Source organism: Apodemus sylvaticus, chromosome 1, assembly GCF_947179515.1.
Source record: "Apodemus sylvaticus chromosome 1, mApoSyl1.1, whole genome shotgun sequence".
Lineage (NCBI taxonomy): Eukaryota > Metazoa > Chordata > Mammalia > Rodentia > Muridae > Apodemus > Apodemus sylvaticus.
Genome location: NC_067472.1, coordinates 154,204,162 through 154,492,519, shown reverse-complemented (window position 1 = coordinate 154,492,519; position 288,358 = coordinate 154,204,162). Strand labels below are relative to the sequence as shown.

At 39.9% G+C, this 288,358-nt stretch overlaps 1 non-coding gene across 1 annotated transcript; it reads left to right on the top strand.

Moving 5' to 3' along the window:
* Nucleotides 1-130,486: 130,486 nt before the first annotated feature.
* Trnae-uuc (transfer RNA glutamic acid (anticodon UUC)) lies at nt 130,487-130,558 on the top strand. The gene has a single exon. It is a non-coding gene; the product is annotated as a tRNA-Glu (tRNA).
* Nucleotides 130,559-288,358: the final 157,800 nt, after the last annotated feature.

Sequence of the window (288,358 nt, the reverse complement as noted above, 5' to 3'; positions counted from 1 at the left end):
TCAGAGTAATGCTTGCCTCATTTAGCTACTTCATTCTTCCAAGCCCCACTGTCTCTAGAGCAGTGACAATGTTGTGTAACTGAAATTATATAGCCCTTGGCCAATATTTGTCCACTCTTTCCCACCACAGAAGAGAAATTATTTGTTTTATGTAATACATTAAAATATGTTTCAGCTTGCAGCCAAAGGTAACTAGCACAGAAACTTCTTCTCAGAGGATGTATGTTCTGATCCAAGAGATGGAAATCAAAGGGTTACAGTGCCCAACACGGGTTTCAGCAACATTGGTTCTAAAGATATTATACCCAGCACCATGGAACCATGGGGTTTTCCTTAACCGAAACTTCATTCCTGTAACCATATTAGGGCTTATATAAAATTGTTCTTTATATAAATTCAAATATTTGAGAGCTTCCTTCATCCTTTCCTTTATTAGCCATGCACCACCCCTAAATTCCTCTGAGCATTCCTTTGAACTCCATAGATACTCAGAGCATGCCTCTGTGAAACTACCATTCTGCAGTAGTTGCTACTTCCCTTTGTAACTTGACCTCTTGGAAGGCAGAGGTTAATTGTTCTGTATTTTGGCTGGTCCAGGGAGTGCACTATTAGGAGGTGTGGCCTTGTAGGAGTAGGTGTGGCCTTGGAGTAGATTTGTCACTGTGGACATGGGTTTTAAGACACTTGTACAGGCTGCCTGGAATCCAAACTTCTCCTAGCTGTCTTCAGAACAAAAGGTAGAACTCTCGGCAACTCCAGCCCCATGTCTGCCTGGAAACTACCTTGCTTGCACCTTAATGTTAAAATGGACTGAACCTCTGAATCTCTAAGCCAGCCCCAATTAGTTGTTGTCCTTTATAAGAGTGACCTTGGTCATGGTGACTGTTCGGAGCAATATAACCCTAACTAATACACACTTTGAAGATGCCCTGGTGATCAGAGTGTATTCTGAGACAATTTTAGACTGTGTTGAACAACAGATCTATTTTTCCCAGGCTACTATGACTCTTGTATCTAGTCTCAGGTCCAGCTACCTTCCTATTTTCCTATTAACACAGGATAACATTGGATATTCTTAGAATACTAAGGAGGAACAACAAATAGAATTCTTGTGGAAGAACCTCTGAACCAATTTCACATTTGGTAAAAATCAAGTACTCTTTGATCAGAAATATTGGGCAGTTTCCCACTACCCAGCACCATAACACTTCAGCCTTCTGCTTCAGCATGAGATTGGCTGGTCTCTAAGTTTTGAGATAAATGGAATGTGTGAGCCCCAAGGCTATACTTGCATGCTCTGTTCTTAAACCCAACAGCAACTAGAGCTGCATATTAGACATTAAAATAGATTAAATAAAGCTAATATCCAATAGTGCCCAGGAATGGATCCACTGAATCAAACTACTCCAGAACCTCACATTTGGCATAACATTTTCTTTTGGATAATTTTAATATGTCAAGATTAGATTTAGTTGGTTTTTCCAAGGAGACATTATAGGTCTCTTAGAACAGTTCATCTTTTCCTTGTTTTTTGTTTTTCTGGGGGTTTTTTGATGCAAAAGTAAGATGTTTATACTAGTTCATCTTTTTATATCACAGGAATAAACAATGTTAGAAATAAATCTGAACCCAAGCGTTCTGATCATGGCTTAGTGTGAAAAGGAAAATTAATTTTTCCTTCTTAGTAGTAAGGAAATTCTAATTCTATCACACAAGGAATTGTCTCCTAGGAGACTGTGTACATTGTCACCATGGAAACCAACTCAGTGGTCCTCTCTGCTTCAAACAAGCAGCTTGGATCTTTTGTGAAAGCTTGTTTGTAGGCCAAATGTTAGAAACATGTGGACATGCTCTACACATTGTATGAGATTTGCCAAATCTTCCTTTGGCATCTTAGGCAAATTTAATACACTGTGCCTTTCAAACTCCTTTTGTATTAAAAATATATGAGAACAGCCAGAAACAAGGAGAGTGAGCCCTTGCAAGAGCATAAGTCATATCTGCCAAGACTTGGGAAGATGCCTACAAGAAGCAGTCAGAAGACCTCTGTTCATGTACTTCCTCTTTTCTGAGTTCCAAAGGCCAGAGAGGACCCTGGTAATGCAAACATATTAGTCTTGTGTGACAGGGAGTACGAGAATTTTTGTTTTCATTTAGATTCTCTAAAATTCACTTTAGACACAAAACACAATTGACATCAGAACAATTCAAATCACAGTGATTACCTCAGGCATTTACTGAATTTTCCCCTTTGCAGAGCAAAACAGCATGCCATCATGTTAGCCCACAAGCCAAGGTTGACTGAGAATGGGGCCAAACTCCAGGCTTGCCCTCCTCTGGCCAACTTGTCTTAGGGATCCAGTGATTCTGGATTATTTTAGGGATCCTGGCAGGATGGAAAGGTCAAGAGACTATGAAGGTTCATTTCTTTCTGTGTGACTAGTGCAGCCCTGAAATGTCACTCTTGGTTCGCATGCCACATGCAGGAGCTGGCATAGAAATGAAGGAAAGGGAGGAAGGCCTAGAGAGAACGTCAGAGTGTTGGTCATTCAGTAAAGCACACAGAGAAGATTCAGTTAGATCAAAAGGAGACACTCAAGCTTCATGCATGAGGTCAGGAAGCTCCTTTTTTTGTTAACTTTATTCATCAGATGATCATATGAAGCTGTTGGTACTGGCTTTTCATGGAGTTTCTGATATGGATAATTTAATATTTTCCCTCTTCTCTTGGACACATAAGAACACTTTTCAAGATGAGAAATGTTACTTTCTGTGAGAAGTAACATTGTAGTACTTTCAGGTTGGCATGCATTTGCCTTCACCATCCAAAATGTACCTATCATTGCTCCAGGCTTGACTTCCTGTGCCACACAGGTGCAGCTGTACCCACATATAAAAACAAGTACATTTCAAACACACATCTATGCATTCACACACAAATATGATTAACTAATTAAAAATACATATATATTCAAGAATCCAGGGAATGATCTCACCATACTAAGACATATTTAGGGAATATAAGGAACATGAGTGAAGTGCTACCCAATGTATTTGTTTGCCTTTTGGAGGCTCACAGCACATCATCCAGGAGCCTTCAGTAGGGGTCCATTTCTAGATCATGCAACATGGCTTTTCTCATAGAAGGTTTGACCATGAATCAACAATAAAATAATGGCTATTCTCTAGGACAACCATTAGAAAAAAATCACTATATATTCTTCCAGAGTAAGGTTGGATTTTGAGGGGTATGGGATGGTAGAATAAAGAATAGTACATAAGAGAGAAGGTCAGATAATAGGAAGAAATGAGGTGACTGAAAGGATACTTGCATAGAATAAACAGGTACACATGTTCGAAGTACATTACTCTGATGTCTTTCATACCCCTGAACTGGGAAGGGTGGGGCAAGAATTATTGTACACAGAATCCAAAGGGCAGGCTTGGAAGCATGCACCTTTGGTGAGGTTTTAACAGGAGAAAGAGTGCCTTGAAATCTCTCTCCTCCACATCTGTAGGAAATGTGGAGCAACATTTTCTGTACCAAAGAAGTTCTACATGACCATCTCTCACCTACAATTATTTAGCATTTGCTAAAATAAAGTAGGTAAATCATAGATCTTAGCCTAAGGGATGCTTCTTCAGAGCATCATGAGGGAAAATAAATGGTTACAATGAAAATAACATGGAGAATCAAAAACAAAACACTTGGAGAAATCTCTTCTAGCAGTCAGAGTAGCAAACAGTATGGCCTAATTGAAACTTATTTCTCAGATAATTGAGTGAAATGGTCACATCCTTGACAGAAAGGATCATGCAAGGTTGCTGCTTTCATTGTTTCATCTCTTTTGCTCTCCTTTATAAGCACAAGTAGTGCCCTGTCCCTGGTGCATCTCTTATGCCACTGTTGCCATGGTAACAAATGTGTTTTAATGACAGAGGCACAGAAAGATTAAAATGAAGTATTAAAAGTAAGGGAGATAAAATAGCATTGGGCTGATTTAATTTTATGTGAAGTGCTATTGATTTTATTAACAAAGGTTAATGCCATATCGAGTTCATGTTTTATGTTCTGTTGAGATGCACAAACTGCAGATCATATCTTCCCATAAGATGTTATTTGGCTTTTTCCCCCCCTTGAGGCTCCAACTTACCAAAGTAAAAACTGTTTTTATTTAATTTTCTTGAAGGAAGAAACTACAAATTTGGAATATTTCTTCCCTTCAAATTTTCTAGAAATAGCCAAAAATACAACCAAACCTATATCTATCACTGATGTGCGTCAATTGATGACATAGATGACTGTCTCGAAGTGTAGAGTTTGGGGGCAATTTTAAATGAAGCACAAAAGTGGGAAAATAGGTTTCAGCTTACTCAACAGCATGAAGGTAGAAAAGGAGCTCAAAATAAGCTCTTGGTGGGGGACATAAAACAAATAAAACAGGAGGAGAGGAGGATGTGAGAGAAGACACTGATGGAGAGGAAAAGTCTCTCACCAGTGTTGGTAGACTACTCACATGGCGCCCACTAAGGACCTGCTGCAGGTCAGCAGGAAAAATGACTGCCCCACTAAGCAAATGGAGGTAAAGGCAGTCTACAGGTGCCTCTGCACTTGGCAGAAGACACAATGCATGAGAGGGTACACTGCACACTACACATTTGTTAATCAAAATAACTTTTCATATGTTTATACATGATGAAATAGTCACTTTTTTCTTGTAGTCAGCACATTCCCAATTCCTTCTTCCAGCTATTTAGAAACACACTGGTGTTAGAACTATATCATTGCTATGTATAGTTCCCCAATTATATAATAAAGCAACAGCACATTTCTCTAATTATATCTTAGTATCCATTCACCAGCTGGCCTCATCTGTCTCCCCCTTACCCCTTTGAACTTCTTTGAAGTCAAACTTTATCTTTCATATGTAGAGGAGATCAAAGTGTTTGTCTGTCTATATCTGACTTATTTTATTCAACTTAATGTCCTCCAGGGCTATCCATATTGGGACAAATGATAAGATTCTGCTTTCATGGCAGAGTAGTTTTGCTTGTGAGGTCAAACTCTTATGAATTCCTCTGTGAACTGAAATTAAGATTGACAAAGAGCATGTGTGGGCGGGACCTAGCCCCCAAGCACCTGTACATATGTAGCAGATGTGCAGCTTGATCTTTATGTGGCCTCTCCCAATTACTGAAGTGAGGTCAGTCCCTGATTCTGTTGCCTGCCTCTGTATCCTGTTCCCCTAACTTGGACGCCCTGACTGGCCTCAGTGGGAGAGGATATGCCTAGTTCTGCAGTATCTTGAGGTGCCAGGATGAGTTGTACCCAGAGGGAACATCCCCATTCTCAGAGGAGAAGGGGAAGGTCGTTGAGAAGAAGCTATATGAGGTGTGACTAGGAGGAAAGAGTGGCTTCAATCAGGATTTAAAGTGACTGACTGAATGAATGAATGAATGAATGAACAAATGAATAAACAAACAAATAAAAAATAAAGGAAAAGAATTGTAAAGTTGAGAAATATATCTTGGCTATAGTGCATAGTGAGGTATCACCTCACCCCAACTGGAGTGTCTAGCTTGAGACATGAAAAATAATGAATGATGATCAAGATACAGAGAGACGAGAACACTCGTACTTTGTTGATGGGTATATAAACTATTGTAGTCATTGTACATTAGTACAGAAGTTCCTCAAAACAGTAAAACTAATCCTGTCATTTGATCTGGTAGGCCTACCCCCTCTATATCCTGGACATGTGTCCACAGAAATAAAAATGTAGAAAGAGACACCTCATTCCAATTCTCAATTCATCACTATTCCATAGCCAAGATATGGAATCAAACTGTAATGCACACATTGTTCTTAGTTCTGAATACTGATGGCTGCTGCAAAGACAGTTTGGTTTGTTTCTTCTACTTCATAGCTAATAAGATCGATGACAGAATTCTCAGTTTTGAAACTAGGGAAGAAAACTTTGCCTGAGTTTCTACCCCTGCCATGTTACTATATTTCTAATTAAATAATGCTAATAACTCTTATTTAGATTTAAAGTACACCAACAATGATACAAAACCTTCACACTGCCTAGTCCTGTCTTTTATTTGAAATAAAGACACCAAATGAATAGTACATCATAGGTCCTAGTGTGTCCTCTCTCTCTCTCTCTCTCTCTCTCTCTCTCTCTCTCTCTCTCTCTCTCTCTCTTGCTTCCTTCCCTCCTTTCTTCCTTTCTTTTGATTCTTTGTGAATTTCTCATCATGCACCCCAACCCCACTCATCTCTCTGTCCTTTCATATTTGCACTCTGCCCTCTGAACCTTCTCTCCCACCCCTATCACCAAAAAGAAAGAATAAAAAAAAGTAAAGAAAGAAAATAAAGGAAAGAAACATCTTACTGTGGAATCTGTCATGTGTCACAGTGACTCACACAGTATACAGTTTTGTCTGTGCATCTTTACTTGCAAATGTTCATTTCCATGAGTCATTAGTTCTAGGTCTCTGGTTTCTGAAGCTATACTGTCAGTACTGGACCCTCATTGGAAGTCTTCTAGGATATCCTCTTACTGCCCTTTGTCATGTAGCCTTGGATCTTCTGGGCCCCTCTTTACATGCTCCAGCAGTTCATAAATGGGGTAGATGTTGGATCTGTTCTAGATCTGGACCTGGGTGGCAGCTGAGTTGGTCAGCCCATCAGCTCCTTGTACCCACACCATTGGATAGTTTACCCAATGCCACAGCCAGCAAAGAGCAGGGTCATCTCTCTTACTCTCGTGCCCTCTAGGCTAGCCAACTGGTGCCCATGCCACCAGGTCGGGCTCTACTGTGCTTGACCCAGTGAGGTTCAAGTCCCAATCTCCTGAATCCTACAGCCAGTGGAATGTCCATTGGGTGATATCTGTCTTACCCATGCCACCAAATTGCAGACTAGCTCACTCTCTCTGATGCCCTCAGGGCCAGCTCATCCATACCTCTGCCACTTAGGTCAGCCCTATGCACTACCCAGTCATGGCATTTGGCCTGCTCTCCCAAGTGCCATAGCAGTGAGCAATGAGACCTGTTATACAAAGCCCTTGAACATCATCATGATCCCAGGAAGCATGGATGTTTTTGGTAATATGAGCCAATGACTTAAACACAGAACCCTGCTGCTACCTGGCTACAGACCCAGACCCACATGGACCAGGCTTCACCTTGGCCTTAGGTGTCAGGACAGGCTACTCAACCAGGCTATTTCTCTCCACCCTTGGGACTCTAGTTCCACCTCTCTTCATAGTCCTCAAGCATTTCTACTTCTCTTTCTCTTTCATCTTTCAACCATATACTTGCACAGTGCAATGGCTCCTGTTTGTGGGCCACAAGGCAGTAGGCAGGCCTTTGGGTGTCTTCTTGTCTGCATACACCATGTAGGGGCGGGCAGACCTCAGGTCCTGGTTTTCAAGTGTAAAATTCAAAGCCTTGAGATCTACCTAGATCCTACTAATCAAAAGCAACAAGATCTCCATGACACAGGACAACAACAGGAGAGGAAGAGGAAAGAGTCCCAATCAGAATCTGTAGTGGGAAAAAAATTATAAAATGTACCATCCAGCCAGGCCTCTGCAACCACTCCTTCCAAGTACCCGGTAAAGTATGACTCTTAAACTTAAATAGTTAACCAAACATATTTATGTATATAAACTCCCAATTACATAATGCCAATTTACAATGATAAAGGTCTTATCCCAATTTTCTAACCTCTCCAAAACACCACAAATACATCTGAAGCCATCTGGATATCTCTGCTCTGCTGCTACAGACTTCTTCTCCCATTCCTGCAGTCCACCAAGCCTCTCTCCCTCCTTAGCTCCTACTCCTCTCTCCCCTCCAGTCACTGGCCTCTCACTGCCTCAATGTGAATGGATAGGAAATATTGTGCAACAAGAATCCAGCATTGATCAGACTGAATTATAAATAAAGGCCTCAAACCAGACGAATGACACATTGCAAAGAACATTTGCAAGCAAAGAAGTGTGGTCAAAACGGTATAATGTGGGACACACTGACACGCTGCAATTTCCAAAATGAGGTGGGTTTTTTGTTTTATTTTGTTTTGTTTTGTTTTGTTTCAATTGGAAGAGAAGTTTTGAGGGCAGAGAGTGGGAAAGAAGGGATAGGGCAGATGAGATGGATTTGTGGAGGCATGATATGAAATTAAAAAAGAAGCAATAATAAACAAGGACCTGTGATGTATCTTTTATTTTCTCTCTTCATTTCAAATTAAGGGCAGGATTTGGCAGCGTTTGTTAGCATGCTTTCCATGCTAAACAAAATAAGGATTAGGAGATGTGGTGCTGTTGGAGCAAGTGTATCACTGGGGGTGGACTTTGAGGACTCAAAGGCATCATTTCATTCTCTCTCTCTCTCTCTCTCTCTCTCTCTCTCTCTCTCTCTCTCTCTCTCTCTCTCTCTCTCTCTCCCCTTACTTATCAATCAAGATATAAGCTCTCAGATATTTCTGTTACCATGGTTTTGTTCAACAACCATAGATTCCAACAATCTAAAACCATAAGCCCCAAATAAACTCTTCTATAACTTTCCTTGGTCATGATGTCATATCTATCACAGCTATTAAAAAAATTAACTAAGACAGATTCATTCTAAGGTTATCCATCATAGTCAAACTAATTTCATCCCAGGAATGCAAGTGTCTTAGGGTTTCTATTGCTGTGTTAAAATATCATACTCAAAAACAACTTGTGGAAGAAAAGTTTATTATCACTAACAACTCTCAAGTTATACTCCATCACTCCAGAAATTAGAGTAAAACTCAAGGCAGGAGTTGAAGGGGAGGCCATGGAATAATATTGCTTTTTAGTTTGTTAACTATGGCTAGCTTAGCTTAATTCAATAAATTGTCCATTGTATCAACTCAGGCTTGCTTATCACAGTGGGATGAGTGCTTTAACATCAATCAAGAAAATGTTCTACAGACTACCTAGAGGGAAATATTATGGATGTATTTTTTTCAATTGAGAGATCCTCTTTGAAAATAACACTTCCTTGTGTCAAATTGATATAACTAAGAAAGCAGGATTATTCAACATATATGAATTAATAAAAGCAATTCATCACATAAATTTATTCAAGGACAGAAATCATGTGATAATCCCAATGGAGGTAAATCCAACATCAACTTCATGATAAAAGCTACAAAGAGACTAAGAAAAATTACATATCACAACATAATAAAGGCTTGAGATAACAAACCCATAGCCAACATCAATCTGAATGGAGAAAAACTGCAAGAATTTCCACTAAAATGAAGAACAAGGCAAGAGTGTGGAGTCTTCATTGCTATTCAATATAGAGCAGGAAATATTATCAAGCACAATAAGGGAGAACCAAGTAAAATGAGCAAGAAAGGAAAAGGGCAAACAATCACTGATTGCAGATAAGATTCTTTACATAAGAGATCTTAAAGATTGCACCAGAAACCTCTGAGAGCTGAAAAACACTTTCAACAAAGTGGGGTATACAAAAGTACTCGCAAAAATGTGTCAGCACCCTTTGTATGTATCATTAGAAAATATACTGAGAAAAATCAGAAAATTAAGTCCATTCAGTACTTCCTCATACATTATAAAATGTGGCTGTGATAATTACACAGCATCACTTCCACTCTTCCTTCTAGGAGAGAGTAGTCACAATACAGATATGAATTTAAGGAATGAGCTCTCTGGCTCAATAAGGAAATTTGAAATCACACTGTAGGAAGAGTCGAGGGTAAACAGGATTTCTTTACAATCCACATTCTTGCTGGGAACTTTATTTTGTCTGTGTTTTGTTTTGTATTTACTCCCTAACTCTAAATGAATCTCAAGTTAGTGCTGCCCTCCTTGAACCCTCTCTGTTAACACAGTTGACATTCTACTCTGATGCCTCTCAACATTTTAGATGTGCAGAACCAAAATGATCATATGGTATCACGTAAAGGTACCATGACTGCACCCCGAGTCTACAGTGAGAATTTTGATTTCTTTAAAAACACAGAGATGCTATGTGAATTCAGTTTTGTTTTAATCCCATCTGTGGAATACGGGGCTGCTTTAGATTATCCACATCAGCTATGATTTGTCTTCTTGTGCTCTGGCACAAGTGTAATTTTGCCTGGTGAAGATAGTTCATATTTGAAATTATGAACTCTTAAGTGGGTATGAAAATGCCAGAGTCTGGAGAGGTGGCAAGTACTGCTGTCGCCTCAGCTGCTGCTCTCCGGGTGTTTCTGGTTGCTGACTACTGTTTGCTGGATTGCTGGCTAGAGATATCCTAAGAAAGAAGCTCCAACTTGCCCCCAAGGAATTTGATGCTATTAATCAACAGGAAGTACTCTAACAATATCTATGTCCCCTTTCCCCTATAACCTTCTTTCTCTTCTACCTAAGAGTTAGAATGGTGGAGAAGGGTGATAGGAAATACGATCTAATAAAGTAGCCAACAGTCCATTTATGCAAGTCAGCACACAGTATCCTCAGTTATGCAAATTCAAAAACAGGGACTTGAATTACGCTCTGATTGCTTGCTGATATTACAGGGTTCCCATGCCTGGACTTGCTTTCCCCCTTAGGCCCAGATCTTACTGGCCTGTGAATCTTATGTCCCATTCATCCACTGGTTCACTCCACTCCAAGGCACTAGTCTGGTTTATGTGTCCACTTTCCACTCCACTTGCCCTTGTCTTCTGTTCTCCATATCACCCACCTCTTCGCTGATGTTTTTGAGACATAAATAATCCCCCAAAATATTTGCCCTGCTGTGAAGCTAAGATATTTCTCCTAGGTATTTCTTTCATATCCTCTCCCAAGTCCAGTAGTTCTGAATAAGACTGTGCCCTAATACCACATGATTGGCCTGCATGGCTATCTTCACTACAACAACAAAGACACAATCAATGGCCAAGTCATGCTTAGATCAGGACCTGGATATCATACTTGCTATCCTCCACCTACTCACAACAGCTGCCTTGCCTCCAAGTTGAACTCCTTGGCTGAGAAGAACCAAACCTGTGCTAATCCTGCTGACTGAGTAATGGCTAGAGTTTCCATGTGGACTACTTCTGACAGTGATTCTTCCCCTGAGATTTTCAAGTTGCTGCAAACTCAAGGTTTCCAGCCCTGCTCTAGAGCTCTTCTCAGTGTAGTTTGTTTCCTTCCCTGAGGCAGCTCTTTGCACTACTCCATAGTTTCTCTCATGTCATCTTCCCAGGAAGTCAAGAGTAGGCAGGTCTAAAAAATTGTAGATTTCATTGGATTAAATATCAAAATGAGCCACAATGAAGACATGTTATCATTCTCTTAAAATATTGTAAGAAGGAAGAAATTCCTCTGGTAAGCATCCAAGGAGAAAAGATGAATCAGTAAACACAAGCATTCCATACAGCTTTTTAAAAGCTAGAATGATTTATGCAGGCTGTGAGAAAGAAGACTTTCCTTAAAAACTATGCAGACAAGTCTCTGGACTCACTACTGAAACTGAGCTGACCATTTTAGAAATAAAGCGACCCTCATGGCACAGCATAGTGCTGTGGTCTGTTCTTGTGGCTGCACAAGATGGGTCATGTACAAGGAACATGAGATTATTCTACTCATGGCTCTAGAGTCTGGGCCCAGGATCCAAGGCCTATGACTAGTCAAGAGGTAGCACAGGGCATCTTTTGTTGACAGTGGCATATCACTAAGATGGAGCCAGCATGACTTTTTAAAGCAGCTTTTCTTGATATTTCTCATTAATCCATTAATATACTGTATTGTATAATTCTATGTGACCTTGACACAAGTAAAAGACATCTCAGAGGAGAGAAAATCAACTAAGAAAATTCTTCTATAGGATTGTTCTGTAAGTAAGCCTGCAGGGCGTTTTTTCAATTAGTAGCTGATGGGGAAGGGCTCACCTCCTTGTGGCTGGTGCCATCCCTGAGCTTGTGGTTCTGAGTTCTATAGAAATTAAGCAGAGCAAGGCATGAGGAGCAAGTCAGTAAGCAGCATGCCTCTATAGCATCTGCATCAGTTCCTACCTCTAGGTTTCGGCCCTCTTTGAGTCCCTGTCCTAACTTCCTTCCATGATGAAGTATGAGCTAAATAAACCCTTTCCACCCCAAGTTGCTTTAGTCATGGTGCTTCATCACAGTAATAGTAACCCTAAGACAAGTTGGTACCAGAATGGTAGGGTTTTGCTATGACAAACCTGACCTTGCTCCTTCTGGGAGGATTGTAGAAGAAATTTCTTCCCTCCCCAACTTACTTCCTGGTCATGGTATTTCATCACAGCAATGGAAACTCTAAGTGAGACAACCACTCATGAGCCTTCATGATCTAATCACATCTTAAATCTTAATATTTCAAAATGGGGATTGGATGTCAATATGCACTTAGGTTGAGCCATGCAAACCATCATAAATACCTAAAAAAAAAAAATCACCATGCTATACTGAACAATCCCTGCAGAAGAAATCTTCACAAGCAGTAGAAATAAGCAGGCCCTGCTATGTTTATTTAGATTAATCAAAATTTAAACCTATATTTGTTAAAGGAAAGATTATCAACCAGCAACTTTTCCTAAAACTTCACTGTAGTCCTGTCAGAGTTATCATTCTTACTTTACAGCCTGCATCTCACAGCAGGATATCAAAATATGATTGTCTTTATTTTCTAGATTCAATAAAGCTAGGTGACTAGTTCAAAAGAACAGTCAGTAAGCCGAAGAGCCTAAATTCCAAACCAGGTCTCCTGTTTTGTAGCAGTCTGCTGAACTGTATTGGTAGACCTGTAATTAGCACAGGGAGCAAAAGAAGGAAATTCCTTGGGGGAGTTACTCTACTGAGTGGGTGAGAATGATTTGTTATTAACATATCAGTGATCGCTAAGTAAACTGGTACTTGTCCCTGTGGGGGCCCTTAAAACTAAGTTCTGCAAGGTCTAGCTCCAGATACAGCTTTCATGTAAGAGCAACTAAGGTTACTTCTGTACCTCACCTTCTGAGTCATCCCTGGACCCACTGTGAAGATGAGAACTAATTAGATTTGACTACTTGTATTTCATCCAACCCAAAGCAAATGAAGCATTAATCATCACCCTTTTTTTTTATACTATCAATTTGATTAATTTGCAGTTGTTTTCACACTGAGTAGAAAACTTCCTGGCAGGTCTTCAACTGAGGGGGTGGAAGCTACTCCAGACCAGTTCTGTAAGGCCTTTGAAAACAGTCTTAATAAAAAGTCTCTACTCCTTGATAACCGCTAAGATCAAGACGAAGTAGAGTTTCTCCATAAGTATCTGCCACCACTACTACTGGAAATTCTATACAGGTTACATCCAATAAATGGTTTGAATTTGTGGCAGTGAACCCAATGTTTGTGGGCTTGGGCTGTTGGGATAGCTCACCAAATAGCTCACTTACATTCAAGGCTAAGGATCTGAGTTCAATCCCTAGGACCCACATAGTAGAAGAGAATTGATGCCCTCCAGTTTTCTTTCCTCTTCTCTTCTGACCTCCACATGTATATCTAGGGGTAAATGAATAATAAATTAAAAAATAAAATTTAAAATTTGTGCTCCTCAGAGCTCATACACAGAAACCCTAATTCATCCAATATGTTGATTGGTAATTAGTTTATATGAATGGATTATTTGTCTATGAGTATGAAGTCCTTATAAGAGAAAGAAGATAATGTGTTCCTCATTCTATTCTTCACCATACCTCAGAAGACACTGACCAACACTGCACCTACTACTTCCTTACTCTGAATTTCTTTCTAGACACCTAAACTCTGAAACATGAGTATCTGAGAACATGTTGCAGTCTATGATGTAATGATGTAGAAGTCCAAGCTGTCCAGACCAGGAACAAAGACTGAGAAAAGTGGAGGAAAGAAGAGGGGAGGAGGAGAAAAGGAAAATGAGAGACAAAAGAACAAATTATCTATAAATCAGTCCTTTTTGGGAAGGTTTTATTGGTGTTCCAAGAGCCCTGTCCTTTAGAACAATTGCATATTGTTTGGGATCATCATAAAGAATCCTTTCTTTCCAGAACATCATCAGGACAGTCCCAGCCTTCTCAGATTGTGCCAAGGGGCAGCTCTCCCCAGCAAAATCAGGCTGGCATCCACAGAAAATATGCAGAAAACAAGCTCATTCTGACCACTGTTGTCTCTGGGAAGGCCAGCCCTGCCTCTGTGAATGATTAGCAAGCTTCATACTGGCACTAAAGCTGTGTAATCTGTATAACAATAACATAAAGAAAATAAAATATCCTGGGGATGATGCCAATGATCAGGGTGCTATAATTAAAAGCAAATCTAACACTGCAGCCAAAGTAGGTCAGTCATCTTGGTGTAGTCTTTGATGAGGATGGAAAACAAAAATCAAAAATGTGAACAAGTGCCTATGAGCAGGTGAGCAAGAAACTATTGGGAATTTGCATATTTGTGACTCAGTAGCCTGTTGTCTGTTACCCGGGGGTTGTGTGTGTGTGTGTGGGGGGGGGGACTCACCAATGAGCCACAGCTTTGACCATATTCCATAAATGTAAAAGTTTGTAAGATGAGGAACATTCTGTTCCAGTTCTTATTCAATACAGTCTGATTAAAAAACAAACACATGAATCAAGTAAGACAAGCTCACCTATTCTCTTGTTTGTAGCCAGAATATATTATCGAAGAGAGGGGAGGATGGGTCCTCTCTGTCTCCATCTAATCTGTAGAAGTCTTAGCTCCTTGGGAACCTGATTTACATGTGTCTTACTCCTTTTCCAATAGCAAGTGCAAGATAGGTACTCAGTGAGACCTATAACACACACACACACACACACACCCCTAGACACAGACATGACACATACACACACACACACACACACCTACACACAGACATGACACATACACACACACACACACCTACACACAGACATGACACATACACACACACACACACCTACACACAGACATGACACATACACACATACACACACACACCCCTACACACAGACATGACACACACACACACACACACACATCTTTCACAAGTCAATTGTGGAAACTAGAAAAGATAAAGCTGTCACTGGACCCAGGATATGGTCTCTTATTTTAGAACCTGTGGTAACTTGAAAGAGAAACGTCCACAATAGACTTGAATATTTGAACACTTGGTCCTCAGTTGTGTCACTGTTTTGAGAGGTTATAGGACTTTTAGGAGGTGAAGTCTTGATGGATGAAGCTTTTCATTGTGGTAGTTGGGGGGGCGGGTGGTTTATGGTCTAAGCCTTCTAGTTTTCCCTCTCTTCTTTCTTCATGTAGATAGAAATGCGATGATACTTTATAACAGCAACAGAAAAGTAACTATTATAGAGCCTATTTCCATGACTCCTCTTGAAGCTTTTAAGTGGATAGTTCTGCCTAATAGTTAGCTGTGGAGCTGACCAAACAGACAACTAGGATTATAATCCCAGACTACGTCCTTTCTGCCTAATGGAATTTGGATAAGGTCCTTTAATGTATAAAATAATTCGATGAGACTGTGTATGTAATGCCATAAAATACATGTAAAGTTTCTGATGTCTTCTAGACAGCCAATAATAATGTTACATTTCTATACTTCTAGTTATTTTCTAGTTGAACCAAGTCATTTGAGCACTGATCAGGAACAGGAAAAACCTAATCTACCTAAGATAAGAAGTAAACAATAAACTGGCTTCCTTACTGGAACAATTATTAAGAAATACAGGGGAGAAGAAAGCAAGAATGGAGCTGTGAAGATGAATGGGAATACAGGAGGCTCAGCTGCACCTTCAGGTCTCCAGACTCAGCATCACTGCTTCCCCTTCAGCTCTAGCCGGCCTGTTTACGAAATGGTTTCATTGGCATGGCAATTCCTCCAGTAGTATTTTGCTGTATTTTGCTGAGTGACAAATGCTCCTGCCTGTGTCTGGGATTATAAACCTAGCTATCTGCTGAAGCCTTTCTACTTGAAAATTTCATCCTCTTTTCAACATTTATTAGGAAAACCTCTGCTTCTCTGCCTGAGGGTGGGGAGATGGAAAATGGGGTGAAGAACAGAGGTGGCTCAAGTTTCCTAAACTCAATTAGTAAGGAGAGAAGAGAAAGCAAACAGCCAAATGCATTTTAATATATCCTCATAAGAGATGATTTTATAAAGATAATTAGATGGGGGTGGTCCATGCTCATTACAACTTCATCCTGAAGATTCTGGTTACTGCTCCAAATAATGACATATACTAAATCTGGAAGCCAGGAGAGGGATTGAATGTCCTGGCCAGGCCAAGGGTGCTGTGGGCTGGTGGAGTGGAGTGAAAGCAGATAAATTGGAGAGGAAGACCCAACTCATGGTAGTTGCATGACTAAGTTTCTTTTAATTTAATCAGTATGAATATGTATATCTAAGGCTGGGGAATGCATATGAATACATGTGCCTATAGAGACCAGAAGAGGGTATCAGATCTCTTGGAGCCTCCAGGCATTAGGGACCAAAATCAAGTCCAGGCTCTATTACCACTAAGCCATCAATCATTGACCTTAGTTTTTCTCTTCAACTGAATATGATGACTATAAGACAGACTTCACTTTCAGGAGTGGTAGCCCTGAGCATACAACTTTATGAAGGGTGTTCATACTAGGGAACTATGTCCCCAAGGGATCTATAAGGAAGAGGAAACAGAGCAGGAAAGGTAAATGTGCTACATTGGCTGACATTAGAATGCCCGAGATAATCCACTTATAAAAAGAAAAGTGTTGTTTTGGCTTATTAGTTTGCAGGGGGTGGTGAACCATTGTTTCCAGTGCTCAGGAGCACAACACACTTGCTGGAACACAAAGTCAAGCAATACATGAAGTTCAGCAATACGTGATTTTTGTGACTATAAAGGGAAAAAGTAAAAGAAGAAACCAGGGTCCTCAAGTCCCATATCATTCTCAATGATATGAAGATCTTATACCAAACCCTACCTCTGATCTATCACCTCCCAACAAAGCCACCTTAGGGGACAAACATTAACACATTAGTTTTGGAGGATATTCACTATCCTCACTATAGTGGCAAAGGAACAAATCAAATTTATACAAATCCCAGAACTTGTCTTCATGTAAAACAATATCAGTGACTCCAACCTGCTCCAGCGAACTCCTGGCCACATATTAAGATGGGAGGGGAACAAGGCCTGTGATCATGTTTGTGAAAAATGGATCAGGAGAGAGCAAAGAGTGTGAATGGAAATTGGTTAGGGGCATCTCTGGGACTAGCTAAAGCATAGAACTGGAGAGGATATGGGAAGTCTATCAGGGGAATATAACTGAGATTCCTACAATAAGGGATATAGAAACCGAAGTGGCCACCTCTGATAGCTAGGCAAGACTTCCAGAGGAAGAAAGGAAGCATTAAACTGCCCACAAAACATTCAACCCAAAGTTTTCTTGCCAACAAGATATGCAGGGATAAAAATATATTAGAGACTGAGGGAAGAACCACCCAATATCTGCCTCAACTTGAGATCCATGCATGCGACACAGCCTAACTCTGACACTATCAATGATACTCTGGTATCTAGCATAACTGTCTTGTGAGAGACATCATCCAGCAGCAGATGGAAGCAGATGCAGAAACTCAGCCCAACATCAGGCAGAGCCTGGGGAGTCTTGTGGAAGAGTAGGAATAGAATTGAGTAATCTGAGGGATCAAGAACACCACAAGACCTATAGTCAACTAACTTTTTTCCATGAGGGCTTACAAAGACTGGGCCACCAATAATTGAGCATGTAGGGCTGGACCTAGGCCCCCTACACACTTGTAGCATATTTACAGCTTGGTTTTTATGTAGGACCCCTGACAAGTGGAATGGGGACAGTCTTGATCTCTGTTCTCTGCCATGATATTCCCTTCCCTCTACCTGTACTGCATGGATGGGCCTCACTAGGAGAGGACCTAGTCCTCCTGGGACTAGATGTCCCAGGGTGGGGTATTACCCAAGGGAGGCATCTCCTTCTCTGAGGAGAAGGGAAGGGGGAAATGGGGGAGAGAGTTGTAAGGGTGGGACTGGGAAGAGAGGAGGGAGGGTGCATGTAATTGGGATGTAAAGTGAATAAAATATAAATTCATTAAATTAAAAAGTTTTAAAACATCAGATCTTAGATATTCTTATGGCCAGATATTGGAACCTTGACCCCTAGTTGAGGTAAATAGCTTTCGTCCCATATGTTCCCATCTATAATGCCATGTCTCCATGGGACTAGAACTGTGGTGTAAAGTGGAACTCTGTAACTGTGAACCAGCAAAGCACTTTCCTCCTCTGACTATTTCGGTTACTTATCACAGTGACAGAAAGTTAGTACATGAAGGATGCCAAGGAGATGAGTTCTCCAATACCTCACCTCTCTAATCAAGACATCACAAGTCTTCTAGAAGCTCTCTAGCCTTTTCTTCAGCAGTAGCTGGGAGTGGGGCATAGTGAAACAAGGATTGGCAGGCTTAGCAAGGACACCTACAGAAAAAATGTGGCAATGAACAAACACATTTTAAAGCTGCATGATTTGCATCTGATATTTGAATTCACAGACTTCTGATCGCGTGGGACTGATGTAGCCCTGGAGTGTGGTAAGTCCTCTGGGCTATTACTGTGTAGATTCCATGCAATGCAAGTGTCTAACTCAGCTTTCTATCACTGGGCAATAGATACAAAACAATATGTTTACACTGAAAGGAAGAATGTTTATTTCAGCTCACAATCTCAGAGACTTCAGTGAATAGTCATGTGATTTCACTGTCATAGACAGAACATCATGGCTAATGCACAATGTTGTTCATCTCCCGTTGGCCAGGAAGTAAAGAGAGACCAGTATGTCAATATCACCTTCAAAGGTACACCTGCAACGATATAATGTCTTCCTACTATCTCCTTGGAAGTACCATAGCCTCTCAAGGAAAGCTGTGTTCGATACTTTTCTATTTCTGTGATGAAATACTATGACCAAAATAAAGTTATTGAAGGAAGGATTTTTTTTAGCTATGGTTCCAGAGAATCTACAAAGGAAAGGGAGACATAGTGGAGAGCTAGCTGATCACATTTCATCTGCACACAGAAAATAAAAGAAGCAAGAAGTGGGTACTATGAGGATTTAAACCCTCAAAGCCCACTTCTACTTCTTTAAGGTCTCACAACCTACCCAAAGCGAACTACCAACAAAGCATTCAAATACCTAAGCCTATGGGGAAGGGAGGGGTGTTTCACATGCATACTTCCATAGGATGGAGACTAGGCATTCAATACCTGGACTTTTCAAGGATGTCTAAGATCTGAACCATAACACCAAGCATCTAGGATCCATGCTGTGCTAGAGATCTTTCTAGTTTATAGTAGGTAGGAGTTGTGATCTTATACAACAATACACAGAGCAATATGAATTGAACTGAACCTGAATTTTTCTTAAAGCATCCTATTTTTTATGGACAATTCTGGTCTTTGAAAAACTTTGTCTGTTTCTGTTGTACAATAAATGGCCAAGTTCTCTTTTGGGCTTGAAATTCTGAATTCCATATGTGCTAGTTGGTATATATCAGCTAGATACAAATCTTGTGTTATCTGGGAAGATGAGCATCAAGAAAATTCCTCTCTCAGAATTCTTATAAGCAAGTATGAAGGCCATTTTCATAATGAGTGATTGGTGTGGGAAGATCCAGCTCATGGGAGAGATTACCATCCCTGGATGAGTGGTTGTATACGCAAGTAAGCCAGGAGGCATCTGGAGAGCAAGTCAGTAAGCAGCAACCCCTTGATGGCCTCTAGTTCAGTTCCTATCTCCAAGTTCCTGTTTTGATTTTCTGCCTTGGCTTCCCTCAGTAAAGTATGAAGCAAGGTACGTAAGTCAAACTAACCCATTGTCCCCTAAGTCAGTGTTGGTCAGTACTTTTGTCACAGCAGTAGAAAACAAGCTAATACTTATGCTAGTATCTTTTCATTTCTTTGTTTCTGGGATGTTCCAAGCAGCATCTTAGCATTTCTAAGATGACTAGAACAAAGATAGTGTCTACCTTGGCCACTGAAGTTCAAGTGAAGAATTTTATTTATTTGTTTTGCAAGTATATGCATGAATGTGTGAAGATACAAAGCACATGCTACCATGTGTATATGGTAGTCAAGGGGAATTTGAGACAATCAGTCCTTCATTTCTACCATAAAGTTATTGGGATTGAATTCCAGTCATGGGACTTATCTTTAAAGACATCTCACTGAACACTCCTCCTCCAGTGTTTTGTAGTTGAAGTGATGTCCCCTATTTGCTAATAACCCTCTGACCACTGTCCTTAAGTTAAACTTGTCCTGAATGACACCAAAGTGGATAAAAAAAGGAAATGATAGTTACTTTTATTAAACTGAGCAGTGTTTTGTTATAAACTTCTCAAGCATCCTGTCCTTAACTTTCCATTGGGGAGTTTTTGCCCTTAGACATGGAACTATAGCAGGAGAGTATGCAGTAGAGAAAGAAGCATAAGGTTTAATGTATGAAAAAGCTCTGTTGTCTTGGGAAGACTGTAAATGCTTTGACCATAGGTACAATAGAGCATGTTCAGGAAAAGTTGATGGTCTCTAAGGGTGGGGTAAAGTGATGCTATGTAAATAACCTACAAAGAGTGTGGATGCTGTGGTGTGGAATTTTTAAGCATCAGAACTGTCAGTCCCTACTCACTAATCCATTTCCAACTTCAGAGTACCTTTCTCTTTCTCACTAAAACGCTTTCTGTTTCTACTGTCTAAATGCTCCTGACCCAGTTCTTGTTCCCAGACACACACACAAAAAAACTGGAAATCCCAAGGTCTGCCCTCCAGACTTTGATCTGCATCACTTCTAGGACCAACCATTTCCTTAAGGAATTCCATTTAGATATAACTTTTTCTGGTGCTAAGTTGAACTTCCAAATCTAAGATATAAGACTTTATATTAAAGCTAAATAGACAAGCAGCTCTGTATTCCAAGTATTTTTTGCCATAAGATGGCAAGTCTAATCAACAGACATCAAAGGGTCTCCTCACCCAGATGAAAGGGAAAATATCAAACACTGGTTGTTTTTCATTTTTCATCTCAAAATCTAGAATTATAAAAATAGCAGAGAGACCCTGCATATCATTCACTCCATTTGCCCCAGTGATTACGTTTTATGTAACAGTAGAACTAAATGCTCCTGCTGGGCAGGGATGGGGACTCAGCTCCAACTGGAAAACACCTGCTCTTGCTGCAATTTTTCTTGGTACTTAACAGGAGTTCTTATTTAAAACGTGGTGTTCTGAAGATCTGTCTTGCCAGAGTTTCCTTTCCTGTATTTAGGCTTAAGGTCATGTTTGTGCTCAGTGGTTTTTGCAAAAGAAGTCTAGGTGTGTGGAAAATTATTGAAGGGTCTGGAGGAATCTGAGATTTCTTGGTTCCTGAGGTTGCCAGCAGCTCTGCTTTTCTTAACTTTCAGGGTCTCGTATTTGTTATACATATGTCTAATGGTGCTGAGAGGTGGATCATCTGCTCTTAAATAAACAAGGAAAAGTATGACTGTTTCATTTTGACTCAGAAGTGGCTATCTCCCAGACTGGTTCTCTCTTTGCTTAGATGTTTAATTTCTCTAAGAAGACAATTTGCTTTTAGGAGAAGTAAAGAACCAACTTTGAAAAAGTATAAACTATCCAGCATCACTTTTTTTAAATAAGGAATGGGACTCAAACCAACAGTTTTATACAAGCCAGGCAAGTTCTCTACCACTAAGTCATATCTGTAGCACCCAAAGCACATTAAAAATGGCAGGGCATTAACTATTGTAACAGATATTATCATATGGCCCATATGGGATGAATGGTGAAATATCCACACCGTACGACCCAGGATGCTATGCCTTCCTCCAGTTCCATGACATCCACACTGACTCTGATTATCATAAGCACCAAGGCCATCTTCTCAATGACTATTCCTTTCTACTATAAACACCGAGTTGAACCACTCTCATTTATGTCACAATCATGACAGTACAATGAGAGCACAGTATTACTACATGCCTTGAGTCTCACTGAACCTGCCCAAGTGTCCAACTTCTCCTTTTTTTTCTGCTTCCATCTATCATGACATGACAGATACTCACAAGACTTAAGACAAGGGCAAGTTTCCCATTGTAGGGTCTATAATAGTCAAAGTATGTGTGAATTAATAGTTATTTCTATATATTCCCTTGAAATATATCGTTTTCATCTATCTGAAAAGAAATTAAAAAATAACAATTCTCTAATATACTTTTGACCTGATGAGGATTAAGAAAATTAAAATTATGTGAGGAATTATTGTTTGGAACTAGCAATAGGGTCCTTGTACTTATGACTTTCTGGCAGCAAAAGGGAAGCATATCTTTATGATATGCCAGCTTCCTCCTTGGATAGGCAGATGTTACATACTTCCAAGTAAGAGGCAGTATGAATGCCCATCAACTCTGCAGCTTTCTTGCTAGAAAGGTTTATTCTGACTCTAAAATCATCTAGATACAACCGGAATGCACAGAAAATAGCAGTCAAAGATGAACATAAACATCTCAACAAAGAAGAAATTCTATAACATCAGAACACTAGAAACCATAGGAGGTAATTCTACCAATCTTCAAAGAATAGAGATCATGGGTAGAAAGGACATTACAAAGCAGGTGAGAAAACACTTTGATGTTTTAGAGTAAAATCCAGTATATTGTACAAATTAGCTGATTCAAGAATTATCATCAATTTTCCTAGATATATGATGATGCTTTTACTATATTCCATTTTTCAGAAGTGTGCTTGGCATATTATGATTAAAAACCTGTATCTTACATTCACAACAACATAGCAAAATATGAGTAATGTTTCAAACCACTTAGAACGGGGCTTCTGCAAATTTTGGCCACTGGGTGGTTTAGAAAAATTGCCTGCTTTTAACCATGAGCTACAATACATTTCACTGTTTGTAATGACTAAACAAAAATGGAATATATAATACTTTCCAATATATAAAAATTATGTGAAATTTAAATTTCAATGGTCATAAAGTTTTATTAGAACATAGTCACATGTACCATTTATGTTTTCCATTGGCTGGTTTTGTACTATCACAGCAGAGCTAAGACAGAGCACACCTAACTCACAAATCCTGGAACATTTCATTCAGCCTCATACAGAAAGTTTGCCAACACCTGACTTGGAAGATATATTGGTGTCTATTGTATAGTTCTTTCTACTTTCTTCTACACTGTTCAGAACATAAAATTTGGTGTCACAATTGCCCCATGAGCTCATCAGGACAACAATCTGCTTTCCCATAGGTGCATGCTTGGTGACATGCATGACAGAGATAGTTGGGTTCTGAGAAGTTCTTCCTTGGTATATTCGGCGCTGTGTAAATATTAGAATGAACTTATGCAAGAGGCAACAAGCAAGTATATCATCTTTTCTAGTTCCTTTTTTTGTAGTTTTGGTGAAACATTCTGGCCAAAAGGAACTTAGGGGAGGAAAGATTTTATTTGGCTTCCACTTCTAGGTCACAAAATCAGGGAAGGAAATGACAGCAGAACCTGGAGTCAAGAACCATGAAAGAACACTAATTGCTGATGTTTCTCCCTCCCTCCCCCCCCTCTCTCTCTCTCTTGTTCATACTTGGCCTTCTTATACACAACCATCTGCCCAGTAATGAATGGTGTGTTGCTCACAGTGTGCTTGGCTGTCTTGCCACAGTTAACAATCAAGATAATCCCCCACAGATATGTCCACGGGCCAATCTGATTTAATCAAAGCCTCAATCAAAGCATTCCTGTCAGTTGATAAAAAGCTGTGTCAAATTGACAGTTAAAGCTAACTAGGTCAACATGGAATATTGTTTTATAATCAATAATGTTTTGTAAAACTGATACTCTAAAATAGCAAACCCTAATCAAATCCAGACTCCTTCTACCCCAATACCAACTTTCTCAATTTCTGTATTTGCACTTTCAGGTTAAATGTTTATGATTTCCACATATGCATCATGTGGCATTTGTCTTTCTGTGTCTGGCTTATTTTCAGTCTTGCTTGCTACAGTGTCCTCCAGTAATATCCAATGTGCTGCAGACAAAAGGTCTTTTCTTTATGGCTGAGCAAATCACAGCAGAGGCTCTTCACATTGTTCATTCACCTAATGGGCACCCAGGCTGGATACATGTCTTCAGGACTGTAAACAGTACAGTTGCTCTACACCTGTCCTGGCACATCAGCCTCACAGACACAAACTCATTATTACTGCAAAGGGCATGTCATCAGCTATTCATATTTTGTCCAATTCCTATTGATATCTATAATTCCTTTCTATAGCATTTAATTCCCTTGTTAAATTTGATTCAAACTCCCAATTCTAAGATAAACAGTTGCAATACATGACTCAATGATTATTATTTATTTTTAAATCAACATTTCTAGACAGAGAAATATAATAAAAGTTACAGGGCAACGAGAGAAAATGTATGTAAAAGTTATCATAATAATCAAAGAAAAACATTTTCATAATAACAACATTGCCTGGGGGTGTTGAACAAGATTGAAACAAACATTTTAGATGAAATATTTAAAATAAATAAGAGTAAAATCAAATATTTAAGATGAATATTTTTATTATGTACCTGCCTTTATATCTATATGTGTACTACAAGCATGCATGTGCTGTGAGGCAAAAAGAGGCATCAGAACCCATAGAACCGAAGTTAAAAATGATTGTGAACTCCCTAATATGGGTGCTGGGAACTGAGCCTAGGTTCTCTGGAAAAGCAGCAAGTTCTTTTTTTTTTCTTTTTCTTTTTTTTTTTTTTTTTTTGGTTTTGTCGAGACAGGGTTTCTCTATATAGCCCTGGCTGTCCTAGAACTCATTCTGTAGACCAGGCTGGCCTTGAACTCAGAAATCTGCCTGCCTCTGCCTCCCAGAGTGCTGGAATTACAGGCATGGCCACCACCTGGCCAGCAGCAAGTTCTTAAACATGAAATGTATCAGCAGTCCCAAAACAGACAGTATATTACAATATTTATAATAAAAGTTTATTGGATAGATCCTGAAACATGCTAGAGGTGACAGAAAGGGCAAAGCACAGAGCCTATACATTTTTCCTATGTACATACTCACAAAAAAGTATAACTTATAAACTAGACCATTAAAAGATTAATAACTATAGGTAACATTGAAATAGATTATAATAATAGATCATCAAGCATCTGTGACTTGTAACTCCACCTCCAGAGGATCCGGTGACTTCTTTTGGCCTCCATGGGTACTTGCACACACATGCTCATAAACAAAAGAAAAATTTTAAAAATAATAAAGTATTTATTTTTGAATTGTCTGTTTGATATATTATTTGACCTTTTTTGAGCACAGAGAACGGAACTGTGGAAAGCTGGTCTACAGATAAAGAGGATTCCCTGTGGAAGAAATGACAACAGTGGGGTATGGGGACCTAAGTGATCCATGTGCCTTTATGCTTTTATTTTATACAAAAACTATGAATACTGTGAATGAGTTGTACAGTTATACACAGATTTATATTAATGGAGGAAAAATTTACAGTCTCAGAAAAATGCCCCTGGAAGAATTAGGTGTCTGTGTATAAAGAATAACAAGACATACCCAATGCTCACTTCATTTTTATATGCAAAAACTGTGAGCTCTAAGGTAAACCTGAACTGGGGGAAAAAGTAATAGAAAAATCAGCTTAGTTAGGTTATGCAAGATTTCCTACATACAACATCAAAGCAAATTTCATTAAAAATACATTGACATGCTAGCATCAAAATATTTAAATGTTTTCTTCACAAAAGACACCATAAGTAGAATAAAACAAAATTAAACAAAGCCTTCAGGATTGTTTGGTGGGTAAGACCCTTACTGTTGAGGCTGACAACCTGGATTCAATCCCATGGAGAGAAGACAGACAAACTGTGTCTCTGACCTCCACCTTCACTACCCCTACAAATAAATGTAAAAGTTTCAGAAAAATGCATATAATTTGGAAAACAAGGTATTATATCCAGAATATAGAAATTATTGTCCAGACTCAGCGAGAAAACAAAGAACTGAGCAGTGACTAGGCAAAAGAGTCAACAGCTGCCATGCACCACAGTCAGAGTGGTACCCAGTGAGCACACTGGGGAGATGCTCAGGACCATCTCTCATCAGGGAGATATAGACTGAACCATAGTCAACACGACGGCTGAACAGGGGTGAGCCTGTGAGACGTCACTAAGAAAAGCACAGCTTACTACTAGGACTGATGGCAAGAGATGCAGCAGAGCGAGCAGAACTGTCTACCAGCTGCTAAGACTGAAGACGGCCTGAGCTTCAGGAGACAATGCTTCTTACCCAGGCAAGTGTGCAGTCACCATGCTTCAAAACGACTCTCAGTAAGCAACAGGGAAACAAAATTATAATTTCAAGAAACAAAAATATTGTTTAAAACATTTCATGGGTTTATTCATAATTGTTAAAAGCTGGGAACAACCCAAATGCCCGCATAGATGGCAAAAGCAGCTAGGAGATTGTCATGAATGTTTCTTTACAGTGAATGGAAAGGTTGTTGTCACGTGCATCAACAGGCAGGCATCTCAAATGCAGCATGGTAAGTGAAAAACAACATCTAAAAAAATGTTCCAAACATAAAACTATAGAAACTAAAGCAGCCTGCGAATAACTGGCAGTAGAGCTAGAGAGTGTGCTGAGCATCATAGAGCATGATGGGAAAATCCCAGGCTGGAGTGGCAAGCAATGAGGCTGCACCAGGGCTGTTGTGGTGGTCAAGCCACTGTGTGTACCTTTTAAACACCCCCCTCCCCAAGCTGGTACTTTACAAAGAACAAACTTTTTTATGCAAAACTAAAGACTCCATTGGCAATTGTTAAATAAAAACATAAGCATTTTTTACATATCTGATTGGAAAAGAAAATTTGCAAGCTCTATGTCAACAAAACTTTTGACAGCTGTGGGCAGATATTCATGAAATGCGTTTGCAGAATAATTTTGCAAAAGTTGCTAAAAATGTAATGAGCATACTCTTAGATAAACAATGATTCTATTTCTGAGAATTAGCTCAGAGGTGTACTTGCATGCCCTGAAGTCCAGGCACAGAGTGTGTAATGGACATGTGCAGATATATAAATATTTACATCCGTTAGAACAGAAAAGTGTCCATGAGTTTTGGCATTCTGTTCAGCATGTTCTAGGTTAAGATGCATTCTGAGGAATCTGTGGTCCAGTGACTTGCATGGTACCATCTGGATTTGGCTCCACATCAAATGTAATGTGAAACCTAAAATAGTATCTGTTTAATAAGTATAATTTCATTACCTAAAGCTATGTTCACTCTGTCATGGTGTCAGCATAACACAGTTTCCTCCCCTGTGTCCTAAAGCTGGCATTCTCCACAATGGCTATTATGGTGTCATACTTTATTATCCGCCCCTGTTTCAGCTGTTTATAAGTTTTAGGAAGGAAAACTTGCTGTGTATTCTCTTCTGTGCACTTAATTAGATAGTGAGCCTTCTGAAATGTGCTCAGGCAAGATGGTAGACACTGGTCAGGCTCTGGGGTCCAGGGTGGCTTCCTCATCACCCATATTCAGGGCCTTATGGATTGGCACCTGGACTGTTAGAAGATATTTAAAATGCTCTCTGAAATTGCAGACTCCAAAAGTCCTTTTGATTGCTTTTCCATACATCCCAGAAGGACTTTCTAAAACATATAAGTACAGTCTGCACTTGTCTACTGCTTTGTTGTTCCTGGCTGATGAGATCTCACTTCCTTAGGACACCTTATCTTGCTCCCTTCAGTCCCATTGGTCATCATCACATGCTCCCAAGTTCGCATCCACTTCATGTAAACACCTGGTTATAGCATGTCTTATAGCAATTCTCGATTACTGCAATAAGATCTGAAAATGGGTCATTTTAAAAAAAAAAGACAGATTTATTTATTTCTTCTTAGCTCATGATGGTGGAGGTTTAAGAGCAAGGTGCAGGCTCAGGTATTACAAAGACACTGTAGAGAATGCTGTGATAGGAAATGTGTGAGAGGGAAGATTCTATAGAAATAGCCAAGGATCTTTCTAACTTTAAGACTCAGCCTCGCTTTTATTCCCAAAAAGCTAAATGAGATCAAATGAAAATTATTTAATTTGTTCCAAGAACAGAGTCTTCTCTAACCTATTCATTTTCTACAGGGATTCCCATCTCAGAGAGGTCTCATCACCTCTGAATGCAGTCACACCAAGATGCCTGGGACAGAGCCCATAAAAAACACAGTAGCAAAGGATATGTCCTCTCTTGTTCTTACTGCATCCTTTAGTTACTTTCACATACATTTCAGTTTCTATTACTCTGGGATTCCTCTCTAACGGGGTAAATCAAATGATCTTCTGAGACATGAATTTAATGTTCTTTCTGTCATCTAACTTATATCAGCCAAGGTTTGCTGAGGTCACAAAATGATGCCCCTGAGCTTCTAACTGTTTTGTAGGCTCTGGAGAAGATATCCTGCCTCAGGCTTCTTTTCACCTTCTGCTCATAGCAAGCACTTAGAACAGAGATGTCATTCAAAATTGCTAGTGCAGCTAATCCACCCTTTGGATCTCCACAAACAGTGGAGAGAACATTTCTTTATGTCAATATTCTGTTACCAAGCAGTCCTTATGATATTTGGTTACACCAGTCATCATAGGGATCTACTAATTAGCTAAATGTTTTTATGAACACACTTAGAGGGAGAAATAAATATAAAAATGTTGGCCTTTACATCAAAAGTACTATTTTGTTTCTGGTCAATATTGAACACAATACCATTTGTAGTAGCTGTGACAAGATTCCTCCCAGGCTTTCCTCACTCCAGGTATACTCCTAGAAGCTTCTTCAAACATAAATACATGAAAGGAATCTACATGGAGCTTCACCATATAATGACAAAGACATTTAGACATCTTAGCCTCAATTAGACTTTTATGCCACCAAGTAAAATCTCCGACTCCAGGAGAAGGCTACGTCTTGTTGAGATGCTGGCCAAAGGAGCCTCAAAAATGCCCCAAATATCAAAAGCTACCACCAAGACTATTATTTGTTCTCCCCAACCTTATGGTAAGGCCTAATTACTGAAAACACAATTTACTTATGCCTTGGATCTAGTGCCCAACTAGAAGATTCACGTCTACTCGGTAGCACTCATGGTGATAGAAAGTGCACTATATGCTATTGAAAGGAAAACTGATCATCAATATCACTTAGCTACAAATCCTGTAACATACAACAGCAACCTGCTTTCAAAATATACCACTTCACAAATGTTATGGGAGTAACCAACCACTTCTTTATGTTGTATTTAAAGCTTATTCTATGAGATGGAACCCATACTAGACATTGAAAAATGGCTGAGAGTCTGAGACTAGATTAATCATGGGCCAAGGGAAACCAATCCCCTACTATTATTCCTTTAAAGAAACATAGCAATAAAATAACTCTTAATGGTATACCACTACACACATAGATCAGTGCCTAGTTCAACCTTCTAAAACCATGTAGGGTTTAGTGTCAATGTGCCATAAATGAATATTACCAGAATATGGAGCTTCAGATAAAAAAAAAGAACTGCTTTTGATTGATAAGAGCAGACCCACCTGGATTGTGGGTAACCAAGATAAAAACAATATGACAAAAGAAAAGATCTTACAACAGACATCCTGTTCCTCTGTCATTTCCAATCTTTCCCCCTCCCTTCCACAATATTCCCCAAGCCTAACATACAAAAGACGTTTTGTAGATTCATCAAGTGGGCCTGGCATTGCATACTAACTCGTCCTCTGCATTTTAATTAGTTGTGAAGTTCTGTGATTTTTCTCCATCTGTTGCAAAGCAAAGTATTCAATACTAAGAGGTCAGTCCAGAAATCATGTAACAACATACTGACTGAGCAGATGAAGTTATATTTGTGTATTTAGAAATATACATTATATAACAATAAAGAAAAAGAGACCATTTGTGAGAAAGTTTGGAGGTACATGAGAGGAAATGGAAGGAGAAAATGGAAAATGAAGAAACATATTTGAATTTCAAATAATAAAAATTATTTTCGAAGAGCATATCAGAAGGAAGATTATGTCAGCCTTTCGCTCATTTGGTCTTCTTTCTGAAGAGTTGATTCACCCTTTGCCCACTGTCTCCAGTTTCCCCACTGCTGCCAAACTAGAGTATGGTGGTTTGAATGAGGATGGATGGGCTCACATCCTGTTCCTCTAGAGAATCCCTAACTAATACATTACTCTCAGTAACTGTATACAGAATCAAACTATGAAAGGCCTGAGATGAAACACCAATATTAGGTATGTGCATTAGGTCATCTAGCTACTGAACTATGTAAGACACACAGCAATGGCTGTCACCACTTATTTATTGAATGGAAATGTGTGGAGCAGAGGATAAAGATAAGTCAGTGTCTAAGTACGTAGGGATTAAAATATCCTTTTTAAATCAAATGAAGGTAATATCCATGAATATAATAAGCAGAGGACTGAGACAGTTAACAAGGTCAAGATTCTTTTCATGACGTGGAGCATCCAGAGCGTAGAGGACATCACTCCTTGTAGCAGAACTGGACATGGAGGTAAACACTTCTCAAGCACTTTCCCTTAGCCCAAGGAGTGCATTGAGTTTCAGAAAACACAAGGACCTGCTCACAGAATTCTTCAAACCATAGCAAGAGTGACTCTCTAATCCAGCCCTGATGGCTGCACATCCAGCCGGTATTAGTACCCTTAACCTGGATGGTCAGATGGCTTCAGGTGTGTGTGGAGGCAGACAATAAGTGAGGAGTCTGGGTACCAGAGTGCGCACTAGCTTAATGAGCTACCTTTAACCCAGAACCCAGACACTTTCTAGAGTGGTCTACATCTCCTTCTCCTGCTAGGCACAAGATGTACATGATAAGAAGTCCTATTCTACTCACCTCACCCTTCTTGGGCAAGGCCAGCCATAGGGACCTTTGCAGTCAGGTGGCTCCTGGGATCATCTTTTCCTCCTGTACTGGCTCCACAACCATTCTTCTCTTTGACACAGTCTACTGGAACTCTGGAACTCATTTCCCCAAAGGTATAAAGCAATTTCTTATCTAGAGGAAAAAAAGTCCTTTATTCACTGTCCTTATGTGTCCGCAGGCAGGGCCTTTGCCAGGGCTCAATCTGTGGAGCCTCTCTGTATAATAGAAGCCCACCAGTTCTCTGCTTGGCAGTTCCTGTCTCTGTGTAGCTGAGACTTCATAGGTTTAATCACACCTAAAAGAAGAATGTTTGACAGGGCTGATGTGTCAAGAAGGATGATAGCTAAATGGTGGTGGTGGTGACTCACTGAGTATTGCCAATATAAACATTTTATTTATTAGAAAGTGTTTGTGAGTCCTCCTGAAATAAAGAGGTTCCATTATTAAGACTTCTTTTTATAACATTTGATTCTCCTATATTATATTTCTCTTTAAAGGTTTGACTTTCAAACTGTGCACTTTGGTCGATGATCTCTGAAACATGGCCCAGTTAGCCTGAAGCTGAGTAACCTCCTCAGAGGTGTCAATCCTTATGTGTTGTGGCTCATTTTCATTTAGTCAAAGCCAATTGTTGGTAGCAATTGTCCAATTTTATTATATCTGCAATGCTTGCTCACAGCAGCTTCTACACTGACATGGTCCCTTCTCATTTACATGTGGCTCTTCCATGCACAGTTGTTTTGTTTAGACGTTGGGAATATTCTGCTGAGGAAACAGTAAAATGTAATTTAACACTAGGAACAAGACAAAAGAGATTCTAGATGTCTGGGGAGCCTGAACAATTGCACAGTCAATAAAGAGACTGAGTCCCATTTTTTTCCTCCTTCAGGCTCTGATCCTTGGGTCATCATTGACACAGTAGTCATCGGTACCACACTTACTACTACTATCCTGCTACAAATGTGTGCATTCTGCATTTTTCGGGACAGAGGCTGCCAGGAATCCAGAGAAGAAACATGGCCGATGGTTAGGGGCATCTTGAAAGTTTCTGGGAGCTTACATTCAAACTCACACCCCAGGGAACCAGCTCAAAAAAACACAAAGTTTTTCTGAGCACATGAGCCCTAATACATTTACACATGCAGAATAGAAGAAAGAAAATTTGAAAATACAGTTTATATAAAGTCAATATGTCCATAACCACAAATTCACCACAGTGCTGTACTGTCCATGGGAAACTGCAAAAGACAAAAGATGAATTATATGTATATACACATATAATTTCACAACGTGTGTGTATAACTTTCTCTTCTCCAGTTTTGAGACAGTCCCAATGGTGCTACAGAAATGGTTTGGCAGATAAGAGCACTTACTACTCATGCATAAGACACAGATTTGATTCCCATACCCATATGGTGGCTTTCACAACTCCAGTTTCAGAAGATCAAATAAGTTCTTCTGGCCTCTTGCATGGCACCAGGCACACATGTGCTACACAGGTATACATATATGCAAAACACTCATACCCAAAAAATGATAAATAAAAAACATTTTTAAATGTCCCTTGATATCTATTCTGCTCTACCCCTGGCTGCATTTGTTCCATGATTTACCACCTTCTCTGTATTACATACCACACACAGAGGTTCTACATTTTTGTGTGCATCTGCCCAACAAACACAGTGTAAACTAAATGAGACTCTTCCCCACATTGCATTTCTCTGAGTTCTGTGCTCATGCCTGTATTCTTATCATCACTGTGATGTATTACCAAACTAGCTCAGAAGTTAAGTTCTCATCTCTAATTCTTTTGTTGAAAAGATACAACCAAATCTATGATGTGGTCTTTAAAACATACATGCCTCATCCTGCCTTTGTTTCTTATCCTTGGACAACTGGATAGTGGAGATTAAGTGTACCAAAGGAGGTTTAATGCCTGACAAACCAGCAGAGGTTACCATGAGTGAGGTGATGATCACAACTCACATCCACTGTGAGCTGCCAGCCTCTATAATAAAAAGGGGCCTGGGCATGGTGCAGTCAAGATACACTGAGCCCTATGCAAGATCATCTCTCTCTCTCTCTCTTTTTTTTTTTTTGCATTTTTTATTTGATGTATTTTTTATTTACATTTCAAAATGATTTACCCTTTTCTGCCCCCCCTCCCTGAAAGTCACATAAGCCCCCTTCCCTCCCCCTGTTCTCCCATCCACCCTTTCCCACTTCCCTGTTCTGATTTTGCCCTATGCTGCTACACTGAGTCTTTCCAGAACAAGGGAACACTCCTCCATTCTTCTTGTACCTCATTTGATGTGTGGATTATGTTTTGGGTAATCCAGTTTTCTAGGCTAATATCCACTTTTTAGTGAGTGCATACCATGATTGATCGTTTGAGACTGGGTTACCTCACTTAGTATGATGTTCTCCAGCTCCATCCATTTGCCTAAGAATTTCAGGAATTCATTGTTTCTAATGGCTGAATAGTACTCCATTGTGTAGATATACCACATTTTTTGCATCCACTCTTCTGTTGAGGGATACCTGGGTTCTTTCCAGCTTCTGGCTATTATAAATAGGGCTGCTATAAACATAGTGGAGCACATATCCTTATTACATGGTGGGGAATCCTCTGGGTATATGCCCAGGAGTGGTATAGCCAGATCTTCCGGAAGTGACATGCCCAGAGGAACCGCCAGACTGATTTCCAGAGTGGTTGTACCAATTTGCAACCCCACCAGCAGTGGAGGAGTGTTCCTCTTTCTCCACATCCTCGCCAACACCTGCTGTCTCCTGAATTTTTAAGCAAGATCATCTCTTTATCGTTACTTGCAGGAAACAATAGTGGGCCCTGAGAAGGATTTACCATATTTGCTACCTAGGATGAATGATGCTAGAGAGACGTGTTGTGCTCATATCTAGTCAAGGCAGCACACCTTACTGCTATGATTCACCTCCCAAAAGTTTGTGAGTAGAAGCTTGGATGATGCCATGTTTCAGGGTGGTGGTGGAACATGGAATACATAGGTCATGATAAGTGGATATTAATTAGCCCAGAAGACCTGAATACCCAAGGCACAAATCGCATAACAAATGACTCCCATGAAGAAGTATGTAGAGGGTCCTGATCCTGGAAAGGATTGATCTAGCATTGGAGGGGAATATAAGGACAGAGAAAAAAAGGAGGGAGGTGATTGGAGAATGGATGGAGAGAAGAAGGTTTATGGGACATATGGGGAGGGGGGGATCCGGGAAAGGGGAAATCATTTGGAATGTAAACAAAGAATATAGAAAATAAAAATAAAAAAAAGTAACATTTAAAAAAAAGTTAAAAAGGCTTAATCTGAAAGTAGGTTAGATTTTCTGGGACTAGGTTACTTACAATAGATTTAGTCCCATCTGTGTATACTAACACTTTCTGGTATATGATGTAATCTGATGAATTATGATATAGAGTAAGGCCCTGCCCAAATACAGTAAGTTGAGCTGGGACTTCACAGCATCTAAAGTTGTGATATAATCCATTTAGCTTTATAAAATTTCCATCCTCTTTAATTTAATTGTAGCAACAGAAAATGACTAAAAACATTAATAAGATAAAGTTGGTAAGTGATAGCTTCTGGTTATATGTTGAAAACTCTGTAATTGTTGGGAACTGGATATGGAATATGAGTTTTAGGCATGGACAAAACAAAGTGAAGAGAACCAAAACCAAACAGAAGACTTGGATACTGTAGCTGGGAAGAAATTCAGAAGAACTCAGTTTGGACTCTCTGAGCAGACTGAAGGACATCATCTGTCTCTTAATTCATCTGCAAAACTAGAACAATGAGAGGAAAGCACAAATGATCCAGGAAGCACATGACAGGACTGGCATGGATCTCAAAAGCAGCCAAAAGAAACATCTAGGATTGGTGAAGTCAAGGACAGCCCATGCAGAATGTTAAACAAGATCTGAACTCACACAAAGTCAGGCTGCAAAATCTAGGACTATTTTGTCCTCACAGATGGTTCACATTCATACAAGACAATCATTGACCGGAGAGGATAAGTCTTGCTCCTGAGGACAGGCTGTCCATCCATGATAGACCATACACACCTGGCCTGAGCTGCCAGGCAGCCATCATCTTTTAAGCTAACTCTGAGGCTTTCTGAAAGGGTAGTAGATGTGTCTCTGCCTTCTTGTCCATCAAAACCAGCTCCCTGAGATGTCTAACCCTGAGTGAGGAAGAGTCAGCCAACACTGAGCCACTGGCCATCATCTCACAAATGCTTTCACAAACTGGGACAGTTCTGATGCCACCATGTGACTTTATCTCATGGGGCCACTGTCATATGTACAGTGTATGTCTGTATCACTGGAAGCCGCAGGCAAAGACCAAGCCTACTTTGTTCTTCTATTGTGTTTACTGGATGCTGTCAGAAATTTGGAGTTTTAACCATTAGGCCATTTATAGGCGGAGCAGCTGGAGCATGTAGAAATTAACCCAGAAAAGAGAAGCCTTGGATATGATGAGAGCAGCTTCCAACCTGTGCAAGGATGTCATGGGAAGAATGGTGAACTTGGCCTGAAGGGTGTCATAAAACTAACCACTCGTTTCCTGAGATTTGTATTAAAAGTAAATCTACAGCAAATAAATCAGGAGTGGCTTACAGCCTATGGCTATGGATCTCAAAGGGCAAGTCAGAAGGAGCTAGAATTAGAAATTAGCCTGAATACATCTTAAGACCGCAACTCAAAAACAAATCAATAAAATAAAGGGGAAGGCAGACCACTGGAAATTCAACCTCAGAATTGAAAGGGTATTCCACAGAAATGCCGAACAAAGGAAAGTGGTCTCTTTTCATCTGATGTGGGAGACTCCACAGAATGACATTGTACTAGAAAAATACAGCGCAGGAAATGAGAATCTGAGTTGTCAGGAAGATATATCAGCTTTAGATTTAACGGCACCTTATAATACCATTTTTAAATGAATGAAGATAAGATTAGCAACATTACAAGAAAAAATTCCAAACCTACAATAATGGGAAGACTAGTATGTCAGACTGCAAAAGATAACAAACAACAACAAAAACTAGTTAACTCACAGGAAAAAAAAAAAAAAGGACTGGGCTGACAGGGGTGCAGCTTTGCTTCAGTCACTAGAGTACATAGCATCCACACACTCAGAACGTCTAACAAAACTGACCACCCTTCTCATTTCATGAAAAGAGCTCACAGGGAATAATTCTTATAATATTCAAAAACTGAGCTAAAAACGCATTACATGGGCAATGAGAAATTAACATGTAGGCTCAAACATGACTTCATGACTAACTGTTTGGATTCAAGACATGCTAATGGAATCTACAAGATGATCTTGAGCAACTGTAATAGTAGATCTGCACATGAAAGTCTTAAAAAAAAAGAGTTTATGCAGCAAAGAAAGGCTGAAAATTAATGAGTCTACTGTAAGACATTCAAGAATAGCAAATTTTGGACCACCTTAATAAAATGACAAAAAATGGAAATAATAAAAAGAAACGTGGGAATAAATGAATTAGAAAACAAACACACAATAGAGAAGCAGGGGGGGGGGGGAAGTCTTGAAAAGACTATGAACAATAAAATAATCTCCCTAAGTGAAATGGACAGAGAAAAGACTGGGTGAGAAGGAGCCATCACAGGGGTAGCACAAAGCTCAGGGGAAATTACAGGCTGTTAATGCCAAGACATTTGAAATTTTAGATGAAATGGACAAACACGAGAGAAGCATCACTAATAATAGAACCTTGGGAATCCTGTAATTATTAGAGAAATGGAAACTATAATTATAAATCTGCCCACAAAGCAAACTCCAGGCCAGCTGGATTGCCAATTAATTTTACCACAGAGTAAAGAGCAAGCCCCACCAACCTTGCCTAAATCTCCCATGGCCTTTATAGACAACCTGCACGTGTAAAGCAAGTATAACTCTCCAAAATATAACAAGGAAGCAGAATTTAGAAAGGAAATTATAGGTTCAAATCTCTCATGAATTTAGCCCAGGAATGATAAGCAAAATAATAGCTAGTGAAATCTGTCCCATGTGCAAGATGATTCCACTCCACTGGGTTTGCTTATTCCAGGGTGCATTCAACCATTCCCATTTACTGTACTATCTGAATAAAAGAATGTGCGTGGGATTATTTCAATACAGAAAGTGACTTCAAATATAACTCAGCGCTAGAGTGCTCACCTCTCATGTGCTAAGCCCTAAATTCAAAAATCTATCACAGAAAATAAATGCACGATAAAATTTAATATCCTGCAATATTTAAGTTTCTTCTTCAACTTTGAATTACACTTCCTCAATCAGATAAAGTGATCAAATAAATACCATTCTTCTGGACACTGAGAATGGGACAAGGATTAGCCTTCTCCCCTCCCCCAAGGCTATTCAAGGGTGTGTGGGAAATTGTCGCAACCCATGAAATCAAGAAATGGTAAAAAAAAAAAAAAATTTAAAATGGGCAGAAGAGATGATTTTTGACAATATTGAAGGAAATCCAAACAAATGTACAGAGTGGAGACTGGATTAGAAAACACAGGAGAAGACAGCATGTCTGATAAACAATGTTAAGGAAAGAATCCAAATAAAAAAGATATTCCACACAAACACAACCAAAAGATGATGTACTTCTTTTTAATTATTGAAAGGAAGGTTTTGTGGCTAAATACTATATTATTATTAAGATCTGACCTGTGACCTCATCCAACCCAAACACTTTAGAGATACCGACCTGCAAATGACCTCCATTTGGTACTGTATATTTCAACTTTTGGTGGAGGATTACTTAACATTTTTGTGTAACACTGGGAGCTGACTGACATCAGATGTGCATATAGAAGATCTTCCTGAGCTAGCTAGCTCTCTCTCCAATTGGGTATGAAAACGATGAACAGAACTGGTTGTCCTTGCTGTTTGATCTTAGAAAAGGCTGAACAAAGTCATGTACAGGGTTCCCACAAGCACAGCCAGTGGCTGAAGTTGATATAACTAATAGCAACAAGACCTATGTCCTTGGGGATTTCCCACTCATCCATGTTTGAAAGTATGTCTTCTACATACTTGGAACATTCGATTCGTGCTGTAACTTCTCTGGTGGACTTCCACATGACAAATTCATGTCAGTCACTTGCCACCCAAAGAATGTAGTGTGTGAGGGGTGGATAAGCATTGAAATCACAGCAGCGTTTTATGATGAATTCAATCCATAAAATCTTCATCTTGAGGCTGTATCAATGACCAGTGGATATGCACAGAGGTGAATATAAATGCACAGAAGTGAACATGAACAGAACGGAACAGAACATGAAAATGACTGGAAATGTCAGCATGCAAAATAACACAGATCAAGCAAATCCCTTTCTGTAAATTCAAAACTAGGAAAAGCATAGCTTTATGGTTAGAATTGGGACCACAGTCATCTATGACAAGAGGTAAAAGACAAATGACTCCGAGAAGGAACAAGGAAGGGCTATGTCTTGTTCCTCACCTTGAAAGCTTAATTGTACCATATTACATTAAATGGAAATGGTCCTCAGTACTTTTGGCTTTGTTAAGTATACCTCCTCAGTTGTGTTGAGTACAGTCTCTTCTAGTAGGATCTGATGATTTTTTGGATTTCCTCAGTTTCCGTTGTTATATCTCCCTTTTCATTTCTAAGTTATTAATTTGGATACTTTCTCTGTGCCCTTTGGTCAGTCTGGCTAAGGGTTTATCTATTTTGTTGATTTTCTCAAAGAACCAGCTCCTGGTTTTGTTGACTTTTTGTATGGTTCTCTTTGTTTCTACTTGATTGATTTCGGCCTTGAGTTTGATGATTTCCTGCCTTCTACTCCTCCTGGGTGAAATAGCTTCTTTTTGTTCCAGGGCTTTCAGGTGTGTCATTAAGCTGGTAATGTATGCTCTCTCCATTTTCTTTTTGGAGGCACTCAGGGCTACGAGTTTTCCTCTTAGCACTGCTTTCATTGTGTCCCATAGATTTGGGAATGTTGTGTTTTCATTTTCATTGTGTTCTAGAAAGTCTTTAATTTCTTTCTTTATTTCTTCCTTGACCAAGGTATCATTGAGTAGAGTATTGTTCAGTTTCCATGTGTATGTGGGTTTTCTGTTGTTTCTATTGCTATTGAAGACCACTTTTACTCCATAGTGATCAGATAGGAGGCATGGGATTAGTTCGATCTTCTTATATTTGTTGAGGTCTGTCTTGTGACCAATTATATGGTCGATTTTAGAGAAGGTACCATGAGGTGCTGAGAAAAAGATATATTCTTTTGTTTTAGGATAGAATGTTCTATATATATATATATATATATGTTAAATCTAATTGGTCCAAGGCTTCAATTAGTTTCACTGTGTCCCTGTTTAGTTTCTGTTTTCCTGATCGGTCCATTGAGGAAAGTGCAGTGTTGAAGTCACCCACAATTATTGTGTTAGGTGCAATGTGTGCTTTGAGTTTTAATAAAGTTTCTTTTACGAAAGAGGGTGCCCTTGCATTTGGAGCATAGATGTTCAGGATTGAGAGTTCTTCTTGTTGTATTTTTCCTTTGACCAGCAAGAAGTGTCCCTCAGAGTCTCTTTTGATGACTTTGGGTTGAAAGTCAATTTTATCTGATATTAAAATGGCTACTCCAGCTTGTTTCCTGAGACCACTTGCTTGTAAAATTGTCTTCCAGCCTTTTACTCTAAGGTAGTGTTTGTCTTTGACCCTGAGGTGTATTTCTTGTAAGCAGCAAAATGTAGGGTCCTGTTTACATATCCAGTCAGATCAACACAACTGGAGAATCTGGAGGAAATGGACAATTTCCTTGACAGATACCAAATACCAAAATTAAATCAGGACCAACTAGACCATCTAAACAGTCCCATAATGCCTAAAGAAATAGAAGGAGTCATAGAAAGTCTTCCAACCAAAAAAAGCACAGGACCAGATGGTTTCAGTGCAGAATTCTATCAGACCTTCAAAGAAGAGTTTACACCAATACTCCTCAAACTATTCCACAAAATAGAAACAGAAGAAACACTACCCAATTCCTTCTACGAAGCCACAATTACGCTGATACCAAAACCACACAAAGATCCAACAAAGAAAGAGAACTTCAGACCAATTTCCCTTATGAACATCGATGCAAAAATACTCAATAAAATTCTTGCCAACCGAATCCAAGAACACATCAAAACGATCATCCACCATGATCAAGTAGGCTTTATCCCGGGAATGCAGGGTTGGTTCACTATACGGAAATCCATCAATACAATCCACTACATAAACAAACTCAAAGAACAAAACCACATGGTCATTTCATTGGATGCTGAAAAAGCATTTGACAAAATTCAGCATCCTTTCATGCTTAAAGTCTTGGAGAGAACAGGAATTCAAGGCCCATACCTAAACATAGTAAAAGCAATATACAGCAAACCGGTAGCCAGCATCAAACTAAATGGAGAGAAACTTGAAGCAATCCCACTGAAATCAGGGACCAGACAAGGCTGCCCCATTTCTCCTTATCTTTTCAATATTTTACTTGAGGTACTAGCTCGAGCAATTCGACAACATAAGGAGGTCAAAGGGATACAAATTGGAAAGGAAGAAGTCAAACTATCATTATTTGCAGACGACATGATAGTCTATCTAAGTGACCCAAAAAACTCCACTAGAGAGCTCCTACAGCTGATAAACAACTTCAGCAAAGTGGCAGGTTATAAAATCAACTCAAGCAAATCAGTGGCCTTCCTATACTCAAAGGATAAGCAGGCTGAGAAAGAAATTAGGGAAATGACCCCCTTCACAATAGCCACAAACAGTATAAAGTATCTTGGGGTGACTCTTACCAAACATGTGAAAGATCTTTATGACAAGAACTTCAAGACTCTGAAGAAGGAAATGGAAGAAGACCTCAAAAAATGGGAAAACCTCCCATGCTCATGGATCGGTAGAATCAATATAGTTAAAATGGCCATTTTGCCAAAAGCAATATACAGATTCAATGCAATACCCATCAAAATCCCAACTCAATTCTTCACAGAGTTAGAAAGAGCAATTATCAAATTCATCTGGAACAACAAAAAACCCAGGATAGCTAAAACTATTCTCAGCAACAAAAGAAAATCTGGGGGAATCAGTATCCCTGACCTCAAGCAATACTACAGAGCAATAGTGTTAAAAACTGCATGGTATTGGTACAGTGACAGGCAGGAGGATCAATGGAACAGGATTGAAGATCCAGAAATGAACCCACACACCTATGGCCACTTGATCCTCGACAAAGGGGCTGAAAACATCCAATGGAAAAAAGATAGCCTTTTCAACAAATGGTGCTGGTTCAACTGGAGGTCAGCATGCAGAAGAATGGGAATTGATCCATCCTTGTCTCCTTGTACTAAGCTCAAATCCAAATGGATCAAGGACCTCCACATAAAGCCAGACACTCTGAAGCTAATAGAAAAGAAACTGGGGAAGACCCTTGAGGACATTGGTACAGGGAGAAAGTTTCTGAACAGAACACCAATAGCGTATGCTCTAAGAGCAAGAATTGACAAATGGGACCTCATAAAATTACAAAGTTTCTGTAAGGCAAAGGACACCATCAAGAGGACAAATCGGCAACCAACAAATTGGGAAAAGATCTTCACCAATCCTACATCAGATAGAGGGCTAATAGCCAATATATATAAAGAACTCAAGAAGTTAGACTCCAGAAAACCGAACAACCCTATTTAAAAATGGGGTACAGAGTTCAACAAGGAATTCTCACATGAAGAAATTCAGATGGCAGGGGAGCATCTTAAAAAATGCTCGAGCAGTGGAACCAAGGCGTCACAGGGACCAGTTAGGCCCTGCGCCCACGACCACTGACCTTCGCTGACCAGCCGGACAGCAAGCAGCTGCAGTTGTGCCGCGCCTTTCCTGCACGGAGGCCACTTCAGAACTCGGCCTCCCACCAGTCAGGAGAGGAGCATCCATCTTGGCTCCGTACTCCAGGAATCGGACAGACTGAGATCCAGATCAGTCTGGGCGGCAGCATTACATCTCCAAGTCCTGCAAGTGGCTAGCTGGGCTTCCGGGCGGCCAGCTGGGAGAAGTCAGGGTGCTCCAGTGAATCCAGCGGGCCCCAGCGGGAGCCTTCGGGTGCCTGCTTTGGGATCTGAACAGCCTGGGCAGCAGCACACTGTCTACAAGCAGTGCAGGAGGTAAGCTGTGCACCAGAGGCCAACTGGGAAGGGGCAGCTTGCACTGGTGAGTCCAGCACTGACAAGATAAACTAACACCAGTGAGATCTAGATGGCAAAAGGCAAACGCAGGAACGTCACTAACAGAAATCAAGGCAATATGGCAACATCTGAACCCAATTCTCCTCTACCAACATGTCCTGGATACCCCATCACACCAGTAAAACAAGATTTGGATTTAAAATCACTGGTCATGATGCTGGTACAGGAACACATGAAGGTCATACATAAAGAAATTCAGGAGACAATGGATCAAAAGTTAGAACCCCTTGCAAGGGAAACACAAAAATCATTGAAAGAAATCCAGGAGAATACAAAAGCCAACAAGGAGGAAATGCAAAAAACACTTAAAGAAATACAGGAGAACTTTGCTCAACAGGCTGAGGTCATGAAAGACGAAACACAAAAATCTCTTAAAGAAATACAGGAGAACTTTGGTCAACAGGCTGAGTTCATGAAAGAGAAAACACAAAAATCTCTTAAAGAATTACAGGAAAACACAAACATGCAAGTGAAGCAGCTAAGCAAAACCATCCAGGATCTAAAATCAGAAGTAGAAACAACTAAGAAAACTCAAAGGGAGACAACTTTGGAGATAGAAAGCCTTGGGAAGAAATCAGGGGACAGAGATACAAATATCAACAACAGAATACAAGAGATAGAAGAAAGAATCTCAGATGCTGAAGATTCCATAGAAACCATGGACTCAACAGTTAAAGAAAATGCAAAATGCAAAAAGCTTATAACCCAAAATATCCAGGAAATCCAGGACACAATGAGAAGACCAAACCTAAGGATTATAGGCATAGAAGAGAGTGAAGATTTACAACTTAAAGGGCCAGCAAATATCTTCAATAAAATTATGGAAGAAAACTTCCCTAACCTAAAGAGAGAGATGCCCATGAATATACAAGAAGCCTACAGAACTCCAAACAGACTGGACCAGAACAGAAATACTTCCCGTCACATAATAATCAAAACACCAAATGTTCTAAACAAAGAAAGAATACTAAAGGCAGTAAGAGAAAAAGGCCAAGTAACATATAAAGGAAGACCTATCAGAATCACAGCAGACTTTTCACCTGAGACTATGAAGGCTAGAAGGTCCTGGGCAGATCTCATGCAGACTCTAAGAGAACACAAATGCCAACCAAAACTACTATATCCAGCAAAACTCTCAATCACCATAGATGGAGAAACTAAGATATTTCATGACAAAACCAAGTTTACCCAATATCTATCCACAAACCCAGCCCTAAAAAGGATAATAGGAGGACAACACCAATACAAGGAGGGAAACTTCACCCTGGAAAAAGTAAGATAGTAACCTTTCATCAAACCCAAAAGAAGTTAAGCATTCAAATTTAAAAAATAACGTCAAAAATGATAGGAAGTAACAATCACTATTCCTTAATATCTCTTAACATCAATGGACTTAATGCCCCAATAAAAAGACACAGACTAACTGAATGGATACGTAAACAGGACCCTACATTTTGCTGCTTACAGGAAACACACCTCAGGGTCAAAGACAAACACTACCTTAGAGTAAAAGGCTGGAAGACAATTTTACAAGCAAATGGTCTCAGGAAACAAGCTGGAGTAGCCATTTTAATATCAGATAAAATTGACTTTCAACCCAAAGTCATCAAAAGAGACCCTGAGGGACACTTCTTGCTGGTCAAAGGAAAAATACAAAAAGAAGAACTGTCAATCCTGAACATCTATGCCCCAAATGCAAGGGCACCCTCTTTTGTAAAAGAAACTTTATTAAAACTAAAAGCACACATTGCACCTAACACAATAATTGTGGGTGACTTCAACACTGCACTTTCCTCAATGGACCGATCAGGAAAACAGAAACTAAACAGGGACACAATGAAACTAATTGAAGCTTTGGACCAATTAGATTTAACAGATATATATAGAACATTCTATCCTAAATCAAAAGAATATACCTTTTTCTCAGCACCTCATGGTACCTTCTCCAAAATCGACCATATAATTGGTCACAAGACAGACCTCAACAAATATAAGAAGATCGAACTAATCCCATGCCTCCTATCTGATCACTATGGAGTAAAAGTGGTCTTCAATAGCAACAGAAACAACAGAAAGCCCACATACACGTGGAAACTGAACAATACTCTACTCAATGATACCTTGGTCAAGGAAGAAATAAAGAAAGAAATTAAAGACTTTTTAGAACACAATGAAAATGAAAACACAACATACCCAAATCTATGGGACACAATGAAAGCAGTGCTAAGAGGAAAACTCATAGCCCTGAGTGCCTCCAAAAAGAAAATGGAGAGAGCATACATTACCAGCTTAATGACACACCTGAAAGCCCTGGAACAAAAAGAAGCTATTTCGCCCAGGAGGAGTAGAAGGCAGGAAATCATCAAACTCAGGGCCGAAATCAATCAAGTAGAAACAAAGAGAACCATACAAAAAATCAACAATACGAGGAGCTGGTTCTTTGAGAAAATCAACAAGATAGATAAACCCTTAGCCAGAATGACCAAAGGGCACAGAGAAAGTATCCAAATTAACAAACTTAGAAATGAAAAGGGAGATATAACAACGGAAACTGAGGAAATCCAAAAAATCATCAGATCCTACTACAAGAGCCTGTACTCAACACAACTGGAGAATCTGGAGGAAATGGACAATTTCCTTGACAGATACCAAATACCAAAATTAAATCAGGACCAACTAGACCATCTAAACAGTCCCATAATGCCTAAAGAAATAGAAGGAGTCATAGAAAGTCTTCCAACCAAAAAAAGTACAGGACCAGATGGCTTCAGTGCAGAATTCTACCAGACCTTCAAAGAAGAGTTAACACCAATACTCTTCAAACTATTCCACAAAATAGAAACAGAAGGAACACTACCCAATTCCTTCTACGAAGCCACAATTACGCTGATACCAAAGCCACACAAAGATCCAACAAAGAAAGAGAACTTCAGACCAATTTCCCTTATGAACATCGATGCAAAAATACTCAATAAAATTCTTGCCAACCGAATCCAAGAACACATCAAAACGATCATCCACCATGATCAAGTAGGCTTTATCCCGGGAATGCAGGGTTGGTTCACTATACGGAAATCCATCAATACAATCCACTACATAAACAAACTCAAAGAACAAAACCACATGGTCATTTCATTGGATGCTGAAAAAGCATTTGACAAAATTCAGCATCCCTTCATGCTTAAAGTCTTGGAGAGAACAGGAATTCAAGGCCCATACCTAAACATAGTAAAAGCAATATACAGCAAACCGGTAGCCAGCATCAAACTAAATGGAGAGAAACTTGAAGCAATCCCACTGAAATCAGGGACCAGACAAGGCTGCCCCCTTTCTCCTTATCTTTTCAATATTGTACTTGAGGTACTAGCTCGGGCAATTCGACAACATAAGGAGGTCAAAGGGATACAAATTGGAAAGGAAGAAGTCAAACTATCATTATTTGCAGATGACATGATCGTCTACCTAAGTGACCCAAAGAACTCCACTAGAGAGCTCCTACAGCTGATAAACAACTTCAGCAAAGTGGCAGGTTATAAAGTCAACTCAAGCAAATCAGTGGCCTTCCTATACTCAAAGGATAAGCAGGCTGAGAAAGAAATTAGGGAAATGACCCCCTTCACAATAGCCACAAACAGTATAAAGTATCTTGGGGTGACTCTTACCAAACATGTGAAAGATCTGTATGACAAGAACTTCAAGACTCTGAAGAAGGAAATGGAAGAAGACCTCAAAAAATGGGAAAACCTCCCATGCTCATGGATCGGCAGAATCAATATAGTTAAAATGGCCATTTTGCCTAAAGCACTATACAGATTCAATGCAATACCCATCAAAATCCCAACTCAATTCTTCACAGAGCTAGAAAGAGCAATTATCAAATTCATCTGGAACAACAAAAAACCCAGGATAGCTAAAACTATTCTCAGCAACAAAAGGAAATCTGGGGGAATCAGTATCCCTGACCTCAAGCAATACTACAGAGCAATAGTGTTAAAAACTGCATGGTATTGGTACAGTGACAGACAGGAGGATCAATGGAACAGGATTGAAGATCCAGAAATGAACCCACACACCTATGGCCACTTGATCCTCGACAAAGAGGCTGAAAACATCCAATGGAAAAAAGATAGCCTTTTCAACAAATGGTGCTGGTTCAACTGGAGGTCAGCATGCAGAAGAATGCGAATTGATCCATCCTTGTCTCCTTGTACTAAGCTCAAATCCAAATGGATCAAGGACCTCCACATAAAGCCAGACACTCTGAAGCTAATAGAAAAAAAACTGGGGAAGACCCTTGAGGACATCGGTACAGGGAGAAAGTTTCTGAACAGAACACCAATAGCGTATGCTCTAAGAGCAAGAATTGACAAATGGGACCTCATAAAATTACAAAGTTTCTGTAAGGCAAAGGACACCATCAAGAGGACAAATCGGCAACCAACAAATTGGGAAAAGATCTTCACCAATCCTACATCAGATAGAGGGCTAATATCCAATATATATAAAGAACTCAAGAAGTTAGACTCCAGAAAACCAAACAACCCTATTAAAAAATGGGGTACAGAGTTAAACAAAGAATTCTCACCTGAAGAACTTCGGATGGCGGAGAAGCATCTTAAAAAATGCTCAACTTCATTAGTCATTAGGGAAATGCAAATCAAAACAACCCTAAGATTTCATCTTACACCAGTCAGAATGGCTAAGATTAAAAATTCAGGAGACAGCAGGTGTTGGAGAGGGTGTGGAGAAAGAGGAACACTCCTCCACTGCTGGTGGGGTTGCAAATTGGTACAACCACTCTGGAAATCAGTCTGGCGGTTCCTCCGAAAACTGGGCACCTTACTTCCAGAAGATCCTGCTATACCACTCCTGGGCATATACCCAGAAGACTCCCCACCATGTAATAAGGATACATGTTCTACTATGTTCATAGCAGCCCTATTTGTAATTGCCAGATGCTGGAAAGAACCCAGGTATCCCTCAACAGAAGAGTGGATGCAAAAAATGTGGTATATCTACACAATGGAGTACTATTCAGCCATTAGAAACAATGAATTCATGAAATTCTTAGGCAAATGGATGGAGCTAGAGAATATCATACTAAGTGAGGTAACCCAGACTCTTTTGAATCATGGTATGCACTCACTAATAAGTGGATATTAACCTAGAAAACTGGAATACCCAAAACATAATCCACACATCAAATGAGGTACAAGAAGAAAGGAGGAGTGGCCCCTGGTTCTGGAAAGACTCAGTGAAACAGTATTCAGCAAAACCAGAACGGGGAAGTGGGAAGGGGTGGGTGGGAGGACAGGGGAAGAGAAGGGGGTTTGCGGGACTTTCGGGGAGTGGGGGGGCTAGAAAAGGGGAAATCATTTGAAATGTAAATAAATTATATCGAATAATAAAAAAAAAAGTTCTATAAGATTTATCAAAAAAAAAAAATGCTCAACTTCATTAATCATTAGGGAAATGCAAATCAAAACAACCCTAAGATTTCATCTTACACCAGTCAGAATGGCTAAGATTAAAAATTCAGGAGACAGCAGGTGTTGGAGAGGGTGTGGAGAAAGAGGAACACTTCTCCACTGCTGGTGGGGTTGCAAATTGGTACAACCACTCTGGAAAGCAGTCTGGCGGTTCCTGCGAAAACTGGGCACCTCACTTCCAGAAGATCCTGCTATACCACTCCTGGGCATATACCCAGAGGATTCCCCACCATGTAATAAGGATACATGCTCTACTATGTTCATAGCAGCCCTATTTATAATTGCCAGATGCTGGAAAGAACCCAGGTATCCCTCAACAGAAGAGTGGATGCAAAAAAATGTGGTATATCTACACAATGGAGTACTATTCAGCCATTAGAAACAATGAATTCATGAAATTCTTAGGCAAATGGATGGAGCTAGAGAACATCATACTAAGTGAGGTAACCCAGACTCAAAAGGTGAATCATGGTATGCACTCACTAATAAGTGGTTATTAACCTAGAAAACTGGAATACCCAAAACATAATCCACACATCAAATGAGGTACAAGAAGAAAGGAGGAGTGGCCCCCGGTTCTGGAAAGACTCAGTGAAACAGTATTCGGCAAAACCAGAATGGGAAAGTGGGAAGGGGTGGGTGGGAGGACAGGGGAAGAGAAGGGGGCTTACGGGACTTTCGGGGAGTGGGGGGCTAGAAAAGGGGAAATCATTTGAAATATAAATAAATTATATCGAATAAAAAAAAAAGTATACCTCCTCATTTTACCACCCAGAAAGTCATAGTTAGAGGGAGAACTAGTCTGAGACATAGCATCTTCTATATACTCAGTTTTGTTAGGTACTTTCTCAATTCTTACTCTGCTCCCTTCAGTGTATTGACCCTAATTTTAAAATAAAGCTATATTTTAAAGGTTAAGTTTGAGATAGAACAGCATTAAAAAATGAAGCTATAGCTAAATGTGATTCCCCACACCCCAGTGTGTACTGCTACATCTCTATAGTGAACTGAACTGTATTCCAATTCCATTTCCTTGTACTTTGCTGTTTCTGAATATTGTTCTGTTTTGCTTTCTGCTACTGTTAGAAACACCACAACACAAACAAACAAACAAACACAAAATAATCCAAAATAAACAAAACCACAACTTAGTAAGAAAGACATTTATTTCTTCCTACACTTCACAGTCACTATGGAAGGAAGCCAAAGCATAAGCAGGTACACAAGGCAGGAGTTTGAAACACAAACCAACCTTTGAACACTATTTACTGTCTTGTTTACAGGCTTGAGTTCAATTAGAATTTTCATACAGCCTAAGCCCACTTTCCAGTGGGATAGAGCCTTTCTACATCAATTAACAATTAGTTAAATGCTCCCAAAGACTTGCCTACAAATTAATCCAATAAAATCAATTCAGAAATTACTGTTCCCTCTATCCATGTATGTCTAGGTTTGTGGAAGGTTGACAACCAAAGATAACTAAGACAAAAATCTTTAAATGACTGAGTATATGTCCCAAGTATTGCAAACCATGCTGGTGTTTACACAAATGCAAAAATCAATGTAAAGTAATTTGAAAAGCATGCCTAGTTTTAAGATCTGATTACTTGGAGATATTCAGAAAGCTAATGTTCAAACCCTTGCTCCCTATCATGTAATGGTGAATTCACAGGATTATTGAGATTATTGAGATTATCATTTTTGTGTCAGGATTTAGCCGAGGGAATTCAGAAATTCCCTCAGGCTCCTTATATGTTTATGTCTTCATATCAAGAAGAGAAACTGGCAGTTGGGAACATGGCTCAGTCTGGCTCCACAAACATGAGGACCTAACTTTGGATCCCTAGTACCTCTGTTATCAAAATAATCAGACATATTCCTGTGTCTGTCTCCCTACACAGTGGAAGCTAACATAATCAGATAGTTGGGCCTCCCTGGTTGATCAGTGAGGTCAAGGCTCAGTGAGAGACTATCTCAAAAAATAAGGCAAAGAGTTATCAAAACTATTTGATGTCAGCCTCTGACCTGAACACATACACACACGTGTATACATATACACACAGACTGTATATACACAGGAGGGGGAAGAGAAACCATTCAACTCTCCTACCTCATTCCTATGTGAAGGATGTGAGCACAGTAAGGCATTATTAAAGACTCAGAGCTGTGTGTGGATAAAGATAGCCAGATGAGAGATGAAACATGGCACTATGTGAGGTCCCACACGCTCCCCATTTTTTACAGTAGCTGCCATCATGCAGTAGAAATCTGTAGCAGCTTGAAAGATAAATGATTCTGGGAAAGGAAAGGACAGGAAATGGTCTTTCTCTAGCCCATCCTCTAAATGAGAAAATGTATGTCTGTGTCTTCATCTAAAAGCAAGTAAATCAAGGTTGAATATGTCATGGGATTTTTCACAGAGAACGCTATAATCATTTACAACTGTCTGGTTCTCTCTGAGTTCAAATTGTTAAATGGAACTGAAGTGCAGAACACAGCAGCTGAAAATGGATGAAGCTCCCACTTGAATCTAGAATGTTCTGTAATGTGCCAAGCATGCTGGAGGCATTGGACCACAGCATTCTTGACCACAAGGAACTTGTGATTGACTTCAGTTCAATAAGAAGGAAACTGGCATTTGCAAACAAATCAACTGATTTAAGAGTAGGCAACAGGTGGATGATTTACAGGATTTTAACCCAACTCCTCCAGATTCCTATTTGAGACTTAGATTCATCTACTATTTTGAAATAGCATTTGTTACATGCAGATGTAGATCTACAGCCACACTTCTCAGCCTTTCGGCTAAGATCTAATTTACATTTAGAGAGGACAAACTACTTCTGCAAGCTCATTCGTGAAAATTCATTCATGTTAATTATTTCAAGAACCTTTGCTCGCTTGTATGCATGCAAAGGTCTGTATGAGATTATCACAAACTGCAAATCTGCAGACAAGAAGAGCTGAGGACCATTCTCTGGAGCACCCGCAACCCTCTCAACTGCTCAGAACTTCTGGTGCTTTACTTGTCTGAGAAGGATGTGTTTCTTTCTTCATTGAGATTTGTGGTACAGCTGTGACTGAAATTCTTAGCCTGGGTGACATTTATGGTGAGATAATGTGTGGCAAGACATTTGGGGTGTAGCACCATTATTTGCTAGCTAGAGCAGCAGAAATACTTAGTGAATACTCAGCTTCTTAGAATAATTTTGTGTTATACATATGATGAACCCCAGCCTTGATGAGCCTCTGGGATGTCCTGCAGAGACTGAACTCAGAAGATTCACATTCTCCATAGGTCCAGGCCGAGTTTTCCCTTGAAAATTTTTCTGAAAGTTCAGATCTTACCTAGCTTCTAAAAAGGTCTCTAAAAATAGCTCTGCATACTTATTATAGACTGTCTTTTCAAGAAAATGTTAAAAACTCCTTCTAGGAGAATCTCCAAAAAAAAATCATCTAACATTCATTAGTATTCTTATTCATCTTTTAAAAACTTTAATGTAACTATGAGATAATACAGTAAAGAAAGATACTTAGGGAGAAATAAATCACAATATTCTCTAATAAATTGGGTTTCTCACTAGCATTATTGTGGGTTTTTTTTTTTTCAGAATACTTCTCTGCATTGTTTCAATATGATCAACTAATATAAGATGTTTAATTCTCTATTTACACTAGGGAGTACAGCTTCCTTTGGGACATGTTAATTCTAAGTTAACATTGGTGTTTGTGAAATGCCATGCTTGTTTAGATTTTGCAACATGTATGGGTATTTGAATTGGGATAATGGACAGTGAAGATCCCCCCAGGTATGGGCTATACCCTGCTAAGAGCATCATGAAACACTGCATATTGTCAGTTTCAGTTAGATTAAGTGTATCTAGCAAACCAAAGGATCTAACCCCAACAGGCATGCTGTTGCCAGACTATATAGTCCAACTAACTATCCTAAGTACCACTTCAGAGTTCAGCCTTAAACCCAACGTACAAAGACTGACTGATGCTTCATAGTGCTGATAGGATCTCAAGAGATCTGGGAAACCGCTGCCCTATAGTAAGAGATTTCCTATCCAATGGCACTGAGACAGTGAGAAGCCTGTGACTGGAGAAGAAAGAGGAGGCAGAACTAAGGACTGGGAAATCAGAGAGCAGATGCACAAGCATGGGAGAACGACGCGTATCAAGATGAAATCAGACTTTAGATTACCCAAAGGTTAGAAATTGGGATAAGGCATTTATCATTGTAAATTGACATCATGTAATTGTGAGTTTAATATGCATAAATACAATTGGTTAACTATTTATAATTAAGAGTCATGCTTTACCAAGTATTTGGAAGGAGTGGGTGAAGGGCAGGAACATGGGGATGCAGGACTCCGCCGGAGATGTGGTCAGGCTGGCAGGACTGCTGTAGGAACTAGCTGAGAGAAATTAGCTTGTATATGCTGATTTTGGGAAAAGGTTTTGTCTTTGTGTTGTTAAAAAGAGTGATGAGGCTCTGGACCTCTATGAGAGCTATTTAAATTAGAAATGATAGAGGAGGACAAGACTCCGAAATATCAAACAGAAAAATCTTTGTGATACTAAAATGTTGTTTTGAGATTTATATATTACAGAACATACAGCCTTGATGAGTTTCCACATCAGACATCTGAACTGACCTACTTGATCTCCTGATGTCCTAGATTTCAGCTGGATCCACTCAAGGCATGAACATAAGAGACTTTCAATCCTATTTTTCCTACCCTTCCCCATCCCCTTCATAATTTCTCAATGCCCATATTCAGCTTGAAGAAGCTATGAGAGTCCTCGACCCAGTTCCCTGGGGTTTGGGGCTGGAGAGGGTTATTATTTAGGTTGTCTTCTTAGAGAATTTAGAAATGTCAGATTTGAAACAGGGAGGAAATAGAATTGATAATATAGACATAATTTCACTTGGTAAAAATCTTTATAATTGTTATTAAGTTCAAGCCATGAGTTCTTATTTGGTACAGAATTTATTTTAATACAAAATCAAGGTTTTCACTGGTATAAATTTTTCTATTGATACTAAAAATTTGATAGTATAGGGCATAGACCCAGTCCTTCTTTGCTGTTATTATCAACAGATCTGAGATATTTAGCCTGTGAGTTTAGGGCCAAATAGCAAATTCATGGCTCTGAGTTTATTGTTAGGGTGTTTTCAAGATTTTAATCAGAAACAGCTGAAAGTAGTTAATGGGACAACAGTCCAGATTACTTTACATAGATAGTTGGTTTTCAAAAATTTCAGAAATCCACAGAATGTGGTGTTTAGTATTATTTATTCACTCTTGTTGAGACTAGTCTGCTCCTGATGGCTTCACTATCTTGGATTCAAAGAAGAAATTGAGCATCAGTGGGGTTGTTTCAGTTGTGGTGAGACAGTCACTAGCAAAAATTGCCTCTCTACATCTACAGACGAAATACTGTCCAGAAAAAGGACACTTTTACATGTTAGGACAGCTTGATTTCTGCTGAGACAGAAGGGACTAGTCTTTAATAATTCCTGTTTCTGAGTCTGTCAGATGACCCTGGCCAGGAGGCTGAAGACCAATGCTCAAACATTTAAGGAGAAGGAGCATCCAGGTTTTCAGTGGTGCCTATCATTTAGCTAAGTGTTGGAAGCTGTATTAGGCTTCCTATATATTTTCAGTTATTATTGGTTACTCTTGGATTTTTGATAGGGTTAAAGACTGTTAGTCTCATATCCAGACTAAGCTGTTTAACACTGAGAAAGCTGATATAGATTTAAATGAGTGGTTTTCAGAGTGGTCAGGTATAAAATTATTATAGTCTTTTAAGATAGAATAGAGGACAGAGGTTGTCCTGATTGTCAGAAATGATGGGCTAGGTGTTTATTCTCTCTTGTACTTTATAACTTACAAAATGGTAATTGTTGTGCTCAATTTATATTTGGAGAGAAAGTTTTTTTTTAATTAGATAGAAAGGGTGAAATGTTGCAAGATATTTCCTATATCTTTGCAATACCATTGAGGCAGTGAGAGGCCTGTGTTTGGAGAGGAAAGAGGAGGCAGAGCTAAGGGTTGGGAGGTCAGAGAGCAGATGCACAAGCGTGGGAGAAAGACTCGTATCAAGATGAAATCAGATGTTAGATTACCCAAATGTTAGAAATTGGGATAAGACTTTTATCATTGTAAATTGACATCATGTAATTGTGAGTTTAATATACATAAATACAATTAGTTAACTATGTAAGATTAAGAGTCATGCTTTACCAGGTATTTGGAAGGAATGGGCAAAGGGGGGAGCACCAGACCCCACCGGAGATATGGTCAGGCTGGCAGAATTGCTGTAGGAACTTCTGGGAAAGATTAGCTCAGAGACAACAGCAAGAAGCAAGCTGAGCAGGACCCTGCCAGGACTAGGTGCTCAGGCCTTGCAGAGCAGAAGAGTTGCTGGGAAGTTTTTGTTTGTTTGTTTGTTTGTTTGTTTGTTTTTAATAATTCCTGCTACACTGCCCCCTTAGTAGTGAGAGTCAATGATATTTTTGTGGATACCTAGAAGTTCCCATAGTCATTCATTGCTTAATATTTTTAAGAGAATGCTTACAATTTTATGTTGCCTTAACAGCAATTTTTAATGTAAGTTGGACTTTTCTCATAAAAGGACCTTGTCCCAGGTCTTCAGTGTGGTCCACAGTTTCTAATAAAACATTTCTAGTAACCACCGCCTTTGGTTCAGTTGTTCTAAACTCTATAATTGGCCCTGCTGACTTCCACACCATGGTCTGTGGAGATATATAGCAGTGAACCCCTCTTAGCTCATCATGTACCTCCCAATTTTGTACTCTTTGCTTTCAGAGTATTCGTGAAAAATCTTTTAGATGATCTCTTGGGCCTGATTAAGGGTACCTTCAAGCTACTATCTCACTTTCTCCCTGCATCCTTCCTGACTTCTGTGAATATGGGCCCTGGGTATGCTGTGTAATCTCCAGGACCTAAAATTAGTCAAAAAAATTCTTGATTTTAATTTATGTCTCTCCTCTCACTTCAAGAATTGCTATCTATCTTAAAGATCCCCAAGTGAAACAGTTGAGTAGGCATTTAACATCATTCTATAATCCAAATTGTCTCATGGTTTAGAGTACACAGGAACATTTTAGCCACATTCTACCAAATACCACCCTAGACGTTTCTGTGATCATGGTCAGTCCTCCCTGCAGGCCAACTTGCTCCTCTCTTTCCTGCCCTTGCCAGGGCCCACTCTAATCCTGAGAGGCTTTCTGTTTCAAAGACTCTGATAAAAGATTTCGTCATCTCCCCATTCTTATGCTTCCTGTTTTCTCAGAAGGGCAACTTTTAATGGGTAATATTTTTGTTTTTCCTTGAGAATTTAACATATGCACTCCATGTACTTGTGGCATTTTTTTTGAAGCATACAGTGGTAATATTTCAGATGAGTCAAGGGTAGGAAAATAACATGGGAAATCAGAGAGGATGCACAGATTGACAGAAGCCTTTAAACCTTCATCCTCAAATCCCTGTCTGACCCCCTTCTTAAATGCCTTAGTTTTCTTCTCCTAACATCCTCATTCCCCTTTCTTCTTTTCCTCTACAAGTTCCTTTTTTGCCAGTTTCTAAAAGTAAGCCAGAGAAACTCATGTGGATGATAATTCCATTCACATAAGTAGGAATCTGATAGCTTTCAGAGTCAACTTTAGAACTCATAGCTCTCCATCTTAAAACTTCCAACAGAAGGAACATTTCTATCAGCAATGAAGATGTGTGTCTTAATAGCATGTTTTATTGAGAGAGAATCCATATGCTGTAATTGAGAATGACCCCCAATGGCAAGGATGCAAGCGTGTTTTCATCTCTAAGGTTATTAAAGGCATTTCTGATCATGAAATACTGTAGGCCGCCAGCGGCCACATACAAACCGGGTTACCTGGAAGATAATTCTGAGGTTAACGGGAAGGGGGCGAAAGAGAAATGAGTCAAGAGGACAGTTGCCCATAGAGACCAACTTTACTATCATTAAGCCAATATTTATAATCTTAGGAAAAACCACCCTGCCCCCCAAATGGCCGAGAGTTCATAGATCTTCTTCTCAGCTGGTTGTCTGCTTTAGTCACACAGTTTTCAGTTGGTCTCAGGGTGGAGCTGTGCTGAGGTGAAATCAGCTGTATTGTTATCTTGAATAGGCCTGAGATAACGTCTGGGGAAGGGTGGAGGCTGTAGGCCAGGAATGCTGCAGCTTGAATAGGCCTGAGATAATGCCTGAGGAAGGGTGGGGGGTTGCCAGCCAGGAAGGTCACAGCTAAATGCTGTGGGGGGAAGGGACAAAATACTGCTCAGGAGGCTGAGCAGCTATTGAATATCTAGAAAGAAGGATGGAAGAAAGCATCAAAAAGCGATCTTGATATCTTACCCCTTTGACTGGAGTATTTGTCTAATTTCAAACTGCTATGGGAGCTTCATTATGTCAGCTATTCTGAAGCATTTTCCTAGGACTAAGTAAGTCCTTTGGTTAGTTTCATATGAGAGCTACTTAAGGCTACTATCGAAATTCTCCAATAAGCCAGGTGTGGTGGTACATACCAATAAGTCCAGCATGTAGATGGTTGTGGCAAAAAGATCATGAGTTCAAAACCACTGTGATTTGGCTGATACGAAGGAAGTCCTAGAGACCTCAGACAGTCAAGGTGATGCCCATACTCAGACCCTTAGCATCAAAATTCACTCAAAAATTTCAGACTAACTTTCTGATCTTTGGTAATTGTCAATAACTAAAGAGAAATATATGTCTCTCAAGAACACTCTCTTATCAGTAAAGTAACATTCCATGGTCCACTCACAAATACAGAAGCCAAAGGGGAGAAAAGGCATGCTGCTTTAAGCTGTACACAGGGAACAAAGCCTTCTGAAATGGACCCAGAAGTCAAGAAAGGTTGATTTTTTTTTTCCAGCATCCATTCAGGTGGTTATCCAAGTCAGGAGCATGTGCACATGAAAGACTATGGGTACCTGCTGCACATTTGACTGTGAAAGTACTTCAGGGATGATAATAGTTACTAACAGCCTGTGACATTCTGTTACATGGGAGAGTGAACATAGTTCACAGCAAGGTACAGTACTTGAGAACACATAGAAGTGAGGACACTGAATGCCCTTACCACAAAGAAAAGAAACGGTGTACCAGGCAGATTCACTAATTGACCTGATTTGATCAGCACACAATTTATTCATATTAAACCATGTGTATATAATTTTATGTTCTGATAAAAAATAAAATAAAGGACCAGTGAGATAGCTCTGTGGGTAAAGTTGTTTGCTTCCATGCCTGATGATATGAGTTCAGTCTCCAGGAGTCACATGGTAGAAATAGAGATCCAACTGCAGCAGGTTGTCCTCTGACTTTCACTCAAGAGCTATGGCATACATGTATGAGCATACACACACACACACACACACACAAGGAATATAGTAAAATGTCTCTGGAAGTACATGTAAGACAGGGATGAGAGGCTATGTTGAACTGATGACTTATTGCCAGCAGTTCAGTTCCGTTAGAACATAGAGTGAGGCACAGCAAAATAAATAAATAAATAAACAAACAAATGAGTAAATTTTAACACACACCCACAAGACAAGAAGAGAGAAGAGAACTTGGGAATGATTTTGGCTGTGCCATATGAAGAGAGGAGAGACAGATCCACCCACATTAACCAACTTTCCCATAATAGTGTGGAGAACAATAGTAGAGCACAAAGCTAGAGGTTGGAATTAAATATAGAAATGAGGCACTGTGTTGGATAGGATGGAGCATGTGTGAAAACCATGGAAAGAGGTGGTGTAGCTCTTTGGTGAGAGAAACTGGAAGGACTTTACAGTGAAAGACTTTCAGTAAGAGAGAGAGAGAGAGAAAGAGAGAGAAAGAGAGAGAGAGGGAGTTCTGAGAGTTAGGAAGTTAGTAGGAAAAGAGAAGAAAACAAAAACAAACAAATAAGAACAAAACAAAACAAAAACAAAATCCCTGAAAGAACATAGATTTGCAGGAAAGAGCCAATAATGATCATGAATAAAATAATGCCACTGTGACCAGAATAGAATATATATAGTTGCCTGTATCTGCCCTGGGATAAGATTCCAGGTGAATTCAAACCTTGTGTCCCATAAATCTAATCTAAATTTCCGTGTGTTTAACCTTCAGTTCTTACTGCAAAGAAAATGCTTAATGTTTAATTGTTCATAATATTTAATGATCCATATGTATCAGTTAAATCAGAAAACAGACACAGAAACTTTGAGTTAAAGGGTGTGGACTCATTTGTATTTAGTCTATTCCTCTATCAGTTTTATTACTGACTTTCTCACAAGCCTTTAATCATGACAAAGAGCAGATAGTTTAATGGGACAAATTTTGTTTAATAATTAATTAATCCTTCTAACTAAAATAAATGGAAAATAATAACAACCACTTCAGAGATCAAAAGTTCACTTGAAACTATTTTGACCCAAGGGTGTAGATGTGTTCAATTCTATTAGGATAAAAAAATGAATTATGTATTAGGAACACGGTCAAGTCAATCCCATCGGAAAGGAAGATTATAGAGAATACTCCTTTGTCAATTATGTGGAAATAACGTATTTCTAGTTTAACAACTTCTTATTCTCAAACAACAAAATTAATATAGTTGGAAAAAGTCTTAACTAAGTTTTAAAAGCAGTTTTCATCAAAATGATAGTACCATACCTCAATATGCATTCAAATAGCACATTGAGAAAAACTGTAATCCTTTTGAGTTTCTTGTTAGAAAGTTTCTAAAATATTCATGCTGGTGGTTGCTATGTTTACTGCTGCCATGTCCAATTGGTAAAAGATTGCTGCTAGAATAAATGTAGCTGTTCTGCAGCGTTGGTCAAACAGGGTACCTGGAAGAAGAGCTGGGGATAGAAGGGAAGGATGGATGAGAAAGGAATGAAGTCAAGACAAACGTTTTGATCAAAGCCCAATGTTTAATGGGTAACTCTGAAATTAAAGGGGAGAATCCAGTCCTCCAATGTGCCAGAATCTTGTCAGGAAAACAGGCTCAACTGCTCAGTGGAGAAAGCTGTGGATCTGGAAGAACAATAGGCCTCACCTAGGTCTAAAGGCTCCACCCTAGGTGGGTCACTGTGGCAAAACCAGGTCTGAATTAGCCCATTCAAGGCTGTGGGAAGGCCACAAACAGAGAAAGTATGAATTTTTAATGAATGATAAGTGTTAACATGATGGCTGGGAAGAAAGTGACAGTTTTTTAAAGTCTAATGGGATCATGCTGAGGTCATGTGCTCCTAACCGCTGTTAGCAATGAGTATTTTCAGATCTATAGTTAAAAATCATGATAAATTTGACTTCTTTTATTGAGTGTCAAATTATTGCCAAATGGAAGTTAACGATTGTGGTGATTTAAATAAGAAATGTCCCCAAAAGCTTCTGCATTTGGACACCTGGTCCTCAAGTTAGTGATGCTCTTTGTGGAAGTTTAAGAGACGTGGCCTTGGCTGAGAAAATAAACACCACTGGATGGAATTTCAAAGGTTAATGTCTCACACTTTTCTCACTGTGTGTTACATTTTCATGAGCTCTCAGCTTCCTTCTCCTGCTGATATACCTGATGCTTTCTGCCATTTCTCCATGCCATCCCAACATAATGGACTCTTATTTCTCTGGAACCATAAGCCCAAATAATATTCCTTCTTTAAGTTACCTTGCTCATATTATTTTACAGGATATTTGATCATACTACAAACGCCAAGATTGTGTTATTTGCCAAAAAAAAAAAAAAAAAAAAAAAAAACCATCTTGTTGTGGTGTGGCTCAGCCCTAGCACACATCTCTAATCTAAGAGCTAAAGTCTATCCTAGGTCAAGAGGCAGAGCAAGCAACAAAGCAGACAGGGAATGAACATAATCAGAAAGGAAGAAGATTGAGTTCAAGGGTATTTACGAAAGGATGGAGAAGGATAAAGAGTGTTTTCCTTCTGGGATGTCTATGGAGCAGGAAGGTCAGCTAGGTGCTTTTTTTGACTCTCTGAGCTAGCAGGTTTTCACCCTAGCATCTGTCTCCTGAGTCTTCATTTGGTAAATGGAATGGCTAGGATATTTTATTTTTTAAAACAATGATTTTATTTTATTATAACCATAGAAAAGTAACTAATACAGAATTTGGTATTAAGGAGTGGGCTGTTGCTATGAGGAACTTGACCATATGATTCCTGAAGAAATGTGGAAGGCTTTGGACTAGAAAATCCATTGAATGCTGTAATCGGAGCTTAAAGGACTATTCTAGTAAGAGCTTAAAGGAAGACCATTGCACTGAGAGTAATGGAAGCTATGGAGGATCATCTCAAGAGGTTTCAGAGGTGATCAATAATAGTAGCATTTGGGCTAGAGACCAGAACTGTGATCCTTTGTCCATGCATTTGGCTATTCTTCCCATGTCCTGTTAACTTGTCTGAGGCTACATTTGAAAGCAATAGACAAATTTCTTTAGCAGAGGAAACATTAAGACTATGTAATATTGAGTCTGTGGCATCATTATTATGAATAGTACTTATGCAGGTCTACATGAAAAAAGAAAGTAAAGCAAGATAATACAAAATAATATTAAATTTCTCTTCAGTTTGAAGAAAAAAAGAGAACAACAAAACTTAATTTCACAACTGTACATGTTCTGAAAATTAGTGCCATTAAAGAAAAGACTACCATGCCCTGGAGCAAAGGAAAGTTACCCTTTGGGAAAGATGCCACAAGGAATGGTTCCAACTCGTGAAAGAGAACAAAAGGCCTTTTCTGATCCTGGAAATAAACTTAATAGAAGCTCTGCTGCTAATGTAATTCAAGAGATGAGGATCCATCCCAAGCTAGAAGCAGAACCTGGCAGGGCTGTCTGCTTGATGTTGGCTTTTAGATGCTTAAAAGATACAATAGTGAAAGGATCATGGATTCTTCATCTATGGTTTCAGAGAGCCACTGAGGCAAAGCTACGTATGGCAGGGTAGTCCCTTCATGCAGGTCCTGCAAGAGCTCGAGATTGTGCAAGACCATAGTATGAAGCTGAGAAAGTCAAGCTTGGACTTCAGTGGAGACTGCACAATACCGAAGATGGCAGAGAAATGAGACATTGTCCCAAGTAAAGCTACATACAAAGAGTAGAACTGGGGCAAGAAAGATGAAATTTCAGAGAGCAAATCTTGAGAGACAGAGTCATCTAAGCTCCACATTTAAAGTCCAAGACATCAAGAATAGAAATACATTCCTGATAACTTAGGGTTTGTCTAATGGAGTTTTGGTCTTGATTTGATCCAGTATCTCCTCATGGTACCTTGATTTCTCATACTTGGAAAGGTATTCTTTGTCATTACATGTTGAAAATTTGTAACTTGTTTTGTTGTTGTTGTTACAGGAAATTACAGTTAAGAAACTGCCAGAGTCTCAGGAAAAATAAACTTTGAACTTTTAAACATTTTTAAAATGTTGAAACTATGAAAGACTGGTGACTTGAAGTTGGACTACATAAGTTTTGCATTATGAAATGGCTGTGAGGTCTATGGAGGCCAGGGAGTGGAATGTGTGATTTCAATGAGAAATTTCTCCCATAGGCTCCAGTATTTGAATGCATGATTCTGGAGGTGGATTCTACTTTTCAGGGGAGGTTTAATTGGGGTCTTGTTGAAGGAAATATGTCACTGGGGTGAGGATTTGAAAGTGTAAGGCCTCACATTACTTTTATTTTCCCCTCTCCATTCATACTTGTGGAAGAAGTGAACTTTCAGCTTAATGCTTCTGTTGCCATGACTACTGCTTGTTACTATCCCTCTGCCCTAGCATGATGGACTCTTAACCCGTATAGAACTGTGTTCCCAAACAAACATGCCCTTCAATAATTTTCCTTGATAATAATATTTTTATCATAGCACTAAAAATGTACTAATACAACGATTATGAGAAAATATTTTATCCACTAATTTGAAAGATAACTTTTAGTGAAGAACTTGAAGCAAGATAGGTCTCTTCAAGACCTATCCCTCCTGTTCCCCTTTGGCAATGAGCCCTTTGGCATATATTCCAGAATACCAGTCCTGGCTTTATGTTCTTGCCTCCTCCATCCCACATTTTGGATGCAGTATATATGCCCCCCAAATATAATAGTATGCACATGAGATTCAGGTGGGTCTTCTTACCAAAGTCCCAGGAGAAATCTCTCCATGTTGACAGCCCTTCCTTTCCCTACTCTGATTTGGGGGGGAAAGTGCTAATTCATGCTCTTATTTATAATTTTACAAAGTGTGCATGTATCCATATACATTCCAGTCCTGCTGGTCTTAGAAACCCCTAAAAGGCTTGCAGGAATCAAAGTGCTATACAGTGTTTTGTTTCCCTCACTGAGCACTGAAGGTCTCTTAGCTGACAATGGTGTCTTTAGATTTGAAGGCACACGGTGTCCACAGAGCATTGCACAACTGCCAGTTCCTTGCCTGCATACCAACACTGGTATTTTCAGGCTGACAGTTTTTGCAAGTAGGTTTGTGTACAATGGAATGTCCCCACTTTCATTTGGCTTTTTCTTATTATTATAAAGATCAGAGCTCCCTTCCCTTAGTTACTTGGTCAGTTGGATTTCTTTGTTTGAAGAGCATCTCTTCAATCTTCTGCTCATATTTGCCCAACAGTCTCTTGTTGGTACATGTACATTACTTAGATGCTTTGAAATTGGCTCTTTGCTTTCATATCTTGTCTTTGTATACTATTAATAGTGTTTATTTTTCTATTTTGTCATTTATTTATTTATACTCCAGATTTTATCCCCCTCCCAGTCTACCCTCCAACTGTTACATATTCTATACTTTCTCCCCACCCCACTGTCTCCAAAATGATGTCCTCACTAGCCACCACCCATCCTACTAGACCTCTAAACTCCCTGGGGCCTCTAGACTCTTGAGGGTTAGGTGCATGTTCTCTGACTGAACATAGACCTGGCAATCCTCTGCTGTAGATATGTTGGGGGCTTCATTTTTTTTACATTTTTAAAAATATTTTTATTTTCTATATTCTTTGTTTACATTCTAAATGATTTCCCCTTTCCCAGATCCCCCCTCCTCATGTCCCATAAACCTTCTCTCCATCCATTTTCCAATCTCTCCCCTCCTTTTTCTCTGTCCTTATATTCCCCTCCAATGCTAGATCAATCCTTTCCAGGATCAGGACCCTTTCCATACCAGCTCGTATATGCTTCCTCCTTAGTGGTCCAATGTTTGAGAGATCTTGAGGATCCGTGGTTGAGACTGCTGGTCCTCCTACAGGGTCACCTTCTCCTCAGTTTCTTCCAGCTTTTCCCTAAGTCAACTACAGGTTTCAGAAGCTTCTGTGCATTGGTTGGTTGCAAATATCTACATCTGACTCTTTCAACTGCTTGTAGAGTCTTTCAGAGGGCAGTCATGATGGGTCCCTTTTTGTGAGCACTCTATAGCCTCAGTAATAGTAACAAGCCTTGGAGCCTCCTCTTGAGCTAGATCCCACTTTGGGCCAGTCGCTTCGCCTTCTTTTCCTCAGGCTCCTCTCCATTTCCATTCCTGTGGTTCTTTCACACAGGAACAACTATGAGCCAGAATTCTGACTGTAGGATGAAAATCTCTTCCCTCACTTGATTCCCTGTCTTCCTGCTGGAGGTAGGCTCTAAAAGTTCCCTCTCCCTACTGTCAGGCATTTCATCTAAGTCTTGAGAGTCTCTCACTCCCAAGGTCTCTGGTACATTCTGGAGGGTCCCCCCACACACACTTCCTACCTCCTGTGGTTACCTGTTTCCATTCTTTCTGCTGACACTCAGAGCTTCAGTCCTTTTCCCTCACCCAATACCAGATCAGGTTCCCCTCTTCTCCCTCCCCCCCATCCAATTTCCCTCCCAAGTTCCTCCCTCCCTCCCCAATTGTGATTGTTTCTTCTCCCTCCAAAGTGGGATTGAGGCTTCCTCACTTGGGCCCTTCAGTTTGTTTACCTCTTGGAGTAATGTATACTGTATCTCGGGTATTCTGTACTTTTGAGGGGGGCCAATATCCATTTATTAGTGAGTACATACAATGCATATCCTTTTGGGTCTGAGTTACCTCACTCAGGAAGATATTTTCTAGTTCCATCCATTTGCCTGCAAAATTCAGGATGCCTTCGTTTTTAATAGCTGAGTAGTATTCCACTGTGTAAATAAACATTTTCTTTCTTTTTCTTTTTTTTAAATATAATTTTCATTACATTTCAAATGGTAAAACCTTTTCCTGTTTCCCCCCACCTGAAAATCTTCAACCCTTCCTCCCACCTCCTGCCTCCAAGTGTACGCCCCAATTGTATGCCAACCCACTACCACCTCCCACCTCCCCTCAATTTCTCTTTGTTGGGGCATCTATTGAGCCTTCACCTGACCAAGGACTACTCCTCCCACTAATGCCTGATGAGACATTCCCCTGCCACATTTTTGGCTGGAACCATATGTACCCCTTGGTTGATGGTTTAGTCCCTGGGAGTCCTGAGGCATCTGGGTAGCCTACATCATTGTTATTGGCATGGGGCTGTAGACCCCTTCTGCTCCTCTGGACCACCCTCCAGATCCTCTATTAGGTACCCCATGTCCAGGCTACTGGTTGGCCGCGAACATCTGCCTCTGTATGTGTAAGGCTCTGACAGGGCCCCTGTAGAGACAACAATGACATGCTCCTTTTGGTATGCACTTCTTGTTGTCCATAATAGTGTCAGGGGCTTGGTGACTATTTATAGTATGAATCCCCTGGTAGGGCAGTCTCTGGGTGGCCTTTACTTCAGTCTCTGCTCCACACTTTGTCACCTTTATTGCTCCTTAAGTATTTTGTTCCCTTTCTCAGAGGAACCAAAGCACCCTCTCTTCAGTCCTCCTTCTTGAGCTTCCTGTGTTCTGTGAATTGAAACTTGTTTATTTCGAGCTTTTGGGCTATCATTCACTTAGCAGTGAGTGCATACCATGTGTGTTTTTTTGTGATTGGGTTACCTCACTCAGGACACTTTCTAGTTCTATCCATTTGCCTAAGAATTTCATGAATTCATTGTTTATAATACTGAAGAGTACTCCATTGTGTATATATACCACAGTTTTGGTATCCATTCCTCTGTTGAAGGACATCTGGGTTCTTTCCAGCTTCTGACTATTATAAATAAGGTAGCTATGAATATAGTGGAGCATGTGTCCTTATTACATGTAGGAGCACCTTCTGGGTATATGCACAGGAGAGGTATAGCTGGGTGCTCAGGTTGTACTATGTCTAATTTTCTGGGGAATTGCCAAACTGATTTCCAGAGTGGTTTTACCAGTTTGCAATCCCACCAACAATGGAGAAGTGTTCCTCTTTCCCCATATCTTCTCTAGCACCTGCTATCCCCTGAGTTTTTTATCTTAGACATTCTGATCAATGTGAGATGGAATCTCAGAGTTGTTTTGATTTGCATTTCCCTGATAACTAAGAATGCTGAACATTTCTTTAGATGCTTTAGAGCCATTTGAGTTTCCTCAGTTGAAAATTCCCTGTTTAGCTCTTTTTTAATAGGGTTATTTGACTCTCTGGGGACTAATTTCTTGAGTTTTTTGTATACATTGGATATTAGTCTTCTATTGGATATAGGGTTAGTAAAGATCTTTTCCCAAATTGTTGGTTGCTATTTTGTCATATTGACTGTGTCCTTTGCCTTACAGAAGCTTTGCAGTTTTATGAAGTCCCATTTGTTGATTCTTGTTCTTAGAGCATAAGGCATTGGTATTGTATTTAGGAACTTTTCTCCTGTGCCCATGTGTTCAAGATTCATCCACACTTTCTCCTCTATAAGCTTCAATGTGTCTAGTTTGATGTGTAGGTCCTTGATCCACTTGGTCTTGAGCTTTGTACAAGGAGTTAAGAATGTGACTATTTGCATTTTTCTACATGCTGACCTCCAATTGATCCAGCATCATTTGTTAAAAATGCTGTTTTTTGAGGAACCGCCAGACTGATTTCCAGAGTGGTTGTACCAATTTGCAACCCAAGCAGCAAACAAGGAGTGTTCCTCTTTCTCCACATCCTCTCCAATACCTGCTGTCTCCTGAATTTTTAATCTTAGCCATTCTGACTGGTGTAAGGTGTAATCTCAGGGTTGTTTTGATTTGCATTTCCCTATTGACTAATGAAGTTGAGCAGTTTTTTTAATTTATTGATATATTTATTTACATTTCAAATGATTTCCCCTTTTCTGGACCCCCACTCCCCAAAAGGCCCATCAGTCCCCTTCCCTCCCCGTGTTTTCCCACCCAACCCTTCCCACTTCCCTGTTCTGGTTTTGCTGAATACTGCTTCACTGAGTCTTTCCAGAACAAGCGGCCACTCCTCCGTTCTTCTTGTACCTCATTTGATGTGTGGATTATGTTTTGGGTATTCCAGTTTTCTAGGTTAATATCCACTTATTAGTGAGTGCATACCATGATTCATCTTTTGAGTCTGGGCTACCTCACTTAGTATGATGTTCTCCAGCTCCATCCATTTGCCTAAGAATTTCATGAATTCGTTGTTTCTAATGGCCGAATAGTACTCCATTGTGTAGATATACCAGATTTTTTGCATCCATTCTTCTGTTGAGGGATACCTGGGTTCTTTCCAACTTCTGGCAATTATAAATAGGGCCGCTATGAACATACTGGAACATGTAGCCTTATTACATGCTGGGGAATCTTTTGGGTATATGCCCAGGAGTGGTATAGCAGGATCTTCTGGAAGTGAGGTGCCCGGTTTTCGGAGAAACCACCAAACTGATTTCCAGAGTGGTTGTACCAATTTGCAACCCCACCAGCAGTGGAGGAGTGTTCCTCTTTCTCCACAACCTCTCCAACATCTGCTGTCTCCTGAATTTTTAATCTTAGCCATTCTGACTGGTGTAAGGTGAAATCTCAGGGTTGTTTTGATTTGCATTTCCCTAATGACTAATGAAGATGAGCATTTTTTAAGATGTTTCTCCATCATCCGAAGTTCTTCAGGTAAGAATTCTTTGTTTAACTCTGTACCCCATTTTTTAATAGGGTTGTTTGGTTTTCTGGAATCTAACTTCTTGAGTTCTTTATATATATTGGATATTAGCCCTCTATCTGATGTAGGATTGGTGAAGATATTTTCCCAATTTGTTGGTTGCAGATTTGTCCTTTTGATGGTGTCCTTTGCCTTACAGAAACTTTGTAATTTTATGAGGTCCCATTTGTCAATTCTTGATCTTAGAGCATATGCGATTGGTGTTCTGTTCAGAAACTTTCTCCCTGTACCAATGTCCTCAAGGGTCTTCCCCAGTTTCTTTTCTATTAGCTTCAGAGTGTCTGGCTTTATGTGGAGGTCCTTGATCCATTTGGATTTGAGCTTAGTACAAGGAGACAAGGATGGATCAATTCGCATTCTTCTGCATGCTGACCTCCAGTTGAACCAGCACCATTTGTTGAAAAGGCTATCTTTTTTCCATTGGATGTTTTCAGCCCCTTTGTCGAGGATCAAGTGGCCATAGGTGTATGGGTTCATTTCTGGATCTTCAATCCTGTTCCATTGATCTGCCTGCCTGTCACTGTACCCATACCATGCAGTTTTTAACACTATTGCTCTGTAGTATTGCTTGAAGTCAGGGATACTGATTCCCCCAGAATTTCTTTTGTTGCTGAGAATAGTTTTACCTATCCTGGGTTTTTTTGTTATTCCAGATGAATTTGAGAATTGCTCTTTCTAACTCTGTGAAGAATTGAGTTGGGATTTTGATGGGTATTGCATTGAATCTGTATATTGCTTTTGGCAAAATGGCCATTTTAACTATATTGATCCTGCCGATCCATGAGCATGGGAGGTTTTCCCATTTTTTGAGGTCTTCTTCCATTTCCTTCTTCAGGGTCTTGAAGTTCTTGTCATACAGATCTTTCACATGTTTGGTAAGAGTCACCCCAAGGTACTTTATACTGTTTGTGACTATTGTGAAGGGGTCATTTCCCTAATTTCTTTCTCAGCCTGCTTATCCTTTGAGTATAGGAAGGCCACTGATTTGCTTGAGTTGATTTTATAACCTGCTACTTTGCTGAAGTTGTTTATCCGCTGTAGGAGTTCTCTAGTGGAGTTTTTTGGGTCACTTAGGTAGACTATCATGTCATCTGCAAATAATGATAGTTTGACTTCTTCCTTTCCAATTTGTATCCCTTTGACTTCCTTATGTTATCAAATTGCCCGAGCTAGTACCTCGAGTACAATATTGAAAAGATAAGGAGAAAGGGGGCAGCCCTGTCTAGTCCCTGATTTTAGTGCTTCTCCACCATCCGAAGTTCTTCAGGTGAAAATTCTTTAACTCTGTACCCCATTTTTTAAAAGGGTTATTTGGTTTTCTTCTTCAAGTCTAACTTCTTGAGTTCTTTATATATATTATATATTAGCCCTCTATCTGATGTAGGGTTGGTGAAGATCTTTTCCCAATTTGTTGGTTGCAGATTTGTCCTTTTGATGGTGTCCTTTGCCTTACAGAAACTTTGTAATTTTATGAGGTCCCATTTGTCAATTCTTGATCTTAGAGCATACGCTATTGGTGATCTGTTCAGAATCTTTCCCCCAGTCCTCAAGGATGTTCCCCAGTTTCTTTTCTATTAGCTTATGAGTGTCTGGCTTTATATGGAGGTCCTTGATCCATTTGGATTTGAGCTTAGTACAAGGAGACAAGGATGGATCAATTCGCATTCTTCTGCATGCTGACCTCCAATTGAACCAGCACCATTTGTTGAAAAGGCTATCTTTTTTCCATTGGATGTTTTCAGCCCGTTTGTCGAGGATCAAGTGGCCATAAGTGTGTGGGTTCATTTCTGGATCTTCAACCATGTTCCATTGATCCACCTGCCTGTCACTGTACCAATGCCATGCAGTTTTTAACACTATTGCTCTGTAGTATTGCTTGAGGTCAGGGGTACTGTTTCCCCCAGAATTTCTCTTGTTGTTGAGAATAGTTTTAGCTATCCTGGGTTTTTTGTTATTCCAGATGAATTTGAGAATTGCTTTCTAACTCTGAGAAGAATTGAGTTGGGATTTTGATGGGTATTGCATTGAATCTGTATATTGCTTTTGGTAAAATGGCCATTTTAACTATATTAATCCTGCCGATCCATGAGCATGGGAGGTTTTTCCATTTTTTGAGGTCTTCTTTCATTTCCTTCTTCAGAGTCTTGAAGTTCTTGACATACAAATCTTTCACATGTTTGGTAAGAGTCACCCCAAGGTACTGTTTGTGGCTATTGTGAAGGGTGTCAGTTCCCTAATTTCTTTCTTAGCCTGCTTATCCTGTGAGTATAGGAAGGCTACTGATTTGCTTGAGTTGATTTTATAACCTGCCACTTTGCTGAAATTGTTTATCAGCTGTAGGAGTTCTCTAGTGGAGTTTTTTGGGTCACTTACGTAGACTATCATGTCATCTACAAATAATGATAGTTGGACTTCTTCCTTTCCAATTTGTATCCCTTTGACCTCCTTATGTTGTCTAATTGTCCGAGCTAGTACCTCAGGTACAATATTGAAAAGATAAGGAGAAAGGGGGCAGCCCTGTCTAGTCCCTGATTTTAGTGGGATTCCTTCAAGTTTCTCTCCATTTAGTTTGATGATGGCTACCGGTTTGCTGTATATTGCTTTTACCATGTTTAGGTATGGGCCTTGAATTCCTGTTCTCTCCAAGACTTTAAGCATGAAAGTATGCTGAATTTTGTCAAATGCTTTTTTAGCATCCAATGAAATGACCATGTGATTTTTTTCTTTGAGTTTGTTTATGTAGTGGATACTTCTGGAAGATCCTGCTATACCATTCCTGGGCATATACCCAGAGGATTCCCCAGCATGTAATAAGGATATGTGCTCCACTATGTTCATAGCAGCCCTTTTTATAATATCCAGAAGCTGGAAAGAACCCAGGTATCCCTCAACAGAAGAATGGATGCAAAAAATGTGGCATACATTCACAATGGAGTACTATTCAGCCATTAGAAACAATGAATTCATGAAATTCTTAGGCAAATGGATGGAGCTGGATAACATCATACTAAGTGAGGTAACCCAGTCTCAAAAGATCAATCATGGTATTTACTCACTAATAAGTGGATATTAGCCTGGAAAACTGGAATACCCAAAACATAATCCACGCATCAAATGAGGTACAAGAAGAATGGAGGAGTGGCCCCTTGTTCTGGAAAGACTCAGTGAAGCAGTATAGGGCAAAACCAGAACAGGGAAGTGGGAAGGGGTGGGTGGGAGAACAGGGGGAGGGAAGGGGGCTTATGAGACTTTCGGGGAGTGGGGGGCTAGAAAAGGGGAAATCATTTGAAATATAAATAAAAATATATTGAATTAAAAAAAAACCAATTCTGTCTTTTTTCCACTGGAAGTTTTTAGCTCCTTTGTCAAATGTCAAGTGGCCGTACATGTGTGGGTTCTTTTCTGCATCTTCAATTCTATTCCATTGATCTTCCTGCCTATCTCCATACCAAAGCCTAACAGTTTTTATTACTATAGCTCTGTAGTAAAGCTTGAAATCAGGTATGGTGATTCCCCCAGGAGATCCTTTGTTGTGGAGAGTACTTTTTGCTATACTGGGTTTTTTATTATTCCAGATGCATTTGAGAATTGCTCTTTCTAGATCTATGAAGAATTGATTTGGGATTTTGATGGGGATTGCATTGAATCTATAGATTGCTTTCAACAAGATGGCCATTTTTACTATATTAATCCTGCCAATCCATGATCATGGGAGATTTTTCCATCTTCTGAGATCTTCTATTTCTTTCTTCAGAGGCTCGAAGTCCTTGTCAGATCTTTCACTTGCTTATTAGTCACACCAAGGTATGAAATATTATTTGGGACTATTGTGAAGGGTGTCATTTCCCTAATTTCTTTCTCAGCTTGTATATTCTTTGAGTAGAGGAAGGCTACTGATTTGTTTGAGTTAATTTTATATCCAGCCACTTCTGATTGGCATAAGGTGGAAACTCAAGTCAGTTTGAATTTTTTTCTCTGATCATTAAAGACTTTGAACATTTCCTTAGGTGCTTCCTAGCCATTTGACATTCCTGTTTTGAATTCTTGGTTTAGTTCCATACTCATTTTTTGATTGGGTTATTTGGTTTTTTTGGTAGTTATCTTGTTGAGTTCTTTATATACTTTAGATATTAGCACTCTATTGGATATGGGGTTAGTGAAGTTTTTTTTTCCAAATCTGTGGGTTGGTCAATGGAATAAAATTGAAGACCAAAAAAATAAAACCACACACTTACAGACACTTGATCTTTGATAAAGAAACCAAAAATATACAATGGAAAAAAGAAAGCATCTTTAATAAATGGTGCTGGTCTAACTAAATATCTATATGTAGAAAAACGAAAATAGTCCCATATTTGTCACCTTGCACAAGGCTCAAGTCCAAGTGGATGAATTACCTCAACATAGAATCAGATACACTGAATCTAATAGAAGAGAAAGTGGGAAAGAGCCTTGAACTCTCACATAGGGGAAAACCCTAAACAGAACTCCAATGGCTCAAGCTCTAAGATCAAAATTTGATAAATGGGACCTCATGAAACTGGAAAGCTTCTCTAAGGCTAAAGACATAGTCAATAAGACAAATCAGCAACCTATTTTTCTGACTATTAATGACCAAAAACACTGCTACCAGTTTTAGTTTAATGAATTCTTATGTCTAAAACAATAAAATTAATATCAGGTGAGCAAAAAAATTCACAAATTTTAGACTTACTTTCAAATTATTTACATTTCAATAATTGCTCTTCAAAATGTACTTGGTTATAGTGCAATGTATGCTTGGACTGGACCTAGGTCCCCACATATGTAGCATATGTGCAGCTTGGTCTTCATGTGAGTTCTCTAACAATTGAAGTAGAGGGGGCTGTCTCTGACTTGGTTACTGCTTTTGAATCCCTTTCCCCTAGCTGGGATGCCTTGTTTGGTCTCAGAAGGAGAACATGCACTTAATCCTACTGCAATTTGATATGGCTGGGTGAGTTGGTATCCATGGGTGACTGCCCCTTCTCTGAGAAGAAAAGAAGGTGGGAAGGAAGGAGGGAGTATGAGGGTGCTGCTAGGAGAAGAAGACGGAGAAGGGGCTACAATTGGGATGTAAAGTGACAGACAGACAGACAGACAGACAGACAGGTAGGTAGGTAGGTAGGTAGGTAGGTAGGTAGGTAGGTAGATAGATGTTTTTTTTAAGAAAGAATGTTTCAGCTGGCCATAATGGTACATGGCTTTAATCCCAGCACATGGGAGGCACAGCAGATCTCTGTGAGTGCAAGTCCAGCCTGGTCTATATAATGAGTTCTAGGACAGTCAAAATGAGACCTTGTCTCAGGTTTAAGAAGTTTCTACACAATTCAGGGAGAGTTGGTCCTACATTGATTTTAAAAGATTTGTGGATTTATTCTTCTCACTTAGAAGAACAATTTTTCTGGAATTGGCATTTCATATAATATGATATATTATTCCAAATAGATAATAAATTCCCTGTCACCATTGACTTGTTTGTGCCATCTTTGTCCTACATTCCTACACAGGAGCCAAAAGTGCAGGGGTCACTTTTCAGAATCGCTTCCTGTGTACACAGCCTATGTTTCTATCTCTACCAGTCATAATTACTCCATGCTTTTAAGCATAGTGGCAACATGGAAAATTAATCTTCTCTTTATGTACCTATTCTTGGTCTTCTGTGTCTTGACATTAAGTTTTGACATAATTGATCAAGTATTATGCAGCCACTGCTAAGATTTGCCTTGAAATCTCCTTATGGTGCCTAACAATGAACATGATGATGTCTCCATGTAGGAAGGTCTCCTCTAAAGTACCAAAACGGTTAATGCTGGGATGGAGAAATAGAGCAGTTGTTAAGAGGACTGAGTTTCCTTGTAGAGAACCTGGGTTTTATTCTCCAAATCCACAGTTCATAACTGTCTGTATATCAAGTTCTAGAGAATCTGACACTCCCTCTGGCATCTGTTACCATAGGGCACACACATGGTACACACACACACACACATATATATATGTGTGTGTGTGTGTGTGTGTGTGTGTGTGTGTGTGTTTAGGTAGATAGATAGATAGATAGATAGATAGATAGATAGATAGATAGATAGATAGATAGATAGATAAAACACTCAAACACCTTTTTAAGTAACTATTTTTATTATTTTTAGAAATCTTTTTTTCCTTTTTTTATTGATATATTTTTTATTTACATTTCAAATGATTTCCCCTTTTCTGGGTCCCCACTCCCGGTAAGTGCCATAAGCCCTCTTCTCTCCCCCTATTCCTCCATCTACCCCTTCCCACTTCCCTGTTCTGGAATTCCCCTTATACTCTTGTACTGAGTCTTTCCAGAACCAAGGGCCACTCCTCCATTCTTTGCGGACATCATTTAATTTGTGGATTATGTCTTGGGTATTCAAAGTTTCTAGACTAATATCCACTTATCAGTGAGTGCATACCATGATTGATCTTTTGAGACTGGGTTACCTCACTTAGTATGATGTTCTCCAGCTTCATCCATTTGTCTAAGAATTTCATGAATTCATTGTTTCTAATGGCTGAATAGCACTCCATTGTGTAAATATACCACATTTTTTGTATTCATTCCTCCGTTGAAGGACACCTAGGTTCTTTCCAGCTTCTGGCTACTACAAATAGGGCTGCTATGAACATAGTGGAGCATGTGTCCTTATTGCATGTTGAAGAATCCTCTGGATATATGCCCAGGAGTGGTATAACAGAGTCCACAGGAAGTGTCATGCCCAGTTTTCTGAGGAACCGCCAGACTGATTTCCAAAGTGGTTGCACCATCTTGCAATCCCACCAGCAGTGGAGGAGTGTTCCTCTTTCTCCACATCCTTGCCAACACCTGCTGTCTCCTGAGTTTTTGACCTTAGCCATTCTGACTGGTGTGAGGTGAAATCTCAGGGTTGTTTTGATTTGCATTTCCCTAATGATTAATGATGTTGAACATTTCTTAAGGTGTTTCTCAGCTCTCTGAAGTTCTTCATGTGAAAATTCTTTGTTTAGCTCCATACCCCACTTTTTAATGGGGTTATTTGGATCTCTGGGTTCTACTTTCTTGGGTTCATTGTATATATTAGATATTAGCCCTCTGTCGGATTTAGGGTTGGTGAAGATTCTTTCCCAGTCTGTTGGTTGACATTTTGTCCTTTTGAAAGTGTCCTTTGCCTTACAGAAACTTTGTAGTTTTATGAGGTCCCATCTGTCAATTCTTGATCTTAGAGCATAAGCTATTGGTGTTCTATTCAGGAACTTTTCCCCTGTGCCCATGTCCTCCAGGGTCTTCCCCAGTTTCCTGTTGATTAGTTTCAGTGTGTCAGGTTTTATGTAGAGGTCCTTGATCCATTTGGAGTTGAGCTTAGTACAAGGAGATAAGAAAGGATCGATTCGCATTCTTCTGCATGCTGACCTCCAATTGAACCAGCACCATTTGTTTGTTTAAAAGACTATCTTTTTTTCACTGGATGCTTTCAGATACTTTTTCGAAGATCAAGTGACCCTAGGTGTGTTGGTTCATTTCTGGGTCTTCAATCCTATTCCATGGATCCGCTTGCCTGATATTGTACCAATACCATGCAGTTTTTATCACTATTGCTCTATAGTAAAGTTGAAAGTCTGGGATACGGAATCCCCCTGAAGTTCTTTTACTGTTGAGAATAGTTTTAGCTATCCTGGGTTTTTTGTTATTCCAGATGAATTTGAGAATTGCTCTTTCTAGCTCTATGAAGAACTGGGTTGTGATTTTTTATGGGGATAGCATTGAATCTGTAGATTGCCTTTGGCAAGATGGCCATGTTAACTATATTAATCCTTCCAATCCACGAGTATGGAAGATTTTTCCATTTTGTAAGATCTTCTTCGATTTCCTTCTTCAGAGATCTGAAGTTCTTGTCATATAGGTCTTTCACTTGTTTGGTTAGAGTCACCCCAAAATACTTTATGTTGTTTATAGCTATTGTGAAGGGAGTCATTTCCCTAATTTCTTTCTCGGTCTGCTTATCCTTTGAATATATAAAGGCTTCTGATTTGCTTGTGTTGATTTTGTAGCCAGCCACTTTGCTGAAGTTGTTTATCAGCTGTAGGAGTTCTCTAGTAGAGTTTTTAGGGTCACTTAAGTATACAATCATATCATCTGCAAATAGTGATAGTTTGACTTCTTCCTTTCCCATTTGTATCCCTTTGACTTCCTTATGTTGTCTCATTGCGCTAGCTAGGACTTCAAGAACTATATTGAAAAGATATGGAGAGAGGGGGCAGCCTTGTGTAGTCCCTGATTTTAGTGGGATTGCTTCAAGTTTCTCTCCATTTTGTTTGATGTTGGCTACTGGTTTGCTGTATATTGCTTTTAATATGTTTAGATATGGGCCTTGAATTCCTGTTCTTTCAAAGACTTTTAGCATGAAAGGATGGTGAATATTGTCAAATGCTTTTTCAGCATCTAATGAAATGATCATGTGGTTTTTTTCTTTGAGTTTGTTTATGTAGTGGATAGCATTTATAGATTTCCTTATATTGAACCATCCCTGCATCACTGGGATGAAGCCTACTTGATCATGTTGGATGATCGTTTTTATGTGTTCTTGGATTCGGTGGGCAAGAATTTTATTTAGTATTTTTGCATCGATATTCATAAGGGAAATTGGCCTGAAATTCTCTTTCTTAGTTAGATCTTTGTGTGGTTTTGCTATCAGTGTAATAGTGGCTTCGAAGAAGGAGTTGGGTAGTGTTCCTTCTGTTTCTATTTGAAAAAGTTTGAAGAGTATTGGTGTTAAGTCGTCTTTGAAGTTCTGATAGAATTCTGCACTGAAACCATCTGGTCCTGTGCTTTTTTGGGTCAGAAGGCTATCTATGACCACTTCTATTTCTTTAGGGGTTATGGGTCTGTTTAGATGGTCTATTTGATTCTGGTTTAATTTTGGTATTTGGTATCTGTCTAAGAAAATGTCCATTTCCTCCAGATTCTCCAGTTGTGTTGAGTACAGGTTTTTGTAGTAGGATCTGATGACTTTTTGAATTTCCTCGGTTTCTGTTGTAATATCTCCCTTTTCATTTCTAATTTTGTTAATTTGGATACTTTCTCTGTGCCCTTTGGTTAGTCTGGCTAAGGGTTTATCTATCTTGTTGAATATTTCAAAGAACCAGCTTTTGGTTTTGTTGATTCGTTGTATGGTTCTCTTGGTTTCTACTTGATTGATTTCAGCCCTGAGTTTGATGATTTCCTGTCTTCTTCTCCTCCTGGGTGAATTAGCTTCTTCTTGTTCCAGGTCTTTTAGTTGTTCTGATAATCTTCCAGTGTACGCTCTCTCGAATTTCTTTTTGGAGGCACTCAAAGCTATGAGTTTTCCTCTTAGCACTGCTTTCATTGTGTCCCATAGATTTGTGTATGTTGTGCCTTCATTTTCATTAAATTCTAAGAAATCTTTGATTTCTTTCTTTATTTCTTTCTTGACCAAAGTATCATTGAGTAGAGTATTATTCAGTTTCCATGTGTATGTGGGTTTTCTGTTGTTTTTGTTGCTATTGAAGACCACTTTTACTCCATAGTGATCTGATACGAGGCATGGGATTATTTCAATCTTCTTATATTTGTTGAGGTCTTTCTTGTGACCAACTATATGACCTATTTTGGAGAAGGTACCATGAGGTGCTGAGAAAAAGGTATATTCTTTTGCTTTGGGATAAAAAGTTCTATATATATCTGTTAACTCCAATTGGTTCAAAGCTTCAATTAGTTTCATTGTCTCCCTGTTTAGTTTCTGTTTTCCTGATTGGTCCATTGGTGAAAGTGGAGTGTTGAAGTCACCCACAATTATTGTGTTAGGTGCAATGTGTACTTTGAGCTTTAGTAAAGTTTCTTTTATGAATGAGGGCGCGCTTGTATTTGGGGCATAGATGTTTAGGATTGAGAGTTCTTCTTGTTGGATTTTTCCTTTGACCAGCAAGAAGTGACCTTCCATGTCTCTTTTGATGACATTAGGTTGAAAGTCAATTTTATCTGAAATTAGAATGGCAACTCCAGCTTGTTTCCTGGAACCATTTGCTTGTAGAATTGACTTCCAGCCTTTTACTCTAAGGTAGTTTTTGTCTTTGACACTGAAGTGTGTTTCCTGTAAGCAGCAAAATGTAGGGTCCTGTTTACATAGCCAGTCTGTTAGTCTATGTCTTTTTATTGGGGAATTGAGTCCATTGATGTTAAGAGATATCAAGGATTAGTGGTTATTGCTTCCTATCATTTTTTATTTTAATTTTATACTTTTGTGGTTATCTTCTTTGGGTTTCATGAAAGAAGCTTAATATCCTGCTTTTTCCAGGGTGTAGTTTCCTTCGTTGTTATGGTGTTTTCCCCCTATTATCCTTTGTAGGGCTGGGTTTGCAGAAAGATATTGTGTAAATTTGGTTTTGTCATGGAATATCTTGGTTTCCCCATCTATAGTCATTGAGAGTTTCGCTGGGTATAGTAGTCTCAGCTGGCATTTGTGTTCTCTTAGAGTCTGCATGAGCTCTGCCCAGGATCTTTTAGCTTTCATGGTCTCTGGTGAGAAATCTGTTGTAATTCTGATAGGTCTTCCTTTATATGTTACTTGCCCTTATTCTCTTACTGCCCTAAGTATTCTTTCTTTGTTTAGTACATTTGGGGTTTTGATTATTATGCAACAGGAGGTATTTCTGTTCTGGTCCAGTCTGTTTGGAGTTCTGTAGGCTTCCTGTATATTCATGGGCATCTCTCTTTAGGTTAGGGAAGTTTTCTTCCATAAATTTGTTGAAGATATTTGCTGGCCCTTTAAGATTTAAATCTTCACTCTCATCAATGCCTATAATCCTCAGATTTGGCTTTCTCATTGTGTCCTGGATGTTTTGGGTTACAAGCTTTTTGCATTTTGCATTTTCTTTAACTGTTGAGTCCATGGTTTCTATGGTATCTTCGGCATCTGAGATTCTTTCTTCTATCTCTTGTATTCTGTTGCTGATATTTGCATCTATGGTCCCTGATTTCTTCCCAAGGTTTTCTATCTCCAAAGTTGTCTCCCGTTGTGCTTTCTTAGTTATTTCTACTTCTGTTTTTAGATCCTGGAAGGTTTTGCTCAGTTCTGTCATTTGCTTGTTTGTGTTTTCCTCTAATTCTTTAAGAGAGTTTTCATGACTTCTGCCTGTTGATCAAAGTTCTCCTGTATTTCTTTAAGTGATTTTTGTATTTTCTCCTTATTGGCTTTTGTGTTCTCCTGAGTTTCTTTCAATGATTTTTGTGTTTCCCTTGTAAGGGCTTCTAATTTTTGATCCATTTTCTCCGGAATTTCTTTAAGTATGTCCTTCATGTGTTCCTGTACCAGCATCATGGCCAGTGATTTTAAATCCAAATCTTGTTTGTCTGGTGTGTTGGTGTATCCAGGACTTGCTATTGTTGGAGAATTGGGTTCAGATGCTGCCATCTTGCCTTGGTTTCTGTTAGTAATGTTCCTACGTTTGCCTTTAGCCATCTAGTTCTCCCAGGTGTTAGATGGTCTTATTGTCACTGGCTGGTGCTTCAACCTACTGTGGATCTTTAAGGTTATCTCTGCAACACTGGATGACTGGGTTTCCTCTGGCACAGTTTACTGATATGCTGCCTTCCTCTTTTGTGCCTTTGGAGCCCTTCTCAGTCTTGCCTCAAGCAATGTTATACTTAGGTTGTCAAGGTCAACCAGGTATTCTCTGTCTGCTCTATTATGGAGTGAAGATGTTGTGGTGGGGATCACTCCCTCTGTTGATTCTCACATAGGACACAGGTCCAGCGATGGACTGGCTTGCAGATGAACCGCCTATGTGCTCAGTTCCTGAGTGCAGGCAGACCCCTGGTGGTTTGCACCACCAGAGATCTAAAACTCAGGGTGATACAGTTCCTAGTGACACTTTTCTGTCCCGCCAGGCAGCAAATATGGCCGTGGGGCTTCTCTCCTTCCACATCTCCCTGGGCAGGACATGGGCCCTGAGCCCAGTGGGCTGGCAGACAAACCCGCCTATGTGAGAAATATTCTATATCATTTTTAAGATACACTATTATATTCTTAACATTTTAATGTTAAACAGTAAAATTTGTCATCAACTTATGGTTTTCTAATAGATGAGGGCCCAATAGATATTTATATTGAACCTCTATATAGAAGCCTGTTACACTTTTATTAATTCTAGTTCATTCACATAGATTGCTCTCTATCCACTTTGTGTTATTCAGAATGACTGTGGCCAGAAACTAAGGGATCAAAGTACAGAGCATGTTCTGGCAGAGCTGGCCATCCCCTGGTGGCTCTGTTCATTCTGCATTGCCAGTAGCCCAATATGAGTAGAAAATATATCTCAAGGCATAAAGCCAAGAAGAGGGTTGACATTCACACACTACTGTGAGGGAAAGGAACTTCTGATGAGTTTAGATTTCTTGATATTCTGAGCCTTTTCAGGACTACCCAAAAATAGGATCTTCTTGCTCTCTAAAATGTCTGTTTCTCTTTTTCTTTCTTTTTTTAATCTTTTCTTGATGAATTTCAGAAAACTACTTCAAATGTCTCTTCTACAGCAAAAATAATTCTATACCTCATAGTTAGTAACACTATTATCCAAATGCACTCAATAGCTTATTATTATTGCCTAACAGCAGACATCATAGATCATTTTGTATGTATCTACAACACTCATTTCTAGAAGATTAGCTGGTAAGGATCCCCATGTGGACTTTCTATTACACACTATAGGTTGAGGGGTGTGTGTGTGTGTGTGTGTGTGTGTGTGTGTGTGTGTGTGTGTGTTTGTGTCTGTGTGTCTGTGTCTGTGTTAGAACTCCATATTTCCCACTAGAGTATGTGAACCCCATGACTTTCAGAGGCTTTCAGGCAGATTGACTGCCATCTCTTCCTGACCCGCTTTGTGAGAGAGAAGAAAGGAAGGGAGAAACTCACTGCCAAATTACCTTCCTAGAAGTTATGCCATATAACCTTCCACACAGCATCCGTACCATACCTGTGATATGAGATCACCACAGACAATTTGAAATGATGGCTGTGGCAACTTACATAGAGGTTAGGGATTTGAAAGCAAAACTGTAAGTTCTGTGGTTGAGATCACTTGAACAGCCTGAACCAAATGATGCTTCAAGGTGGTTAAATTGACACAGAGTAAGTTCCTTCTCCTTGGGATGCCTCCAGTATAAAGCATCCACACAATGCTTGTTGGAGTTTGTGGTTTGCAAATACACTTACTCTACTTTAGAGTCAAGTAAAGAAGTTTCTATCTGAATTTGATAAGAATGTGATCTTGATCCTACAGATGATGTTTTGCATAATCATCTACCAAATGAATTAATAAAATTATTTTGCTGAGCCGATCCTAATGAAAGCAATCCATTAACTTCAAAACCTCATGTTTTATCCATACAGAAATAAGTCATTATGCAGCTTAAATATGATTGCATGTTTCTGTTCAGCTCATTTTGCAGATAAATAAAGCTATATTTAGAGTGCTTTGTGGCCTGTGACAAAGCAATGACACACAGCTTCCTAATGCTCCATGGCAATCTTCATGCAGATGGGAAACAGGCATGTCACTTTCCTCATTTCTGAACAGTGTACATGAGAAAGCTGTGATCATGCATCTTGCCATATCCCAGAAATGTCATAATAGAGCCTTCCTAAATATTCCTATGAGGTGAGCAACCTACTGTGGCAATTTCATGAATATGTATCATTAAATTTTGGTCTTGATCAGCACCCTCATTTTATCTCCTCATCCACCCCTTACTGGTCCTTCTTCTTTCCCCAATTCATTGCCTCTTTCTGATACCTAATATATATTTTTTACTACTCTTTTATCCTCCCCTTTCTTTCTGTTTACACCCCTTCCTCCTCTCTCTCAAAAAACCCTCTTTTCCTGTTCTACACACACACACACACACACTCACTCACTCACACACACACACAAACACACACTCACACACACTCACACACACATGCTCTAAATGATGAGAGAAAGCATGTGATATGGAACTGAGTCTGGTTTGTTTGGGTATTTGATTGTTTTTCCCCCCTATTGAAGTATTGACCTGCAGTGCAATTTGTATTCACTTGGCTGGCTAATATTCTTGCTAGGTAATGACTTCTAATTGTGCTGAGAGTTGAGGAAGCACCCACAGCACTGGGATTTGTACATGGATGTATCTTTCTGCTTTTAAACCTACTAAGAATTAACTAACATTCTGGGGGCAGAGAGTTGCAGCTGCTTGTACCATAAAGCTTCAGAACACAAGGACTCCACAGCAGTGAACTCCAGGACAGATAAGTAGCTCCTGATCTTGATCTACCCACTGGCGTAGGGTATCAAACTTGAACTGTTTCTAGTTAAGCAAGTGTGTTCCTAGCTATCAAGGGTGGGGCACTTTTTCTCTGTGCCTTTCACTCACTGCCTGAGCCAAGTCTCCCATCATTTTACCAAGACATCTTCCCTTAGGATGTTTAGCCTTAAGTTGGCTTTTCTTCCCTCCCATTCATTTCATCTTTTTACCAGGACCTTTCTCTGAAAAAGAGAGAGAACAAAAATTTGGAGTATTAGAAATGGTATAGCGTTGAATCTGTATATTGCTTTTGGCAAAATGGACATTTTAACTATATTAATCCTGCTGATCCATGAGCATGGGAGGTTTTTCCATTTTTTGAGGTCTTCTTGTATTTCCTTCTTTAGCTAAAACTCTTCTCAACAACAAAAGAAATTCTGGGGCAATCGGTATCCCTGACCTCAAGCAATACTGTAGAGCAATAGTGTTAAAAACTGCATGGTATTGGTACAGTGATAGGCAGGCGGATCAATGGAACAGGGTTGAAGATCCAGAAATGAACCCACACACCTATGGCCACTTGATCCTCAACAAAGGGGCTGAAAACATCCAATGGAAAAAAGATAGCCTTTTCAATAAATGGTGCTGGTTCAACTGGAGGTCAGCATGCAGAAGAATGGGAATTGATCCATCCTTGTCTCCTTGTACTAAGCTCAACTCCAAATGGATCAAGGACCTACACATAAAGCCAGACACTCTGAAGCTAATAGAAAAGAAACTGGGGAAGACCCTTGAGGACAGGGGGAAAGTTCATGAATAGAACACCAATAGCATATGCTCTAAGATCAAGAATTGACAAATGGGACCTCATAAAATTACAAAGTTTCTGTAAGGCAAAGGACACCATCAAAAGGACAAATCTGCAACCAACAAATTGGGAAAAGATTTCCACCAACCCTACATCAGAGAGAGGGTTAATATCCAATATATACAAAGAACCCAAGAAGTTAGACCCCAGAAAACCAAATAACCCTATTAAAAAATGGGATACAGAGTTAAAGAATTCTCACCTGAAGAACTTCGGATGATGGATGATGATCTTAAAAAATGCTCAACTTCACTAGTCATCAGGGAAATGCAAATCAAAACAACCCTGAGATTTCACCTTACACCAGTCAGAATGGCTAAGATTAAAAACTCAGGAGACAGCAGGTGTTGGTGAGGATGTGGAGAAAGAGGATCACTCCTCCACTGCTGGTGGGGTTGCAAATTGGTATAACCACTCTGGAAATCAGTTTGGCGGTTCCTCAGAAAACTGGGAATGTCACTTCCGAAAGATCCTACTATACCACTCCTGGGCATATACCCAGAGTATTCCCCAGCATGTAATAAGGATATATGCTCCACTATGTTCATAGCAGCCCTATTTATTATAGCCAGAAGCTGGAAAGAACCCAGGTATCCCTCAACAGAAGAATGGATGCAAAAAATGTGGTATATATACACAATGGAGTACTATTCAGCCATTAGAAATAATGAATTCATGAAATTCTTAGGCAAATGGATGGAGCTGGAGAACATCAAACTAAGTAAGGTAACCCAGTCTTAAAAGATCAGTCATGGTATGCACTCACTAATAAGTGGATATTAGCCTGGAAAACTGGAATACCCAAAACACAATCCACACATCAAATGAGGTACAAGAAGAATGCAGGAGTGGCCCCTGGTTCTGGAAAGACTTGGTGTAGCAGTATAAGGCAAAACCAGAACAGGGAAGTGGGAGAACAGGGGGAGGGAAGGGAGCTTATGTGACTTTTGGGGAGTGGGGGACCAGAAAAGGGGAAATCATTTGAAATGTAAATAAATAATATATCGCATAAAAAATAATTTCAAAAAAAAAGAAATGGTATAGCTTCTATCACAAGTTATCAACAATGTTGTGTCATAAAAGCAACAGTAATGTCAGCAAAACTAAAGGACACAATTGTGTGCTGAGGTAAGAAGAGGGTAATTTGTGAAGAATTTGGGAAAGGCAAAAATATGACTCAAATATATTGTATGAAAAATTTTAAAAATAAATATTTTCTTAAAGATTTATTTTATCTTCTATTTATATTTTATCTATATCTATGTCTCTGATCATGTGTATATTTGATGCCTACAGAATTCAGAAGGTAGCAGCATATCCTCTGGAATTGGAGTTACAAATAGTTTTGAGCCACCATGTGGGTGCCGGGAATTGAACCCTGGGTCCTCTAGAAGAGGAACCAGTGCTCTTAATCACTGGAGTATCTCTCCAGCACCTAAAATTAAATATTTTTTAAAAGATTTTTCTTTGGCAACCATCTCTCTAATCCACGAACTGTAGCTGACCATTCCTTACTGAATAGTAATATTTGAAAACTCTACTGTGAGTCTCATTGTTTCTTCTATATTAAAGCTATTTGCCTTATGTTCTCTTCTTTGTAATTGATAATAGATTTATGTAAATAATCTTATAAATCAATCTTCTTCTAGATTAGTACTTGCTTAATCTGTGAGGAAATGGGGTGATACAGGGTTTCATACAGCTCAAGCTAGTCTTGAACTCTTCATGACCACTGATAAATTGAATTTTTGATCCCCCTTCCTACCTACCTAATGCTAAGATTATTAGTATGTGTCATCACATCCACATTTAACCAATGTATGGGATCCAATCCAGGACTTTGGCATACTAGGCAAGTATTCCACAAATTTAGCTATATATCTTCAACCCTGGAACAATATTTTTAATGAACTCAGAGTAGATTGTAATTATTGTCCTTTCACATAACACCATGCTTCATTCCATTTTTGCCATTGGGAAATTATTAAATGTATGTGAGTATTTCTCTGTTAATATATTATTCATAATCTTGTTTGTATTGTCTGCCTTCTTTCACTCAAAAATTGTTTTTTAAATTGTGACTCACATGTTGTTCTATACACTGTCAATGCTTATGACACATATTCATATATATATATATTTGTTCCTTTTAGAATCCCACCAGTCTTTTTCTGGTTCTTTTTTTTCTTTTTTTAATTTTTTACTTTTATTTCAATTTGATATCTATAAGCACTTAAAGACTATTATCCAGGCACAGTGGTAGCCTGGATACAGCATTCCACAGTGGTAGTGGAAACATACATATGTTTCCAATACTTGGGATGTTGAGACAGCAACATTACAAGTTCAAGACCAGGTAAGGCTACATAAGAGTAAGTTCAGAGCCACCCTGGACTATGTAGCAAGACTTTGTCTCAAAATTAATTAATTAATTAATTAATTTAAAACAAATTGCAGACAAAATACTTTTTCCCATTTCTTTATTGTTTACTTTATTTATTTGCATTTCAAATGTTATCCTCCTTCCCAGTTTCTCCTCCACCATTACCCCATCTCCTCCTTCCTTTCCGCTGCCTCTATGAAAGTGCTCCCCCACCCACCCACTCCTACCTCAGTGCCCTAGCATTCTCCTGCCTTGGATCATTGAGCCTCCACAGGACCAAGGGGCTCCCCTCACACTGATCCCTGATAAGGAAATCGCTCTGTTACATATCCAGCTGGAGCCATGGGTTCCCTCACGTGTACTCTTTGGTTGTGGATTAGTCCCTGGGAGCTTTGGAGGGTGGTTGGTTTTTATAAAATTCACATGGCTTTCTATTCTTTGACACTCTTGAAGTAAGGCTAACTGGACAGCTCTTGCTTTACTGCCTCTCATTTTGGGTTAATCACTATGACTTGAATTTTATGATGGTGGCTATAATTTCTTTCTTTTTTTTGTTTTTTTGTTTTGTTTTGTTTTTTGGTAAGAGTTTATTTCATCTTATATCTTACAGTACATTCTGAATGGTGGTCAGGAAAGGAAATCAAACACGAACTTGGAGGCAGGCACTAAAAAAGAAGTCAGGGAGGATTAGAATTACTATCTTGTATAGACTGATTTCTTATTCCAGCTGCTCAGGGATGGCACTTGCAATAGTAGGTCATCAGTGACGAAAATTCTCAATGATCTTTTGCCTACTAGACAATCTGATGGAGACATTTTCTCAACTGAAGTTTCATTTTTCAGTTTGATTCCTGTTAGACTACATTTGATTTTTTTTAAAAAGGAACAAAAGGAACAAAGAAAAGAAAGAAAGAAAGAAAGAAAGAAAGAAAGAAAGAAAGAAAGAAAGAAAGAAAGAAAGAAAGAAAGAAAGAAAGAAAGAAGAAAGGAAGGAAGGATTTTTCTCAAAGAACCAGCTCCTGGTTTTCTTGATTCTTTATATAGTTCTTTTTGTTTCTACTTGGCTGATTTGAGCCCTGAGTTTGATTATTTCCTGTCATTTACTCCTCTTTGGTGTATTTGCTTCTTTTTGTTCTAGAAGTTTAAGGTGTGCTGTTAAACTGCTAGTGTATACTCTCTCCAATTTTGGGGGAGAGGCACTTAGAGCTATGGGTTTTCCTCTTAGCACTGCTTTAATTGTGTACCACAAATTTGAGTATGTTGTGCCTTCATTTTGATTAAATTCTAAAAAGTCTTTAATTTCTTTCTTGTTCCTTGAACAAGTTATCATTGAGTAGAGTGTTGTTCAGCTTCCATGTATATGTGGGCTTTTGTTTGTTTTTGTTGTAATTGAAGACCAGCCACAGTCCATGGCAATCTTATTGGATGTATGGGATTATTTTAATCTACTTGTATTGGTTGAAGATGGTTTTGTGACCAATTATATGGTTAATTTTGAAGAAGGTACCAGGAAGTGCTGAGAAAAAAGCTATGTTTTTGTTTTAGTATGAAATGTTCTACAGATATCTGTTAAAAAAAAAAATTGGTCCATCATTTCTGTTAGTTTTAATGTGTCTCTGTTTAGTTTCTGTTTCCATGATCTGTCCATTGATGAGAGTGGGGTGTGAAAGTCTCCAACTACACAGGGCATAAGACCAGTGGAGCAGCTGGTACTGAAGTCTTCCTGCCGCCACTTGGGCCAGGGAGCCAGGCAACTCCACAGTCTTCTGCACACAGTCTGTCAGGAGAAAGGGATCTCCCAGCAGTGCTTTCACTTCTGAGCATGTATGTGAGATTTCCACCTTCACTCTGGAGGGGAACTGCTAGGAGCACACAGGGCATACAATCAGTGGAGCAGTTGAGATGGAAGTCCTCTCGCCACCATTTGTACTGGAAAGCCAGGGAGCTCCAGAGTCTTCTGTGCATGGTGCCTCAGGAGAGAGCTCTCCCTGCAGAGCTTTCACTTCTGAGCGACAGAGTGAGATCTCTGCCTCCTCTCAGGAGGGGAACAGCTGAGAGCACACAGGGTGGACAATCAGTGGAGCAGTTGGGACAGAGGTCTTCAGGCTTCCATTACACCAGGGATCCAGGCTGCTTCACAGTCTTCGGTGCACAGACCCTGACAGAAGATAGTTGGTCTCCCAGGAGTAAGGAGACAGGCTTACAGGCCCACAGGAGGAACAAGCTCCAGCCAGAGACAGCAAAACCAACTAGCACCAGAGATAACCAGATGGCGAAAGGCAAGCACAGGAACCTTACCAACAGAAACCAAGGCCATTTGGCAATATCAGAACCCAGTAAGTCTCGAATACCCCAACATACCAGAAAAGCAAGAGTTTTAAAATCATATCTCATGATGCTGATAGAGGGCTTCAAGAAAGACTTAAATAACTCCCTTAAAGAAATACAGGAGAACATAGGTCAACAGGTAAAAGCCCTTAAAGAGGAAACACAAAAATTGCTTAAAGAAATACAGGAGATTATGGGTCAATAGGCAGAAGTCCTTAAATAGGAAACACAAAAATCCCTTAAAGAATTACAGGAAAACACAAACAATCAAGTGAAGTAACTGAACAAAACCATCCAGGATCTAAAAGTGGAAGTAAAAACAATAAAGAAATCACAAAGTGAGACATTACTGGAGATAGAAAACCTTGCAAAGAATTCAAGAGTCATAGATGCAAGCAAGCATCAACAACCGAATAAAAGAAATGGAGAGTAAGAATCTCAGGTGCTGAAGATACTATAGAAAACATTGATGCAACAGTCAAAGAAAATGCAAAATGCATAAAGCTTGTAACCCAAAGCATCCAGGAACGTTAGGACACAATGGGAAGACGAAACATTAAGGATTATAGATATAGAAGAGAGCAAAGATTTCCAACTTAAAGGGCCAGTAAATATCTTCAACAAAATTATAGAAGAAAACTTCCCTAACCTAAAGAGAGATGGCCATGAATATATGAGAATCCTACAGATCTCCAAACAGACTGGACCAGACCAGAAAATCCTCCCAGCACATAATAATCAAAACACCAAATGCACTAACAAAGAAAGAATTAAAAGCAGTAAGGGAAAAAGGTCAAGTAACTTATAAAGGCAGACCAATCAGAATTACACCAGACTTCTCACCAGAGACAATGAAAGCTAGAAGATCCTGGGCAGATCTTATACAGACCCTAAGAAAATGCAAATGCCAGCCCAGGCTACTATACCCAGTGAAACTCTCAATCACCATAGATGGAGAAACCAAGATAATCCATGATAAAACCAAATTTACACAATATCTGTCCACAAATCCAGCCGTACAAAGAATAATAGATGGAAAACACCAACTCAAGGAGGGAAACTACACCCTAGAAAAAGCAAGAAAGTAATCTTCTTCCAACAAACCCAAAAGAAGATACCCACACAAATATAAAAATAACATCAAAAATAACATGAAGAAACAATCACTATTCCTTAATATCTCTTAACATCAATGGACTCAACTCCCCAATAAAAAGATATAGACTAACAAAAATATTTTTTCATGTAAATCTTCAATTTTATCAGAAAATGTTTGTAATTCCTCTTTGAATTAATTTAGTAATGTTTTTATGTCTACCATTTACCTACATTATTTTTCATGATAATATTCTATTTTAATGTTTTCTATATATCTCTTCAATTTTATCAGAAATATTTCCCATGTAAATATTCAATTCTATCATAAAATGTTTCTATTTCATTTTTAATTAATTTAGCATGTTTTTTATGTCTGCCACTTACTCCTTAATTTTCCATGAACACTGTCAATTTTAACGTGTTTTTCTATATAGCTCTTTTATTTTATCAGAAATATTTTCCATGTAAATCTTCAATTTTATCATAAGAATGTTTTTACTTCCTTTTTCAATTAAAAAAGAAAGAAAGTCTCCCACTATTATTGTGTGAGATACAATGTGTGCTTTGAGCTTTAGTACAGTTTCCTTTATGAATATGGGTGCCCTTGCATTTGGAGCACAGATGTTCAGAATTGAGAATTCTTCTTGGTAGATTTTTCCTTTAATGATTATGAAATATCCTTCCTTATATTTTTTATTAATTTTTGGTTGAAAGTCAATTTTATTCGATATTAGAATGGCTACTCCAGCTTGTTTCATGGGACCATTTGCTTGGAAAATTGTTTTCCATCCCTTTACTCTGTCTTTGACACTGAGGTGCATTTCCTGCATGCAGCAAAATGCTTGATCCTGATTATTCTGTCTGTTAGTCTATGCCTTTTTATTGGGGAATTGAGTCTATTGATGTTAAGAGATACTAGGGAATAGTAATTGTTGCTTCCTGTTACTTTTGTTGTTAGAGGTGGAATTATGTTTGTGTGGCAATCTTCTTTTAGGTTTGTTGAAAGATTACTTTCTTGCTTTTTCTATGGTATAGTTTCCCTCCTTGTGTTGGAGTTTTCTCTATTATCCTTTGTAGGGCTGGATTTGTGAAAATTTACTATATAAATTTCATTTTGTCACTGAACATCTTGGTTTCTCCATCTATAGTAATTGAGAGTTTTGAGGAGTATAGTAGTCTGGGCTGGCATTTGTGTTCTCTTAGGGTTTGTATTACATCTGCCCAGGATCTTCTAGCTTTCATAGTCTCTGGTGAGATGTCTGGTATAAGTCTCATAGGTCTGCCTTTATATGTTACTTGACTTTTTCCCTTTTTGCTTTTAATATACTTTCTTTGTTTTGTACATTTGGTGTTTTGAATATTATGTGACAGGAAGAATTTCTTTTCTGGTCCAATCTGTTTGGAGTTCTGTGGGTTTCTTGTATGTTTATGGGCATCTCTTTTTTTAGGTTAGGGAAGTTTTCTTCTACAATTTGGTTGGAGATATTTACTGGTCCTTTAAGTTGGGAATCTTCACTCTCTTCTATACCTATTATCATTAGGTTTGATCTTCTCATTTTATTCTTGATTTCCTGGATGTTTTGAGTTAGCAGCTTTTTATATTTTGCATTTTTGACTATAGTTTCAATGTGTTCTATGTTATCTTCTGCACCTGAGATTCTTACTTCTATCTCTTGTATTCTGTTGTTGATGCTTGCATCTATGATGCCTGATCTCTTTCCTAGGTTTTCTATCTTCAGGGTTGTCTCCCTTTGTGATTTCTTTATTGATTCTATTTCCATTTTTAGATCTTGGATGGTTTTGTTCAATTCCTTCACCTGTTTGGTTGTGTTTTCCTGTAATTCTTTACAGAATTTTTTTTTGTTTCCTCTTTGAGGGCTTCTACCTATTTACCTGTGTTCTCCTGTGTTTCTTTAAGGGAGTTATTTATGTCCTTCTTCAAGTCCTCTATCATCCTTATAAGATGTGATTTTAAATGAGAGTCTTACTTTTCTTGTTTGTTGGGATATCCAGGGCTTGCTGTGGTAGGAGAACTGGGTTCTGATAAAGCCAAGTAGCCTTGGTTTTTGTTGCTTATGTTTTTGCCCTTGCCTCTCGCCATCTGGATATCTCTGGTGTTATCTGGTTTTGTTGTCTCTGACTGTGGTTTTCTATCCTGTAAGCCTGTGTGTCAGTACTCCTGGGAGACAAGTCCTTTCCTGGATGAATTTGGATATGGAGCACTGTGGCACAGAATCAGCTCCAGGGTACAGATGAAAACTGGAAGGATCCTGTCTCAGACTATTCCTAGGTTTCTGTGTCCTGAGGTCTCTAGGCAGGTTTCTTGGAGCAGAAGCAGTGGTCTTACCTGTGCTTACAGGTGTACCAGCAACTCCTTCCTGGTGGTATGGAACCCTGTGGCCCAGTATCCTATAATTCATTATCATCAGAGCTTTATGGGAACATTTTCCTTTCTTTGAGGCTTACGTTTAATTATGTTATATTCCCAAGGAAAATGTGACATGGAACCATGGTGCACACCAATTTCTCTGCTCAGAAACTGCTGTGCTACTTTCAAGAATACACATTTTTAAGCCCAAATTGGTGTCATCACAGATAGCATATCATGAATGTATGATTCAAACATCTAACAACTATATTCACTGTGGGTGTAAGCTATCCAGTTTGACTTGATGTGTGACTCTTAGTTACAAATACACCATTCTCTGTGGTCCCAAAAGGCACATCATCCCCTTATCTGGGATCAGCTTTGGACTGTATACTTTAGCAGTGACCTTCCCCAAGACAGAGGAGATTCTGAAACTGCTCACACAGCTTTTCATTTTCTTTTTTGTTTTAGCCCTCTGTGAAATTCCCTTTCAGTCTTGTTCTTTGTTTCTATTCTCTAAGAGGAAAAAAATAAATTTAAGGAATATGTCTTTATCTGGATTCACTGCACTAAGCAGAGTTTCCAGTTTACACATTCTTTTTTAATATTTATTAGTCCGGATTTGCTTTGGAAGCAGTCTAAAGATGTGCATCTAATATATTGCTTTTAGAGTTAACAAGTCTTAATTTAAATCCATTATCTGACAAGTGTTCATTGCTTGTTCTTAACCTTACCAAGCCCCATGTACTTTATTTATTAATCAAAATAGTTGCAATCTTCATCAGTCAGTTAAGTTACAGGAAAAAAAACTTTCATTTTCACTATCAATTTTAGTAAGGAATTCTACACAAAGAATTGAGTGCTACCACAACTGTTGGCTAGAGACTGGTGCATGACTTCACTTCAGGGATCAATGCCCAGAATGGGGCAACTGGCTCTCCAGGGAGCAGTTTCCTTTAGCACCAATGTTGCTAACTATAATGCAAGATCAGGATTGCTGAGCTGGACATTTATACAGTTTTGTAACACCTATTGATCTATGGGCAAACAATCCAAGCCCTGGATGAATAACCTGTCCCTGATGGGCATGATCAATCAACTCATTATCTTTGTGTTTGTGCTTGCTAGTTGATTAGCCTGAAAGGCATTACCTGTATCTCCCTACCTCCCACATTTTTTCTAGGACTTCTACATGGAAGAGTAATGGTATCTCTCAATCACTCCATAGTGTAATCTGGGAAAGTCTGGTACTTGCTCTTCGGTCTCCACAGAACAAGCTTTGGGGAGAGTTGGTTGAAGGTGTTCACAGACATGGTAGGATGGATAAAAGATAATGGATGGTAGACCAAATGCACACAATTGAGCTGGCATGAGACAAGTGCTCAGTTTGACTCTAAGGGCCCTGAGAATCTCACAGTTGCTTCCTAATGAAGCAGGATTTGTGTTGCATCTGTATAGCTCATGATCGATCACATAAAACTTATTTATACTAACAGGTATTGATTCACAAAAATACAATTGTTTCCTTAAAGAAATAAATGAGGTAATGTTTGTAGATGAAACCCAGTTTTCTCTTTCAAGAGGCAGCATTACGTAGTCAATCAGGCAAGATTGACATAACAGCATTGTACTGACTGGTTTTGTGTCAACTTGACACAGGCTGGAGTTATCACAAAGAAAGGAGCTTTAGTTGAGGAAATGTCTCCATGAGATCCAGCTGTAAGGCATTTTCTCAATTAGTGATCAAAGCGGGAGGGCCCATTTTGCTGGGCCCAGTCCCTGGGCTGGTAGTCTTGGGTTCTATAAGAGAGCAAGCTGAAAAAGGCAGAGGAAGCAAGCCAGTAAGAAACATCCCTCCATGGCCTCTGCATCAGTTCCTGCTTCCTGACCTTCTTGAGTTCCAGTCCTGACTTCCTTTGGTGATGAAGAACAACATGGAAGTGTAAGCTGAATAAATCCTTTCCTGCCCAACTTGCTTCTTGGTCATGATGTTTTTGTGCATGAATAGAAACCCTGACTCAGACAAGCATCCACAGCTCTAACATATGGACAACATCTGTGCTCCAATCTGGTGGCCTACCACAGCACTGCTGAGAATGGCAAGTTATCATAGGCATGATTACATACAGAGCCCGCAATATGTACTGCAATCAGCCATGGGCATCTGGAGCCATTCCTCCCCTCTTGGAGGATGCTACTAATAGTGATCCTTGTTGTATATATGAGATGCTGCATAAAGAAGAAAACTCTCAAGTGGAAGGTCTCTGATACAACAGAAATGAACTAAGCTTTTATTCAAAATATTGAAAAATAGAACTTCCCCCAATTGATCTTCTGCTACACGATGAAGGATGTTAACAAATTTTAAGTAGGGCAGTCAGACCATAATTCAACATAGTGTTTTAAGTTAGGAGAATTTCGAATGGATACAAGGGGCAAGATAGGAAGATCTTTCTCTACACTGTGACTCAGCATGGCACAGCCTGTCTCCTCTGTGGTCCACATCAGTGGCTCCTTTGAAACTGTCACAGTATGTCCCCTCATCTGGCATATCTACATTTATCTCAGATAATTCCCACAGTGGTCCACAGGCCTAGTTGGTCCCCTCATAGTTTAATGTACTACAAAGAAAGCCCCAACCTTTAAACTGAACAGTATAAAAGCTGATTCTAAAAATTCATCTCTCCCATGAACTCAGGCCAGAGTCAAGTGTACAAATGCATGAAACAAATAAAGCCAGATTTATAAGGGTTTTATAATTAACCACTACAGATTTATAACTTCACCATCCAAGGCAAGCGAGAGGTGCCTCCAGTGGCTGGCATATTTTATAACTAACAATGTGAGACAGCTTTCAAGGTGACTTTTTTCCAGTAAGTCTGAATCAGGTTCACCATCACAGACTTTCTCTCTGCCAGCTACATGTCTTCTTTGTCCCTAAATCATAATAGATACCAGACCAAGCTTTCTTCTAAAACATTTGACTCCGAACATATCCCACCTTTTCTGTGCTTTCTTCCCATGAGTCCACAGATAACATTTTTAGACTAGCTTACAATTTCAAAAGTGACTGTTACACCGAAGTCTCCTAAGTCAAAGGCCCACTTGATAGCACCCACTGAATAGGGCGTATGCTAAACCCAGCCTTCCCTGCCAGGAAACTGAATTTAAACAAGTTCTTCCCCTAAATTCCTTCTTTATTTTGTCTCAGCAATAAGAAAAGTAATTAACAGAGATAAACAGATCAACTAACACTAGATACTCAAACAGCAAGCCCTGTTACCAAAGATGGACAGAAACTAAACACCGTAGAACTAGCGTATGATTCAGCAACTTCAACCTGTGCATGTTTCCCTGTGAAGTAAAAGCAGGCACTGGAATAGGGCTTCATAGGCCATGGTTTTAGCAGACTAATCTTCAAGACATCCAAAGGTGGAAACAACCTCAGTGTATATTGATGGAGAACTAACTTTTTAAAAGTACCCATACACAGAATATCACTGAACCTTTAAACACTGGGAGATTCTGACTTATGCTGTAACACAAACATAATATCAGCCAACTTGATAGTCAATGCAGACATTGTTCCTTTCTCTAGCATTTTAGTTAAAGCCCTAGCACTAAGGGGTATAAGTTAGAGATGCTGATTACCAAATGCAAAATATTCCCCTCTAAAAAGCTAAGACTTTCATATCCTACTCTCAAGAAATCTGGACTGGGCATGCTGTTTAGTGGCAAAGTACTTCCCTACCATGCACAATAATGACTTTAATCCATAGCATCACAAATAATAATCTGCCAAAAAGAAGTTCATACTCCCACGATCTCCTAACTTCTCCCATTGCTTTCTACTAAATAGACAAGACAGAAATGTATGCAAAGAGGTTACCTGGAGGCAAAACAAGTTCACTCAGTATACAACTCTCTGCCATTTTGTCCATGTTTGGTTTCTTCATTGGAATCACTAACAAAACAGCTGCAGTAGTATCCCTGCCAGTTACTGGTCACGGGATAAAGTAATGTTCAATGTATTAACACTGTGTCAAAAATAAGGAAGGTAGGTGTGAAAAGAACCAGGATGTCAAAAGTTTGGGAATGGATTATGTGGGAATTGAACTGATGTAGAAACAGCTGCATTGGTGAGTCCAGCCTTCTTCAAGTGGACTTAGTGGGAGTGGGAGGAGCAAGATGAGAAACTGATGGGAAAGTCAGAAACCTTCAACCTCTGGAACTTTTTAATTGCAAGCCCAGGTTCTGAATAAGGAGCTTGCTGACCTACCGACTGTCAGATATTTTTAGGTGTGAATTTATTTTTAACAATTTTGTTTTAGCCATTTCAAGGGGGAAGAAGTCATCTTGCATCTTCTTGTGATTTCGGGGATGTGCTTTGGAGAAAATAGCTCCAATGTTTTTCACACCTATAATTTTATTGCTTGGAAAGGACTCCAGGCTTTGGCAGGCACAGTGGTGAGATCTGCCTGTGCCAAGCCTGTGACCTCCCAGGTCCTCACGCTGCACAGCCAGCTCTGCTCAAGGAGAGAACCACTGTATACATGTGTCTTATGTAGAGAGAGTTGAATTTTGACCCTATACTTGGCTGATGTGCTTCGAGGACAGCTGATATTCCTCAGCACACAGTGGGTTTTTCCACTTCCTTTTTCCACTTCCTTTTTCCACTTCCTTTCTGCAGCAGCATACTCTCCATGTCTAAATGCAGTGTGGGATTCATTTGTAGTGCACAAAGCTGTGCTGTGGTCCCAGTGAATTGAAAGGCAAAAGTAGCGGCCTGGAACACTGAGCAAAATACAATCTTTTAAAAGTGTCTTAGCCTTTTCCTTTCTGAAATGTCATTTCTTCCCATCCAGCACTCTTCCCACCCCCCCTCGATATCTTACTGCTCCCTAATGATCGATTAGTTTGTGTTTCCACACTCACTCATGTATTCTCCATCTTTCATCCATCCTCAGATGGGAGCAGGCTGATAGTCTCTTTTTTATTAATGGCAGTGCAATTTATTAACTTTGAAGGATATTCCTTGTATTTTATTTATAATTTTAAGCTAATAATAGCCACAGAACACCTATCAGTGTCCATCATGAGGAACAAGGAATTGTGGATGAGGCATGGTGCCAGGCTTCTGCTGCTGATGTCCTTACTTTCTGTGTTTCCATTCTGAGGCACTTGTTTCCTATGAACGGGGGTAGCCCTGTATCTCTGTGTCAGGGCAACTACATACTGCCCGCCATTGCTGTTGAACCAAATGAAGAAGGTGTGTGAACAATTCTGAACCTTCGAGAACTCAGCAAATTTCCATGTTCTGTCCGTCCTTCAGTAAACATTTCCCCTCATAATCACTTTGATCACCTTCACATTACATCCTAAAATTATCCCACTTAACAACCACAGCAAATCTTCCCTTCAAGGTAAGACATGGAGATTAGATAGGATATAGCATAGAATTGTATCATGGTTGGTCTGGAACTCATGACCCTCCTGCCTTAGCCTTCCAAGGACTAGAAATATGTGTCTACTGCTATGTTCCTTTAATGGATGTGGCCATCACCACTGACCACAGCCTCTCTTGTCTTAGCCTCCATTGCCAAACTGTCCTCTAGACTGGACTGCACTGAGAACTTGGCGTTAGGATCTGACTATTCCCTGCACCTTCCCACTTTTGCAAATTTCTTTCTACAATTCTGTTTCAATGATGTTCTTGCCCTTGTCTTCGTATCGCCCACTTTTGGTTTTTCTGCACACAGGCCCCATTCACTTTCATTTCTGCATGCTGAAGCTTTAAGATCTGAACTTTGCTGAATAAGAGGAACTAACCTCCCAGTGGCTAGAGTTCTAAACAAATTAGCAAAACCTTTGCATGTGAGTGTCTTTTGGTGATACAGAACATCCAGTCCATAGTCCACAGTCTACACCCAAATCTTTTACCCCCTGAAAGGCCAGGCCTAGACTAGTGGCTGTGGCTCCCTTCAGATACAGAGGTTGCCTCTGGTCTTAAACCTGATCACCTGACACTGTTTACCATCCTCCAGGAAAGGAGTCACAATCAGGGCCAGACACACTTTTCTTCTGTCCCTCGGAGCCACACTGGTACTCTGAGAACTCCACAATGGGGTACATTCTTTTCTAGCAGTAGCAAGCCATTCTGTCAAAGGTAGTCACTTGTGGTTGGCTGTCTTTACCATAAAGTCATATTTCAAAATGTCATCCCTTGCCATGAAACCTTTCTCATAACTCAGATGATGATGTCTGAGATATTTCTAAAGAAAGCCACACAACAGCTCTTATCATTTTTTTTTATACATTCATGGTGATTGACCATTAATCCTGGCTACAGACTACAGTTTAAGGCTACTCCTATGTTTATCCCAGTCGCTTGTGAAGATACCCTTTCACTTCCCATCTTTCCTATGCACCTAAGTCTCCTGCCTTGCTACCATATCTACTACCTGATGAAAACAACAGAAACCATCAGAGCTGAAATTACTCACTTCACTGAATAGTCTGCCCATGCCTGCACTGCCATTTCCATCTCCCTCCATGCATAGAAAAGCTGCTCTGTATCCCGGACAGAGCCTGGCCTTCCACTACAGGTTCACTGTCTGTTCTTCATCAACAATCACAGCAGAAGTGGTTCTTTTCATTTCCTGCATCCCTGTAACTGTGCTTTCTATACAGTACAGCATATTTAAGCCATGTTCCTCTGGTCATCACACTGAAGCAACATCTCTCAGTCTCTGGTCATGCTGAGTATCTGAGGTGAATCTCCAACATGCTTTCAATGTGTCTGAAAATATTCAGGTTTGTACTCATAAAAGACAAGGACTTCTGGGAACCTGACCAAAATGAAGATCCAGTTCCATGAATCCAAGGAGGACCCACATCCAAGAGACCTCCTGTAGCAGAATTTCCCCCTAATTAATTGATTGGCTAATAAAGACAACAAGAAGCCAATTGTTGGGTGAAAAATAGGAGGCAGGACTTCTGGGTCTGAGAGAGGAAGAGGAGACACAGGAGAAAGGACCAGCCCTTTTGTACCAGAGCAGGAGCAAGATGAAGCAAGATGTAGATTGAGAACTGTTAAACCTGATGGCGGCACTTGCCACCAGAAGATTTCCAATAATAGAATAGTTGATGAGTTTAGGATAATACATTCTGCACCTAGCAGTTGGGTCATTTGTTGATTTTATTGTGTTTTATTTTTTTATTTTATTTATTTACTATACACACACACACACACACACTGTAGATGTCTTCTGACACACCAGAAGAGGGCATCAGATCCCATCCCAGAGGGTAATGAACCCCCATGTCGTTGCTAGAAATTGAACTCAGGACCTCTGGAAGAGTCAGTGCTCTTAACCACTGAGCCATCTCAGCCCCCATCTGTTGATTTTAAACTAAGATTGTCTGCTGTTTTCCATTAGCAGTGACTCAGTTGGGCTGGAGAGAAAGAACATAGCCAGGGCAGAATTCAGCCAGGATTTGGAATGAGAAGATTGGCCAAGGACCAAGCTCCAAGGGAGAGATAGCTGCAGTAGAACACAGGCTGGCCAGAGACTGAAAGAGCTGTGGAGAGGCAGAACCAGTGTCTGTGGGAGAGGCGTTGCCTAGGAGAAACTCAAGGTATTAGTCTCTGGCTATGCACCGGACTAGGAACAGACAGAGACCTCTGGTGTCAACACTTAGTCCAATTAGCCTGAATTTGTTTTTTTTTTTTTAAAAACAACACGCTGCAACCTCCAGCTGATAGCTTTACCTCAATATGAGTTATCTTGCCCAAATGCTAAAATGCCTGTACTCCCTAAGCCCTCCTGTCATAAAATCTCAGTCCTGCTTCACCTAAATGGAGAAATTGCTTAGCTTCTACACTGAGCCTGGGTTCCTGATTCACAGATCTGTTCTGCACCACAATAAAACTGTCATCACTTTTATTTTAATTTAATGTATGATTTCTTGCTTTGCACAATTAGACTCCAATATATTTAATATGTTGGCTGAATCACTAGCATCTGTGAATTCCAAGATCCTGTGAATGGTACATTATGTGAGCAGGTCTTTGTAGAAGTATTTCTTGTTGGGATGAGATGTTCTCCTGTACTGTCTGTGTGAGCCCAAAGCAAACATGAGGGTCCTTATAAAAGACAGCAGCAAGATCAGAGTGTTATAACAGGTCTTGGCAGTAGAATGAGGGGTTGATCGAATCTGAGCCAAAGGCAGGGACTACAAGCCTCACCAATAGGCTGGGAAGGAAGAAGTGTGTTTCCCCTCAGATATGCGAAACTAAGTAAGGTTTTTGAGGATTTTATCAGTAAGTATAGGTTTGTAGCAATCTATTAACATAATTGAAAAGTAATAACTTCATAAAATATTTTTAATCTGACTTTCCCTGGTTCTTTTTATTTTGTTTCTGAAATTTACAAGAAGTCTGATCATCTATCCCAACAAAACTGTTCTAGATGGAGCTAACTGCATGCTGATGGTTGTATTTAACTTGTTCTTCAATTAAAGGAAATCCTATATTTCATTTTTTAGATCTAAAGTCCTTGGAATAGAAATCAATTTGGGAGAGGAAATACTTCACAGATGGGGTTGTGAAATTCCTGTGGCATCAACTCAGGGTATATACATCTGTCTGTTTTCATGATTAAACATTAATTGTTTCATCCAATGTCACTTTGATGGATCCCTGATGATGGCCCCATCAATGTACAGTGAACGTGTTGATGAATGACATCAACAACAAATATTTGGTTTGTCTTTCATTAAGGATGGTAAAGAGATTGTGCTTTTTTACCACATTATTGCTTCTGAAGTTATTGGCTAAATTTAATCCATATAAAGAACACTTTCCAACCTAATATTTGCTAAACCTGAGGCACAGTTTGAACAGGAAAGGTAAATATTTGATTTTTTTACATCAATTTTCATAAAAATGAGTTCATCTTCTGTGGTTATCCTTCTGCTTGTTCTCACTTGCCTTTCTTGGCCATCAGCCCTGCCTGTGGGTTCTCATGGGTGCGATTATTTGTCTGGTATATCTTTTGAGAGCACAGCTCATTTCTGAGCCTGAGGGTTCTGGTCCATTTGGATGCTTTTATTTCCTCATGAAAGGTAACATAGAGACTTACAAGTTCACACAAGGCTCACCCTGACCTCCTCCCCGCCTCAAGCTGACATGGAGTGGTGGCTCATGGCCTGAGCAAGACTTTATCTCTCAGCTCATATGGATCCCAAGGACATCCTTCCAAGCTCAGCATCATGGGATAGTACATTGATAGCTAGAAGCATTACAAATTTGAGTGTCTTTCCCCTGGGGACTAACCACTTGCCACCACCACCGCCAACCCTCCCCAAGCCCAATGTCAGTGAGAATTCTGAGGCACTCTCATGTTTTGTTTGTTTGTTTGTTTGTTTGTTTGTTTGTTTTGAGAGGGGTAACTCCTGAGAATTTCTTATTTAAAATCAACTTTGCTTTTATTTTTAAAGATAAAACTAGCTTAAACTACATTTGTATTTGTATAGAAAATGCAGTTGGTTTGGCAAATGGCAGAAAACAAAACAAAACAAAACACCTGTGATTAACAGAGCATGGGGTAGGTAGCAAGTGACTGATGGGTGAGTGATTTGAGTGCAGCTGAGGCTCTACTTCTGCTACATCTACAGGTTCCCATGGTGCCCAGACTCATGTCTCCTGTATTCAGTGACCTGCATTCAGACATTTTAAAGGCCTTGGGGGTAGAGTCTGTGTGAAAAACTCTTGTTTACCCCCCAGTATGGAAAGAAATACTTATAGAGCAATAGCACCAGAGAATGTACAGGGGCCACAGAGCCCAGGGTGCAACTCATAAACTGGAGAAATTGTGTTAAGGCATCTTCTTGGATAGGCTTGGATACAACATTTTTATTATGCTAAAATAATTCTGACATGTAAAGGATTTGGTCAGCCTTAGCTCACTCCTTGCAATAAATAGCCCACAGATAAAAATAAAACTATTTTTCAAAGGAAATTTTAAGAAAAAAAAAGGAAATGTTTTAATATAACTTTCTGCCAAAGCAAAGTTTATGATTTCAGATCCAGAAGTTACACAGAGGAGAGAAAGTTTACAGATAGCATGAAAACATCAAAATTTTCCATGAACATGATGGACAAGAAATCAAATTTTAAAATATCAGTTATATTATGTGGAGTTTAAATTTTGATAAAATGATTCTAAATTCAGTTTGTGACCATTGAAAGGGACATGACACAGGGCCCGAGGCAGTGTGCTACAGAATGCAATAGGAAGTTGCCACAGGCTCCTCAGCACAGAAACAGATTAACATTTCAGTAACAGGTAGAACCTAGAAATGTGCTGACAGAGGCCACACTGAACATAGAGAGCTGCCTATAAAGAATCATTTCAATTCATGGATCAAAGTAGGGCCATTCAGTACATGATGCTCAGACATTTTGTTAATTCTAAGGAGAAAAATAAAGTTATATTTCACTGCTACAAGAAACACTAAAATGCATTCCCAGTGGGTCTCAGGGTAATGTCTGAATGATTAATTCTTGGTAGATTTTTAGGACTGTTATTGAGAAAAGTCAGTTGGACATCAGGAATCAGTAAAAATATGTCTCTACAAAGTCCCTGCTACAAACCCAAAAATGGCAGAGACAGAGGCAGTACAAACTCCGACACCCAGAAACTCACAAATACTAGAAAAGGTGTCCTAGAGATTATTAAAGGTTTGTACCAGGTTGAAGGACTATGTGACTCAGAATAACTGCTTCTTTGACAAAATGCAACTTAAAGACACATGAGCTCCTCTGGCTTCAGTCTCTGCCTCAGAGCTGACCCTGTGCCACAGTAATCCATACACAAATCCCACTGGGAGAGAGCAGGTCTCCCAGGAGTGCTGACACACCTGAGAGCACAGGTGTGACCACCACTTCTGCTCAAATTCCTGGCCCAAGAAGAATCTACCCAGAGCCCTCAGGACACAGGAACCTAAGAGCAGTCTGGGACAGAAGCCTTCAGGTTTCTGTCCACAACCCAGAGCTGACACTGTGCCACAGCTCTCAATATACCAATTCCTCCTGGAAATAACTGGTCTCCCAGGAGTGCTGACACAAAGGCTTACAGGAGGGACAAACCACAGTCAAAGACTGAAGGACCAGCTAACAACATGGATAACCAGATGGCAAGAGGCAAGAGCAAGAACATAAACAACAGAAACCAAGGCTTACTTGGTATCATTAGAATCTAGTTCTCCTACCACAGCAATCCCTGGATACCCCAACAAACCAGAAAAGCAGGACTCTCATTTAAAATTACATCTCATAAGGATGATAGATGACTTTAAGAAGGACATAAATAACTCCCTTAAAGAAATATAAGAGAACACAGGTAAATAGGTAGAAGTCCTTAAAAAGGAAACACAAAAATCCCATAAAGAATTATAGGAAAACCAAAGCAAACAGGTGAAGGAATTGAGCAAAACCATCCAGGACCTAAAAATGGAAAAAGAAACAATAAAGAAATCAGAAAGGGAGACAACCCTGGAGATAGAAAACCTAGGAAAGCAATCAGGAATCATGAATGCAAGCATAACCAACAGAATACAAGAGATAGAAGAGAGAATCTCAGGTGCATAAGATAACATAGAAAACATGACACAATAGTCAAAGAAAATGCAAAAGGCAAAAAGCTCCTAACCCAAAACATCCAGGAAATCCAGGACCCAATGAGAAGACCAAGCCTATATGTATGGATAATATGTATGGAAGAGAGTGAAGATTTCCAACTTAATTAAAGATCTCCAACAAAATTATAGAAGAAAATTTCCCTAACCTAAAGAATGGGGTGTACATAAACACACAAGAAGTCTATAGAACTCCAAAAAGATTAGACCAGAAAAAAAAATTTCTCCTGTCACATAATAGTCGAAACAACAAATGCACAAGACAAAGACAGAATATTAAAAGTAGTAAGGGGGAAAAGTCAAGTAACATATAAAGACAGGCCTATCAGAATTACACCAGACTTCACAACAGACTCTATGAAATCTAGAAGATCCTGGACAGATGTCATACAGAGCCTAAGAGAACACATTTGCCAGCCAAGGTTACTATACCCAACAAAACTCAATTACCATAGATGGAGAAACCAAGATATTCTTTGACAAAACTGAATTTACACAATATCTCTTCATAAATTGAACCCTACAAAGGATAATAGAAGTAAAACTCCAACACAAGGAGGGAAACTATACCCTAGAAAAAGCAAGAAAGTAATCTTTCAACAAGGTGAAAAGAAAGTAGCCACACAAACAGAACTTCACATCTAACAACAAAAACAACAGGAAGCAAAATCATTATTCCTTTATATCTCTTAACATCAATAGACTCTATTCCCCAATAAAAAGACATAGACTGGATACATAAACAGGACCCATCATTTTTCTGCACACAGGAAATGCACCTCAATATCAAAATAAATAAATAAATAAACATATTTCCAAGCAAATGGTCCCAGGAAACAAGATGGATAGCCATTCTAATATCATATAAAATGAACTTTCAACCAAAAGTCTTCAAAAAAGATAATCAAGAACACTTCACACTCATCAAAGGAAAGAAAATTTACAAAGAAGAACTCTCAATTCTGAAAATCTCTGCTCCAAATACAAGGGTACCCACATCAATAAAAGAAACTTTATTAAAGTGCAAAGCCCACATTGCACCTCACACAATAATAGTGGGAGACTTCAACATCCCACTCTCATCAGTGGACAGATTATGCAAACAGAAACTAAACAGAGACACAGTGAAACTAACATAAGTTAAGGACCAAATGGATTTAACCGTTATCTATAAAATGTTTCATCGTAAAGCAAAAGAACATTCTCAGCACCTCATGCTACCTTCTCCAAAATTGACCATATAATCGGTCACAAATCAGGCCTCAATATATATAAGCAGATTGACATAATCCCAGTCTCCTAACAGATGACTATGGATTAAGGCTGGTCTTCAACAACAACAAAAAACAACAGAAAACTCACATACACATGGAAGCTGAACAGCAAACACTCTACTGAATGAAAACTTGGTCATGGAAGAAATGAAGAAAGAAATTAAAGACTTTTTAGAATTTAATGAAAATGAAGGTACAACATACCCAAATTTATGGGACAGAATGAAAGCAGTGCTAAGAGGAAAACTCGAAGCTCTGAGTGGCTCCAACAGGAATCTGGAGAAAGCATATACTAGCAGGTTAACAGCATACCTGAAAACTCTAGAACAAAAAGAAGCAAATACACCCAAGAGGAGTAGAAGGCAGAAAATAATCAAACTCAGGGCTGAAATCAACCAAGAAGAAACAAAAAGAACTATGCAAAGAAAACAAAGACAGGAGCTAGTTCTTTGAGAAAAGCAACAAGACAAATAAACCCTTAGCCAAACTAACCAGAAGGCACAGAAACAGTACCCAAATTAACAAAATCAGAAATGAAAAGGGAGATATAACAACAGAAACTAAGAAAATTCAAAAATCATTAGATCCTACTACAAAAGCCTTTATTTAACAAAACTGGAAAATATAGGTGAAATTGACAATTATCTAGGCAGATACGAAATATCAAAGACAAATCAGGAACCGATAAACCATCTAAATAGTCCCATAACCCCTAAAAATTAGAAGCACTCATTAAAAGTCTCCCAACCAAAAAAAAGTCCAGGGTTTATTGCAGAATTCTTTCAAACCTTCACAAAAGACTGAAAACCAATACTATTTAAACTATTCCACAAAACAGAAACAGAGGCAACACTACCCAATTCATTCTATGAAGCCACAAATATGCTGATATGAAAACCACATAAGGACCCAACAAAGATAAAGATCTGTATGACAGGAACTTCAAGTCTCTGAAGAAAGAAATTAAAAAGCACTTCAGAAGATGGAAAGCTCTCCCATGCTCATGGATTGGCAGGATTAACATAGTAAAAATGGCCATCTCGCCAAAAGCAAGCTACAGATTCAATGCAATCCCCATCAAAATTCTTACTCAATTGTTCATAGAGTTAGAAAGGGCAATTCTCAAATTCATCTGGAATAAGAAACAACCCATGATAGCTAAAACTCTTCTTAACAGTAAAAGAACTTCCCAGTATCCCAGACCTACAGATCAACAGTGTTAAAAAACTGCATGGCATTGGTACAGTGACAGGTAGATCAATGGAATAGAATTGAAGACCCAGAAATGAACACACATTCCTATGGTCACTTGATCTTTGACAAAGGAGCTACAACTATACAGTGGAAAAAAAGATAGCCTTTTCAACAATTGGGGCTGGTGCAACTGGCAGCTAGTATGCAAAAGAATGCAAATTGACCCATTCTTATCTCCTCATATAAAGCTCAAGTCCAAGTACATCAAAGACCTCCACATAAAACCAGATACACTGAATCTAGTAGATGAGAAAGTAGGGCAAAGCCTCAAACACATGGGCACAGGGAGCGAAGTTCCTGAACAGAACACCAATGGCTTATGCTCTATGATCAAGAATCGACAAATGGGACCTCATAAAATTGCAAAGCTTCTATAAGGCAAAGGACACTGTCAAGAGGAGAAAACAACAACCAACACACTAGGAAAAGATCTTTAACAATCCTACATCTGATAGAGGGCTAATATCGAACATATACAAAGAGCTCAAGAAGGTAGACTCCAGAGAACCAAATAACCCTATTAAAAACAGAGATAAACTGAGAATTCTCAACTGAGGAGTCTCAAATGGCTGAGAAGCACCTAAAGAAATGTTCAACATGATTAGTCATCAGGGAAATGCAAATTAAAACATCCCTTAGATTCCACATCACCCCAGTCAGTATGACTAACATCAAAAACAATTGGGTTCCAGGACATACAGGGCTACACAGAGAAACCCTGTGTTTCCTCTGTGTAGCCCTGGACACAATAAAAAATAAAATTTTTAAAAATTTTAATTAATTTAAATAAAATTATATTTTATTTAAATAAATATAAAATAAAAATAATAAAATTTAATTTTTTAGTAAAAAATTAAAAATTAAAAATTAAAAATTAAAATAAAAAATAAAAATTAAATTTAAAGAAAAGGGAAAAAAGGTAACAGCAGATACTGGCAAGGATGTGGAGAAAGAGGAATATTCCTCCATTGCTGGTGGGATTGCAAGCTGGTACAACCATTCTAAAAATCAGTCTGTCAGTTCCTCAGAAAATTGGACATAGTATTTACCCGAGGACCCATTTATACCACTCCTAGACATATACCCAAAAGATTCTCCAACATATAACAAGGATACTTGCTCCACCATGTTGATATCAGCCTTATTTCTAACAGCCTGAAGCTGGAAAGAACCCAGATGTCCCTCAACAGAGGAATGGATACAGTAAATGTGGTACATTTACACAATGAAGTCCTACTCAGCTATTAAAAACAGTGAATGCATAAAATTCTCAGCCAAATGGATGGTCCTAGAAAATATCATCCTGAGTGAGGTAACCCAGTCACAAAAGAACACACATAGCATACACTCACTGATAAGTGAATATTTGCTCAGAAGCTCCAAATACCTAAGATACAATTCACAGACCACATGAAGCTCAAGAAAGAAGACCAAAGTGTGGGTGCTTTGGTCGTTCTTAGAAAGGGGAATAAAATACTCACAGGGTCAAATATGGAGAAAAAGGGCAGAGCAGAGACTGAAGGAAAGGCCATCCAGAGATTGTCCTACCTTGGGATCCCTCCCAGATACAGTCACCAAACCCTGACACTGTTATGTATGCTAAGAAAGGTTTGCTGACAGAAGCCTGATATAGCTGTCTCCTGGGTGGCCCTGCCAGAGCCTTACAAATACAGAGTCAGATGTTTGAAGCCAACCATTGCACTGAATGTGGGGTCCCCAATAAAGGAGTTAGAGAAAGGACTGAAGGAGATGAAGGGGTTTGCAGCCCCACAAGAAGAACAACAGTATCAACCAACCAGACCTCCCAGAGCTCCCAGGGACTAAGCCACCAAACAAGAAGTACATGTCTCCAGCTGCTTATGTAGCAGAGGATGACCTTGTCAGGCATCAGTGGGAGGAGAGGTCCTTTGTCCTGTGAAGGTTCCATTGATGCTCCAGTGTAGGGGAATCAGAGGGGCAGGGAGGCAGGAGTGGGTAGGTGGGTGGTAAACACCCTCACAGAAGAATGAGATAGGGGGTTTCTGGGAGGGTAGGAAACTGGGAAAGGGGTTAATACTTGAAATGTAAATAAATTAAAAAATAAATAAATAAAAATGAAAAGGAAGAAAATGTATAAACACTGCTTGCAACATTAGGTAAGAACTGTGTCTTTAGAAAAGTACACAAAACACTTAAGCCTGCTGCAAAACTAAACAACGGAATAGGAATAGCACTACTGGTGAAGCACGGAGCTGAAGGGTCTTGCCTGGGCTGTGAGGTCACCTGACTCTCACATCCTGATCCTTACAAAGCTGACCCGTGAAGCAGGGAGAAGAAAGGAGGTGGACGGGAGAAGGCCAGGCCCTGCCTCTCTTTGCCAGCACTTATATGAAAATTCATTTGGGATTTTCAGGTCCTAAACTGTGAGTTCTGTAGAAGTTTTTTTCTACTTCATCAATAGTATCTCCTTGTGTACACATATTCTGGCCAGAAGAGTCTAAACAGTCATCACCCAGTGGATCCACAAAGACATTTACAGTTCTAAATTTTGTTTAAAACTCTATATATGAAGAGAGGAAACATTAAAATGTATACATGAACATGAAAAAGAGATATGTTTATCTGTGACTTCTTACTATCATTAATCCCTAAAACTTTGTGTTTGTGTGTGTGTGTGTGTGTGTGTGTGTGTGTGTTTGGTGGTGCAGGCAAGCAGCTTCAAACCCAGGCCTCTCACATATGAGGGAGGCATTTTTTTTTAACCACTGAGTCACACTAGCAGCACTGTAGGATTTTTTTTAAACATAAAATGAGAGTTTGATTCCCTTTATAACAATTCAAAGTCAAACAAAACTATTGGATGAATCTCTGTCTAAGGTTTTACTTGGGGAATGATAGCTTAGAGAAGTGTAATCCAAGTGACACATACATCACATTGGGCTGCAGGTCCACATGCAGGCTGGTGCTGCAGTGGCAGTGCATGGTGCATGGGTGTGTGTGCGTGTGTGTGTGTGTGTGTGTGTGTGTGTGTGTGTGTGCGTGCGTGTGTGTGCTGTGAGTGCCTTGATTAGTCCTGTTATCAGGCACAGGTTTAAGGCTGCCTTCCTCAGTTTCCCTATGTCCATTCTGAATCTGAATGCTTCTACAATAGTTTTGTGATCTGCGCACATTTAAAAAGAAAATAAAAAATCTCCTGCTGAAAAGAATCAAAATAGCAGGAAGGTGCTCAAATGTTTACGTGAATCAGTGAATAGTACAATGGACTCAAAGTGAAAGTGACCCTGCCCTTTGTCTCTCCTGGGCACATATCACACCCCAGGAGAGAAACAAAGACCAGCTGGACACCCAGGACTCACCTGAATGGACAGTGAGGCTTCAGGCTGTCACACCAAGGGACAGGAGGGGACAGTGGCTGAGCACAGCAGTCACTAAACAAATCCATATGTATGGGAGCCCTACTTATATTCCTTGTGATTTCCTCATTCTCTGTTCAGGATGATCAATTACAGCCACGTCAGAAAATCAAACACACAGGATGTGAAGTCAGGGAGTCACAGGAAGACAATGCCATCTGCGTGCCTCCCTCTCAGGGATCTCCAAAAAGCACCCGGCATTTTTACCAGGATCCTCTGGGGTACACATGGAAAAAAAACCATAAGCAAGCTTTCCCACAATCTGCAGGGGCTTTTGAAGCCACCCATTACATACCACATGATTACAGGCAGAAGTTCTCCATTCTCAAGCTGCAAAAAGCCACACTTGCATGTGGGAAAATAAGCTTAAGCTTCAAACACAGCTGAAAATTTCAAAATAAATTGCAATATCCTGAAGCACAAGGTAGTGTCAGAAAGTTCTAGGTTGTATCATCCAAACCATGTTTCTTTCCATGAAACAACATTAGGAAATAATAAAAAATATATATATTTTTTAGTGAAGAAAACAAATAAAACTAGAAACTATAAATCAATTGTAATTGAATAGTAAGTGTGGGCATGGTAGTGCCAATCACAGAAAAGGAAAGTGCTACAAAGGCCCTTTTAAAGTGTCCTTAAGTTCATGAATTAAGTTCAAAAGTAGATGGAAAATAAATTTTCACATAAGAATCCAGAAGTAACAATGAAACAATAAACCTGAAAGAGTTAAAAGAAAAAATAATTCAATAAAATAACCATACACATAAAATTTCCAGGTAGCACTGCCATAAAAATATTCCAGAAATCATCAAAAAAAATCTAACTTTAGGGAAAGAAAGTTAAAAAAGGAAGTTATACAAAAGCAGTGTAAGAAGAAAAAGACACAGGGTTGCTGACACAGCAAGGGCCCAACAGGCCATCAAAGATTCATGTACTGTCAGGTCAGCTACAATGTGGGGATGGCCTGGCAGCTCTGAGGTGTGTTGGAGATGCCTTGTGGTCCTATTTCACTCCTTCAAGAAGATTTCTTAGCACGTGATTGTTAATACTCATTGAGTGTGTCTTTGGTGATAACCCACACTGAAAAGTACACCTCTTCCATGAGGAATGCTGTGGCAGATTAGAGGCCTTAGGGGATGACAGGTGCTCATACCCAGGAGAGAAATCAGCAAGGATCAAACTCTTTCTCCACATTTGCATCCAATTAAAAATTATATGTTTGTCATAATTATAACATGATGATTCAGAAATGATGAGGGTGGAGGATGTAGCTAAATGGTAGAACGTTTAGTTGGTATGTGTGAGGCAGTAGGTTTCATTCCCAAGATCAAGAAGGAAGGAAGGAATAGACAGAAGGAGCAGAGAAAGAAGGAAAAAGGAGGAGGAAAGATGAGACTAAATGGAAAAGGAAAGAAAAAATGTGTATACACATTACAAAATGACTGAAGCAGCTTTATTGTCATATGTTTATTCACATTCATTATTTTTATGATGAAAACTTAAAGTTTGTTCTTGAAATGATTTTCAAACATGCAGTACTGTGCTGTTCACTGCCCCCCATGATGTTACTAATTGCTCTGATCAAGTTGATCATAGGCATTCCAGCTGCTTGGTACTTTATATTTCTCCTATATCATTCCATTTTTGTCTTTGTCATTTTTGTGAGAAATCACTATGTTTCATTAACTATAAAATCTGTTATATATGACTTCCAATTCCAGGTTCTCTGAAGACAGACCCAAGAGGATTCCACATTCAAGTCTGGTATCTGGGCTATAAGAGTGAGTTCAAGGCCTGGCTGGGCCACTTAGGGGGACCCTGTCTCATGCCAAAGAGCTGGGGATTAAGTGCAGTATGAGAGAGAACCTTTGAGGCTCTGGGTACAGCCTCCCAGTGCTAAGATAGGCTCTTCACTTCTAAGGCTGCACTCCCACTGTGAATTTCACTAATGATTTCCCCAGCAATTCATGTTGTATACTTTTTAGTGCAAACATTATAATTAGCTTGTCTGGTTCCCCCAAACATATTCCTTTGATGTTGTATTGTGATCATGTTACATATGCTGATCACTGTAATAGCAACCAGGAGCTCTGGAATACAAATTTTACACAAGAAGATGGCTGCACTCCATTCCCTCGCTTCTTTCCTATTGTTACTACTATTTGGATGTGTCTCCATTTTTTGGCCCTATCACCTAAGTTTATTTCCCAATGATCACTTGGTACTGCTGAAAGAATGAATCTTTCATTACAACAGCATTTACGATGACAGCTTGTACCTCTGATGTCAGTCATTTCTGTTTTGCCTTTTATTAAGTAGCTGATTTCATCCTTTATGTGTAATCATTTATCTACTCATTTTCTATCTATTTCAATCACTATGTTACCTATGTATAATGCCTTATTTAACACCTCCTTTACCTTGCAGAGACCTTTTGCACTAGGCAGTAGCTGTGAACCATTTCTCCAAATCAGTGGTAATATTTCACACCCTTGTCTTATCTGGGTTTTAAAAGAAGATATTCTTTTGTTTTCTCATTAAATGTGACACTGTCTTTTAATTCTTTGATGTTTTTCTCACTCTCTGATCTCATTCCCCATCCCTCTCTGTCATAGAGAGAGATGTTTAAGGGTCTCTCCCTCTCCCTCTCCCTCTCCTCCCTCTCCCTCTCCCTCTCCCTCTCCCTCTCCCTCTCCCTCTCCCTCTCCCTCTCCTCCCTCTCCCTCTCCTCCCTCTCCCTCTCCCTCTCCCTCTCCCTCTCCCTCTCCCTCTCCCTCTCCCTCTCCCTCTCCCTCTCCCTCTCCCTTTCCTCCCTCTCCCTCTCCCTCTCCTCCCTCTCCCTCTCCCTCTCCCTCTCCCTCTCCCTCTCCCTCTCCCTCTCCCTCTCCCTCTCCCTCTCCTCCCTCTGTCTCTCCCTCTGTCCCTCTCTTTAGTTGTTTTGAGACAGGGTCTCTCTGTCTAGCCCTGGCTATCTTGGAACTTACTCTGTAGACCATGCGGGACTCCAAATCAGAGCTCCACCTGCCTCGAAAGTGCTGAAGTTCAAGGCGAGATTTTTAAATCTTAAGGGAGTATCTCTTATGTATACTAAGGCTTAGATTTTTAAAAATGTGAAAATTTCAAAAGGTATCTTTTCAATATCTACAAGATATTGAAATTTTATATATACATACATTATGTTAATAAAGTTGAATTAAATTTAAAATTTATATAATGGAGGTTCCCAGTATTTAGCAATATTTTCAGTCTTTCAATAAACCAAAAAATAAAAAAAAAACCTGTCAATTCTTTTAATATTATCTAATGAAATATTCTATTAATTAGGATCTGGGAGAAATTAGGAGAGGGTGATAATTATGACCTTCATAGATATCTCATTAAGGGATGAAAATCCAACTTCTTGGAGTAATTTAGACTAAAGCAAGTCCAACTCTTAATCCTCTACTTCCCTCTGAAGTGTGTGAACCATAGCCAGTCTTTTATCTGTCTGTTATGTGTGTCTGATCTCTGTGTCCTTAATGAAGGGTTTTGTTCTATATTTATTGAACATGATAGAAAACATAGTATGAGAAAGAAATTTTTTTACAGAGATCTTTAACTCACAACTAAAAGCAGATGTTATCAACTTAGCCACATGTTACATTCCACATTTATGGATATCTTAATCAATGGGCAATCTCTCCACTGCCAAAGCACATACATTTTAAAATATGTTTGATAAAATAGAATTTTGTATTAATATTTACATCAATTTTAAGACCTTGATTTCGTATTGCTTTTTACTCCTCTGCTCTACACATTTTGTTTAAGTGATTTTTCTGTGCACTTGAGCAATTAGATATACCTGGAGTCTTTAGTTTTTGAAGTGTACAAAAACTGGCAATCCTTTTCAGGTCACTTTCTGTTTATGATATTTGGATTAGTTTTAAATTGACTTTAGCAAAACCTGGAGGGTGTTAAAATCTTCCTTTCAAACAGCTATCTTCATGGCTTCACTACACTCAAAGATTGACTTTGCATGCCAAGAAGACAGATAGATGGTAGGAATGACCATGTGTAGGGCAGGAGCAGCCTCAACCCATCCAAGAAATGCAGAACTTACAGCCTAGCTCTAGAACTTTTCAGCATGTAGGATCAGGGCTTCCCAGCCCTTTGGAAAATAATGGAGTTGACATCTTTGAGGAAAGCCTTCCTTCATGCTATCCTACCACTTCCTCCAGGAAGAAACCCTGGACCAGATAGGTCAGTTTCATCACAAATACCTGACTGGACTAAAGACTTCCTGTTCCTTGCAGAAGGCCCTAGTTCTCCTGTTGGGAAAGCTCGCAGGGAAAAAAAGGGGGGAGGGGGGGAATGGGAAGAAGGTCAGGGGAAGGAAGTTGGCTGGCCAGAGCACTACAGAGCCAGGGATTCTGACATGACCCCTGGCCTTCAACTACTAGACCCCAGTAGTCTACCTTTCTGTGCCCAACACTGACAAAGTTTTCAAATTCAAACAGGTTTCCTTGCTCCCACCAAAAGACTGGTTAACGTGGGGCCACCAACAATATCAAGGACACTGTCAGGAAGGCACAACCAAGAGTCTTCCTACTATCAGAAAGGACTATTGTAGAGATATGATGATCAAAATTGAATTTTTATATCATGCATGTATATTAGATGTTAAAAAAAAAAAAGGCTGAATACAGACCTAAGCAGGATGAGTGACACAGGACAAATGACTCTGGAACAAATCTGCTCCAAATGGAGAAAGGAAAGCAGAGCAAAGTAGGATTGATGGATCTTCAGGGGTCAGAAGATGACAAAATTCACTATGCAATGTTTCTCTATACAACTATAGACAACTGAAACCTTTAAAATAAAAAATTGGGAAAAATAGGGGGAAAAGCCATGTCATCTATATTTTTAAGCACTATGTAGTCCTTCCGTCTTGTCACAATGAGTCTAGTATGTTCCCACTGAACACCCCTACCTTCCTCTCTGCTATTACATTTAGCTCATTTCTTACCCTTTGCTTTAAAACTCTGAAAATGGGGCTGAAGACATGGCTCAGAAGTTAAGAACAGGTCCTATTCTTCCAGTACCAGGTTTTGGTTCCTAGCACCAGGATGGTGCCTTACAACCCTCTCTAACTCCAGTTCCAAGAGATATGACAGCACTCGTATGACTTCCTTTGGCACTAGGCATGCACACTTATACATATAAAATAAAAATAAACATATCATTTTAAAAAAGATAAATGACAAATTTTATAAAAACAATTTTAATTCCTGGCCAATGCACTAAATATACATACATACATACCAAAATTTAAACATGCCTAGCCTTTATTTTTCTATCTGTTTACATTTCATGCGGACTGAGTAAAGCAGAGGTGTAGAATATTTCACCTGGAATTCCATCCCATATACAGTTACAAAACCCAGACACTAATGTGGATGCCAACAAGTGCTTGCTAACAGGAGCCTGATAGCTGTCTTCTGAGAGGCTCTGTGAGTACCTGACAAGTACAGAGGTGGGTGCTCTCAGCCAACCATTGGACTGAGCACAAGGTCCCCAATGGAGGAGCTAGAGAAAGGATGGTTATGTGACTCAGTGGCAGAAACTTGCCTAGCATTAATGAGACTTTGGGCTTAACCACCTAGCACAACATTAGAAAAAGGAAATGCAGACTCTTGGAACAGAATTTTGGCCATATTTCCTTTTCACAATATCTTAGCCTTTTAATATTGAATATGAGATGATGGTGTCTAAAATATGTTGTCAGCATAATCTGAAAATTTCGGGTTAAATGTGAAATCTTACATGGGTACAAAAGGAAAGATCCCTGATTCTTCAAACTCAGTAGTTTTCTTAGTGTGCTTGAAGTGAGAAAAACATATTTACTAAATACTGGCCTAACTTCAGACTAAAACAGAGGTCACCTGACCCTCAGGCATGTTCAGTACTTACAGGAACTTTCACTAATTAGCCTTGCTTGACTTCTGAAATCTTAGGCTCTGATCTACTTGTCTTGAACCTTACTATTCTTCTTAAATTATCTGTGGGCTTCTGTACCCATTCTTCACCAAGGTGCTGACTTCTGACCTCATGGTTTCCAGAACATCACTGTGATTTCCCTTAGATGCTCATAGGTGTACATGCTGTCCTTACCTCCGGAGTCACTGAGGGTAATCATAAATGTGGGTGGATCCAGAGTTTTATTTCTTAAATGCAGGTGGATCCCAAACATGTAATTCCTGAACGTAGGTGGATCCAGAGGTCTACTTCCTCTATTGTGGATGAACAGTCAGCAGGCCTGTAAAAGTAAACTTTCCTCAGATGGAAGGGTGAAGCATTCACCGACTATGTGAAGTATTATGTACACTACATATGAATATATATTACTATTTCCTTACAAAGTGATCCTTAAGCAGAAAGATCTAGTCAGTCATATTCTACCACCTAAACCTAAATATTGAGATCCCCCTCATACTCCTTTCACAAAAGGCTACCCCATCTCTTCTGTTTAACAATCTTCCCTAAACAGCAAAATCATTGAATAGTAACAAATTGAATCTGTAATCATTTTATGCAAACGATACCAGAATTGTGGGAGGTCCCTCCCCAGTTGCCAGAAAATACCAGAGAAATCAGGGCTCAAATCTTGGGATTCTTAGTCTCATTAATTAAAGAATTAAAGAATGGACAAACAGAATCTCTTTTTTTTTATATATTATTTTATTTAATTTTTTATTTTTTTTATTTTCTATATTCTTTGTTTACATTCCAAATGATTTCACCTTTCCCAGTTCCCCTCTCCCCATAAATCCCATAAGCCCTTTTCCCCTCTGGCCATTCCCCAATCACCCCCCCTCCCATTTGTCTGTCCTGATAATCCCCTACCCAGGCCCTCTCCTTCCTCCTTCTTGGGAATGATTTGTTATGTTAATTGTGTCTTGGGTATTTAGAGCTTCTGGACTAATATCCACATATCAGTGACTGCATTCCATGTGTGTTCTTTTGTGATTGGGTTACCTCACTTAGGATGATATTTTCCAGTTCCAACTGCTGGACAAACAGAATCTCAAGGACAACTTTATTTGAATTTAAAAGAAAAACCCTCAGGGCAGACAAGCTGTAAATCTTTGCAGCTTCACAAAGGAAGAGATGGTGGAGGGAAGGAACAAATCTATGTCATGTGAGTTCCTGGCGTGGAGGTCTACTACCTGGTAGGAAGCAGTCCCATGGTGGGCACTTCAATGAGGATGGCTTTAGAGAAAGAATAAGGAAGGCCAAATTATGAGAAAAGATGTACATGGCTGCTAGCCAGCATTTGAAAGAAAAATACAGAAACAGAAAAGAAAAAGAATGAAAAAGTTGTCACACTCAAAAGAGTGGACAGACTTAGTTGTAACTCCTGGCTGGGATTAGAGAGAAATTCTGAGACATACAGTAGCTCATTAAAGAAATAACTATTTCATTTATTTCCTCAGCATGGCTTAATATGAACCACCCTTCCTGGGGTATAGTTCCTTGGCAAGATCATTGATTTAGTCCACAGGAAATGTGAAGTATTCACTGAGGCTCCTGGTCTTGATCAGCTGTTTTCTCTTAATGGGTCATTACAAATAATCTAACGCAGTGCCTAAAACCAAGAAAGCATGTCACATTTGCCATTTCATTTTTCCTTACTAAGCCATGTGAATAATCTCAGGTTCACAAATAAGAGTTTATAGGTCCAAGAGATTACCTTAAGCCAGCCCAGTCACAAATGGTCTGTATGATGGCTAATGTTGTATTTTAAGTTTAAATTACTATGTTTAAGTGATCTAGAAAACAAAAAATGCCTCCAACCTATAAGCCCCACTTGCCCCAAAACAAACAACTTCTTAGAATGCTGGGAGCTGTTGTTCATACAAGATAACAAGCCATGTATTTCTACTTCTTTAAATAATCTTGATTGTGCCAACTGCACAGGATGTGATTGATGAGAGTAGGCAGGAGGGATGCAGGCTAGAAGTACCTGGAGATGTATACTTACCCATGACTGGACAGAGATGGAAAATACACAGCTTAGTGGGCCTTACTACCTTTGTAAGCCCTTGTCTAACGTAATTCAGCACCACACTCTGGGAATCTCATGTATGGACCTTGCCAGTATCAATAGTCCTGGCAGAATTTAATAATGATTGCTTCCAATTTGGCTGAAAAATTGTGGTAGTGTTCTTGTGCTTGCCCAGTGGGAATAACAGCTGCTTTTATGATCTGGCTTTAAAGGACCTGAAAGCTCAGGCACCTCCCCTCTCCTGGCCTTACTTAGTGATTAGGGACATTTTCAAGACAGCTGGAGAAGCAGTTGTGGCTGTGACTCAGACCACAGCAAGTCATCTTGGAGTCCACAAATGAGCACTTTACAAAGACTATTCTAGGAAACTAATTTTTAAGCACAATAGGAAATGTTCAAGCTTACTAGAAAATTAAATACTTCTAAAGTAACACTAGATACCTCTCAGACAGTCAGTACAAAAAAGATAAGTACACTGGCCTCCCTTTGTGTGGGGGATGACCAACAGGAGTGCTCTAGGTCCTGTCAATAGCATGCTAGCAACTTTGTGAAAAAGCAGTGGGGATGTGCATAATAGAGAACTGTTTAAAGGCTATTAAAATATTATACAGCATGTTTGATTCTAATATTTCATGTAAAATGACCAGAGATTTATGAACTATGTGGTTTATTTTAACATGATTTATAATAAGAGAAAGATAAAAATAAATTTAACATAAAAATATATAAAGGTGACAGTCTTCATGACCAGGTCACACCACAAGTGAGCTGATCTCCCAAGAATGCTGACACACTTAAAAGCAGAGGTGAGACCACCACTTCTGCTCAAATTCCTGGTCCAAGAGGGACCTGCCCAGAGCCATCAGGACACAAGAACCCAGGAACAGCTGGGGATGGGATCCTTCCAGTTTCCATCTGTGCTCCAGAGCTGACCCTGTGCCACTGCTTTCCAAACCCTGGTCTTGCCTGGAAAAGAACTGGTCTCACAGGAGTGCTGACACAGCTGTGAACACAGGTAGGATCACCACTTCTGCTCTGAGGACCTCTCCTGGAGCCCTCAGGACACAGGAAACTAGGAGCACGCTAGGAAAGGATTCTTCCTGTTTTCATCTGTGTCCCACAGCTCACCCTGTGCCACAGCTCTCCACACCTAAATTCCTCCCAGAGAGAACTAGTCTCACAGAAGCGCTGACACACAGGCTTACAGGAGGGGCAAGCCACAGTAAGAGACAGCTAGCACCACAGATAACATGGTGAAAGGCAAGGGCAAGAACAAAAACAACAGAAACCAAGGCTACTTGGCATCATCAGAACCCAGTTCTCCCACCATAGAGAGCCATGGATACCTCAACATGCCAGAAAAGCAAGGTTCTCATTTAAAATCACATCTCATAAGGATTGTAGAGGACTTTAAGAAGGACATAAAGAACTCCCTTTAAAATATACAAGAGAACACATGCAAACAAGTAGAAGACCTTAAAGAGGAAGAACAAAAATCTCTTAAAGAATTATAGGAAAACCCAACTAAACAGGTGAAGGAATTGAACAAAACCATCCAGAACCTGAAAATTGAAAAAGAAACAATAAAGAAATCACAAAGGGAGACAACCCTTGATATAGAAAACCTAGGAAAGAGATTAGGAGTCATAGATTCAAGCATCACCAAAAGAATACAAGAGATAGAAGAAAGACTTTCAGGTGCAAAAAAATAACATAGAAAACATTAACACAACAGTCAAAGAAAACACAGACTGCAGAAAACTCCTACCCCAAAACATCCAGGAAATCCAGGACACAATCAGAGGACCAAGTCTAAGGATAATAGGTAAGGAAGAGTGAGAAGATTTCCAAATTAGAGGGCCAGTAAATATCATCAACAAAATTATAGAAGAAAACTTCCCTAACTTAAAGAAAGACATGCCCATACATACAAGAAGCCTATAGATCTCCAAATAAAATGGATCAGAAAAGAAATTCCTCTTGTCATATAATAGTCAAAACACCAAATGCACAAAACAAAGAATATTAAAAACAATAAGGGAAATAAGTCAAGTAACATATAAAGGCAGACCTATCAGAATTCCACCTGACTTCTCACCAGAGACTATGAAAGCTAGACAATCCTGGACAGATGTCATACAGACCCTAAGAGAACACAAATGCCAGACCAGGGTACTATACCCAGCAAAACTCTGAATTACCATAGATGAAGAAACCAAGATATTCCATGACAAAATGAAATTTACACAGTGTCTTTCCACAAATATAGTCCTACAAAGGATAATAGACAGAAAACAAGGAGGTGAAAAGCAAGAAATTTATCTTCTTTCAGCAAACCCAAAAGAAGACAGCCACGCAAACATAATTCCACCTCTGACAACAAAAATAACAGGAAACAGCAATCACTATTCTTTAATATCACTTAACAACAAAGGGCTCAGTTCCCCCAATAAAAGGACATACTAAGAGACTGTATACATAAACAAGATCCAGCATTTTGCTGCATAAAGGAAACGCACCTCAGTTTCCTGGAAGGCTGGAAAACAGTTATTCAAGCAAATGGTCCAAGAAACAAGCTGGAGCACCCATTCTAACATTGAAATGGGATAACATTTGAAATGTAAATAAATAAAATATCCAATTAAAAAATATCTAATAAAAAAAGTAGAGATTGTGCTACTGGTTTAAAATAAATAACAAAACCAATCTTATGTGTGTGTCTGTGTGTGTGTGTGTGTGTGTGTGTGTGTATGTGTATACATATACATATATGGAGGTAAAAAAGACAGAAATATTGTAGCAAATTCTATCAAATTGCATTGGCTAATCCTGGATGGAGTGTGGGTTGATACATTAGTCATCTTGCTGTTACTGTTACAAATATATGAGATTCATAAGTTTAATATGAAAAAGGCTTATTTTGTTTAGTAACAACATGGGCTCTGTCCATTGTTGGCTGTTATGGTTGAGCATGTGCTGGTAGAAAGAGATCACCTCATTGGGGTTGGGAAGTGAGGGAGATCCATAAATGCTCCACAATTCTCATTGATGGAGGCCTTGGTGACCTTACACTTCCTATTAGTTAGGTGATCTTTAATGTGTCCATGGCCTTCCTATAGCATCAAACCAAGAAAACAAATTTTTACACAGGAGTCTCTGGGGGCATTCAAGACCCAAACTATAGTAATTGACAGATATTTTCATGGTCACATATGACATTTGATCTTCAAGTATAGTCTTCCCTGCCTGGCCTGCTTAAGGCTATAAAAGGGCAAAAAATACATGACATTATGTGTGCTCTGCAAGGCGATGTTGTGCCCTTTCTGAGAAGGCCAGTGAAAACTGATGGAACAACAGGGCAGAGCAGAAGAGAAGAAAGGACAACCAAGCACATGAGAAGGGGCTCAGCATCATTTGTCTTTTGGTAAATGCTAATTAAAACAACAACAAATAGCACTTCTCATTGATTAGAGCTAATGTCCATGATACTGACTAAATCAATTGTTGCTAAGGATACTGAATAAGAACTCACACCCTTTGCTTGTGGGATGCAAAATAGAGCAGCCATTTAAGACTGTCAAGCAGTTTGTATGAGGCTGCATGCTCTAATGTTGATTTAGGGCTTGCTTGCTTTATCTATATAATTCCAGAGGACTGTTGTGTATGGTGAATGGTGAGGAATGTGTGAGACTGATATGTAGTAGTTTAGATAAGAGAACCTTAATTTGAGTGAATTTAAAAAATTCCATTGGATATTCAAGTCTCTGGGGTGAAAAGTGGACCATGACAAAAGAATGTCACGTCTACATGTCACATCACTGCAGAGAGCTAGAACAACCACCCTGAATCATTGTAGGAATGCATGGAAGAGGTAGGAATGAATGAAAGAGGTAAGGCCCATGGCAAAAACATCTGGGAGAGGCACAGTATTCTGCATGGTAATATTATAAATGTTGTATCTGTAATATTATATTCCAGTGGATTAGATGCTAGCTAAGTATGAAATTACTGCATTCATGAACATTGTTATAAAGAAGTTGTTAAGGAGGAAGCAGTGCCAACATTTTTCTTTTCAAATTTACTTATTTTATGTGCATGAATATTTTGCCTAGATGCATGGCTGTGCAACGTATATGTGGTTTGCTGCCCTTGGAGGCCAGAAAAGGGCACAACATCCTTGGGAACTGTAGTTACAGACAATTGTTAGCTGCCCTGTGGGTATGAGGATTTGAAGCAAGGCACTCTAGAAGAACAGTGGATGAAAGGACAATGTAAGAAATGGGGTGAGACTAAAATAAGCCACAGATGACAGATTCCATTTGGAGATGTCAGTGTTAAGCCACACTTAGCTCCATATAGGTTGATAGCACAGAATAGTGATAGCTTTGTGGGTAAATAGCTAGTGTTGTGAACACTTGAGCTTCCTTTCTTTTTCAGGAAAAGGAGCCTAGAGGCAGAGAGCATATATAGCACCCAGATCTTGGTTTTGGGTTCTATTCTGCATTATATGGGACTAGAGTTCCTTGGAGAATGGTTGCCTTGGAGACTAATATAGGAAGTATATAAGATAAGGCTAGTGCATCATACTGTGGTAAAATCAAGGAAGTAAACAAATACATGTAATAAATAGTACACAATGACATTTTTTTTTGTTAAGAAAAATAATCCTCACTGAAGCCACTAAGTCAGTTATAATACCATTGACCACTAGGCAGCATTGGCTCCCAAACGCTACCCTCCTCAGGAAGGTGCCAGTCGAGAGCCTAAGCTGTGTACCTGTGTACCTGACCCACCTCATCAGCTTTAAACTAGAATTAGCACAGCCCTCTTCTTGGGTTCAATTAATATGCTAGACAGGCTTGGAGAATTCCATTTATTATAAAGGATGCTACAGAAGGTACATAGGAAGAGATAATAGAAAAGGGGTGAACTCTTTACTTTGGGTTTTTTATTGGTGGTGTGTGGGGGGGGGGAGTGATACTCTTTTGTTCTTTTTTCTTTTTTTTCCATAGTGAGGAGGATGAATGTGCATGCCGCACATTCTACCACTGAGCTGCATGCTCGTATCTCCTGGATTCTCCTGGAGACTTGACTATGTATGCATGATTGATGGAATTGCCAGCTTTGGGTGACAATTTAACCCTCAGCCTCTCTCCTCTGAGATTAGTGTTGTAATGTCTTGATTTCAAAATATCAAACCTTGAGAAAGAGTCAGGAAGAAAAGGAGGCAAAACCAAAGGAAGATAAATTGGGGCGAGATAAGCCACTGTGTGCAACTAAATGAAAATTCATATATGAAACTTTTAACTTTGAGTAAGTCACAAAAATAGTATAAGCTCACATGACAAATCTAATGTAGGAAGTTTAATTTAAATGTTTTTCTTTGTTCTTTAACACTCCATATACTGTATTAGCATTTTATAAGTAGGATTAGTTGTTAAGGAGTGAAGTGTGTCCAGAATTTTCTTTCTTTCTTTTTAATTTTACTTTATTTTATGTGCATGGGTGTTTTGACTGTATGTCTGTCTGTGCACCTTATGTGTTGCTTGGTGCCCTTGGAGTCCAGAGTGAGTATGGCATCCTTGGGAAGTACAGTTATAGATAGTTGTTAGCTGCTGTGTGGGTGCTAGGATTTAAACCTAAGCCCTCTAGAAGAGCAGCCAGTGTTTTAACCTCTGAGCTATCTCTCCAGACTCAAAGTTTTTCTTTTAAGAGTGAATAGTTTCTTATTATCTCTTGGTAGTAGTATCTATGATCATAATGCCGGTGGACTTTTGTGACCTCCCTCTGCCCACTGCTCTCAAGAATAGAAGGGAGGAATTGTGACTTCCCCCTGCCCACTGCTCTCAAGAATAGCAGCCAGCAACCTGACCGCCCACTTCCTGAAGAACGAGAAGAACCGGTTTCCAGCCTTCAGGGGAGGGGCTTTGTCTGCCTTTGTTGGTTGGGAAAGAAAGGATTAAAGATGGAGACTGAACCAGAATCCATGTGTTTTTGTGTCTCTCCATGTGTTTTCTCTTGCCCCCTTTCCAATACCCATCTCTCCTTCCAGGAAACCTGCTGTTAGGATGTATGAGCTGGACTCTATAGACTTTGTACATGGGAGAAGACAACTTGAAAATTTTTATTCTTCTTTTCTTAAGACACGTTATTATACAACTTAATTGTATTAATGCTCTTAGAGTGTGCTCAGAAGAAATGAATGGCTTTTGGCAAGTTACTGTATCAAGTTTCTCATAAGGGAGAAGAAAGGTGAGAAGCAGCCTTCAGAAAGGCATCAAGAGTCAGGTGAAGGTGTGTCTGAGTATGGGAGCACTTACTTCCTGTCCACCCTTGGATAGATCCCCAGCACCATAATTTAAAAAAAAAAAAAAAATGTGTATCTTTCTTCTGAAAGAAAGAGGAAAGTAGTTTATATGGCTCCAGCAGAGAGGTTCTGAAAGCTTGTTTTGACAGAATGGGGGATCTGAGAGCATCAGGACATAAGATCAAAACACCTACAAGACTAAGATGAGAGGAAAGAAGCCTCCCTCGTGGAATTCAACCAGCTCTCTTTTAAACAAATCCGGCAGATACTTTATAAAGTCTTATTTTTTCAAATCAGTGTCTAGAGTATCTGTACAATGTACATCCAAAGCAGTGACTCATTGGTCAATATATTATTTACAATTGTATCTGGAATTGAAAGCTTACTGTTGTCAGCAAACACATGGGGAGTCTAAAGAAATATTTCTTTTTTACCAATGTTTCCTACTGGGTTGTCTTCCACAGTTTCCATCAGCTTAGCTGTTTCAAAAGGACATTTTTAGGAGCCTTTTTTCCCTATCAGTCAAGGCTTTCTTCTTGTTCTGACATGCTTCTCAGATGACTATTTTGTGTATGCAAACAGTTTCTTGAGGTAGGCACTGTGGTTTGAGGCATCTTAGTGAAACTATGACAGAATGATGTGCCAAGAGTGAGAGTCAGAGTTGAGACAAAACATGAACCAGAATCTGAGTATAGAGTAGGTACAATTGTACCAAGAATGCTGTGTGTCTGCCGTTGTGGTTCCTGTGTGATCCTGATCTTAGGTAGTTGGTAAAGTCAAGCTTTTCTAATTAGAGGCTTTCTAACAAAGTTCAAACAGAACAAACTTCAGGCATATAAAAACAGGACTGAGAAAGCAGTCCTTCTAAGGATTTGAGACATGCCTAGGCCAACCTAGTTCTCAGGACCCAATTGGGTAAAAACCTTACTCTCTCAGTACTTGTAAGTGTATAGATGAAGCATCTCCATCGTGGGTCCAAGATACACAGGCCAAGAAAAGGGTATTAGACTACCACATGTTTCATGCTAGAATACAGGGCTGAGACAAAAGAATATATCTAAGTATGAGTCAGTAAAAAGCATTGGCCAGTGAAATGTCTTCGGGGGTAAAGGTGTTTGTTGACAAGGCACATGACCTGCGGTTGATCCTCTGGACTCTTATGATGGAAGGATAGTTCCAAGGTTGTCTTCTGACTTCCTCATAGAGAAGATGTTACTAGCATGCTTCCCAGGCTCCTTCCCAACAATAAATCAATATACAAAAAACCAAATAAGCAAATAGATAAGTATAATTTTAAAAATTTGTGTGTCCTAACACACAGGAAAACAAAATAAACCAAATACTAAATGTGTCCTATTAAATGTTGGAGACCAATGTAGCAGGCATGTGCCTGCTTAGCTTAGGTAAGAGCAGTGGAGCACTGAGTCTGCCTCAGCTGTCCTATGTCACTGTGATTTAATGAAGGACCAGTAGTTCACACTTGCTTTAACAAAGGTTAGTTACTAGGTACAGTGAAGGGAGTATACACAATGTAAAAATGAGGTGTGTTAGCTAGAAGGGCTAGAAATGAACACGATCCGGCTTCTGATTGGATAAGTTAAGGAAAAACCTAAAGAAGCAGAAGGCTGCTCTCTTCTGATGCCACTGGAGAGTGGAGGTCGTTCTACCACTGAGGGTTTCAACTAATCTAGTTCATAGGAAAATCAAACAAACTAGAGACCCACATGGTATAAACTGAAAAAGGACTTGGAACTGCTAATCATAGCCAAGGAAGGACTCATGGTATTTTGTGAATGACAAAAGGCCTTGTTTTGGTCTGTGCTTACACAGATATAGGTCATATCTCATGCATCCATTTAATGTTTCTCTTCATATATACAAACCACTTGAGATTAGATAAGCTATCAGGAAGCTCCTCACTGGAGAAGACTGATTCTCCTTTAAGAATGGAAGCTTTTAAGTAAAAGGTCATGCTAGAAGACTCCCTAGAGGGTCAGACTAGAAAGGAAAAAGGCTGAGGACACAGACCACATTTAGAATGCCAGAAGTTAATATCCAGCATGTGATTAAAACCACTAAAGGTGCTGAACATGGACTAATAAAAAACATTAGGCAGAAGGTCTGAAACAAGCCAGGCCGCTTTCCCAACGGCTTGGCTCGGGAATACCCTAAGGAGGGTATATGAAAAACAAGGGCTACAGAACTGACCATGCTGCTGCAACAAGAGCTTTCAGCTATTGCTCTATAACTCCAGGTTGAATCCCACAAGTGACCTTAAGTTCCTGGGAACCTCATTTCTTCTAACCCTTTCCAAATCCCAAGGGCATCTTCTAATCATTCTGTGATTTTTTTTTAAAGGGTACAAACAGTATGGTACTGTCATAAAAAAAAAAAAAAAGCAGATTGTTTAATAAAATTGAACCAAGGGCTCTGACATAAGATCCCACATCTACAGTCACCTGATTTTAGATAAAGATGCCAAAAACACACATTGGAGAAAAGATGGGATCTTTTTAAAAATGGTACCAGTGAAACTGAATATATACAAATAGAAAAATTAATCATGATCTTTCTCTCTAATGCTGTACATGAATAAATTACAAATGGATTAGAGATCTCAGTGTTATACATGAAGCCCTAACAGTTCTAGGAGAAAGAGTAGAGAGTACAAGTTAAAACACAGCTTCAGGACTCTAGTTGCCTGGGGGTGGGGGGGGAGCATCAATCAAGTAGGATCTCATGAAAGTAAGTGTTATGTACTGCAAAATATATGGGCATATTTGGACTCAGTAGGGTTTGTTTGTTTTTTTTTTTTTTAAGAAGGAGGAAGAGGAGGAGAAGAAGAAAGATGTTGGAGGATAAGAGGATAAGATGGGGATGGATGGACCTGGGAGGAATGTCTTAGTCAGGGTTTCTATTCCTGCACAAACATCATGACCAAGAAGCAAGTTGGGGAGGAAAGGGTTTATTGAGCTTACACTTCCACATTGCAGTTCATTACTAAAGGAAGTCAGGACAGGAACTCAAGCAGGTCAGGAAGCAGGAGCTGATGCAGAGGTCATGGAGGGGTGTTACTTACTGGCTTGCTTGCCCTGGCTTGCTCAGTCTGCTCTCTTATAGAACCCAAGAGCACCAGCCCAAAGGTGGAACCACCCACAAGGAACCCTCACCACTTGATCACTAATGGAGAAAATGCCCCACAGCTGGATCTCACGGAGGCACTTCCCCAACTGAAGCTCCTTTCTCTGTGATAACTCCAGCCTGTGTCAAGTTGACACCCAAAACTAGCCAGTACAATTGACCCCTTGTCAACTTGACACACAAACACATCATTATTAAGCCTCAACCCTTACTTTCTTATTCATCTCCAAGATCTAAATTACTTTAAAATTCCCACAGTCTTTACATATTAAAAGTTCAATCACCTTAAAATGTCCAATGTCTGGAATCCAACTCACGATCTTCAAGGGCTTGGGTCACTTCTTCAGTCTTCTGGGTCACAGCTTGTCTTCTAGGCTCCAGCTGCCTGTACTCCACTGCTACTGCTGTTCTTGGTGGTCAACGCATGGTACTGTCATCTCCAAAACACTGTTGACTTCTACTGTAATTAGGCTTCACCAATAGCCTCTCATAGACTCTCTTCATAGTGACAAGCCTCTGCTCCTATGCATGACCCCTTCAAGTCCTGGGCCATCAATTGCAACTGAGGCTGCACCTTCACCAATGGCCTTCCATGGCCTCTCACTGTGCCAAGAGCCTCAGTTGCTCTTCATGACCCCTTCATGCCTTCAAAACCAGTACCATCTGGGTGACTCTTACACAGTACCAAGTCCAGCCACAGCACAAAAATACAACTGTGGCTCTCTCTGGAACACACTCTGTGCTCTCAGAAAACACTTCCAAGAAGATTTCATCTCAGTGATGCTGGTCTCTTCTTAATCACGGCTAATTTCTTAGCTCCAGCTAACCAGCATCAATAGTTCCAGTAACACAAAGGTTTGCTTTAGTGGTTCTGGTGTCTTGTTACTCACAGCGGATTCTTCAGCCCCAGCTAACCAAAACCACAGAATCTTCACAATCAAAAAGCATGGCCACTGTAAGAGTCTTTAATCTTCCCTCTGAAATTTCACAAACCAGGCCTCCATCTTCTGCACTGTTCTCAACATTATCTTCCAAGCTCCTACAGAACATTCCACAGAGCTCTTAACACTGAATGGATCATCTAGCCCAAAGTTTCAAAGTCCTTCCACAGTCCTCCCCAAAACATGGTCAGGTTGTCACAGGAATACCCCACTACGCTGGTACCAATTTGTCTTAGTCAGAGTTTCTATTCCTGCACAAACATCATGACCAAGAAACAAGTTGGGAAGGAAAGGGTTTATTGAGCTTACACTTCCACATTGCAGTTTATCACTAAAGGAAGTCAGGACTGGAACTCAAGCAGGTCAGGAAGCAGGAGCTGATGCAGAGGCCATGGAGGGATGTTTCTTACTGGCTTGCTTCCCCTGGCTTGCTCTCTTATAGAACCCAAGAGCACCAGCCTAAAGGTGGAACCACCCACAAGGGACCCTCATCACTTGATCACTAATTAAGAAAATGCCCCACAACTGGATCTCATGGAGGCACTTCCCCAACTGAAGCTCCTTTCTCTGTGATAACTCCAGCCTGTGTCAAGTTGACACACAAAACTAGCCAGTACAAGGAGTTACAAAGAGGTATAGAGGATAAATATGATCAAAATATATAGTATGTCCAGAGAATTAATAATGATATATATTCTCACTTCCTAGCAGCATGAGGGGTAGGGGATCGTCATCATACCTATGCCTACACCTTGCTTCAAAAGTAAGAGAGCCAAATGCCCAAGACCTGAAACATCTGGACCTGTAGGAATAAAATTAGCTCCTCCTCTTTTTGATTTATTTCAGGCATTTATTACAGTAACAGAATGCTGGCACATGACACACTCATCTTACATCACTGGAAAGAAATTCCATCCATCAAAAATTCTCATACTGTGCTGGATTCTTGCATGGACAAGGTAGGAAATCAAATATGGCTTTTGCCTTGAGGAGGCCTGTGCTGTATTTTAGGGTTTTAATATTTTTACAGTGGAGATGATTAAAAGTATAGGCCTAGAAAGTCAATATATAACTAACAATGGAAAGATCAGGTCACCGGATTCCAGTGAAAGTCAAAGAGAAAGCAAGAAACACAAACAGACAGAACATAGGACCTGCCCTGCTGCTCTACCAAGTGTTAACTGTGTACACATAAATCAGTTTAGCTTTCTGGGGCAAGTACCTTCACAGAGGACTGGGCCCCACTGGTGAACAACAACACAACACAGGTGACATCCTCATTCCAAAAGTAGCTGGAAAAGTGATCAGTCACATCATCCAAAAATAGAGGGGTTGTATCTCTGCCTGTCCAGTAGCTAAGAGACAAACAACAGATGACTTAGGTAGAGCCTTCAGGGACACTGTGCTCACTAACCACTGCATGCCTTCACTTCAGGCATAATACTACGAGCTCACCTTCAGCATGGCTCAATGCTCTCCAAGCAACTGTACTTTGTTATAGAGGGAATTTCAGATAAATAGTTGGCTTTCAAACTTAACACTTCTATTAGTGGTACTAGACTCCAAAACGCAGGGAATACTAATACACACATCATACTAGTGATCATCTCACTACCATAATGAAGTATGGTGTTTTGCAGACAATTCATAAAGAAGGGGTAATCTGGAGGGCAGAAGTCATGGCCCTGACTTCGATTCCACAGATGTCATGGCAAATGACAGTGATTGCAGTGTTTCATGAGTGAGCAAAAGATTCCATCTTTAACACCAGGTTTAAAGAAGCTTTTATCACAGCCTGCTTTGGGGAGGGGCGCTATTTTCTGAAGGCACTCATAAGAACATAAGGGCGTCTCCCTAGGCCCCACTTTGCAAAGACCCAATCTCTCAGTGGCCTAGGACCAGGGTGGCAATCACAGTGGACCTTTGGAAGCCTCTGACTCCTGGAGCCACTGCACTTCCCATATCATTACCCCTATTCACTTCAAGATTATTCCACTGGTAAAAAGCAGTGCAGCACGTGTATCCTACCTGGCCAGTAGAGAGAGCTTCATGGCCTTTTTACTCAGAATGTCCATCCTCATGGAAAAGTCCATTCTTCTATGGAAACACTGGTTCTGCATTTTTTATTATTTTCATACTATTTCAATAAATCTTTGTCATGGGCTCAACACAAGAAAGTCTCCTGTAGGAATTTTACTGGTTCCATGAATGGGAAGATTTGGCAAAAACAAAACAAACGAACAAACAAAATGTTGTGGATGGCTTTAAGGTTTCCTTTAAAATCACCTGCCATTTTTCCAGATCTAAACATTTCTTAGGTCTAAATTCTATTATTAAAGTGTTCACTTAGGTGGCTGAAGCAAGTAGATTATGAGCTCAAGGCCAGACTAAGCTGTACAGTGAACTCTACACCACTACCCCCACACCCAAAACCCATACCCAGTAACCAAGCATCCAATAAAGGAGGGAAACTAGGAATACAGGACATCACTGCCTTGTTCTTACATTTTTCAAGCCTTCTTTCTTGCTCTTTAGTCTCCTCACCCAAAAGTCCATCCTCTAGTAGAATATTCTGTTACTTTTGACTTTCCTTATTAGAGGAAGCTATTGCATCATCAAGTATTATTAACAGATAGGTCCAAATTTTCAATTATTTCACGCACCAAAACTTGCTTTCCAACTGTAAGTGCCTACTGAGTACCGCGAGTGGTGCTGTGATTCCAGGAGTTCCCAGTCTCTGTGCTTTGTGCTCCTGGGTCCTCCTGGGCCTCTGTCTAAGATGGTGGACCATCAGAGAAAGAAAGAACCACACTACCTTCCTGAGCAGCAGGTCTGGAGTCTACACCCACCCATCTTGTAGCCTTTCAGGACCTAGCAGACAGGAAAGCTGGGAAAGAGAAGCTCTGCGTGGTAGCTGGCTTTCCACTGCGACTACAACAGCACGGCAGGAAAAAGCATCTCATTCTAGCCCATCTGTGAGGAGAGTAAGTAAATGGCCCTATTCTGTCTTTGAAAAACATAAGCAAGCCAAACACCAGTCCCAAGTACCTGTTCATTATTTGAACCAGGAGTCATCCAACTTCCCAACAATCCTTCCTAAATGTGACTGCCTTGGGTCTCCATAGGGAATACTGAATTGAAATGCCTGGGTTAAGTGCACACCTTTTCTGGGAGCTGTATATCTCCATCCACTGTGGCTTTCCTTAACAGGGGTATTTTAGCCTGTTTTAAATTGTGGTATGGGCCTATAATTTGTGGTCGAATGTGTCTAGTATTCCCAGGTTCAGAAATCAACCCAGAATTCTAGAACCAATTAATTTTGTCAATCAATTAAAATGTAACTGTTTGGTACCTGCCATATCCAGTCTGAACTGTCTTTTTTAGCCTTCCTTATATCTCTGATTCCAGCCCTCCCCACTCCCCGTGAATGTTCTTTGTATGCTTAGTGTATAATGAATGTTTTGCAGTGCTTTGGCTACTTGCTGACCTTATTTAGAAAGGCATCTTCCCGCCAGTGCTTGCGAGTGTTATAAATTCTTTCACCGTGCAGACTTCTGAGATTCTTTTGTCAGAGATTAAATACCCTCCTCCCTTCGATAACATAAGGCGATCTACGTCAGATCTTAAAATAGAACTTCAAAGGCCCTTTGTGCAAAACAGCCCTTATTTGGGGATTTCATTCATTCCCTTTTGGTTCAGCGTTTGATTAAATCTCAACGAAAAAAAAATCAACCAGTGAAAATGGCGATCTAAACTGTATTTCGAAAAGCCACTCTAATAGTCTCAGCAATAACCCCAGGCTCTTACCCTTGAGGACAAGGCTACTACTGTCCTACCCTTTCTCTGCACCAGTGTGCTGATCCATTCAAACAAACTATTGCTTCTCCTACCGCACTGCAGAGACTAGGTTTAGAAACAGAGACCAGTCTGAGGGGTGGGTGTGAGCTGTCTGCGGTGCCAGAGGCCAGAGCTACAGAGAGCAGCAGAGAGAATGTCTCCAGCACTGCAGGGACTGAGGACACAGTACTGCCGCGCAGGCGCGGAGACAGCCTGCCGAAACACAGGGCGGGGCACTATAGGCGGAAGCAGCTTTGAATGATTCAACAGACTGAAACTTGAAGCTGTGCTCGTCAGTTCCCACATGGTCTAGCGGTTAGGATTCCTGGTTTTCACCCAGGCGGCCCGGGTTCGACTCCCGGTGTGGGAACAACAGACAGTTTTTTAAAAAAATAAATAACGTTCGATACTCGGTATTTCACAGTATAGCATACAAACAGTGGTCAAGCTATTATATTCTGCCAGATTCCCTGGTCCTTATTCTCCTATAGCCAGTTGTAGAGGTGAACAAAGAAGCTATCTTACCTGGCCTGCCCAGTTGCAGCCCTGTGGGTGGGAAAGGAGCTCTCTGAAGGGGAGTCACTAAGGCTGAGATTCTAAGAGAGCAGCCTCACACAAGAAACAACTTTACTGAGGACTGCAGAGCAATACAAAAGGCCACATCCGTTTATTTATCTGCTCACTCTTCGCCTAATAACTTACAGGAAACTGAGGCATGGGAGCGGTCTCTGGGTAGAATTACAGTTTTAAGTAGGCTTAAGGTTCTGAACAAAGACACATTTTCAGATGTGGGAGTCCTTGAAATCTTCAGTGCTGGAAATGAATCCTGTGTGTGCAATCCCTGTGCCATTCATAAAGCTTAGGTAAGCCTTGTCACCAACCCCATCGTGCTCCAGTTGCTTACTATGGTGGAGTGGTTTTCAATTTCCCTAATGCTGGGTGACCCTTTAATACAGTTTTTCACATTGTGGCAACCACCAACCATAAAATTATTTCATTGCTACCTTATAACTAGTAATATTACTACTGTTGGGAATTGCAATGCACAGTATCTGATATGCAGGATATTTGATATGCGATCCCAGTGAAAGTGTTGTTCGACCCCCAGATGGGTCCCAGCCTACAAGTTGAGAACCACTGCATAATAAAACTCAGTTAAGAAAACAGGAGTCTGGACCAAGGAGACTAGAGACCATTCATAAGCCAACAACAGGAGTGGCAGTCAGAGGTAAGAGTGTCTTTGGAGAAGTTACACTATCACACAAAGGTAATACTTTCCTTCCTTAACTGGATACTAATTCTACATTTTTAGCTTGCTTAGGACTCCACATAAAATATAGCTAGAAAAATCATTTGAGTAATTTGCAAATTATTGCTTCAGGAATTGTACATCATTGACATGACATTTTTTTAAAAAATCTTTTTATTAATTCTTGAAGAATTTCATACAATGTATTTTCATCATATCAACCCCAACTCCTCCTCCTCACTCCTCCCAGACCCATGCTACCTCCTCACCCCCTTCCAACATCAACAAATTCCTAAGGCTTAGTTCTTAAACAAGATTGTCCTTAGTAAATACCTGTCAGAGTGCCTCTCCTTCTCATTTCTCTTCAGAAGTCCTTGTTCGTTTCAACTATTGTTATCTAAAGGTTTCGCCCCAGGCTGTCTGCTGGGGCAGACACAGATAGACGGTGAGTAAGACTGCTCCTGTAGTTTCAGATAATCCCCAAACTCAAACCTGAGCACTACAGTTGTATAGAAGTATAATGTGGGTAAGGCTGGGGTATGGATACATACTGTTCAAAGGTTTGGCTTTTTGTCATCATTTTCTTTCTTGCTCTTGTCTTCTTTCATATCATGGGATATGTTTTACCTTTCTTGAATGCACTGAATCAAACTACATTTCCCAGATTTCCTTCCCTATAGACTGTTGATTCATCTATTGCAAGACTGGAGGATGCTATGTTGAAAGAAGATACTTCAGTTAATGCCTCTGCAGCAGTAACTGTCCCCTGATGGCTGTACGCAAGTACAGTCACCAGTGGCACTGTTGAATCTGATAGGTACTGATGGCAGCTATCAACAACCAGTAGCAACCCAGACTTCAACAGACCTGGTAGTTTTAGCAGATCCTGTATGGGGTTGACAGAGTGCAGCCCCTATAGCAATGGTAATACACAGCAGGGCCCCTGCAGAAGAAGAAGTTTTCTCAGCAGAATGACAGTCTTTCTAGTTCTTTCAGTCCTGAGTGGTGGGATCTGCAGTTATTACTATCTGAGTGACCTAATGGTTTTTTTCTTCTGGCTCCTTTAGAGAATCTGTAACTCCATTACTTGGGCTGTTTGAAACATCTGTTTTCTTGACTCTGGCCAGCTGATACAAATACTGTTACTATAATCCCCATCTTCCATCATGCTCTTAGCCTTGCTGACTTTGACTTAGGAGATCGGGGAACATAATTAACCATACAACAGGGTGAGTTTGGAGGAGATATTTCATGTACAATTGAATGACATGCCAGCAAGGCTGTAAAGCAGACATCAGTCAAATTTTCTCAAGTTTTATTGGCCTTTCGGAAATGGTGAGTTTCATGGTTCTCAGCTTCAGCTAAGCCAGCTCCAATATTCTCAGTGAGTGTCTTCTGATCCATTCTTTCTTAGACAGCACCCCACATTCCACTTGTATGTTATGGACAGGCTATGACTCCACTTTTTAATTCTGTGGACTGAAGAATGAAATCGTAGACTTGATGTTCAGCTCTTTCTCTCTCTCTCTCTCTCTCTCTCTCTCTCTCTCTCTCTCTCTCTCTCTCTCTCTCTCTCTCTTTCTCATTTTTTGCAACTGTAAGGAATTGCCTACAGGCCATGATACACAAAATCTCAGTTTTACATTGAAGATCTCGAACCTTGAATAATTCATCTTTCTAGAGGCCTCCAGTGCTGTCAGAAGGAGGCCATCCACCATCACAGCAATTTCTTTCAGTAATCTTGAGGGTCCCAATATCTTACCTGTTATGTCCATTAATCTCAAGAAATACTTAGTTAAAATTTAAATAAATATTTTGCTACTATGCCTATGACCTCACACTACCTCAATTTTGACAAGTCATGAGGTCACTACTGTCATTATACTCAAGAAAAGATAGCAAAGCAAAAATCTCTTTGGGCGTCCCTGGGCAGTGTTGCTTATGAATAATGTACCAACTGATATCTAACCAGAAGAGGACAATGTACTTGAAAGAGTTTAGTAATTCCATTTATTTGTATCTAACCCAATGCCCTGTATATTCTGGAAGAGTGCTTTCCTTCTGAGCTGAGGGCCCTTTACATAGAAGGCATAGGTGGCATTATCAGAAGTTAGAAGCATCTGCTGATGCCATTGTTAGGTTCTGTACTCAATACTGGGACCTCTGAACCCTCTTAAGCTGCTAATGTTAATGGCAGTCACTCAACCTTTTATAGAGGCTACCTGGGACACATAACACTCCTTTGTTTTTAATATTTTTTTAAATATCTACTTATTTTATGAATATGGATGTGTGCATAACTGAGCACCATGTGTTAGTGCAGGCCCCAAGTAAAAGAAAAGAGGACAACAGTTACAGTTGCAGATAGTTGTGAGCTGCCCAACTTGGGTGCTGGGAAGTGTGTCAGGGTCCTCTAGAAGGACTTGTAGCAAGAGCCCTTAATCTTTGAGCCATCTCTGCAACCCTCTATGCTACTTTTTTAAACACACTGACTGCTTTAGTCCCTGTGGGACTACCCAAGTTCATGGAAAGGTTTTGTTTGTTTGTTTGTTTGTTTGTTTGTTTTGGTTCGGTTGGTTAGTTTGAGGTTCTGTTTTTTACTTCTGGTTGAAATGCCAGAGACTGGAACCTGAGAAATCACATGCTTTGAAAAGAAAAACAAAACAAAAAATGTTGCCCCTTCCTATTACTTTCTGATCTATCAGAATCTCAGACTGACAGAATCTAATCAGAAGCCGGCAGGCCAGATGAACCTATGATGGTCGACAGGTTTCTGCACTCTCAAACAGTCCAATACCAGACCTATTTCTTGTGCTGTTTGCTAATCTTCAGTCCTCTCTGAAACTGGAGTTATTGGTTTGAGTTTATGTAACAAAGCACTCCCAAAACACTGTCACATAAAAACAACCCTGCAGCTCTGCGGAGTCCAGAAGGACCCAGCCAAGCACTTGTTCTTTCACATGACACTTCTCCAGTCACTCTCTGCACAGCAATCACTGAACATCTGGGTGAACGCCAGAACCTCACCACATGCTATCTCACTTTTCACAAACCACTGTCTTCCCACATGTGGTAGATGGTTTCCAGAAAGAAGGAACCAGGAATGAACTGTCCTGTTAACAGCTGAATTCAGGCAGATACTATGCTATAGACTTTTTATCCCAACTATGTTGGAGCCTGGGACCGCAAACTATTAAGTGGAAAGCCAGCCTGTATTATGGATTAAGACCTCATGACATTAAAAAGAAAAGAAAAGAAAAGTTAGACCTTGGCTAACACCCTGCGTGCTGGATTCTACTACTCAACACGATATCAGGCTAGCCCAGTTTTCAGAACATGGAGAAATAGACTTCATTTCTCAATGGAGGAACTGTAGCTGGTTTTAAATAGAGGCAGTCCCCAGTCTTGGTGGTGGTGGTGGTGGGGGTCAACTTTGGAGTTATTTACTCTGTTATACCAAACTGATATGCATTTAGTAACACACTTCTAAATTTGAATTTTGCCCTTTCCTGTGCTTAGTGATATGTGCAGAATCTTCTCTGAGGTCAGGAAATAGAAGGGAGCTGCAATGCTGGGTCAGCTGTTCTGTGTAAGGATGAACAACTATATTTTCCACTATGCAATGTAGCTAAGCTTTGAGACACAGTAGGTCAATTTTTTTCAATGCACTATTGACTTGACCCTTTCTTTGTATACAAAGTTTGCTGGGGCATGGCTATATCATCAGTCAGGAACTTGTATGTGCAGTGAAATCTGGCTAGGAAACAGCCATTCTCCTGCTTCTAAGACCATTGGAATGCTACTTTTGAGAATTTGGAAGCAGACCTTTAGATGCAGGTATAACTATGTGATGTGTATGACCCACAGTCCAGACAGGTCTGCACCGAGGTACTAATACTGTCAGAAGTAGCAGGATGGAGTAAAATAAGGAAGACTTGGGAAGCCACAGAACATCTGCTAGTCCCACCTAGGCCCAGCAGAGCATAACATGTGGTTTCTTCTTCAAGAACTGCCAGGTACATCCAAAGACTCTTACCAGAAACCACTTAAATTCCTTAGATACCCATCAGTTCAAAATAAAAGATTTAAACATGACTTCTATCTTGTCAGTTAATCTAAAAGTGAATGTTTCCTTTTCTATACAAAATTGGGTTTTATTCATGTCCAGTCAGAAATCATTTGCTTGGCAAACAGATAGATAAAGATGGGGAAATGTTTATTCTAGGAAACAACCACTGAACCTACCCACTTTCTCTTTTTGCTTTGGCCACTAGCCAGTTGGGAGCTAGAATACATCCAAGCACAATAGCCGCATTCATCCAGTCTCTCAATGCTGTCACCTGCCCCCTCTCTGGGCCCAGTCTCCCTTTCCACTCTATATGTACCTTGTACAAATACAAGCAATAAATAAATGGCTTATTTGCACCCTCATTAAAGGAAATTTCATTTTTGCTGATAAGACACGAGATGCAAGCTTCCATTTCAGAAAGGAGGGTCATGAAAAGCAAGTTAGTCAATGAGATTTTTATGAAACCATAAGCAGAAAAGATATGCTTTATTCACCAGCATCCAGGCCAGGAGGCAGCCTGGCTCACCCAGCACCCAAAATCACACAGGAGGACATAGACATACAGGCTGATGGACACACATGATTTGGAAGCAGGCACACGGTCCTAGAAATAGACACAGGCTGGTGAAGGCAAAGTCACAGGTGCCTGACCTCAATATTTTATATATACAGAGTCATACAAAAGAGACATATGCCAAAAAGGTAGTCATAAATTAGATTACACTATTGTTTACTTTGGGGTTCCCTGAACATTCACTGTCAGTCATTTTGCATTTATACATAGGCCCCTGTATTAGTCAGGGTTCTCTAGAGTCATAGAATTTATGGAATGTCTCTATATATTAAGGGAACTTATTGTAATGACTTATAGTCTGCAGTCCAGCTAACCCAACAATGGGCAGCTGTGAATGGCCAATCCAAGAATCTGGTAGTTACTCAGTCTCATGAGGCTAGCTATTGCAGCTAGTCTTGTGTATAAGCCGGAATCCTGAAGAAATAGGTTCCAATAGATATGCTGGCAAGTGCAAGCAGACAAGAGTGAGCCTTCCTTCTTCCATTGTCCGTGTATAGGCCTTTAGCAGAATGTGTGGTCCAGATTAAAGGTGTATGCCACCATACCTGGATTTGGAACTTGCTCTGTCCCAGGTTGGCCTGGAACTCATAGATCTGCTTGCCTCAGTTTCCTGGGATTAAAGACATTTGCTACCTTGCCTGGACGTAAGTTTTTACATGGCCACTATGCCTCAAGATCTAGATAAAAAACATGTTATCATCCCATGTCAAAATCTGGGTCATAAACTGTATCTTCCAGCCTCAAGGTCAGGATCACAGGTGTGCTCTCCACTTCTGGATTGTACTTCATTTCAGATATAGTCAACTTAACAACCAGAAATAGCCACCATGCCCCATGACCCTAATATCAACCATGTTCTAGCTGACCCTTACTAGATATCTCTGTATCAGCATCCTGTTGTATAAACTTAAACTGATCCTTAGGGCCTTCTGCTGCCAATAAGCAAAAGACTCATAAATAACAAAAAGTAATTGACCTTTTATTAAAGTCATCTGTATTAGGAAGAATGAGGACCTCCTGTGCTCCTTGAGAAAGCAGCAAGGATAAAATTATCTTATGACATGCAATCCCTAATGAGATAGAAATGGGGGCCCCACTGTCCTCACCCTCACATAAACTGCAACAACCTCAGTAGCCAGCTCAGCTTCATCTTCGTTACTTGAGGATCAGAGTTTACCTTTCAGACTGACACTTCTGTCATTCTGCTGAGTATAGTAGCAAAAACAGTTCTTTCATAGTAGCATGCTGACAATTTTGATGAACTCTTTTAAAACAGGGATAATATCATGCCCACAGTGAGATGTAAACAAGTACCAAATAAAATAAAATAAAATAAAATAAAATAAAATAAAAAACTCCCCAAAGGAGTTTCTAAACACCAATATACATTCATGGCACCATTCCCTCTTGGGTTCTGAGGTATATATTCATTGCAGAAAACCATGTCTCATTATGTCCTTTCTAACACAAATAGAGTGCACTTTGGACACCTTCACAACCTATTTATTATCCCATCCTGATGGCCCTTTTTTTCCTTAAATTACCCCCTTTTACTTTCATGTTATATATTTTTTTAAAGTCCAGATTTCACATGAAGAAAATATGTCATATGTGTTGGTCTGAGTCTCTCTATTTCTTCTAACGTAATACGATAATCTCCAGTTCCATCCATTTTCTACAAAAGACACAATTCCTTTGTTTCTCCCTGATAAACAGAACTCCCATGTGTGCATGCATGCCACATTTTTCTTTTGCCTGTATGGATATCTAGGCTGTCTCTGCATTGTGGCTACCATGGATGTGCAAGCATCTGTATGGTTTGCTGACTCAGAATTTTTCATATATCTAATAGTGCACAGCCTACTGCCATGGTATCTCTACATCCATGTTGTTATTATTTATATTTTCCAATATCCATGATGATTCTGACAGGAAATGCACCAGTTTACACTACAGCAGCAGTGTTACCTCAGTCCTTTGTTTCATGAGCCCTAAAGTCCTCGTGCTCTTCCAGACATGATCATGTCAATAGAGGAAGTATAGCAGTAAGCATGACCAGATAACGGAGCAAAATTATCCACCAACAATCCAGTAATGACTGTGCTTTTTAGCATTCAACAGTCCAACATGCCAGTAGTGACTGTGTTTCTAGTATTTAGCACTGCCAGATTTTGCAAACTGCCTCCCCTAACAACGTCATTCTTAAATTTCTAGGCAGTTTTTGGAAGGGGTAAATGCTAAAGATGAAAACAAAGTTAAAATACCAATAATGTGTGTTTATTTACCAATTCACCCACTTCGTAGGGTGAAGACATTCCCTGAGGGAATTACCATTGTCTTTTACTAGCAATTAACATATAGCCAATCAGGGCTTGAATTGATCTTCTAAGGAGCACCCAGAAGTCTTGCCCCTCCCTTCATCACTACCATAACTTTGGAACTGAAGCCATAACACCCACATAAATAACTCCCAGCCTCTATAGGCAGTGGCCATACTGGACAGACAGAACACTGGGGTAAGGATTTTGTGCCACAGGATGCCAACCTCCTGGAGAGTGGGTAACATTCCCCTATTGACTGGGTTGAGAGACAAGTATCTTTCCAGGAGTCATTAAGTCCCCTAGTGAGTAATCTGTGCTGAAGCAACTGCATTTTTCCAGAATTTGCAGTTGGTGTCAGAAGTAAGGGTCATAAATCAAATCTATCAGTCCTGCTACTTGAGAGATTTTCAGGAAATGTCTAAACACTGAGGCTTTCAAGGCCTCCTTGTGGAAGCACATTCCTGCACACTGCCATGCAGAGACACCAAGAAGATAACATACCCTAAGACTCTGGAACTGGAGGAAACGGGCTCTGCATTTGGCACAGCTCTGCTTCTTCCCTAGGTGAATTTTACTCTATACCCTTTCTTTGCAATACAGTTTGATACACCATTACTCCTAGTGCCCTCTAGTGAAAAGCTTATACACAGAGGGACAGAAATTTTCCAGAATTTGCAGTTGGTGTCAGAAGGACAATATTTAGTGGACTGTCCCTCTAGCATTGTAATTCACAAAGCTTCATTGTCTAGAGGTTTTTCTGAGACTTACATAGTCGACTTATGACTCTTAATTCTGAGAACAACTGCAAATTCTGGAAAAATGCAGGCACTCTCAGCTTGGACTGAGGCTCTCAGTACACACCTTAGCTTCTAAATATGATATCCACTAAATGGAATCAGAATTCCTCAGAGAAAGAAGATAAGCCAAGCACAGTGGTAAGAAAAGTACAAGATTAGTTCACATATCCTTTTGTGCTATAAACTAAGAACAAGCTCAAAAGAGGACAAGGATATGTCAAAAAGAGGCCATCATAGACAGCTTGTACATTAAAAAGAAAATAGAAAAATGGCTCAATGAAGTATTTGCTACTACAGATCCCTAGCATGCATGTAAAAGGCAGGGCATAGTTGTGCAGTCCTGTAATTCCAGCAGAGAAAGGAGGGTCTCTGGAGCTCTCTGACCAGCCAATCTGGTGAGATAAGTGAGGTCCAGGATCAGTGAGAGACCCTGCCTCAAAAAATATGGTGGAGCATGTTAGAGGAAGACATTCAATGTCAGGCTCTGTCATCCACACTGCTGTGCACACACATGTACATTCATATACCCAAGAAACAGCAGTGGATTGGTTCCTTTCAAAAAACAGGGCAATGAGACTAAATAGACATAAATTAAAGGTTTGATAGGCAAGGGGCATTAGCAGTTTCAAAAGTCTCAGGAACTTATCCTTTTGCTTTTGCCTAGAGGTAACTGATGCATTTATAGAAGCTAGGAGATGAAATCTAATTCTTTGGTTTACAACAAAAGTATTTATTGCCTCATACATAGGCTATTTGTCTTCTAAACCCAGTGGAGACTGTGTGAAAATGGCTTGATGGAGTCTACATTCACTGTGGGTTTCTGCTACAACTGAGGCACCCTGAGCTTAGAAAGTCCCAGATGTTTGTAACGCAATTCCCGAAAATTTTACAGCCTTTGTTCCCAAATGAGATGCTATTTTTATAATACTGAAGAGCAAAGCTTGCTGCTGCTCCAGAGGGAGATATTATCTCTGTCTCAACAAAGCTATCTGCTAAAACAACATCCTCAAAAACATAAGCCAGAGAGAAGGCTGCCAGTACCTCCCAGATGCACAGAAATGAAATGCTTGCTATAGAGGAAGTTTAGCCAGCAACGTAGCTACTCTGGCTGAAATCCACACATACCTTTAATCCCAAGAGTCAAAAGCAAATAGATCTCTGAGTACAAAGCCTACAGAGCAAGTTGCAGGTAAAGAAAATCTTAGGTCCAGGCATGAGGGTACACATCTTCAATCCCAGCACTCAGTAGTCAGTTCTGTTCAGTCAGTTGAGTTGAGTGCAGTGGAATAGAGTCAGTGAGTAGAGAGTCAGTGCAGTGACTGCAGGGCAGTAGAATTGAGTTTATTTGTGAATTTGGGTAGTTCAGTGCAGATCAGCAACGGGGCCAGAAAATTAGAAAAGAAATTACTAGAGTTTGTTTGAGCCCAAGCAGAGCAATTCAGTGAGAAGCTGAGAGGAGCCAAATTGAATCAATCAGCTTGGAGACGTGTTTGAGCCAGAACCGCTGAGTTGAACCAGCCAATGAGTTCAGAAAGAACTAGAAATAGTAAGCTTATTTAGCAGCAAGCTTCCGAGATGACAATTACATTAGCCAAATGAAAAATACTTTTATAGCTTGCAACCAAAACCTGTCCAAGAGCTGTGGACTCATCATAGACAGTACTTACTAAGGCACTGAGGAAGGAGACTAAAACAGACAGAACTCTGTGATGAGTATTGCAAAAAGCCTTCTACCTAGCATCCTACAGACAGAAGCATACAGAAAAAACCCAGTGTAATGTCTTCACCATTTGCACTTGGTGCTGCTGCCTGGTCTTCAGTGTATCAGTGAAGTTATCTTACCTTCAGGCTAAATAAATAACAGTATCAGGAATCTCCTGAGCCAATCAAGGTAACCAGACCAAGAATGAATGAAGACAGGATTTTGGGAGAGACCTAGATGAACAGGATAAGCCTCAATGATGTCAGTATTCTTGCCTTGTCCTCGGTTGCCACAGTCAGAGAAAGAGTCTGCCTATCCTTTTCCATGTGTATCAAAATGAACTGCCTTTAGGCATCATGTATCATAATATATACAAATACCTAGCCGGGTAGTGGTGGCACATGCCTTTAATCCAAGCACTTGGGAGGCAGAGGCACTTGGGAGGTTCGAGGCCAACCTGGTCTACAGAGTGAGTTCCATGACAGCCACAGAGAAACCCTGTCTCAAAAAACAAAACAAAACAAACAAAAAGAACAAACAAAACAAATACCTGTGTTGTCATCTACTCAGACCTCTGATGCTGAATGTTAGGAACTCATGATATTAAAGAACTCCTCCACTAAGGGAGGAGAGAGAGAGGATTGATTTTTATATATGTATGCATATATGCTTTTTTTCATCTTTCACTGCAGATGTTAGAACACTAACTAACGAGTGAGCACTAGCAGTATACACAATGTATCAGAGAGGGTAAGCCATGATCATTCTGATGTCACTCAGCCATTGTATTTTTAGCTGTGCTTTGCTCCCTGCTGCCTTAAGACTGCTGTTTGGGAGCTACGAAGGCACACACTCTGTCTGCAGCCTTGCTAGTCATCTTCAGCCCTCCTCCCTCAGGGCGGAGTCTGAGAGTCCAGCTGTTTTCTGCTTTCTCTTACTTAGTTATTCCAGTGTTGCAAAAACAAGTCCATAAGACAAACTTTTCATTTGTCACATTAATCTATCATTCAGTAATACTCTTCTGCGCAGAGCCATGTTAAATAAAAGCGAACACTGCAAGAAAAGCATTGCTTCAAGTGTCATTTGTCACAACAACCTGATGTTCTTTTCTTTCTGTCACTTGTAGAACTCTTGTTTCCTTGGCAACCCATAATAGTTTTTATATATAGCATCACTTATATTCAGATGGCTTATTCTCTCTCTCTCTCTCTCTCTCTCTCTCTCTCTCTCTCTCTCTCTCTCTCTTCCCTCTCCTCTCCTCTCTCTTCTATTTCCTTCCTTTCTCTTTCTTTCATTCTTTCTTCCTTCCTTCCTCTCTTTCATTAATTAATTAAGACAAGCTGCCTATTCTTCCCTTTAACAAAGCTCATACTGTGGTGGAATAATAAGGCATAAAGATTGGTACATTCTCAAGAAATAGATACATGTTAAGAGAAAAATTATTATCTTTCATCTGTATATTAGGATGCTCTATTTAAAAAATAAAAATTTGAGGAAGTGAATTTAAATGTAATCACCCAGGTACTACCTCATCAGATATTTCTTGTCTTTGGATGTAATTAATAACCCATGAATCAGCAGATATGAAAAGCAACTGAGGGTTCAACGTACTTTCTGCTACACTTGACAGCCAGCATAGAGTTTCTAGTCGGCCATCTTACCATTCAAGTGTTGTAGGGCTTCCTGGTCCTGCTCAGGTATCTTTTGGGGTTTTCAGTGTTCACACCTACTTCCCTAGAATAAACTCCAACAAGCAGTCAGAACAGAGCCTGTCTGGGGAAAAGAAAAAAAGAAAAAAATTCTTCTAGTGGTAATAGGTAATATCCTAGAAGATTCTAAACTCAGTGCCCAACAGAGGGAGTCAAAGTCAGCACCATAGGCAGGGGTCCACCAGTTATCCATACTCAGCACCACTATATCTACTGGCAATTCTCAGTTATCCTGTATTGTGATTTAACTATGGTGTGCTTGTAGCCTCCAATGTTCATGTGTTGGAAGCTTGGTCCTCCAAGTGGCAATAGGGGAGATAGAGGAATTATCAGGAGTTGGAACCTAATAGTCATGTGTTAGGAAGTGTTAGAGTTAGAGCCTTACACTTAACAGTCATGATGACTATTACTAGTTGTCAACCTGACTACATCTGGAATGAACTACAATCCAGAAATGGAGAGTACACAGTGATTCAGATCTTGAGGTTGGAAGATATAGGCTTCTGATCCAGATCTTGGCATGGAGATCTGGAGGCATATTGGTCATGAAAAACTTAGGCCACACAAAGGTTTTAATCCCAGAAGACTGAGGTAAGCAGATCCCTGAGTTCAAGATCAGCCTGAGACAAAGCAAGTTCTAGATCCAGATGTGGTAGTACAGATCATTAATCTGGGCCACACCTTCTGCTGCAGACCTACATAAAGACATTGCAAGAAGGAAAATTCACTCTTCTTTGCCTGCTTGCATTTACTTGCCAGCACATCTGACGGAACTTACTTCAACAGACCTGCTTATACACCTCCTGGGGCTGAGCAACTAGATTCTTGGACTTCCCATTCACATCTGCCCATTGTTGAGGGTTCAAGGTACTTTCCACTACACTTGACCATCAGCATGGAGTTTGGACTACTGGCTATAAATCATCACAATAAATTGCTTGAATGTAGAGAGACATTACATACGTTCTATAACTGTAGAGAACCCTAAGATAACAGCTATAACAAGCTGGGCTTGGCTACCCATTTTCTACAGGCCAATTACAGAAACAAGAAATAGTGAAAAACACTAAGGGGGAAAATGTGACCTCTTACACATTTTCCACATCACAAAGAGGAACAAAGAGGTTCAAGGACTCTTCCTCCAACCTCTTCTTCAGGGCCCTGGCTTGAGGTTTAGGTTTAAATAGAAGACAAAATGTTCGCATAGCTGAGCAGTCTCATTAAGGTGTGAACTTACCTATCATTCATCCATCATAGTCAAGGCTCCAACCTCACCTATAAGATGGTCTGATAAGTTATCAGAACTGTCAAAAGTCTCTTTCCCGAAGGCAAGTCTCATCTTTGGCTGGCATCAGCATTTTGTTCTTTTGTTTGTTTGTTTGTTTTTGTTTTTTCCCAGAATGGGATCCTTAGGGAAATTCCAATTTCTTGGGGATTCTTGCACCATAGGCAGGGGTCCACCTGTTATTCATACTCAGCACCCCTATATCTATGCCAGTAAGTAGTCTGATAGTCAAAATGAGCCTCATAAAAGTCTCAATATCTTCATTCCTTCCAAGATGATCACTACTGGAGTCTAGCACTCTAAAAATCCTAGCATGGTTCTCAAGAGATAGTGGCTAGTTTTCTTCCCTCAGAGTCATTATAAAATAGGAAACCTGACTCTGAGTCAACCTCTGCTTCAGTGTCTAGCTGTAACCTTACCGTCTAACACTGGGATAGCATTAGGGCATCTACAGAACCAAACTGGAGCTCACACCCTACCCTTAAACCTTCAGAACTGTGAATGCAATAAATCTCTTTTGAATAAAATAGGCAGCCTCAGGTACCTTTATAATAACAATATGGCTTTTTCTTTTTCTTTTCTTTTCTTCTTTTTTTGTTTGTTTTTGTTTGTTTTGGTTTGGTTTTTGTTTTGGTTTGGGGTTTGGGTTTTTTGGTTTGGTTTTTTTTTTATTCGATATAATTTATTTACATTTCAAGTGATTTCCCCTTTTCTAGCCCCCCCCCACTCCCCGAAAGTCCTGTAAGCCCCCTTCTCTTCCCCTGTCCTCCCTCCCACCCCTTCCCAGTTCCCCGTTCTGGTTTTGCCGAATGCTGTTTCACTGAGTCTTTCCAGAACCAGGGACCACTCCTCCTTTCTTCTTGTATCTCATTTGATGTGTGGATTATGTTTTGGGTATTCCAGATTTCTAGGTTAATAACCACTTATTAGTGAGTGCATACCATGATTCACCTTTTGAGTCTGGGTTACCTCACTTAGTATGATGTTCTCTAGCTCCATCCATTTGCCTAAGAATTTCATGAATTCATTGTTTCTAATGGCTGAATAGTACTCCATTGTGTAGATATACCACATTTTTTGCATCCACTCTTCTGTTGAGGGATACCTGGGTTCTTTCCAGCATCTGGCAATTATAAATAGGGCTGCTATGAACATAGTAGAGCATGTATCCTTATTACATGGTGGGGAATCCTCTGGGTATATGCCCAGGAGTGGTATAGCAGGATCTTCTGGAAGTGAGGTGCCCAGTTTTCGGAGGAACCGCCAAACTGATTTCCAGAGTGGTTGTACCAATTTGCAACCCCACCAGCAGTGGAGGAGTGTTCCTCTTTCTCCACACCCTCTCCAACACCTGCTGTCTCCTGAATTTTTAATCTTAGCCATTCTGACTGGTGTAAGATGAAATCTTAGGGTTGTTTTGATTTGCATTTCCCTAATGACTAATGAAGTTGAGCATTTTTTAAGATGCTTCTCTGCCATCCGAAGTTCTTCAGGTGAGAATTCTTTGTTTAACTCTGTACCCCATTTTTTAATAGGGTTGTTCGGTTTTCTGGAGTCTAACTTCTTGAGTTCTTTATATATATTGGATATTAGCCCTCTATCTGATGTAGGATTGGTGAAGATCTTTTCCCAATTTGTTGGTTGCCGATCTGTCCTCTTGATGGTGTCCTTTGCCTTACAGAAACTCTGTAACCTTATGAGGTCCCATTTGTCAATTCTTGCTCTTAGAGCATACGCTATTGGTGTTCTGTTCAGAAACTTTCTCCCTGTACCGATGTCCTCAAGGGTCTTCCCCAGTTTCTTTTCTATTAGCTTCAGAGTGTCTGGCTTTATGTGGAGGTCCTTGATCCATTTGGATTTGAGCTTAGTACAAGGAGACAAGGATGGATCAATTCTCATTCTTCTGCATGCTGACCTCCAGTTGAACCAGCACCATTTGTTGAAAAGGCTATTTTTTTTCCATTGGATGTTTTCAGCCTCTTTGTCGAGGATCAAGTGGCCATAGGTGTGTGGGTTCATTTCTGGATCTTCAATCCTGTTCCATTGATCCTCCTGCCTGTCACTGTACCAATACCATGCAGTTTTTAACACTATTGCTCCGTAGTATTGCTTGAGGTCAGGGATACTGATTCCCCCAGATTTTCTTTTGTTGCTCAGAATAGTTTTAGCTATCCTGGGTTTTTTGTTGTTCCAGATGAATTTGATAATTGCTCTTTCTAACTCTGTGAAGAATTGAGTTGGGATTTTGATGGGTATTGCATTGAATCTGTATATTGCTTTTGGCAAAATGGCCATTTTAACTATATTGATTCTACCGATCCATGAGCATGGGAGGTTTTCCCATTTTTTGAGGTCTTCTTCCATTTCCTTCTTCAGAGTCTTGAAGTTCTTGTCATACAGATCTTTCACATGTTTGGTAAGAGTCACCCCAAGATACTTTATACTGTTTGTGGCTATTGTGAAGGGGGTCATTTCCCTAATTTCTTTCTCAGCCTGCTTATCCTTTGAGTATAGGAAGGCCACTGATTTGCTTGAGTTGATTTTATAACCTGCCACTTTGCTGAAGTTGTTTATCAGCTGTAGGAGTTCTCTAGTGGAGTTTTTTGGGTCACTTAGGTAGACTATCATGTCATCTGCAAATAATGATAGTTTGACTTCTTCCTTTCCAATTTGTATCCCTTTGACCTCCTTATGTTGTCGAATTGCCTGAGCTAGTACCTCAAGTACAATATTGAAAAGATAAGGAGAAAGGGGGCAGCCTTGTCTAGTCCCTGATTTTAGTGGGATTGCTTCAAGTTTCTCTCCATTTAGTTTTTTGAGATAAGGTTTCTCAGTGTGGTGTTGACTATCCGAGAACTTACTCCCTAGACCAGGCTGGCTAAAAATTCAGCGATCCACCTCCCTCTGCCTTCCTAGTGATGGTATTAAAAGTATGTGTCACTACCCAGTATGCAATAAGGATTCTTGAGCATTTCCACTTGCAAACCTTTCATCTTAGAAATTTCTCTACAGCCCTGAATATGCAAGTATACAAAATAGGTATTAATTTTTTTTTACTGCTAGTGACTTATAAAAATACTTTAAAATAATATTTTGTCTAAATATAAGTTTATCATTTGCTAAACATGGGAGTAAGTTTGCATACAAATGAGATGAATTTATTTATTTTTACATAACGAATTAAGTTTTGGCTGAATATTTGCTATTGCAAATATAGAACATTTTCAATGTTTTTATAGCTATCCTACTTTTTGTTTTTATAATCAATGTTAAGAATGTCATCTGACATTAATATGGAGTGTGAAATATCAGAAACATGTTTAAGGCCATTTCAGAAATCTTGTCATAATTGTAAGCCAAAATTCATTTAATGATCTTTTAAAAAATAAAAATCAAATCTCCAAGCAACAGCTTTTTAAAATAAAATATTCTAACACAGTGTCACCCAAAATCATAATCTGGAATTTGTAAGCTGAGGAATCATGGACAGGAGGTATTGAAAGCTTTGGTCTTCCATAATTAAGCAATCGTGTTTAATCTCGATTCGAGCGAATGAGCAGAGTGTGCACTGACACTGAAGGGAAGCTTACAGTGTGCACTGACATCTAAGGGAAGCTTGCAGTGTGCACTGACATTGAAGGGAAGCTTGCAGTGTGCACTGACATCTAAGGGAAGCTTGCAGTGTGCACTGACATTGAAGGGAAGCTGGCAGTGTGCACTGACATTGAAGGGAAGCTTGCAGTGTGCACTGACATCTAAGGGAAGCTGGCAGTGTGCACTGACATTGAAGGGAAGCTTGCAGTGTGCACTGACATCTAAGGGAAGCTTGCAGTGTGCACTGACATTGAAGGGAAGCTGGCAGTGTGCACTGACATTGAAGGGAAGCTTGCAGTGTGCACTGACATTGAAGGGAAGCTGGCAGTGTGCACTGACATTGAAGGGAAGCTGGCAGTGTGCACTGACATTGAAGGGAAGCTTGCAGTGTGCACTGACATTGAAGGGAAGCTTGCGGTGCACAGAGAGCCAAGGCTGCAGCGGGCTCCTGTGATGTTACCCGTGAGTCTTGCCATAAACACCTTAGATTCACCTTGAATTTGACTATGATTGTTTTTTTATTGATTGTGTTTGAAACGTTTTACTGCTGTCACATCTTCACACTTCATACTCCCTTCCAGGGTCCTTCACTTTACAAGTCTATCACTCTTATTATTTCCAAGACCATCTAAGTTATTCTCATTTTCTTCACTTTTAGTTGCAAGACCCCACATTAACCTCAGTCTTTATTTTGCCCCTACCCAAATCCTCTCTACCTGCTTGTCATAATCTGGTATGTTTCCAAAGTAGCTCCTTAGCAGTAATTCTTGCCAATTCCTTAACTTGTTTCATAATCTATGTTGCTCTGTGGCTATCATACCTGTCAACAATGAAATATGTGCCCAGATTTCATTTAGTTCAATGTATAGTTACTGGGCATTTACTTTATGCCATGACTTTTATAAACACCGTGTGGGAAAAGGGTGTCAAATTAAGGTTCAGCAAGAGAATTCAATATAGTACAAGCAGACAAAAAAAAGCAGATCTTTCAGCATGATTTGCAAGGACAGAGATTTATTGTCATAGCTCAGGCAGAAGTACAAGCTGTACTTAAAAATATCTGGAACTTTGCTCAAAATAAAAAAAATGTCTGAAATGAACCTTTAAAGATAATGTACAGGATATAAAGAAAATAAGGGCACCCCCTCATGGACAGAGCTGCAAGGAACAAGGCAAAAGGCCTTGTGGAATGGAATAGCAGGTGTTACCAAAAAAACACATAGTGGAGAGGGTAGCTGAAGAGGTGACCAACAAAAGAAACTGGGAAATGGAGGAATCATTAAGATGCAATCCAGTGACCTCTGCTCTGTTTGCTTTCTGATGGGACTGCATTATAGTCACAGGTCTCATGACCATTATTGGTGCATGTTATGTTAGGATTGCTTCATTTATTAGGTAATGTTTGAAACAAAATTGTTTGAAAAAAATATATATTCTTCTCTCATATATTACATCCCAACTGCAGTTTCACCTCTTGCTCTGCAGGGTTGATTTTGCAGATCTGGCTGGTTGTGTGTGTCCCCTTCCTTCCTCCCCACTCCATGTGCATCTTCTCCACACTCAGTCTAAGAGGATTACCTTCTGTGAATAGGCGAGGGCCCATCTTAGGTCAAGAGTACCCATGAGTAGCTGCACTTTCATCTTAGAACCTTTACACTTAGTACAATATAGCATATTTTTAAAAGAACTCTAGCAATATATGAACCATCTAAAACCCACTCTTCTTGATGAATACAACTCATTGAGATGCCAGTTAGAGTAACACAGGCAAGGTATATTGAAAAAGACATACATAGCAGCCAATATCGAAGTCACCTAATAGGGGTTGATCAAGGTATTTGGGAAAATTTGAACCAGTGCTGAAAGGAAAATTTAGAGTTGTGACTGCTATGCTAAAAAAAAAAAATAAGGAAGATTTTCCCACACTATTCCATTAAGAAACTAATGGGATGGAGAAAGGAAATGAGAGGGTAACAGAGTATGGAGAATATGGTCAAAGCATGTTGTGTAACTTTGTGACAATGCAACCTCGTTTAAGTAAATGATAAATAAATAGGGAAAAAATGAAAAACAAACTAAACTTAAAAGAATTAGGACTAAAGGAGAGAAAATAGAAACAAACATAGAATATTATTAAAACCATCCAAATATAATGATTATTTAGTCTTAAATTTTTAAATTACTTAGAATTATGAAAAATAATCAAACTAATAAAACCTATAATGAAAGAGAAAATGTTAGTAATGACCATGCAGAAACATGAAGTGTGAGAGAATTCTATGAACAACTTGGCAAAACACATAATATAAAATATTGAAAAACAAATGGAAGTTCTGAATATATATACAGCAGGCAAAGATATTTGATCAGTAACAGAAGCTTCCCAACAAAGAAAATTCCAGAAGTGTATGACATTGTGGCATAACACCAAGCTCTTTCAAAAAATAAAAAAGGGAATACTTTCTCATGTCTGATGACATCAGCTTCAGATCTGACACCAAAAGAAAGAAGAAAAATTCAAAACAAATACAGATGCAAAACTCAACAAAATACTAGCACAGTGAATTTGACCATGGAAATATTGATTTTAAATGATGATGTGTTTATTCCAGGAACTCAAGGGTGGTTCACCATAGAGAAAGCAATGTAATATAAAAGTTAATAAACAAAAATCGTCATATAACTATGTCAATAATTAGTCATATAATTTTGTCAATGCCAATGTCTCTGTCTAGAGAAAAAGCTTTTCACAAAATCCAACACTTGTTTATGACTAAAAAACTGCATAAAAATTCAGGTAATGTGAAACTTCCTCATTCTGAGAAAGGGCATTTTGAAGAATCCACTGTTGACCTTATTCTCAAAAAAGACTGACATTAAACATGAGAAGACTTGTAATCATCTATTTGTATTGTGAACATTTCTTATACTTACAATATAACTATTTATACTTATAATGCAAACTATTAATAAGAATTACACACTTGTTTTATTGCATTCAAATTTGTAGTGGAAGATCCAGCAAGAGCAATTAATCAAGTAGTGTAAAGAAGGGATACCCACATGGAAAATGGTCCTGCTTATGTATGCTATCATTGTACAGATTAACTATCCCAGGGATCTACAAGAAACTATTAATACTAACAAACAAAAACACCTTTATAGAATTCAATATCTGCATACTGGGACTAAACAACCAGTGTAAAAAAAATTCTAAAAAATAATTACATCCACAATAGCATCAAAAGAATAAAATTGTCATGCAAAAGTTTAACAAGTAACAGTATTTACACAGAAAATTATGTAATATTGGTGAAAGAAATTAAAGAACAATAAAATGAATGACAATATCGACTAATGGGACGGAGGAGCCAGATACAGACTCTCCAAGGCAATCTGGCAGTGGGTGGGATCCCAGGCACATAATTTATTTATGACACAATAAGAATGTGTGAGTGCAAAAAACCAGAACTCTGCGTGCTTTGGGTGTGGGGACATGGGAGACAGATGATGACTTTAGTGGATATCTTGTTGGTTCTGAACAGGAACTTCATAGGGGAAATGGTTGTGCATCATTGCTCATGCACTAAATGCCACTGAATAATGAACTTCGAAGAAGTTAATGTTTCATTTGGGAAATGTTATTTTAACAAAAGAAAGCAACAAATAAGCCTCTAATATATTTTTTAAGATTTTTCCATTTTATTGAAAATAGTCTTTTCTTATAAAATATAAACTGATTGGTTTCCTTTCCTCTATTTCTCCCAGTTCTTCCTCATCTCCCCTCCCATCTGGAACAACTCCCCTTTTGTCTCTGATTAGGAAACAAAAAAGGCTTATAAGATATAATAATAAAATAAAATAAAAACTAGCACACTGGATTTGGACAAGCAAACCAAAAGAAGGAAGAGAGCCTAAGAGAAGATGAAAGAATCAGAGACCCACTTGTTCAAACACTCAGGATTCCCATAAAATCACTAATATTAAAGCCACTATACTGATATTATATTATATATATATATATTATATTATATTTATTATATATGCATGCAGAAGACCTAGTGCAGACCCATGCAGGCACTGTGCTTATTGCTTCAGTGTCTGTATTTTATATGAGGTTTGCTCAGGTGATTTAGACAGCCTTGTTCTCTAAGTGTCCTCCATAACCTCTGGCTCTTACACTCTTTCTGTCTCCTCTTCAGTGGTAGCCCCAGAGATTTGAAGAGAGGGATTTGATGGAGCTTCTCATTTAGGATTGAACATTCCAAGGTCTCTCATTCTATGCATAATGTCTGACTGTTTGTCTCTGTATTTGTTACCATCTGCGGCAGGAGAAGACATCTCTGATATTTGCTGAATAAGACATTTTTCTATAAGCATAGCAGAGTATCAATAGGAGTCATGTTACCAGTATTTTCTCTTTTTTTTTTTAAGACCAATAGTATTGGTTTTATGCTGTATCTCCAGGCTATCTAGTCTCTACTTCTTGGTCACCCAACCAATGTCAGGTATGGGTTCCATCTTGCAGAGTAAACTTTATATTAATTCACACAAGCTCTATGCTACCATTGCCCTAACATATTTTACAGCCAGGACAAATTTATAGAGCAAAAATATTATGACTGGGTTGGTGTTTATCTTTCCCTTTTCATACCCTGCAGAATATGTTCCTGTACCAAAGAATAAACAGGTAAAGGCTCTATATAGGCTGCATCTACACATCTCTATGCTCAGTGAGGTGTGGATGTTGTCTTCAGCAGTAGAGCCTTGCTGTCAGTTTGCAGAGTGTAACCCTGATGAGTTGATAGCAACCTAGGATTGGAATGAGATTAAAATTAAAAACCATTTTCATTAAATTCTAAAAAGTCTTTAATTTCTTTCTTTATTTCTTCCATGACCAAGGTATCATTGAGTAGAATATTGTTCAGTTTCCACGTGTAGGTGGGTTTTCTGTTGTTTTTGTTGCTATTGAAGACCACTTTTACTCCATAGTGATCTGATAGGAGGCATGGGATTAGTTCGATCTTCTTATATTTGTTGAGGTCTGTCTTGTGACCAATTATATGGTCGATTTTGGAGAAGGTACCATGAGGTGCTGAGAAAAAGGTATATTCTTTTGTGTTAGTCCTTCTGTGTCTATGTCCTTCTGTGTCTCTTTTGATGACTTTATGTTGAAAGTCAATTTCATGTGATATTAGAATGGCTACTCCGGCTCGTTTCCTGAGACCATTGGCTTGTAAAATTGTCTTCCAGCCTTTTACTATAAGGTAGTTTTTGTCTTTGACACTGAGCTATGTCTCCTGTATGCAGCAAAATGTAGGGTCCTGTTTCCTTATCCAGACTGTTAGTCCATGTCTTTTTAATGGGGAATTGAGTCCATTGATGTTAAGAGATAATAAGGAATAGTGATTATTACTTCCTGTCATTTTTGATGTTATTTTTATATTTGAGTGGTTATCTTCTTTTGGGTTTGATAAAGGAAGGTAACTATCTTGCTTTTTCCAGGGTGTAGTTTCCCTCCTTATATTGGAGTTTTCCTCCTATTATTCTTTGCAGAGCTGGGTTTGTGGAAAGATATTGTGTAAATTTGGTTTTGTCATGGAATATCTTGGTTTCTCCATCTATGGTGAATGATAGTTTTGCTGGGTATAGTAGTCTTGGTTGACATTTGTGTTTTCTTAAGACTCTGCATGAGATCTGCCCAGGATCTTCTAGCTTTCATGGTCTCTGGTGAGAAGTCTGGTGTGATTCTGATAGGTCTTCCTTTATGTGTTACTTGGCCTTTTTCTCTTACTGCCTTTAATATTCTTTCTTTGTTTAGTGCATTTGGGGTTTTGATTATTATGTGATAGGAGGTATTTCTGCTCAGGTTTAGTCTGTTTGGAGTTCTGTAGGCTTCTTGTATATTCATGGGCATCTCTCTAAGTTGGGAAAGTTTTCTTCCATAATTTTGTTGAAGATATTTGCTGGCCCTTTCTGTTGTAAATCTTCACTCTCATCTATACCTATAATCCTTAGGTTTGGTCTTCTCATTGTATCCTGGATTTCCTGGATGTTCTGGGATACAAGCTTTTTGCATTTTGCATTTTCCTTGACTGTTGAGTCAATGGTTTCTATGGTATCTTCGGCATCTGAGATTCTTTCTTCCATCTCTTGTATTCTGTTGTTGATATTTGCATCTATGGCCCCTGATTTCTTCTCAAGGTTTTCTATCTCCAAAGTTGCCTCCCTTTGTGATTTCTTAGTTGTTTCTACTTCTGTTTTTAGATCCACGATGGTTTTGCTCAGTTCCATCATTTGTTTGTTTGTGTTTTCCTGTAATTCTTTAAGAGATTTTTGTGTTTCCTCTTTCATGACTTCTGCCTATTGACTCAAGTTCTCCTGCATTTCTTTAAGGTTTTTTTTTTTCTTCTTTATTGGCTTCTATCTCTTGAGCCTTATTCTCCTGAATATCTTTAAGTAATTTTTGTTTCCATTATACGGGTTTCTAGTTTATTCATGTTCCCCTGTATTTCTTTAAGAGATTCATTTATGTCCTTTTTGTGTTCTTCTAGCAGCATCATGACCAGTGATTTTAAATCCAAATCTTGTTTCTCTGGTATATTGGCATAACCAGGACTTGCTGATGTTGGAGAGTTTGGTTCAGACACTGCCATATTGCCTAGATTTCTGTTAGTAGAGTTCCTGCGTTTGCCCTTTGCCATCTTGTTCTCTGGCTTTACTTTGTCTTGTCTCTGACTGGTGTTTGAGCCTCCTGAGAGGCTCTAGGGCTATTTCTGCAACACTGGATGGCTGGGTTTCCCCTGTTGCAGATTGCTGATGTGCTTTCCTCCTCTTGGGTGCCCTTGGAGTCCTAGTGTACCTTGCCCCAGGTTGTCAGTGTGAACCAGGCAGTGCCTGATTGCTCCTTCAGGGAGTGCTGATGGTCTATGCTGAGGGACCTTTTCGGAGTGCTGATCACTCTGCTGGGCAGCAGAACTCCCAACCAGGTTGGTGCACACAAGGCTAGCCTAGCTGCTCAGGCTCTGAGTCTAGGTAAAAGCCTGGCAGGCCAAGTTCCAAGCAAAGTTCCCCTCAGGCTATGAGTGTTAATTGGGTCTGTCAGGTGGCCAGGATGGCGGAGTGTGTGCACACTCCCAGAAAGTGCTGAGAGTCTGCTGGGCTAACAACCTCCTGGCCGGGTTGGCACCCGCTATGTTAGCCTTGGGCTATGACTCTTAGCTGACTTTGCCTGCTAGAACTCTCTGACGTCCTGTAGGCAAAATGGTGGCGTGCGCACTGGGCCAGGCAAACAACCTCCTGACTGGGTTGGCACCCAGATGGCCCCCCGAACAACCCAGGGCCTGGGTGCAGGCCAAAGCCCATCGAGCTTAGACCCCCACGATGTTGGCCTCTGGTTATGTTTGCGTACCTCAGGCTGTGTGATGTCTCTGGCGTCTGAGAACCAAGATGGAGGCTAGTCTCTCATAACTGACTAGCAGGAGGCAGATTTCTGATGTGGCTTCTGTGAAGTGAAAGGCGCCGTAAATCTGCCGTTGCTGGCTAGCGATGCTCAGTGGTTGCGGGTGCAGGGCCTGCCTGGACCCTGTCACCTTGGTTCCACTGCTGATGGCCCTTCCTCTGGACCAGCTGCTGCTGCTGTTGCTGCCTGCCGCCGCCTGCCCAGCAAGCCTCAGTGTGGCCCCTGATTTCTTCCCAAGGTTTTCTATCTCCAAAGTTGTCTCCTTTGAGTTTTCTTAGTTGTTTCTACTTCTGATTTTAGATCCTGGATGGTTTTGCTTAGCTCCTTCACTCCTTCAGAGAATATAAACATGTGTGTGTGTGTGTGTGTGTATGTGTGTGTATATGCATAATTTTTTTTCACAAAAAAAGATGTTTCTCCAGATGAGAACATCTGTGCTGAATAAACATTTATTCATTGTCTTAATATTTTGCAGGAGAGAAAGAAGCCAAAATATGAGAAGATATTTGCAGATGAAAAAAATTCATTATATGGCTTTTGATTAACTTAATTGTGCATATCTCTGCTTTCTATATGAACATGTTAGGACCCCAGGAATGGTTTAGTTACCTCATTATCACTTTATATTTTTATCATTGTTGTAAGTTAATCACAATGAATGAATATCTTAATTTTTAATTTTGTACTAATAATTTGATTTTTTTTCTAGTGATTTGTATGTTTGTTTGTTTTAAAGAATACTCTCACTATGACTCTCTAGGTGTCCTGGAACTCAGAATATAGGCTAGACTATCCAGGAACATCAGAGAAATCTGCCCAACTTGCCTCCAGAGTACCTATATTATAGTATAGGTGGGCATGTCACAGCTGGATAGCTTGGTTCTTTTAATTGGCTAATAAGGATGAGTGACTGAGCCTGACTGGTTAAGATAGCCATTATACTAAACTGAAAGCAAATATATATATAAAACGTGTGTGTGTGTGTGTGTGTGTGTGTGTGTGTGTGTGTGTATACACTTTCAGCCTAGTGTTTTTATGGGACTCCTGAGTGTGTGAACATGTGTGATTCTGATTCTTGGGCATCTTTTAGGTTCTTTTTCTTCTGTTGGTTTGCCTTGTCCAAATTCAATGTGCTAATCTTTATTTTACTTTATTATTAACCCTTAGACTCCCTTTTGCTTTGTTTTACTGAGAGACAAAGGGGAATGGATACAGATGGAAGGAGAGTTAGGAAGAAATTGGAAGGAAAAGAAACTGTATTTAGAATATACTATGTGAGAAAAAAATCTATTTTCAATAAAAACAGAAAGGAAAAGAAATATGTATCTCAGAATGCTTTACTACCTATGCATGCTTGGGCTGAAGTCCTAGTGAGTCTGGTCAGTTTTAGAAACTTTCTGAGCCTATCAGGTTTTCTACTTCCTGAGCTTACAAACATTCCTGTAGAACAGAATGCTTCTCCACCTCTTGGAAGACCCTACTGCATCACTTTCCATTAAACATCTATAATGTGGGGGAGGAGGGGTGTTTCTACAAATACAGCTCCCCCCCCCCCCCCAACAGAGTACCAATCCTCAAGAAGCAAGAAGGCAAGTTTTGTTTACCATGACTCAGGAGTCAGTGTTGTTTCAAACTTTGGGAGTCTGACCACACCCAGTTTATTTTAAGTATAGCTCAGAACAACACAATTTGGAAAAATTTTTTCTTGGTGATAAATAACTCAATCTGTTGTGTACAGCAAAGCTTAACAAAGGAACATGGAAACTTTGTAAAGAGCAAGTAATTTCTTTTGTAAAGATGGGTTCTATAGATTAACTGAGAAAACGGGCTCAAGATAAGGGTCTAGGAGAAAAGCTATAGACTGGCTGAAACAAACAAACTCAAGATAAGGGTCTGGGGTAGGATTCTGTGAGCCTGGAAGCAGAGTACAAAAGTCACCAGGCTATTAACCACTCCCAGCTTTCTGGGCAGAAAACCGGTTATACAAATTTCTCTTAGTTGAGATAGCCCTCTTTCCATCCCCACCCCAACCTGGGTTCAACATTCCTGGTTCCCCTCTGCTTTTTTTGTGAACACAAGAACTTACAAGCCTCCTATAATCCTGTATCTGAAGATTTCCTCTTATAATATCTGTTAATTTTTACCTCCCCTTTAACAGGTTGCATTTTAAATCTCTTCTCTCCAAGATGGAAGATTTTAATCTCAAAGGAATGTCACAACAGACATCTGCAAAGCAGTCCATCAAATACTATTAACAAGCTTTCTTCTCAGTAACCTGTGGAACATTCTCTAAAATACACACTATAATAGGATACAAAGCAATTCTTAGCAAATATAGGGAAATTTAATACGTTTGGCATATTTCTGACCACAATAGAGAAAATACACACACACACATTCACACACACACATACACACACACACACATACACACACACACACACAAAGAGAGAGAGAATGAGAGAGAGAACAAAAGAAAACACAAATTGAATTTGTATGTTTGTTTGTTTTAAAGAATACTCTCACTATGACTCTCTAGGTGTCCTGGAACTCAGTATATAGACTAGACTATCCAGGAACATCAGAGAAATTGAATGGCATACTATTGAATAATGAATAAATAAATCATTGAAGAAATTAAGTAATATTTTTTTAAATCCCGGAATTGAATGAAAATAAACACACAACTCACCAAAACCCTTTAGATGCAATGAAAGTAGTCATAAAAGTGAAACTTACAGCTTCAAATGCCTACACTAAAAACAAGCATACAAACAGAAATCAAAGATATCTTAGTTAAATAACCTAAAATGTAGCATTAAGGGCTTGGATAAACCAGAGTAAGCTTCACTCCAAAAGGAGAAAACTAATAAAATAGAACTAAAAAGAAAGCACAAATATTGTAAAATTAGAGATGAAAAGCAAGACAATAAAACAGATACCACTGGTAATTTAAAAACATTAGAAACTATTTTAGAGATATACAACACTTTATGATAGAAAATTTAAAAGAAATGAATTTCCAGATGCATATGATCTACCAAAATTAAACTAAGATGGGAAAAACAATTTAAATAATTATGTAAAAAACAAAATTGAATCAATAATAAAATAGTCTCCCATCAAAAGAGTTTAGGACCAGATGGATTCACTGCTAAATTCTACCAGATTTCTAAAAAGTAGTAATAATCCTCCCCATACTATTATATAAAATAGAAAAGCAAGGTATGAAATTAAATTATTTTACTAAATTATGTTACAAAGCCAAACCAGATTGGGACATAACACAATGAAGACTATCAAGCAATTTCTCACAAACACAGATGCAAACTCTTTTTTTCAAATTCTATTTATAAATTTATATATGTATGTATGTATGTACGTATGTATGTATGTATGTATGTTTTTTTTTCAGACAGTGTTTCCCTGTATAATAGCCTTTTCTGCCCTGAGTTTGCTTTGTTGGCAAGGCTGACTTTGAACTCATAGAGAATCCACCTATCTTTGCCTCCCAAGTGCTGGATTAAAGGTATGCATTGCCATATGCAAATCAATAAATGTAATTCACTATAGAAATGGACTCAAAGGCAGAAATCTTTAGAAGCTTTTTGTCAACATTCAATATCACTTCTTTAAAGGAAAAAGAAAAATCCCTTAAAGGACTAGGAATGCCAGGAAGTGACAGAAGACATTTCAACATAATAAAGACTATATTTAGCAAAGTAAGTATTAACCGACTATATTAATAAAGTCAATATCACCCTGAAAAGTGAAAACTAAAGCATTCTCACAAGAAGGAGCGTGTGACAAGTATGACCACTTTCCATCTCATTTAATGTACTGTTTGAAGTCTTAGTTGGAGCAGTAAGACCAAACAAGTAAGTAAGAGTCACAACAAAGAAAGGAGTCAGCCATCTCTGCAGACAATACAGATCTATACAAGAGAGGATCTGCAGACCCCGCCAGAAACCTCTTAGAGCTGACAAGCACTATCAAAAAAGAGGCAGGATACAAAATCAAAAATCTATATAGCCTTCCTGAATTTTCATGGTGAGGAAGAAATCACTCACAGTTCCTAAAAACAATAAAATACTGGGCAATAAACCTAACCAAGACCTTTACAGTGAAATTTTTAAAACACTGAAAAAAGAAACAGAAGAAGGTACTGGAAATTTAAGGAAAAAAAATCTCTCAGACTTATGTATTGGGTAGGATTAATATTTGGAAAATGGGCACCCTGCCAACAGCAATCTACAGATTCAACAAAATCCCTATCAAAATTTCAATGCAATTCCCCAAAACAAGAATTCTAACAGGCTATCTCCAAATTCCCATGAAGGCACAAAGGACCCAAAGTAGCCAAGGCAATCCTCACCAAAAAGAATAGCACTGGAAGGATCACCCCAACTGATTTCTAGTCATGCTGCAGAGCCACGGTGGCAGAGGGCAGGTGGTACAGGCAGGAAGCCTGTACCCTGCTGGTTGCACAGAGTAGCACATGCAGGCACAAACCCATTCCATGAAGAAAGAAGTCATGTCACTGTCAGAATATGGACTGAACTGCAGACAATCATATTAAGAAAATTAAGCTATTCATTTTAGTGTTTTTATGGGTTTGCCAATTTTGAGTACAAATGGGTGTCTGATTTTTGGGCTTTTTACTGGTGTCTTAGTCAGGGTTTCTATTCCTGCACAAACATCATGACCAAGAAACAAGTTGGGGAGGAAAGGGTTTATTGAGCTTACACTTCCACGTTGCAGTTCATCACTAAAGGAAGTCAGGACTGGAACTCAAGCAGGTCAGGAAGCAGGAGCTGATGCAGAGGCCATAGGAGGGATGTTTCTTACTGGCTTTCTCAGCCTGCTCTCTTATAGAACCCAAGAGCACCAGCCCAAAGGTGGTACCACCCACAAGGGGCCCTCCCACCCTTGATCACTAATTGAGAAAATGCCTCACAGGTGGAACTCATGGAGGTACTTCCTCAACTGAAACTCCTTTCTCTGTGATAACTCTAGCCTGTGTCAAGTTGACACACAAATGCAGCCAGTACAATTGATCCCTTGTCAACTTGACACACAAACACATCACTGTTAAGCCTCAACCCTTACTTTCTTATTCATCCCCAAGATCTAAATTACTTTAAAAGTCCCACAGTCTTTACACATTAAAAGTTCAATCACTTCAAAATATCCAATATCTTTAAAATTCAAAGTATTTTAAAAATTCAAAGTCTTTTAACTGTGGGCTCCACTAAAATACTTTCTTCCTTCAAGAGGGAAACATATCAGGGCACAGTCACAACCAAAAACAAAACTCAAACTCCAATGGTTCAATGTCTGGGATCCAACTCACGATCTTCTGGGCTCCTCCAAGGGCTTTGGTCACTTCTCCAGCTGTGCCCTTTGTAGCACACAGCTGTCTTCCAGGCTCCAGCTGCCTGTGCTCCACTGCTGCTGCTGTTCTTGGTGGTCATCGTATGGTACTGCCATCTCCAAAATGCTAGCTTCCACTGTAATTAGGCTTCACCAATAGCCTCTCATGGGCTCTCTTCATGGTGACAAGCCTCTGCTCCTATGCATGACCCCTTCAAGTCCTGGGTCATCAATTTCAACTGAGGCTGCACCTTCACCAATGGCCTTCTGTGGCCTCTCACTGTGCCAAGAGCCTCAGCTGCTCTTCATGACCCCTTCATGCCCTCAAAACCAGTACCATCTGGATGACTCTTAGAAAGTACCAAGTCCAGCCATAGCACAAAATACAACTATGGCTATTTCTGGAACACACTCTGTGCTCTCAGAAAACACTTCCAAGAAGATTTCATCTCAGTGATGCTGGTCTCTTCTTAATCACCACTAATATCTTAGCTCCAGCTAACCAGCATCAATAGTCCCAGTAACACAAAGGTTTGCTTTAGTGGTTCTGGTGTCTTGTTACTCACAGCTGATTCTTCAGCCCCAGCTAACCAAAACCACAGAATCTTCACAATCAAAACATGGCCACTGTAAGAGTCTTTAATCTTCCCTCTGAAATTTCACAAACCAGGCCTCCATCTTCTGCACTGTTCTCAACATTATCTTCCAAGCTCCTACAGAACATTCCACAGAGCTCTTAACACTGAATGGATCATCTAGCCCAAAGTTCCCAAGTCCTTTCACAGTCCTCCCCAAAACATGGTCAGGTTGTCACAGGAATACCCCACTACGCTGGTACCAATTTGTCTTAGTCAGGGCTTCTATTCCTGCAAACATCATGACCAAGAAGCAAGTTGGGGAGGAAAGGGTTTATTGAGCTTACACTTCCATGTTGCAGTTCATCACTAAAGGAAGTCAGGTCTGGAACTCAAGCAGGTCAGGAAGCAGGAGCTGATGCAGAGGCCATGTAGGGATGTTTCTTACTAGCTTGCTTCCCCTGGCTTTCTCAGCCTGCTCTCTTATAGAACCCAAGAGCACCAGCCCAAAGGTGGTACCACCCACAAGGGGCCCTCCCATCCTTGATCACTAATTTAGAAAATGCCCTACAGATGGATCTCATGGAGGCACTTCTCCAACTGAAGCTCCTTTCTCTGTGATAACTCCAGCATGTGTCAAGTTGACACACAAATCCAGCCAGTATAACTGGGTTCTGTTCCTTTTGTTTGTTTTTGTCCAATTACCATGGGTTAGTTTTGCTTTATTTTATTTTATTTTATTTTATTTTATTTTATTTTATTTTATTTTATTTTATTTTACTATTATACTGTAGAAGTCGTTTTGATTTTTAATGAGAGACAGAAAGCGAGTGCATCCTGATAGGAAGGGAGTAGAGGGAGGGGAAAACAGTATCAGGATATATCATGTGAGAAATATGTGTGTGTGTGTGTGTGTGTAATAAAAAAAAGTAAGCCATTCTCAGAAAAATAAGTATTGTATTCACATATGCTTTTTCTCTATGTGCTTGCTATAGAGTTTATATAGATACATATAGTCATGTATAAAATATGTGTGTGTGTGTGTGTGTAATAAAAAATGTAAGCCATTCTCAGAAAAATAAGTATTGTATTCACATATGCTTTTTCTCTATGTGCTTGCTATAGCTTATATAGATACATATAGTCATGTATAAAATATGTGTGTGTGTGTGTGTGTGTGTGTACATAGAAAGAGGTTGAAACTGTCTAGGGAAACTAAGGCAACTAAACAGGAGGGGAAAGGGTCACAAAGTGGCAAGGAGAGGGTGGAGTAATATCCTCAAGAGTTATTCCCACTCCGCATGAGTCTGCATAGATAAATGAGCCTGCACAGCAGGAATCTAACTGGGATTCCTAAAGATGCATCTTCATTATAGGAGAAAAAATAGGACAAGGAGTAACTAGGGAGGCTGCAGGCCCCTCTAAAGTGCTGCCTAAAGCAGCCCCCTTAACTGGCTGAAGCTGCCCACTGCAGTACCGCTGTAGAGCACATGCTCCTTGCTAGATAAAGCTGCTCTAGGCAGGACTTCCTACAGAGCACAGGGCAGCAGGGTCAGGTTTCTCTTGCTGGTCCTTCCTGAATATACACAAATCAAGCTGTAAGTTCCCTTTTCTCAGTTTTGTTTTACCTTAGCTCTGATTTTTAAATGAAAGATATATAAGATAAAGAGATATACTCGTATTTTCTTATATGAGAACATTTCTTGGGAAGTTGGAAAGGTAAAGAATAGTATCAATAATAAAAAGATTATGTCATCGTGTATTGTCACCAGAATGTACTATACAGCAACCTTTTCCCCATGCAAATGCAATCACAACTTTTTCTTTACTTCATTCAGGGATAGTCGATGATGATTTTTATTCCAAATTCTAGACTTTGGGAAGCCTATTTACAGCAAGGCAGAAACACCTTCACATTTTCAAGCCTGTTGTTCATTCTTCAATTAGTCTGCTGCAGAAGGTTTGATGCTGACTGCCACAAGTCACCGATAAATTTTACCTGTTCTTTCTCCTCCTGGGGTTCATTTACTGACTAGTATGTTAAGCTAAAGTAAAACTCAATCCTATTTGTTTTCTTCTCTCTCGATATAAACAAATTTTTTAACCTAGTCTCCTCCTCAGCTCAGTATCATTGCCAAATCTCACCTCTTCTCGGAGGTCCAACTATTTCCTCCTGACTCTGACAGGTGTCTGTTCCTTATCTCTTTCCTGACTCTGAGTTCTTCATTCCACTAGTTTGTAGAAGACTCAAGTTCAGCATGTCAAAAGGCCTGCTTGCCTTTCTTCTCTACAACTCGGAACTTCTCTGCACAACTTTGGCCCGATCACAGTTAATGATAGCACCATGCCTGGTATGGAATTTAACAATACATAGCAATAGACCAAACCTCAGTAGCTCTGGGGTCATGAGAGCAGGTGAGTGGTCCCTGGCCCTCAGCAGTTGCAGCTCTCAGGATAGCAGGCACTGCACCTGGCCTGGGCAACACGGTCGAGCCAACCCTGATGGTGAAGGCACTGGTGAACCAGCCCTAAGGGTGTGAGAGTTGGAAAGCTAGCCCAGCCCCTCACAGACTGCAGCGCTTCTGATTATGTCTTGCCGGAGGTGTGTGTGTGAGGGCGGGTGTAGCACAGTGAAGATGTCTCTGCAGGGGAGGGTGCTGATCAGCAAGCCTCGAGACCATGAGGACAGGAAAGCTGCCTCAGCCTCTTGCTGATGGAGGTTTTTGGTGGCTTAAACAGAGCAGTGCTAGCAGTTGGATGACAATCCCTGCAGTGGCTTTTTTTTCCTCCCAGGAATTAGGTTATGATCCTGAAGCTGAGAGACTCCTCCTAACTCAGAGGTTTGGAGGACACATATCAGAGGGGACCAAGACCAGGACCTCTTATAATTGCAAGTAAACTTTATAGTCTTACCCAGTGTCTTAGTCAGGGTATCTATTCCCGAATAAGCATCATAACTAAGAAGCAAGTTGGGGAGGAAAGGGTTTATTCAGCTTACACTTCCACATTGCTGTTCATCACCAAAGGAAGTCAGGGCTAGAACTCAAGCGGGTCAGGAAGCAGGAGCTGATGCAGAGACCATGGAGGGATGTTTCTTACTGGCTTGCTTCCCCTGGCTTGCTCAGTTTGCTTCTTATAGAACCCAAGAATACCAGCCCAGAGATGGCACCACCCACAAGGGGCCCTCCCCATTTGATCACTAATTGACAAAGTGCTTTACAGTTGGAGCTCACGGAGGCATTTTCCCAACTGAAGCTCCTTTCTCTCTGATAACTCCAGCTTGTGTCAAGTTGACACACAAAACCAGCCAATACACCTAGTCACTTAGGATAAGCCAGACAAAAATCACATGGCATCAAACTTTTTGTCTCTTCTCAAAAGTTTTCCATACTTCATCCACTGTGGGAGTTTTTCCTCATTTCACTAATTGCATCAGTTACTGTTGCAGTAGGCAATTAGACTCTACCCAAATCACCTCAATAGTGGCAGCCCACGGCCCTTGATAACCACTCCAATGTTCTTGGTTCCCGAATGAAACACACACACACAAACACACACACACACACACACAGCCTTCTATTTTAATATGCCTTAAACAACTCAATGGCTGGGTCATTCTGAACTTCCAAATGGCTAGCAAACTCTCCTCTGATATTCCTGAATTATTACATACTAAAACCTATATTTCATCCTGGCCTCCCCAGACCCAGTTCTGCAACCCTCCTGGGGCACAGTCCCCGACTCTTACATGTTGCCAGACTCTGACCTACAAGTCTCTGGCCTGGTCTTCTTTTCTGACATTGTGGTTCTACCTCTTTCTTTCCCCCTCCAGTCCCCTTGCTCAGAAATCCTAAAGGCCTGCCTCTGTCTCCCTGTATAGCCATTGGTTGCCGGCAACTTTATTTACCAATCAGAACCAAATGGGGACAGAGATCATCAGCATCTTACATGCAGATTCTTGTCCAATTTTGGGGACCCATATAACATAATATAAGCATTAGACCAATGACTCAATTAACATAATGTAAGTATTAGACCAAATCTACAACAAGTTATGCATGGGCATCCCAGGCTGAGCCATTCATAAAGGTTTTATTTTATTTTGTTTTATTTTACTTTTATTCATATTTTATGTACTGTAGATAAACATGAGAAAATAAGAAACATAACTCCACAAGTCTATTAGCCCATGAAAATAGACAAAGATTTTTAAAAGTTGTTGCAATTGCACATTTTGATTTTCAAATGGATATAAAATTCACATATATTTTATGTATATTTGTAAAAAAATATGTAAGAGTGTTTCTTTTTGTTGAATCATTCATTACTTCAGAGAATATGGACAGTGCCTGTCCTCTGTGGACCAGCCTGCAAACACATGGAGAACAGAGTACTTGGTTAAACCACTTAGAAGGTCTTGAGGTATAGATATTTTTTGCATTTCATAGACTTTGTATTTATTTATTACTATACAGAGGCTATTCTAGAACTTTGGGTCAAAATAAATCCTTTCTCCTTTAACTCTCACTAGTCAGGGCAGTGAGAAATTAACTAAAAAGTTGTTGTTGTTGTTGTTGTTGTTTTGTGTTTTTGGTTTTTACATTACTTGAAGGTTTGATTATGACATGGCTGAGCAATAGGGATATTTTACAAATCTATGCCTCTGCAACTTTGTATAGCTTTCTTTACCTAAGCTCATTAAGATCTTTTGCTTCTATTGCAACAACTTATATCAAACACTGAATTGGGACCTTTTACTCAAAATGACAAAAATTTAATTACAATTCAAGGTGCTCAGTCAAATATTCTAACACAGATTAGTATAATATATATATACTAATAATCTGGGTGATTAACATGAAGAGCTATGTGCTATGAAGATATGAAGGCTAAAGGGTGTTTCTACTCCTTTAAATTTTGTGTTTAATTTTATATGCCATTGTGGCATATAAAACCCAGGTATGAAATGATCTCATATGGACCTACTGGAAATAGCCTTAAAGAAGAAAAAGATCATCAATCTGAAAGAGAGAGAGAGAGGGGGGGGGGAGGGAGAGGGAGAGGGAGAGGGAAAGAAGGAAAGAGAGAGAGACAACTTGACATACTCAGTTAGAAGAGGTCCCTATGGGGGCAAAGATTAAGAATCTGCCAGGAAACAGAACTGTAGCCGCCCGAAGCCACATGCGAACTGGATCCCTGGAAGAGAATTCTGGGGATGAACGGGAAGGGGACAAAAGAGAAATGAGTCAAGACGACAGTTGCAGATAGAGACTGACTTTACTATTATTTAGCCAGTATATATAGTCTTTAGAAAACCACCCTGCCCCCCAAATGGCCACGAATTCCTTGGATCTTCTCAGCGGGTTGCCTGCTTCCAGTCACACAGGTTTCTGCTGGTCTCCAGGTGAGACTGCCCTGAGGCAGCCTTGGTAGTTAAGGTGAAAGTGGCTGTATTGTTCCCAAGGGAACAAGGGAGGGAGATAACACAAGGGTGGAGGCTGCAGGCCAGGAAGGTCGCAGCTTGAATAGGCTGGAGATAACACCTGCAGAAGGGTGGAGGCCATGAAGGTCACAGCTAAATGCTGTGAGGGAAGGGACAAGGAACAAACCGAGAAGCAAAATCATTAGGCTCCTATAACATCTTTTCTTATAATGATGACATGAATATATGTTCATTCAACCTTTGTTTGTTATGCATTTTCTACCTCCTTACAGGCTGCATCAAGGTTAAGCCAACCTATAGCATGGAGATGCTCATGTTTATGTTAACATAACTCTAAATTTGGCATTGTTGATTGGGAAAATAGTGCATGAATAATTTTCCAGCAAACTGAACCTGAGAATATGGAACAGCATAATGTAGCAGATCAATCAGAAAGGAGAAAAATTGATTAGGGAATATTTAGTATACAAGCTGAATTGGGGAACCAAGGACTATATAATTGTTGAAGATGGAAAAGCACAGAAAGATACTCTTATAGCTCAAAGCAATATGTCTATCCCTGAATTGGCTGTGAGGTCATTAGGAGTCTCAAATAATAATGTATAGCATCAATTGACTACTGGGGAGGCTTAATAAGACTTTCTTTTGTATTAATGGATACCCTTCTATACCAAATTTAACAAAGTATCAATTGGATGAAATTAAGAATCTCTCGTTATTGAATATGCTAACATTGTTAGAGACAATGCCATATACCAGACAAGAATACTTTCTGGAAATTATTTAAAGACTTCTGGTGTCTTTTGTCTTCTATTGCCACTGTTTATGTTTTGCCTGCAATGAGGAAAACTCCCAATCTGAGGTTGTACTTGGCTGATTTTTAGCACATGGAAAAAGCTTTACCTGTGAGCTTTAAGAACCATGCTTTTTCTGTGGGAATCATACTTTTCTTTCTCTTAGAGTCAATTTTCTGTTTTATGTGTCACTGGTTTCATGCTGCTCACATTGCCTGGCAGCAGACTACTATATACATGAGAATGTAGAGATTTTGAATGTAATGACCACTTAAATCTGTCTGTTCCTGCTCTAGCTAGAGCAGCTGCTTTTTCTTTACCTGTACCTGTTCTTGTTGTAGACCTCCAGGAGATTACCAAACTAGCCTCTGCCACTAGTTAGTAAGGTCACTAGTCTTACAGCTCAAGTAGAGGGAGAATTAAATAAAAAGTTAGAAGTGCCAACAGCTCTGTTATAAAAATTGGGCAGCACTAGATTACCACTTATTAAGTTTTTACTATACTGTTTTTATTTATGTGACTACTCCCAATAAATTAACGTGACTAGAGCAATGATAAGACATTGACATTTTCTCAATCACATCTTCAATCACCCTGGCTTAGATCAATCTCCATTCTTGGACCTTGGTCTTTGCCTCTTCCCTGTTGTTAGCTGTATCCTGCTTTCTGTTGCCAGACTTGTTACCCTTATCCTTAATGACTTGCTTCTTGAAGATATTATTAAAAAATTTAAAAAGGGGAACATGTAGGAGCTTTAAATAAGGCTATATGAAGATATAAGGGATTTGTGTCATTGGGACATCCGACCTTGATATTTCTCAAGAAGGCAATTTGGAATGTAAGCAACTGTGGGAAGAAACATAGGGATAACAGTGGTCTTACTCAATTTCTAGAGAATAGTTGGTGTAAAAGATGTTCCCATATCTCAGATTTTTTTTCCTGAAGAAAAATAGTATTGTACTTTACATAACCTTGAACATGCAGACCTACAAATCAGACTTCCTTGCTGACTGTTAACAAGTCTTGTTATCAAAAGATCTGTAAGAATAAAGAATGAGCCTTGGGATGCCATGGATTCACTTGCTGGGTCACCTTGGCTTCCTTGGCTTCCTGGTTCAGCTCTTCAGTGTAATCAGGAGAAGTCACTCAGCTGACTACTCACATTGTGGTTGACAAGGGGCTCTTTAGAAGAGGGAGCCAGACGGAAATAAGATGAAAGAAGAGATGAGATGATACACACGTAAGTGAACTACTGTGTGCAGGTACCAGAAAACCCTGGCTGCAGACCCTTCAGGGAGAGCAGAGCTTGTCTTCCTCTTCCAGCTCTGACACTCAGAGATGAGGTGTATGTCCATTGGGGTGAGAGTCACCAAAGTATGCTAGAAAACTACACTAAGACCTCAGAAAATCATGAAGAATATAGGTTTATGTTAGCCTCCTTCCGTCCTCAGCTTCTTACTTGCCTTCCTTTCCCCTTCTCTCTCTTTTTCTTTCTTCTGTCATTCTCTGTCTCTCTTTTCCTTCTCTCTCTCATTTCTTTCATTTCTAAATATTGTCCACTAACACTCAGTAATTTCAAAAGCCTGACATTAGCAATAGCAATCTTAACCAAAGCAAACTCTCCAGCCCCAGGAAGGGGTAACTTACATTACCAAATTTAATATACATATTTATTTATTTATTTATTTATTTACTTACTTACTTACTTATTTAAAACATATATTTAGAAAATACACGCACACACACATATGGAGAGGAAAGACTGAAGGTATTCTGCAAAGAGAAGAAAGCATTCTTGTAGTATAGTAAGGGTGCTATGATTACTATCAGCTGAGGGAGTGTCAATCTTGAGTCTGTGGGAAAAGACAAACACTCAGTTTCTAATGAGTAAGCATTTTGTTGTGAATGTTGAGTAGGGACAACCCACTCAGTTCATTACTCCTAACGTAAGGAATTGACAGTCTCTAAGTATATGCTCCTCCACCCGACCCACTCTCACCCTTCAATTTCCCTTTGTGGGAACATCTATTGAGCCTTTACCTGACCAAGGACCACTCCTCCCAGTGATGCACGTCAAGGCATTCCTCTGCCTCATTTTTGACTGGAGCCATATATAACCCTTGGTTGATGGTTTAGTCCCTGGGAGTCCTGGAGCATCTGGGTGGCATATACTTGAAGACAGGGAATGGGAGGAGGAGTTGGGGGTTTTCAGGAAGGAGGGAAACCTGGAAAGGTTTTCCCATTTGAAATGTAAATGGAGATTATATTCAATAAAAAAAAAAAAAGAAAGAATTGACAGTCAAGGGTCTCTTTTGTCTTCTCATAAACAATGGGGCATCCTGAGATATTGAGTCCTATTAGGGCAAAGTGGTCTTTATCACCGCAGGCCATTCCCCTGGATATGTATATGGAGGATGGAGAGCCTTTAATCAGTACTGACTTTACTAATGTAGTAGGGTTCAGGTTAGGGCTCACCACATCGCTTTCTCTGTCCTTCAGATTGGGTGTTCCTCAGAGACTGAGCAAACAACTCTCCAGGATGTAGGTAGAGACCACAGAAAAACTTCAGGAATGTCAAGTTTCCTTTCCTGGAAATGAGAGAGAGAGAGAGAGAGAGAGAGAGAGAGAGAGAGAGAGAGAGAGAGAAGAAGAAGAAGAAGAAGAAGAAGAAGAAGAAGAAGAAGAAGAAGAAGAAGAAGAAGAAGAAGAAGAAGAAGAAGAAGAAGAGAAAGAAGAAGAAGAGGAAGAAGAAGAAGGAGGAGGAGGAGGAGGAGGAGGAGGAGGAGGAGGAAGAGGAGGAGGAGAAGAAGGAGAAGGAGGAGGAGGAAGAAAATGAGAAGAAGAAGAAGAAGAAGAAGAAGAAGAAGAAGAAGAAGAAGAAGAAGAAGAAGAAGAAGAAGAAGAAGAAGAAGAAGAAGAAGAAGAAGAAGAAGAAGAAGAAGAAGAAAGCACAATTTCCTTAGGACTATAGAGATATTAAGGTGAGTTAATCCCAGCCAAATAGATCTGGAGGTCACTCCCGAGTGTATATATACTCCCAGCATCAGTACCAGTGGTAGCATTAATGGAACCAGCTAGGAATTTTTCACCTATGTCTACAATATTCTGAGGGGAAAAATCACAATCCTCATTTTTTATGAGGGATTCTAATTGTGTGGTCTCAAATTCATACTATTATGAGACTACAGTGTAAACTTCATAAGATTGAAGTATGACCATGAACTGTAATACCCTCAGAACCTGCTAATTGGATCTACATAAGCAATAAGATCAGCCATCTGAGGAATGTCATCAAGTAACTCCTTCAAAGATTCTAAATTGTATGCAGTAACTTGTAGCATTTGTCTACTGGTTTTTGTTCATTTTTGGTTTGGGTTTTTTTGTTTGTTTGTTTGATTTTTCTTGAGAAGGCAAATGGTTTAGGTTCGGTTGTGGAAAATCATTATTTAGAAAAAAGCAACAATAATCATTGAAGCAAACTGTTACTGGAAACCTTTATATACCTCAGACAGACTTAAGTCACCTCATATTGTCACAAGGCACTCAATAGAGATGACCACTCAGACTTAGTTTATGGACAATTGAAAGTCTTTATTCTGGCTGCCTGGAACCACACCCACGAGTTTGGGGTATACTCTTGAGTGTCCAAAACGAGAGGTTTTTAAAGGCAGAAACCACTTCCTGGCATCTCACCCAACGGCTGCAGGCGGCTTGTCAGAAGTATGTGGTTTGAAGCAAGCAGTTTTAGCCTAAACTAGTGGTTAATTAGCATAGGTTTCACACAAACAAGCAGTTTAACAAAAGCAGAGATAAGTCAGTTATGACATCCTGACCAACCTTTGGATCCTAGAATAGAGTTGAGCAAGAAGATCAGATTTTAGTTAAATATGAAATGACCTTGGCAAGAATACAAAATGGAGGAACCTCTGGATTGTCACTGCAAGATTATCTCCAGTTGTATCTGATTTCCTGCAAATGTCATGACTTCACTCTTCTTTGTGGTTAAAAACTTTTTCCTGTGTATGTGTGTGTGTGTGTGTGTGTGTGTGTGGTTTTTTTGAGACAGAGTTTCTCAGTGTAACCAGCCCTGGCTTTCCTTTACTTGATTTGTAGACCATGCTGGCCTTCAACTCACAGAAATCCATTTGCCCCAGCTTTCTAGTGCTGGGATTAAAAGTGTGTGCTGCCATGCCTGACTCTATTTTTCCCCCAGTTTAAAATTTGTTTTTCTGCTAATAGACACCTAGCTTGGTTCTATAACTTGGCTATTATGGAGTACACTACACTAAACATTGATGTGTGCATAACCCTGTGATATATACTTGGACTTTGTAAACGCCCAGAAGGGAATATCTGGATCATTTGATATTTCTACCTTTAGTTTTTTGAGGCTATTCTGCTGACTTCCATAGTGGTAGGGGGTGTACAGGCACTCCATTTTCTCCATATCATCACCACCTTTGTTATCGTTTGTTTCCTTGACTGGGGTGATATGGAATCCCAAAGTAGTTTTAATTTGCATTTTCCATGATGGCTAGTGGAGCTGAACATTTTCCCCCATGTGTTTATTGGCCCATTGTACTTCATCTTTTTAGAGTTGATTGCACATTTCAGCATCCTGTTTATTTGTTGAGTTGTTTGATTTCTTGTTAGTTTTTAGATTTTAGTATTTTCTAGATATTAATATTAAAGTGGAAAAAACCCAATCAAAAGAATGGAATCTCTGGCTTAGGTGGAGAGCAAACACTCCAGTCGGGCTGATTCAATAACTTGGCTAAGGAACCAGCCCTGGGAAGATAGGCTGACCTTTTGCCAAGCTAAACAAGATACATAGAATAATTAGTTCTCTAATGAGATACTATACTTTTCTTTCTGAGAATGTTCCTTCCCTACTGCTGAAGCTTATGGGCTGCAGTCATGCAGGGTGTCTGCTTTTCTGAATTAACCAGAAAAATTCAACTTCTTTTCTCTTTTCTAAGTGTGCTTTTCTTAATAGTCTTGGTTTCTCTTCCCACAATATTTTGGGCTTCTTTACTTGCAAGAAAAACGATATAAGCATGTAACGGGCAAAGCAAGAATAAGAATTCAGTTCTACTTCTACAGTCCCTAAGACCCTGCATCTGAGGGTGCAGAAGAATAAGGTGAATTCTAACTAATAATCAGGAACCCAGAGGGCCATGGTTTTTCCAGACCTCCAAACCACTTTTCTTGTTAAACTTCTTTTCAAAACTACAGGGTTATTTTTACAACTTTTGCACTCCCGGGTATGTAGCCCAGGTTAGGGGCTTTCCAAAAATTTTACAGGCAACATATCTGTCTTAGTCAGGGTTTCAATTCCTGCACAAACATCATGACCAAGAAGCAAGTTGGGGAGGAAAGGGTTTATTGAGCTTACACTTCCACATTGCAGTTCATCACTAAAGGAAGTCAGGACTGGAACTCAGGCAGGTCAGGAAGCAGGAGCTGATGCAGAGACCATGGAGGGATGTTTCTTACTGGCTTGCTTCCCCTGGCTTTCTCAGCCTGCTCTCTTATAGAACCCAAGAGCACCAGTCCAAAGGTGGTACCACCCACAAGGGGCCCTCCCCACTTGATCACTAATTGAGAAAATGCCCCACAACTGGATCTCATGGAGGCACTTCCCCAACTGAAGCTCCTTTCTCTGTGATAACTCCAGCCTGTGTCAAGTTGACACACAAAACTAGCCAGTACAATTGAGCCCTTGTCAACTTGACAAACAAACACATCACTATTAAGCCTCAACCCTTACTTTCCTATTCATTCCCAAGATCTAAATTACTTTAAAAGTCCCACAGTCTTTACATATTAAAAGTTCAATCACCTTAAAATGTCCAATATCTTTAAAATTCGAAGTCTTTTAAAAATTCAAAGTCTCTCAACTGTCGGCTCCACTAAAATACTTTCTTCCTTCAAGAGGGAAACATATCAGGGCACAGTCACAACCAAAAGCAAAACTCAGACTCCAATGGTTCAATGTCTGGGATCCAACTCACGATCTTCTGGGCTCCTCCAAGGGCTTTGGTCACTTCTCCAGCTCTGCCCTTTGTAGCACACAGCTTGTCTTCTAGGCTTCAGCTCCCTGTACTCCACTGCTGCTGCTGTTCTTGGTGGTCATCACATGGTACTGGCATCTCCAAAATGCTGCTATCTTCCCCTGTAATTAGGCTTCACCAATAGCCTCTCATAGGCTCTCATCAGGGTGACAAGCCTCTGCTCCTATGCATGACCTCTTCAAGTCCTGGGCCATCAATTTCAACTGAGGCTGCACCTTGACCAATTGCCTTCCGTGGCCTCTCACTGTGCCAAGAGCCTCAGCTGCTCTTCATGACCCCTTCATGCCTTCAAAACAAGTACCATCTGGGTGACTCTTACACAGTACCAAGTCCAGCCACAGCACAAAACACAACTGTGGCTATCTCTGGAACACACTCTCTGTGCTCTCAGAAAACACTCCAAGAAGATTTCATCTCAGTGATGCTGGTCTCTTCTTAATCACCACTAATTTCTTAGCTCCAGCTAACCAGCATCAATAGTCCCAGTAACACAAAGGTTTGCTTTAGTGGTTCTGGTATCTTGTTACTTACAGCTGATTCTTCAGCCCCTGCTAACCAAAACCACAGAATCTTCACAATCAAAACATGGCCACTGTAAGAGTCTTTAATCTTCCCTCTGAAATTTCACAAACCAGGCCTCCATCTTCTGCACTGTTCTCAACATATCTTCCAAGCTCCTACAGAACATTCCACAGAGCTCTTAACACTGAATGGATCATCTAGCCCAAAGTTCCAAAGTCCTTCCACAGTCCTCCCCAAAACATGGTCAGGTTGTCACAGGAATACCCCACTATGCTGGTACCAATTTGTCTTAGTCAGGGTTTCTATTCCTGCACAAACATCATGACCAAGAAACAAGTTGGGGAGGAAAGGGTTTATTGAGCTTACACTTCCACGTTGCAGTTCATCACTAAAGGAAGTCAGGACTGGACCTCAAGCAGGTCAGGAAGCAGAAGCTGATGCAGAGGCCATGGAGGGATGTTTCTTACTGGCTTGCTTTGCCTGGCTTTCTCAGCCTTCTCTCTTATAGAACCCATGAGCACCAGCCCAAAGGTGGTACCACCCACAAGGGGTCCTCCCCACTTGATTACTAATTGAGAAAATGCCCCACAACTGGATCTCATGGAGGCACTTCCCCAACTGAAACTCCTTTCTCTGTGATAACTCGAGCATGTGTCAAGTTGACACATGAAACTAGCCAGTACAATATCTCCTAGAACTTTGTGCTTGTTTAGGACCCTGGTTTAGGGGAGAGTCTCCCCTTGTTTATCTTTCTCTGAAGTCTCCCTCTCCATGCTGTGGCTGCTTTTTGGCCAAGGTGTCAGCCTTTCTCGGGAAGTTTCAGAAGGTGTTGATGTTCTTTCTTTTTTTGTTTCTTTTTTTCTATTTTTTTTTTTTTTTTTTTTTTGTGCATTTGGTGATTTGACTATTATGTGAATTAGGAAGAATTTCTTTTCTGGTCAAATCTATTTGGAGTTCTGTAGGCTTCTTGTATGTTTATGGGCATTTCTTTCTTTAGGTTAGGAAAGTTTTCTTCTATAACTTTGTTGATATATTTACTGGCCATTTAAGTTGGGAATCTTCACTCTCTTCTATTCCTCCAATTCTTAAATTTGGTCTTCTCATTGTGTCCTGGATCTCCTGGATGTTTGGGGTTAGGATCCTTTTGCATTTTGCATTTTCTTTGACTATTATGTCAATATTTTCTATGGTATCTTCTGCAACTGAGAATCTCTCTTTTATCTCTTGTATTCTGTTGCTGATGCTTGTGTCTATTACTCCTGATCCCTTCCTTAGGTTTTCCATCTCCAGGGTTGTCTCCCTTTGTGATTTCTTTATTGTTTCTATTTCCATTTTAAGATCCTGGATCATTTTATTTATTTATTTATTTATTTATTTATTCATTCATTCATTCATTCATTCATTCATTTATTTGGTTTTATCCAGACAGGGTTTCTCTGCATAGCCCCGGCTATTCTGGAACTCATTCTGTAGACTAGGCTGGCCTTGAAATCAGAAATCCACCTGCCTCTGCCTCCCAAGTGCTGGGATTAAAGGCGTGTGCCACCACTGCATGGTGATCATTTTCTTTAATTCCTTCACCTGTTTGGTTGTATTTTCCTGTAATTTTTTAAGGGATTTTTGTGTTTCCTCTTTAAGGACTTCTACCTGCTTTCCTGTGTTCTTTTGTATTTCTTTAAGAGAGTTATTTATGTCCTTTTTAATGTCCTCTATCATCATCATGAGATGTAATTTTTAAATCAAAGTTTATTCCAATTTACTTGAAATTAGATCAGTACAAAGAGTAGTGGGTATGTTCTGGCACATACTGATATGTCTTTTAGTCTGCCATCTAGCACAGTGCTCATTCATGGTGGGCCATCAGTACCAAGCAAAATGACTCTATCATGTACAAATGTAATTATGGCCCTTACCCTTACAGGCTACGAGAGGAACAGAAGCCTATGTCATTATACTTTAGTTGGGTGCTTCAAGCAGATGTCCCTATAAGAAAGGCAAATGGCCTGGGTGGTCTTGGCTGAGTTAATACACATTACAGATAATTAATGGGGTGCAGTATTTCCAAAAATTACAGCACTTTTGATGTTACCACTATATGACTATTATACTGTGTTCTTAGTAAAATTAAGATAACTATAATGTTACTAAGTAACAGTGTCTGAAGCTATCATAACATGTGGTCTGCTGTTAACTAAAACTTCATGCTGTGGTGGTGCATAACTATGATAAGAGTTAAGGACTGGGAGAGAAGTTTAGGACAAGACAGAAAATAACAAGGTCCCGGGAAGAGAACAAATGCTTACTGGAAGTGAGGTGGACAGCCTGGCTGCAGCTCAAATTAGAAGTCCAGTTTAGGCAGGAATACTGAAGGTACAAAGAAGGCTATAGGCCTCTGTGTGGAAGGGAAGAGGGTAAAGGCATAATCAAATTCACATCTAATGTAAAGGCCCTCTGCAAGTCTCTATAAAGAACTGAATGGGGAGAAAACGAAAACATCTGACCACTATGCAACATCTGTCAACGCTAAGACAGTACAGCTAACTAGTTTACTAGATCTTAGATCAAGGAGACTTCTGAATATCTAAGTTGTTACAAGAAAACTGAAGGAGGGCAAAATAAAATTCAGTAAGAAGAGAAAACAGCAGCATATCCTCTGAACCCCAGTATAAAGTGTGGGTCATGAATGCCAGCATTTGGATCACAATGACTTTATTCCCCAGAAATGGCAAAAGCCATCTCAGTCAAATATGATTGTCTTAGGATTACTATTGCCCTGACAAAACACCATGACCAAAAGCAACTTGGGAAGTGAAGAGTTTATTTCTCATAGATCCTCATAATCATAGTTCATCTAACCAGGCATGGTTTATCAGGCAACCAGAGAAAGAACACAAACAGGACAGGAACCAGAAGTCAGGAGCTAATGCAGATGTCATAGAGGAGTGTTGCCCACTTGCTTGCTCCTCATGGCTTGCTTAGCCTATGTTCTTATAAAACCCAGGACCACCAGCCCAGGGATGACCCACCCAAAACTGACTGGGTCCTCCCACATCAATCATCACACTAATCACTGATTATGAAAATGCCCTACAGGCTTTTTTACAGACCGATGTTAGGGAGACATTTCCTCAATTTGGGTTCCCACTTATGAGATGACTCAAGCTTATGTCAAGTTGATGTAAAGCTAGCCAGGACCATGAGTAAGAGGAGGGCAAAGCCAGCTAATAGAAATGGAAGTAGATCTTGGCTGTGCTCCTCCCCATTATGCAGGACCGAAAGACCATGATGGCAGGCTAAGAACAAGGCAAATGTTCAAAGGCACATTCGGAAGAAGAGCAATACATTACGTGCTGTGTATTTTTGAACAACCCCTTTGATGCAGGACACTTCAAGAATTGAGGAGAGCGAACAATCTTGGGAACATCATCAGCACATGCCTTTAGGTGAAAAACAAACTCTGAAGGATGAAGCCTAAATAATAGTTCACTGGCTTTTCAGGGGTGCCTCGAATTTTACAAACAAAACTAAGATGTTGCCATTTCCCTGACTTCTCATGAGCTCCCTCTGCAAACGCTGAAATCAAATGCTTTCTTCTGAGTCTGGAATTTACACAGCTCTATAGATATCTTCCAGGCTCCTTCCAGGGGTCTCCGGCTTCCAATTCTCCCTTCAAATGAAACCCTATTTTCCTCCAGCATGCAGCTGTAAGTTCCACTTAGCTATTGCACTAAAGTGATATGCCAGTTGTGGGTGTAAATTTGTAATATTTGTGTAAACAAACTTTATTTTACTTTGCCTGGGGTGCTAACTCATTAGACTTGACTCAGGCTATTAAAATGCCACCCGAGATCTAGTGATTCTACAGCCTAGAACTATGAATCATAAAACAAAAATCATCAAGAATATCTGGTAAAGATTCAGTGTTCTTAAATGCAATTAATATGGTCTAGCCCTGCACTGAGATAGCTTACTAATTTTTCCCTGAGAGCTACAGGATTAAGTAGCACTATAACCTTAAGACATATTAAATTTGTCTGGAGCTCTGCTTCTTGTAGTTCTGTCTGTTTAATTGTATCTTTTTATTAAAGGACAGAAACCTGTTTACTCAAGAAAGAATAATCTAATGGCTACTCCCAATATCTGAGTCTGTAAGTATGCTTGAACTGCAATAGAAACTTCCCTTCTGTGATCTTTGGGCGCAGAGGCCACCCTCAGATGGTCACATGAACATATTTCAGAAAGCTGTGTAGGATGGTCATGTAGACAGGGAATTAAACTGTACTTTAAACTGTAAGAACTGGACAAACTAGAGAGTGAGCGTCATTTTCAGAGTATTAGCTCAGTCTGCTGTCTGCTATTAGATTTCTCCTACCCATCCAGATGCTGTTTAGTTTCTCCAGAGCCAGATCTCTACAACCATCATCTCTATACCCACAACAGCTCAACCCAAATGTCACATGCAACCAGTACTTGGAATCTTGGGGCTTCATGGCAGAGCAAACTCCCAGAGGGCTCAGCATCCTTCTAGACCAGTTTCAAGAACGAGTATTCTTAGCCAGGCAGTGATGGTGCACGCCTTTAATCCCAGCACTTGGGAGGCAAAGGCAGGCGGATTTCTGAGTTTGAGACAAGCCTGGTCTACAAAGTGAGTTCCAGGACAGCCAGGGCTACACAGAGAAACCCTGTCTCAAAAAGCAAAACAAAACAAAACAAAACAAAACAAAACAAACAAAAACAAAACCAAAAAACCTGAGTATTCTTGGGTGAACTTCATACTGCTGGAAAATACCAGGAGAATCATGTTTTAAATTCTTATTCGTTTCAATCCCCTTGCAACATTTTAACAGACTCTTTCCCTAGCCTGAGCTAAATAATAGATGGGTAGATTTTGCCCTGTTTTTTCCAAAATTGCTTTTCAAACTGGGATCAGTATAAATTGTCATAACATGACTTGCTGAAGACTTTTATAGTGAACATTTGTTTACATGCTAATCTGCTGTGAAGTTTTGAGACACTAAGAGAACCTCAATTATCTGAACAGCACCTTTTCTGGAAAAAAAAAAGTGAGTCTACTAATTTCATAGGCCTTGACTGGCCCACCCAATGCATTCACTTCATGATTTGTGCTCATTACAGGCTTCTGTTTGTGGCATAGATTCTGAACATTAGACTGCTACTAGCATCATGGATAGTCACTGTAAAAGGCATAAAGATAAGAAAATACTGACTTTTAAGGCTGAAAATAAAGAAGTAGACTTGTTTTAGGAATATATTTGCTAAAGATAATCTACGTTAGAAAGGCAGAATGTTAATGAGGAAGCTGGAATTGGATGCTACTGAGAGTTCCGAGAACAGGGTCTTCTGTTTTACCTAGCAGACACCAACCACACTGTCAACTACAGGCTCAAGGGCTTCTTGCTGTCTATGGGAAGGCAGCTCTATTGTGTCACTATAGCATAACCGAGACTGAGTATTTTGTGAAGAAAGGGGTTTTCTGAGCTCATGCTGTTGGAGGCTATTTGAGGCTGTTGAGCCCTTATGGGGATAAGGACTTAAGGGTGATGTCACAGTGAAAGTGGAAGAGACCATGTGGTAATACTGGAGAGCAAAAAGGGATTCAAGGGTTTGTCTTTCTCTTTTACAGCATCTCCTTCTTTTGACAACTAACCCCTTCAGCGCAGGATTGGTCTCTTCTGTGGGCATTGTTCTCAGGTACTGAACCACCCTGCATTAACAACCACAGTTGCTTATCTGTCCCAATGCAGCTTGAGTCACCAAGCCACAGGCAAATTCCCAAGTCCTTGATCTTTAATCTGCCAGACCTGGCATTGTCTTGGTAGGAGTAGAATGACATGGTTCCTGCCCCCAGAACAGGACTAGGAGGCCTGCGCCTTCACTCATGTCAATGGCTGCTCTGGGCATAAGGCTTGGTTGTATAATAAAGTACATATTTTTGTGTTACTCCCTCAAGAAATGTCTTCCCTGATAACATGTTGATGTTAATGACTCCATGATAATCAGAGACTGGACGAGTCTGGGAGGCAAAGGTGTGGCTAATGTTTCAGCAAAAAACAGTAAATGCTAGGACATTATGTACAGCCCTTAAGGCTGCAGAAAGAAATTCTAAAAACATGAGTTCCAAAATATACAATTTCCCAATTATGTAAAATATAAGGATGCAATATGAATTTTATGAGGAACTTCACGAGTCTCAAGGAACAAAAGCAGTTCCTGCTGTGAGCCAACTTGTTAGAAAGATACTAACAAACAAGATATATGATTTAGGGAGTGGTAATCACAGGAGACATCACAAAAGTGGAGGGGTTTTTTTTGTTTCTGTTTTGAAGATTCCTGAGTTCAGGGTCAGCCTACTGCAAAGCAAAATTAGGCCCAGGCATAGTAGAAAGGGTCATTTCAGGGTCCCACCCAGCTAGCTTATCTTCTGTGCTTAACACAGGCAGGCAGATCTCTGAATTCTTCTGCAATGTTAAGAAAAATGAGCTTGCTCTTTCCTAAGAATCCAAGGGCTGGGGTCTTGGGATGCTGATTGACAGGATAATCAAAGGGGAACCTGAATTAATTGACTGGATTGATATTAAAATAAAAACTTGGGCTTATGATTAATCTGTAAGCAATGAGCTATCTAGAGAATTTTTTAGAATAGCAAGGGAGAAGTGCTTAGACAACTCTCATTAGCAGAATATAGAGACCAGTCTGGAAGGCTCTAGAGAAAGCAGAACAAAGGGAGCAGTTGGCAAAGCTGTCTTAAGAAGAACACAGGGCACCAGCTTGGACCCATGATTTGGCTTCAAGTCCTTTGTTTTGCCGCTCTCAAACACCCCTTCTCTCAGAACTCTTCTCCTTGGCTGGTCCTTGGCAAAATTCAGAGGTCTGAGAAACAATATTCAAACCATAACAACAGCTAATATTTTCCTACATTACTCCAAAGAGAGGACAAGGAACTTTTGGAGGGAGGTGATTGATTTGGTTTTTCACACAGCACCTTAGGGTGTTAGCCAACACTGGGCCTTGAACTCATTTTCTTGCTTCAGCCTCTCAAGTGTTGGTATTAGGAATACCTGAAGGCATGCTCGGCAAGAATCAAGATTCTGCAGAACATGCCAGTCAGGGCCAGGGGTGCCAACAGAAAAAAGCCTTGATCCTGGGCTGCAAAAGAAGTATTTTTTTGAATGTCCAGGCAGAAGGGGAAGGTGTTTTATGAGGTTGAGGCAGAAACTATAGAAGAGAAGCCAGAAATGGAAAGATCACTGCGCATGTCCAAGGAATCAGGGTTTCTCTCAGTCCTGCCTTACGGTGTATGGAGCCTGTTGAGAGAATGCCCAGGACTCCCAATGGCCATTGGAGGAACGTCTGCAGTTTTCCTCCTTGAATGCAGGCACAACTCCACATGTGAGGCAAAGGAGCTAGGAGGCTGTGCTGAGCAGCTAGATGCTGGGAGACTACTCACCGAGGGCTTTGAAACTAAAGACAGGAGCACCATTGCTTCCACCTTGAACTCACCAATACCCTTACACACACGTGTGTTTGTCAAGGGAGGGACAGAAGCACAAACCCACGGGCTGGAATAGCTATGGCTGCATCTTAAGGTCATGGAAATGGCTTTGGGTTGACCCGTTGCTCTGGTACTCAGTTTGGCTTTCTGGTATTGCTTTCCTAGTTTCCTCCCACCCCACCCCCACCCTTTGTTTTAATGAAAATGTCCAAACAGTTAAGATTTGTTGATCCGGAATGCTGAAATTGCCAAAAGGAGTCTGACAGTCCAGATGACTCAAGGAAAAGCAGAATCTCATTAAAGATTTTGGAAAAACATATTCTACACCGGCTCATACATTAGAATATAAGAACACATGGAGGGACCGTGGTTCCAGCTGAATATGTAACAGAGGATGGCCTTGTTGGTCATCAATGGGAGAAGAGGTCCTTGGTCCCCCAAAGGCTCAGTGTCCCAGTGTAGGGGAAGGAAGGGAGGAAGGATTAGGTAGGTGGGTGGGGAACACCCTCATAGAAGCAGGAGGAGGGAGGATGGGATAGGAGGTTTGGGGCAGGGGGAGTCGGGAAAGGGGATATCATTTGAAATATAAATAAATAAAATATCCAACTTAAAAAAAAAGAATAAAAAAAGAATATAAGTGCAGTCCATCTAAGTGGCTTCTAAGTACATAGTATGTGTCCTTAACCTGACCCTTCCCAAGGGGTATAGGCTTTATTCCCAGCTCTTAAAGAGTGGTGGCCACTCAATATATATAACTGTTAGTATGAGACCAGATACTCACCTGAGTAATAAACATCATAAATATCTAAAGGTAATTTTCCATCTGACCAAGGTTTGCTTGAGAACTGGTTGTGAAACTCATTTACTAAATAAAGGTATAGAACTGACACTTAAAGGGATGGGCTGCATTAGATGAACTGAAGGCCTTTTACTCCACAATAAATATGAAGACCATTTCAAAGTTGTAGCAATGAAAATAGAATTCACTCTACAAAGAAATATGTAGTATCCATAAACTGGAATTCTACAACCCCCTGCTGGATCTTCTGGTTTATAAGACTATTTTTAACAATGGAGAAGAAAAGCTGAGACATTATGTAGATGGGAAATGTTGGGAGTGAAAATCTGGAGTCATTTGCTTTCCCACTCCAGCAGATGGGTTATTGCGGAACCAAGCATTCTGAAGGCATTGAGGCTAAATATGTGATTACTGAAGCACTTTTGGCCTGATATTATGTAATGCTACTTTATTTAGAAGTTAATATTTCAAAGTAAGGGTATGTCTGTATATGTACATATTTATACATACATTCATACATGATATATACACATACACATACATACATACATATGAAACTATGCATGTAATATAAATACATAGCATTTATATATGTGTATATATGAGATACATGTTTAGACAAATTTATAGCAAATATTTCTACAAAGATATTACTTGTCTTTTCATTTTTAGCTGGCATTTTTAGAAGAGCAGAAATATTTCATTGTTGATAATATGCCATTTCTCATTTCTTATTTTGTTTAACTTTCAATTTTATATTAGTGACAGGGCTCCTTCTATTGCCTAAGCTTATTTTAAATGTCTGGGCTCACTCAGTCTTCCTGCCTCATTTCTCAAGTGTCAGAGCTACAGGTGTGAACACAGCACTGTTCCTGACCTCATTTGGATGCCCTTAATGATGTTATTGTGTGGGCTAATTCCTACTCAGATTTTATAATCAGTGTTTCAGAGGAAGAGCTTTTGCTGTGGTGCAGGGGCCAGTAGCTTTTCAGAAATATACCAGGTTTCTAGTATCAGGTTGGGAACCTTGGAAACCAGGCAACTACTGGCTGTTGTAGTCACCTTCAAGGGGAAAACAGCAATTGTGAGTATACTCCAACTGCTGAGACACCCAGACTCAAGGACCGGGTTCTCTGCTCTCACATATGATTTTACTATGGTTACTATTTTAAACCTGACCTAAAAAGTCCACATACACATACACATAAACACACACAGATGTAGGTATGTATGTACTTCACACACGTAGGTATTCACACGAATTCATATATATTCACATATTCATCCCATTGCTTCTGTTCTTCTAGAAAACCCTAATACATGGAGGAGGGGGATTGGTATAATATTCTTATTTGTTCAGGCTAACTCTGGAACATCTGTGTTAGTTCCATGGTAAAGCCTGTGTACATATGGTTCAGAACTCATTAGTCATTCAATTCCTGGTCAAAACTGTTTGGAATAAAAATAAAATAGTAACAATACAATAATAAAAATGATATAAATAGAAAACAGTAGAAAATTATTTGCAAAGCATTTACATTGTTTGAATACTTCATATAATATAGAGATGATTTAAAGAATACAAGAATATATGTACATGTAACATGTATATCATATATGCAAACGTTATGCCAACTTAATATATAGCATCCATAGATCTTGGCCTGTGTAGGGGTGTGGGAAAAAAATGGGGGCCCAGAAAACAGGCAGGCAGAGCCTGCATAGAGAAATTGGCCTGCAAGGCCGGCATAGGAGAGAAGTGGCTGGGCCCACGCACTGCACCGGGGTAGGGTCAGCGGGCACCTGAGCACCTATAGAGAGGGAGAGGTTGCCTGGCTAGCGGGGAGGGGGGTCCTTGCTCAGAAAGCAGTGCTGTTCAGGCATGAGCCCCCCAGGTACCTGTAGAGGAAGCTTGGCTGAAAGGAGGCTGGATCCTTTCCTGGGGCTGGTAACGCTGAGGCCTGATCTATGCTCCTGCATGGCGGGTTTTGATAAAAAGAGACAGTTCATAGTTTCAATGCTTTATTATAGAAAAGTAGGAAGAGAAAAGGAGATATAGAAGTAAAGAGAGAAAGAAAAGATAGAGGGATGAGAGCTGGCCATGACCACGTGGAAAAGGGGAAAAGAATGGGGAGAGAAGGGGAGCAGGGAGACAAAAGCAAGGAGGAGAGAGCGAGGAGGGGCAAGAAACCTCCTTTTATAGTGGGCTGAGTTACCTGGCTGTTGACAGGTAACTGTGGGGCTAGGAAAACCTGACTGTAGCCAGGTGACTGTAGGGATGGAGTACAGCCGGAACACTAGGGGCCTGGGGCGTGGCCATTTGTGACTGATGGCCACAGGATTATAGAGTTGAGGAGTCAGGAGTCTGGGAGTATGGCTCACTGGTTCTGTCCCTTGTAGAATGTTCTACGGGGTCTTCCGAGTAAGCCTTGCTCAACCAGGCCACAGACTGCCTAACACAGTCCCACATAGAGGAAGGAGGCTGTATCCAGACTCCTTAAGAATGCTGAAGAAAGATTCATGGTCAAAATTTTATGATTTCCCCAGCCCCTTGTTCCTGGAATTACTCCTAGGACACTCACATATTGTGTTGCAAAAGGAAATCTCTGGGTGTGGTAGCTTTACAGGCTCTTTTGAAAGCCAGGTTTTCAACTCCTGGCAGTATAAGTCGGACGTTTCTAAGAGTAAGAATATATTGTGTCACTACTGGTTTGCACAAGGCTAAGACCATGTGAGAAAGGGTGAAGTCAGCCTTCCAAATCTGATAGGGACCTCACAGGGAGTTAGAAAGAAAATGGGACCTCACTCCGATGACCCCTCCGAGCAGATGGCCTCTACGTTGAGTGAGTGAGGAACTAAACCCCAACTTAGACCTCGGCATCTTTATTGGTTTTTATGGGTAGCCTGAGAGCTCAACTGAGCCATCCAACGTTTGTGACCTATGACTATAAGATTGAAATATGTATTGTTTTACTCTGGTAGACTTGTGACTGCTTGTCTCCACGAGTGGGAAACTAATATAGCTCTCTAAGCTAAAGAGTTTGGTGCAACGCTTTGCAGGTTTGGTGGTTCAGAAAGGGTGTGCTTGTCAAGAAAGTAAACCCTGAAATGCAGGTATGATGAAGAGAAGGGAGGCACCATCAGGAAATCTGCGGAACTGCTATTATTAGGCAGGTAGCATGGACGTCCACAGTCCAGTGTTACTCGAGACTGTAGTATGATTTACTGCAGTTTCCTCTTCTCCTTAAGCAACATGATCTAAGAACTCCCAATGAATGCCTGAAGCCACAGACCATATTCTGTATATACTCTGTATTTTAACAACATATATGTAGCTATGGGAAAATCATTGGATAAACTAGGCCCGGTGAGAGAGTTGCAGCAATAGCAATGAAACGGAGCGATCACACAATACCCTGAATTAAACAGTATGTGAATGTGGTTTCTCTCAATATATCTCCCAGAATTTCTTCCTGTACTCCTTTTGCCTTTCTTGTGGTCAGGAGATAGATGATTAACATGAGAGACATAGGCTCTGTTGACAGTGTCAGCTACAAGGTAAAGCAACAAGTGCTGTCAAAATCCATGCAGCACTGTAAAGCCTTCCCCACAGTGACATCTTCAGATCCTTTCAGATGACAGATGTATGCCGTGAATTTTGTTTTGGAAAGATCTTGACAGCTAGAAATGAAATCACTTCAATGTTATTTTGTAAGGAAATGTTTGCTGAAAGTCAAGAGAGAGAAAGAAATCTTCTTCCTTCATTTTTTAATAACTTTGACTGATCTACAAATTATGATGCTTTTGAGACACATTAGCAGAAGACAAATTATTTTAACTATGTGCATACACATTTGAGTAGCACAAACCCTGGGATATTAACATAGTGGCTACGTTTATTATTCCAAGCTTCAGGAAAAAATAGGGCCATGGGGCTTGGGAAAGGAAGGGAGAATGATAAACCTGGGCAAGGGCATGAGACCTACAGGGTCGTGGTGCTGAGCAAAGTCTTTCTGTCGAGTCTCTCATACAGAAGATGTGTGATAAAGCCCCTGTCCTTCACAAAGGACAGGTTTTATTTGTCAGGGAGAAGTTGGTGAGCAGCAGAATAGTTTTTCATGCTTTGGCTGATTATTATAGTTCAAGATTTTAAATGTACTGAACTAGCATATTTGGGGGCAACACGTCCTCAACCTCACTTCCCCTGTCTTGGTTTAAACCCTTCCTAATGAGGAAAGGAGTCTTCTGAAACAGGACCAGTGATTGGCCTGCACCTGCAACTTCCTGCCAGTCACTGGCTGCCACCCACAGTGAATTTGGATTTTCTTAACAAAAACAAGAAGACGGCAGTTTTATTCTTGAAGGAGCTTCAAGATATCAAATGGAGTATATAAAGTACAAGGGGCCATGACTACACGCTCATTTAATGTATTGTCAGGTAACACTTGAGGTAGATAAATAGGTTGTACCCATGAGAGGATGCTCAGTAATACATTTCTTTCAAATGAAATGGCAAGCCAAATTCACAGTAATAGGCATGGGGCACCTCTCTGATTTGTTTGTCAAGAGGGGGACAGAAGCCCTTAAGTGGCACAGACTATTTCCATTGCCCTTGGCTGTCCACCAGAAATATGTAGGAAGACCCTATTGCTGAAGACACCATGTATCTTGCCATGGCTACTTTTTTTTTTTTTTTTTTTTTTTTTTTTTTTTTTGGTGCTAACAGCCCTTTCTTTCTTTCTTTTTTTTTTTTAATTTGTTATATTTTTTATTTACATTTCAAATGATTTCCTCTATCCTGGCTCCCCACTCCCCAAAAGTCCCATAAGCCCTCTTTCCTCCCCCTGTTCCCCCATCCACCCCTTCCCATCCACCCCTTCCCACTTCCCTGTTCTGGTATGGCCACTTTTTATTTGCATGTTTTCAGACAAGGTAACCAGGAGAATTTTCATTGTATTTGTTTTGTTTTGCTTTGTTTCTGAGATAAGGTCTTTCTATATAGCCTTTATCTAGATAATATATCATAGAGATGCCCAAGAGATTTGTCTCTTTGGTGCTTCTACACTCTGTCAGGTTAACCGTCTTTATTAAGCATCACAGCAGTCACTATGACAAAGATCATTAGCAGTCAGAGTCCAGAAGCTCTTATGGTTTTCAGGACAACATGGTGTGATGAGATAGCAGACCATGGGGGATAGCTGGCCTTAATAATCAACTAAATAATTATTTTGCTTAAAAACTTTAATTTTGTAGATCTACCCTTCTTTTAATCCCCTCTTCACTTTCAAAAGCCTCTTTTACTCTGCTATACAGATGACTTCTATTGTCATGTCATATTCACATCCAGGAGTTTAGGCTTTTGTATAAAATATAAGAATCACATATAAGAAGCAACATTTGTCTTTCTGAGACGGGCATAATTTACTTGGTATAATTATCCCTAGTAAGATCCATTTTTCCCCAAATGGCATGAAGTTGTTTATATATAAAACAAGATTCATTTGAATCTTATTTTTCTGTATTTAATCCACTGTTATTGAGCCAGTGCTGGATATAGATGTTATGAATAATTCTGCAAAAACTGACATGCAAGGGTTTCTGTGATATGTTTGGAATCCTTCTGGTAAAGACTGACAAGTGGGACAGCTGAGTCATATTTTAGTTTTACGTCTACTATTTTGCAGTATCTCTTTACTGATTTCCACAGGGCCTGAACTCATTTATATTACCTTATTAGCATTAAAGAAGAGTTGCCTTTTGTCCATATCATCAGTGACATTTGTTATGTTTTATCCTTGATGACTGCTGTGTTCACTAGAATGTGATATAAATTCAAAATAGTTCTAATCTGTGTCTATGTGGGCCCTAGTGAAGATAATCATTTTTGTGTGTTTATTGGTCAAATATGTTTTATTTTTGAGAACTGTCTACTCATTTTATTAACCTATTTATTTATTAATTAATTTATTTATTTATTTGGTTCTTTGAATGTCTGTTAAGCTGATTTTAGTTCTTGCTATATTCTTTAAGTTACTTCTCCCTGTCAGAAGTAGAACTAGCAGATTTAGCCCATAATGTGGGCTTTCTTTTCACAAATGAACTGTTTCCTTCTCTGTACAGAAGCTTTTAGTTTTAGCTATAGCTAAAACTAAATATAAACTAATATAATATAAATATATATAATATAATATAATATAATATAATATAATATAATATAATTAATATAATTAATATAATTAATATAATAAACTAAATATAGCTATAGCTCAGTCACCAATTGTTGGCATTATCTTCTGAGTGTTAGAGTCCTATTCAGAAAAGACCTTGCTTGTGCCTCTATCTTGAAATGTTTTTCTTCTAATGATTTCAGAGCTTGTCTCACATTAAGGTCTTTCATGGATTTTAGGGTGATGTTTTTGTGCAGGAGGAGAGATGGGATCTAGTTCCATTGTTCTATCCACGGGCATGGAGTTTTCCCAGCACCATTAGTCGAAGAGATGTCTTTTCAACAGTGTCCATATCTTTAGATTCTTGGCAAAAATAAGTAGAGCAATATAATTTTGATTGGAGATTGCATTGAATCTGTAGGTAATTTTCATAGGGTAGCCATTTTCACATTGTAATTTTTTTCAAGCCCATGATCGTGGGAGGTCTTTTGATCTTCTAGTGTCTTCCTCAACTTCTTCAATATTTCAACATTTTCAAATTAAGTGTCTTCCGCTTCCTTGGTTAAATTTATTCCTGGGTAATTTTTAGGTGGTTATGAGTGGAATTGTTTCCCTGATTTTTTTTTTCCTCAATGTTTATGGTTGACAGAGAGAAGGCAACTGATTTTTGTGTTAAATCCTGTCACTTTGCTGAAATTGTTTATCAGATCTTCAGGTTTTTTAAATAGAGCAACATGAGGTCCTAAGAGAATATTATATATAGACTCATGTCACCTGCAAAAAAAAATATTTTGGTTTTTCTTTTCTGTTTATGTCCCCATTATTTCTTACTCGTGGCCTAGTACTACAACTAAGACCTTAAAATTATATTGAATAAGACTGAAAAACATTGGAATAATGGAAACTACTTTAAATACTTGGCATTTTCTCCCATTTAATATTACTTACTGAAAACAAACAAATCTGCCTTTCCATTCAATCTGCTTGTCTGTGTTCTTTGATAGGAAAATTTAGACCACTAATATTCAGAATTTTTGTCTAGTGTGGTGATATACTCCTTTAATCCCAGCACTTCCTTGGAAAAAATAGGCAGATTTCTGAGTATAAGACCAGTGTGGTTTATAGGACAGCCACAGTTGTGAAAACGAACTCTGGCTCAAAAGACCAAATAATAATTATAAAAAACAGAAAAGAATTCACATTTATTAGCAAAAGATATGCATTAATACCTTTAACTTTGTTGGTTTTATAATGTTCATATTTTTTATTTTTAGGTTACTTAATTTATATTCTGCAATAAAGTATTCTTTTCTATACCCTCATGGATATGTTTATTTTTCTCTTTTGTCCCAAGGAGTCCTTCAAGTACATTCAATAGAATGCAGTTAGTGATGGTCTTTCCCTTTAGCATTTTTCCAAGTAAGAAGTTTGTTGTTGTTGCTGTTGTTGTTTTGTTTTCTTCTTTAATTGTGGAAGATAATTCTGCAGGTTACAATAGTTTTGATGGTCATTGTCCTTCAGAGTTTAAATGCATAAATTACAAATTTTATGTTCAAAAATCTGATGTTATTCTCATCAGCCTGTCTTTACATGTGTGACTAGGCATTTCCTCTTAGAGGTTTAATTATATTCTCTTTGTTCTACATAGTGTCCTGACTATAATACAAGGTATGGACAGTGGACTCAGGTCTTCTCTTTGGTGTTTGAAAAGAGAACTATATGCCTTCTGTATCTAGATGAGGTGAAGATAATACTTTCTTCTACAGTTTTACAGAAAATCTTTTCTAGGCCCTGAAGTTCTACTCCCTCTTCTATGCCCATGATTCAAATATTTTGTTTTTTATAATGCCCCTGGATCTCTTTTTATACCATCTTATTAATTTACCGTGTCATTATTTGAATAGTCTAATTCCTCTACCTGAACTTCAAGCCCTGTTATTCTGTCCTCTCTTGGTCAAGTCTGTTGGTATAGCTTTCTGCAGAGTGCATTATGTGACTTACTGACATTTTTTTTTCATTTCTAATATATCTGGTTTATTATTTCTCAGAACTTTTGTATCTGTGTTGAGTTATATTTTCATATCAACTTTCCATCTCATTCAGGTGCTTGTGTCCTCCAGGAATTCATTCGAGAGTTTATTTGTACATGATTTCTTTGAAAATACTTTCAATAATTCTTTTCAAATCTTTGCCTGGGTATTAGTGTAATCGAATCTCATTGGTACCATTACTGTGGGTGTAGTAATTTTGGAAGGAGTACTGCTGCCTTCATTTGTCAAGTTTCTTGTGGTTTTGCATTGGGAATTGTGCTTCTGGGATTAGGTTATTGGTTGGAATTTTTAAATTCCCTTTATTCTTTCATAGGAACTGCTTGCAATATTCAAAAGGAATTAGACTGGTTATAGAGCTAGATTTGAAGTATAAAGACTAAATGTAGTCTCACATAACTTCTGGTTGCACTTCAACTCTTGGAGTGTACTTTTGCTATGCTTTCAAATAACTGTCACATTCCTGAGCTATCTGAAGAAAATGCCATAGATGCTGGTCCTGTCAATGTGCCTTTCTTCACAAATCAATCACATATTACAGGACACACCTCTGGGACATTCTTCATGAATCATGTTGTGAATGTTGGTCCTATTGGTGGGCTGTCTATCCCAGTGTTGAAAGGACAAAACGGCAACCAAGAAATTGGGAAAGGATATTCACCAACCCTACATCTGATAGAGGGCTAATATCCAATATATACAAAGAACTCAAGAAGTTAGACCCCAGGAAACCAAATAACCCTATTAAAAATGGGGTACCGATCTAAACAAAGAATTTTCACCTGAAGAAATTCGGATGGTCAAGAGGGACCTAAAGAAGTACTCAACATCATTAGTCATTAGGAAAATGCAAATCAAAACAACCCTGAGATTTCACCTTACACCAGTCAGAATGGCTAAGGTCAAAAACTCAGGAGACAGCAGGTGTTGGTGAGGATGTGGAGAAAGAGGAACACTCCTCCACTGCTGGGGCTGTAAGATGGTACAACCACTTTGGAAATCAGTCTGGTGGTTCCTCAGAAAACTGGACATGACACTTCCGGAGGACCCTGCTATACCTCTCCTGGGCATATACCCAGTGTTGAATATAGCACTTGAATTGTATATCTCTGTTATTCCAAAGTCTGTGTGTCCACCAGGAGGCTGTTTCTACTTCACCAGGTTTCTGCATTTAGTTCAGTGATACTTCCTCTCTACATTTCCTAATAGTGCAGTTTCAGCAAAACCTGGGCCACACATCTGCTGGATTTCTGTGAGTCTGAGAGTTTCACCATTGCTTTAGTGTGGTGCCAAGGAGAGAAGAGGGAGTTCTCATGACATCTCTTCTTTTAAGCTGCATGCAATGAAAGAAAAAGGAGACACAAAATTAAACTTTGTGTCTCTGTGTGGATATGTACTCATGATATGTACTCAAGCGCAGGTGCCTGCACTGACCAGAGCTATAGGATCCCCAAGAACTAGTTACAGGTGGCTATGAGCCACCTGATGTCAGTGCAATGAATTAAACTCATGTCTTCTGGAAGAGCAATACATACTCTTAACCACTGAGCAATTTCTTCAGTCATCCTCATGTAACTTCTTTCCCACCTACAACCCTTCTCTCTTTGAAATGTCTGTTATTGAGAGTGCAGTTGTAGTTCTCTGAGAACATGTCTTGGGGCTCCAATTCCTTCTCGCTGCAAGAGGGAATACCAACCCTTCCAGAAGGGACAAACTCTGTATTGTTCCTGGGGTTCTCTTCAATGTTTCTTCTTTTACCTTGCCATTAATCTCCAGATGTTTGGTTATCTTCACTCTCTTCTTGTACAGCTAGTGTACAGATTTCCTCAGTTTATTCTCTGATATTCTAGCAGAACTGGCCTGAATTTTGCCCATCATCCTGAGGTGCCCAAAAAAGAAATTACCCCAATCTTTGCCTTGCTCTTTGTACCTATTTTCTATTTCATATTAACTTTAGAATAATTTAATCTTACTGTATTTTTGGAAGTTTAAAGATTTTACTCATCCATTTTAATATAGTTATCCACTATTGATGCATTGTTAGGCAATCTCTATATTTCTTTTTTGAAATCCTGTTTTTTCCCTTTTGAAAAGTTTACTAACAACAGTAAAAAGAGGAAGTGAAAAAGAAGATGGATGAAATAAGGAATCAAATTCATGATCTGGAAAAGACAAAGAAATTTAATAGGAAATGAAAAATCTATAAAGCAAGCACAGTGGAACACATCACCAATAGATTCCACTAGGAAGAAGAAATAATATTAAGAATTGAAGACAAGTTCGAGAAAAAAGTCCAGAGTGAATTGTTTCGGAGGTGAATCCTATTAGGTGTCTAAAGAAGAACCAACACTTATATTTCTGAAACATCCATGAAATCAGGAGATGCAACACTATCCAAATGATTCTTCAAACAGCATCACTCTGTTCCATAATTGGATAAAGACAAAACAAAAAGGAGAGAACTTTAAAACAAGTTTCCTGATAATCATAGACACGTTTTTTGTTTTGTTTTGGTTTGGTTTGTTTTGGTTTTTCAATACAGGGTTTCTTTGTAAAGCCCTGTCTGTCCTGGACCTCACTCTGTAGACCAAGCCTTGAACTCAGAATTCTGCCTGCTTCTGCCTCCCAAGTGCTGGGATTAAATCCATGAGCCACCACTGCCCAGCGACACTATTTTTCAAGAGGACAAGAACAAACTAAATTCAAGAACACATTAAAAATCACACACCATGAGGAACTTGGTTTCATTCCATTCATGAAAAATGGTTCAATTTATGCAAATCAGAAATACAGTGCAGCACATAAGCAAATTAAAATATAAGAACTTGAGAATGTCTCTAAGAGAAAAAATATATAAAAATCCTTCTAGAGAATATTGAAATTTGTAATACATTTTGTTTTAAAGATATTTACAACTGGATGTGGTTGGTGAGATAACTCAGAAGGTGCTTGCCACTAAGCCTCACAACTTGAATACCCAAGACACAATTCACATATCAAATGATGATCAAGAAGAAGGAAGAACAAAGTATGGATACTATGATCATTCTTAGACGGCGAAACAAAATACCCACAGAAGCAGATACAAAGACAAAATGTGAAGCAGAGTCTGAGGGAAAAACCATCCAGAGACTACCCCACCTAGTGATCCATCCCACATACAATTACAAAACCCCCACACACTATTATGGATGCCCACAAGTGCTTGCTGACTGGAGTGGGATATTGTTGTCACCTGGAAGGCTCTGCTAGTATATGATGAATACAAAGGGGAACACTCTCAGCCAGCCATTAAACTGAGCACAGGGTCCCCAATGGGGGAGCTAGAGAAAGGAGCCAAGGAGCAGCACCACAGGAGAAACAACAATATGAGCCACCCAGTACTCCCAGAGCTCCGAGAGATAAAAACATCAACCAGATAGTACACATGGAGTTACCCATGGCTCCAGACACATCGGCAGCAGAGGATGGTCTTGTTAGACACCAAAAGGAGGAGAGGCCCTTGGTCCTGGAAAGACTAGATACCGTAGTGTAGAAGAATACCAGGACAGGGAAGTGGGAGGGGGTTGATTGGGAAACAGGGGGAGGGGAAATGGCATATGGGATTTTGCCCGAGGGACCAGGAAAGGGGAAATCATTTGAAATGTAAATAAAAAATATATCTAATAAAAAATGACAAAACAAAAAAACATAATAATAATAAGACTGGGTGAATGAAATGAAAATTCAAGTCCCAGCCTTGGAGGGTGTTAGTGGTTAAATAAGGACACTGATTGGTAAGGGATCACATATGTGAGAGAATCCTTCTGAAGCTGAGGATTTTGAACCCTCAGATCCTGAAGGGTTGATCTCACCTGAGGAAGTAGGCTCTTCATCTTTACAAGAGAATGCATTCTAACCTCTACTCCCTGCAACATTGCCCTCTCTTTGCTTGAGGGAATTATTTCCTTATTGTCAACCAAACCACCAGTGATAACATTACCTGACAATACTGCAATCCCTCAAGGCCCACCAGTAGTTGCCTCTAGACTTATAATTAGACATAAGGCAAAGCAGGCACCTAGATGGGAAGAAGGAAGTGTAGTCTATAAAAAGATTAGGATACCACTAAATAACCTAATAAGATTCCTAATTCATTCAAGCAGAAATTGTGAGACTATGTGTGGATTTTAAGATTATGGAATAGTAGTGGAAGGAACACAAAACTGAAAGAGGCTGAGTTTAATGATATTGGAGCACTGAGTGGAGACCCTAGGTTTAATATGGAAGCTCACATAGTTAAAAAGACTAAGAAAATTTTTGTTTGATTGGTTGGCTGAAGAATTTGTAAAATCCTGGCCTATTGAGAAGGACTTGGAGATGTCTGATATCCCTTAGCATAATGTTGATCAAAAGATTTTAAGATTCATAGAAACTGCAAGATATACTATGTAAGACTCAATCTTAAAAAAATGAAAAGGTTCAATCTTCCAGAATGGGAAGGCTTAGAAGTCATGCATTTCACCAGTCCTACAAAAACAATATCGTGAGGGGAACAAGAGAATGTCTGAATAGTTTTCGTGCAACCCTTATTCTTATACCAGACCATAGGGTTGCTACTCAATTGGATGAGTTAAACACCAGAGGTTTAATTGGTCCCAGAATAGTAGAGGCCAGGTGAGAGCATTGAATCAGGAGTGATAAAATGAATATAGTTATCATAATGGACAGCATAGATAAAGCAATGCCCACAGTGGTAGGAGCTATAAGGGGCAGGAGGGGCAAAGTTATCTTTATGCTAGCATTACTCATATTTATCTTTTTATCTGGCTAATGATATAATGATGTTTACAGGGTTGAAATACATAAAAAAATTACTATGTTGTTATTTTATTTGTGTAAGCAGATAAATTCTCAAACAGCTGAAAGAAAGGTTACATTGAATCATAGAGATATGGCTAGACCTATGAGCCAGTTTCCAGACTTGTGCCAATTTGCAGACCCAGAGTCTCTTGAATGAAGGTACTATCACATTTTCCTGAAGATAGACCTTGTTAAAATACCTAAGAGTTGTACTATTAGCTTTTCTCCAGTCTTTCCTAACAGGTACACTTGGGAAAAAGAAAGAATTGGACTTTCCATGGTCTATTAGATACTAGTTCTGAACTGGCATTCCACAGGAAGCATTATAGGCCTCCAGTTAAAGTAGGAATTTAAACAGGTGAGATGATTAATAAAGTTTTGGCTAAGGACCAACTCCAAGTAGGTCCAATGGGTCAATGAACTCATTCTTGGGTTATTTCCCCAGTTTCAGAATGTATAATTGGAATAGATATTCTTAGAAATTAGAAGAATTCACACAGTGATTCCTTGACCTATACAGTGAAAGCTATTTGATGGAAAATTCTAGTTGCCTCCAAAAAACAGTGAACATAAACCAGTATTGCATTCCAGGGGAACTAAAGAAATTAGTGTCACCTTCCATGACTAGAAAGATGCATGGATGGTGATTCCCACATATTTTGTCAATGCAGAAGACATATGGACCATGGAGAATCAGTTGACTATAGAAACCTTAATCAAATTTTAACTCCAATTGCAGCTGGTGAACCAGACGGGCATCCTCCCTTGACTGTATTAACGTATCTCCTGGCACATGGTATGAGGCCAGCGCAATTTTCTCTGTACTACTCCATAAAGATCACCTAAAGCAATTTCCTTTTGGCTGATAAGGCCTACAATATACCTTTACAGTTTTACTTCAAAGGCATATCAATTCTCTAGTTCTGTGTCATAACTTAGTTCAAAGGGAACTCTCTTCTGTCTGTCTCTTCCACAAAATATATTACTGCTCCACTATATTAATGACATTATTCTGATTTGGCATGGTGAGCAGGAATTGGATTTGTTGGGTATGTGTATGTAGATGAGAGAATGGTAAAGCAAGCACCAAAAGCTCAAGGGCCTTCTGCCTCAGTGAAACTTCTAGAAGTCCAAACTATGTGCATGCATAAGTAGTCCTTGGAGATAAAGGATAATGTGTTTCACCTGGCTCCTTCTACCAACAAGAAAGAAGCACAAGGATTATTGAGACTGTTTAGATTCTGCACACAGCCCTTCCCTCACTTGGGTGTGCTATTCAGGCCAATATATAAAGTGACTAGGAGATCTTCTGGCCTTCAATGGAGTCTATAACAGGAGAAGTCTTTTCACAGGTTCGTTAACTATTTAGACCACGTGAACCAGGTGACACAATGGAACTTGAGATGTCGATAGCAGATGGGAATGCTGTTTTAATTCTTGTTTTTCCATATCCCTATCAGTGAAACTTAGAGGAGACTACCATCATCACTAGACCATTAGTATTCCTTTGAGAGATATCTTTTGGTCTGCTTTGGGGCCATAGTAGAAATTAAATTTTTGACAACAGACAACCAAATTTCCATGCAACCTGAGCTGCTGATCATTTTCTGAACACTGTCTGACCTATTAATCCATAAGTTAGGGAATTCTCAACTACAACCCATCATTAAATTGAGGTGGTATATATTTGACTGAGGCAGGTTGTCCAGTCACAAGCAAGTTAGAGAAAGAAGTTCCCCAAATGTCTCTGATTTCTACTCCTCTTACAATGTCTTCTGCTCCAAAGTATGCACTACAGTCTCATAGGATATGCTTTATAATCAGTTGACTGATGAAGAAAAGACCATGGTCTATTTTGCTGATGGTCTACATGCTATACAGGCACCATCCAGAAGCGCATAGCTGTTGTGTTACAACCTCTTTCTGGGACAACCCTGAAAGACACTGGTGAGGGGAAATCTTTACAGTGGGCAGAGCGTGGGCAGTCCAAATGATTGTACATTTTGCTTAGAAGAAGAAATGGCTGAATATGGATTGTTCACTGATTTATGGGATGTAACCAAAGGGTTTGATGTATAGTAAGGGAGATGTAAAGAGTATAATTGGAAATTTTGTGGGAAAAAAAACATCTGGAGAAGGAGTATGTAGATAGATATCTCCAAATGGACAAAGGATGTAAAGACATCTGTGCCCAAGCAACACAAGGTGACTTTAGCAGAGGAGTTCAAAAATCAAAGAAAAGTATTATCTCACTGTGTGGACAATCAGCCATCCCTGTCATTGCCCAATAGACCCATGAACAAAGAAAGTGGCCATGGTGACAAAGGTAAAAGCTATTCATTGGGCTTGAAAGCATTTGCTACTACTTACACGGTTCTACCTGTCAAAAACTGATAATGATTCAAGATCTTCCAAAAGTAGAGACCAACACTGAGCCCCAGATATGGCATCACTCCCCATCATTAATCCTCTGGCAGGTTGAACTCATTAGACCACTTTGCTTGTGAAAAGGGCAACATATTGTCATTACTTGAATAAATATGTATTCTGTTTATATATTTTTCTTTCCTGCACATAATTCTCCTGCTATAACTTCAATTTGTAGACTTACAGAATACTTAACCCAATACCATCACCCACCACAGCATTGCTTTTGACCAAGGAACTCACTTCATAACTAGAGAAGGTAAACAATAGGCCCACATTTCACTGATCTTACCATGGTCCCCACTATTCTGAAGCAGCTAGCCTGATAGCATAGCAGAACCTTTGGAAGACACAGTATCAGTGCCCGTTAGGTATCAGTAGACTAGAGGGCTAGGGTAGGGTTCTCCAGAAAGTGGTATATGCTTTAAAGCAGCATCCATTATATGGCATGGTTTATCTCATGGCCCAAATTCATGAATCCAGGATGAATCCACAAATTCATGATGTGAAAAATAGGAATGGCTGCACTCACTACCACCCCTACTAACCCATTTGGAAATATTTCGTTTCTTACTTCTGCAACTTTAATTTCTGCTGGCCTAAAAGTTTTGGCTGCAGATACAGAAGCACTGCTTTCAGGTCCCCCCCCCCTAAAAAAACCCAAAAATTCTATTGAACTATAAGCTTATACCTCTTCCTTATTACTTTGGACTTCTGATGCCTTTAAGCCAGTGGGCAATTGATTCAGACTATCAAGGGGAAATTGGATTGCTTCTCCACAGTGAAGGTCAAGAAGATTGTATATGGAGTACAGGAAATCTTTTAGGATATCTCTTGGTATGGTGGTTTGAATGAAAATAGCCCTCAAAAAATTCACATATTTGAATGCTTTGTTTCCTAGTGGGTGGTATATTTTGGTATGGATTAGGATTAGGAAAGTTAGGATTGGGATGGCCTTGTTGGAGAAGGTATGTCACTGGGGGGAGACTTTCAAGACTCAGAAACCCACACCAGGCAGATCTCTCTATTTCCCTCTCCTTCTCTCTTTCCCTCTCCTTCTCTCTTTCCCTCTCCTTCTCTCTTCCCCCTCTCTCTCCCCCTCTCTCTCCGTCTCTCTCTCTCTGTCTCTCTGTCTCTCTGTCTCTCTCTCTCTCTCTCTCTCTCTCTCTCTCTCTCTCTCTCTCTCTCTCTCTCTCTCTCTCTGGATGTTGCCTGTAGATCATAATGCAAACTCTTAGCCACTGCTTGATTGACTGCTTGCCTGCCTTTCTCCCTGCTACAATGTTCCCTGAATGACATCACGGACTAACCCTCTGAAACTGCAGACAAACCCACAATTAAATGCTTTCTATTATAAGTTGACTTGGTCATAGGATCTCTTCATAGCAATAGAACAGTAATTAAGATATGGTGTTACCATGTCCTATGACTAAAATTAATAGGAAACTACAGTAACCCAATCTATTCAGAGTGACAAAGGTCCTAAACCATTCAGGAATGAAAATATGGGGTCATCCTCCAGGAAAAGAAGAAAGACCAGCTGTGTACTGATGTTGAAGGAAATACATAAAGGGTAGTAGAAGAATATTTACTTTTAGATAAATATTAATACAAATATCAGCTAAGAATATGTCTGTGCAAGGAGATACTTTGACAAATGGGATCTCAAAAAATCGCAAAGCTTCTGTAAGGCAAAGGACACTGTCAACAGGACAAAACAGCAGTCAACAGATTGGGAAAAGATCTTTACTAATCCTACATCCAATAGAGAGATAATATTCAATATATACAAAGAATTCAAGAAGTTATACTCCAGAAAATCAAATAATCCTTTTAAAAAATGGGGTACAGAACTAAACAAATGATTCTCAACTGAGGAATACTGAATGTCTGAAAAGGACCTAAAGAAAGGCTCAACATCTTTAGTCATAAGGGAAATACAAATCAAAACAACCCTGAGATTCCACCTCAAACCAGTCAGAATGGCTAAGATCAAAAACTCAGATAACAGGAGATGGTGGTGAGGATGTGGAGAAAGAAGAACACTCCTCCATTGCTGGTGGGATTGCAAGCTTGGTACAACCACTATGGAAATCAGTCTGGCCATTCCCCCAGACAATTGGACATAGTATTAACTGAGGACCCAGCTATACCACTCCTGGGCATATACTCAGAAGACACTCCAACATATAACAAGGACACATACTCCACTATGTTTATAACAGCCTTATTTATAATAGCCAGAAGCTGGAAAGAACCGAGATTCCTTTAATAGAGGAATGGATACAGACAATGTGGCACAGTTACACAATGAAATACTGCTCGGCTATTAAAAGCAATGATGTCATGAAATTCTTAGGCAAATGGATGGAACTAGAAGATATCATCCTGAGTGAGGTAACCCAATCACAAAAGAACACACATGGTATGCACTCACTTATAAGAGAATATTAACCCAAAAGCTCAGAATACCCCAGATATAATTCGCAGACCACATGAAGCTCAAGAAGAAGGAAGACCAAAATGTGGATGCCCCAGTCCTTCGTAGAAAGGGAAACAAAATACTCACAGGAACAAATATGGAGACAAAGTATGGAGCAGAGACTGAAGGAAAGGCCATCCAAAGATTGCCCCACATGGGGATCCATCCCAAATACAGTCACCAAATTCAGGCACTATTGTGGATGCCAAGAAGTACGTTCCGACAGGATCCTGATGTAGCTGTCTTCTGAGAGGCTCTGCCAGAACCTGACAAATACAGAGGCTCACAGCCAACCATTGGACTGAACACAGGGTCCCAAATGAGGTCTCCAAGGGAAGAGTTAGAGCAAGAATTGAAGGAGTTGAAGGGGTTTACAACCCCATAGGAAGAACTATAATATCAACCAGCCAGACCCCACAGTGCTCCCAGGGACTAAACCACCAACCAAACACATGGAGGGACCCATTGCTCCAGCTGCATATGTAGCAGAGGATGACTTTGTCCTGCATCTATGGGAGGAAAGGCCCTTGGTTCTCTGAAGGCTCGATGTCCCAGTGTAGGGAATGTCAGGACAGGGAAGCAGGAGTGGGTAGGTTGGTGAGCAGGGGGAGGGGGTTATTGGATATGGGATAATTTTGGGTGGGGGGATCAGGAAATGGGACATTTGAAATGTAAATAAAGTATATATCTAATAAAAAAGTGGAAAAGAAAGGAGATAACATTTGAAATATAAATAAAGAAAATATCCAAGAGAAAAAAAGAAAAAATATTTAATTCCGTTATATAAAGCTAATATTTTAGAAAAGTGGAAATTTATTTAGATATTAAAATTATTAAAAATAAAAAAGAATGTTTCTCATATATATAATATATATAAATAAAATATACACATATATTGTGATATTTGTAGTTCTCTACTTCTTTGCAATTTAATATGACATCAATTGAGATAAACATTACATTTATCATCATTTTATGATTAATTATTCTCATATTTAAGTTATGAGACACTAAAAGAACAAGTATTCCTTTAAAAAAAAAAAGGGGTTTATTATATATAAGTACACTGTAGCTGTCTTTAGACACACCAGAAGAGGGTGTCAGATCTCATTACAGATGGTTGTGAGCCACCATGTGGTTGCTGGGATTTAAGCTCAGGACCTTAGGAAGAGCAGTCAGTGCTCTTCCCTGCTGAGCCATCTCACTAGCCCAGACCAAGTATTCCTTAAAAAACATCAGCACCTATTTTAAAATATATAACATGATTTTTGTTGTACATGGATTAGCTATACTGTGTCTTTCATTTTCTTTTATGTGGGCTGCCACCAGCCTGTGTAGTCCAGGTTTACAGTACTTCCTGCATGCTCTCACTCTTACTGGAAAGTTCATCTATCCTGCTGCTGAGGCACTCCTTCACTGGTATTAGAACCTGCTTCTACAGGATTCAAACATAGACCAAAGATCAAGTGAGATATCCACTGTCATGAACTGAACAATTGCAGAATTCTTGCCCTTACCATTGGGTCCAGAGTGAGCCATTGTTGGACAAGCTAGACCACAGTCTGTAAACATTCTACTCAATTTCCACGGGAGGGGTTTGGGAAGTAGGTGTGTGTGGGGGGAGTGTGTGTGTATTCTATTAGTTCTAGTCCTCTAAAGAACCCCAACTAATACATTAAAGAAATGTTTTTAAGAATTAGAACTGCATAAATTCATAAATTTAAGTTCTTGATATCACAGGTACATCTGTTTTTCCCAAGTTAATCTATAACATTCATTACAATTCCTACCAAAATTATATTAATTTTCCTCTTTTAATGTATATTTTGAGAAGCTGACTATAGAAATTCACAGAAATGATTGCAAAAGCTAAAGATAACTTTGGCATTCCCAAGACATAGAACCTGGAAAACGACAAAGCTATAGTTACAGCAGAGTAGCATTGCACAGGGCCAGACATGTGATAAATGGAAAGAACATGTTGCCTAGAAACAGACACACATTCAGAGCTCGATTTCCTGCAGACTTGTCTGTCACTGAAGATAAATGTGATATAAATAGTGCCTTTGATAAAAATTAATTGAACCCTATTTCACAGCATGCATGCACACACACAAGAAAATTAAAGGTCATGGGTAGGTGGATTAAAGACCACGTAAATCTAAACATAGGTGTATGAACAAGAAAAAAAATCATTTTTTAATGCTAGGTGTCGCATAGAAGACAGGGATTGATGTGTTGCCCAGTAGTCAGTATTGAGAGAGAAGAGAGGAAAGGGGAGAAGAGAAAGGGAGAAGGAAGGAGAGGGAAGGAGAATTAGGAGGAAAAGGGGAGAGAGAGCAAGGGAGGCGAAAGGATGAGAGAAAGGGCAATGTGAGGAGACAGAGGAGAAGGGAGGACAGAGAAGACAGCAGCTCTTTATCTGAAAAGAGGAAGATGCCAGAGCAAGCCAAACATCCACCCAAAAACTGAACACATGAATATATTATAATAATTAATTAAAGGACTGTCATCCAAGAGGAGTAAACAAATTAATTATTCTGTTTGATAGCATAAGGGCAAAACCCAGGAAATAGTTGAGCAAAAAAGAAAAAAAATGAAGATGCTATTGAGTTTATATTGCTTGGATATGCCAAGCTAGGTAATGTGGTGGTGAGTCATCTGCTGACGGTATAATTACATGCATAAAAATCATAAACAAAGGAAGGGCTTGGGCCAGAGAGGAACCTCAGCAGTTAACAGTACTTGTTGCCCCTGCAGAGGAACAGGGTTTGGTTCTGTCATAGTCAGTGTTCTATTGCTGTGAAGAGACACCATAAGCAACTCTTATAAGGGAAAACCTTTATAAGGGTTGCTTACATTTTTGGAGGATTATTCCATTATCTGCCTGGTGGGAAGCATGATGAAACACAGGCAGACTTGGTGTTGGAGAAGGAGCAGAGAGTTCTACATCTGGATCCACAGAAAGAGAGAAAGGCACTGACCCACTTAGGCTCGAAAACCCTCAAAGCCCACCCCAAGTGACACACTTTTCCCCACAAGGCCATGCACCTTCTAATCTTTTCAACAGTACCACTCCCAGATGACTAAGCCTTCAAATCTGTGAGTCTATGGAGGTCATTTTTATTAAATCCCATGTAGTTCCAGCACCAGACACGGATGCCCATAGCTGTAAGTGTAACTCCAGTTCCAGGGTATCAGATGCCCTCTTCTAGTTTCCACAGATATTTGAAGTACATAGTGCTCAGATGTACATACAAACAAAACACATATATGCATAAAAGTAAGTATGTCATTTTAAATGTTTAAAGAAAAGCTGGGTTGGAGATTTGGCTCAGAGGTTAAGAGCAGTGACTGCTCTCCCAGAGGTCCTGAGTTCAATTCCAAGCAATCGCATGGTGGCTCATCTGTAATGGGATCCAATGCCCTCTTCTGGTGTGTCTGAAAACAGCTACAGTATACTCATATAAATGAAAATGAACTTAAAAAAATAAAGAAAAGCAATAATGGAACAGAGAGAGGGTGAGTAATGGACAAGGACTACAGGTGGAAGGGAGGAATAGCTTCCCACATTCAGCAGCACACAGGATAGCTGCAGTCAGCCACAGGCAAGAGAATGCTTCAGAACAGGGGCAGGTGTTCGAAGTGATAGAAATCACTTTTGTGTTGTGGACACAGTTGTAGTGGCCTTGTGTCCACAACCACCACAGATCGCGTGTGATTACTGCATATCAAGGAAAACTCAAAATAAAAGTCAAAAGTAAAGAAAGAAGAAAGACACTAAAGCCTGCAGTGTTCCCTGTTATACCAGAGGGAGAAACTAGGATTAGGAGAGATTTTATGTTTTATATCTTTTTTTCTTAAGTGATCTTGAACACACATTTCACTATGTATAGTATTTATGTATATATGTACACACACACACACACACACACACACACACACAGGAAGGATTTACCCAAAACATCAATAAGATCTTTACTTCCCAAAACTGGTTTAGAAATGCCTCATCATGTCTACGGCCATACCGCCGTGAACGCACCCGATCTCGTCTGATCTCGGAAGCTAAGTAGGGTCGGGCCTGGTTAGTACTTGGATGGGAGAAATGCCTCCTCATAAATAAACAGGGGGACTAAATAAACCATTGGAGGCTGGCAATATTTTTCCACTGTTTATTGGGAAATACCCATAATCTTTACAAAAAAATTCTGTAGAAAGAATCTATGTCCAATTGATTGTTGTAAAACCAGAAGGACAAGACCACACATGACGAGTTAAGAAAAACAAAGGAGATAAGCATGAAAACAAAGGGCCCAGCTGGCCTTAATCTCTGGGGAAGCCTTTTAAGTCCTGTTTGTAAAGTGAAATCAAAGTGGACTTACTAAAACCTTTTCTATTGTTAGGCAATAGGCAGCACTACTCAAGATGTGATTGGACAGTTATATTCTTTGGGAGATGGTTGTACAGCTAATTTTCTCTGATAAATCCCTGTTTGGTTCACTAACAATAACACAGCAGGTGAGACCTGGGGTGACATCAAGAACATAAAAATCAATGACTTCCTCCAAGCTAGAAAGACTGTGTTCCTCACAGAGTGTCCTGGTAGCAAGTGAGTCACACTGAAGAGTGTGAGACTATGGGGCCAGCAATGTTCTCTTACTTGTTCTGGAGTCGAAAATGTGCCTAGTTGGTTATTCAGTAATTCAGTAGGGAGGAAAATCATCAGGGGACCACACTCAGGTAAAACATGGCCTTTCCATGTGTTAAGGAACAAAGGTTACAAAAGTTATCACATGTAAGAAGTACTGTGCTAAATGAAAGTTGTTGACAATAACCAACCTCTACCATTACCAACTGTGGGATGAGTGGTATAACTCGACCGTTACTTATCATGCTTCCAGAAACTAAACAAAATGCTTTTCACAGATGATCATGTCGTCTGAAGCATATTCCAAAGCAGCTGATTAATAGTATAGTAATCACTGCTCAGAGACACAATACCATGCTCAAAGTCATATAGATATGGGAATAGCATTCAGGAGTCCACATCCTCAACACTGCCTGAATTATGGAGGGTGGTTTCAACATTATAGCAGACTTTTAGACCTAGAGAGTGAAACCGACAGCCCAAAGCAAATAGCTGTTATAGAGCCAAATGATTCCCAGCAGGGTTGCCAATGCCTTTTACAGAGAACACAGAGTCTTAAAGCATGGAAATAGCCAGAGAAGATGAAAAGTGCCAAAGTTAACGGAAAATGGTGAGAGAGGAAGTGAGATAGGACCTGCTGAGTTATACAAGAAATGGCTGGCTGTGGAAGCAGTGAACCTGCCACTCTGGAGACTCTTGAGCAGTCTCTGTGAAGGAAAATGTATTGTCATGAACTAGGGAAGTGGCTGTAGGAACAAAGATGTCCTCAAGGCGGTGATATTGGCATAAACAAAAAAAGAAAAATGTAGATTATAGAAATGATCAGAGGCATTTTCCACCACTGAAAACAAAGAATGTACTGCAAGAGAGCTCCAAACAGGAGTACGTGACAAGCTCAGGATTCAGGAAAGACTTTGCCTTAGTCAGGATTTCTATGGATGTGAAGAGACACCAAGAACACAGCAATTCTTCTGATGGAAAATATTTCATTGGGGCTGGCTTTCAGCCTAGAGGTTTAGTCCATCATTGTCATGGCATGAAGCATGGTGGTAGCAGGCAGACATGGTGCCAGAGAGATAACTGGGAATTCTACATCTGGATCCACAAGCAGCAGAAAGAGCCTGAACTTCTGAAACCTCAAAGTTTATGCCCAATGACACACTTCTTCCAACAATGTCACATCTACTCCAACAAGGCCAATTGTCCTAATCCTTTCAAGTAATGCCACTTCCCATGAGCCTATGGGGACCATTTTCATTCAAAATAAAAGCACAGGTGTCTATACCTAAGGAAGGCAAGGATCTGTACTCTTTGGCTGGTGGTTTAGTCCCTAGGAGCTCTGGGGGGGTACTGGGTGGTAATGTGGATACTCTGGTCCTTCTTAGAAGGGGGAATAAAATACCCACAGGACAAAGTGAGGAGCAGAGACTGAAGGAAAGGTCATCCAGAGACGGCCCCACCTAGAGATACATCCCATATACAGTCATCAAATACAGACACTATTGTGCATGCCAACAAGTGCTTGCTGACAGGAGCCTGATATAGCTGTTACCTAGGAGGCTCTACCAGTACATGACAAATACAGAGGGGGACGTTTCTCAGCCAACCAGTGAACTGAGCACAGGGTCTGCAATGGAGGAGCTAGAGAAAGGACCCAAGGAGCTAAAGGGGTTTGCAGTGGCATGGGAGGAACAACTTTCCACTTTTTAAGCTGATCATCTCAGGAATGTGTTACGGTAACCAATGGCTAGCATTTGCTTCCTCAACTGATGAAGTGGGCTATGAAAATCAGTACATGTAAACACAGATACATAGACCAAAGTACAATTTCTTATGCACAAACTCCAGGCTATCCCATGACAACAGAGCAAATTCAATTTTGAAGAGTAGCGCTCAGAAGTTGTCACATGCAGTGAGGCTTTTCATGTGTACTGCATCTTTTCCTTGCTCCCATCCTTGAGACATGTGGAGATGGAGCTGCCAAGTTATTTAGGCCATGCAGGTGAAAGATTTTTCTGCCAATCTCCAGAAATGCATCCTTTGATTAAGGAAAAACATGGAACAAGAGCAGGAAACCCCATGGGCACTTACGTGTCTGCAAACAAAACGAGGACAGCCATTATGCATAAATCACAGTGACCCCAACACAATACTCACTCATTTCAGTAGTCACTGAATCCTCTGTTTGTAGCACTCTTCTTACCCCAACTGCTCACCTCAGCTGAGGCCTTAAAAATGGCTTTTCTTCCTCAGAAGCTTTCTGAGAACTCTAAGTCCCAGCTCCCTCCAGTCTCCAGGGCTGCCCTTTTCACCAAGATGAGCATCTGTGCCTGTCAGGGTCTGGATCCTTCCCACCAGATTTTTCTGTCCATGTTCAAGGAGAAAAGATTGGGCCAGTTTTGCTAATTCTACCTCTTCTGTTAAGAGAGAGCCTTCCATTCTCAGATGCCTGATGATAGCAGACTGGGTAGGAAGGTCAAAGCAAGGATCTAAGACAAAGCAGGAACATGAAGGCAGCTGTCTCTGAGCACCATACAATGACATGCTCAATGAAAGCTAGACCAACCCCAGAAAGAAAAAGCATCCCTGAAGCCATGCACACATTTGCCTTGCTAGGAGAATGAAAACATTTTGACACAGGTTGGAAACTACATCAAACATAATTAGTGCTGTTGTAGTCATTAGCAATTATTTTATTAACAATAGCATGTCTTTCTGGCCCTGGTCTTATATCCTTGCCACATTATGCTCCCTAACAGGAGGACCACACTCCAGTGCCTTTTATTGCCTTCTAGCTCAGAGTCAGAGCTTAGAGAAGCCACATGTGTCTGACCTCAGCTGCTGATGTGATGAAATATACTCTCTATGATGGCACCACATCCATGGTCTCTTTTTATAATACAATAAAGGGGACTGCTTTGCAATAAATAAACTAGCTATGACTTGTTATCATAGTCATTCCCTGTTAAAATCCGTGCTGGGGATGGGGAAGCAGAACAGCAGCTTAAGTAAAGAAACAACTTTGAATATTAAGACAGGCATTAAGGAGGGAGGGAGACCTTTTAGTTGCAATCGAAAGTCAAATTTTATGATCTTAGAATTTCTTACCCATTTATCCAGAAAAATCCATAATCCTTGGAAAAGATGGGTGAAACAGTCATCCTGCCTTAAAAATGTTCTTGCTTGTGAAATACAGTGATACTTTCCTCCAGATATTTCCCTAAGCATATTACGTACATTTTCTCCAAAATCTTTATAACACAACATGAATTTCTATCTATCTCTGTCTGTCTGCCTGCCTGCCTCTCTTCCTCCTTTCCTTTCCTACCTCCCCCACTTATTTTCCTTTCTGTCTGTACTTCTCACCAGCTATTTTGTTAGGGGAAGGGACAGTCAAACATCCAAGCCCGGGTGCCCTGATGCCTTAGCTAATCTCTCTTTTACAAAATGCAGTTATCTTAGTTGTGCAATGGATTAACGAATCCTGTTTCTCTCCAAGGGAGTTAGCAGTTCACAATGCAAGGTGTGCATGTCACTTCCTGACTTCCTTCATTTCTATTGATCTTCTTGGCAGTAGTTGAATGTGCATCTGATAGCTTAATTCTTTATAACAGGAAAGCCTCTTATAAGTCAATTATAAGTTTTATTCTGTCTTAAAATAATCACCAGGTTTTAATGGACTGCTAATCCACCAGAGCACATTTCTTCATAATGATGTCTTAATTTTGCTCTTCAGTTTTAGAGTGTTTGTGTAATCAGCTACCATTATTGCCAATCTACAGGCAACAGAACATTGAAAGAGAGGCTTTGAAAACACCAACATTATAATCCACAGCTAAAATATGAGTAAGATAATGATACTTTGGTTTTATAATACATAATTGTACCTATGGCATCTCTATGAAGAAATATTAATTAGTATTTGAAATATGAGATACTAAAGATTCTTAGAATCTTTGCTGAGACAAATGAAAAATAAAGTGACTAGATAGAGGCACTCCGATTTTGGGTGGAGACTAGGTATTACCTAGATACTTAATGACTCGGTTTGCACCATCAACCCAATCCTAGCAGCTCTGCTCAGAGAAAATGGCAAATTGGTCCCCAATTTTTCAGGAAAATGCAGAGGAGATGGAATTGCCAAAGGGGCACTAACAATAAGCAAACTAAAAGGGCAATAGAATGAGATCCCAATGTGGACTGTCAGTAAGGTGGGGAGAATGTTCTGACAACTTAGATACTACTGAGTCAAGGTATGAGAACGACCACATGTGGATGTGTACATGCCCCGACTGCTGCAATAGCAGTTAAGTCAGGATTCTTGCAAATGTCACTGGGACAAGTGCAGCCTTTCCGCTACAAATGAATATGATATGTAGGCATACACCCTAAACAAAAATAACTAAACGTGCTCAGTACTAGTCATGTAAAATCTGAAAACAAAATGTTCTAGAAGAATACACCAGAGAAAATCTTTATAACTGAGTTTAACGAACAGCGACATTTTCTCAATCCATAGAAGAAAAAAGTGGAAATTTAATATTGAAACAGTATATTTTTTCTTGTGAAAGATGAGACAATCTGTAGAGAAACAGTCAGAATCAATCTATGTGATAAAAGGCATTATGTAGAATGTTTCATAAAATCTCTCAAACTCAAATAATAAAGTAAACAAAAAAATTTAGTGGGAAAAAAAAAACTAAGCAAGCATTTCCTCAAGGAACACATAGCAACGTCATATAAGCACAAAAAGCCACACTCAGCATTCACAGTCATGCAAGACACCACAGGGAGCCACCACTGCACAATGCCAGAATGGCACAACCATGAGGCAGAGGCTAAAAGTCCAAGCTTGCCCACTGACCAGCTGCTGCCTCTTCCCTCTGTCCTCACGGATGCTGTAAAGAAGGAGCAGATACTCTATTGTGACTATTCTTAAGTCTAATATTCACTTCCCCAAACAAAGTTTACCAGGGACCCTAAGCAATGGACACATTAATTAAACAGCAGAACCTTTCTGCTGCTGCCTGAGAACTGGATGCAACACGGCTGCAAACACCTACTTTGGGATACTCATCAACTACATGGCATGGGAACTGTCCACTGTTTCTCTGAAACCTCTAAGTGAGGACTTTGACTCACAGTATAGTATCTTTATTAACCCAAACTCTCCTCAGAGTTTCTACAATCTTCCTGGGATAGTTAGTTCTTTTAAAGGAAGAGATTTCTTTAAGAAAAAAAAAAAAAAGAAAGAAAACTGCCTGGGGGCTGGAGAGGTGGTTCAGCAGTTAAGAGCACTGACTGCTCATCCGAAGGTCCTGAGTTCAAATCCCAGCAATCACATAGTGGCTCACAACCATCTGTAACAAGATCTGACGCCCTCTTCTGGAGTGTTGGAAGACAGTTACAGTGTACTTACATATAATAAATAAATGAATCTTAAAAAAAATCTGCCTCAGTGTCTCTCTTGAACCTCAAAATCTGAGACCGTATAAGAGTTTAGGAAAATTGCCTATTAAAATTTTTACAAGAATACAGGTAAGCTGGAGCCTTATCCTCTGTTAAGGCTACTGAAATGTCTTAGCATGTTAAAATCTTATCTACCATATGATCTAGCCTTCACCTACTATGTGTTCTCCTACTCAGAAATCTGCTGAAGAGTTTAAAAGCGAAAGATTACAATTGTATGTACATCATTATCTCCAGTGGCTTCCTCTGTTATAATCAAATATTGTAAATGTCCATCAGAAAGAAATGAATCACAGTATAAATGAATCTAAAAATAATTATTCTCAACTACAAAAATCTAGGCAAAACAACAGCAAAGAAAGCATTGATGAAACGTTCTAGAAAATATAAGCAAAATATGGTGACAGAATAGAGAATGGCTTGAGGGGCAGGGGCCAGGCAACTTAAGATTTCAAATGGTTTCAAGGAAATTGGGATAAATCACAGGTATACTGAATACCTTGAATATGATAGTGATTTCACAGATACAAACACATCAAATTGTATTCTTTAACTTACGTAGTCTTTATTGCAAACTCATCATTACTCAATACTGTCACTAAGAAACTGATAATACAAATTGAGCTGATCAATAGGTCAAAGTTCTCAAGACTCTTGCTACTCAAAATGTTCCACAACCAGCGGTACCTGCATGCTTTTGAGACCTTGGCCCTATCCAGAACCACAAAAATACAACTTATCCTCCTTGCATGAGGTCTCTGAGGGCTGAGAATTCGGGACATTGGAGCAACTGTGTGCGAGATGAAGGGGGTCTATGAGGGTCTGAGACCTTCTCTCCTATCCATGCCAGGGCGAGAACATATACATTTCCTACCAACAAGGCAATGGGCTGGCATTTCTAGCCAATGGTCTTCCTTCTAAAATCCTGAGAAGCAATAGAGGCTTTGTGGGAGAGCTGAGAAAGCAGGGCTAGAGCAAGCTATTATCAACCAGGCTTCCCCTTTGTGCGAATTTAATTTCCCCATTAAAAGAATTTTAAAACAGACTTAAAAGGCATATTTTACTAGACTGTTCAAGAAAAAGCAGCAGGGCAGGCAAGCTGTGAACCTCAGCAGCTTCGTGGAGGAGGGAGATAGCTAAGAGGAAGAGACATGACCTTGGAGTCAGAATCCAAAAAGCAGCCAGGCTCAGCCGTGCAGGAAAGCAAGCAGCTGCCAGGCAGGAAAGGATTCTTCAGAGAAAGAGTGTCAGAGAGTCAGAACAAGCTTAAGATTTCAGTCAATATCCATTAAGAAAGAAAGTGAAGTAATTTTTTTGCTTTTTTTTTTTTTTACTAGTTTTTAGTGAGAACTCAGAAAAATAGTAAAGATTGAAAAGCAACTCTATTGTGGGACAGCTTATAGAGTATATAAGTACATTCTTTCTTTAAAGGTATCATTCTTCTTCCGTCTCCTTACTATGTCTTCAGGCTTATCAGATTTCCTAGGGAGTGGTCTCCTGGATAAGGTAGGTGATTGACAGGTTCAGTTACATTAACTCTTAAGGTAAGAAACAAGAGGATCACTGGGGCTTGGTGGTCAGTTAGGCTAACTGAAAGGCAAATCTCCAGACTCAGTCTCAAGATATTCAGAACATTAGACCTGGATAGCCAAACCACCATCATCACCACCACCACCACTGGAGCCTCTGCCTCCACTGCCGCCGCCGCCACCACACATGCGCACACCTCCTATATTTACTGAATAGGATATTAAAACTTCCTTTCAAGTTGGCTTCTGGATCTCAGCTAATATAAACTGATGATTACACACTGTAGCGGATGGCTGCCCAGGAAGGCAGCTTTTTGTAGTCTCTGGGAATCATTCCTTGAATGACTTCAGAATCAGGTTTGTAATATAATAAGCAGCATTCCTTTATAGATTCAGTCAGATCCGGTTCCAGGGGAGAAGATGCCATGCCAGTCAGTGAAATTGTGATAATGATCCTGCCTGAGGAGAAAGCGCCTCCTGGAAAGTGCTAAATACTACAAAATGGATGTAGAAGGAAAGAAAATTCTTCTATGCCTTGTAGATATTCTCTTTCCTGGTAGAATTAGTGACATTGATTTCTATTTTTAATCATAAAGTAATTTTTTTCTTCCCTTGAGTGAATCTGTTTGCTAGGTAAAACTGCCCTTTCTAACAAGTCAGAGCTCTGAATGTGGGCCCTGATTTTGCAGCATTCTGGTGGGTTTTGTCTTGTGTTTTGAGGCATGGGTGTCTCAGTAATATCCTGGGCTGTTCTTGAACTATTTTTGTTCCAGCTCCCACTTTTGAAGTAGCTTCCCTAAGAGGAATTTATCAACATACTCCCCTTAGTGGTGATTTTAAATAAGTCATTTTCTCTCTGATTATCTTTATATGAATAAGTGAAGCAATAATGTCAGGGTTGAAGTTAAACTGTATAATAAATCCAAACTTTTATAATAAATTGCATTAATATTTTATGTATTGAAAGAGAACTTACTATCACCTACTATTACTATTTTAATTTGTATTCCTATAACTAATTTGTCATACAGTTAATTCAGTCAAAAACTCTTTGACTCACTTAGTACATTCCAGAAAAACAGATTCCACACAAGTAACAGACAAAACAGAAATCTCTGTATTCAAGTGCATGCATTTCTAAAATGGAACAGTGCCTTAAGACTAGATTCTGGGCTGGACTAATACCTATTCATTGTTCCTTTGTGTATTGACTATAAACTGTGGCATATTTGGGTCCCCCTGAAGGCAAAGATGCTGGGAGAGGTATTTTAGAGGGGGGGGGGGGAAGGCTCTTTAAGAAGAGCAATATCTGTGAATAATCTTCATCTCTTAGATTGGTTTTGGCACAAACTACCATTTAAAAACTATTTGCACAGCAAGCAGCACTGCAAAGTGCCTCTGAGGCAGGTGTCAATCTATTATTTCCTGACTACAATAGGAACACAATGTCTCCTTCTGTAGCACTGTTTTCCTAGGCTCAGAGTTGCTTGTTGTGATGCAAACTTGCTATGCAAACTGCCTCTGTCTTAGCTGGGGCTTCATTGTTGTGAAGCTACACCATGATCAAGGCAATTCTTATACAAGAAAACATTTGCTTGGGGCTGGATTACTGTTTCAGAGGTACATTCAGTCTCTTATCATCATGGACATGGTGTTGGAGAAAGAGCTAAGAGTCCTCCATCTTGATTGATCATCAGAGAGCAGAAAAGGACTATCTCAAGACTGGGTGTACTTGAGCTTATATAGGAGACCTCAAAGGCCATCTCCACAGTGACACAATTGCTCTAACAAGGTCACCCCTCATAATAGTGCCACTCCCCATGGGCCAAGCATTTAAACACATGAGTCTATGTATGGAGGCCATACCAATTCAAACCACCACAGCCTGCATGGGCATGAGCACATCCGTGCTACCTGCACAAAATTCAAATGGCAAGGAAACCACTTGCTGTGCTGTACCCCAGAGTCCTTTGTCCACGACAGAAGAGACTTCTTTTTTCATATTAGCATGATCTCAATAGTACCTTTCTTAGTTACTAATGGCTAATTTCTCAGTGGCTAATGATTACTGAATCTTTGAGGCATCTTTGAAACATCCTGTTAAGTAATAATTCCAACAATTCCACCACCCCAAGGGAGGCACAGTTCCTCTAAAAGAAAGCCATGCAAACTTGAAAAACAACTCCAGTTCTTATTTAATTCCTCTGAGTGGAGTTAGTATTGAACACCAGCTCCCAAGGGAGTGAGTGCGGCCTGCTCAAGGGTGTTGCTCAGCATGAAGTTTCAGAGTATAGCTAACAGGTGGTCTGATTCATTTACTTGCTGAGTGCTTAGCAGAAATGTGTGGAGCTGGGCGGTGGTGGCGCACACCTTTAATCCCAGCACTTGGGAGGCAGAGGCAGGCAGATTTCTGAGTTTAAGGCCAGCCTGGTCTACAGAGTGAGTTCCAGGACAGCCAGGGCTACACAGGGAAACCCTGTCTTGAAAAAACAAAACAAAACAAAACCCAGAAAACAAAAAAAGAAAAATGTGTGGGGTGGTGAGCTGTGATAGGCAGCCTGGTCCCTGGTTGAGCTCAGGCTTAAATAAAACCTTGGTGACTTGGCCTGCTGGCTCCTGCCCTTGCAACAGTCTCCCACAACCCCGCCCCCTGCAGAGAGGTTAGTGACCATCAGTCATGTAGGAGCAGCACCAATCACTCCCACATGCAGATAAGGTATCTTCAAGCTCTCAGACCAAGCCCATGAGAAGTACCTATTGTCAGACCTTGACCCTCTCCAAAACTCTATATAAGAATCATATCCAGAAGGAATAAAGGTGTGTGAGAACTGCTCCATTGTCTGAGAGTCTCTGTCATAAGAGCTGTAACACCGATACTTGGGAAGAGGTCTGCTCTCCCGCAATGCCACCAGAAGCAGCGCTGCAGTCCTTGCTGGCTACTGGCTAGTCGGCCTCTCGTCCAGTCAGACCTTGCAGAGGTAACTTGGAGCAACTGAGGGTATACCAGCAGAGACTGAGGTGGAGACAGCTCCCCCTTCCTGCTCAAACTCTCTCCCCTTTGCCTGAGTCCTCACACCTGGCCAGGCCTGAGATCTCCATGGAAAGACTCTGGTACACAGGCCCACAGAAATGAATCTGAACAACAGACCACCCAGATTGCAAGGAAAGCTCCTGAATAGTTCTTCATCTTCAATATTAACCTTGATGTTATATTCGTTCATTAGTGTTTAAAAGTCTCCATCCCAATTTCTAGGGACTAAGTGCAGACCCCTGTGACTGGTTCAAAGCTTAACAAAATTCAAGTTCTCTCTCTAATCACTTGAAGGGGGAGATGTGGAATCCCAAAATTATCTTCACCATGTCACAGCCAGTAGGGTTGGGGATGGCGATCTGAAGTGCTTTCTCCAAGTTCTTTACTTACTCACAGTGGAAGAAGCACATCTCGTGTACAGCGCACTGTGCACACAAACCAGAACTCTGTGCTTGTCTTGAGGGGCTCAAGCATTGCTCCCTTACAGTATCAGAGCCCTGATGTCATCTTGAATTAATGGAGATGCAAGACCCACAACATAAAGTGTGGACTGGCTGGGGCAGGGAGGACATGCTCAAGAGGTCTATCAATCAAGTACCCTCTCGGAGTACTCTCCATAGGCAGCAGTGTCCTCTTTCTAAACTCAGACTTCTGAGGAACATTATCTCTGACTTTACTATGTCACACGGTAAAACACCTTCATGCCTTTCCACCTTCCCCTTTTCTGATGGACTGGTGTGTCCCTCATAACTTACATATTGAAGCCCTGACCACAGAGCCTCAGAACATGACTGTGTTTTAATGTAGGGTCTTTATTTGTTGTCATTTTTAATAAAGTCTTTATTGCTACATGATTAGCATAGCATACAATTACCAAGTTACATTATCCAATGTTATTTAGTGTAGCATATGCACACTACGGTGAAGCCATCACTGTTTAAAATTTTACGACATTGCTGACAATTTCATACACGTATACAATGCATTATGATCATGTTTACTCACTTTACCTTCTTATCTCCTTCTTCCTTCTGTTGATCTCCTTTCCAAGTAGTCCACTTTCTACTTTCTGTGTGTGTGTGTGTGTGTGTGTGTGTGTGTCTGTGTGTATGTGTGTGTCTGTGTGTCTGTTGTACCAATGCATGCCTCTGTGTGTTCATGATTACAATAGTTATGGCATGGATTTATATACATATACATGCCTATATTTATACATATATATCATATACATACACACATACATATGTATAAACATACAAATATACATATACACATTCATATACACACATATTCATACAAATACACATATGCATACATGTATACATATGGCAGTGGAGTTCAAAAATGTCCTTAAAGGTAGATTCTAATTTAATCTTACCAGTGCCCTCCTAAAAGGAAAATTGGACACAAAGAGACACTGGGGATATGCATACACAGAGAAAGGGGCACTTAGGAGACAGCAGAAAGATGTGTGACTAAAATCCAACAAGGGACATTTCATTTATAGATGATGATAATGACGACCAATGATGATGACGATATACTGGTACCTCACTCTGGGCTTCCAGATTTTCGGAACTCCCAGTTGTCTATTGTTTAAGACACCCAGCATATGGTACTTTGTTACTACAATCCTGATACAGTCAGTTAGGAACTTTCTCCTTAATGCTCAGTTCTCTACTGGGATGCAGTTTCCATTTTTCTTTCTTCTCCAGTAATAAAGGGAAAATGGCCACTGTTCTCTATGTAATAGCTCTTCACAAAGGTAAGCACTTGAAATAAATCATCACTTTCCAGATTGAATAAATTGAACTCCATGGAGTGCATGCGAAAGAAGAAAACACTCCGGTCTAAAAGAGAACATACTAAAAAAATGAAGGAGAGGTGCTAATGGGAGCCTGTGACGTTGATGGAAACGAGGCAGCAAGTCTAATTTATCCTTCCTCTCTCCTTCCTACTGCATTTTGCATTTGGTTTCCATGGAAATCCACTTTTCTGGATGATCTCTTCTCCCAGGAGCTACAGGCAGATTTTTTTTCAATTTGCATAACACAGTGATTTATGTAGCAGGCACAGAGGGGACAAAAAGGAAGGAGGTATGGAGGCTGCCACTAGAGCTCAGACCTTTCCTGGTGTCTGCACCTACTCAGTGTTTAAAACATTAGGAGCCACAGAGCTGGAGACAAATCACAGGGTTTTGTTGTTTTTGTATGTTTTCCTTTTCCTTGTTTCACATGCTATGTATGTGTGTGGATGTGCATGCACATGTGTGCAGATGAAAGCCTGAGGTTGACATTCAGTGTAGACCTGTTTTCTCCCTCTTATTTATTGAAGCAAGGTCCCCAATTTCCCCAAACTTGCCTATATGGCTATCTTGCTATCCAGGTTACTACAGGGTTCCCCTGTTTCTGTCTTCCACATACTAGAATTATAGATGGGGTACTACATCACCCAGTTCTGGGTATCTGAACTCTGGTCCTTATGATTGCTAATTGCCTGATTGTTGAACCATCACACTAACCCATTTACAAGGTTTTGAGAACTAAAATTAAATAAATAAATAAATAAATAACCTTCTTATGCCCATGGGGATTTTATTGGCAAAATACAGGACTCAACCAAATCTGGGAGATGTTATGAAACAAAGGCATTTAAAAGGAAGATCACCATTGGTGATCAACCCTGAGTGCTTAGATGTTTGCTGCAACATCTAGATTCTATCTGCTTTCCCAAGACACCCCACTAATAATCAAATTTAGGAAGCCTTAAAGCAGAGGCTATTGTTAGTTTTTTGCCCCATCCCTTCTACCTCATTCTACTACTGTCTTGGTACATAGCCCATTATCTTGTTGCTTCTGATAGTTTGTTCCAACATTAGAAAGCATTTAATAAGGGTTTACATATTCAGAGGGTGAGTTTATGACCATCATCTTGGGGAATATGGCAATAGGCATGGTGCTAGAACAGTAACTGGAAGCTTACTTCTGATCTACAAGCATGAGGCAGAGAAAGAAAGAGGTGGGGTGGGATTGGGAGTGGCCAATTCTTTTGAAACCCCCAAGCCTACTGCTGGTTACACACCTCCTCTAAGTAGGCCACATCTTCTAATCCTTCCCGAAGAGCTCTACCATTTGCAAACTAAGCATTCAAACATACAGGTCTATGGGAGCCACTCTTGTATCCGACACCACACATTCTATTTCCTGACACCCATAAACTTGTGACTATATCATCTCATCGTGTGAAACTGTGAAAATGAAGCCTGGATTGTGGTAAGACACAAGAATGTTGGAAATGTCGTATATGTGGGATGCTGACAAGGAGAGCTGCAAGACAGGGTAACCTTTTTGGACGTCCATGTAGGTACACTCTTGGCCCATGCCTGGCCTCAGCAGTCTTCCTTAAGTGAAGATTCCACAACCTGTTTATTCCTGTATTCTTCATGACTCAAAACTCAGAGAACCTTCTGTTCTATGCTGGCAAGTTCTGGTTGGTACAGAGCCTGGCCATCTTTTTTAATTTCATTTGCATAAATTATGATTTATTGATGCTTTTCTTTGTTGCAAAAGCTTACCTGTTTAAAAGGTAACGAATTATCCATGTGAGGTCTTACCCTGAGGCAATAAAGAGGATTCCATTTCCTTTATTCTCAACACAAGTTTTGACTCCAACAATTAAATTTCATAGTGTTCTTTTACCCATTCAAACTACATTTTGTATTTAATTTTCTCCATTTGCTTTTTTTTTCCATTGTATATCTCAATAATGACCAAACAAGAGTCAACATTGGGTCTTTAAGAAAATAACATAAATCTTTTAAAATTGTTATTTAAATTATAATCAAAGTTATAGCCACTGGTAACATCTGTTCTGATGGAACAATGACCTATTAAAACACAAGTGTAGAATCTCTTAGTGGCCTTCTGTAGCTGTACAGAGCTTCTCCCAGACTTTCTTGCATACAGAACATCCAGTTCTATGAGTACTTTTCTCACTCTCTCCTGTCCCCTTAAGTTCATCTCCTGGTCCAGCCCAGGCCCTGGTGCCTCTCAGATCTCCATGCTCCACTGGTCATGGTCCTACAAATACCAAGCCCAGAACACCCACCTGTCCCTCGTCATTCTGTACCTTTGACAATCGATGGTGAAATTTACAGGATATGTTTCCTGATTCACAATGATTTTGAAACTACCAACATTCCAGTTATTCAGTGAAAAACTGCCCCTGCAAGATCAACATCCAGGTCATTTCACCGGGACAATGGCTGCCAAGGCAACAGTTCTCTTTTCTATTCCAACCGTAAATGCTATATCACCCCCACTTGTCTTTATAAGCACCTAGCCACTCTCAATAAGAGCACTTAGTTATGTCATCTTCCTCCATAACACACCAAGCATTCAGCTGTTTGCTCTGGATCTACAGAGACTAGAGCTTTACTGAGTTCCCCCCAAAATATGTGCTTCTTTAATGAATAATGATCAAACAAATTAATGGACATCCTCCTGGAGCAGGCTTCCTTCCTCCATTTCTCTCTACTTAATGATAATCCTCTTTTTCTAGCCAGCAAGCAAAAGGACCTGCTTGAAATTCAAAACACATAGTAGTGTCCTCTTCCAGAGGATCCTGATAAAATAATAATTCTGTGTTTCCTGTGTAAAATGCAAAGGGCAGAGTAAAGACTCTGTTTAACCTGGAATTCATCATTAATTAATTTAATGAACGAAATATAAATATATAAATTTTATTTCACTAATTATCAAAAATCCATCAGGAGGTCTTTTATCATTATAAGTTTTGTTTAAATAAAATCTTAGGGTAGCAATAAACAGCTGGTCCTCATTGAGAATTGCATTTTTGTGAACTCACCTATTTATTAACAATTATTTAAAACTCTAGAATGAATATTTGCAGTGCTTTCACGATTCATCAAAGACTTAGACAACAGCTTAAACCTTGTTTCTATAGAAGAATAAAATCGAAAGTGAGGTAGAACAAGCTATTCCACTCTCTGCTACATGAGTACAATTTCTGTAGTATTCCTAGTACCGCCACATTTTCCACATTTTTCTACCTTTAGTTGGTGGATTAAATGTTAAAATGTCACCATTTATAGTGCTGAGAGACTATGAAGTGAACCTTAGGATGAAGAGGTTACATGTGCTTCACAGAGCAAACTGTGTTGAATGAGCATCATTCTGTTACAGTCATCCTGGCTGTATGTTCAAAGACAATGAATCAACAATGCTAATTTAATAAAGGATGCTACCTGTTAATTTGGATGGTCTTCTGAACTTAAAATCCTCTAGGAGACACACTTATGGTTGTATCTGTAAGAACATTTCCAGAAAAGTTTTCATATGGTGGGAAGACCCAGGCTGACTTTGTCTGAATCCCAGACTGAATTTAAATAGAAGACAGCAAATTGAGCTGAGCAGTAGTGTTCAAAAGTCTCTGCTTCCTGACTATAGTATGAGACCAGCCACCCACACTATTGCTCCTTGGACTACAACCTCTCAGACTTCCACGTCTTTCCTCTAGTGAGAGACTACACTACCCTCAAATTCAAAGTCTTCCAAAATCTCCCTTCCTTAAGTAGCCTCCTGTCAAACAACTGGTCATAGTAATAGGAAAATTAAGTGAAGTATGCATGAAATGAGATTTTTAAAAATTTATTCACTTTACTGTCCCCTTCCCTTCTCCTCTGAGAGAATGGAGCTACCTCCCAATATTTCCCCATCCTGGTATATTTAGTCTTTGCAGGACTAGGTGCTTCTCCCACTGAGGCCAGACAAGATAGTCCAGTTAGGAAAATGGATTCCATAGACAGGATTTAGGGATAGCCTACACTCCAGTTGTTCAAGACCCACATTAAGACTAAGGTGCATATCTGCTACATATGTGTGGGGCCCTGGTGGGCTAGGTCCAGCCATGTATTCTCTTTGGTTGTCAGTCTCTGAGGGCTTCAAAGGTCTAGGTGAGTTGACTCTATTGACCTTCCTGTGAAGTTCCTATACCCTTCGGGCCCTCAATCCTTCCTCCAACACTTCCAAAAGAGTCCCCAAGGTCCATACAACGTTTGACTGTGAGTCTCTTATCTGTCTGAGTCAGCTGCTGGGTGAAGCTTCTCAGAGAACAGTCATGTTAGGCTCCTGTCTGCAAGCATAACAATATCGTTAGTAGTGTCAGGGATTGGTACTTACCCATGGATGGGTCTCTAGCTGGGCTGGTTACTGCTTGGCTACTCCCCCAGTCTCTGCTCCATCCCTCAAACCTGCATCTCTTGATAAACTTTGGGTGTAAAGTTTTGTGGGTAGGTTGGTTTGGTGTCCTTATCACTCCACTAAGGTTTGCTACAGGAGTGGTTCTATATCCCCACGGCTGTGAGTCTCAGCTAAGATTACCCCCATTGATTCTTAGAAGCCTCCCTTATACCAGGTCTCTGATGCTGAACTGCCCTATCCCCATTCCTTCCTCTACCCCTTCTCACATCCAGTTGCCTCTCTCTAACTACCTCCTATGACTATTTTATTACCCCTTCTGATTGAGATTCAAGCATCCTTGCTTGGGCCTTCCTTCTTGTTTAGTTTCTTTGGATCTGTAGAGTGTAGCATAGGCATCTTGTATTTTATGTCAAATATCCACTTATAAGTGAGATAAAATGACAATTCTTAGAATGTGTCACTGTTATTAACCAGACTGTGGTTTTTTATACAGTCATACATGAGCCAGGTGTGCATATGATGTTTTAAAATATTCAGCTAATGAAAATGCAATCAGAAGATGATAAGAACCCAACCTTGGTTTTCCTCTGAGAGCGATAGTTCAGTATTCACTAGCTTGGTGTTGACAAAATTACTACATCAAAAAGCGACTGACCATCTACAGGATAGCCTTCACATGTTTTAAAAGTTACAGATTTCATAAAAGTCAGAAATGCTACATGCTTAGAAACACAAGGAATTTTATCTCATTCTCTCCTGGAGTCCTTGCCTAGTGATACCATGGCTGACTGCGTCACAAGGTTGACATAAAATGACTCCAGCTGAAGCTATGTATAGCTGGAATATGGTATGTAAGTAACATGACATTTCACTCCATGATGAAGTGCATGTAGCAGCAGTCCTATGTGATTATAACAGGGTTGAAAAGTTCCTACTGCCTGTGGATATCATGATCACTATAATTCTTTCATGTAGAATGTTACATGTTTATGCGGACACTGTATCACTGTTGTCAGAAAGGATATTCCATACCTGAACAGGCAAGATATAATACTTGATCTTGGTAACTAGGAATTGTAATTGGTACTTTGTGTATTTACTATGCCACAATTTTATTATTACCTTACAATACATTCCTGTTGACAGCAAAATTGTTAAAAAGTGAAACAGTTTTTTATGTTTTACCATCAGTAGCCTTATCTACTCAGCCTTATCCACTACCATATCTCCTGATGGCTTCATGTCCTACTGGATTTAGTCCTCTCTTATTTTATTTATCTTGATTATCAGAGAAATGGGCTCTGACATGTAGCCTTTGTATGTAGGTAGTTTATGCAAATACTATTTATAAGGTTTGCCAATGATAAAATGACAATTCTTAGAATGTGTCACTGTTATTAACCAGACTGTGGTTTTTTATACAGTCATACATGATCCAGTTGTGCAATGATGGTCCTATCAGCTAAGCTTTGTCTCTGTAAATATATCTTTCAAATCATGTAGTTTATCTAAGTGATTTCCTATGCTTTGATGATTATCACACTAGATGTCTCTTTCTACAAGGATAAGTACCACATCTCTACCATCCACATATTACATGTCATGTGGTTGAGTGATATCTCTCAGACTTTATTTGAGGCAGACTCTGGTTCGTATTTTTGCAGTCAAGAGGAAGGCAAAGAATTATAGCATTCTGAGGGCCAGGCTAAGCCTGGCAGCGGCAGGTAGGAAGGACCTCTTCCAAGCTGACCTTCCAACTCAGTGGAAAACAGCAAAGGAGAATGAAATAAGTAGTTAATGTTCATGGTTAAGTAGGAAAAGTAGTAATTCATAAATTTGGGAAGCACAGTTTTCTAGAGGCTGCCCAAAATGGCTTCCTTCTGCATCTACCTGAACTGTTGTAGAAGTCAGTGATTCCATGATCTCAGTACACTGCCTTCAGAGCCAGAGATTCCAAAGAAATGGGATTCTAAGATCCAATGGAAAAGGAGCTAATGTGATAGATGGTTTTGTGAGTTCCTACTTTTAACCTGGCTTCCTGTCTCTGACTTTATATTAGATGCTAAAGAAAAGAGTCTATAATCCTATTAACTCAGACTATTAGACTTTCAGACTAACTTAAACCTCTACTCTGGTTGCTGTATTATGTCAGTTTGCAACTATAATATTGCTAGATAATCCTCCATGGCCTTCTAATAGCTTGGCCATCACATCCCAAAAGAGACCTTTATTATATTGTTCTTACTTGTGACACATCATTATGGTAATGATTAGAAATGGACCCCAGGCTTGAGTTTAAATGGGTTCACTAGCTGGTGAGGCTGTTGTAAAAGATTATGGATAGAACTTTTAGAAAGTAGGACCTAAGTAGAAGAGTCTGTATTGACTCATGGCCCTATTATTATAGAGCTGTATGGCACAAACTAGTGTCGTTTATATTGATGGTTTGCATTCCCTCAAACCATGAGCAAAATTATTTCCTCCTTTTCTTAAACTGTGCCTTTTCAAATATTTGGTCTTGGTTGAAGAGAAAATTAATGAATCCACACTTCAAAAGGAAGAAAGTCCCCCATCCTATCTGGCAGCTACAGGTGAGATGCACTCTGGTTGGTAAGAGAGCTCTTAATATTCAAAACCCTTGACTACATTACTCATGCTAAGCAATGTCTCCTAACTTCTTCAAGTGCGTGTTTAAATGTGTGATGATAATGGAGGAGATGCTATGACCTCAGGAATCCATCTGCTTCAACAAAATGAGGGAATTCTTTGGGCATGGCCTTTAGCAACCGTCTCAGCTTTATCACTTTATTATTTGTTGGAATTAGTTGAACATTTATCTCAGAATTATCTCAAGGTTGTTTTGAGGATGTTATAAGAATTTATGTTTCCCGTGTGTGAAACACTGACAACATGCTCTGGTGTGCAACACTTCTACTGTTCACCATCACTGCTTAAGCAGAAAACATTGACTGTTGATCACACCAGCATATGGCTTCAAATTTCTCTCCAAATTACTCATGTCCATGTGTTTTTAAATCAGAGGACTTTCATCTCTTGTATATAAAAGGTGGAATTCAGATCTCCGAAGGCCAATTTCAGTAACCTTAAAGTACAGTTCTCTTTCTACTTAACCATACTCTGAACCTGCCCAGTCTCCTATGCCATCTGAGAACCATCTCCCAGACACACCAGGAAACCCTGAATCTACTTTCCTCAGCAGCATTCTACCATCCCATTAAACCCACCATGAAATGATAACGACTAGGTTGGTAAATATAAAAACAAACCCCTCAAATTTTAAAAACTGAATAAAGAGTAGACTAGATTATAGTAGTCCAAGGCATGTGTCCACTTCAGTGCACTGCCATTTGTCCCTAGGATTAAATCTAATTTGGGTTAGAGAGAAAAAAGAGAAAGAAACCATATCTGCTTTTCCCTAAGTCCTCTGCAGCTTTTGTTGATCCGCTCTTCCCTCTGTCAACAGTGTTTTTAGATGACAGAGCTCTGGTCCCCATGGCAACCCGTCAGAAAAGGTCCACTTATAAGAGAGCAGGGTCTTCTAGTTGCTATAAGCAATGTTTCCTAATGGTTTTTCAAGGCCAAAGATGTGTTTAGAGTGGGTTTGATTGCTTATTTGTTTGAAAATTACAAGAGTGGGGTTTGTGCTCTTCAACATTTGCCTTCAGTTAGATTTCCCTTTCTTTGGTATGCTTTTTACTTTATGAAAACAAATTAATCTCTGAGAACATTATGAGTACCATAAACCATCTTCAATAACGAATGTTGTTTGTTTTATAAAGTCAGATGGTACAAAAGGAAAAAAAAATGTTTCTTCAATATAAAGTAACATCATCTTAGCCTGTGCTTATCAAGCTGTGATATGAAAACCTCAGCAGTGTCAGGGATAAAATCACTACAAACCACAGAGGAGAAGCAATTTGAGACAGATTTGCCTCTGACTTTTTTCAGATAAAAGAAAAGCAAACAGCACCTATCCTTTTCTGACTGTTAGAGTGTGAGCTGTCACTTAGCACTCACTTCCTCATTATCCGAAAACCGTTTCCTGAGCATCTACCACGTGTGAGTCTTGACTTGACCATGGCTCAGGACCAACTCAGCACGGTGGCTCATGATGCCCTTTCTAAAGAAATGGTTCAAGTCTAATAACAGACATATGTATTGATAATAGATTGAGTGATGTCAGATTTAGAATACATATTCTTCTCCTACAATAATCAATGCATAGATACATCAGCTAAGATAAGTCACAGAAGAGGCCAGGTCACTTCAAAATTCAGACACAGTGAAACAAAGTAAATCCTTCACTGACATCATGGCTTGTGACCCTTGCTGTGGAGGTCTGGAGATGATATTTTCTTCTCTTTCCAACATCATACATTTTATGTTGTTAGGCACTCTGAAAGAATTTAGAAAAATAATACATTTATTCATTTTAAAACCAGTACTGAGTCTCTCTCACCCATGCATTCATGCGGTACATACGCACATGCACACACACACATATACATGCACACACACACATGCACAGCAACACCAGGAGCCAAGGAGACTGGGGTTTGTCTCAGCAGGGCCTCTCCAGTCTCAGTGTGCTGTATTAGGCCAAGGAATTCCTTGAAAGATATAGATTTTTTTCCTTTAAAGAAAAAAATTTATTGATTCTTTATGAGTTTCACATCATGCACCCCAATCTCACCCATCCCCCATCTGACCCTATCCACACTCTGTCCTTTTAACCTTCCCTCCAAAAGAAAATAAACATCAAACAAAGCTAAACATAGAAAACATTTTGTCACGAAAGCTGTAGTGTGTCACAGTATATAGCCTATCATCCACAAAATACCCTATCGTCCACACATCTTCACTTGCAAATGTTCATTGCAATGAGTCGTTGGCTTGATTTGAGAGGAAAGATATTAAGGTTTACTCCTACTCTCATCTCATGTCTGAGCCAAAATATGTAAGTCCCACTTTGACAAACCTCAATCTAGCACATGACTGCATTATCGACAACAAGTTGTAATAACTACCTAAATTCTGCCTTGTGAGACAATACAAAACGAGGTGGGAAGGAAGCATATTTCTGGAGACCTGAATAATTTAATATGTACAGTAGTGCCCCTTTATTCATGGCTTCTCTGTCTATAGTTAGGTTTAGGGATCTGAAAATATCACTCTTAAGGATAAAAGTAGCTTTCTTTCAGATTACTCTGAAAGAGCACTCTCTCAAATTCTAACTAGAAGCATCTAGCACAGGTCACGCACAAAAACAGGGTCTAACCCAAATTATAGCTGAGTTGTCCTTTTTTTTTTAATTTTATTCGATATATTTTTTATTTACGTTTCAAATGATTTCCCCTTTTCTGGTTCCCCACTCCCCGAAAGTCACATAAGCCCCCTTCCCTCCCTCTGTTTTCCCACCCATCCCTTCCCACTTCCCTGTTCTGGTTTTGTCTTATACTGCTACACTGGGTCTTTCCAGAACTAGGAGCCACTCCTATGTTCTTCTTGTACCTGTCCTTTTAACAAGAAACTGGCATTACAAATGGCCAGGCACAACACTCATAGCTGAGCATGGAACATGACCACCACAATGGGCTGAAGCACTGTAGAGGGACAGATGCTTGGTATCTCGTGACAGGTTTGTGACATGTTTCACAGCACACAGGTGTCCAAATTGAAGAGTCAAATAATGAAAATCCCCCCCCCCCCGAGACTATAGCATGAAGGCAGGCTATGACAAGCACTTTGAGACAGTTTCATAATTAACTGCATGAAGAGGAGGGCCTGAAGACAGCTCTTGACAATTACCTTTGCAATAACCTCAAAAAAAAAAAAAAGCCAAATGAACAAACAACTAAAAGGAGCAGTTTATGCTCTATGCAAGTATTTGCCCCAAAGTAAAATGGAGAAAACAAAGAATATGGGGCTGATAGACACACACACACACACACACACACACACACAAAACAGGTAAAAACAGAAAACAAAACAATCTTAGTCTCTTAGAATGGGAGTTAGGGAAGAGGCCCTGTGAAATCAACACAGGAGGGTTCCTGGGAGGACTTCTTCATGTCCTTGATACTTGGATTGTGTCAGTGCATTATTGATAAATAAGTGATACATTATAAATCTCTTCATGATGTAAGAAGCAAACATCCATTGGGGTTATTTCTGTCTTCTTGGCCATACAGCTTTAGCTCCCTTATAGTCACAACCAAATATTCAGCCTCCACTGACTGTTGTTTGTCTTCCTGCAAGTGCTTAGAGCGCAGTCTAACTCCCTCCAATGTGTCGGCTCTTGGTGCAGAAGCTCAGAGGCCATTGCCTGGAAATCACCGTGAGCTTCAGTCCTGTATCACTTCCTCTGCCACAGTCTACTGTTGCCTTTCTGCAATAGACATCTCCGTACTCAGCATCCCTCTGAACACGCTCTACTGTATATTGTTGAATTTAACCTCTATACTTTGCAATAAAATACTCCGTAAGCTTCCTATTATGTAACTTAAGCTAAGGTTAATGAAGACATTTGTACAAAGTCATTCAGACATCCAGCCAAAAATTGGTTCTGAACTCTGATAACACAGCTACAAATCCTAAATTTGTGCCTTACAAAATTAGAAATATGTTCATTATCTTTGTTTTAGTAACACCCTCCAAATCCTGAGTGAGGGAAATGGTACTGTTTCCACCTGGTGACTGCCTGGGTCGTGAGAGCATTATGCTGAGTCTGGGTTGTGGACAGAAGGCAACCTTGGCAGTGTTTGACTAGGACTCTGCAGCACGTTGATTTTAGTGGTCTCAACATGAGCTGTCAAAATGAACTTTTTTTCTTGAAGTTGTATTTTTAGATCCCAAAACAGAATGACATACCTCGCTCCCTCTCTCCTTCCTCCCTCCCTCCCTCCCTTCATCTCCCTCTCTTCCTCCTTCCCTCCCTCTCTCCCCCTTTCTATCTATTCCTTCCTCCATCCTTCCCTCTCTGTCTCCCTCTCCTTCCCTCTTCATCTCTCCCATGAAGTGCATTTGTGTGTGTGTGTGTGTGTGTGTGTGTGTGTGTGTTGCAGTTCTGGAAATCAAATTGAATCTCATTCATGGTGGGTAAATATTCTTTCACTGAGCTATAGCCCAGCCCTATAATTCTAATGAAGTTCTCTAACTGAGCTCTTGAATGGAAATCAATGTCTTTCCATAGACATTCCTATAGAAGAACAAAGTGTCTGAGATATCCCTTTTTATGCATGACATTTGGTTCTGGAGCAGATGTTCTTAGTATTGTTCCACTCTTAACAGTGAAGCAATCCTGGGTGCATTTTAAATGCAATGGACCATAACAGCATCCTTTTCCTTTTTTCTCTGTTTAGGGAAGTCAAGTGTGCCTAGCTGCTATGAATTACCCACTTCTTGGCTCACTCTCACTTTACACAGTGTCTTGTGCATTCTGGTAAATGGCATATGAATATGTATACTTATGCATTCACCATGATAGAAAACACATACCTCTGAATGTGTCCAAAGCCTTTAAAAATGAACCTATAAGATACCAACATCTGTCCTGATTTCTCTGTCTTTCTCATTCGTGGAAAACTGTAGTACACATCTAATAGCTGGCCAAAGTCCAACATCACAGCCCATTTCACAGCCCTTAGTTCCTAATTGAAATTTCACAGTACAATACTTAAGACATAACTTCAAATTGAGTGGTCATTTAAGTAAATGTTTTTTCTAGCCATTTAACTAGAAATGTATGTTATGTCTTCTCTACTCTATGCTTCTTATGACTTGTTGTTGATTCTCTGGTCATTAAGCTTTTGGGATATTTATTTGATAACATCTAGCATGTCCTGGTTTTCTGTAAATTTAATTTAACCTGGTCATTTAGCTAATAGTCTTACCCGTTTGTGTGTCTTCAATGGGGAGAATGCTTCTGTTCTCACCGGAGACAGTAGCTTTTGGCCCACATACTGCTGCTGCTGTTCAAACTGTTAGCTCTGGCCAGTTTCCTTTCTTGATCTCTCAGGCTAGATCCTAGAATGCGACTGCAGAAACTCAGCAACAGACAAGGAACACAGATAAAATCTCAACAATTCATTTGAAAAAATAATAAATAAATATCTGATAGCAAAAAAGAACAATCCTCTTCTCTTGCTTCTAAAAGGACTTTAATAATTATAGCAACTTCAAATAATCAAAATAATATAATAGCGCAATGTATTTTCTTTCCAACTATGCTCAAAATTAGAAATATTTTCTTATTATTTTTACCTTCATACTCACAGCAGTTTTTATTAATTTTGGGTTAGCTTCCTTGCCAAAATAATTTAAATTCTAAATCATTTCATCTAAATCATTAAATCTTTGTTTTCTTATAGCTAATATTTTTTTTACTATTACCACCAAAGCATTTCACCTAGCAGAATCAACAATAATTCCTCAACTTCATCTAGTGCCGAATTCATATTTTAATGTTCCAAGTTGTCATCTCAGACTCAGTAGAAGAACTCCATGCTAAAGTTCAGCTCTGTGCTAGAGCACATGGCCCTGGACGCAATGCCCAGCAGTGAAAGAGAATACAGTCATTGTTTCTTAATTGCTTCACTTTAAGTCAGAACTCAAATGGGTTGACATACTGGATTTAATATTTACACATTAAAACCTCCACCCCTTTTCCTATAGGCTTCAAACCTGTGAGTGGAAGTGGCCTCCAAAAGTCAACTTCTCACTCTGTTCTCTCTTGGGATTTGGGGGTCACTGAAACTGATTTAAATATTCACTACAAACTGGTTTCAGGTTTGGTGGCTTTTTTCTTTCACGTGTCTTGTTCATCTGCAGCAATGAAGATACCAGTTCCCAGCAGATGGGTCTCAAAGGCAACCCATTGACTCTGCTATTTGGCACCCATACACTCTCTACAGCATAGTTTTGAAGCTATTTGCCTAGGATGAGAAACTGACTAAATTACTCTTTTGGCGAATAGAGACACTGTTCTGAAGCATTGCTAAGAATAGGATTGGAATATGTGGTTTGGCTGTGGAGTGTCCCCAAAGACTTAGGTTTGAACACTCAGTACCTAGATGTTGGTGCCATTTGGAGGGTTTGGGGATCTTTGAGAAATGGGGCCCAGTGGGAGGAAATGGATCTCTAGGGGCATGTTTGGTGATTTATAGGTGTTGTGGGACAGACTTTTTCTAGGGAAATGCAACACACACACACACACACACACAGAAACACATCTAGTTACTCCAAAAAGGGAGCCCACTACACACTAAAGCAATATTTACATTAAAGAACAGTTTAGTGGACCAGTGAGGTTTTACAGAGGTTACTAACAGAAGTAGAGGTGAAGTGATACACACAGGAGTGGAGATGCTTAAGAAAAGTCTGTATTCTCACACCCTACCATAAGTGACAATTCAGGAATTCTAGAGTTTCCTATATACCTTGCATGCAACTGGGAATATCCAGCAATCTTCTCCCACATTTCAGAAGGTCAGGATATTCCCTTGGCAAAAGAACAGATTCAAGAATCTCCTCCCACAGCTCTACTGGTCAGTCTCTCCCCTCAGCAGTTATTTACTATTTCTGTAGCCCCGGGCAGAGGGGCTGTTGACTTTTAAAATTTGTTGCTTTCCTAGACACATACAGTCTGCTTATGCTGAATCTCCTAAGCGTCTCTGCTCTCATCTGGAAGTCATGCTTCTATTCTGTGGAAGCCTAGCCTTCAATTGATATGCCATCATTGTTTTCAAATATGAACAAGCCCCCAGCACCAGAGTTTTGAGTAGTGACTTCCACCATTCCTTCCCCAGCGGATAGACTGTCCTTGAACTGTGAGCCTAAATAAACCCTTTCATCATTAAATTGCTTTCTGTGTCTTAACACAAGGATCTGTGACTCCATAACTCCACAGCAAACAACACAAAGAACATTCTTCTGCCACTTCCTGATTCAGCCTGGCCCCATTCTGTAAACTACAGCTGTAGCCACTTCTGTGGTATATACACTACAAGATGAACCTGAGACATGTTCCTAGGTGTCCCTGCTTGAGTACAATATTTAAGCTCTCTTTCTTTCATTGTTCTATTACTTTTTAAAAAAAATAAATAAAGTTTTTTAAAAAATGAATTTGTATTGATGGACTAAACTTCTCATGAATTATATCTATGCCATCAAGAAGAAGCCTCTCTTATTGCCCCAATGAAAAGTTCTCCTTAATGTTAGAAATCTCATTAAGTGAAGGAGCTAGAGAAAGAACCCAAGGAGCTGAAGGAGCTTTCAGCCCTATAGGAAGAACAACAATATGAACCAACCAGTAGCCCCCAGAGACTAAACTACCAACCAAAGAGTGCACATGGAGGCAGCCGTAGCTTCAGACACATAAGCAGTAGAGGATGGCCTTGTTGGACATCAAAGGGAGGAGAGGCCTTTGGCCCTGAGAAGGCTTGATGCCCCAGTATAGGGGAGTGCCAGGATAGGGGAGCAGGAGTGGGTGGCTTGGTGAGTACAGGGAGGTGGAGATGGGATAGGGTGTTTTCGGTTGAGAAACCAGGAAATGGGGATAACATTTGAAATGTAAATAAAGAAAACTAAAAAAGAAAGGAATCTCATTGAGGATTATAACTTCTTTGCTGCTTTAACCCTATTGTGCTCCTCTGCTCACCAAATTGCATAGTTTACATCTCTGTACTTGCTCACTGTAAGTCTGACTAAATGCTGTGAAAAATAACCACGCCATGTTCTATATGTTGTTGCAATCTTGAAATTTCCTTCACCAAAAGAACCTAATCCAGCATTTTAAGATTCAGAGTCACTGAAACTTTTAGGGCAGGAATAAAATAGACTAAGACTCTTTGACAAAATGCAATACAACTGGCCTCCAGCCCAGTTCTCAACTGTTCCTGTTCTTCTCTGAAGCATGTAAGCCCAGCCACCTTTCTTTGCATTCTTGGTGGCAATCTGACCTTCCAGTGTTCCTCCACAGTGACTCACTGAGCACAGTTTACAGCATACTCAGGCTTCTCTACCTCACAGATACAAACTCTGCTACACTCTCACAAACCAGTTGCAAAGGCCTATGAACCACATACTCAGTTTTAATCACAGCAATAGCTCCACTCAGTTTCTATTTTCTAGTTTATTTTCTCATTGCTATAATCAACTCTGTAACAAGGAATAACTTAAAGGAAGAAGAATTTATTTTTTTGGGGTATCCAAGGAAGTGAGACTCTCTGTGGAAGCTTGGTACTACAGGCTCACAAGACCTCCTCCTTTTATTTTATTTTTTTTTTTAATTTTTTTTCAAGACCTCCCCCTAATGGATGTCTTCCTCCAGCTAGGACCCATTAAGCATTTGAGGACTAGATTCAAATACAAATATATTTGGATGATATTTTACATTCTACCCATTACATTCCACCTTTGACCTTCATAAGGTCATAGTCACCTCATGACAAAATATACTCTTTCAACAGCCTCATATCACCATTCAAAGAGGCAGAGTTCAGGCTGGGCACAGTAGCTTATACTTATAATCCTAGCACTTGCAAGCTGAGGCATAATGATTGGTAGGCTAGATAGTAAGTTATAGGCCAACATAGGCTCACTCCAATCTATGGGGTGAGACACTGTCTCAACAACAATAACAACTGTTCAGAGTATAGTATCTTCTGAGACTCCAAGCAATCTTTTAATTGGGAACTTCTGTAAGATCACCAAATAGGTTTCACACTTTCATTATGCAACAGTGTTAAATTTGGATATAATTTAAATAATTTCCCACAAGCTCATACTTTTGAGCACTTAGCCCCCAGTTGGTCAGACTATTAGGAAAGTTTGTGAAATTTTTGAGATGTAGAACATTGCTGCAGGAAAGAATACTTGTGGGAAGACCTTGAGATTTATAGTGCATCCCAACTCCTCAACCTCTCTTTTCTTTCTGGTCCACTCATATCTAAGTTTTGATTGTCACAGCTTTGAGTTTCTACCACTATCATGCCTTTCTCACCATAACATACTGTATACTCATATTATGAACCCAAATATTTTCCACCTTTAATTTACTCTTTGATGCATATTTCACCATAGCAATAAGAAAAATAACTAATACAGGAAAGAAAAAGAAATGTAAGGAGCCTGAACCCAGAAGCAAACTGAATCAGCTCCCAATGCATCCTTTAAGGAGCCCCATCAAGGAGGTAGAACCAGGGAGCAGAACAGGAGTGCTCATTTGGAAAACAGGGGATAGCCCCTTAAGGAAAGGCTGCTCCTAACTCCCCAAGTTGTCCTTCTGTTTACCTATATACCCAGATATTGACACTATTACACCATGGTGGGAAGGGGAAAGGTATAAGGGAGGATATTCTGGACAAACACAAACAGGGAGAAGTCCAGAGGGGTAATATCAGGGGTAGGCCAACAGGAGGCTATAAAAGGTTTAACAAAGTGGCTTGGATTGTGCTCCCACCTCTGAAGTCCCTCCCATGCACTTGATGGGAGTTGTTTGTTTTAGTAAGATTTGTCTTCTTGTTCTTTTTTCTTCTCCGTGTTACTCTGCTCCTGACAGTCTATAACTCTGTTTCCAGAACCATGAAGATCTGTTCTTAACTCTCGGAGGGTGTGAGTTTCTTTTTCCAATACAGGACCCTGAGGATCTCCACTTTCACTCTCTAAACAGCTTTAGACTTTCCTCTTCAGCATGGATAGCTGGTACTTTGTGCTAAGACCATCAGGGTCTCCACATTCACACTCCCTGAAGTATCAGTCACCATTTTGGTGTGTCTGCCATAAATCTGTCAGACACTACTTGCTGACTGCTGCTTTCAAGTCCTTGCCTCAGATCTCTAGCTGTCACAGTCTGTCAGGGACTCTCCAACTGTCATGTCACCTTCCTGTCTGGGTCTTCTTTCCAGGATGTGAATTATTTGGTGCAACAAAGTCAGGTGAACCCCTAGATCACCACTCCTCACCCCAAACCCCAGTGATAATAAGATGCCAACCTTGCTTCACTGATTGTAACAAATGTAGCATTCTCACATGGGATGTTGATGGTATAGGCTGTTGATGTTGCTGAGTGTTGATGGTGTGGGATGGTGGTGGTATTTGATGCCATGCGCATGTAGAAATGGAGGTACATGGCAACTTTTTTTTTTTTTTGAGGATGTGACAATTTTATTAGGAGCAGTCAGACTTTATACTCTCAGAAACAGAATATAGTGACAATTGCTAGGATCAATGATGTTTGCAAGCTGTGCAGGGTCCACACGATGGATATCTCAGTCCAATTGTTCCATCAAGCTTCCATGCTTCCTTGACTTCCAAGGTAATATACAGAGACACACAGGGTTCCCCGAATGCATCATTGCCTAGGGAACATCTTGGTTTCTCAGGAAGGGAAAGGCACACAGTGAAGTGCCCCAGGAGCCATGGATTCTATCCTGAAAAACCTATGACTCACACTTCTCAAGGCAGCTTGTTCATACCAACTCCATGCTTCCCCATATTTTAGGAAAAGTTTCCTCTTCAAATTTCATGGCAAGTTTGTATAGATAGTATCTCAGGAGATACACTTTCTGAGACACCAGGAGAATGGCACTGCCTCTTCAGAACTTGTAGTGATGACTTTCATTTATCAAAACAACAGTAATGCGAAAATTTTTTGTTTAGATCTGCACCCCATTTTTTAATAGGGCTATTTGGTTGCCTGGGGTCTAACTTCTTGAATTCCTTGTATATATTGGATATTAACCCTCTATCGGATGTAGGGTTGGTGAAGATCTTTTCCCAGTTTGTTGGTAGCCGTTTTGTCCTTTTGACAGTGTCCTTTGCCGTACAGAAACTTTGTAATTTTATGAGGTCCCATTTGTCAATTCTTGATCTTAGAGCATAAGCTAAGATCTATGGCTTCTCTAGCCATTTGTGTTGACTATGTTTCCCATGTAAGGCATCCATTTCCTCCTGTGCATCAAGGGCTGAAGCCCGATCAAGGTAGTGGGCACACTTTGCCTGGCAAGTCACTATTGTAATATGCAGTGTCCTGCACTGGATAAGACCATTGATGCCTTTTTTCCTCTAGAAGCCTGCAGAATGTTTTCAATGAAAGCTAGTCAGCAGCCTTCTGGCCAGTTCAATACTGATTTTGCAAGGTTCTGCATCTAAAGGTTATAATTTCTTCAACCATAGGGTCTCACCAGGCAGCTATGATGGGAAACTAAGAAATGGCAAATTGTTGTTGATGATTTGTTTTATTTTTCTTTTGTTTCGAGTGCTTCTCAGGCTTTCGAAAAATAAATCAGGGCAACAAACTTATTCACAACACACAACACACCCACATGTACACACACACTCACACTCACTCACACACACACACACACACACACACACACACACACACACACCGGTACATGGCAACTGATATACACAGTTTACAGATACACATATAAAAGCTAAAAGAAAAAAATACCTATTTTTTATCACAAAGGTTGCTTGTTTCTTCTACAGAGATTTTTACGACCAAATATGGTAGGAAGTCTAAAACCTCAGCTTTCAGAAAGATAAGGTCCAAAGAATAAGAGTTCAAAGCCAGCATATATAAGAGTTAGTTAGGAGCAGCCTGGATAGTGAACCTCTGTCTCTCAAACAAACAAACAAACAAAACAAAAACAAAAAACTCTTCCACCTCCAAATAACAATATCAGTCAATTACTGCCATACTTCCTCAAGGGACTATGACTTAGAATACAGAGAAGCATAATATTCCTATACATAGCCACTTTAGTGATGATTTAAACTTGCTTTGCAGAGTATAATTGTCCCTAAATGTGTCAATATGAATAATGTAAATTAATAGGCTGGTTTATGGGTATTTCTTAAACATACAGAATAATAAACTGTTGTTAAAGTACTCGTAAACCTGCTGTAACCCTCACAGCCTCCCATATTCTTCTTTTTTAATTAAGGTTTTTTTTTTTTTTTTTTTTTTTTTTTTTTTACTTATTCACTTTACATCCTTCTCACTGCCCCCTCCCAGTCACCCTCTTCCACAATCCTTCCTCTATCTTCTCTCCCCTTCTTCTTTGGCAGGTGTTTCCCCTCCCTGGGTATCACTCAACCTTCCCACTTCAAGTCTTTTTGATACAAGGCACTTCCTTTCCTATTGAGACCAGACAAGGTAGCCCAGCTAGAAGAATATATCCCAAGTACAGGTAATATATTTTTCCTTATAATTACATGTATAGAATTCATTATGATCATATCCACTCCCTATCTTACTCCCTTCTCAACTAGTCTACCTCTTTCCTCCACATTTTGTGTATGTATGCAAGCATGCACATGTGTGCACATACATGAACATACTTGGGCCCAAATAGCCACATCTGATTGTGTTTGGGATTGTGACAGTCATAAAATCAAGGCTCCATAGTGCTTCTCTCCATCCTCTAAGATTGACTGTCTTTCCAACTCTTGTTTAATGATGCTTCCTGAGTCTTAGAAGGGTGATGTAGTAGATGTCTCATTTAGGCCTGAGTACTCAACAGCTAGTAATAAGTCTCTGCAATGACAATCACCCACTGAAAAAAGGAACTTTTCTTTCCCAAGAAAATAGCAGCTCTAGCATATAAGTATAAATGTAAGTATTTAGGAAAAAAATGTAACTACTTAACCATTTAGTAAAATGTCACTAGCATATTCTCCCCTAGGCCAGTGACTTCCCCATCTAGAGGTTTTGACCAGATGTGGGTTCACTTCAGTAGAGCAGGCCTTAAATCCAATCAGAAAGCAGCTAGTTATCCCCATAACATTCCTGCCAATATTATACTAGTAGGACCGGTGGTGTGTCAGCATTGTAGCGCATGGGATCCACAACAGAGAAAGACTACTAATGGCTTTTCTCCTCCAGCAGCCTATATACTACTCTGAGCACTGATGAGCAGGGAGAGCGTTTCTACTTCACTTCTAGCTTCATTTGTCTATGTCCTCTATTCAATATATGTGGTAGGAATATGTTTGTGAATTGTTGGGTTCCATAGCTGCCTGCAACTATTACGAAGTGGGTTTCTGGAACAGAAGCTGAGGGATGAATAGGGAAGGGGCGAAAAGAATGAGGACTAAGACAATATTTCACTGATCAAAGCTGGAAACTTTAATGGCGCCAGACCCTTTAACAGTTTGGGCAAACCCTTCCCCCCAGACTCCAGGCTGAGTTCCAGTGGAAGTTGTCTAGCTTCTCTTGGAGGTCCTCGTCTTGACTGCTCCGGCAGCTGGGTGGGTTGCCTGCTTAATTCAGGAATTCCTAGACCTGGAGGAACAATGAACTTAACCTTTACTTTGAGCTTTCCACCCTAGGTGGAGCAGGATCCTGGCTATCTGGGAGAAGTTAACCTTGACCATAGTCAAGTACACTCTTAGCACTCCACCTAAGGATAAAAATTCCTGCTTTAACCTACTTCCCTATTATGTCCAGATTCCTGCCTGAAGCCAGGGATTGTCCTTGACCAAAGTCAAACTCTGACCATGTGCATGACTGCCCCAATATGGCTCTGTACAGTGAATGGGGTGAACAAAGCACATATAATATGAAAGTAAAAGGGGGTACTTGGGTGGAAATCTTTGAACAAGAATGGAGTAGAAAGTAGAGCTTTAGGAGATGGTCAACAGCAAAACTGAGGTTCATGGAAACCATAGAAACCTAGTATAGCCCAACATAATTAAAAATATATTCTACATATTTTTGTAAAAAATACTTTAAAAAGCTTAAAAACAATTGTAAAAAAAGTTTTACAGTTTAAATGCAGTTGATAATACTTTCACCTTGTCTGATTTAATAATACTGTTTCTAGAAGCCACATACTTTTAAACAAAAGTCCCACTAGGAGAAAGCTAGCTAGCAAAAAAAGCCTGTGAATGCAGGGAAGACTACCAGTGTTGCTCAGAGAAATCTACTCAGAACCCTCAGGACACAGGAACTGAGGAATGACCTTGAACAGGAGCCTTCCTGTTTCAGTCTGCATCCTGAGTGGATCCTGAGCACAGTGCTACATACACAAATACCACCAAGAGAGAGCTGGTCTACCAAGGAAGCAAACACACCTTCAAGCATAGGTAAGACTACCAATTCTGTTCAAATTCATGGCCCAAGAGGGACCCTCCCAGAGCCATCAAGACACAGGAACTAAGGAACCACTGAGGACAGGATCTTTCTGGTTTCCGTCTGCACCCCAGAGCTGAACCTGTAACACAGACATACCTAAATTCCTCCTGGAGAGAACTGGTCTCCCAGGAGTACTGACATAGAGGCTTGCAGGAGGGACAAGTCACAGTCAGAGACAGCAAGCCCAACTAACATCACAGATAACCAGATGGTGAGAGGGAAGGGCAAAATATAAGCAATAGAAATCAATGCTACTTGGCATCATCACAATCCCGTTGTCTTACCACAGCAAGCCCTAGTTACCCCAACATACCAAAAAAAGCAAACTCTGATTTAAAATTACATCTTATGATGATGATACAGGACCTTAAGAAGGACATAAATAACTCCCTTAAAGAAATACAAGAGTAATACTCCATTGTGTATATATACCACATTTTTTAAATCCATTCCTTTGTTGAGGGACATCTGGGTTCTTTCTAGCTTCTGGTTGTTATAAATAGGGTTGCTATGAACATAGTGGAGCATGTATTCTTATTACATGCTGGAGAATCCTGCCCAGGAGAGGTATAGCAGGGTCCTCCGGAAGTGACATGCCCAGTTTTCTGAGGAACCACCAGATTGATTTCCAGAATGGTTGTACCAGCTTGCAACCCCACCAACAGTGGAGGAGTGTTCCTCTTTCTCCACATCCTCGCCAACACCTGCTGTCTCCTGAGTTTTTAATCTTAGCCATTCTGACTGGTTTGAGGTGAAATCTCAAGGTTATTTTGATTTGCATTTCCCTAATGACTAATAATGCTGAACATTTTTAAAGATGTCTCAGCCATCTGAAGTTCTTCAGATGAAAATTCTTTGTTTAGCTCTCTACCCCATTTTTAATAGGGTTATTTGGTTTTCTGAGGTCTAACTTCTCGAGTTCTTTGTATATATTGGATATTAGCTCTCTGTCAGATGTAGGGTTGGTGAAGATCTTTTCCCAGTTTGTTAGTTGCCGATTTGTCCTTTTGATGGTGTCCTTTGCCTTACAGAAACTTTGTAATTTTATGAGGTCCCATTTGTCAATTCTTGATCTTAGAGCATAAGCTACTGGTGTTCTGTTCAGGAATTTTCCCCCTATACTGATGTCCTCAAGGGTCTTCCCCAGTTTCTTTTCTATTAGCTTCAGAGTGTCAGCCATTAGAAACAATGAATTCATGAAATTCTTAGACAAATGGATAGAGCTGGAGAACATCATACTAAGTGAGGTAAACCAATCTCAAAAGATCAATCATGGTATGCACTTACTGATATGCAGATATTCGCCTAGAAATTTGGAATACCTAAGACATAATCCACATATCAAATGATGTTGAAGAAGAATGGAGGAGTGGCCCCTGGTTCTGGAAAGGCCCAGTGCAGCAGTATAGGGCAATACCAGAACAGGCAGGTGGGAAGGGGTGGGTGGGAGAACAGGGGGAGGGAAGAGAGCTTATGGGACTTTCAGGGAGTGGGGAGCCAAGAAAGGAGAAATCATTTGAAATGTAAATAAAAAAATATATCTAATGAAAAGAAAAAGAAATACAAGAGAACACAGGTAAAGAGGTAGAAAACCTTAAAGAGAAAACACAAAAAAAATCCCTTAAAGAATGACAGGAAAACAAAACCAAACAGGTAAAGGAACTGAACAAAATCATCCAAGATCTAAAAGATGGAAATAGAAATAATAAAGAAATCACAAAGGGAGACAATACTGGATATAGAAAGCCTAGAAAAGAGATCAGGAGTCACAGATGCAAGCATCACCAACAGAATACAAGAGATAGAAGAAAGAATCTCAAGTGCAAAAAATACCATAGAAAACATTGACACAACAGTGTAAAAAGCTCCTAACCCAAAACATCCAGAAAATCCAGGACACAATGAGAAGAGCAAGCCTAAGGATAATAGGTATAGAAGAGAGTGAAGATTTCCAACTTAAAGGGCCAGAAAATATCTTCGACAAAATTATAGAAGAAAACTTACCTCGCCTAAAGAAAGAGATGCCTATGAACATACAAGAAGCCTAGAGAACTTCAAATAGATTGGACCAGAAAAGAAATTTCTCCTATTACATAATAATCAAAACATCGAATGCATTAAAGAAAGAAAAAATATTAAAAGCAGTAAGGGAAAAGGGTCAAGAAACATGTAAAGACAGGCCTATCAGCATTACACCAGACTTCTCATCAGAGACTATGAAAGCTAGAAGATCCTGGACAGTTGTCATACAGACCCTAAGAGAAGACAAATGCCAGCCCAGACTACTATATCCAGCAAAATTCTCAATTACCATAGATGGAGAAAATAAGATATTCCATGACAAAACAAAGTTTACACAAAATCTTTCCATAAATCAAGCCCTACAAAGGATAACAAATGGAAAACACCAACACAAGGAGGGAATCTACACCCTAGAAAAAGCAAGAAAGTAATCTTTCAACAAACTCACACAAACATAATTCCACTTCTAACAATAAAAAATAACAGGAAGTAACAATCACTTTTCCTTAGTATCTCTTAACGTGAAAATTAATATTACCAACATATCCTAATCAATTGAAATTCAAAAATATGAGGAATTAGAAATTTGTTGACTGTCATCCAGTGGCCTCTCTATTTTAGTAATTAGAGAAATATGTCAAATATTGTACAATCCATATACACTTTCTGCTTGTTTGTATGTGACAGTATCTTGTTGAGTACCACATAAAAGTCTTGAAATCATGCCTCTATTTCAGCCTCTCTATTAGTAGGATTCTTTATTTGATGTTTTACTCTATACTATGGTTTTTAGAACAGCTTACATATTTCAAAATTATTCATACAGCCAAAAAATGTAGACAATTAATTTGGGAGGTAGATTGTAAGAGAACAACAAAACAGTGAGACTGAATGTTTTGCTTTATATTTATAATTATTGTATCAATTTTGAAGAAGATGACCTTGTAAGGGACTCTTTTTCTGAGATGAATGCTTTTCAAAATCATCACAGCCAGTGAACTAGAATCTTACCCTCACCTAATATCTGTGCCACCCTCCAAGCAGAACCATTGTTCATTGAAACAGTTGATAAATGACTTCATGGATAAACCATCTTAAGTAATTTCTTAAGTGAATATAACCTGTTCCTTGTGGGCTGAGATAATGACAATCACTCAAGTCAAATAGCTTTGACCATATCAGAAAATCTGTATCCAAATAATTGTGCCTACAGTTCAGTCCTTGGCATAGAAGAAGTGTCAGCTCTTAGCTTAACTACTATGGAGGTAAAATCCTTTGGTGATGTAAGGGACATTGATGTACAGCCTTGTTACAATGAGCTCCAATGAGTAAAAATTTTTTATTATTTTGGGTTTCTACCACAGTAAGAGCCAAGATTATAAGCTCTACTAAAAATGAAATGAACAAATAAACAAAAATACTTTATCTTTTTATGTTCATTTAATAACATGTCCATTATTTTTATGATTGGTATAAAGATATATATTGTGTTGAATATGATAAAATAAAAATAGAAATTAAAAAACACACACAAAAAAATAATAAAATTTAAAATTAAATAATTAAATGAAAATACATTGTCCCTCAGGAAGACCTTTGGGCAATATTAAAGCTTCAATGTTTAGGGCTCAATGAGAATTTCAGAGTTATCAGAGAGAGAAGCAACTAAAAGTGTGTTATTGGAAATATTTGCAGGAAAGAAAAATGTAGTATAAACATGGCTTGTTTTGATTTGACACACCAGGCTATATCTCCTAGGCTGTCCTGAAATTTATGGTTTTTCTGCCTCAGCCATGTGTAATTACCCTTATTTCTGCCTCTTCTAGCCATTAACCTCTACTGTAACCTCTTATCACCCTCATGTTTCTCCTTAGAGCTAAATGTGGATATCACCTATAGAGCCTGGATTCACTGAAGGAATCTTCGCAGCCTAGAGTGGAAATCTGGAACATTCAAAGGAGCCTAAAATAAGGCCATAGTAAAATAATAACAGGTATTGAAAACAAACAGGTAGACAGGAAAAAGCACCCCCCCACCCCACACACACAGTGCTAGATAGAATCTTTTAAAGACAATCATATGTAGAAAAGAGGTTTTTCATCCTTTCATATCTTTTAGTTCTTGGAGCTGTTCCTGTTGTTCAAATGAAGCCCTGCCAAAAAAACTACAATGACCCAGCTATAATCACTTCGTTACTCAGACTCATCTAGGTGCTCAAGTGGCGATTCCATTGGCCATTCTGAGCATGCAAAGCACAATCCTCAACAAGGATTGCTCAGGAATTTGCTTCTCTTTGTATTCAACAGCAAGCCTTTCTAGTATAAACTCACATGGATCTTCCCTAGAAAAGTACTTGGAAAGTCCTTACTTTGGGAATTGTCCCCAGTGCTTTTCATACTTAAACAAGTGATAAAAAATTTCTTCATTATTTTATTACCTGGTTATGCCACAGGCATGAACTTGAGTCTGGACTACAGCTGCTAGAGTTTCCAGTTTGTGTATCTCTTTCAAGAAGTTGTGCACAAACACGTGGATAGTTACTAGAGAGAAGATAGCTTGTTAAAAGGAAAATGAAAATAAATTTGGGGATATGCCAGAGCAGGCCTATGAGCTAACTCAGAAAAGGGGGGTTTCTAGAGAGAGAGCAGGGGACCTTTTTAGGTTCATTTTCACACCTCTCCAAATTTCCTACAGTGTGGGCTTTTTGAGCATGCTTCCTTAGTTAAAAGAAGCCAAAGTGGTCTAAGGTCTTCCAGTCTTTTACTGTCCATGCACCTTTCATGTTACTCTCTGGAATCTTTTCCACACCATTCACCATTCTTCTGCCTACTCTTGCCTAATGGTTTTGCATTTACACAGTATGACTATTTATGTTCTCTTATACCTCCAAACCAAAAAATCACTAGAGATGATTTTGTTTCTAAAAGTTCTTCAGAGAATTAAAATCAATTGAAAGAGAGATAGGTAGATAGATAGAGAGATAGACAGATAGACAGAAAGAAAAAAAGATAGAAAGATAGGTAGATATCTAGATGATTGATAAAAGGATGAATAGAGAGATAGATAGATAGATAGATAGATAGATAGATAGATAGATAGATTGTAAACTGAAGTTTCCAAAAAATAGAGAAGTCATTTCTATGTCAAGGAATCTTCAAGGTTGAGAGACTGATTAGAGACTTGTGATTGCAGAGGTAAATGTTACAAATTTGGATCCAGACTGCCATTGGCTACCTTTAGGCATCTTTATACTCCACGTCTTTGTTTAAATAATATACATCCTTATGATTATAATGTAAATCCTTTTGGAATGTACAGCAGATTCATAGTTTGAAAATCTAAATAATATTTCTATTTTACCAATGAAAGGTAAATGACAATATTACAAATGACTAATGCTAGTCTCACATGTCTCTTAATGATTTTAAAATAAGAATTAATAGTTGGGGCCTTTCATGTAAGATAATGAAATAAAAGCCATATTAGATCAGGTAGCTGATTTCAAGATTATAATTAAAGAGATTGGAAATATGTTATCACCCTCTTAGGTACTTTCCCAAAATTTCATTTTCTTATATTTCCACTGAGCTCTTTCTCAATTATAACTATTTACCTGCCAATGATTCCATTATCTTATATCACTACTTGAATTGTTCTAAATACCTGTTTTAGTATTAGTACATATTAGCTTTATAAAAATAGTTTGGATGTTTTTTCTCATTTATTATTAAATAGCTTAAGTAGTAATATAAGCATTATTATACATTCATTTATATAACCAAATTGAAGAAAAGGGAACCCACAGGCACTGCAGTAAGGGACATGTCAGTATCAAAAGCCCTCCTGATAAATATAGATGCAAAAAAAAATCTCCATAAAATACTTGTAAACCAGATGCAAAATTGCATTCAATACTTCATAAATAAGTCTTCTCAGGATGCAGAGATAGCTCAACATGTGCTAATCAGAATAAATAAGTCACCAATTAATGGACTCCAGAACAGACATTTAGTGATTATTTCATTGACCCATAAAAGATATTTGACAAAATCCAATTTTCATGGCAAAAGTTCTGGATACATTAGGTATTGAGGGAACATATCTCAACATAATAAGCTATGTACGATAAATATATAGTCATGATCACGTTAAATAGAGAAATATCAAATTATTCTCAAATCAGGAACAGACAAAGGCATCTACTTTTACCACTCAGATATTATATGACACTTGAAATCCTAGATAAATAAGATAAGAAATTATAATAAAAGAGATACGCATAGGAAAAGAAGAGTTCAGTACCACTCATTATAGATGGAATCATTCTATACATGAAATCCCAGAAATTCCACCAGAAAACTTCAAGAGCTAATAAACAGGAGCAGGTTACAAAATTAACACAAAAATCTGTAACCTATGCATATATCAAAGACAGATTAAGAATAAAATCAGGAAGACCATCTCCTTCACAATAGTTTTAAATACATAACAAAACCAAACACTATGAAAAAACTAACAAGTAAGTGATAGCCCTATGCAATAGACTGAGGAAATAAATTAAGGAAGAGACCGGATGATAGAGACCTCCCATTCTCATTGGTAAGATTAGTGTTAGAATATTGCCATCCTACCAAAAATATATGTAGAATTAATTGCAATCTGCATCAAAATTCTAACACAATTCTTCACAAAAAATGAAAAATATCTTAAAATATAAAAAGAAGCACAAAAGATACTGGTGGACTAAACAATCTCCAACAGCAAAAACACTGCTGGAAGTATCACAGTACATGATTTCAAGTTTTGCTAAAGGCTCATAGTAAGAAAAACATCATTTTACTCACACAAAAAATACACATTGATCAATGGAATATAACTGAAGAGCCAGATTTTATATACCTACCCTACCTGATTTTGACAAAGATTCAATGAGTAAAATAGCAGCATTTTTATTAAATGGTTTGGGGAAAATGGATGTTTATATGTAAGAATGAAATTTCATAAGAAATGAAACTTAATTGTTATCTCTCACCTTACACATAAACCCATTCTAAAACAATTGAAGATATCAAACTAGTTTAAAAAGATAAAATTGAAGATATCAATATCCAGACCTAGATCTCTGGAACTATAAGAAAGTGTTGGGGGTATATTTCAGAATCCAGGCCTAGGTAAGAACTTTTTGAATAGGACTCTGGTCACCCAGGAAATAAGGCCAACAATCAGCAGGCCTTCATGAAACTAAAAAGCTTTGGTACTGGAAAGAAAATTGTTTAATGCACCGAAGAGGATTTTATAGCCTGCAGGATAGAGAAGGGGATTTTGACAACTACATATCTAACAAAAGATTCACATCTAGAATATGCAAGGAATACAAAAAAACCTAAACACTAAGAACACTACCCCATTTTACAAAGTGTCTATGAATCTGGGCAGTGGTCGCTCACACCTTTAATTGCAACACTTAGGAGGCAGAGGCAAGTGAGTTTGACGCTCACCTGGTCTATAGAGCAATTTCCAGGACAGCCAGGGCTACACTGAGAAACCCTGTATCAAAAAACAAACAAACAAACAAAACATATATATTGCAGTATTAAATAGAGTTCTCAAAGAAAAAATACAAATGGCTAATCAATAATTTACATGTGATCACTATCCTAATTCATGAGGAAAATTGAAATTAAAACTGTTTTGATATTTCATATTAGGCAAGTCAGAATGGCTGAAATTAAACAAAAGGCAGAAAATGCAAGTGGAATATGGAAAATGGGGAACTCATGCACTGTTGGTGAGAGTACAAATTTGTTCATCCACTAAGAAAGTCTGCATGGTATTTTTTACCAGGAAACTAGGAAAAAAATATATATATCTTATGACCCAATCATATGACATAGGATAATACCCAAATAACTGTTTCCTACTACAGAAACACATGCTAATCCATGTTTCACACTATTTTATTCACAATAGCTATGTCATGGAAACAGCCTAGATGTCTATCCAATAGCTGTTAAAGAAATAATAAAATGTTGGTACCTATATACAATTCAACTGTATTCATATATAAAGAAAAATTAAATTGTGAAAAACTAAGGTAAGTAAATGGAGCTAGGAAGCAGTATATTAGGTGAGGTAACCAAACCCAGTATCTTAGTTAGAATTTTATTGCTATGAGACAGCATGACCGCACAACACTTATGAAGGAAAACATTTAATTGAGCTGGTTTACAGTTCAAAGGTTTAGTCTATTATTGTCATAATGGGAAGCATGGTGGTAGGCAGTAAGACATGGTGACAGAGAGGTAGCTGAGAGTACACCAGGATCTGTAGGAAGCAGAAAGAGACAGTAAACCCCTGGACCTGGCTTGGGCATAGCAATAGAGAAGTAACTAAACAGAAGTTTCTATGACAGATTTGACAATCTGAGGTTTTCTTTAGAGGAAAATGAAACATTCTGGGACTTCAGGGCAGGAAGGAAATGGAATGATATATGCAGAGCTTAACAGGCCATCCTAGTGGGAACTTGGAAAAGAGTAATTCTAAGAGCTAGGTGAAACGTAGAGGCACAGCTCTAAGGGTGTCAGAAGAGAACAGATTAGTAACTGAACTACAGACCTTTCTTATGACATTTTTGGCAAAGAAGGTAGCTACCTTCTGCCCTTGTCCTAAAATTTTCCCTGAAGCTAAACTTAAAAATAACAGGCTAATTTCATTGGGCCAATTCAAGACAGCTTATTATTGACTGTCACATGGTTGTTAGTAATCACTCTTATGCAGGTCTATAATTTAAAAAAAAAGAGCAAAAAATACAAAATAAAGTTTAAGAAGAATAGAAAAGTATGTCAGGAAATTTATTTCTGGAGCAAAAAGTTGCACTAAAAGAGATGAGAACATAATAGAGAGATGCTGTCCAAAATAGAATAAAGGGGGGCTTTCCCCAAAATAAGGCCTCATTTCGCTAAGCTTCTAACTTGTAAGAAGAAAAGACTTTAAGAATTTTATGCTACTAAAATGCATCAACAAATCAAAACTGCAAAGAATGAGATTCAAGGGTGCTAGGGTTCATGCCAAGTTGGTAATCTAACTTGCTAATGTTGTCCACATTGTTCTAGCTTTAGAGTTATAAAGAGTACTCGCATTAAGGGTTGTGGGTTCTTCCTCCATAGTTAAGGAGAGCCTCTAAGGCCAGGCCTGTGACTTGTCTGGAGGCCGAAAAATGCCATTGTGGGCTGTGAAAGTGAAGAGTGCATTATATTAGAGACCCCAAGATATTAGAGGTGTGAGAACCATGGAATACTGCACACAAGGTGACCTGCATACTAGAGAGAAATATATTGCAGACAGAAAAGTGCAGAGTCATTTAACACTTTTGACATCAGACATAAAGTTACAGACATTCCTGTAAGCTAATGAATGAAGAACTATATATGTCAGCAGACAGAGAGTTTGTCCTGCTAAGTCTCCCTTTGGTCCAGTAATTCCTCACTATTTTCTTGTTCCTCTCTTTAAAGTAGTAATTTGTATTCTGTGTCATTGTATGCTAGAAGTATACAATTTGCCTTTTTATTTTACATGGTGAGACCATTAACAGATTACCTTACATCTAAGTAGAGATTTTTGAGTTTAAAACTGTTCTGAGACCATAAAAAAAGTATGAGAACTTTTAAAGTTGGATTAAATGTAGTTTGCATTATGATATGTCCACAAGCCCGTGGGGACCAAAGAGTGCGTTATGTTGATATGAATGAGAATGCCTCCCCTTTCCCCTGAAGGATCAGATTTTGAATACTTTGTCCTCAGTCAGTGGAACTGATTAAGAAGGACTAAGAGGTGTGGCCTTGTTGAAGGAGGTGTGTCATTGAAAGTGAGCTCTGAGGTTTTAAAAGACTCATTGTTGTGTTTTATAAAAAAAGAAAGCACCAGGAATATATTTGATAGGGAGCCAGGTCTGGTAAAGTGGAAGAGGACGCCTCTGCAGGCCAATGCTAAGGCACCCCTTCCCCCGATGTACCAGCCAGATGATGGATGTAGTATGGAGTAGCTTATTTCAGGCATGGGAAGGGGAGTTGAAGAGGGAGTAGAAACAGAGAAAGGCAGAGAGAGGAGAGAGAGAGAGAAAGAGAGAGAGAGAGAGAGAGAGAGAGAGAGAGAGAGACAGAGAGAGACAGAGACAGAGAGAGAGAGAGGGAAAAAGAGGGAGAGAGGGAGAGAATAAGAGTAGGAAGAGGAGGAGGAGGAAGAGAAGGAGGAGGAGGAGCAGGAGGAGGGACAGAAGAGGAGAGGCTGGACAGAAACCTAAGGAGAGAGAGTGGAGCGGGCTGCCGAGAGAGGAAGAAGGGTTAGAGACTTAGAGAGTAAGAGGGTAAGAGGATAAGAGAGTGAGGAGGGGGTAAACAGCCTCTTTTATAGTGAGTCAGGCATATCTAGCCGTTGCCAGGTAAGTGTGGGGCAGAGCCTAGAAGGAATGCTAACACCCATGAAATCCCCTTCGTTCTCTCTCCTATACATGGTTGTGGATGTAGGGGTTAGCTCTCAGCTGTTCCTTGACTTTGCTATCATGGGATCTAGCTTTCGGAAAGGGTAAGGCAAATTAAGCAATTGCTTTTATAAGTTTCCTAGGCTGTACTATTTTATCACAGCAATATAAGAGTAACTAAGACAGGTCTCTTGTAGTTGCACATTGGTCGGTGCTACAGTTTAAACACCCAGCCTCTCCCTCTTCATTCAGTAATTGTGTGATAATACTATAAACAGCAACTGTGTGATAATTCTCTGAATATTATTGGGTGCATTCATTCTTCTAATGGTCTTGTGGGCAAAATGCACATTGGTTCTGCCCCAATCTTATATCCAGGCTAAACAGTCCTTAGCAGCATCTACTTTTCTGATCTTGACCTAATAAGGCACCTCCTGGGCATGTCTTGATCCTTTCACCAGGATGACACTAAGCGTATCTGCCTTCCTTTTTATTTTTTCAGTTTGTTTCCTGCCTGACCTCTTGATCACAGTGACTGAAAAACTCTTGCAACCTCTAATAGTTGGTTGCTATCCATTCCCAAGAAGCACTATGACTTCTGTAATTTGTATTAAATGTCTCTCTGGGCCTGACCAACATGCATTTGCTGTTTCTGGGTTGATAGGGGTAAAAAGGTGGAATGCTTCACATAACCTCTCAATAACTGCTTGGGCTCTTTTAAGATTCCCTAGAGTAGCTGTGAGGATTTGCTCATGTTCATGCCCTTTTGCTTTCTTTCCTTCTAGCCACTTAAAAGAGCCTCTTGGCAGCACTGGAGCATCTGAAATTTCCAAACATCATTAGGGTTCCAGTTGTGATGCTCCCTGGGGAATTGATGTTGGGCTGAAGCCTGGGAATTTATTGTCCTTCTGAGGGAGTGTTTCAATAATCATTTCAATACAGTCTACTCTGTGTAAATCTTTGAAGTCCTTTGATATTAAGCAATCAGGAAAACCTTATACTAGTCAGTCTACGTGGACTTATAGGTCTGGATGATAAGTTACATTCCAACAGTCATAGCCTGATGTTTCTTAGTAAATTAGGCACCCGGTTTTTCCTGTTTGGGAGATCAGTGGTGGTAAAAGGCACATATGTGACAGAGCATTGGTCCCTTGTGTCCAGCTGTCTTAGTTAAGGTTACTATTGCTGTTATAAAACACAATGACCAAAACGCAAATTGGGAAAGGAAGTGTATTTGGCCTACACTTACGTCCATATTGTAGTCTATTTTTAAGGAAGCCAGGACAGGACCTCAAACAGGTCAGGAACCTGGAATAAGGAACTGATGCAGAGGGTGTGGAGGGATGCTGCTTACTGCTCTCATGGCTTACACAACCTGTTTTTTATAAAACCTGGCAAAAGATCTTTACCAACCCTACATCTGACAGAGGGCTAATATCCAATATATACAAAGAACTCAAGAAGTTAGACTCCAGAGTACCAAATAACCCTATTTAAAAAGTGGGGTATACAGCTAAACAAAGAATTTTCACCCGAGGAATATCAAATGACTGAGAAGCACCTAAAGAAATGTTTAACATCCTTAGTCATCAGGGAAATGCAAAACAAAACAAACCTGAGATTTCACCTCACACCAGTCAGAATAGCCAAAATCAAAAACTCAGGGGACAGCAAATGTGGAGAAAGAGGAACACTCTTCCACTGCTAATGGGATTGCAAGCTGATACAACCACTCTGGAAATCAGTTTGACAGTTCCTCAGAAAACTGGGCATAATACTACTGGAGGACCCTGCTACACCACTCCTGAGCATACACCCAGAGGATTCTCCAGCATGTAATAAGGATACATGCTCCACTATGTTCATAGCAGCCCTATTCATAATAGCCAGAAGCTGGAAAGAACCCAGATGTCCCTCAAGGGAGTTATAGATACAGAAAATGTGGTATATTTACACAATGGAATACTACTCAGCTATTAAAAACAATGACTTCATGAAATATTTAGGCAAATGAATGGAACTGGAAAATATCATCCTGAGCGAGGTAACCCAATTCCAAAAGAACACACATGGTATGCACTCACTGATAAGTGGATATTAGCCCAAAAGCTTGGAATACCCAAGACATAATTCATATATCAAATGACGCTCAAGAAGAAGGAAGAACAAAGTATGGATACTCTGGCACTTTTTAGAAGGGGGAACAAAATACCCACAGAAGGAGATACAGAGACAAAGTGTGGAACAGACTCTGAGGGAAAGACCATCCAAGACTTCCCCACCTAGGGATCCATCCCATATACAGCTACAAAACCCAGACACTATTATCGATGCCCACAAGTGCTTGCTAACCAGAGCTGGATATAACTATCATGCGGGAGGCCCTGCTGGTGCATGACAAATACAGAGGGGGACACTCTCAACCTGCCATTGTACTGAGCACTGGGTCCCCAATGGAGGAGCTAGAGAAAGGACCCAAGGAGCTGAAGGGGTTTGCAGAACCAAAGGAGGAACAACAATATGAGCCACCCAGTACTCCCAGAGCTCCCAGGGACAAAAACATCAATCAAAGAGTAAACATGGAGTTACCATGGCTCAAGATGCATGGGCAGCAGAGAATGACCTTGTTGGACATCAAAGGGAGGAGAGGCCCCTGGTCCTGGGAAGGCTTGATGCTGCAGTGTAGGGGAATACCAGGACACGGAAGCTGGAGAGGCCTGATTGAGAAACAGGGGGAGGGGAGATGGGTCATGAGACTTTTTGGGTTGGGGGACCAGGACAACATTTGAAATGTAAATAAAGAATATATCTAATAAAAAAGAAAAATATAAAATGTATTAGTGACCCCCTATAGTGAGACATTACTTTGCTTTGTTCTTTTTGCTGCTCAGTAGCCCACATTCCAGCCGTCACAGGTCCCAGCTTCCTGTTACAGCCCTGACTCAAATAAAAGAAATAGTTGCTTTGCATCTGTTTGGTTCCCTTTAGGTTTTATCTATATATTTTGAACAGGTCAAGCATCCATAGAGTTTCTATGGAAAAATAAAATCAGGGTTTATAGTAAAAATTCTTTCTTCTTCTAGCCATCTGAAAGCAAACAGTATTATTGCACTGGGTACCTTTCAGAAGAATTTTAGGCATATGGAAACAGAAGCATCCTACCCCTCCCCTTCATCAGCCAAAGATTGTAAAGCACACCTTGGTTTTTTTTTTTTTTAATTTATCTGTTTATTTTATGTATATGTGAACACCATTAAACAAAACAAACAAACAACAAAAAGAAAACCTAGGACCACCAGCCCAGACATAGCACCACCATAATAGACTGGGTCCTTCCCTGTTAATCATTGAGAAAAGGCCCTAAAGCTGGATCTTATGGAGGCATTTTCTCAATTGAGTTTCTCTAGTTTCAAATGACTCTAGTTTGTGTCAAATTGACATAAAACTAGCCAAGACACCAGCCATCTCCATTATAGTAGGCTACTACCTACCTTAACTGTAGTAGGTAGCTCTGCCAAGCTTCCCTGGGGTACATTTGAAGGTCATCTTGGTATCTATGGGGAGAGGGAATTTCCAGCAAAATCCTCTGGTTGCTTCCTGGCTGGAGTATACAGGGTTAGGACTGGCAGCTCTGAGTGGCTCCAGTCAGGGGTAACCCAAATGACATCATGGGATGGATGGCTTTAGGTGTGTGGATGGTCGTTGGTGGATGCTTCAGCTGTGATGAGTGTGAGGAGTTAAGGTGGTAGTGAAGACTACAGTAAAACATGAGGTGGGAGAGAGTCCTTCTGTTCCCAAAACAAAAATGGCTTCTCAGTTCTAGTCAACATTTTGATCCCTCATCTGGGTCACCATGATTTTACACTTTCCTTCCAGACAAGTTTTCAGCCAAGGTGACTGAGAAAAAGCTATGCCTTACCAGCCTGAGTCAGTGTAGAGGAATTGGTCAGGGTATAGTAGCCTACACCTGACCCCAAACCCCACCCCCTGTAATAACTATAAACAGAATGCTAACAAGTTCTTTATCTGGTGTGACCCCACCCACAATGAAGACAAATATATATTTACAGGATGCACAGGGTTTTCCAGGAATCAGCTTAACAATGAGAATATGTTCATTTGTTTTTTTTTTTTTTCTTAAACAAAGGGAGAACAGACCTGTGAGAAAAGGCAGGTTAAGGGGAGAGACTCAGAGGAGAAGAGGAAGGGAAAACTACAGTCAAGATGTAATATATGAAAGAACAATTAATTAATTAATTAATTAATTAAAGTATATGCCTTTTTGAGAATTTTTATCATTCACTTTAAGTAGGAATCTACTCAGTTTGCTCCTTTAAAAGCTGACAGCTACACATACAAGGGAAAGGAAAGGTAAGCAATTGCTTCATCTCTCACTGCACATGCTCCTTGTGGTAATATTTTAGGTACATACTACTGTTCGTAAGACCACATAAACCTGATTATCAGGATCATTCTGAGGGGCACCATAAGCCATAGGAAGATTGTCATGGACAATGGATTGAGATTCCATGCTCATCTTAGCTTATGGTTGAGTTAGAACTCCCCTGTTGTCCATCTAGCTCACACATACAGAGTCTCAAACCTGCCACTGGGTGCTTTAGATTTGCAGTTTTGTCTCCTAGAAAACTGCTTGGGCTATGCCACAAGGTAATCAGGCTGCCCTTTTCCCACTTAGGACACACTTTCAAAAGTTATCCTAGGCTTTGGCAGGTGGCCTGCACTCCCTTAGCTGGTTGCTGAGCCTCACTGGGTCCTTTGAGCTTTTAGAATCCTTTTCACAGCACACAGTAGGGGTTATTTTCCTCTGTGGATTATTTGGTATACTGCTACCAGGTAAGGTCACCTCTCCCAGCATTTCAGTATTCACATCCAACCAACAGTAGAGGTGAATCATTGTCTCCAAACCCCAAAAGAACCACCCAAGAAAAGTAAAGGATTTCATACAATAAGACAGATGTTGAGTTTTTTTTTTTTTTTTTTTTAATCAAAGAGAAATGCTTGCTTGTGCCAGCATCGGTCAATGGATTTGTGTGCAAAGGCTGGGCTCCAAGTACAGTAGAGCATTTCCCCATATATCTTTCAGTAGCTCCCCTATATATTTTAGCCTCTTTGTCTCCCTTATATCACAATGTATATTCTGATTAGGTAGTCTGACAGAGTCGTACAGTTGCACACAAACTCTATTACTAATTTTGCTATGTTGCCTTCCTTTTACTCTTGGAAACCCTTATCACAAGAAAAATTATAATTTGGATCTGAATCTGAAGCATTCCAAAGTCCCCATAAGTATCTATGTTCTAACCAGCTATTCAGTCTTGAAAAGATTTTTTTGTTGTTGTTGTTTTTACTTTTATTTTATTTTGGAGGTACAGCTTCTTCTCTCAACCTTCACTCATAATAGAGAGAATTTAGATAGATAGATAGATAGATAGATAGATAGATAGATAGATAGATAGATAGATAGATAGACTGAAAAAAAAACTTCATCATCTGACATCTGCAAACTGGACATCCAGGAAATCAATCAGTTGGTAAAACTTAGAGTTTAAGATTGCCTGAGAACTGAAGAAATTAAATATATTAATACCATGAAGCAGAATAGTGGCTCAAGCATAGGCAACAAGGTAGGTAACAACAGGTGAATTGCTCCCACCTCCTCCTTTTGTTCTATGAGGGTCCTCTTCAGACTAGATTGTTCACCCTCACTCCAAAGGTGTTACTGAGTCCACCAACACCAGCGCTAATTTCACCTTGAAACACCTGGAGAACATACCTAGAAACAGTGTTCTGATAACTTTATAACTCACCCAAGCTGACAAAGTTGGCCAATAGTGGAGTGATTTATGTTTCCAAAGTAGACATTTCAAAACTGCAGACTGGATGAACTATGAACATAGGTTCTGCTCTTCAATGGTATTTTAACTTTTCACTTAGTCAAAACAAAACTAGGTTTTCCACAGCATGGGTTCAACTAAGTGCTGTGGGAAGAACAAACTGAGAGAGGGTTAAGAGAAGGGAGTTTCCAGCTCTAAAACTGGTGAGGTTAAATCCAAGGCTAGGAACATTCTGCACTACCCTGAGTCATGACTGTGTGAAGTTAGTCTTCTTACTCTTCCACTGAGCAGTGAACATCTTCAATCTCCACACCCTTCTTACACACATGCGTGCTGCAGTACTCATCATAGGATTAAGGGCAGCTGAACATTCCACAGCCAAATCTGTCTCCCACATTTGAGGGTTATATCCCTCTCCCTATTTTGAAGAGTAGGAAAAAGAGTTTATAGGATATTCTATATACTACTATATCTACAAAGTAGATAGCCTATATCTACATTGGTGAGTAGTAGCAAGTGCCTATATTTAATCTCCAGCATTAAAAGAAATAAAATAAATGGAAAAAGAACCTTAGCATTTATTCATATGAGCTGAACTTGTTCAATAGATGTTAAAGCCTAACAAACCCAGGACTAGAGCAACACTCTGTGAAATCATTCTCCCCCGACCCAAAGTTTATACTCACTTTCATCAAGGTCCCCAGAGCCATTGGGAACTTCTCTGTCTTCTCACTCAGAGTCATTCAATGATTGAGTCATCTTATGCTTGGTTTTCATGTCCTACAACAAAGCATCAGGTACCACACATGAGATACAAGCTACACATGCACAGATACACACATATACAATTTGAACAGTGAGTTGTACCAAGATCAGTGTCTTGGCAGCAACAACTGTTCTCTTGATATGATTTTCAAGGTGGCAGTGGGGAAAACCAACCAGATAAGGAATCCTACATGTACATCTATGTTGTTGTCTACAGTGGTATGTGAGCTACAATTACGCCTACAAAATTTGATAATTAAAAAGTCTTCCTTACCTGAAGCTCAGTCCTACCATGAGGCCCTTTCTCTCCACAGGTCGAGCTGGCTTTAAGCCACCATGCAGCATGCTCTACTCTCATTATGCAGTCAGCAGTAGTTATAAGCAGAATGGCAGCACATGAGCTACCAAAAACAAACAGCATTCTTAATCCAGTCGTGGCTGTGGTCTGCACACAGAGAGCCCATGAATCTGAGATATTGGCTACCAGAAGCCAAACTGTAAATCCTAGTTCTGCTCAGGGAATCTGCCATACTTCATGATCTAAGCTACAGATCCAAAAAATAAATAAATAAAAAATTGGGAGCTCTGTCTCTAGATAAACACTCAGCTTCTGCCCAGCCATGCTTCCTGTTCCCTCACAGGTACATACTGACACCTCCTCACAGAAAAAAAATCAATGGCTGGGCTGGCAAAATTCACATTTCCTCATTGTGGTTTTACACCCTTCAAGTAAACAATATTTAAAAGATAAATTTTGTGTATATGTGTGTGCGTTTGAAGGAAACAAAAGGGAAAGTTTTTTTTTTTAAATTGGCACCAATTCTATCTTTGAAAAGGCTTCTGACCTTGCATCCCAATCTGACCTGACAAAGAACAAGTGCCAACTTTGTCTTGAAAGCAGGCTGGCTTGCTGACTTTGAGGGGTTCAGGTTTTCAAGCTTGCTCACTTGCTGGCTTGCTTCTTCTTACTTTTTAGAGTAGGTCTCAATCTATTGCCCAGGACAACCTCGAGTTCAGGATGCTTCTGCTTCTGGCACACACACACACACACACACACACACACACACAAACACACACAAAGTCAATAAAATAAAGCAAGTATAGGTGGTAAAAATATAATTTATATTTTAAAAATGAATTAAACACATGCATATCCTGTGGTTCCCAGGACATCTCCAGGTGTTTCTTGCAGATAGGTAGAAACAACAGCACCTATTTATTGAAATAATTTAATGCTAGCTATGGTGGTGCAGACCTTTAATCCCAGCACTCAGGAGGCAGAGGCAGGCAAATATATCTGTAAATTTGAGGCCAGCATGGTATACATAGTGAACTCCAGGACAGCCAAAGCTACACAGTAAGGTCCTGTCTCCAAAAAGAAGGGAAAGAATAATGGAAAGAGGGAAGGAAGGAAAGGAAAGGAGAGGAGAGGAGAGGAGAGGAGAGGAGAGGAGAGGAGAGGAAAGAAAAAAGGAAAAGGAAAAGGAAAAGAAAAGATTAAAGGGAAAGAAAATGAAAACACATTTAAAACCTTGTATATTTTAAAAGAAAGCATCCCCTTTGTGGATATTTCATGTGGATGAATGCATAAGCACTCTCACTCATCATGTGGTTGTCTCACTCTCCATTTTTTTCCACATTTAAAATTATTTTAAGGATTTTTTCCTGATTACAAACGTAATACATACTCCATATAAGACACTTAGAAATCAATACAGAATTCCTCAGTGTTCACCATCTGGAGACACCCACTACTAATATAATATACCCTTTTCTTGCATATGTATGCCCAAAATAAAGAAAATTACCTTTTAGCAAAATTACATGCTTTGAAAATAAGAGATAATTGAGGTTCTCCTTTTATACAGTGTCTGCTGTGGCTGTTTCCCAAGTCAAGATAACCCTGTGCAGCAGAGGCCACAGTGAAGTGGTAGTGTGCGTGCTCAGCCTGTGTTCAGTCCCCAACAGAGGAGCGAGAGACGGTGGTTTAACAGCCACAAGCTGTTCTCAGCCTTCATTTGGGGCATCCTGGCTGCTTCTAATCAATGCTATTAGGTGTGTTACATTTAGCTTCGCACTGTTCATCCTTAGGACAGAGTCCTAGCAAACAGACGTGCAGAGAAGCGTGTGCTCTTACAGATTCCTTCTCGGTCAGGCAACTGTAGATCTCCCCAAAAAAGGACATGCTCTTCCTTGCCTTCAGGACAGCTTAAGATTTTGTTGTCACTTCCATTTTATTCCTTGGATATTTGCCTTTCATTGGGTATTTTAAGCAATTCATAAAACCAAAGGACTCAGCTGATCCTCCCCTGTGGTGCCTGGTTGAGACCTTGGATATTCACCTTTTTTCCTGTACCCTAAAGACAGCCCTACATCAAATGCTGCCACCCTGGAGACAGCAAAAAGCACAAAATGATTGCCCTGTGCTTCAGCATGTGCCAGGATATAGGGGAGAATCACGAGGCAGCAGCCAGCATCCAACTAAACCTGATCGAGCCTCAGCCCTGGGGTGAGTGAGGTCTTAGGAGTAAGAGCTCTGGGTAGCCGTCCAGAGCTGAAAACGCTAAGGTGCCATCCATCAAACCTGATAACCATGTTGTGAACTGCCCCTGAGCCAGCTGGAGGGGGAAGAGGAGAAGGAGGAAGGAACCATGTCTTTCAGAAATTTTAAATATTAGAAAACTGATGTTTCATCAAGAGTACCTACAAATAAATCTCCGTGTGTTTCAGCCTGTTTTCCTCATGTGTGGAAGTGTTAGGAAACAAAGCCTCATGGAAACAACGCATATCCATAAAATAAACTGTTCTATTGTGTTCTGCTTCCCCCCTTACTCTTCTTTCACATAAAGGGAAACACAGTACATTTATTTTCTGACCAGCAGACTCTCATGGTCCCAGTGTCATAGAAGAGCCGTCATTTTATCAAATGACACTGTTAGATAAAAGAAAGCGAAGCCATCTACCCAATGATCTTGTCTAGTCACAAGTTTTAAGATGAAAACACTGGCACCTTATAGCACCATGGAGCCAGTGGACTGTGTGGAGCATCCACTACCACTGACCAGATGATTTGTTGTTTTTAATTAAATCCAGCAACAGTTATTGCCACTTTTGCACTAATCTTGAATACTGCAGTGGCTTTTGGGGGGGGGGTGATGAATCTTGCTTCAGTAAAACTATGTGCAAAGTTCTTTCTTATTATTATTAAATTTAAATTAGTTGGAAGGGTTAAATAAATCATTACTGAAAAAGAAGAGTGAGCAAGTATTATCAGCTCAATAAATCTATCCCTTGGCATTGAAGACTGGTTGGGACTAGCTGATAGCTGCATAGGAGAGTTACAGACTTGAGCCTACTGGAAGCACTTGAGGAAATAACTCAGGAGTGAAACTGCAGGAGGCAATGCATCAGCTGTTTCCTTCCAGAGGGCTAGACTCCAACAGCAGTAGGTCTGCTTCTTGCTCTCTGAGATCATTGCTATCTCCTCTTAGCTTACCAGTGTTATTACCATAGATGATCAGATGCTTACATGGCCAAAGTAACAAAATATAGGGGGTTGGGGGTTATTACTCAATAGTTTTAAGTATCTTTAAACTGGTGTACTTTCATTTCCATAAGAGTTTGAAGATCTGAAAATACATTTTCTTGCTATAAACAAGAAAGGAAAATACAATAAGACATAGTTTTAATATATGAACATGTTAACAAGTTACATAGGACCTAAGGGAAAGACTAAAACAACCCTTGTGGTTGTGAGGATCAGCTGAAACAACAATTATACTCAGTGTTACATGTCCTTCATAGTCTTAAATTTTGCAAACTTTCAGTAAAGACTCCACAATGCTATCTAGAAATGTTTCTTGAGAAAATATTTCATTTTGCCATATTTATTTATTTAGCACATGGGGGCAGGTATACATGTGCCATTGTACATGGGACCAAATGAAGATTATCAAGCTTGGTGGATCTTTACTCATTGAGTTTCCCACAATTTTCATTTTGTCCAGGAAATGCATGTTTGTGCACATATACACAAACACACAGCATGCTCATACTCACAACTAAATCTGCTTGTGTGTTCAGTCATAGGAATGAGATACAGTGCACACACATACATACATACACATATGCACCCACATACAATTATATCTGCTTACATATTCAGTCCCTAGAATGAAACATAGCACACATTCCCTTAAACTCTGACCATCCTCTTTACAAAGCAAATTCTGATTCTCTCTTAAACTTTAGAACTGGTAGCAGCATTAGGAATGATGTCCCTAAGGACATAAGGTTCAGAGAAGGCATGAGTCAATCTTCAGATCAAAGGCTATTGGTGATCGCCTTAAGAACAGAACCCGCATCACTCATCTTTCTTTCTAGTACATCTTCCTTTTTCTGCAGGAAATTTACTTAGCCAATCTAAAAATAAACTGACAAGAGGCACAAGGCATCTTCATGATTTCTTATATCCAAAGCACCTTTGTGAACAGGAAATGAAGGCACTGTAACATCCAGAGTTAGGCCTGGGAAACTCAGAAGAGAAAAAGGAGAAAAAAAGGTTAACCTTCTACATGACTTATCAAAGGACATCATTTGAGAAGAGGATGTGAGCGACAAAACACCCCACAAAAACAACTCATGGGAAGAGTAGATAGTTATCTGGGACACAGTCTCACATGGTTTTAGACAATCATGGTAGAGAAGGCATGGCAGAATGGCCCCTGAAGGCAGGAGTGTGTGCTAGAGGCTCCCTACCTCAGAGAAAACCAAGATGTGGAGAGCAGTGTGGGCACTGCTGGCCAGGCAACAACCTTCAGACTCACTCCTGGTGACCTACTTCTGCCAGCAAGGCAGATCTCCTAAAGCTTCCTCGGCACCATCACTATTCTCCTTGTTGCAACAAGGTGCCTGATAATAGCCACCTAAGGACAGAAGGAGAAGTTTTGATTCGGTTTGAATATTCAGACCGCCATCGCAGAGAAAATGTGCAGCAGGAACAGGGAGTATAGAGTGGTGCTCAGATCACTATCTCGCGTTCAGTCAACCCTAGAGCACAGCACACAGGGTGATGTTGCCCGCATGCACAGTGGTCTCCCCTCTTTAGTTAAACTTTTCTGGGAGCATGTTCATGGACCTGTTTGGGAGGTGTGTTCCCATGGCGATTCTTAAATGTATTTAAGTTGCTGGTGAAGATTAAGCATCACAAACAGCCAGGCAACAAGCTGTTCCCAGTGGGAGTCATTTCAGATTGAAAGAACAGAAGGGATCCCAATCACCAGGTGATCTGTTATATCCTGCAGTGATCATCACTTAGTACTGATTAGCCAGGACTCAAATGTCATTGCAAAGAATAGCTTTGTTTTCATGGGGTGCTGCATTCCCGCCTTCTTAAACCTGATAGTAACTGTGTCCTCTGAAAACTCATAATCAGTTGAACTCATAATATGCCTGTAGAGTGAAGAGACAGCTATTTGTCATAATCTCTTGACAAGGTAATGATAATTAGACTTGCCTCCCACAGTAAACATTTCCATGAGTAAGTAAAGGAGGCTGGTAAGATGGCTTAGCTATTAAAGGCTCTTGCCAGGAAGCCTGACAATTTGAGTTTGGTCCTGAGGATCCATATGGAGGGAGGAGAAAGCTGCAAGTTATCTTCTGACTCCTCTGTTGCTGACTTACACAGGTGAACTATGACAGACATGCGCGTGTGCGCGCGCGCGCACACACACACACACACACACACACACACACACACACGCATACCACACATAGGTAAAACAAAAAATAAACATAACTTTAAAACAGACATAACCTGAAATGAAATTTCAGTCACAAAAAACAAACAGTATCATACTGTGATCGAAAGAAAGGAAGCACAAGGAAAGAGATCAACATTTATCCAAGATCCTATTTGGGGCATTTTATAAACTCTAAAAAGACTGTCTAAGCCTGAAAAGATGCTAAGCAGGATAGAATTTTTATAGTAGGATATAGGGGAAGACAGGTTAACTGAGAAAAGTCCACGGATCTTTATGGACATCTGCCATAATACTTTGTATAGAACTGAAGTGAACAAAGATCAAGAGAATCAAAGATGGAAAAATTTGTAGGAGATTTCAAAGTTTGAAACACTCAAAATACTTAGGCCCCAAGCATTCAAAGAACTGATACTTTCAGTACGCCCAAAAGTGCTTAGTAGTAGTTAATGGTAGCTAATTATCTAAATAGTAGTTAATTCAGGGCAATGCTATCTCAATGGTTCTTGGCTAAGGACAGTTTCATTTCCTGAGGGACATTAGCCATATTTATACTTTTTTGAGGTTGTCATAACTGTAATGCTTCTGCTCATCCTTACTAAGGAGAGGTTAGGGATGCTACTAAGCAATATGTAGAGCACACTGTAGCTCAAAATAATCTGTTCCAAAATCCCCAAACACCAACTTGCTGTGCTATCGTTCAGCTTTAATGCCAGTATTAGGAGGCAAAAGCAAGAAAACTTAAAATACATAATAAGGTCCTAAATAATAATAATAATAATAATAATAATAATAATAATAAATTTAGAATTAAGTAATTCTACAATTAAGAGGCCTTGTTCTGGTCCTGTGCTCTATATTGGTTACTGACACTCTAGCCCCATCTTAACAAAGCTTTAAAATTCCATGGTTTGTTATACTTAGCTACTACTAAACTATCCAATCAAAACAACATTCAAACATAAGACCAGAGAGCTGGCTCCTTACTGTGCAACCCTGGTAATCTTTTAATCTCTGGAACCCCTCTTAAGGGTGGGAGAGGTCTGGCTCCAGAAAATTGTTCTCTGACCGGCACATGTGTGCCATAATACTGTGCACTTACACACGCACACACACACACACACACACAAACACACACACACACACACATATGCCAGATGCATGCATAATAATAAGATATTTCTAAAAGTCATTCAAAACTTATAAAAACAATTAGTATAATTCCAAAATAGCAGTAATGCTCACATTGTCCAGTATATACTTAAAGTTTAATAAAAAGACAGGAAAATTGAGCAAACCATGTGGTCAGAATAAACAGTCCCAGGGATAGCTATTGTCTCAATTAGCATTTCTACTGATGTATTAAACACCATGACCAAAAGCAACATGGGGAGGAATAGATTTATTTACACTGTCAGGTAACAGTCCATCACTGAGGGAATCGGAAGGAGGAGGCTGGAGGCAGATACTGATAAGGGAACACTACTTACTGCCTTGCACCCATGGCTTACTCAGCCTGCCTTTCTATATAACACAGGACAATTTACCCAAGAGTGACCCTGCACACAGTGAGCTGGGCACTCCCATATCAATCATTAGTCTAGAAAATGCCCTAGAAACCTGCCCACAAGCAATTTTACTGAGGCTTTTTTCTCAAGTAAGATTCCCTTTTTTCCTTCTATAAGCGAGTACATACCATGCATGTCCTTTTGAGTTTGGGGTACCTCATTCAGAATATTTTCTAGTTCCATCCATTTATCTGCAAAATTCATAATGTCCTTGGTTTTAATAGCTGAATAGTATTCCATTGTGTAAAGGAAACACATTTTCTGTACCCATTCTTCAGTTGAGGAACATCTGGGTTGTTTCCAGCTTTTGGCTATTGCTAATAAAGCTGCTATAAACACAGGAAGCCCATGCGCTTGTGGTACAGTGGAGCATCTTTTGGGTATGCCTAGAAATGATAAAGCTGGATCTCCAGAACTATTACCACCATTCTGTAAAACCGCCAGACTGACTTCCAGAGTGGTTGTACAAGTTTGCAATCCCACCAGCAATGGAGGAGTGTTCCTCTTGCTCCACATGTGCTGTTTCTTGAGTGTTTTACCTTATCAGTATTGATGGGTCAAAGATAGAATTTCAGGGTCATTTTGATTTGATTTTCTCTGATGACTAAGGATGTTAAACATTTCAAGTGCTTCTAGCCCTTAGAGAGTCCTCTGTTGAAAATTCTCAGCTTGGCTCTGTACCTCATTTTTTTTATTTGGGTTATTTGGCTTGTTGGCATCCAATTTTTTTTTTTTATTGAATATCATCTTCATTTACATTGCTAATGGTAAAACCTTTCCTGATTTCCCCGCTCCCCAAAGATCCCGGCATCTAATTTTTTTTAAGTTCTTTACACATTATTCCTCTTTTAGATGTAAGGATGGTGAAGATCCTTTCCCAATCTGTAAGCTGCCATTTTGTCCTATACAGAATCCTTTCCCTTAGAGAAGCTTTTCAATCTTATGAGGTCCCAAGTCCTGTGATATGTAAAATATCAGACTGGCTAAGCCAAGGGGAATAAGCCAGTAAGCAGTGTTCCTTCATGGCTTCTGATTCAGAAGCATTTATTAACTGTTTGTTTTAGTCCCTGAATTATTGGTGTTCACTTATAAGTCATAAGTCATTATTAGTCAAAAATGTACAGGATATCCATGCTACAATCCACAGACCCAAAGAAGCTAAATAAGAAGAAAGTCCCAAGCAGGTATTTTTGAATTTCATTTAGAAGGTGAATAAAATAGTCATAGGAGGCAAATGGAGGGAGGGAAGTGGGTGGGAGAGGTGATGGGACGGGAACAGGAAGGGAAGGTTTCAGTACCAAGTATGTGGAGAGACTGGAGAGTAGACTAGAGAGGGTCAGAAGAATGAATGGAAATTTTGGGGATGGCACCTCTAGGACATTCCAGAGACCTGGGATAGGGAATTCCCAGGAGTCTATAGGGGTGACCTTAGCTGAGACTCCTAGCAGTGGGAATATGGAACCTGAAGTGGCCATCTTCTATAGCCATGCAGGATCCCCAGTATCAGTACCCCTAACCCACCCACAAAACCTTTGACCCAAAATTTGTCCTTTCTATGAGAAATGCAGAGACAAAGAAGGAGCAGAGACCGAGGCAATGGCCAACCAATAACTGGCCCAATTTGAGACCCATCCCAAGGGCAAACACCAATCCTAACACTACTAATGATACTCCATTATGCTTGCAGACAGGAGCCTACTAACATGGCTGTCCTCTGAGGAGCTCCACCCAGAAACTCAATGAAACAAATACGGAGGCCCACAGCCAAACACAGGAAGGAGCTTGTAGAGTATGCAGGAAGGATGGAGGGCCCCAGCAGCAATAGGAACTCCACAGGAAGCCCAACAGAGTCAATCAACCCGGCCCTTGGGGAGTCTCAAAGAGTAAACTGCCAACAAAGGAACATAATTGGGCTGGACCAAGTCCTCAGTCACATATGTAGCAAATGTACTTCTCAGTCTTCATGTGGGTCTACCAACAACTGGAGCAGAGTGAGCGCTGTCCCTAAAGCTGTTGCATGTCTGTGAATCCCATTCCTGTAACTGGGCTGCCTTGTTTGGCTTCAGTGGGAGAGGATATATCTATCCCTACAGAGATTTGATGTGCCATGGTGGGGGAATATCTAGGAGTTCCTTCCTCCTCCCTCTCAGAGTAGAAGGCAAGGGGAGTTGGGGAGACTGTGTGAAGGGGCACTGGGAGAAGGGGGACAGTGATGAGAATCTAAAATGAATGAATAAATAAATAAATAAATAAATAAATAAATAAATAAATAAATGAAAGAAAAGAGGAAAAAATATTCCTTTCCCCTATATGTGTATGAGCTTGTGTCAAAATGACAAAAACCAACCAGGAGAGCTGTTTAAATTATAGTTAAAGGCTTAGAAGAAAGATGGAGAGAATGGATGAACTGATGCAATACTTCAATAGAAATACAGCAGCCCTATTTTATACTTGCCAGAAGCTGGAAAGAACCCAGGTATCCCTCAACAGAAGAGTGGATGCAAAATATGTGGTATATATACACAATGGAGTACTATTCAGCCATTAGAAACAATGAATTCATGAAATTCTTAGGCAAATGGATGGAGCTGGAGAACATCATACTAAGTGAGGTAACCCAGACTCAAAAGGTGAATCATGGTATGCACTCACTAATAAGTGGATATTAACCTAGAAAACTGGAATACCCAAAACATAATCCACACATCAAATGAGGTACAAGAAGAATGGAGGAGTGGCCCCTTGTTCTGGAAAGACTCAGTGATGCAGTATAGGGCAAAACCAGAACAGGGAAGTGGGAAGGGTTGGGTGGGAAAACAGGGGGAAGGAAAGGGTCTTATGTGACTTTCGGGGAGTGGGGGTCCAGAAAAGGGGAAATCATTTGAAATGTAAATAAATATATCAATAATTTTTTTAAAAAAGAAAGAAATACAGAAATATTGAAAACTAGAAATTTGGGGCTGGAGAGATTTCTGAGAGTTTAAAAGCATTGGCTGTGTTTCCAAAGTTCCTGAGTTCAATTCCCAGCAACCACATGGTGGTTCGTAACTGTCTATAATGAGATCTGATGTCCTCTTCTGGCATCCAGGCATACATGCAGGCAAAACACTAAATAAATAAATATATAATACATAAATACATAAATCTTTAAAGAAGTAGAAATTTATAGAGCTAAAATGATAAATTTAAAAATTGTAGTCTGTAAATTGAAAATTAAGTACAAAGGATTAAATAATTAGACCCTGTAAGGAAAATAAAGAGCTAATGGCCAAAATTCTAATAATGCAAAGGAACTGGGGCAGTAATGCTGATAGTTACTATAGTGGTTTGTATGGAAATGGCCCCCATAGAATTCAGGGCATGACACTATAAGGAGATGAGGCCTTGTTGGAATAGATGTGTTCTTGTTGGAGGAGCTGTGCCCTAAGGGTGGGCGTTGAGGTTTCAGAAGCTCAAGCCTAGGCTCAGTGGATCATTGTCTGTCTTGCTACTTGATGATTCAGGTGCAGAACTCTCAGCTACCTCTCCAGCACCACATTGCCTGCATGCCTCCATGCTTCCCACCATGACACTAGTGGAATAAAGCTCTGAAACTGTAAGCCAGCCCCAATGAAATGTTTTCCTTTATAAGAGTTGCCATGGTCAATGTGTCTCTCTTCACAGAAATAGATATATCAACTAAGACAGCTGTTAACACCTGCTGGCTGCTGAGCTCCAGGAAGATCCTGATGAGGAAGTCCAACATCTGCTACAGCCTCCTAAGCTAAGGACACACTGATACCTTCTGCAGGTTGTTAGGATCCAAAAAGTTCCTGACAAGTGAGTCTAAAGGCTGGTATGGCTCATAAATTAAAGAATCTCTCCTTCTTCCTGAGAATAACACCCCTTACTCCCTACCCCATTCCCAAACCTTCCCTACATGCTCCCCCCATCGCCCATCCCACTTCCCCTATCTTTCCAACTCCACCCCTGCCCAGGCCACATCAACCTCCATTGGTAATTACAGGTTGGAAGCTGCAGGAGAGCAAACCTGCAAACAGAATCTACCACCCCAAAGAACACCCTCTGCCCATACAACCCCAGACCCCTAGACCATGCATACACTATCCCTATTGCTGAGGAGAGACTGTCACCTTCATCATCCTGGTTAAAGCTAATCTGCTCCCACTGAAGTTGGCTTATTCTTTCTCTTATTTCCACATTGCCTCTAACAATCTCCATCCAACAGAAAATATTAGAGTAATTGAAGGCGATTCAGCATGAATTATCCTAGCTAAATCATAATGAAAATTTTAGGCAAAACTAAACAGAGCCTCACTGAGCCATGAAGAAACATAAAACAGATACACACACATCTATCCTGAAACGTGAAAAGTTACAGCACAGAATATATATAAAGAACTCAAGAAGTTAGACTCCAGAAAACCAAACAACCCTATTAAAAATGGGGTACAGAGTTAAACAAAGAATTCTCACCTGAAGAATTTTGGATGGCGGAGAAACATCTTAAAAAATGCTCAACTTCATTAGTCATTAGGGAAATGCAAATCAAAACAACCCTGAGATTTCACCTTACACCAGTCAGAATGGCTAAGATTAAAAATTCAGGAGACAGCAGGTGTTGGTGAGGATGTGGAGAAAGAGGAACACTCCTCCACTGCTGGTGGGGTTGCAAATTGGTACAACCACTCTGGAAATCAGTCTGGCGGTTCCTCCGAAAACTGGGCACCTCACTTCCAGAAGATCCTGCTATACCACTCCTGGGCATATACCCAAAAGATTCCCCAACATGTAATAAGGATTCATGTTCTACTATGTTCATAGCAGCCCTATTTATAATTGCCAGAAGTTGGAAAGAACCCAGGTATCCCTCAACAGAAGAGTGGATGCAAAAAATGTGGTATATATATACACAATGGAGTACTATTCAACCATTAGAAACAATGAATTCATGAAATTCTTAGGCAAATGGATGGAGCTGGAGAACATCATACTAAGTGAGGTAACCCAGACTCAAAAGATGAATCATGGTATGCACTCACTAATAAGTGGATATTAACCTAGAAAACTGGAATACCCAAAACATAATCCACACATCAAATGAGGTACAAGAAGAATGAAGGAGTGGCCCCTTGTTCTGGAAAGACTCAGTGAAGCAGTATAGAACAAAATCAGAACAGGGAAGTGGGAAGGGTTGGGTGGGAAAACAGGGGGAGGGAAAAGGACTGATGGGACTTTCGGGGAGTGGGGGTCCAGAAAAGGGGAAATCATTTGAAATGTAAATAAATATATCAATAAATTAAAAAAAACTTTTGATAAAAAAAAGATATTCAAAGAATTCTTTGTCTCTCTAGTTTCTTACAAATTTGATTTTAAAAAAAATATTATCAGATCCAAAAATTTTGAAAACTTTTAAAAACTTCTGAGCAAGATCTATCAAAACATAATAGCCAAGCCTTAAACGTCATGAAGAATGAAGCAGGAAAGGGCGTAGAAAGCCAGGAGTGAGGAGAAGGTAGCCACAGCTAAAGATGTGTGAAAAGGTCACATGGGAACTAACTGCAGCAGCTATGTAACTAACCTAAGTTTTTAAAAGTCATGATAAAGTAGACACACACTGTTTAAGAAAAGAACAGTAAAAATTATTATTGTCATTTGCTCAGAAGCCATGTGAGGCCGAAGACAAAGAAAGCTCTTTAAAATATTCAAGGACAAAGTTTTTATTTATTTATTTTTATTTTATTATATGTGTTCTTTATTTACATTTCAAATGTCCCCTTTCCTGCCCCCCCCCAAAAAAAACCCTAACCCATTCCCCCCTCCCCATGCTCACCAATCCACCTGCTCCTGCTTCCCTGCCCTGGCATTCTCCTACACTGGGGCATCGAGCCTCTCATTGATGCCCGACAAGACCATCCTCTGCTGCCTATGCAGCTGGAGCCATGGGTCCCTCCATGTGTACTCTTTGGTTGGTGGTTTAGTCTTTGGGGGCTCTGGGGGTACTGGGTGGCTCATATTGTTGTTCCTCCCATGGTGCTGCAAACCTCTTCAGCCCCTTGGGTCCTTTCTCTAGCTCCTCCATAGGGGACCCTGTGCTCAGTTCAATGGTTGGCTGAGAGTGTCCCCCTCTGTATTTGTCATGCACTAGCAGAGCCTCCCAGGTGACAGCTATATCAGGCTCCTGTCAGCAAGCACTTGTTGTCATCCAAGGACCAAGTTTTTAACTTAGGGTTTAATACTCACTAAGCAGCCGCACTAGCATTGCTGTTGTGCTCTAAAGCCGGTGCTGCCCCTCACTTGCCAAGCTCCAGGCAAAGCATATGGAGGGTAAGTAAGGAGGTGGCATGCCATGGACCATACCTGCAAATGCACCGGTGGGAAAGCACCCAGGAAACAACTGGCTACAAAAGCGGCTCGCAAGAGTGTGCTCTCTACTGGAGGGGTGGAGAAACTCACTGTTACAGACCTGGTACTGTGGCACTCCTGTGATATCAGACGTTGTCAGAAGTCTACTGAACTTCTGATTCCCCTTTCAGCATCTGGTGCGAGAAATTGCTCAGGACTTCAAAACAGATCTGTGCTTTCAGAGTGCAGCTCTTAGTGCTCTGCAGGCCACAGTGAGCCCTATCCTGTTGGCCTTTTTAAAGATACCAACCTGTGTGCTGTCCATGCCAAATGGGTAACAATTATGCCAAAAGATATCCAGCTAGCAGGCTACATACATGGAGAACGTGCTTAAGTGTCCATTATGAAGGGAAACATTTCATTCTCAAAAAAGATTTTTTACACTTGTTCCTGTTATCAATAGTTCTGAGTGTTAGATATTTTTCCATGGGGGTCAAAAGGTATCTAAGTATATTATTGCACGTAGAAACTTATGGAACAGAATTAGGTATTGTCACTTTCTCCACTTTTTATCTGTGTGTTAATTTTTAATATAAATGCAAAATGTAAAGCAATACTAAAAGTGAAATGTTTCAGTGAACACATTTCAATTGTTCAAATTTATTGTTATAAATAAATTATAAATAACAATTTATAACAATTTATAACAATTATAAATAAACCTGTTAAAAATTTCTGGACAATACCAGCATTTGGATTTTTTTAAAATAAGTAAATTTCTTATTGATGGCAATAATAATAATTAATAATAATAATGATAATCACTAAACTTGTTTTTCACAAATGAAGCAACAATAACTAAGAAAAAAGGGCTTTTTTTTTGCCCTCATGTATTGAGAATGATGCCCAGAACATTAAAAAATAAATAATGCCTTACTATTGAGCCGAGCTCCCAGCCCCCAAAGGCATTTTTGAATAAAGGGAATAGAGAAACATTGCTGTCGGGAAGCCTCTTCATCAAGACTTGTAAGCGGGAGCTCTTTGGGCTGAGGAGAGATACAATTCTGAACTGTGGGGAAAGGGGAGTGTAATGTGGGCTCTCGTCTCTGCCCACTAAGGGATTTCTATCCCCATGCACTCTTGGTGCTACTCTGCTGAGTGGAAAACTGGGTGAGCCCCACCAGTGGAAAGAACTCATCAGCTTGTTGCTCTGATGTTGAACTTGACCAAGATGAGCAGTGTTGTTTATCCCTCTAACATGGTCTCAAAAGCAAACTGTCCATGGTTCAGACACCTGTAAGCAGAGCACTCAGGTTGTAAAAGTAGTGGATGAATTCAAGACCAGCTTAGTTATATAGAAAGACCCTGACTCAAAAACAAAACAAAACAAACAACAATAGCAAAAATAAAAAACAAAACAAACAAAAAAACCACACATAAGAAGTAAACCTCACCCCTAAATAGAATGTTTTACTTGCCCTAGAAACTGATATGACCTGACCCCAACCAGTGTCTGCATCTGTCCTTGTTGCATGCTCTGGCTAGCCTATTGCTGACTCCTTCAGATTCCTTGAATAGTTCCTTATTCTCTCTTGCTACATGGCTTTCATCCTGTGACTGAGTCTCCTGCCCTCACCAAGCTCAGTTCAAGTTACCTTCCTTCATACCCAGGGCGTTTCTCTGAGAGCTGTCGCTGAGTGTCCTGTAAGGCCTGACAGCACTTACCTCCCCTCTACGGAACAAAGAAATGCACTTGCTCCAGTGACTGTTGGATTGCTGTGACTTTCAGCATGATTGTCAACTGGAGGAGGGCAAGGTCAAGACTCTGCTTCTCTTTTTACTATTAAAACCTACAACCAGTCAGAATGACTACCTATGAGAAAATATTTATGGAGTGAAAGTTTTTCAAATATTGATAAAAATCAATGTTGGGGGTTCTCAAGCATTCTCTTCAGGAGTGCTATTTGTAGTGGAAAACACAGCTCCCAATAACCCATGGAGCAGCAGGGACAACACTTGACAGGTTCCTGTGAATTCCAGGGGAGGAAAGAGATCTTTGAAGCCAGTCAGTGGACAGAGACTAAAGAGCCATCTCTGCAGGAATTCAAAGCAAAAGCTGCATCTTTGAAGAGGAAGAAAAGTCTACACTTATTTTAAATCCTATATAACCAGGAAGTATACCAGAAGGTACAGAAATAGCTGCAAGATGGCAGCGAGCCAGTCATTTATAACTTTATTTTCTATTCTTTGGGGGAAATTTTACACATAGGAAAATTTAAAGAATCTATAAAGAGTGTTATTATGTTCAACTGCATCAACTTGCTAATTTTTCACCCAAGCAATGGAATGAAAACCATGGAATGAGATTGGCTAAGGCCTCGAAGTGCCTTTTGCTCTTCCTAAGCCTCAAATATACATCCGTTCCTTTACATGTGGGGAATTCTCTATCATCAGGCTTGTAGCAGTCAGACTTATGTGGAAGATTTTTCTTTTATAAGCAAATATTATGATGGTTGTTTAGGGGCTGCCTTCGTTTCTGACATCTGGAGTTTTGTGCATCTCAGAAAAGTGAGCATGAGCATTTGGAAAAAAGCAACAGTACAACCCTGCTCATTAAATGCCCAAGTGCAGGATGTCTCTGTCTTAAAGAGAATCCTGTAAGGGTGTCAGACTTTTTTTTTTCAATCCTGCCTTTTTTTAGAGTTTAGAAAAAAATAGGACTTTGTTAAGATCATCTCTTATTCTTCAAGACTGTTACAAAGTGTTCTCTTCTGCCAGGTGTTATGACTCAGCAGCAATTCCAGCCAATGACAGACAATGCATCTGAACTAGGCTCAAATCCAGGCCCACAAGCACACACTTCCTTTCTTTACCAAGGGATGGAACTCAGATGGTTTTTCTAACACATCCTCCCTTTCTTTCTCTCTCTGCCATGCATCCACATGTGTGTACAGGCATTCATGTACATGTATATTGCATACAAAGGCACAATCACACATCACACTGTTATGTGCAAATGCACACAGTCATACTCACACATAGGTACAGACTGACATAGCACAACAGTAGATTTAGGATACATGTTAGAATTTTCCTGAGGCAGATTGGGGAGATGACTCTGTTGGTATTCTAAGCTCCACCCCACACTTACCTGGCAACAGCCAGGTATGCCCCTCCCCATAGACCTGGCCCACTATAAAAGGGGCTACTTGCCCCTCCTCCCTCTCTCTCATCACTCTCTCATCACACTCTCACCTCTCTGCCCTTCTTGGGCTCTCCTCCCCTCCCCCTCTCTCCACGTGGTCATGGCTGGCCTCCACTTATCCACTTCTCTACTTCTACTCTCTCTCTCTCTCTCTCTCTCTCTCTCTCTCTCTCTCTAACCCCCATCCTCTGCTCTGAATAAACTCTATTCTATACCATGTCTGTGTGCATGCGGTCCCTCAGGGGAAAGAGGTGTCTGGGCATGGGCCCGCCTAGGCACCCCCTTCCCCTACACCACCGTGCCATATTCTCTAAACCCCCTCTCTCTTTTACTTCCTTCTTCCTGCCCACTGCACCTTTACCCCATCTTAAATAAAGCCCCACGTGGAACTCTTTGGCCTGGTGTGACCTCATTGTGGCCTGCATCTCCCCCGCATTCCCGCCGCATTCCCGTTGGCCCACACGGGTGTGGCGAACAGGTGACCTGCACGGTGTGCAAGCAGACGAACTGTGTGGAAAAACCAACAGACTCAGTCACTAAAATGCTTGCCATGCAAGGATGGGGACTGGAGCACAGATTAGGAGCTGGGTGTGGCATTGAACTTCTGTAACTCCTGCCCTGAGGGTTTAGACCAAAATGCATTCCAGGGTCTCAATGGACAGCCAGTCTAGCTTCATTAATGATCTCCAGGTTCAGTGAGAGACCCTGTCTATAGAAATAAGGTAGAGAGTAATGTAAGTCTCATGATACGCAATAGTGAGCTATACCCTCCATACCCATGAAGCAAGCAAATTAATCAAAAGCGACAGGATCGAATCCCACTTTGAATAGTTCAGGCATTTAACCGAAGCAGTACAGGTCAGTAAATCCCTTTTAATTCTATTGGTGGGTGCCATATCTGATATTGAAATACTGTCCAGAGAAAGTGGAGAATATACAGTAATATATACAATATTGAGAAAAATGCTAAGATGACAAACACTCCTAACAGGAGATCATGTTCATCTGTATTAGATTTTACCAGTTCATGAGGAGTTTTTACCTGAATGGACTGCACTGAATAGGCAGCTCCCAAGAGAAAGGAAGCCTATCAGCTAGAGCACAGAGTAGGCTTCCTCTGTAAAGTGGGTTGACTACAAGATACTCAGCAAGCTGGCCCTGAGGACACTATGGTACCTCAGCCAGTGTCCCCTGCTCTACTTGAAACTACAACCAAGTCTCACCCAGAAGGGAGCCTTGGTGCAGCTGGTTTAACAGAGCAATCCCCTCTTGGTAACCTTATCCCCTATTCTGGCTAGCTTTTTGTCAACTTGACACAAACCAGAGTCATCAGAAAGGAGTAAACTTCATTTGAGAAGATATTTCCATAAGATCCAGCTTTAGGATATTTTTAATTAGTTACTGATGAGATAGTGCTCAACTTATTGTGAATGATACCATCCCTGTCTTGGTGACCCTCAGTTCTGTAAGAAAGCAAGCTGAACTAGCCCTAACAAGCAAACCAGTAAGCAGCATCTCTCCATGACCTCTGCATCAGCTCCTGCTTCCAGGTCTCTGCTGTGTTTGAGTTCCTCTCCTGGCTTCCTTAAGAGATATGCCATAATGGTGGAAGTGTAAGCCAAACAAACTCTTTCCTACCCAAGTTGTATGTTGGCCATCATATTTCATCATGGCAATAAATCCCTGTCTTTACTTCTTAGTAGAAGTTGAAAGCATGCATGGGTTTTCTTCCATATTTTCACTTAATTTTTTCCACTGTCTAGTGAGGGATCACCTTTTACTGCAAATTCACAGCAGAAGACATGAGGTCCCTTCATAAATAGATACAGTGTTTTTAAGACCTCTGTGGGAAAACTCTGGTAATTATAAGTCAGCTGTGACCGGATAGCCTCTGGGCTCTGCCCAGTATGGGAGACTCCGTTCATTAGTGGGCTTCTCCTTCTCTGACCTTATCTAGGGAATTCAAAGTCCCCACATATGTCTCTTCCTGAGGAATATCATGTAGCCTAAATTAGATTACAGGGTTTATTTTTTTTCTCCCAATAAAACCTATTCAGCCAGCAGCTGCGATTCCAGAAATGCTTCCCCAGGCAGACAGCATTCCATGTGCCTTAAGTCTCGAGCTTCTGTATGGAGGTCTGTGGGTCTCCCTGCCCTCATGGACCATTGGCCATATGGTCCAAAGGGGCACAGAGAGTAGAGACATCGAGTGGGAATTTGGAAGCCCTGTGAGTATATACAGTGAATAACCACATCAGGATCATCTGTCAGAAGGCTGAATAACTTTACTTAGGCTTATATAAGGTGTATAAAGTTTTGGGGGATTGAGGGTAAGAACATCCAAGATGGACAATGTAAGGAAGAGCACAGGGAGTCTTACAGAAGAGTCGGGGGAGGGGGGGCGTATAACTAAGAGACCAAGAAGGGTCAAGGACATCACAAGAAGACCTACAAAGCCAACTAATCTGGGCCTCTGGGGGCTCACAGAGACAGAACCATACATTGGTTGCAGATGTGCAGCTCGGTCTTCATGCGGGTCTCCTAACAATTGGAGCAGGGGCTGTCTCTGACTCAGACTCTGTTGCCTGCCTTTGCATCCTTTTTCCCTAGCTCAACTGCCTTGTCTGGCCTCAGCCGACTAGGATGTGCTTAGTCTTGATGTGACTTGATATGCCTAGGAGGGTCTGTGTGTGTTTGCTGGCGATGGAGGCTCCCTTTGTCTGGGGAGAAGGGGCAAAGGAAATGGGAGAAAGGAATGGGAAGGTGAGACTGGGAAGAGAGGAGGGAGGGGGTATGTGATCAGTGTGTAAATAAAAATAAATATATTAATGGAAAAAAAGACCTTTGTCTTTATAAGGGTTTCCTTTGTTCTAAAAAGATACCATGGCCACAACAACTCATATAAAGAAAAATATTTAATGGGGACTTGCTTATACTTCAGAGGTTTAGTCTATTATTTACCTTGGGGATAAACATGGCAATGCGCAGTCAGACATGTTGCTGGAAAAGGAGCTGAGAGTTCTCTATCTTCAGCCAGCAGAAAGAGAACTGGGTTGAGCTTCTAAAACTTCAAAGCCTACCCCCACATGTCATACTTCCTCCAGTAGGGCCACACCTCCTAATAGTGCCACTCCCAATGGACAAGCATTCAAACACAATAGTTTATGGGGGCCATTCCTATTCAAACCACAACAATCCCCAAGTGGAAGATGAGAAATGCACCTTTGTCTGTGGGTCCTATGGTATGTAATAGGAGGGCAGGATCCATGTCAGAAATGCACCTGTCCATGGGCCTGCAAATCTGATTTCCTCAAACTTTGCCCTCTGCTCTGTTGAGAATCACTGGAGACTAAAAATACACATAACTCGAGGTCAGCATTTGCCATTTACCCTGAAAAACAAACATGTAAGAGCAATACTTCAAACAGTGTCATTCTTGGTTTTGTTTTTATTTTTGTTTTATAACTTGAAATTTGCAGGGATCAGGGCAAAGATGTGGCCTGAACTTCAAATCCAGCAGGAGTGAGGCAGATACTTTTGTTGAGCAGGGAAGCTGTCCTTCAGCACTTGTGTGAATGGACTGCTCTTTGGACAAACCCTGGAGAAAGCACATAGGGGCTTGAAATGCATGAAGGATCCTGTCTGGTTCATGATTTCAGATTCAACTATATATATATATATATATATATATATATATATATATATATATATATATATATATATATATATATATATATATATATATATATAGTTTATATATATATATATCTTTCTCTCTCTCTTTGTTTAAAGCTTTGCTAAGATACCCAAATATTACCCTCTGCTCTGTATTCAGTGCTTTAGCCGCATTGCATCCAATCAAATGAGGACAGATTCTTGATCCTCCTGCTTCTATTATCACATCCATCATTACCACTTTGGTTTATGGTGGGAAAAAAACATTGATCCAATAAAATATGTTTCACTATTAACAAGAGCAGGTTAATATTGAATAAGTTTCACACCATTCTCTTAGCCAGTAATATTAACACTGTCTTCATTTAATCTTTGATGATATTGAACTATTTATTGCCTACATATCATAATGACAAGCTGAGCAGTCACTATATACTATGCATGTTAAATACATACATAAAAGACTCAATTCATAAACAAACTTCAAAAACAGACTTAACTACTGTAGGCCATTGAAGATCTAGTTTCAGAATTTTGAGTATAGTTCAGCAGAATAACTCTCTCTAAAGTATGCTTTCTTCTTGCAAGCTATTTTAACTTCTTACTGCTTTTGAGGAGTTGGAAATTGCCAAGTAATAGCACCAGATAGTGACTATACAAAGCACAGAACATTATTCCAAAACCTGACTATTTATCTAGGTACTACCCACACATATATTTTTACAGATGCATATCTACATAGCTGCACAAATCATTCTCACTTATAAAAATGTAAAGGCATTCAGAGCAACAAATCCTGAATCATCTTAAATGAATTATATGCCTGATACTCTGTTAAATATTAGAAACTGGTTTTGGGAATGTGCCTCTATGGGATTCAAGTTAGTCCAGTACAAAAACAAAACAAAAACAAAAACAAAAAAACTTTAAGCCGGGTCTTTTTTTTAAAAAGTATCTTTACTATTGCCAGATGTGGTGGTATATACCTTTAATGCCAGCACTTAAAGGCAGAGGCAGAGGGATCTGTGCAAATTGGAGGCCAACCTAATCTCCACTGTGAGTTCCAATTATTAGGCTGAGACCTCCATAGATGAGGTATTTCCCCAGGACAGGGAAGCAGGAGGGGGGGTTAATTGGGGAATAGGGGGAGGGGAGATGGCTTATGGGACTTTGGGGGGGAGGGGAACAAGAAAAGGGGAAATCATTTGAAATGTAAATCAAGAATATATCTAATAAAAAATACTTAATAAAAAAAAAGAAGAAGAAGAAGAGGTATTCCCTTGCATGGTAGGGTCCTCGGTTTAACTGTCAACATAGCAACACAAGATGAATTTAGTAATAAAAGGAAGCCTTGCAAAATATATGCAGCTATTTGTCCAGAGCTATCCATCACTACAGTCTGGATCCTATGTGCATAGTATAGTATGTTAATTATGCAATAGCTCAAAGGAGTCAGATAATAAATACCTGAGCTGACCTATGAGAAACAAGGCCAGGATGTCTCATATATTTGCAATGACAATAAGAAGTTTCTGCTGTGACCCCTGAATATTTACCCACATCTCCAGCCATGTTCATCGCATGAAAGAAGGAATTGTCAGATTTAGTCCAACTTAGCTAATGGATTGTTGAGGTCTGATTTTAATTAACAACATTGTAAATACTTTAGCCAGTCTCTTTGCTGCAGGGATTCTCTGTATCTTTAGCGTTTTAATGAGCACTGAGACTCTGCAAAGGCAGACAAAGAAACAGAATTTGCAGCATCTCACAAATGTATTCACCCCCGGGTTTTATTTTTTACTGAGCACAACACAATTAGTCAAGTGTCTTTCCTATGCCAGACACAAGAGAGAACCCCTATCCAATTTCAGCACAGCCTTAGCAATAAGAAGCCTTCAAAGCCACTATTCCACAAGGCTCACTTGAGGCAAGCCCCAACTTTCCATTCTGGAGGTAGAATACACATGAGCTGCAACCATGAAAGTTTGTCAAAACTGATGAGCAGTTTACCTGGTTTCCTTGATGTGTATATCTAGTCCAGATGGCTATGCTGAGAGAGGCTGCTGCTGGCAGCTTCATTTGTAAACTGGATGGATTTTAATCCTTGCTGTTTGAATTATATACTCCCTCTTCAGTGACCCTAATTTTCTCTTTCTATAGGACACCATTTACACCCTGTTAATCAAATTAAGCATCCTATCTCCTGAACTTGATAAAATACATTCAGTAGGGAACTGCTGGAAATGGCGAAGCTCTCTCATTTTGCAGCTGATGACAATGAAGGATAAAGGATGCAAACTTTGTGCGAGGCCACATTGTTGACCATCCTCAGAGTGAAGTCCATACCCTGTACTCAAAGCCTCAAAGATTATATGAGTCACATAATATGTGATAACCATTTAACATTCCCATCCTGGTCACATTTTAATTCACATGTAATTTTCCTTTGTGTATTAGTTACTTGTTCTGTTGCTGGAAAAAAAAGACACCAGAGCCAAGAGAATGTATAAAATAAAACATTAAATTGGGAGGTTATTAGCAGTTTCAGAGTGTGAGTAAACTGGATGGATTGTGGCAGGGAGACATGGCCTAGGAGAAGTACTAAGAGCTTACATTTTATCAGCAAGCAAATCTATCTCTCTCTCTCTCTCTCTCTCTCTCTCTCTCTCTCACACACACACACACACACACACACACACACACACACAGAGAGAGAGAGAGAGAGACAGACAGAGAGACAGAGAGACAGAGAGAGACAGAGACAGAGAGACAGAGACAGAGAGACAAAGAGAGACACAGAGAGAGAGAGAGACAGAGAGAGAAACGGAGACAGAGGTTGCAGGTTTCAAAAGCCCTGCAAATGGCATGGGATTTTGAAACCACAAAGCCCACTCCTAGAGACACATCTCCAACAAGACCACAGCTCCTAATCCTTACCAAGCAGCTTCATGAACCCTGGAGCAAGTATTCATATACACGAGGCTCTGAGAGCCATGCTCATTTGAGCCACCACCTTCCATTCCCTGCATGCCACAGGCTTGTAGCCATATGATAAAGCAAAATGCATTTGATCCATTTAGTTCACCTTCGAAAAATCTCATAGTCTTTCAGAATCAACATTGTTTCAAAATGCAAAATCTAAGTCTTTTCAAAGACTCAAGACAATCTTTTAATTGTAATTTCCCTGTGAAACAAAAAGGCAAATCACATAAGTCCAACATACAATGGCATAGAATATGCATTGCCCTTTCCAAAAGAGACATGTGTAGAATTAATGGAGAAATACTGGGACAAAGCAGGGCAAATTATAAATCCTGTAGCTCCAGGAGCTGTCTCTGCCCTTCTGGCTTTACTGACTGCCACATCTCTCTCTTGGGCTGGTTCCACTGTCTACTGCTCTCCTTGGCAGATATGCCTCTGGCACCACCAGTATCCGAGTCTCCAAACAATCCAAGGTTCACTTTCACAGCTCCACGAATGGCCTCCCTGGGCCTCCATGCAGAGACTTCCTTGCCACACAGCTGCCCTCAAGCTTTCTCCTTAACTAAAAAGGAAGATCCCCTAATTCCTTCCACACCTTCATGATTATAAAGGCAGGACCTCTTGGTTTATGCTGCTAAATTCTCTTGCCTGCTAGGTATGGAGCCTGATCCCCTCTTTGAATTACATTTGCATTAACTTTCATTTGTTGATTCTTTCCTCTGTTGGATAAGCTTTCATTTTTTTTTTCAAGTTGCAGATTAGTTGGGTGGGATCTTGTCCTGAGGGTATCGCTCCACTTTATCCCATTTACCATCAGGTCTTTCCTCCTTCCCAACACAAGCCTTGTCTCCAGCATTAAATATCCTGGTGCTCTTTTCCTCCTCAAACTCTACATTCCATACCTCTTTTTTCCACATACGTCTTTCCATTGTAGACCTACATAAGAATGATCCCTAATATCCGCTCAATACAATCAACACTAGGGTGCCCTGAAATCTTCTCTACCAAAGCAATTAATCCCAAATTCTTCAATTCAGCCTTAGGCAGATTCTTAGGACAGGGGGAAAAAAAACAAAAAGCAGCCACATACTTTACCAAAATGCAATCTACAGCCCACATAGCACTCAGCCCTACTGTCTTTCAAACTTAGTAGACTGGCCCATTAAGCCCTGCTTATGCCTTATAGCTGCTTTTCTAGTCTTCCACATTCCTCCCAAAATTAGCTTGGTCAGACCTGTCACAATAATACTCTACTCTGTTATAGAAAATTTGAATCCCAATCTGGGGTTTCTACCCTGCCTTTGACCATTTAGTTCCCAGATAAAAGACACATACAACCTTTACATTTACAAGAAGCATTAATTAGCGCTAGATCTGGGCAGGTATCTACCCTCTATGCTATTAAAATCTATTTCCTATCGATAATCCCGTGTTATTAGTTACTATGTTTATCTGGGCTGCTATTAATTCCAATTAGCCATGTTTTCTTGACTCCTAACCCATAGTGGCTTTCTTATTCCTCCTCAACTTCTTCTCTCGCTTATGGTTCTCCTTCAACAACCTAGGCCCAAGAACCCTAAAGCACACTTTTCTGCTCAGCTATTGGCTGTCGGCATCTTTATTCACCAATCAGAAATAACAGATCACATAGCATCCCTTGGGTTTACATGCAGACTCTCTTGTCTCTGGGGCAACCAGATCTTGAGGAACCAGGAATTAGCATTAAAATACAAGCAGCACAAGGCCAACCCACTATATCACTCCCTGGTACCAACTTCTGTATTAGTTACTTTTCTATTGCTATGTAGTAACAGTAATAAAAGAAAAGATGGTTATGAAAGAAAGCATCCAGCCAGATTGGTAGCACATGCCCTTGATCCTTGCACTGGATAGGAGAAGGGATAAAGACAGGTGGAGTTCTATGAGTTCAAGGCCAGTCTGGTGTACATAATGAGTTCCAGGACAGCCAGAGCTACATAATAAGAAAATGTCTCAAAATAGATAGATAGATAGATAGATAGATAGATAGATAGATAGATAGATAGATAGATAGAAACATACAGACAGACAGATATAGTTAATAAATATACAGACACATAGATAAATATAGATACATACATACAGACAGACAGACATAGATACATAGATAATAAATACACAGATACATAGATTAATAGAGATAGATAGATAGATAGACAGACAGACAGATAGAGATAAAGAGATAGAGAGATAGAGAGATAGATAAAATCTTCTAACCAGGAGCATTCTTACAGTTTCAGAGGATGAGTTTATAAACATCATGGCAGGGAGCATGGCAGCAAGCAGGCAAGCAGGGCAATGGAACTACAGTTGAGCTTAGATCTCATCCACAATCACAAGGCAAAAAGAGATGCACTTTCACATGTTTGGTAAGAGTCACCCCAAGATACTTTATACTGTTTGTGGCTATTGTGAAGGGGGTCATTTCCCTAACTTCTTTCTCAGCCTGCTTATCCTTTGAGTATAGGAAGGCCACTGATTTGCTTGTGTTGATTTTATAACCTGCCACTTTGCTGAAGTTGTTTATCAGCTGTAGGAGTTCTCTAGTGGAGTTTTTTGGGTCACTTAGGTAGACTATCATAACTGGAAATGGCATGGGCTTTTGAGACCTCAAAGCCCATCCCTGGTGACACACTTTTCTAGAAGGCCACACTTCCTCCAATAAGGCTATACCTCCCAATTTTTCCAAAACAGTTCCACCAACTGCAGTCTACATGTTCAAATACATGTGACAATAGGGGCCATTCTCATTCAAATCTCCACACCTCCTGAGAATCCTCAAGTATTTGGCAATTTGATAAACACAATACTATTCAAACAAATGTGCATTGTCTTGAACAGTATCATACAGATAACATTAAGTAAAGCACTGACTTTCAGTGTTAAGTTGCTCATATTTAGGTATTGAACATATGGTTTCCACTAGTGGGGCATTAGTACCATGAAGCAGGAACTGCTGAAACACTGGCTTCTGTTCTCCTAATCCAGCCATTGACTGGCTCATTTATTTATTGTTTACCTAAGACCAATCAATCAGGTTTATATTTTAAATGTCTGTGGTGTGGATGCTGTGAGAGATATAGCTATGTTTGTAAAAGGCATAATCCCATTCCAAAGAATATCAAAGTTGCAGAATAACAAAACCCAGCATATTTGTACAAGAACTGGGCCTTGGGAACTCATACCCCAAATATGTCACTTTTACAGCAGTTTTTTTGTTTTTTGTTTGTTTGTTTGTTTGTTTTAGTTAAAACCACAGCTGTCTCAGACCCATTGTCTATCTAATTTCATCCAAATCCTGCCTCCTACCTCTGCTTCCCTTCTATCTTAGTTACTGTCCTATAATATTATGTTTAATTTGGGATTTACTTAGTTTCTGAGGGTTAATCTATGATCATCATGGTGGATAATATGGCAGAAACACACAGGCAGGCATAGTGTTGAAGAAGTAGCTGAGAGTTCACATCTGAACCGCAAATTACACACAGAAAGAAAGCAATAAAGACTGGGCTTGGTGTATACTTTTGAAACCTCAAAACTGACCACCGCCAACACATCCCAGAAACTTCCTCCAGTTGAGACAACACCTCCCAATCCTTCCCACACTGAGCATCCCACACCAAGCATTCAAACATATGAGACTGGAAGGGCTACTCTAATTCTATTCATGACATTCCTGAAACACAGAAAAGGACTTTAAAAGATTGTTTAAGCTTATTTTGTGAGTGCCGTGTGTGTGTGTGTGTGTGTGTGTGTGTGTGTGTGTGTGTATGTGTGTGTGTGTGTGTGTGTGTGTGTGTGTGTGTGTGTATGTGTGTGTGTGTATAGATCATGGGGTAGGTTCCTAGAGTCAGTTCTTTACTTCTCCATTGCCGGTGCTTGGGAGTGAAATGAAGTTGTCAGGCTCTTTTCCTGTCTGGGTTATCTTGCCAGTTCAAGAAAGAGACAAGTTTCTTTTTGGAACTTAAGACTGGCTCCCCAGAAGATCAGCTCACAGGAGCAATAATATCCCTCAGAGAGCCCAGACAAATGTTGACCTAAGTTACCCCATCCTGAGGCTTTACGTGTCTCCCAAAAATACTTTCTCCTTTTTGTTTGAAGCCTCACCTTCATCCATCTCCTGGGAGGGTACAATTTCTAAACCCTGATGGACTGTTGGGAGAGTGAGGGGACCCCATAACCTAGATACATTCCTCTGCCCATTACAGCTCTATCACTCCAGATGAAAATCTGAACCTCTAGAGCTGAGAAAAAGGTTTGCTGCCTCCCACAGAGGGAGCTATGAGAATTCAGAAGCATCCCTGAGTGAATCATCAGGGGTGGAAGACTGAGTACCACAGCAGGGCACTTTATGGAGAGATATTTGGAATGTAGTAAGGAACAAGAAGGTAAAAAATAAAATAAAATAAAATAAATCGTGAGAGGACAGAGGAGGAGAACCCAGCTGAAGATAAACCAAGGCAGCTGAAGATAAACCATGAGGTGTGGCAATCATATCCACAGTGCTAGACAGAGGGAGTTGGGCATCAAGGGCAGAAAGCCAACAGCACAATTGCAGGCTGCTTCCTAGAGTGGGAGAGTACAGGTGTACTTTGTAACTGTTGTTCTAGGCTTGAGAAGCTCAGTTTAGTATTCCTGACATTTTGGGTAAGGTAATTTTTGGGAGGACCACCTTGTATATTGTAGGGTACCTAACAGAATTTCTGGATTCTACCCTCAAGATTCAAGTACTTAGAAACTGCTAAGTCTCTCCTAAAAGGAAAACCAGTACACACTCAAAAACCATTAAAGTATTTTTACAGTTTAGATGGGATTGGTCAAAGCCTGGGTAAGGGTCTGTGGAAGCTTCCTGGGCAGGGTCTGGGTCAGGGTGAGACTGAAGTACCACGTGGATGAGTGTCTGAGACTAAATAGTATGAAAGGGCGAGTGAGCAAGAGCCTACAGTGCCAGGTAAGACATGGTGGCTGGGTAAGTCGTGTTAATGACAAGATGGAGCCACTGAGCAACAAAGTGAAGTCCCACTGGCAAGAGCCCCGTTATAAGTGTTTTCCAGTAAGGATGTAAGGATTTACTGTGAGATTTCCTAACATGAAGCAGGAAAGACAAGATTGTGTTTAGTCATAAGCACATCAACCTAAAGGGGAAGAATTTGCCGAGACTCACCGTCAGAGATTTCAGTCTGGGCTCACATGATCCATTTATGCTGTGGTACAGTGACAATCATGGCTGAAACATTTGAGTAGAGAAAACTTCTCAGTTTGTCAGACAGCAAAGAGAGAACAGAAAGCCTCACAAACCCAACATCCCCTTCAATAGTATGTCTGTACTGGCTGGTTTTGTGTGTCAACTTGACACAAGCTGAAGTTATCACAGAGAAAGGAGTTTCAGGTGAGGAAATGCCTTCTTGAGATCCAGCTATAAGGCATTTTCTCAATTAATGATCAAGGGGGGGGTCCCTTGTGCATGGTACCATCCCTGGCCTAGTATTCTTAGGTTCTATAAGAAAGCAAGCTGAGCAAGCCAGGAGACACAGCCAGTAAGAAACATCTCTCCATGGCCTCTGAATCAGCTCCTGCTTCCTGAACTGCTTGAGTTCCAGTCCTGACTTACTTTAGTGATGAACAGCAATGTAGAAATGTAAGCTGAATAAACCCTTTCCTCCCCAACGTGCTTCTTGGACATGATGTTTTATGCAGGAATAGAAAACCTGACTAAGACAAATTGGTACCAGCATAGTGGGGTATTCCTGTAACAACCTGACCATATTTGGGGGAGGACTGTGGAAGGACTTTGGAAGTTTGGAATAGAAGATCCATTTCTTTTTAAGAGCTCTGTGGGATATTGTGTAGGAACTTAGAATACAATGTTGAGAACAGTACAGAAGATAAAGGCCTAGCTTATGAAATTTCACAGGGAAGATTAAAGACTCTTATCAGGGCCATTGATATATTGATTGTAAAGATTCTGTGGTTTTGGTTAGCTGAAGCTGAAGAATCAGCTGTGATTAACAAGATACCAAAACTACTAAAGTGAAACTTTGTATTGCTGGGACCATTGATGCTGGTTAGCTGGAGCTAAGAAATTAGCGGTGATTAAGAATAGACCAACATCACTGAGGTAAAATCTTCTGGGTAGTATTTTCTGAGAGAATAGAGGCTGTGCTCCAGAGATAGCCAAGATTGTACCTTGTGCTATGGCTGGACTTGGTGATGTGTAAGAGTCACACAGGTGGTACTGGTTTTGAAGGCATGAAGGGGTCATGAAGAGTCGCTGAGGCTCAGCACTGTGAGAGGCCATGGAAGGCCATTGGTGAAGATGCAACCTCAGTTGTAATTGATGGCAGAGGACTGAAGAGGTCATGCAAAGGAGTTGAGGCTTGACACCATGAAGAGAGCCTATGAGAAGCTATTGGTGAAGCCTAGCTACAGTGAAAGACAGCAGTGTTTTGGAGATGCCAATACCATGAATGACCACCAAGAACAGCAGAAACAGTGGAGTACAGGCAGCTGAAGCCTAGAAGACAAAGTGTGCGCTACAAAGGGCAGAGCTGGAGAAGTGACTCAAGCCCTTGGAGGACCCCAGAAGATCATGAGTAGTTCCCAGACATTGGAAAGTTGGAGTTTGGTTTTGCTTTTGACTTTGACTGTGCCCTGATATTTTTCCCTCTTGAAGAAAGAAGGTATTTTAGTGGAGCCCACAGTTAAGAGACTTTGAATTTTAAAAGATATTGAATATTTTAAAGGGATTGAACTTTTAATATGTAAAGGCTGTGGGACTTTTAAAGTTATTTAGATGTTGGGGATGATTAAGAAAGTAAGGGTTGAGGCTTATAGTGATGTGTTTGTGTGTCAAGTTGACAAGGGGTCAATTGTACTGGCTGGTTTTATGTGTCAAATTGACACAGGCTGACACAATTCTCTCAAATTGATCACAGAGAAAGGATCTTCAATGAAGAAATGCCTCCATGAGATCCAGCTATAAGGCATTTTCTCAATCAGTGATCAGGGAAGAAGGCCCATTGTGGGTGGTGCCATTCCTGGGCTGGTAATCTTGGATTCTATAAGAGAACAGGCCTAGCAAGCCAGGGGAAGCAAGTCAGTAAGAAACACCCCTCCATGGCCTCTGCATCAGCTCCTGCTTCCTGACCTGCTTGAGTTCAGTCCTGACTTCCTTCAGTGATGAACTGCAATGTGGAAGTGTAAGCTCAATAAACCCTTTCCTCCCCAACATGCTTCATTGTCATGATGTTTTTGCAGGAATAGAAACCCTGACTAAGACAATGTCCTACATCCTCACCTCAGTAGGCCTATCTTTTATAGATTTCACTAGTTGACAGCAGTCAGAAGCTGATAAACATGCCTATAATGCATAGATATTTGGAGACATTTAAGACCCAAACTGTAGTAAGCCAATAGCAGCTAAACACTTCTTTCTGGATATCATCACTTTATAGGCAGTCAGTGAAGTGCTGATCTTGCCTTGAGCATCCTAGGGAAATGTTTTGGAAGAAGCAATTGAGTAAGAGAGTAGGGATGTGGATCCAGATAGCAAGAGACCACAGGAGACTCACGAGAAATTAAAGTCAGATAGTAAGAGAGACAGCGATCACTGAAGTGCCTAGAATAAATGTGGCCAACAGTCCAAGTGGGGTAGGAAGACACAAGGAAGTGAGCAGAGTGGAAGATGAACAAGGAGAGCCCAACGCATCCCAGCACCGAACACATTTAAACTGCCTTGGGAATCAGAGGCCTTTCTGTGTCCGCTATTGTCAGAGCTGTTCTGTTTATCTTTCTACCTCATGTGCAAATCTGTACTATCGACTTCAACGATCTTGACAATTCCATTATCATTCTTCCAAACACCAAGGACAAGCCCCAGCATCACTTCACCTAATCCCTCTTTATCCTTTAATAGCAAATGTAAGCATAGATATTGATGTAGCAATATAGTTTCCCAGAGTTCCAAAGTCAGCCAGCCTTGTGGATTGCCAAGGCCACTGTCTACCCCCTTTGCCAATGTTTTCATTATATCAAATCTAAGTTTACTGGCTGTATTTCTATCTTTCCACAGTCCCATTTTAATCATTCCATTCCTTTGCTCAGCAGCGTCTATGCCATATAAGCCCAGCCCCAAATCTGCCCACCTTAACTTGTTATCCATTACCCTCTTCTATGAGGCCTCACCTACAAATTCCCACAATAAACCTGTGGTCCAACATCAGCTCAAATCTTGGGTGTTCTACTCTCATTGTCTTTTCTCATGCTGCTTTTCCTGCACGGAGGTGCACTGCCCCATCGCCAGCCTGCCACCAACATCACTTCCTTCAGGCATGATCCCCTTCTTTCCAGGGCCTCAGCTGCCCATGGCTTCTTTTCATCTCTACCTCACAGTACACTGTTATCTATATGCTCACTGGATCCTCCCAGGTGGCTGTGGGTATCTGAGAGAACCAAAGGATTACATCAGTAAAGATCTGCATGTGGGCAATGCCTTTGTAAATGGCAAGCTGAGAATGAAGTAAAAAAATCACCAAAGAAGCAATTTCAGCATCACCCTGCTGTCTGATATTTTTACTATTATGGGAAAATGGACACCAAGAGACACAAGGGCTAGTTGGAAATTATTTGCTTTAATTAAAGAAAGATAGGGACGGGGACTTGAGGGAGAAGGGAGGAGGAAAGAAGCTCTGCCTTTGTCTATTGTGTGAAAACTTGCTCTGAAAACTGAATAAGAGAGGAGGGGAGGTAAAAGCCAACAAACACTATCTGGAAGCTTGCAGATCTTTCCAGAACTCACAGACAGAAGGTGTATTTGTACTGGCTGGTTTTGTGTGTCAACTTGACACAGGCTGGAGTTATCACAGAGAAAGGAGCTTCAGTTGGGGAAGTGCCTCCATGAGATCCAGCTGTGGGGCATTTTCTCAGTTATTGCTCAAGGGGGGGAGGGCCCCTTGTGGGTGGTGCCATCCCTGGGCTGGTATTCTTGGATTCTATAAGAGAGTAGGCTGAGCAAGCCAGGGGAAGCAAGCCAGTAAGAAACATCCCTTCATGGCCTCTACATCAGCTCCTGCTTCCTGACCTGCTTGAGTTCCAGTCCTGACTTCCTTTAGTGATGAACTGCAACATGGAAGTGTAAACTCAATAAACCCTTTCCTCCCCAACTTGCTTCTTGGTCATGATGTTTATGCCGGAATAGAACCCTGACTAAGACCATATTATATAATAAATAAATGAATGAGTGAATAAGAAATTTGGAAACTAGAGTGATAGTAGTTTGACAGTATAAGCACTTGCTGTTCTTTCAGAGGACTTGAGTTCAGTTCTGAGCACCCACACAGCAGCTCAAAGCAAGCTGTAACTCAAATTCCAGGGGATTCCATCCACGCTCTTTGATGTTTTAGCCACCAACTACATGTTTATATACATACATAAAAGCAAGCAAAACACTCATATACATAAAGTAAAATGACTATTTTTAAAATGTTAGTTTGTCTATTTTCAAAGATAATGCTACTATGAAATAATTGCTATGATAATTTCCGTTAATATAAAATATATAGTGTGCACTCTTTATGAATACATTCCAAAACCCCCAG